Source organism: Salvelinus fontinalis, unplaced genomic scaffold (genome assembly GCF_029448725.1).
Source record: "Salvelinus fontinalis isolate EN_2023a unplaced genomic scaffold, ASM2944872v1 scaffold_0226, whole genome shotgun sequence".
Lineage (NCBI taxonomy): Eukaryota > Metazoa > Chordata > Actinopteri > Salmoniformes > Salmonidae > Salvelinus > Salvelinus fontinalis.
The window spans coordinates 1-271,759 of NW_026600435.1; the positions used below are offsets into that span (position 1 = coordinate 1).

At 43.9% G+C, this 271,759-nt stretch overlaps 3 protein-coding genes and 1 pseudogene across 4 annotated transcripts; 2 read left to right on the forward strand and 2 right to left on the reverse strand.

Annotated features, from left to right (window-relative positions):
- Window positions 1-51,098: 51,098 nt before the first annotated feature.
- LOC129844772 (uncharacterized) lies at window positions 51,099-96,781 on the reverse strand (the record flags this gene model as incomplete). Its single annotated transcript, XM_055912877.1, has 15 exons — window positions 96,584-96,781; window positions 95,835-96,208; window positions 93,195-93,412; window positions 89,876-90,030; window positions 78,678-78,739; window positions 72,081-72,215; window positions 71,366-71,456; window positions 71,011-71,168; window positions 70,750-70,902; window positions 66,506-66,690; window positions 66,256-66,373; window positions 65,700-65,971; window positions 65,259-65,414; window positions 62,673-63,028; window positions 51,099-51,293 (listed from the first exon to the last, which is right to left on the reverse strand). Coding segments are annotated over exons 2-15 (2,567 nt in total), but the record flags the coding sequence as incomplete, so codon positions are not given.
- Window positions 96,782-97,572: 791 nt separating this feature from the next.
- efcc1 (EF-hand and coiled-coil domain containing 1) lies at window positions 97,573-170,642 on the forward strand. Its single transcript, XM_055912876.1, has 9 exons — window positions 97,573-98,414; window positions 98,645-99,174; window positions 144,317-144,465; window positions 144,538-144,606; window positions 144,713-144,779; window positions 145,160-145,370; window positions 155,532-155,642; window positions 163,848-163,986; window positions 166,423-170,642. The coding sequence occupies exons 1-9, from the start codon at window positions 97,701-97,703 to the stop codon at window positions 167,055-167,057; spliced, it is 2,625 nt and encodes an 874-aa protein (XP_055768851.1). The 5' UTR covers window positions 97,573-97,700; the 3' UTR covers window positions 167,058-170,642.
- Window positions 170,643-180,155: 9,513 nt separating this feature from the next.
- Window positions 180,156-202,094, forward strand: rab43 (RAB43, member RAS oncogene family). 2 transcript variants are annotated; one of them, XM_055912875.1, is made up of 3 exons: window positions 180,221-180,595; window positions 184,159-184,342; window positions 197,609-202,094. In XM_055912875.1, the coding sequence occupies exons 1-3, from the start codon at window positions 180,401-180,403 to the stop codon at window positions 197,860-197,862; spliced, it is 633 nt and encodes a 210-aa protein (XP_055768850.1). In that variant the 5' UTR covers window positions 180,221-180,400; the 3' UTR covers window positions 197,863-202,094. The 2 variants fall into 2 exon arrangements, 1 of the variants encoding a protein (XP_055768850.1); XR_008758003.1 differs by lacking the exons at window positions 184,159-184,342; window positions 197,609-202,094 and adding an exon at window positions 184,047-184,107 and having other exon boundaries at window positions 180,156-180,595.
- Window positions 202,095-202,879: 785 nt separating this feature from the next.
- LOC129844771 (haloacid dehalogenase-like hydrolase domain-containing 5) lies at window positions 202,880-241,792 on the reverse strand (annotated as a pseudogene).
- Window positions 241,793-271,759: the final 29,967 nt, after the last annotated feature.

Consider the following 271,759-nt stretch of genomic DNA (forward strand, 5'->3'; position numbering starts at 1 on the left):
CACATACTATCAGCAGGCTCAACCTGAAGAATCATATACAACCTGAAGAATCATATACAACCATAACACATACTATCAGCAGGCTCAACCTGAAGAATCATATACAACCTGAAGAATCATATACAACCATAACACATACTATCAGCAGGCTCAACCTGAAGAATCATATACAACCTGAAGAATCATATACAACCTGAAGAATCATATACAACCATAACACATACTATCAGCAGGCTCAACCTGAAGAATCATATACAACCTGAAGAATCATATACAACCATAATTTTTATTTTTTATTTATTTTTTATTTAACCTTTATTTAACCAGGTAGGCAAATTGAGAACACGTTCTCATTTACAATTGCGACCTGGCCAAGATAAAGCAAAGCAGTTCGACACATACAACAACACATAGTTACACATGGAGTAAAAACAAACATATAGTCAATAATACAGTGAAAAAGATAAAAAAAATAAGTCTATATACAATGTGAGCAAGTGAGGTGAGATAAGGGAGGTGAAGGCAAACAGATATATGTATAAATAAATAAAAATATAAAAAGGCCATGGAGGCGAAGTGAGTACAACACAGCAAGTAAAATAAAAACTAAAAAAAACACTGGAATGGTTGGTTTGCATTGGAAGAAAGTGCAAAGTAGAGACAGAAATAATGGGGTGCAAAGGAGCAAAATAAATTAATAAATAAATACAGTAGGTAAAGAGGTAGTTGTTTGGGCTAAATTGTAGATGGGTTATGTACAGGTGCAGTAATCTATGAGCTGCTCTGACAGCTGGTGCTTAAAGCTAGTGAGGGAGATAGGTGTTTCCAGTTTCAGAGATTTTTGTAGTTCGTTCCAGTCATTGGCAGCAGAGAACTGGAAGGAGAGGCGTCCAAAGGAAGAATTGGTTTTGGGGGTGACTAGAGAGATATACCTGCTGGAGCGCGTGCTACGGGTAGGTGCTGCTATGGTGACCAGCGAGCTGAGATAAGGGGGGACTTTACCTAGCAGGGTCTTGTAGATGACCTGGAACCAATGGGTTTGGCGACGAGTATGAAGCGAGGGCCAGCCAACGAGAGTGTACAGGTCGCAGTGGTGGGTAGTATATGGGGCTTTGGTGACAAAACGGATGGCACTGTGATAGACTGCATCCAATTTATTGAGTAGGGTTTTGGAGGCTATTTTGTAAATGACATCACCGAAGTCGAGGATTGGTAGGATGGTCAGTTTTACAAGGGTATGTTTGGCAGCATGAGTAAAGGATGCTTTGTTGCGGAATAGGAAGCCAATTCTAGATTTGACTTTGGATTGGAGATGTTTGATGTGGGTCTGGAAGGAGAGTTTACAGTCTAACCAGACACCTAGGTATTTGTAGTTGTCCACATATTCTAAGTCAGAGCCGTCCAAAGTAGTGATGTTGGACAGGCGGGCCGGAGCAGGCAGCGATCGGTTGAAGAGCATGCATTTGGTTTTACTTGTATTTAAGAGCAGTTGGAGGCCACGGAAGGAGAGTTGTATGGCATTGAAGCTCGCCTGGAGGGTTGTTAACACAGTGTCAAAAGAAGGGCCAGAAGTATACAGAATAGTGTCGTCTGCGTAGAGGTGGATCAGAGAATCACCAGCAGCAAGAGCGACATCATTGATGTAAACAGAGAAGAGAGTCGGTCCAAGAATTGAACCCTGTGGCACCCCCATAGAGACTGCCAGAGGCCCGGACAACAGACCCTCCGATTTGACACACTGAACTCTATCAGAGAAGTAGTTGGTGAACCAGGCGAGGCAATCATTAGAGAAACCAAGGCTGTCGAGTCTGCCAATGAGGATGTGGTGATTGACAGAGTCAAAAGCCTTGGCCAGGTCAATGAATACGGCTGCACAGTATTGTTTCCTATCGATGGCGGTTACGATATCGTTTATGACCTTGAGCGTGGCTGAGGTGCACCCATGACCAGCTCTGAAACCAGATTGCATAGCGGAGAAGGTGTGGTGTGATTCGAAATGGTCGGTAATCTGTTTGTTGACTTGGCTTTCGAAGACCTTAGAAAGGCAGGGTAGGATAGATATAGGTCTGTAGCAGTTAGGGTCAAGGGTGTCCCCTTGACCCAGCAGGCTCAACCTGAAGAATCATATACAACCTGAAGAATCATATACAACCATAACACATACTATCAGCAGGCTCAACCTGAAGAATCATATACAACCTGAAGAATCATATACAACCATAACACATACTATCAGCAGGCTCAACCTGAAGAATCATATACAACCTGAAGAATCATATACAACCTGAAGAATCATATACAACCATAACACATACTATCAGCAGGCTAAACCTGAAGAATCATATACAACCTGAAGAATCATATACAACCATAACACATACTATCAGCAGGCTCAACCTGAAGAATCATATACAACCTGAAGAATCATATACAACCATAACACATACGATCAGCAGGCTCAACCTGAAGAATCATATACAACCTGAAGAATCATATACAACCATAACACATACGATCAGCAGGCTCAACCTGAAGAATCATATACAACCTGAAGAATCATATACAACCATAACACATACTATCAGCAGGCTCAACCTGAAGAATCATATACAACCTGAAGAATCATATACAACCATAACACATACGATCAGCAGGCTCAACCTGAAGAATCATATACAACCTGAAGAATCATATACAACCTGAAGAATCATATACAACCTGAAGAATCATATACAACCTGAAGAATCATATACAACCTGAAGAATCATATACAACCTGAAGAATCATATACAACCATAACACATACTATCAGCAGGCTCAACCTGAAGAATCATATACAACCTGAAGAATCATATACAACCATAACACATACGATCAGCAGGCTCAACCTGAAGAATCATATACAACCTGAAGAATCATATACAACCTGAAGAATCATATACAACCTGAAGAATCATATACAACCATAACACATACTATCAGCAGGCTCAACCTGAAGAATCATATACAACCTGAAGAATCATATACAACCATAACACATACGATCAGCAGGCTCAACCTGAAGAATCATATACAACCTGAAGAATCATATACAACCTGAAGAATCATATACAACCATAACACATACTATCAGCAGGCTCAACCTGAAGAATCATATACAACCATAACACATACTATCAGCAGGCTCAACCTGAAGAATCATATACAACCTGAAGAATCATATACAACCATAACACATACTATCAGCAGGCTCAACCTGAAGAATCATATACAACCTGAAGAATCATATACAACCATAACACATACTATCAGCAGGCTCAACCTGAAGAATCATATACAACCTGAAGAATCATATACAACCATAACACATACTATCAGCAGGCTCAACCTGAAGAATCATATACAACCTGAAGAATCATATACAACCATAACACATACGATCAGCAGGCTCAACCTGAAGAATCATATACAACCTGAAGAATCATATACAACCATAACACATACGATCAGCAGGCTCAACCTGAAGAATCATATACAACCTGAAGAATCATATACAACCATAACACATACTATCAGCAGGCTCAACCTGAAGAATCATATACAACCTGAAGAATCATATACAACCATAACACATACGATCAGCAGGCTCAACCTGAAGAATCATATACAACCTGAAGAATCATATACAACCTGAAGAATCATATACAACCTGAAGAATCATATACAACCATAACACATACTATCAGCAGGCTCAACCTGAAGAATCATATACAACCATAACACATACTATCAGCAGGCTCAACCTGAAGAATCATATACAACCTGAAGAATCATATACAACCATAACACATACTATCAGCAGGCTCAACCTGAAGAATCATATACAACCTGAAGAATCATATACAACCATAACACATACTATCAGCAGGCTCAACCTGAAGAATCATATACAACCTGAAGAATCATATACAACCATAACACATACTATCAGCAGGCTCAACCTGAAGAATCATATACAACCTGAAGAATCATATACAACCATAACACATACGATCAGCAGGCTCAACCTGAAGAATCATATACAACCTGAAGAATCATATACAACCATAACACATACGATCAGCAGGCTCAACCTGAAGAATCATATACAACCTGAAGAATCATATACAACCATAACACATACTATCAGCAGGCTCAACCTGAAGAATCATATACAACCTGAAGAATCATATACAACCATAACACATACGATCAGCAGGCTCAACCTGAAGAATCATATACAACCTGAAGAATCATATACAACCTGAAGAATCATATACAACCTGAAGAATCATATACAACCTGAAGAATCATATACAACCTGAAGAATCATATACAACCATAACACATACGATCAGCAGGCTCAACCTGAAGAATCATATACAACCTGAAGAATCATATACAACCTGAAGAATCATATACAACCTGAAGAATCATATACAACCATAACACATACTATCAGCAGGCTCAACCTGAAGAATCATATACAACCTGAAGAATCATATACAACCATAACACATACGATCAGCAGGCTCAACCTGAAGAATCATATACAACCTGAAGAATCATATACAACCTGAAGAATCATATACAACCTGAAGAATCATATACAACCATAACACATACTATCAGCAGGCTCAACCTGAAGAATCATATACAACCTGAAGAATCATATACAACCATAACACATACTATCAGCAGGCTCAACCTGAAGAATCATATACAACCATAACACATACTATCAGCAGGCTCAACCTGAAGAATCATATACAACCTGAAGAATCATATACAACCATAACACATACTATCAGCAGGCTCAACCTGAAGAATCATATACAACCTGAAGAATCATATACAACCATAACACATACTATCAGCAGGCTCAACCTGAAGAATCATATACAACCTGAAGAATCATATACAACCATAACACATACTATCAGCAGGCTCAACCTGAAGAATCATATACAACCTGAAGAATCATATACAACCATAACACATACGATCAGCAGGCTCAACCTGAAGAATCATATACAACCTGAAGAATCATATACAACCATAACACATACGATCAGCAGGCTCAACCTGAAGAATCATATACAACCTGAAGAATCATATACAACCATAACACATACTATCAGCAGGCTCAACCTGAAGAATCATATACAACCTGAAGAATCATATACAACCATAACACATACGATCAGCAGGCTCAACCTGAAGAATCATATACAACCTGAAGAATCATATACAACCTGAAGAATCATATACAACCTGAAGAATCATATACAACCTGAAGAATCATATACAACCTGAAGAATCATATACAACCATAACACATACTATCAGCAGGCTCAACCTGAAGAATCATATACAACCTGAAGAATCATATACAACCATAACACATACGATCAGCAGGCTCAACCTGAAGAATCATATACAACCTGAAGAATCATATACAACCTGAAGAATCATATACAACCTGAAGAATCATATACAACCATAACACATACTATCAGCAGGCTCAACCTGAAGAATCATATACAACCATAACACATACTATCAGCAGGCTCAACCTGAAGAATCATATACAACCTGAAGAATCATATACAACCATAACACATACTATCAGCAGGCTCAACCTGAAGAATCATATACAACCTGAAGAATCATATACAACCATAACACATACTATCAGCAGGCTCAACCTGAAGAATCATATACAACCTGAAGAATCATATACAACCATAACACATACTATCAGCAGGCTCAACCTGAAGAATCATATACAACCTGAAGAATCATATACAACCATAACACATACGATCAGCAGGCTCAACCTGAAGAATCATATACAACCTGAAGAATCATATACAACCATAACACATACGATCAGCAGGCTCAACCTGAAGAATCATATACAACCTGAAGAATCATATACAACCATAACACATACTATCAGCAGGCTCAACCTGAAGAATCATATACAACCTGAAGAATCATATACAACCATAACACATACGATCAGCAGGCTCAACCTGAAGAATCATATACAACCTGAAGAATCATATACAACCATAACACATACGATCAGCAGGCTCAACCTGAAGAATCATATACAACCTGAAGAATCATATACAACCTGAAGAATCATATACAACCTGAAGAATCATATACAACCATAACACATACTATCAGCAGGCTCAACCTGAAGAATCATATACAACCTGAAGAATCATATACAACCATAACACATACGATCAGCAGGCTCAACCTGAAGAATCATATACAACCTGAAGAATCATATACAACCTGAAGAATCATATACAACCTGAAGAATCATATACAACCATAACACATACTATCAGCAGGCTCAACCTGAAGAATCATATACAACCTGAAGAATCATATACAACCATAACACATACTATCAGCAGGCTCAACCTGAAGAATCATATACAACCATAACACATACTATCAGCAGGCTCAACCTGAAGAATCATATACAACCTGAAGAATCATATACAACCATAACACATACTATCAGCAGGCTCAACCTGAAGAATCATATACAACCTGAAGAATCATATACAACCATAACACATACTATCAGCAGGCTCAACCTGAAGAATCATATACAACCTGAAGAATCATATACAACCATAACACATACTATCAGCAGGCTCAACCTGAAGAATCATATACAACCTGAAGAATCATATACAACCATAACACATACGATCAGCAGGCTCAACCTGAAGAATCATATACAACCTGAAGAATCATATACAACCATAACACATACGATCAGCAGGCTCAACCTGAAGAATCATATACAACCTGAAGAATCATATACAACCATAACACATACTATCAGCAGGCTCAACCTGAAGAATCATATACAACCTGAAGAATCATATACAACCATAACACATACGATCAGCAGGCTCAACCTGAAGAATCATATACAACCTGAAGAATCATATACAACCTGAAGAATCATATACAACCTGAAGAATCATATACAACCTGAAGAATCATATACAACCTGAAGAATCATATACAACCTGAAGAATCATATACAACCATAACACATACTATCAGCAGGCTCAACCTGAAGAATCATATACAACCTGAAGAATCATATACAACCATAACACATACGATCAGCAGGCTCAACCTGAAGAATCATATACAACCTGAAGAATCATATACAACCTGAAGAATCATATACAACCATAACACATACTATCAGCAGGCTCAACCTGAAGAATCATATACAACCATAACACATACTATCAGCAGGCTCAACCTGAAGAATCATATACAACCTGAAGAATCATATACAACCATAACACATACTATCAGCAGGCTCAACCTGAAGAATCATATACAACCATAACACATACTATCAGCAGGCTCAACCTGAAGAATCATATACAACCTGAAGAATCATATACAACCATAACACATACTATCAGCAGGCTCAACCTGAAGAATCATATACAACCTGAAGAATCATATACAACCATAACACATACGATCAGCAGGCTCAACCTGAAGAATCATATACAACCTGAAGAATCATATACAACCTGAAGAATCATATACAACCTGAAGAATCATATACAACCTGAAGAATCATATACAACCTGAAGAATCATATACAACCTGAAGAATCATATACAACCATAACACATACTATCAGCAGGCTCAACCTGAAGAATCATATACAACCTGAAGAATCATATACAACCATAACACATACGATCAGCAGGCTCAACCTGAAGAATCATATACAACCTGAAGAATCATATACAACCTGAAGAATCATATACAACCTGAAGAATCATATACAACCATAACACATACTATCAGCAGGCTCAACCTGAAGAATCATATACAACCTGAAGAATCATATACAACCATAACACATACGATCAGCAGGCTCAACCTGAAGAATCATATACAACCTGAAGAATCATATACAACCTGAAGAATCATATACAACCATAACACATACTATCAGCAGGCTCAACCTGAAGAATCATATACAACCATAACACATACTATCAGCAGGCTCAACCTGAAGAATCATATACAACCTGAAGAATCATATACAACCATAACACATACTATCAGCAGGCTCAACCTGAAGAATCATATACAACCTGAAGAATCATATACAACCATAACACATACTATCAGCAGGCTCAACCTGAAGAATCATATACAACCTGAAGAATCATATACAACCATAACACATACTATCAGCAGGCTCAACCTGAAGAATCATATACAACCTGAAGAATCATATACAACCATAACACATACGATCAGCAGGCTCAACCTGAAGAATCATATACAACCTGAAGAATCATATACAACCATAACACATACGATCAGCAGGCTCAACCTGAAGAATCATATACAACCTGAAGAATCATATACAACCATAACACATACTATCAGCAGGCTCAACCTGAAGAATCATATACAACCTGAAGAATCATATACAACCATAACACATACGATCAGCAGGCTCAACCTGAAGAATCATATACAACCTGAAGAATCATATACAACCTGAAGAATCATATACAACCTGAAGAATCATATACAACCATAACACATACTATCAGCAGGCTCAACCTGAAGAATCATATACAACCATAACACATACTATCAGCAGGCTCAACCTGAAGAATCATATACAACCTGAAGAATCATATACAACCATAACACATACTATCAGCAGGCTCAACCTGAAGAATCATATACAACCTGAAGAATCATATACAACCATAACACATACTATCAGCAGGCTCAACCTGAAGAATCATATACAACCTGAAGAATCATATACAACCATAACACATACTATCAGCAGGCTCAACCTGAAGAATCATATACAACCTGAAGAATCATATACAACCATAACACATACGATCAGCAGGCTCAACCTGAAGAATCATATACAACCTGAAGAATCATATACAACCATAACACATACGATCAGCAGGCTCAACCTGAAGAATCATATACAACCTGAAGAATCATATACAACCATAACACATACTATCAGCAGGCTCAACCTGAAGAATCATATACAACCTGAAGAATCATATACAACCATAACACATACGATCAGCAGGCTCAACCTGAAGAATCATATACAACCTGAAGAATCATATACAACCTGAAGAATCATATACAACCTGAAGAATCATATACAACCTGAAGAATCATATACAACCTGAAGAATCATATACAACCATAACACATACGATCAGCAGGCTCAACCTGAAGAATCATATACAACCTGAAGAATCATATACAACCTGAAGAATCATATACAACCTGAAGAATCATATACAACCATAACACATACTATCAGCAGGCTCAACCTGAAGAATCATATACAACCTGAAGAATCATATACAACCATAACACATACGATCAGCAGGCTCAACCTGAAGAATCATATACAACCTGAAGAATCATATACAACCTGAAGAATCATATACAACCTGAAGAATCATATACAACCATAACACATACTATCAGCAGGCTCAACCTGAAGAATCATATACAACCTGAAGAATCATATACAACCATAACACATACTATCAGCAGGCTCAACCTGAAGAATCATATACAACCATAACACATACTATCAGCAGGCTCAACCTGAAGAATCATATACAACCTGAAGAATCATATACAACCATAACACATACTATCAGCAGGCTCAACCTGAAGAATCATATACAACCTGAAGAATCATATACAACCATAACACATACTATCAGCAGGCTCAACCTGAAGAATCATATACAACCTGAAGAATCATATACAACCATAACACATACTATCAGCAGGCTCAACCTGAAGAATCATATACAACCTGAAGAATCATATACAACCATAACACATACGATCAGCAGGCTCAACCTGAAGAATCATATACAACCTGAAGAATCATATACAACCATAACACATACGATCAGCAGGCTCAACCTGAAGAATCATATACAACCTGAAGAATCATATACAACCATAACACATACTATCAGCAGGCTCAACCTGAAGAATCATATACAACCTGAAGAATCATATACAACCATAACACATACGATCAGCAGGCTCAACCTGAAGAATCATATACAACCTGAAGAATCATATACAACCTGAAGAATCATATACAACCTGAAGAATCATATACAACCTGAAGAATCATATACAACCTGAAGAATCATATACAACCATAACACATACTATCAGCAGGCTCAACCTGAAGAATCATATACAACCTGAAGAATCATATACAACCATAACACATACGATCAGCAGGCTCAACCTGAAGAATCATATACAACCTGAAGAATCATATACAACCTGAAGAATCATATACAACCTGAAGAATCATATACAACCATAACACATACTATCAGCAGGCTCAACCTGAAGAATCATATACAACCATAACACATACTATCAGCAGGCTCAACCTGAAGAATCATATACAACCTGAAGAATCATATACAACCATAACACATACTATCAGCAGGCTCAACCTGAAGAATCATATACAACCTGAAGAATCATATACAACCATAACACATACTATCAGCAGGCTCAACCTGAAGAATCATATACAACCTGAAGAATCATATACAACCATAACACATACTATCAGCAGGCTCAACCTGAAGAATCATATACAACCTGAAGAATCATATACAACCATAACACATACGATCAGCAGGCTCAACCTGAAGAATCATATACAACCTGAAGAATCATATACAACCATAACACATACGATCAGCAGGCTCAACCTGAAGAATCATATACAACCTGAAGAATCATATACAACCATAACACATACTATCAGCAGGCTCAACCTGAAGAATCATATACAACCTGAAGAATCATATACAACCATAACACATACGATCAGCAGGCTCAACCTGAAGAATCATATACAACCTGAAGAATCATATACAACCATAACACATACGATCAGCAGGCTCAACCTGAAGAATCATATACAACCTGAAGAATCATATACAACCTGAAGAATCATATACAACCTGAAGAATCATATACAACCATAACACATACTATCAGCAGGCTCAACCTGAAGAATCATATACAACCTGAAGAATCATATACAACCATAACACATACGATCAGCAGGCTCAACCTGAAGAATCATATACAACCTGAAGAATCATATACAACCTGAAGAATCATATACAACCTGAAGAATCATATACAACCATAACACATACTATCAGCAGGCTCAACCTGAAGAATCATATACAACCTGAAGAATCATATACAACCATAACACATACTATCAGCAGGCTCAACCTGAAGAATCATATACAACCATAACACATACTATCAGCAGGCTCAACCTGAAGAATCATATACAACCTGAAGAATCATATACAACCATAACACATACTATCAGCAGGCTCAACCTGAAGAATCATATACAACCTGAAGAATCATATACAACCATAACACATACTATCAGCAGGCTCAACCTGAAGAATCATATACAACCTGAAGAATCATATACAACCATAACACATACTATCAGCAGGCTCAACCTGAAGAATCATATACAACCTGAAGAATCATATACAACCATAACACATACGATCAGCAGGCTCAACCTGAAGAATCATATACAACCTGAAGAATCATATACAACCATAACACATACGATCAGCAGGCTCAACCTGAAGAATCATATACAACCTGAAGAATCATATACAACCATAACACATACTATCAGCAGGCTCAACCTGAAGAATCATATACAACCTGAAGAATCATATACAACCATAACACATACGATCAGCAGGCTCAACCTGAAGAATCATATACAACCTGAAGAATCATATACAACCTGAAGAATCATATACAACCTGAAGAATCATATACAACCTGAAGAATCATATACAACCTGAAGAATCATATACAACCTGAAGAATCATATACAACCATAACACATACTATCAGCAGGCTCAACCTGAAGAATCATATACAACCTGAAGAATCATATACAACCATAACACATACGATCAGCAGGCTCAACCTGAAGAATCATATACAACCTGAAGAATCATATACAACCTGAAGAATCATATACAACCATAACACATACTATCAGCAGGCTCAACCTGAAGAATCATATACAACCATAACACATACTATCAGCAGGCTCAACCTGAAGAATCATATACAACCTGAAGAATCATATACAACCATAACACATACTATCAGCAGGCTCAACCTGAAGAATCATATACAACCATAACACATACTATCAGCAGGCTCAACCTGAAGAATCATATACAACCTGAAGAATCATATACAACCATAACACATACTATCAGCAGGCTCAACCTGAAGAATCATATACAACCTGAAGAATCATATACAACCATAACACATACGATCAGCAGGCTCAACCTGAAGAATCATATACAACCTGAAGAATCATATACAACCATAACACATACGATCAGCAGGCTCAACCTGAAGAATCATATACAACCTGAAGAATCATATACAACCATAACACATACTATCAGCAGGCTCAACCTGAAGAATCATATACAACCTGAAGAATCATATACAACCATAACACATACGATCAGCAGGCTCAACCTGAAGAATCATATACAACCTGAAGAATCATATACAACCATAACACATACTATCAGCAGGCTCAACCTGAAGAATCATATACAACCTGAAGAATCATATACAACCATAACACATACGATCAGCAGGCTCAACCTGAAGAATCATATACAACCTGAAGAATCATATACAACCTGAAGAATCATATACAACCTGAAGAATCATATACAACCTGAAGAATCATATACAACCTGAAGAATCATATACAACCATAACACATACTATCAGCAGGCTCAACCTGAAGAATCATATACAACCTGAAGAATCATATACAACCATAACACATACGATCAGCAGGCTCAACCTGAAGAATCATATACAACCTGAAGAATCATATACAACCTGAAGAATCATATACAACCTGAAGAATCATATACAACCATAACACATACTATCAGCAGGCTCAACCTGAAGAATCATATACAACCATAACACATACTATCAGCAGGCTCAACCTGAAGAATCATATACAACCTGAAGAATCATATACAACCATAACACATACTATCAGCAGGCTCAACCTGAAGAATCATATACAACCTGAAGAATCATATACAACCATAACACATACTATCAGCAGGCTCAACCTGAAGAATCATATACAACCTGAAGAATCATATACAACCATAACACATACTATCAGCAGGCTCAACCTGAAGAATCATATACAACCTGAAGAATCATATACAACCATAACACATACGATCAGCAGGCTCAACCTGAAGAATCATATACAACCTGAAGAATCATATACAACCATAACACATACGATCAGCAGGCTCAACCTGAAGAATCATATACAACCTGAAGAATCATATACAACCATAACACATACTATCAGCAGGCTCAACCTGAAGAATCATATACAACCTGAAGAATCATATACAACCATAACACATACGATCAGCAGGCTCAACCTGAAGAATCATATACAACCTGAAGAATCATATACAACCATAACACATACGATCAGCAGGCTCAACCTGAAGAATCATATACAACCTGAAGAATCATATACAACCTGAAGAATCATATACAACCTGAAGAATCATATACAACCATAACACATACTATCAGCAGGCTCAACCTGAAGAATCATATACAACCTGAAGAATCATATACAACCATAACACATACGATCAGCAGGCTCAACCTGAAGAATCATATACAACCTGAAGAATCATATACAACCTGAAGAATCATATACAACCTGAAGAATCATATACAACCATAACACATACTATCAGCAGGCTCAACCTGAAGAATCATATACAACCTGAAGAATCATATACAACCATAACACATACTATCAGCAGGCTCAACCTGAAGAATCATATACAACCATAACACATACTATCAGCAGGCTCAACCTGAAGAATCATATACAACCTGAAGAATCATATACAACCATAACACATACTATCAGCAGGCTCAACCTGAAGAATCATATACAACCTGAAGAATCATATACAACCATAACACATACTATCAGCAGGCTCAACCTGAAGAATCATATACAACCTGAAGAATCATATACAACCATAACACATACTATCAGCAGGCTCAACCTGAAGAATCATATACAACCTGAAGAATCATATACAACCATAACACATACGATCAGCAGGCTCAACCTGAAGAATCATATACAACCTGAAGAATCATATACAACCATAACACATACGATCAGCAGGCTCAACCTGAAGAATCATATACAACCTGAAGAATCATATACAACCATAACACATACTATCAGCAGGCTCAACCTGAAGAATCATATACAACCTGAAGAATCATATACAACCATAACACATACGATCAGCAGGCTCAACCTGAAGAATCATATACAACCTGAAGAATCATATACAACCTGAAGAATCATATACAACCTGAAGAATCATATACAACCTGAAGAATCATATACAACCTGAAGAATCATATACAACCTGAAGAATCATATACAACCATAACACATACTATCAGCAGGCTCAACCTGAAGAATCATATACAACCTGAAGAATCATATACAACCATAACACATACGATCAGCAGGCTCAACCTGAAGAATCATATACAACCTGAAGAATCATATACAACCATAACACATACTATCAGCAGGCTCAACCTGAAGAATCATATACAACCTGAAGAATCATATACAACCATAACACATACTATCAGCAGGCTCAACCTGAAGAATCATATACAACCTGAAGAATCATATACAACCATAACACATACTATCAGCAGGCTCAACCTGAAGAATCATATACAACCTGAAGAATCATATACAACCATAACACATACTATCAGCAGGCTCAACCTGAAGAATCATATACAACCTGAAGAATCATATACAACCATAACACATACTATCAGCAGGCTCAACCTGAAGAATCATATACAACCTGAAGAATCATATACAACCATAACACATACGATCAGCAGGCTCAACCTGAAGAATCATATACAACCTGAAGAATCATATACAACCATAACACATACGATCAGCAGGCTCAACCTGAAGAATCATATACAACCTGAAGAATCATATACAACCATAACACATACTATCAGCAGGCTCAACCTGAAGAATCATATACAACCTGAAGAATCATATACAACCATAACACATACGATCAGCAGGCTCAACCTGAAGAATCATATACAACCTGAAGAATCATATACAACCTGAAGAATCATATACAACCTGAAGAATCATATACAACCTGAAGAATCATATACAACCATAACACATACGATCAGCAGGCTCAACCTGAAGAATCATATACAACCTGAAGAATCATATACAACCTGAAGAATCATATACAACCTGAAGAATCATATACAACCATAACACATACTATCAGCAGGCTCAACCTGAAGAATCATATACAACCTGAAGAATCATATACAACCATAACACATACTATCAGCAGGCTCAACCTGAAGAATCATATACAACCTGAAGAATCATATACAACCTAAGAATCATAACAACCTGAAGAATCATATACAACCTGAAGAATCATATACAACCATAACACATACTATCAGCAGGCTCAACCTGAAGAATCATATACAACCTGAAGAATCATATACAACCATAACACATACTATCAGCAGGCTCAACCTGAAGAATCATATACAACCATAACACATACTATCAGCAGGCTCAACCTGAAGAATCATATACAACCTGAAGAATCATATACAACCATAACACATACTATCAGCAGGCTCAACCTGAAGAATCATATACAACCTGAAGAATCATATACAACCATAACACATACTATCAGCAGGCTCAACCTGAAGAATCATATACAACCTGAAGAATCATATACAACCATAACACATACTATCAGCAGGCTCAACCTGAAGAATCATATACAACCTGAAGAATCATATACAACCATAACACATACGATCAGCAGGCTCAACCTGAAGAATCATATACAACCTGAAGAATCATATACAACCATAACACATACGATCAGCAGGCTCAACCTGAAGAATCATATACAACCTGAAGAATCATATACAACCTGAAGAATCATATACAACCTGAAGAATCATATACAACCATAACACATACTATCAGCAGGCTCAACCTGAAGAATCATATACAACCTGAAGAATCATATACAACCATAACACATACGATCAGCAGGCTCAACCTGAAGAATCATATACAACCTGAAGAATCATATACAACCTGAAGAATCATATACAACCTGAAGAATCATATACAACCATAACACATACTATCAGCAGGCTCAACCTGAAGAATCATATACAACCTGAAGAATCATATACAACCATAACACATACTATCAGCAGGCTCAACCTGAAGAATCATATACAACCATAACACATACTATCAGCAGGCTCAACCTGAAGAATCATATACAACCTGAAGAATCATATACAACCATAACACATACTATCAGCAGGCTCAACCTGAAGAATCATATACAACCTGAAGAATCATATACAACCATAACACATACTATCAGCAGGCTCAACCTGAAGAATCATATACAACCTGAAGAATCATATACAACCATAACACATACTATCAGCAGGCTCAACCTGAAGAATCATATACAACCTGAAGAATCATATACAACCATAACACATACGATCAGCAGGCTCAACCTGAAGAATCATATACAACCTGAAGAATCATATACAACCATAACACATACGATCAGCAGGCTCAACCTGAAGAATCATATACAACCTGAAGAATCATATACAACCATAACACATACTATCAGCAGGCTCAACCTGAAGAATCATATACAACCTGAAGAATCATATACAACCATAACACATACGATCAGCAGGCTCAACCTGAAGAATCATATACAACCTGAAGAATCATATACAACCTGAAGAATCATATACAACCTGAAGAATCATATACAACCTGAAGAATCATATACAACCTGAAGAATCATATACAACCATAACACATACTATCAGCAGGCTCAACCTGAAGAATCATATACAACCTGAAGAATCATATACAACCATAACACATACGATCAGCAGGCTCAACCTGAAGAATCATATACAACCTGAAGAATCATATACAACCTGAAGAATCATATACAACCTGAAGAATCATATACAACCATAACACATACTATCAGCAGGCTCAACCTGAAGAATCATATACAACCATAACACATACTATCAGCAGGCTCAACCTGAAGAATCATATACAACCTGAAGAATCATATACAACCATAACACATACTATCAGCAGGCTCAACCTGAAGAATCATATACAACCTGAAGAATCATATACAACCATAACACATACTATCAGCAGGCTCAACCTGAAGAATCATATACAACCTGAAGAATCATATACAACCATAACACATACTATCAGCAGGCTCAACCTGAAGAATCATATACAACCTGAAGAATCATATACAACCATAACACATACGATCAGCAGGCTCAACCTGAAGAATCATATACAACCTGAAGAATCATATACAACCATAACACATACGATCAGCAGGCTCAACCTGAAGAATCATATACAACCTGAAGAATCATATACAACCATAACACATACTATCAGCAGGCTCAACCTGAAGAATCATATACAACCTGAAGAATCATATACAACCATAACACATACGATCAGCAGGCTCAACCTGAAGAATCATATACAACCTGAAGAATCATATACAACCATAACACATACGATCAGCAGGCTCAACCTGAAGAATCATATACAACCTGAAGAATCATATACAACCATAACACATACTATCAGCAGGCTCAACCTGAAGAATCATATACAACCTGAAGAATCATATACAACCATAACACATACGATCAGCAGGCTCAACCTGAAGAATCATATACAACCTGAAGAATCATATACAACCTGAAGAATCATATACAACCTGAAGAATCATATACAACCTGAAGAATCATATACAACCATAACACATACTATCAGCAGGCTCAACCTGAAGAATCATATACAACCTGAAGAATCATATACAACCATAACACATACGATCAGCAGGCTCAACCTGAAGAATCATATACAACCTGAAGAATCATATACAACCTGAAGAATCATATACAACCTGAAGAATCATATACAACCATAACACATACTATCAGCAGGCTCAACCTGAAGAATCATATACAACCATAACACATACTATCAGCAGGCTCAACCTGAAGAATCATATACAACCTGAAGAATCATATACAACCATAACACATACTATCAGCAGGCTCAACCTGAAGAATCATATACAACCTGAAGAATCATATACAACCATAACACATACTATCAGCAGGCTCAACCTGAAGAATCATATACAACCTGAAGAATCATATACAACCATAACACATACTATCAGCAGGCTCAACCTGAAGAATCATATACAACCTGAAGAATCATATACAACCATAACACATACGATCAGCAGGCTCAACCTGAAGAATCATATACAACCTGAAGAATCATATACAACCATAACACATACGATCAGCAGGCTCAACCTGAAGAATCATATACAACCTGAAGAATCATATACAACCATAACACATACTATCAGCAGGCTCAACCTGAAGAATCATATACAACCTGAAGAATCATATACAACCATAACACATACGATCAGCAGGCTCAACCTGAAGAATCATATACAACCTGAAGAATCATATACAACCATAACACATACGATCAGCAGGCTCAACCTGAAGAATCATATACAACCTGAAGAATCATATACAACCTGAAGAATCATATACAACCTGAAGAATCATATACAACCATAACACATACTATCAGCAGGCTCAACCTGAAGAATCATATACAACCTGAAGAATCATATACAACCATAACACATACGATCAGCAGGCTCAACCTGAAGAATCATATACAACCTGAAGAATCATATACAACCTGAAGAATCATATACAACCTGAAGAATCATATACAACCATAACACATACTATCAGCAGGCTCAACCTGAAGAATCATATACAACCTGAAGAATCATATACAACCATAACACATACTATCAGCAGGCTCAACCTGAAGAATCATATACAACCATAACACATACTATCAGCAGGCTCAACCTGAAGAATCATATACAACCTGAAGAATCATATACAACCATAACACATACTATCAGCAGGCTCAACCTGAAGAATCATATACAACCTGAAGAATCATATACAACCATAACACATACTATCAGCAGGCTCAACCTGAAGAATCATATACAACCTGAAGAATCATATACAACCATAACACATACTATCAGCAGGCTCAACCTGAAGAATCATATACAACCTGAAGAATCATATACAACCATAACACATACGATCAGCAGGCTCAACCTGAAGAATCATATACAACCTGAAGAATCATATACAACCATAACACATACGATCAGCAGGCTCAACCTGAAGAATCATATACAACCTGAAGAATCATATACAACCATAACACATACTATCAGCAGGCTCAACCTGAAGAATCATATACAACCTGAAGAATCATATACAACCATAACACATACGATCAGCAGGCTCAACCTGAAGAATCATATACAACCTGAAGAATCATATACAACCATAACACATACGATCAGCAGGCTCAACCTGAAGAATCATATACAACCTGAAGAATCATATACAACCTGAAGAATCATATACAACCTGAAGAATCATATACAACCTGAAGAATCATATACAACCATAACACATACTATCAGCAGGCTCAACCTGAAGAATCATATACAACCTGAAGAATCATATACAACCATAACACATACGATCAGCAGGCTCAACCTGAAGAATCATATACAACCTGAAGAATCATATACAACCTGAAGAATCATATACAACCTGAAGAATCATATACAACCATAACACATACTATCAGCAGGCTCAACCTGAAGAATCATATACAACCATAACACATACTATCAGCAGGCTCAACCTGAAGAATCATATACAACCTGAAGAATCATATACAACCATAACACATACTATCAGCAGGCTCAACCTGAAGAATCATATACAACCTGAAGAATCATATACAACCATAACACATACTATCAGCAGGCTCAACCTGAAGAATCATATACAACCTGAAGAATCATATACAACCATAACACATACTATCAGCAGGCTCAACCTGAAGAATCATATACAACCTGAAGAATCATATACAACCATAACACATACGATCAGCAGGCTCAACCTGAAGAATCATATACAACCTGAAGAATCATATACAACCATAACACATACGATCAGCAGGCTCAACCTGAAGAATCATATACAACCTGAAGAATCATATACAACCATAACACATACTATCAGCAGGCTCAACCTGAAGAATCATATACAACCTGAAGAATCATATACAACCATAACACATACGATCAGCAGGCTCAACCTGAAGAATCATATACAACCTGAAGAATCATATACAACCATAACACATACGATCAGCAGGCTCAACCTGAAGAATCATATACAACCTGAAGAATCATATACAACCATAACACATACTATCAGCAGGCTCAACCTGAAGAATCATATACAACCTGAAGAATCATATACAACCATAACACATACGATCAGCAGGCTCAACCTGAAGAATCATATACAACCTGAAGAATCATATACAACCTGAAGAATCATATACAACCTGAAGAATCATATACAACCTGAAGAATCATATACAACCATAACACATACTATCAGCAGGCTCAACCTGAAGAATCATATACAACCTGAAGAATCATATACAACCATAACACATACGATCAGCAGGCTCAACCTGAAGAATCATATACAACCTGAAGAATCATATACAACCTGAAGAATCATATACAACCTGAAGAATCATATACAACCATAACACATACTATCAGCAGGCTCAACCTGAAGAATCATATACAACCATAACACATACTATCAGCAGGCTCAACCTGAAGAATCATATACAACCTGAAGAATCATATACAACCATAACACATACTATCAGCAGGCTCAACCTGAAGAATCATATACAACCTGAAGAATCATATACAACCATAACACATACTATCAGCAGGCTCAACCTGAAGAATCATATACAACCTGAAGAATCATATACAACCATAACACATACTATCAGCAGGCTCAACCTGAAGAATCATATACAACCTGAAGAATCATATACAACCATAACACATACGATCAGCAGGCTCAACCTGAAGAATCATATACAACCTGAAGAATCATATACAACCATAACACATACGATCAGCAGGCTCAACCTGAAGAATCATATACAACCTGAAGAATCATATACAACCATAACACATACTATCAGCAGGCTCAACCTGAAGAATCATATACAACCTGAAGAATCATATACAACCATAACACATACGATCAGCAGGCTCAACCTGAAGAATCATATACAACCTGAAGAATCATATACAACCTGAAGAATCATATACAACCTGAAGAATCATATACAACCTGAAGAATCATATACAACCATAACACATACTATCAGCAGGCTCAACCTGAAGAATCATATACAACCTGAAGAATCATATACAACCATAACACATACGATCAGCAGGCTCAACCTGAAGAATCATATACAACCTGAAGAATCATATACAACCTGAAGAATCATATACAACCTGAAGAATCATATACAACCATAACACATACTATCAGCAGGCTCAACCTGAAGAATCATATACAACCTGAAGAATCATATACAACCATAACACATACTATCAGCAGGCTCAACCTGAAGAATCATATACAACCTGAAGAATCATATACAACCATAACACATACTATCAGCAGGCTCAACCTGAAGAATCATATACAACCTGAAGAATCATATACAACCATAACACATACTATCAGCAGGCTCAACCTGAAGAATCATATACAACCTGAAGAATCATATACAACCATAACACATACGATCAGCAGGCTCAACCTGAAGAATCATATACAACCTGAAGAATCATATACAACCATAACACATACGATCAGCAGGCTCAACCTGAAGAATCATATACAACCTGAAGAATCATATACAACCATAACACATACTATCAGCAGGCTCAACCTGAAGAATCATATACAACCTGAAGAATCATATACAACCATAACACATACGATCAGCAGGCTCAACCTGAAGAATCATATACAACCTGAAGAATCATATACAACCTGAAGAATCATATACAACCTGAAGAATCATATACAACCTGAAGAATCATATACAACCATAACACATACTATCAGCAGGCTCAACCTGAAGAATCATATACAACCTGAAGAATCATATACAACCATAACACATACGATCAGCAGGCTCAACCTGAAGAATCATATACAACCTGAAGAATCATATACAACCTGAAGAATCATATACAACCTGAAGAATCATATACAACCATAACACATACTATCAGCAGGCTCAACCTGAAGAATCATATACAACCATAACACATACTATCAGCAGGCTCAACCTGAAGAATCATATACAACCTGAAGAATCATATACAACCATAACACATACTATCAGCAGGCTCAACCTGAAGAATCATATACAACCTGAAGAATCATATACAACCATAACACATACTATCAGCAGGCTCAACCTGAAGAATCATATACAACCATAACACATACTATCAGCAGGCTCAACCTGAAGAATCATATACAACCTGAAGAATCATATACAACCATAACACATACTATCAGCAGGCTCAACCTGAAGAATCATATACAACCTGAAGAATCATATACAACCATAACACATACTATCAGCAGGCTCAACCTGAAGAATCATATACAACCTGAAGAATCATATACAACCATAACACATACTATCAGCAGGCTCAACCTGAAGAATCATATACAACCTGAAGAATCATATACAACCATAACACATACGATCAGCAGGCTCAACCTGAAGAATCATATACAACCTGAAGAATCATATACAACCATAACACATACGATCAGCAGGCTCAACCTGAAGAATCATATACAACCTGAAGAATCATATACAACCTGAAGAATCATATACAACCTGAAGAATCATATACAACCATAACACATACTATCAGCAGGCTCAACCTGAAGAATCATATACAACCTGAAGAATCATATACAACCATAACACATACGATCAGCAGGCTCAACCTGAAGAATCATATACAACCTGAAGAATCATATACAACCTGAAGAATCATATACAACCTGAAGAATCATATACAACCATAACACATACTATCAGCAGGCTCAACCTGAAGAATCATATACAACCTGAAGAATCATATACAACCATAACACATACTATCAGCAGGCTCAACCTGAAGAATCATATACAACCATAACACATACTATCAGCAGGCTCAACCTGAAGAATCATATACAACCTGAAGAATCATATACAACCATAACACATACTATCAGCAGGCTCAACCTGAAGAATCATATACAACCTGAAGAATCATATACAACCATAACACATACTATCAGCAGGCTCAACCTGAAGAATCATATACAACCTGAAGAATCATATACAACCATAACACATACTATCAGCAGGCTCAACCTGAAGAATCATATACAACCTGAAGAATCATATACAACCATAACACATACGATCAGCAGGCTCAACCTGAAGAATCATATACAACCTGAAGAATCATATACAACCATAACACATACGATCAGCAGGCTCAACCTGAAGAATCATATACAACCTGAAGAATCATATACAACCATAACACATACTATCAGCAGGCTCAACCTGAAGAATCATATACAACCTGAAGAATCATATACAACCATAACACATACGATCAGCAGGCTCAACCTGAAGAATCATATACAACCTGAAGAATCATATACAACCATAACACATACGATCAGCAGGCTCAACCTGAAGAATCATATACAACCTGAAGAATCATATACAACCTGAAGAATCATATACAACCTGAAGAATCATATACAACCATAACACATACTATCAGCAGGCTCAACCTGAAGAATCATATACAACCTGAAGAATCATATACAACCATAACACATACGATCAGCAGGCTCAACCTGAAGAATCATATACAACCTGAAGAATCATATACAACCTGAAGAATCATATACAACCTGAAGAATCATATACAACCATAACACATACTATCAGCAGGCTCAACCTGAAGAATCATATACAACCATAACACATACTATCAGCAGGCTCAACCTGAAGAATCATATACAACCTGAAGAATCATATACAACCATAACACATACTATCAGCAGGCTCAACCTGAAGAATCATATACAACCTGAAGAATCATATACAACCATAACACATACTATCAGCAGGCTCAACCTGAAGAATCATATACAACCTGAAGAATCATATACAACCATAACACATACTATCAGCAGGCTCAACCTGAAGAATCATATACAACCTGAAGAATCATATACAACCATAACACATACGATCAGCAGGCTCAACCTGAAGAATCATATACAACCTGAAGAATCATATACAACCATAACACATACTATCAGCAGGCTCAACCTGAAGAATCATATACAACCTGAAGAATCATATACAACCATAACACATACTATCAGCAGGCTCAACCTGAAGAATCATATACAACCTGAAGAATCATATACAACCATAACACATACGATCAGCAGGCTCAACCTGAAGAATCATATACAACCTGAAGAATCATATACAACCATAACACATACGATCAGCAGGCTCAACCTGAAGAATCATATACAACCTGAAGAATCATATACAACCATAACACATACTATCAGCAGGCTCAACCTGAAGAATCATATACAACCTGAAGAATCATATACAACCATAACACATACGATCAGCAGGCTCAACCTGAAGAATCATATACAACCTGAAGAATCATATACAACCTGAAGAATCATATACAACCTGAAGAATCATATACAACCTGAAGAATCATATACAACCATAACACATACTATCAGCAGGCTCAACCTGAAGAATCATATACAACCTGAAGAATCATATACAACCATAACACATACGATCAGCAGGCTCAACCTGAAGAATCATATACAACCTGAAGAATCATATACAACCTGAAGAATCATATACAACCTGAAGAATCATATACAACCATAACACATACTATCAGCAGGCTCAACCTGAAGAATCATATACAACCATAACACATACTATCAGCAGGCTCAACCTGAAGAATCATATACAACCTGAAGAATCATATACAACCATAACACATACTATCAGCAGGCTCAACCTGAAGAATCATATACAACCTGAAGAATCATATACAACCATAACACATACTATCAGCAGGCTCAACCTGAAGAATCATATACAACCATAACACATACTATCAGCAGGCTCAACCTGAAGAATCATATACAACCTGAAGAATCATATACAACCATAACACATACTATCAGCAGGCTCAACCTGAAGAATCATATACAACCTGAAGAATCATATACAACCATAACACATACTATCAGCAGGCTCAACCTGAAGAATCATATACAACCTGAAGAATCATATACAACCATAACACATACTATCAGCAGGCTCAACCTGAAGAATCATATACAACCTGAAGAATCATATACAACCATAACACATACGATCAGCAGGCTCAACCTGAAGAATCATATACAACCTGAAGAATCATATACAACCATAACACATACGATCAGCAGGCTCAACCTGAAGAATCATATACAACCTGAAGAATCATATACAACCTGAAGAATCATATACAACCTGAAGAATCATATACAACCATAACACATACTATCAGCAGGCTCAACCTGAAGAATCATATACAACCTGAAGAATCATATACAACCATAACACATACGATCAGCAGGCTCAACCTGAAGAATCATATACAACCTGAAGAATCATATACAACCTGAAGAATCATATACAACCTGAAGAATCATATACAACCATAACACATACTATCAGCAGGCTCAACCTGAAGAATCATATACAACCTGAAGAATCATATACAACCATAACACATACTATCAGCAGGCTCAACCTGAAGAATCATATACAACCATAACACATACTATCAGCAGGCTCAACCTGAAGAATCATATACAACCTGAAGAATCATATACAACCATAACACATACTATCAGCAGGCTCAACCTGAAGAATCATATACAACCTGAAGAATCATATACAACCATAACACATACTATCAGCAGGCTCAACCTGAAGAATCATATACAACCTGAAGAATCATATACAACCATAACACATACTATCAGCAGGCTCAACCTGAAGAATCATATACAACCTGAAGAATCATATACAACCATAACACATACGATCAGCAGGCTCAACCTGAAGAATCATATACAACCTGAAGAATCATATACAACCATAACACATACGATCAGCAGGCTCAACCTGAAGAATCATATACAACCTGAAGAATCATATACAACCATAACACATACTATCAGCAGGCTCAACCTGAAGAATCATATACAACCTGAAGAATCATATACAACCATAACACATACGATCAGCAGGCTCAACCTGAAGAATCATATACAACCTGAAGAATCATATACAACCATAACACATACGATCAGCAGGCTCAACCTGAAGAATCATATACAACCTGAAGAATCATATACAACCTGAAGAATCATATACAACCTGAAGAATCATATACAACCTGAAGAATCATATACAACCATAACACATACTATCAGCAGGCTCAACCTGAAGAATCATATACAACCTGAAGAATCATATACAACCATAACACATACGATCAGCAGGCTCAACCTGAAGAATCATATACAACCTGAAGAATCATATACAACCTGAAGAATCATATACAACCTGAAGAATCATATACAACCATAACACATACTATCAGCAGGCTCAACCTGAAGAATCATATACAACCATAACACATACTATCAGCAGGCTCAACCTGAAGAATCATATACAACCTGAAGAATCATATACAACCATAACACATACTATCAGCAGGCTCAACCTGAAGAATCATATACAACCTGAAGAATCATATACAACCATAACACATACTATCAGCAGGCTCAACCTGAAGAATCATATACAACCTGAAGAATCATATACAACCATAACACATACTATCAGCAGGCTCAACCTGAAGAATCATATACAACCTGAAGAATCATATACAACCATAACACATACGATCAGCAGGCTCAACCTGAAGAATCATATACAACCTGAAGAATCATATACAACCATAACACATACGATCAGCAGGCTCAACCTGAAGAATCATATACAACCTGAAGAATCATATACAACCATAACACATACTATCAGCAGGCTCAACCTGAAGAATCATATACAACCTGAAGAATCATATACAACCATAACACATACGATCAGCAGGCTCAACCTGAAGAATCATATACAACCTGAAGAATCATATACAACCATAACACATACGATCAGCAGGCTCAACCTGAAGAATCATATACAACCTGAAGAATCATATACAACCATAACACATACTATCAGCAGGCTCAACCTGAAGAATCATATACAACCTGAAGAATCATATACAACCATAACACATACGATCAGCAGGCTCAACCTGAAGAATCATATACAACCTGAAGAATCATATACAACCTGAAGAATCATATACAACCTGAAGAATCATATACAACCTGAAGAATCATATACAACCATAACACATACTATCAGCAGGCTCAACCTGAAGAATCATATACAACCTGAAGAATCATATACAACCATAACACATACGATCAGCAGGCTCAACCTGAAGAATCATATACAACCTGAAGAATCATATACAACCTGAAGAATCATATACAACCTGAAGAATCATATACAACCATAACACATACTATCAGCAGGCTCAACCTGAAGAATCATATACAACCATAACACATACTATCAGCAGGCTCAACCTGAAGAATCATATACAACCTGAAGAATCATATACAACCATAACACATACTATCAGCAGGCTCAACCTGAAGAATCATATACAACCTGAAGAATCATATACAACCATAACACATACTATCAGCAGGCTCAACCTGAAGAATCATATACAACCTGAAGAATCATATACAACCATAACACATACTATCAGCAGGCTCAACCTGAAGAATCATATACAACCTGAAGAATCATATACAACCATAACACATACGATCAGCAGGCTCAACCTGAAGAATCATATACAACCTGAAGAATCATATACAACCATAACACATACGATCAGCAGGCTCAACCTGAAGAATCATATACAACCTGAAGAATCATATACAACCATAACACATACTATCAGCAGGCTCAACCTGAAGAATCATATACAACCTGAAGAATCATATACAACCATAACACATACGATCAGCAGGCTCAACCTGAAGAATCATATACAACCTGAAGAATCATATACAACCATAACACATACGATCAGCAGGCTCAACCTGAAGAATCATATACAACCTGAAGAATCATATACAACCTGAAGAATCATATACAACCTGAAGAATCATATACAACCATAACACATACTATCAGCAGGCTCAACCTGAAGAATCATATACAACCTGAAGAATCATATACAACCATAACACATACGATCAGCAGGCTCAACCTGAAGAATCATATACAACCTGAAGAATCATATACAACCTGAAGAATCATATACAACCTGAAGAATCATATACAACCATAACACATACTATCAGCAGGCTCAACCTGAAGAATCATATACAACCTGAAGAATCATATACAACCATAACACATACTATCAGCAGGCTCAACCTGAAGAATCATATACAACCATAACACATACTATCAGCAGGCTCAACCTGAAGAATCATATACAACCTGAAGAATCATATACAACCATAACACATACTATCAGCAGGCTCAACCTGAAGAATCATATACAACCTGAAGAATCATATACAACCATAACACATACTATCAGCAGGCTCAACCTGAAGAATCATATACAACCTGAAGAATCATATACAACCATAACACATACTATCAGCAGGCTCAACCTGAAGAATCATATACAACCTGAAGAATCATATACAACCATAACACATACGATCAGCAGGCTCAACCTGAAGAATCATATACAACCTGAAGAATCATATACAACCATAACACATACGATCAGCAGGCTCAACCTGAAGAATCATATACAACCTGAAGAATCATATACAACCATAACACATACTATCAGCAGGCTCAACCTGAAGAATCATATACAACCTGAAGAATCATATACAACCATAACACATACTATCAGCAGGCTCAACCTGAAGAATCATATACAACCTGAAGAATCATATACAACCATAACACATACTATCAGCAGGCTCAACCTGAAGAATCATATACAACCTGAAGAATCATATACAACCATAACACATACATCAGCAGGCTCAACCTGAAGAATCATATACAACCTGAAGAATCATATACAACCATAACACATACGATCAGCAGGCTCAACCTGAAGAATCATATACAACCTGAAGAATCATATACAACCATAACACATACTATCAGCAGGCTCAACCTGAAGAATCATATACAACCTGAAGAATCATATACAACCATAACACATACTATCAGCAGGCTCAACCTGAAGAATCATATACAACCTGAAGAATCATATACAACCATAACACATACTATCAGCAGGCTCAACCTGAAGAATCATATACAACCTGAAGAATCATATACAACCATAACACATACTATCAGCAGGCTCAACCTGAAGAATCATATACAACCTGAAGAATCATATACAACCATAACACATACGATCAGCAGGCTCAACCTGAAGAATCATATACAACCTGAAGAATCATATACAACCATAACACATACGATCAGCAGGCTCAACCTGAAGAATCATATACAACCTGAAGAATCATATACAACCATAACACATACTATCAGCAGGCTCAACCTGAAGAATCATATACAACCTGAAGAATCATATACAACCATAACACATACTATCAGCAGGCTCAACCTGAAGAATCATATACAACCTGAAGAATCATATACAACCATAACACATACGATCAGCAGGCCAACCTGAAGAATCATATACAACCTGAAGAATCATATACAACCTGAAGAATCATATACAACCTGAAGAATCATATACAACCATAACACATACTATCAGCAGGCTCAACCTGAAGAATCATATACAACCTGAAGAATCATATACAACCATAACACATACGATCAGCAGGCTCAACCTGAAGAATCATATACAACCTGAAGAATCATATACAACCTGAAGAATCATATACAACCTGAAGAATCATATACAACCATAACACATACTATCAGCAGGCTCAACCTGAAGAATCATATACAACCATAACACATACTATCAGCAGGCTCAACCTGAAGAATCATATACAACCTGAAGAATCATATACAACCATAACACATACTATCAGCAGGCTCAACCTGAAGAATCATATACAACCTGAAGAATCATATACAACCATAACACATACTATCAGCAGGCTCAACCTGAAGAATCATATACAACCTGAAGAATCATATACAACCATAACACATACTATCAGCAGGCTCAACCTGAAGAATCATATACAACCTGAAGAATCATATACAACCATAACACATACTATCAGCAGGCTCAACCTGAAGAATCATATACAACCTGAAGAATCATATACAACCATAACACATACTATCAGCAGGCTCAACCTGAAGAATCATATACAACCTGAAGAATCATATACAACCATAACACATACTATCAGCAGGCTCAACCTGAAGAATCATATACAACCTGAAGAATCATATACAACCATAACACATACGATCAGCAGGCTCAACCTGAAGAATCATATACAACCTGAAGAATCATATACAACCATAACACATACGATCAGCAGGCTCAACCTGAAGAATCATATACAACCTGAAGAATCATATACAACCATAACACATACTATCAGCAGGCTCAACCTGAAGAATCATATACAACCTGAAGAATCATATACAACCATAACACATACGATCAGCAGGCTCAACCTGAAGAATCATATACAACCATAACACATACGATCAGCAGGCTCAACCTGAAGAATCATATACAACCTGAAGAATCATATACAACCTGAAGAATCATATACAACCTGAAGAATCATATACAACCATAACACATACTATCAGCAGGCTCAACCTGAAGAATCATATACAACCTGAAGAATCATATACAACCATAACACATACGATCAGCAGGCTCAACCTGAAGAATCATATACAACCTGAAGAATCATATACAACCTGAAGAATCATATACAACCTGAAGAATCATATACAACCATAACACATACTATCAGCAGGCTCAACCTGAAGAATCATATACAACCTGAAGAATCATATACAACCATAACACATACTATCAGCAGGCTCAACCTGAAGAATCATATACAACCATAACACATACTATCAGCAGGCTCAACCTGAAGAATCATATACAACCTGAAGAATCATATACAACCATAACACATACTATCAGCAGGCTCAACCTGAAGAATCATATACAACCATAACACATACTATCAGCAGGCTCAACCTGAAGAATCATATACAACCTGAAGAATCATATACAACCATAACACATACGATCAGCAGGCTCAACCTGAAGAATCATATACAACCTGAAGAATCATATACAACCTGAAGAATCATATACAACCTGAAGAATCATATACAACCATAACACATACTATCAGCAGGCTCAACCTGAAGAATCATATACAACCTGAAGAATCATATACAACCATAACACATACTATCAGCAGGCTCAACCTGAAGAATCATATACAACCTGAAGAATCATATACAACCAAGCAATCATAACAACCTGAAGAATCATATACAACCTGAAGAATCATATACAACCATAACACATACTATCAGCAGGCTCAACCTGAAGAATCATATACAACCTGAAGAATCATATACAACCATAACACATACTATCAGCAGGCTCAACCTGAAGAATCATATACAACCTGAAGAATCATATACAACCTGAAGAATCATATACAACCATAACACATACGATCAGCAGGCTCAACCTGAAGAATCATATACAACCATAACACATACTATCAGCAGGCTCAACCTGAAGAATCATATACAACCTGAAGAATCATATACAACCATAACACATACTATCAGCAGGCTCAACCTGAAGAATCATATACAACCTGAAGAATCATATACAACCATAACACATACTATCAGCAGGCTCAACCTGAAGAATCATATACAACCATAACACATACTATCAGCAGGCTCAACCTGAAGAATCATATACAACCTGAAGAATCATATACAACCATAACACATACGATCAGCAGGCTCAACCTGAAGAATCATATACAACCTGAAGAATCATATACAACCTGAAGAATCATATACAACCTGAAGAATCATATACAACCATAACACATACTATCAGCAGGCTCAACCTGAAGAATCATATACAACCTGAAGAATCATATACAACCATAACACATACTATCAGCAGGCTCAACCTGAAGAATCATATACAACCATAACACATACTATCAGCAGGCTCAACCTGAAGAATCATATACAACCTGAAGAATCATATACAACCATAACACATACTATCAGCAGGCTCAACCTGAAGAATCATATACAACCTGAAGAATCATATACAACCATAACACATACTATCAGCAGGCTCAACCTGAAGAATCATATACAACCTGAAGAATCATATACAACCTGAAGAATCATATACAACCTGAAGAATCATATACAACCATAACACATACTATCAGCAGGCTCAACCTGAAGAATCATATACAACCATAACACATACTATCAGCAGGCTCAACCTGAAGAATCATATACAACCTGAAGAATCATATACAACCATAACACATACTATCAGCAGGCTCAACCTGAAGAATCATATACAACCTGAAGAATCATATACAACCATAACACATACTATCAGCAGGCTCAACCTGAAGAATCATATACAACCTGAAGAATCATATACAACCTGAAGAATCATATACAACCATAACACATACGATCAGCAGGCTCAACCTGAAGAATCATATACAACCTGAAGAATCATATACAACCATAACACATACATCAGCAGGCTCAACCTGAAGAATCATATACAACCTGAAGAATCATATACAACCATAACACATACTATCAGCAGGCTCAACCTGAAGAATCATATACAACCTGAAGAATCATATACAACCATAACACATACTATCAGCAGGCTCAACCTGAAGAATCATATACAACCATAACACATACTATCAGCAGGCTCAACCTGAAGAATCATATACAACCTGAAGAATCATATACAACCATAACACATACGATCAGCAGGCTCAACCTGAAGAATCATATACAACCTGAAGAATCATATACAACCTGAAGAATCATATACAACCATAACACATACTATCAGCAGGCTCAACCTGAAGAATCATATACAACCTGAAGAATCATATACAACCATAACACATACTATCAGCAGGCTCAACCTGAAGAATCATATACAACCATAACACATACTATCAGCAGGCTCAACCTGAAGAATCATATACAACCTGAAGAATCATATACAACCATAACACATACTATCAGCAGGCTCAACCTGAAGAATCATATACAACCTGAAGAATCATATACAACCATAACACATACTATCAGCAGGCTCAACCTGAAGAATCATATACAACCTGAAGAATCATATACAACCTGAAGAATCATATACAACCTGAAGAATCATATACAACCATAACACATACTATCAGCAGGCTCAACCTGAAGAATCATATACAACCTGAAGAATCATATACAACCATAACACATACTATCAGCAGGCTCAACCTGAAGAATCATATACAACCATAACACATACTATCAGCAGGCTCAACCTGAAGAATCATATACAACCTGAAGAATCATATACAACCATAACACATACTATCAGCAGGCTCAACCTGAAGAATCATATACAACCTGAAGAATCATATACAACCATAACACATACTATCAGCAGGCTCAACCTGAAGAATCATATACAACCTGAAGAATCATATACAACCATAACACATACTATCAGCAGGCTCAACCTGAAGAATCATATACAACCTGAAGAATCATATACAACCATAACACATACGATCAGCAGGCTCAACCTGAAGAATCATATACAACCTGAAGAATCATATACAACCATAACACATACGATCAGCAGGCTCAACCTGAAGAATCATATACAACCTGAAGAATCATATACAACCATAACACATACTATCAGCAGGCTCAACCTGAAGAATCATATACAACCTGAAGAATCATATACAACCATAACACATACGATCAGCAGGCTCAACCTGAAGAATCATATACAACCTGAAGAATCATATACAACCTGAAGAATCATATACAACCTGAAGAATCATATACAACCTGAAGAATCATATACAACCTGAAGAATCATATACAACCTGAAGAATCATATACAACCATAACACATACTATCAGCAGGCTCAACCTGAAGAATCATATACAACCTGAAGAATCATATACAACCATAACACATACGATCAGCAGGCTCAACCTGAAGAATCATATACAACCTGAAGAATCATATACAACCTGAAGAATCATATACAACCTGAAGAATCATATACAACCATAACACATACTATCAGCAGGCTCAACCTGAAGAATCATATACAACCATAACACATACTATCAGCAGGCTCAACCTGAAGAATCATATACAACCTGAAGAATCATATACAACCATAACACATACTATCAGCAGGCTCAACCTGAAGAATCATATACAACCTGAAGAATCATATACAACCATAACACATACTATCAGCAGGCTCAACCTGAAGAATCATATACAACCTGAAGAATCATATACAACCATAACACATACTATCAGCAGGCTCAACCTGAAGAATCATATACAACCTGAAGAATCATATACAACCATAACACATACGATCAGCAGGCTCAACCTGAAGAATCATATACAACCTGAAGAATCATATACAACCATAACACATACTATCAGCAGGCTCAACCTGAAGAATCATATACAACCTGAAGAATCATATACAACCATAACACATACTATCAGCAGGCTCAACCTGAAGAATCATATACAACCTGAAGAATCATATACAACCATAACACATACGATCAGCAGGCTCAACCTGAAGAATCATATACAACCTGAAGAATCATATACAACCTGAAGAATCATATACAACCTGAAGAATCATATACAACCTGAAGAATCATATACAACCATAACACATACGATCAGCAGGCTCAACCTGAAGAATCATATACAACCTGAAGAATCATATACAACCTGAAGAATCATATACAACCTGAAGAATCATATACAACCATAACACATACTATCAGCAGGCTCAACCTGAAGAATCATATACAACCTGAAGAATCATATACAACCATAACACATACGATCAGCAGGCTCAACCTGAAGAATCATATACAACCTGAAGAATCATATACAACCTGAAGAATCATATACAACCATAACACATACTATCAGCAGGCTCAACCTGAAGAATCATATACAACCTGAAGAATCATATACAACCATAACACATACTATCAGCAGGCTCAACCTGAAGAATCATATACAACCATAACACATACTATCAGCAGGCTCAACCTGAAGAATCATATACAACCTGAAGAATCATATACAACCATAACACATACTATCAGCAGGCTCAACCTGAAGAATCATATACAACCTGAAGAATCATATACAACCATAACACATACTATCAGCAGGCTCAACCTGAAGAATCATATACAACCTGAAGAATCATATACAACCATAACACATACTATCAGCAGGCTCAACCTGAAGAATCATATACAACCTGAAGAATCATATACAACCATAACACATACGATCAGCAGGCTCAACCTGAAGAATCATATACAACCTGAAGAATCATATACAACCATAACACATACTATCAGCAGGCTCAACCTGAAGAATCATATACAACCTGAAGAATCATATACAACCATAACACATACTATCAGCAGGCTCAACCTGAAGAATCATATACAACCTGAAGAATCATATACAACCATAACACATACTATCAGCAGGCTCAACCTGAAGAATCATATACAACCATAACACATACTATCAGCAGGCTCAACCTGAAGAATCATATACAACCTGAAGAATCATATACAACCATAACACATACTATCAGCAGGCTCAACCTGAAGAATCATATACAACCTGAAGAATCATATACAACCATAACACATACTATCAGCAGGCTCAACCTGAAGAATCATATACAACCTGAAGAATCATATACAACCATAACACATACGATCAGCAGGCTCAACCTGAAGAATCATATACAACCTGAAGAATCATATACAACCTGAAGAATCATATACAACCATAACAAATACTGATCAGCAGGCTCAACCTGAAGAATCATATACAACCTGAAGAATCATATACAACCATAACACATACTATCAGCAGGCTCAACCTGAAGAATCATATACAACCTGAAGAATCATATACAACCATAACACATACGATCAGCAGGCTCAACCTGAAGAATCATATACAACCTGAAGAATCATATACAACCTGAAGAATCATATACAACCTGAAGAATCATATACAACCATAACACATACTATCAGCAGGCTCAACCTGAAGAATCATATACAACCTGAAGAATCATATACAACCATAACACATACTATCAGCAGGCTCAACCTGAAGAATCATATACAACCATAACACATACTATCAGCAGGCTCAACCTGAAGAATCATATACAACCTGAAGAATCATATACAACCATAACACATACTATCAGCAGGCTCAACCTGAAGAATCATATACAACCTGAAGAATCATATACAACCATAACACATACTATCAGCAGGCTCAACCTGAAGAATCATATACAACCTGAAGAATCATATACAACCATAACACATACTATCAGCAGGCTCAACCTGAAGAATCATATACAACCTGAAGAATCATATACAACCATAACACATACGATCAGCAGGCTCAACCTGAAGAATCATATACAACCTGAAGAATCATATACAACCATAACACATACGATCAGCAGGCTCAACCTGAAGAATCATATACAACCTGAAGAATCATATACAACCATAACACATACTATCAGCAGGCTCAACCTGAAGAATCATATACAACCTGAAGAATCATATACAACCATAACACATACGATCAGCAGGCTCAACCTGAAGAATCATATACAACCTGAAGAATCATATACAACCTGAAGAATCATATACAACCTGAAGAATCATATACAACCTGAAGAATCATATACAACCTGAAGAATCATATACAACCTGAAGAATCATATACAACCATAACACATACTATCAGCAGGCTCAACCTGAAGAATCATATACAACCTGAAGAATCATATACAACCATAACACATACGATCAGCAGGCTCAACCTGAAGAATCATATACAACCTGAAGAATCATATACAACCTGAAGAATCATATACAACCTGAAGAATCATATACAACCATAACACATACTATCAGCAGGCTCAACCTGAAGAATCATATACAACCATAACACATACTATCAGCAGGCTCAACCTGAAGAATCATATACAACCTGAAGAATCATATACAACCATAACACATACTATCAGCAGGCTCAACCTGAAGAATCATATACAACCTGAAGAATCATATACAACCATAACACATACTATCAGCAGGCTCAACCTGAAGAATCATATACAACCTGAAGAATCATATACAACCATAACACATACTATCAGCAGGCTCAACCTGAAGAATCATATACAACCTGAAGAATCATATACAACCATAACACATACGATCAGCAGGCTCAACCTGAAGAATCATATACAACCTGAAGAATCATATACAACCATAACACATACTATCAGCAGGCTCAACCTGAAGAATCATATACAACCTGAAGAATCATATACAACCATAACACATACTATCAGCAGGCTCAACCTGAAGAATCATATACAACCTGAAGAATCATATACAACCTGAAGCAATACATAGACTACAACCTGAAGAATCATATACAACCTGAAGAATCATATACAACCATAACACATACGATCAGCAGGCTCAACCTGAAGAATCATATACAACCTGAAGAATCATATACAACCTGAAGAATCATATACAACCATAACACATACTATCAGCAGGCTCAACCTGAAGAATCATATACAACCTGAAGAATCATATACAACCATAACACATACGATCAGCAGGCTCAACCTGAAGAATCATATACAACCTGAAGAATCATATACAACCTGAAGAATCATATACAACCATAACACATACTATCAGCAGGCTCAACCTGAAGAATCATATACAACCTGAAGAATCATATACAACCATAACACATACTATCAGCAGGCTCAACCTGAAGAATCATATACAACCATAACACATACTATCAGCAGGCTCAACCTGAAGAATCATATACAACCTGAAGAATCATATACAACCATAACACATACTATCAGCAGGCTCAACCTGAAGAATCATATACAACCTGAAGAATCATATACAACCATAACACATACTATCAGCAGGCTCAACCTGAAGAATCATATACAACCTGAAGAATCATATACAACCATAACACATACTATCAGCAGGCTCAACCTGAAGAATCATATACAACCTGAAGAATCATATACAACCATAACACATACGATCAGCAGGCTCAACCTGAAGAATCATATACAACCTGAAGAATCATATACAACCATAACACATACTATCAGCAGGCTCAACCTGAAGAATCATATACAACCTGAAGAATCATATACAACCATAACACATACTATCAGCAGGCTCAACCTGAAGAATCATATACAACCTGAAGAATCATATACAACCATAACACATACTATCAGCAGGCTCAACCTGAAGAATCATATACAACCATAACACATACTATCAGCAGGCTCAACCTGAAGAATCATATACAACCTGAAGAATCATATACAACCATAACACATACTATCAGCAGGCTCAACCTGAAGAATCATATACAACCTGAAGAATCATATACAACCATAACACATACTATCAGCAGGCTCAACCTGAAGAATCATATACAACCTGAAGAATCATATACAACCATAACACATACGATCAGCAGGCTCAACCTGAAGAATCATATACAACCTGAAGAATCATATACAACCATAACACATACGATCAGCAGGCTCAACCTGAAGAATCATATACAACCTGAAGAATCATATACAACCATAACACATACTATCAGCAGGCTCAACCTGAAGAATCATATACAACCTGAAGAATCATATACAACCATAACACATACGATCAGCAGGCTCAACCTGAAGAATCATATACAACCTGAAGAATCATATACAACCTGAAGAATCATATACAACCTGAAGAATCATATACAACCTGAAGAATCATATACAACCTGAAGAATCATATACAACCATAACACATACTATCAGCAGGCTCAACCTGAAGAATCATATACAACCTGAAGAATCATATACAACCATAACACATACGATCAGCAGGCTCAACCTGAAGAATCATATACAACCTGAAGAATCATATACAACCTGAAGAATCATATACAACCTGAAGAATCATATACAACCATAACACATACTATCAGCAGGCTCAACCTGAAGAATCATATACAACCATAACACATACTATCAGCAGGCTCAACCTGAAGAATCATATACAACCTGAAGAATCATATACAACCATAACACATACTATCAGCAGGCTCAACCTGAAGAATCATATACAACCTGAAGAATCATATACAACCATAACACATACTATCAGCAGGCTCAACCTGAAGAATCATATACAACCTGAAGAATCATATACAACCATAACACATACTATCAGCAGGCTCAACCTGAAGAATCATATACAACCTGAAGAATCATATACAACCATAACACATACGATCAGCAGGCTCAACCTGAAGAATCATATACAACCTGAAGAATCATATACAACCATAACACATACGATCAGCAGGCTCAACCTGAAGAATCATATACAACCTGAAGAATCATATACAACCATAACACATACTATCAGCAGGCTCAACCTGAAGAATCATATACAACCTGAAGAATCATATACAACCATAACACATACGATCAGCAGGCTCAACCTGAAGAATCATATACAACCTGAAGAATCATATACAACCATAACACATACATCAGCAGGCTCAACCTGAAGAATCATATACAACCTGAAGAATCATATACAACCATAACACATACTATCAGCAGGCTCAACCTGAAGAATCATATACAACCTGAAGAATCATATACAACCATAACACATACGATCAGCAGGCTCAACCTGAAGAATCATATACAACCTGAAGAATCATATACAACCTGAAGAATCATATACAACCTGAAGAATCATATACAACCTGAAGAATCATATACAACCTGAAGAATCATATACAACCATAACACATACTATCAGCAGGCTCAACCTGAAGAATCATATACAACCTGAAGAATCATATACAACCATAACACATACGATCAGCAGGCTCAACCTGAAGAATCATATACAACCTGAAGAATCATATACAACCTGAAGAATCATATACAACCTGAAGAATCATATACAACCATAACACATACTATCAGCAGGCTCAACCTGAAGAATCATATACAACCTGAAGAATCATATACAACCATAACACATACTATCAGCAGGCTCAACCTGAAGAATCATATACAACCTGAAGAATCATATACAACCATAACACATACTATCAGCAGGCTCAACCTGAAGAATCATATACAACCTGAAGAATCATATACAACCATAACACATACTATCAGCAGGCTCAACCTGAAGAATCATATACAACCTGAAGAATCATATACAACCATAACACATACTATCAGCAGGCTCAACCTGAAGAATCATATACAACCTGAAGAATCATATACAACCATAACACATACTATCAGCAGGCTCAACCTGAAGAATCATATACAACCTGAAGAATCATATACAACCTGAAGAATCATATACAACCTGAAGAATCATATACAACCATAACACATACTATCAGCAGGCTCAACCTGAAGAATCATATACAACCTGAAGAATCATATACAACCATAACACATACTATCAGCAGGCTCAACCTGAAGAATCATATACAACCATAACACATACTATCAGCAGGCTCAACCTGAAGAATCATATACAACCTGAAGAATCATATACAACCATAACACATACTATCAGCAGGCTCAACCTGAAGAATCATATACAACCTGAAGAATCATATACAACCATAACACATACTATCAGCAGGCTCAACCTGAAGAATCATATACAACCTGAAGAATCATATACAACCATAACACATACTATCAGCAGGCTCAACCTGAAGAATCATATACAACCATAACACATACGATCAGCAGGCTCAACCTGAAGAATCATATACAACCTGAAGAATCATATACAACCATAACACATACGATCAGCAGGCTCAACCTGAAGAATCATATACAACCTGAAGAATCATATACAACCATAACACATACTATCAGCAGGCTCAACCTGAAGAATCATATACAACCTGAAGAATCATATACAACCATAACACATACTATCAGCAGGCTCAACCTGAAGAATCATATACAACCATAACACATACTATCAGCAGGCTCAACCTGAAGAATCATATACAACCTGAAGAATCATATACAACCATAACACATACTATCAGCAGGCTCAACCTGAAGAATCATATACAACCTGAAGAATCATATACAACCATAACACATACTATCAGCAGGCTCAACCTGAAGAATCATATACAACCTGAAGAATCATATACAACCATAACACATACTATCAGCAGGCTCAACCTGAAGAATCATATACAACCATAACACATACGATCAGCAGGCTCAACCTGAAGAATCATATACAACCTGAAGAATCATATACAACCATAACACATACGATCAGCAGGCTCAACCTGAAGAATCATATACAACCTGAAGAATCATATACAACCATAACACATACTATCAGCAGGCTCAACCTGAAGAATCATATACAACCTGAAGAATCATATACAACCATAACACATACGATCAGCAGGCTCAACCTGAAGAATCATATACAACCTGAAGAATCATATACAACCTGAAGAATCATATACAACCTGAAGAATCATATACAACCTGAAGAATCATATACAACCTGAAGAATCATATACAACCTGAAGAATCATATACAACCATAACACATACTATCAGCAGGCTCAACCTGAAGAATCATATACAACCTGAAGAATCATATACAACCATAACACATACGATCAGCAGGCTCAACCTGAAGAATCATATACAACCTGAAGAATCATATACAACCTGAAGAATCATATACAACCTGAAGAATCATATACAACCATAACACATACTATCAGCAGGCTCAACCTGAAGAATCATATACAACCATAACACATACTATCAGCAGGCTCAACCTGAAGAATCATATACAACCTGAAGAATCATATACAACCATAACACATACTATCAGCAGGCTCAACCTGAAGAATCATATACAACCTGAAGAATCATATACAACCATAACACATACTATCAGCAGGCTCAACCTGAAGAATCATATACAACCTGAAGAATCATATACAACCATAACACATACTATCAGCAGGCTCAACCTGAAGAATCATATACAACCTGAAGAATCATATACAACCATAACACATACGATCAGCAGGCTCAACCTGAAGAATCATATACAACCTGAAGAATCATATACAACCATAACACATACGATCAGCAGGCTCAACCTGAAGAATCATATACAACCTGAAGAATCATATACAACCATAACACATACTATCAGCAGGCTCAACCTGAAGAATCATATACAACCATAACACATACGATCAGCAGGCTCAACCTGAAGAATCATATACAACCTGAAGAATCATATACAACCTGAAGAATCATATACAACCTGAAGAATCATATACAACCTGAAGAATCATATACAACCTGAAGAATCATATACAACCATAACACATACGATCAGCAGGCTCAACCTGAAGAATCATATACAACCTGAAGAATCATATACAACCTGAAGAATCATATACAACCTGAAGAATCATATACAACCATAACACATACTATCAGCAGGCTCAACCTGAAGAATCATATACAACCTGAAGAATCATATACAACCATAACACATACGATCAGCAGGCTCAACCTGAAGAATCATATACAACCTGAAGAATCATATACAACCTGAAGAATCATATACAACCTGAAGAATCATATACAACCATAACACATACTATCAGCAGGCTCAACCTGAAGAATCATATACAACCTGAAGAATCATATACAACCATAACACATACTATCAGCAGGCTCAACCTGAAGAATCATATACAACCATAACACATACTATCAGCAGGCTCAACCTGAAGAATCATATACAACCTGAAGAATCATATACAACCATAACACATACTATCAGCAGGCTCAACCTGAAGAATCATATACAACCTGAAGAATCATATACAACCATAACACATACTATCAGCAGGCTCAACCTGAAGAATCATATACAACCTGAAGAATCATATACAACCATAACACATACTATCAGCAGGCTCAACCTGAAGAATCATATACAACCTGAAGAATCATATACAACCATAACACATACGATCAGCAGGCTCAACCTGAAGAATCATATACAACCTGAAGAATCATATACAACCATAACACATACGATCAGCAGGCTCAACCTGAAGAATCATATACAACCTGAAGAATCATATACAACCTGAAGAATCATATACAACCTGAAGAATCATATACAACCATAACACATACTATCAGCAGGCTCAACCTGAAGAATCATATACAACCTGAAGAATCATATACAACCATAACACATACGATCAGCAGGCTCAACCTGAAGAATCATATACAACCTGAAGAATCATATACAACCTGAAGAATCATATACAACCTGAAGAATCATATACAACCATAACACATACTATCAGCAGGCTCAACCTGAAGAATCATATACAACCTGAAGAATCATATACAACCATAACACATACTATCAGCAGGCTCAACCTGAAGAATCATATACAACCATAACACATACTATCAGCAGGCTCAACCTGAAGAATCATATACAACCTGAAGAATCATATACAACCATAACACATACTATCAGCAGGCTCAACCTGAAGAATCATATACAACCTGAAGAATCATATACAACCATAACACATACTATCAGCAGGCTCAACCTGAAGAATCATATACAACCTGAAGAATCATATACAACCATAACACATACTATCAGCAGGCTCAACCTGAAGAATCATATACAACCTGAAGAATCATATACAACCATAACACATACGATCAGCAGGCTCAACCTGAAGAATCATATACAACCTGAAGAATCATATACAACCATAACACATACGATCAGCAGGCTCAACCTGAAGAATCATATACAACCTGAAGAATCATATACAACCATAACACATACTATCAGCAGGCTCAACCTGAAGAATCATATACAACCTGAAGAATCATATACAACCATAACACATACGATCAGCAGGCTCAACCTGAAGAATCATATACAACCTGAAGAATCATATACAACCTGAAGAATCATATACAACCTGAAGAATCATATACAACCTGAAGAATCATATACAACCTGAAGAATCATATACAACCTGAAGAATCATATACAACCATAACACATACTATCAGCAGGCTCAACCTGAAGAATCATATACAACCTGAAGAATCATATACAACCATAACACATACGATCAGCAGGCTCAACCTGAAGAATCATATACAACCTGAAGAATCATATACAACCTGAAGAATCATATACAACCTGAAGAATCATATACAACCATAACACATACTATCAGCAGGCTCAACCTGAAGAATCATATACAACCATAACACATACTATCAGCAGGCTCAACCTGAAGAATCATATACAACCTGAAGAATCATATACAACCATAACACATACTATCAGCAGGCTCAACCTGAAGAATCATATACAACCTGAAGAATCATATACAACCATAACACATACTATCAGCAGGCTCAACCTGAAGAATCATATACAACCTGAAGAATCATATACAACCATAACACATACTATCAGCAGGCTCAACCTGAAGAATCATATACAACCTGAAGAATCATATACAACCATAACACATACTATCAGCAGGCTCAACCTGAAGAATCATATACAACCTGAAGAATCATATACAACCATAACACATACTATCAGCAGGCTCAACCTGAAGAATCATATACAACCTGAAGAATCATATACAACCATAACACATACGATCAGCAGGCTCAACCTGAAGAATCATATACAACCTGAAGAATCATATACAACCATAACACATACGATCAGCAGGCTCAACCTGAAGAATCATATACAACCTGAAGAATCATATACAACCATAACACATACTATCAGCAGGCTCAACCTGAAGAATCATATACAACCTGAAGAATCATATACAACCATAACACATACGATCAGCAGGCTCAACCTGAAGAATCATATACAACCTGAAGAATCATATACAACCTGAAGAATCATATACAACCTGAAGAATCATATACAACCTGAAGAATCATATACAACCTGAAGAATCATATACAACCTGAAGAATCATATACAACCATAACACATACTATCAGCAGGCTCAACCTGAAGAATCATATACAACCTGAAGAATCATATAGAACCATAACACATACGATCAGCAGGCTCAACCTGAAGAATCATATACAACCTGAAGAATCATATACAACCTGAAGAATCATATACAACCTGAAGAATCATATACAACCATAACACATACTATCAGCAGGCTCAACCTGAAGAATCATATACAACCATAACACATACTATCAGCAGGCTCAACCTGAAGAATCATATACAACCTGAAGAATCATATACAACCATAACACATACTATCAGCAGGCTCAACCTGAAGAATCATATACAACCTGAAGAATCATATACAACCATAACACATACTATCAGCAGGCTCAACCTGAAGAATCATATACAACCTGAAGAATCATATACAACCATAACACATACTATCAGCAGGCTCAACCTGAAGAATCATATACAACCTGAAGAATCATATACAACCATAACACATACGATCAGCAGGCTCAACCTGAAGATCATATACAACCTGAAGAATCATATACAACCATAACACATACGATCAGCAGGCTCAACCTGAAGAATCATATACAACCTGAAGAATCATATACAACCATAACACATACTATCAGCAGGCTCAACCTGAAGAATCATATACAACCTGAAGAATCATATACAACCATAACACATACGATCAGCAGGCTCAACCTGAAGAATCATATACAACCTGAAGAATCATATACAACCTGAAGAATCATATACAACCTGAAGAATCATATACAACCTGAAGAATCATATACAACCTGAAGAATCATATACAACCATAACACATACGATCAGCAGGCTCAACCTGAAGAATCATATACAACCTGAAGAATCATATACAACCTGAAGAATCATATACAACCTGAAGAATCATATACAACCATAACACATACTATCAGCAGGCTCAACCTGAAGAATCATATACAACCTGAAGAATCATATACAACCATAACACATACGATCAGCAGGCTCAACCTGAAGAATCATATACAACCTGAAGAATCATATACAACCTGAAGAATCATATACAACCTGAAGAATCATATACAACCATAACACATACTATCAGCAGGCTCAACCTGAAGAATCATATACAACCTGAAGAATCATATACAACCATAACACATACTATCAGCAGGCTCAACCTGAAGAATCATATACAACCATAACACATACTATCAGCAGGCTCAACCTGAAGAATCATATACAACCTGAAGAATCATATACAACCATAACACATACTATCAGCAGGCTCAACCTGAAGAATCATATACAACCTGAAGAATCATATACAACCATAACACATACTATCAGCAGGCTAAACCTGAAGAATCATATACAACCTGAAGAATCATATACAACCATAACACATACTATCAGCAGGCTCAACCTGAAGAATCATATACAACCATAACACATACTATCAGCAGGCTCAACCTGAAGAATCATATACAACCTGAAGAATCATATACAACCTGAAGAATCATATACAACCTGAAGAATCATATACAACCATAACACATACTATCAGCAGGCTCAACCTGAAGAATCATATACAACCTGAAGAATCATATACAACCATAACACATACGATCAGCAGGCTCAACCTGAAGAATCATATACAACCATATTAACCATATTAACCATATTAACTAGGAATGCATGATATATCGGTGAACATATCTGAATCGGACGATATTAGCTAAAAATGCCCACATCGGCATCGGCCCAATGTCTAGTTTAACGGCGATGTGCAAAACCGATGTCAAAGCTGACGTGCATTCCTATATAACGTAGGTACAGGACGTAATGACGCCACGTAAAATGTTACTCTACACGTGCAACACAGCATTCCTAACCTAGCCCACAATGTCTGCGGTGTGGATCGAGCAGTCAACAAGTCCAGCAGTCATTTGAAAGAGTAAGAAAATTTCAGCGAGACAACTCAAAGGCGAAATGGAATTCAGTGCCCATGACAATCAAACGTTCTGTTGTGGGTGATGTTGGCTTTCGCGACTGGTCGAGCACCGGTACACACTACCAAGTAGGCGCTATTTTTCAGATGTTGCCCTACCGGAGTTACACAGTAATAGCGTCACTGCTATTAGCTTCATGACATACATACTATGGAACGCTTGTTTGGGTCTTTGCGTGTCAAAAAAGCTACACGTCAAATAACACTATTTAACAATAACACTATTTGACGTGTTAAATAAGCTTTTAATTTGACACATCAAATTGCACAGTTCTATTATAGAATTTTGTGTGTGCTGAATTTGCACGTGCAAGCCAAGTGCCACCACTACTATCAGTGACACTGTCAAAGCTGTACAAAATAAGTCTGCAAACAAGCAAACACCGAATGATGTGTTTACAATACTGCATTGGTAATAAAGCATTATTTGTTTGGCCGCAACTTCTGGGGTAGCTAGCTTTAGCTTGGTACCTTGCTAGCACCAATACAACCAGCCTGAAGACAATGACCAGTAGAACCTGCAGTCATTTTCATTATTCTTAGCAATGATTTAGGAATCCTTGTGAGTAAGTATTATCTAGGTTGCCACTTGTTGTTTGCCTATTTAAATTGAACTTCAGTTCATGAAAATAAATAACTAGCCACCTGTTGCCCAATGCTAACGTTATAAGCAGCCAGCTATCTTCATCTGGCTAGTGAGGCTCGACCGGACCGTGTTATATGTTGTGAAGCTAGCCACAATAAGGATTAGGCACAATAGTGGAATTTGCGGTTTGCCTTCAAAATAAACGTACCTCTTTGAAATTGATGCAGAAGGTTACAATTGGTGGATTCATGCCATATTTCAACGAGATAATGTTAAACAAGGTTGGAATGTGAAGCAATGAAATGGGGTATCAGTCTACTCGGTGACACCCACAGAGCACAACTGTGAAGAGCTTACATAGTTATTAATACACTTTGATTACACTATCACTCGTATTTCAAGTCACAACGGTTCATCGATACGTACGATATGATGCTGGTAAAGTTGTCTGGCGCTCCTCCAGTGCTGGTCATAATAAAAAACGTACAAAATGTATGAACGCGTTACATTATGTGACGTGCAGTCATATTCAGTTCCTGATTGGTCAACAAGCTTATTTGACGCACAAAGACCCAAACGGCGTTCTATGGAAATCCTGGTTGAGAAACGACTGCCCAAAGGAACAACCAAACAGCACAGCAAGTAAGTGAAAGAAAAAGCTTTTGATTATGTTTGACTGGTAATGTGGACATACGGAAATGCCAACAAAATAACTTTGATCAGTGTGGTGTGTGTGTAACCTTTATTTAACTAGGCAAGTCAGTTAAGAACAAATTCTTATTTACAATGACGGCCTACCCCGGCCAAACCCGGACGACGCTGGGCCAATTGTGCGCCGCCCTATGGGAGTCCCAATCACGGCCGGATGTGATACAGCATGGATTCGAACCAGGGACTGTAGTGAATCTTCTTGCACTGAGATGCAGTGCCTTAGACCACTGCGTCCATGTGTGTGTGTAACTGTTTAACTGTACTAGAATGCTTAAAAGGACACTTTTTTTTTTTTACATCGGTTATCGGTATAGGGGTTTTTTGGCAAGGAAAATGTTAAATCGGTGCATCACTAATACTAACCATACACAACCATATTAACCATATTAAACATACACAAGCATATTAACCATATTAACCATAAACCTAGTGATTAGAGCGTTGGGCCAGTAACTGAACGGTTGCTGGATCGAATCCCCGAGCTGACAAGGTAAAGCATCTGTCGCTCTGCCACTGTTCCCCGATAGTGTCACGTTCCTGACCTGTTTTCCTTTGTCATGTATTTGTTTTAGTTGGTCTGGGCGTGAGTTGGGTGAGTTAGTCTAGGTTTGATTTTCTATGTTGGGATTTTGGTGTTCGGCCTGGTATGATTCTCAATCAGAGACAGCTGTGAATCGTTGTCCCTGATTGAGAGTCATACTAAGGCAGCCAGGGTTTCACTTGTGTTTTGGTGGGTGTTTGTTTCCTGTGTCAGTGTTTGGGCCACACAGGACTGTTTCAGGTTAGTCACGTTTGTTGGGTTTTGTAATTTGTAGTGTTTGTTGTTTTTCCATTAAAACATGAATACCTACTACTCCGCATCTTGGTCCGATCCATGCTCCTCCTCGTCTGAGGAGGAGAACGACTACGACAGCCGTTACAGATAGGCCGTCATTGTAATAAGAATTTGTTCTTAACTGACTTGCCTAGTTAAATGAAGGTTAAATTTAAAAATATTCATAATATATAACACATACACATCAGCAGGCTGAGCATACAACCACAGGGCTGAGCATACAACCATGTGTTGGAGGTTAAAGACAGATAGAGACAGACAGATGTAAGTAACAGACAGACAGAAAACAGACAGACAGAGACAGACAGACAGACAGACAGACAGATGTAACAGACAGAGACAGACAGACAGATGTAACAGACAGAGACAGACAGACAGAGGTAACAGACAGACAGACAGACAGACGTAACAGACAGACAGACAGACGTAACAGACAGACAGACAGACAGACAGACAGACGTAACAGACAGACAGACACAGACAGACAGACAGACAGACAGACATGAGTAACAGACAGACAGACAGACAGACAGACAGACAGGTGTAGTACCGTGACATGGCCTGGAAGCAGGTATGAGGCACCATGTCTCTGACGTAGACCAGAGGTTGTCTCATGATGGTCTCCAGGGGTTGGTGTAGGTGGACGGGAGTAAAGCTGACGTCCAGAAGGGTATATAGACGCTTAGAGAAACTCAGACCAGAATTATAGAGAACCATCACCTGGTCCTCCTCACTGCCTGTTAACCTGAAACCACATTAACACTTTATATTAACATCTTACTGTATGGAGAGTCTCTATGTATCTTACTGTATGGAGAGTCTCTATGTATCTTACTGTATGGAGAGTCTCTATGTATCTATAACATCTTACTGTATGGAGAGTCTCTATGTATCTTACTGTATGGAGAGTCTCTATGTATCTTACTGTATGGAGAGTCTCTATGTATCTATAACATCTTACTGTATGGAGAGTCTCTATGTATCTTACTGTATGGAGAGTCTCTATGTGTCTTACTGTATGGAGAGTCTCTATGTGTCTTACTGTATGGAGAGTCTCTATGTGTCTTACTGTATGGAGAGTCTCTATGTGTCTTACTGTATGGAGAGTCTCTATGTATCTTACTGTATGGAGAGTCTCTGTATCTTACTGTATGGATACAGTCTCTATATAACTTACTGAATGGAGACAGTCTCTATATAACTTACTGAATGGAGACAGTCTCTATATAACTTACTGAATGGAGACAGTCTCTATATAACTTACTGTATGGAGACAGTCTCTATATAACTTACTGTATGGAGACAATCTCTATATAACTTACTGTATGGAGACAGTCTCTATATAACTTACTGTATGGAGACAGTCTCTATATAACTAACTGTATGGAGACAGTCTCTATAATATAACTTACTGTTTGGAGACAGTCTCTATATAACTTACTATATGGAGACAGTCTCTATATAACTTACTGTATGGAGACATGGAGACAGTCTCTATATAACTTACTATATGGAGACAGTCTCTATATAACTAACTGTATGGAGACAGTCTCTATATAACTTACTGTTTGGAGACAGTCTCTATATAACGTACTATATGAGACAGTCTCTATATAACTTACTGTATGGAGACAGTCTCTATATAACTTACTGTATGGAGACAGTCTCTATATAACTTACTGTATGGAGACAGTCTCTATATAACTAACTGTATGGAGACAGTCTCTATATAACTTACTGTTTGGAGACAGTCTCTATATAACACTATATGGAGACAGTCTCTATATAACTTACTGTATGGAGACATGGAGACAGTCTCTATATAACTTACTGTATGGAGACAGTCTCTATATAACTTACTGTATGGAGACAGTCTCTATATAACTTACTGTATGGAGACAGTCTCTATATAACTTACTGAATGGAGACAGTCTCTATATAACTTACTGTATGGAGACAGTCTCTATATAACTTACTGTATGGAGACAATCTCTATATAACTTACTGTATGGAGACAGTCTCTATATAACTTACTGTATGGAGACAGTCTCTATATAACTAACTGTATGGAGACAGTCTCTATAATATAACTAACTGTTTGGAGACAGTCTCTATATAACTTACTATATGGAGACAGTCTCTATATAACTTACTGTATGGAGACATGGAGACAGTCTCTATATAACTTACTATATGGAGACAGTCTCTATATAACTAACTGTATGGAGACAGTCTCTATATAACTTACTGTTTGGAGACAGTCTCTATATAACGTACTATATGAGACAGTCTCTATATAACTTACTGTATGGAGACAGTCTCTATATAACTTACTGTATGGAGACAGTCTCTATATAACTTACTGTATGGAGACAGTCTCTATATAACTAACTGTATGGAGACAGTCTCTATATAACTTACTGTTTGGAGACAGTCTCTATATAACACTATATGGAGACAGTCTCTATATAACTTACTGTATGGAGACATGGAGACAGTCTCTATATAACTTACTGTATGGAGACAGTCTCTATATAACTTACTGTATGGAGACAGTCTCTATATAACTTACTGTATGGATACAGTCTCGACATAACTTACTGTATGGATACAGTCTCTATATAACTTACTATATGGAGACAGTCTCTATATAACTTACTATATGGAGACAGTCTCTATATAACTTACTGTATGGAGACAGTCTCTATATAACTTACTATAGGAAACAGTCTCTATATAACTAACTGTATGGAGACAGTCTCTATATAACTTACTGTATGGAGACAGTCTCTATATAACTTACTGTATGGAGACAGTCTCTATATAACTTACTGTTTGGAGACAGTCTCTATATAACTTACTGTTTGGAGACAGTCTCTATATAACTTACTATATGGAGACAGTCTCTATATAACTTACTGTATGGAGACAGTCTCTATATAACTTACTGTATGGAGACAGTCTCTATATAACGTACTGTATGGGGACATGGAGACAGTCGCTATATAACTTACTGTATGGATACAGTCTCTATATAACTTACTGTATGGAGACAGTCTCTATATAACTTACTGTATGGAGACAGTCTCTATATAACTTACTGTATGGAGACAGTCTCTATATAACTTACTGTATGGGGACATGGAGACAGTCTCTATATAACTTACTGTATGGATACAGTCTCTATATAACTTACTGTATGGAGACAGTCTCTATATAACTTACTGTATGGAGACATGGAGACAGTCTCTATATAACTTACTGTATGGATACAGTCTCTATATAACTTACTGTATGGAGACATGGAGACAGTCTCTATATAACTTACTGTATGGAGACAGTCTCTATATAACTTACTGTATGGAGACAGTCTCTATATAACTTACTGTATGGAGACAGTCTCTATATAACTTACTGTATGGAGACATGGAGACAATCTCTATATAACGTACTGAATGGAGACATGGAGACAGTCTCTATATAACTTACTGTATGGAGACAGTCTCTATATAACTTACTGTATGGAGACAGTCTCTATATAACTTACTGTATGGAGACATGGAGACAATCTCTATATAACGTACTGTATGGAGACATGGAGACAGTCTCTATATAACTTACTGTTTGGAGACAGTCTCTATATAACGTACTATATGAGACAGTCTCTATATAACTTACTGTATGGAGACAGTCTCTATATAACTTACTGTATGGAGACAGTCTCTATATAACTTACTGTATGGAGACAGTCTCTATATAACTAACTGTATGGAGACAGTCTCTATATAACTTACTGTTTGGAGACAGTCTCTATATAACACTATATGGAGACAGTCTCTATATAACTTACTGTATGGAGACATGGAGACAGTCTCTATATAACTTACTGTATGGAGACAGTCTCTATATAACTTACTGTATGGAGACAGTCTCTATATAACTTACTGTATGGATACAGTCTCTACATAACTTACTGTATGGATACAGTCTCTATATAACTTACTATATGGAGACAGTCTCTATATAACTTACTATATGGAGACAGTCTCTATATAACTTACTGTATGGAGACAGTCTCTATATAACTTACTATAGGAAACAGTCTCTACATAACTAACTGTATGGAGACAGTCTCTATATAACTTACTGTTTGGAGACAGTCTCTATATAACTTAATATATGAGACAGTCTCTATATAACTTACTGTATGGAGACAGTCTCTATATAACTTACTGTATGGAGACAGTCTCTATATAACTTACTGTTTGGAGACAGTCTCTATATAACTTACTGTATGGAGACAGTCTCTATATAACTTACTGTATGGAGACAGTCTCTATATAACTTACTGTATGGGGACATGGAGACAGTCTCTATATAACTAACTGTATGGAGACAGTCTCTATATAACTTACTGTTTGGAGACAGTCTCTATATAACTTACTATATGAGACAGTCTCTATATAACTTACTGTATGGAGACAGTCTCTATATAACTTACTGTATGGGGACATGGAGACAGTCTCTATATAACTTACTGTATGGAGACAGTCTCTATATAACTTACTGTATGGGGACAGTCTCTATATAACTTACTGTATGGAGACAGTCTCTATATAACTTACTGTATGGATACAGTCTCTATATAACTTACTGTATGGAGACAGACTCTATATAACTTACTGTATGGAGACATGGAGACAGTCTCTATATAACTTACTGTATGGATACAGTCTCTATATAACTTACTGTATGGAGACATGGAGACAGTCTCTATATAACTTACTGTATGGAGACAGTCTCTATATAACTTACTGTATGGAGACAGTCTCTATATAACTTACTGTATGGAGACAGTCTCTATATAACTTACTGTATGGAGACATGGAGACAATCTCTATATAACGTACTGTATGGAGACATGGAGACAGTCTCTATATAACTTACTGTATGGAGACAGTCTCTATATAACTTACTGTATGGAGACATGGAGACAATCTCTATATAACGTACTGTATGGAGACATGGAGACAGTCTCTATATAACTTACTGTATGGAGACAGTCTAACATGATGGTATCTTACTATATGGAGACAGTCTCTATATAACTTACTGTATGGAGACATGGAGACAATCTCTATATAACTTACTGTATGGAGACATGGAGACAGTCTCTATATAACTTACTGTATGAAGAAAGTCTAACATGATGGTATCTTACTATATGGAGACAGTCTCTATATAACTTACTGTATGGATACAGTCTCTATATAATTTACTGTATGGAGACAGTCTCTATATAACTTACTGTATGGAGACATGGAGACAGTCTATATATAACTTACTGTATGGATACAGTCTCTATATAACTTACTGTATGGAGACAGTCTCTATATAACTTACTGTATGGAGACATGGAGACAGTCTCTATATAACTTACTGTATGGAGACAGTCTCTATATAACTTACTGTATGGAGACAGTCTCTATATAACTAACTGTATGGAGACAGACTCTATAATATAACTTACTGTTTGGAGACAGTCTCTATATAACTTACTGTATGGAGACATGGAGACAGTCTCTATATAACTTACTGTATGGATACAGTCTCTACATAACTTACTGTATGGAGACAGTCTCTATATAACTTACTGTATGGAGACAGTCTCTATATAACTTACTGTATGGAGACATGGAGACAGTCTCTATATAACTTACTGTATGGAGACAGTCTCTATATAACTTACTGTATGGCGACAGTCTCTATATAACTTACTATATGGAGACAGTCTCTATCTAACTTACCATATGGAGACAGTCTCTATATAACTTACTGTATGGAGACATGAAGACAGTCTCTATATAACGTACTGTATGGATACAGTCTCTATATAACTTACTGTATGGAGACATGGAGACAGTCTCTATATAACTTACTGTATGGATACAGTCTCTATATGACTTACTGTATGGAGACAGTCTCTATATAACTTACTGTATGGAGACAGTCTCTATATAACTTACTGTATGGAGACAGTCTCTATATAACTTACTGTATGGAGACAGTCTCTATATAACTTACTGTATGGAGACAGTCTCTATATAACTTACTGTATGGAGACAGTCTCTATATAACTTACTGTATGGAGACATGAAGACAGTCTCTATATAACGTACTGTATGGATACAGTCTCTATATAACTTACTGTATGGAGACAGTCTCTATATAACTTACTGTATGGAGACAGTCTCTATATAACTTACTGTATGGAGACAGTCTCTATATAACTTACTATATGGAGACAGTCTCTATCTAACTTACCATATGGAGACAGTCTCTATATAACTTACTGTATGGAGACATGAAGACAGTCTCTATATAACGTACTGTATGGATACAGTCTCTATATAACTTACTGTATGGAGACATGGAGACAGTCTCTATATAACTTACTGTATGGAGACAGTCTCTATATAACTTACTGTATGGAGACAGTCTCTATATAACTTACTGTATGGAGACAGTCTCTATATAACTTACTGTATGGAGACAGTCTCTATATAACTTACTGTATGGAGACAGTCTCTATATAACTTACTGTATGGAGACAGTCTCTATATAACTTACTGTATGGAGACAGTCTCTATATAACTTACTGTATGGAGACATGGAGACAATCTCTATATAACGTACTGTATGGAGACATGGAGACAGTCTCTATATAACTTACTGTATGGAGACAGTCTAACATGATGGTATATTACTATATGGAGACAGTCTCTATATAACTTACTGTATGGAGACATGGAGACAATCTCTATATAACTTACTGTATGGAGACATGGAGACAGTCTCTATATAACTTACTGTATGGAGACAGTCTCTATATAACTTACTGTATGGAGACAGTCTCTATATAACTTACTGTATGGAGAAAGTCTCTATATAACTTACTGTATGGGGACATGGAGACAGTCTCTATATAACTTACTGTATGGATACAGTCTCTATATAACTTACTGTATGGAGACAGTCTCTATATAACTTACTGTATGGAGACATGGAGACAATCTCTATACAACTTACTGTATGGAGACATGGAGACAGTCTCTATATAACTTACTATAGGAAACAGTCTCTATATAACTAACTGTATGGAGACAGTCTCTATATAACTTACTGTTTGGAGACAGTCTCTATATAACTTACTATATGAGACAGTCTCTATATAACTTACTGTATGGAGACAGTCTCTATATAACTTACTGTATGGAGACAGTCTCTATATAACTTACTGTATGGAGACAGTCTCTATATAACTTACTGTATGGAGACAGTCTCTATATAACTTACTGTATGGAGACAGTCTCTATATAACTTACTGTATGGAGACATGGAGACAATCTCTATATAACGTACTGTATGGAGACATGGAGACAGTCTCTATATAACTTACTGTATGGAGACAGTCTCTATATAACTTACTGTATGGAGACAGTCTCTATATAACTTACTGTATGGAGACATGGAGACAATCTCTATATAACGTACTGTATGGAGACATGGAGACAGTCTCTATATAACTTACTGTATGGAGACAGTCTAACATGATGGTATATTACTATATGGAGACAGTCTCTATATAACTTACTGTATGGAGACATGGAGACAATCTCTATATAACTTACTGTATGGAGACATGGAGACAGTCTCTATATAACTTACTGTATGGAGACAGTCTCTATATAACTTACTGTATGGAGACAGTCTCTATATAACTTACTGTATGGAGAAAGTCTCTATATAACTTACTGTATGGGGACATGGAGACAGTCTCTATATAACTTACTGTATGGATACAGTCTCTATATAACTTACTGTATGGAGACAATCTCTATATAACGTACTGTATGGAGACATGGAGACAGTCTCTATATAACTTACTGTATGGATACAGTCTCTATATAACTTACTGTATGGAGACATGGAGACAGTCTCTATATAACTTACTGTATGGAGACAGTCTCTATATAACTTACTGTATGGAGACAGTCTCTATATAACTTACTGTATGGAGACAGTCTCTATATAACTTACTGTATGGAGACATGGAGACAATCTCTATATAACGTACTGTATGGAGACATGGAGACAGTCTCTATATAACTTACTGTATGGAGACAGTCTCTATATAACTTACTGTATGGAGACAGTCTCTATATAACTTACTGTATGGAGACATGGAGACAATCTCTATATAACGTACTGTATGGAGACATGGAGACAGTCTCTATATAACTTACTGTATGGAGACAGTCTAACATGATGGTATCTTACTATATGGAGACAGTCTCTATATAACTTACTGTATGGAGACATGGAGACAATCTCTATATAACTTACTGTATGGAGACATGGAGACAGTCTCTATATAACTTACTGTATGGAGACAGTCTAACATGATGGTATCTTACTATATGGAGACAGTCTCTATATAACTTACTGTATGGAGACATGGAGACAATCTCTATATAACTTACCGTATGGAGACATGGAGACAGTCTCTATATAACTTACTGTATGGAGACAGTCTAACATGATGGTATCTTACTATATGGAGACAGTCTCTATATAACTTACTGTATGGAGACATGGAGACAATCTCTATACAACCTACTGTATGGAGACATGGAGACAGTCTCTATATAACTTACTATAGGAAACAGTCTCTATATAACTAACTGTATGGAGACAGTCTCTATATAACTTACTGTTTGGAGACAGTCTCTATATAACTTACTATATGAGACAGTCTCTATATAACTTACTGTATGGAGACAGTCTCTATATAACTTACTGTATGGAGACAGTCTCTATATAACTTACTGTATGGAGACAGTCTCTATATAACTTACTGTATGGAGACAGTCTCTATATAACTTACTGTTTGGAGACAGTCTCTATATAACTTACTATATGGAGACAGTCTCTATATAACTTACTATAGGAAACAGTCTCTATATATCTTACTGTATGGAGACAGTCTCTATATAACTTACTGTTTGGAGACAGTCTCTATATAACTTACTATATGAGACAGTCTCTATATAACTTACTGTATGGAGACAGTCTCTATATAACTTACTGTATGGAGACAGTCTCTATATAACTTACTGTATGGAGACAGTCTCTATATAACTTACTGTTTGGAGACAGTCTCTATATAACTTACTATATGGAGACAGTCTCTATATAACTTACTGTATGGAGACAGTCTCTATATAACTTACTGTATGGAGACAGTCTCTATATAACTTACTGTATGGAGACAGTCTCTATATAACTTACTGTATGGGGACATGGAGACAGTCTCTATAACTTACTGTATGGATACAGTCTCTATATAACTTACTGTATGGAGACAGACTCTATATAACTTACTGTATGGAGACATGGAGACAGTCTCTATATAACTTACTGTATGGATACAGTCTCTATATAACTTACTGTATGGAGACAGTCTCTATATAACTTACTGTATGGAGACATGGAGACAGTCTCTATATAACTTACTGTATGGATACAGTCTCTATATAACTTACTGTATGGAGACATGGAGACAGTCTCTATATAACTTACTGTATGGAGACAGTCTCTATATAACTTACTGTATGGAGACAGTCTCTATATAACTTACTGTATGGAGACAGTCTCTATATAACTTACTGTATGGAGACATGGAGACAATCTCTATATAACGTACTGTATGGAGACATGGAGACAGTCTCTATATAACTTACTGTATGGAGACAGTCTCTATATAACTTACTGTATGGAGACAGTCTCTATATAACCTACTGTATGGAGACATGGAGACAATCTCTATATAACGTACTGTATGGAGACATGGAGACAGTCTCTATATAACTTACTGTATGGAGACAGTCTAACATGATGGTATATTACTATATGGAGACAGTCTCTATATAACTTACTGTATGGAGACATGGATACAATCTCTATATAACTTACTGTATGGAGACATGGAGACAGTCTCTATATAACTTACTGTATGGAGAAAGTCTAACATGATGGTATCTTACTATATGGAGACAGTCTCTATATAACTTACTGTATGGATACAGTCTCTATATAACTTACTGTATGGAGACAGTCTCTATATAACTTACTGTATGGAGACAGTCTCTATATAACTTACTGTATGGAGACATGGAGACAGTCTATATATAACTTACTGTATGGATACAGTCTCTATATAACTTACTGTATGGAGACATGGAGACAGTCTCTATATAACTTACTGTATGGAGACAGTCTCTATATAACTTACTGTATGGAGACAGTCTCTATATAACTAACTGTATGGAGACAGTCTCTATAATATAACTTACTGTTTGGAGACAGTCTCTATATAACTTACTGTATGGAGACATGGAGACAGTCTCTATATAACTTACTGTATGGATACAGTCTCTACATAACTTACTGTATGGAGACAGTCTCTATATAACTTACTGTATGGAGACAGTCTCTATACAACTTACTGTATGGAGACAGTCTCTATATAACTTACTGTATGGCGACAGTCTCTATATAACTTACTATATGGAGACAGTCTCTATCTAACTTACCGTATGGAGACAGTCTCTATATAACTTACTGTATGGAGACATGAAGACAGTCTCTATATAACGTACTGTATGGATACAGTCTCTATATAACTTACTGTATGGAGACATGGAGACAGTCTCTATATAACTTACTGTATGGATACAGTCTCTATATGACTTACTGTATGGAGACAGTCTCTATATATCTTACTGTATGGAGACAGTCTCTATATATCTTACTGTATGGAGACAGTCTCTATATAACTTACTGTATGGAGACAGCCTAACATGATGGTATCTTACTATATGGAGACAGTCTCTATATAACTTACTGTATGGAGACAGTCTCTATATAACTAACTGTATGGAGACAGTCTCTATATAACTTACTGTATGGATACAGTCTCTATATAACTTACTGTATGGAGACAGTCTCTATATAACTTACTGTATGGAGACAGTCTCCATATAACTTACTGTAAGGAGACAGTCTCTATATAACTTACTGTATGGAGACAGTCTCTATATAACTTACTGTATGGAGACAGTCTCTATATATCTTACTGTATGGAGACAGTCTCTATATAACTTACTGTATGGAGACAGTCTAACATGATGGTATCTTACTATATGGAGACAGTCTCTATATAACTTACTGTATGGAGACAGTCTCTATATAACTTACTGTATGGATACAGTCTCTATATAACTTACTGTATGGATACAGTCTCTATATAACTTACTGTATGGATACAGTCTCTATATAACTTACTATATGGAGACAGTCTCTATATAACTTACTGTATGGATACAGTCTCTATATAACTTACTGTATGGAGACATGGATACAGTCTCTATATAACTTACTGTATGGAGACATGGATACAGTCTCTATATAACTTACTGTATGGATACAGTCTCTATATAACTTACTATATGGAGACAGTCTCTATATAACTTACTGTATGGAGACATGGATACAGTCTCTATATAACTTACTATATGGAGACAGTCTCTATATAACTTACTATATGGAGACATGGATACAGTCTCTATATAACTTACTGTATGGAGACAGTCTCTATATAACTTACTGTATGGAGACAGTTTCTATATAACTTACTGTATGGAGACATGGAGACAGTCTCTATATAACTTACTGTATGGATACAGTCTCTATATAACTTACTATATGGAGACATGGATACAGTCTCTATATAACGTACTGTATGGAGACAGTCTCTATATAACTAACTGTATGGAGACATGGAGACAGTCTCTATATAACTTACTATATGGAGACATGGAGACAGTCTCTATATAACTTACTGTATGGATACAGTCTCTATATAACTAACTGAATGGATACAGTCTCTATATAACTTACTATATGGAGACATGGATACAGTCTCTATATAACGTACTGTATGGAGACAGTCTCTATATAACTAACTGTATGGAGACATGGAGACAGTCTCTATATAACTTACTGTATGGAGACAGTCTCCCAGAGTCTCATGACACCTTTATGTTTCAGTCCTTCCAGAACAAAAAGGTGGATTTGTTTATCTAGCAGGTGGAACCCCGTCACCACGTCCAAGTCACGGCTCTCCCTCTCCCGCGCCGCCATCTTGTAACACGACAATGCCCGCTCCACCGTCTCCTCTGATTGGTCCTCCAGATGGAACGCCACAGCATTGATCCTTAGTAGCTCCGCCCTAAGCCGTGACATCACCGAGACATTAGCGTACTTGAACAGGTATATGATGCGTCCGAATGGGCAGTCCCATGCCCCGTCACTGGCCCCACCTCCTACCGTCAGAGGACAGGCAATCTCCACCTGCACCTAAATCAATAAATCAATCAATTTCCCAAGTTGGGATCAATAAACTACTACTACTACTACTACTACTACTACTACTATTAATACTACTACTACTATTACTGTACTACTACTACTACTACTACTACTACTGTACTACTACTACTACTACTACTACTACTACTACTACTACTAATACTACTATTAATACTACTACTACTATTACTGTACTACTACTACTACTACTGCTACTACTACTACTACTACTACCACTACTACTACTATACTACTGCTACTACTACTGTACTACTACTACTACTACTGTACTACTACTACTACTACTACTGTACTACTACTACTACTACTACTACTACTACTACTACTACTACTACCACTACTACTACTATACAACTGCTACTACTACTGTACTACTACTACTACTACTACCACTACTACTACCACTACTACTACTATACAACTGCTACTACTACTGTACTACTACTACTACTACTACTACTACTACTACTACTACTACTACTACTACTACTACTACTGTACTACCACTACTACTACCACTACTACTACTACTACTACTACTACTACTGTACTACCACTACTACTACTACTACTACTACTACTACTACTACTACTACTGTACTACCACTACTACTACTACTACTACTACTACTACTACTACTACTGTACTACTACTACTACTACTACTACTGTACTACCACTACTACTACTACTACTGTACTACTACTACTACTACTACCACTACTACTACCACTACTACTACTATACAACTGCTACTACTACTGTACTACTACTACTACTACTACTACTACTACTACTACTACTACCACTACTACTACTACTACTACTACTACTACTACTGTACTACCACTACTACTACCACTACTGTTACTACTACTACTGTACTACTACTACTACTACTACTACTACTACTACTACTACTACTACCACCACTACTGTTACTACTACTACTACCACCACTACTGTTACTACTACTACTACCACCACTACTGTTATTACTACTACTACATTTACATTTTTACATTTAAGTCATTTAGCAGACGCTCTTATCCAGAGCGACTTACAAATTGGTGCATTCACCTTATGATATCCAGTGGAACAACCACTTTACAATAGTACTACTACTACTACTACTACTACTACTACTACTACTACTACTACTATACTACTGCTACTACTACTCTACTACTACTACTACTGCTACTACTACTACTGCTACTACTACTACTGTACTACCACTACTACTACTACTACTACTACTACTACTACTACTACTACTACTACTACTGTACTACCACTACTACTACCACTACTGTTACTACTACTACTACTACTACTACTACTACTACTACTACTACCACCACTACTGTTACTACTACTACTACCACCACTACTGTTATTACTACTACTACTACTACTACTACTACTACTACTACTACTACTACTACTATACTACTGCTACTACTACTCTACTACTACTGCTACTACTACTACTGCTACTACTACTACTGTACTACTACTACTACTGTACTACTACTACTACTATTAATACTACTATTAATTCTACTACTACTATTAATACTACTACTACTACTGTACTACTACTACTACTACTACTACCGCTACTACTAATACTACCACCACTACTACTACTGCTACTAATGCTGCTGCTACTACTAATGCTGCTGCTACTACTAATGCTGCTGCTACTACTACTACTACTACTACTACTACTACTACTACTACTACTACTACTACTACTACTACTACTGTTACTACTACTACTGTACTACTACTACTACTACTACTACTACCACCACTACTGTTACTACTACTACTACCACCACTACTGTTATTACTACTACTACTACTACTACTACTACTACTACTACTACTACTACTACTACTACTATACTACTGCTATCACTACTCTGCTACTACTACTACTGCTACTACTACTACTGCTACTACTACTACTGTACTACTACTACTACTGTACTACTACTACTACTATTAATACTACTATTAATTCTACTACTACTATTAATACTACTACTACTACTGTACTACTACTACTACTACTACCGCTACTACTAATACTACCACCACTACTACTACTGCTACTAATGCTGCTGCTACTACTAATGCTGCTGCTACTACTACTACTACTACTACTACTATTCTACTACTACTATACCTTGAGCTGTGAATTGGCATCAAAGTAGTGTCCAGGCTGTTGCTCTGGCCCATCCACCCCTCCTGTCCCTGGCATGGAGGCCATTTTCCTCTCCCAGTCACTCCTCTCACTACTCAACAGCTGGGGCGGTGGGGAACAGCGGATCGGCAGGTTCACCTGGTCATGGAACGGGAAAGAACACTCAATATTCACATCCAACTGGTTCTGGTGCTGAAAAGAAAGATGGATGAATGTACTAGAAAAATGACAAATGTCTGCCACTATCTTCCCACTGGGGTTTAAATGAGTAGCACAACATCTGAGTCAGAGCAATGTTGTTATATTGTGATATTGATTACTGCTTTGTTGGGAAAGAGCTAGAAAGGCATTTCACTGTACTTGTGCACGTGACAATAAAAACAGTGAACAGTCTTGTTTTTCCTTGATCAATGCTAGCTTCACCTTCAGACTCCTCTGTCCTTGTAGCAGGTCGTTGAGGTTAAGCTTGGCGAGGCCACAGGGGTCATAGTGTTTGCTATTCTCTGTGAAGGGGTGGTGATTGGTCCGTTTCCCAGAGACCACGACTACACTGCTTAGCTTGTCATCATTGGGATATGTCCCAAACAGGGCGGGGCTGGTCGACACCTTCTCCAACTTCCTGTCTCTGTCGTGGACCTCAATCTCCAGCGGAGGACCTCGCAGGACCTCCAACAGCTCCCCGGGACTTAGCAAGCCTGGATGAGGTAGAGCTAGCAATAATAAAAGCTCTAGCAATAGACAGATTTAGCGATAGCTTTAGCAGTAACATTAGCTTTAGCGATAGCTTTAGCAGTAACATTAGCTTTAGCGATAGCTATAGCAGTAACATTAGCTTTAGCGATAGCTTTAGCAGTAACATTAGCTTTAGCGATAGCTTTAGCGCTAATAATAGATAAAGCGCTAACTATATTTAGCGATAACGATGATATGAATAGTGACAGTAAACAAATTCTTAAGGGCATGTTTGACAGTGCTCCACCTGTCATGATGACGTTGACGTCGTTGAAATAAACGTTAGTGCTGTGTTCCTGGCCTTTGGTCCGGTGCATAGACGTGTTATGGAACTGGTACTGGCAGTACACTGGCAGACACTTCTCCTGACAGAAGATAGTAGAAGAGGAACGGATGTTACAGGTCTGCTGAGACAGTGTAGTGTTAGAACCTACAGTGTGTAGAAGGGGGCAGGCTGGGAGGGTCATGTTACAGGTCAAGAGTTGGGGTCATATTACCTCTAAGACATGTAAGGGGACAGGGGATGATGGCAGGGAGGAGGCTGACAGGATGGTGATGACTAGAGGGTTGAGTTCAGCCTTCAGCTTCTCAGAGATCAGAGGTCGGTCAAGTGTGATGTTACACAGACCCTCGTACACCCCAGAGGAACACGTCTCCAGGCAGTCAGTCAGACACCGGTCTCCTAACATACACAAATGAAAAAAAGGACAAGATTGACATACTTTACAACAAAACTGTTGTTCTTCATCTACGTTTTAGAACTACATTAACTTTGCCATGCCAATAGTAAAAAAAAGGTATGTGTCTTTTCTTTGGTGTTGTGATACTGTGTTTAGCAGTGTAGTTGTAACTGGGGGGTTTTGGGAGGGGCTACAGATGTTTCTAATTGGCCTTTGCCGAGTCCCAACAACCAGATGTTTTGTTTTTCAGGGAAAATGGAGAGAGAGCTTTTCGGTGTTAGCAAGGCGACACTCCATCTTAACTCCTCAACATTCACTGGAGTGGTTGAACAGTGCAGAAGAAAACCTCCAGACACTTGTTTTTTCTTGTCACGACCAGTATGTAGGGGATTTAGTTTCAGGCATTTCCTTTCAGCCTGCTACGTCAGGTAAGTAATTGCCTCGTGAAGTTTGTAATAGGGCGTCACGCCCTGACCTTAGAGATCCTTTTTATGTCTCTATTTTGGTGTGGTCAGGGCGTGAGTTGGGGTGGGCATTCTATGTTTAGTGTTCTATGTTTTCTATTTCTATGTTTTTGGCCGGGTGTGGTTCTCAATCAGAGGCAGCTGTCTGTCGTTGTCTCTGATTGAGAACCATACTTAGGTAGGCTTTTCCCACCTGTGTTTTGTGGGTAGTTGTTTTCTGTTTTGTGTCTGCACCAGACAGAACTGTTTCGCTTTCGGTCTCCTGTTTGTTGTTTTTGTTCAATTTGTTTTTTTTGGATTAAATCATGAACACTTTAAACACTGCGCCTTGGTCCACTCTTCCTTCAGCCCACGAGAACCGTTACATAGGGCTCCAGTGAAGGCCTCAAATTTATTTATAAAGCCCTTTTTACATCAGCAAATGTAACAAAGTGCTTATACAGAAACCCAGCTTAAAACCCCAAACACCAAGCAATGCAGATCTAGAAGCACGGTGGCTAGGAAAAACTCGCTTGAAAGGCGGGAACTTAGGAAGAAACCTTCCATCCGGCAGAGGCGTGGGAGCCTGGCGAGCTGGCTGAGGCGTGGGAGCCTGACCATTTCCTTCCATTCTAACCTATCCCATTTCCCTTCCATTCTATCCCATTCCCCTTCCCTTCAATCCCATTTCCCCTCCATTCTATCCCATTCCCCTTCCCTTCAATCCCATTTCCCTTCCCTTCAATCCCATTCCCCTTCCCTTCAATCCCATTTCCCTTCCATTCTATCCCATTCCCCTTCCCTTCAATCCCATTTCCTTTCCATTCTATCCCATTTCCATTCCATTCTATACCATTCCCCTTCCCTTCAATCCCATTTCCCTTCCATTCTATCCCATTCCCCTTCCCTTCAATCCCATTTCCCTTCCCTTCAATCCCATTCCCCTTCCCTTCAATCCCATTTCCTTTCCATTCTAACCCATTTCCCTTTTCTTACATTGCATTCTATCCAAATTCCATTTCCTTCCATTCTATCATGTTTCCTTTTCCTTACATTCTAACCCAGTCCCTTTTCTTCCAATCAATCCCATTTCCCTTTCCCAACATTTTATCCCATTTCCGTTTCCTGCTACGCCGTTCTATCACATTTCTTTCCATTCAATTATTTCCCATTTCATTTTCCATCCATTCCGTTTCCTTTCATTATATCCATTTCCATTTCCTTCGATTCGATCCCATTTCCCTTTCCTTTCATGCCATTCCATCCCATTTATTTCGATTCCATTCTCTCCCATTCCCTATTCCTTCCATTCTATCCCACTTCCCTTTCCTTCTATTCTATCCCATTTTCATTTCTTTCCATTTGCTTCCATTTTCATTTCCTTAAAACCTCTTCGGGCTAGGGGGCACTATTTTCACGTTCGGATGAAAAGCGTGCCCAAAGTAAACTGCCTGCTACTCAGGCCCAGAGGCTAGGATATGCATATAATTGGTAGATTTGGATAGAAAACACTCTAAAGTTTCTAAAACTGTTAAAAGTATGTCTGTGAGTATAACATAACTTATGTGGCAGGCGAAACCCAGAGGACAAGCCATCCAGGAAAAAAAATGTTTGAGGTGACTGTGTTTTCAATTAGTTTTCTATGGGAATCTAGATTTCTGAGGCATCTGGATGCAGTTCCTATGGCTTCCACTAGATGTCAACAGTCTTTAGAAATTGGTTGATGTTTTTCTTTTGAGTAATGGTCCAAGAACACCAAGACAGTCGTGAAGAGGGCACAACAAAACCTATTCCCCCTCAGGAGACTGAAAATATTTGGCATGGGTCCTCAGATCCTCATAAGGTTATACAGCTACACCATCGAGATCATCCTGACTGGTTGCATCCCCGCCTAGTATGGCAACAGCTCGGCCTCCGACCGCAAGACACTACAGACGGTAGTGCGTACAGCGCAGTACATCACTGGGGCCAAGCTTCCTGCCATCCAGGACCTCTATACAAGGCGGTGTCAGAGAAAGGCCCTAAAAATTGTCAAAGACTCCAGCTACCCTAGTCATAGACTGTTCTCTCTGCTACCGCATGGCAAGCAGTACCGGAGTACCAAGTCTAGGTCCAAGATACTTCTAAACAGCTTCAACCCCCAAGCTATAAGACTGCTGAACATCTAGTCAAATGGCTTCCCAGACTATTTGCTATCAGTTTCCTTTCATTCCATCCCATTTCCATTTCCTTCCATTTCTATCTATCCCATTTAACTGTCCTTCCATTCTATCCAATGTGCCTTTCATTCTATCCCATTCCATTTCCGTTTCCTAAAATTCTATCCCATTTCTCTTCCATTCTATTCTACCCCATCTCCCTTTCCTTCCATTCTATTCTACCCCATTTCCCTTTCCTTCCATTCTATTCTACCCCATCTCCCTTTCCTTCCATTCTATTCTAGCCCATCCCCCTTTCCTTCCATTCTATTAAACCCCATTTCCCTTTCCTTCCATTCTATTATACCCCATCTCCCTTTCCTTCCATTCTATTCTACCCCATTTCCCTTTCTTTCCATTCTATTCTACCCCATTTCCCTTTCCTTCCATTCTATTCTACCCAATTTCCCTTTCTTTCCATTCTATTCTAGCCCATCTCCCTTTCCTTCCATTCTATTCTATCACATTTCCCTTTCCTTCTATTATATTCTACACCATTTCCCTTTCCTTCCATTCTATTATACCCCATTTCCCTTTCCTTCCATTCTATTATACCCCATTTCCCTTTCCTTCTATTATATTCTACCCCATTTCCCTTTCCTTCCATTCTATTCCCTCCCATTTCCCTGTCTTTCCATTCTATTCCCTCCCATTTCCCAGTCCTTCCATTCTATTCCCTCCCATTTCCCAGTCCTTCCATTCTATTCCCTCCCATTTCCCAGTCCTTCCATTCTATTCCCTCCCATTTCCATTCTATTCCCTCCCATTTCCCTGTCTTTCCATTCTATTCCCTCCCATTTCCCTGTCTTTCCATTCTATTCCCTCCCATTTCCCTGTCTTTCCATTCTATTCCCTCCCATTTCCCAGTCCTTCCATTCTATTATACCCCATTTCCCTTTCCTTCAATTATATTCTACCCCATTTCCCTTTCCTTCCATTCTATTCCCTCCCATTTCCCAGTCCTTCCATTCTATTCCCTCCCATTTCCCAGTCCTTCCATTCTATTCCCTCCCATTTCCCTGTCCTTCCATTCTATTCCCTCCCATTTCCCTGTCTTTCCATTCTATTCCCTCCCATTTCCCAGTCATTCCATTCTATTCCCTCCCATTTTCCAGTCCTTCCATTCTATTCCCTCCCATTTCCCTGTCCTTCGATTCTATTCCCTCCCATTTCCCAGTCCTTCCATTCTATTCCCTCCCATTTCCCAGTCCTTCATTTCCCTCCCATTTCCCTGTCCTTCCATTCTATTCCCTCCCATTTCCCTGTCCTTCATTTCCCTCCCATTTCCCTGTCCTTCCATTCTATTCTTTCCCCTTTCTTTCCATTCCATTCTATCCCATTTCTCTTTCCTTTCTTTCCATCCCATTCCATTTGATCAATTTATTTGCATTCTATTCCATCCCAGTCTCTCCTATCTCACCTGCCAGGAGGTATATGTAGCTGAGTTCTAGTGATGCCACTCCGTTCCTCCTGATGTGCTCAATGTGAGAAGCAGTATCCAGGGTCGACTTGACGAGAGCCTTCTTCCTAGGCACCACCAACTTGTCCTTCACTGAACAAGCCCTCATAGGAGCTGAGGTGAGAGAAACAAATTACTTTATACTGTATGTGTCAGCTGATATTGACAGGGTTTCTATAGAAATAAACGGCTTCATACAGCGGCTCCAGACCAGTCACGTACGAATGGTTGTCTTGCTGGTTGTCTTGCTGGTTTCTTTTACGGCTTTGGAGGACTGATCCAGGGCTGGTTTTGATGAAGCAGAGTCCTGCTCCTGTTCCACTGGGCCGTCAGGTTTGGCACTCTTTGAGTCGACTGACTGCAGGTCCTGCTCCCCTGTTCTAAAACATCACAGGAATAATGGGAAAGTTTGTCAAGCTTGGCACGAAATATCTGTGTTTCTGTGTGTCTGTGTGTCTGTGTGTCTGTGTGTCTGTGTGTCTGTGTGTGTGTGTGTGTGTGTGTGTGTGTGTGGGTGTGGGTGTGGGTGTGGGTGTGGGTGTGGGTGTGGGTGTGGGTGTGGGTGTGTGTGTCTGACCTGGCTCCACATTGTTCTGTGTCTGAGACCAGCGATCCTGTGTTGAGGGCAGCTGAGGAGGAGACCTCCGTGATGGATGCCTTGGGCTCAACTGGTGGGTAATGTTATCATCATGTTACACTGTAGGTATACCCTGAGTTCACATTATAGATACTGATACTCCACTGTTCTGGTATACCCTGAGTTCACATTATAGATACTGATACTCCACTGTTCTGGTATACCCTGAGTTCACATTATAGATACTGATACTCCACTGTTCTGGTATACCCTGAGTTCACATTATGGATACTGATACTCCACTGTAGGTATACCCTGAGTTCACATTATAGATACTGATACTCCACTGTAGGTATACCCTGAGTTCACATTATGGATACTGATACTCCACTGTTCTGGTATACCCTGAGTTCACATTATGGATACTGATACTCCACTGTAGGTATACCCTGAGTTCACATTATAGATACTGATACTCCACTGTTCTGGTATACCCTGAGTTCACATTATGGATACTGATACTCCACTGTTCTGGTATACCCTGAGTTCACATTATAGATACTGATACTCCACTGTTCTGGTATACCCTGAGTTCACATTATAGATACTGATACTCCACTGTTCTGGTATACCCTGAGTTCACATTATAGATACTGATACTCCACTGTAGGTATACCCTGAGTTCACATTATGGATACTGATGAAAGTCCTGTACCTGTAACACAGTTGAGCTCAGAGAACCTCTTGAAGTCCGTAGACAAGGCATCTCCTCTCTTATTGGACGATCTGGTCCTGGGATTCTTCTTCTCAAACATTGTTCTCAGCTTGTACACCATGTTCTTTATCCCACCTTAAAGCAAACAGAATCTGAAATCGACTATTTGCTAAAGTTCGTATTGTTATATTGTCCCAACGTGCAGTCGACCTCAGCCATTCTACCAGATTGTTATATTGTCCCAACGCCCAGTCGACCTCAGCCATTCTACCAGATTGTTATATTGTCCCAACGCCCAGTCGACCTCAGCCATTCTACCAGATTGTTATATTGTCCCAACGCACAGTCGACCTCAGCCATACTACCAGATTGTTATATTGTCCCAACGCCCAGTCGACCTCAGCCATTCTACCAGATTGTTATATTGTCCCAACGCCCAGTCGACCTCAGCCATTCTACCAGATTGTTATATTGTCCCAACGCCCAGTCGACCTCAGCCATTCTACCAGATTGTTATATTGTCCCAACGCCCAGTCGACCTCAGCCATTCTACCAGATTGTTACATTGTCCCAACGTGCAGTCGACCTCAGCCATTCTACCAGATTGTTATATTGTCCCAACGCCCAGTCGACCTCAGCCATTCTACCAGATTGTTATATTGTCCCAACGTGCAGTCGACCTCAGCCATTCTACCAGATTGTTATATTGTCCCAACGCCCAGTCGACCTCAGCCATTCTACCAGATTGTTATATTGTCCCAACGCCCAGTCGACCTCAGCCATTCTACCAGATTGTTATATTGTCCCAACGCCCAGTCGACCTCAGCCATACTACCAGATTGTTATATTGTCCCAACGCCCAGTCGACCTCAGCCATTCTACCAGATTGTTATATTGTCCCAACGCCCAGTCGACCTCAGCCATTCTACCAGATTGTTATATTGTCCCAACGCCCAGTCGACCTCAGCCATTCTACCAGATTGTTATATTGTCCCAACGCCCAGTCGACCTCAGCCATTCTACCAGATTGTTACATTGTCCCAACGTGCAGTCGACCTCAGCCATTCTACCAGATTGTTATATTGTCCCAACGCCCAGTCGACCTCAGCCATTCTACCAGATTGTTATATTGTCCCAACGTGCAGTCGACCTCAGCCATTCTACCAGATTGTTATATTGTCCCAACGCCCAGTCGACCTCAGCCATTCTACCAGATTGTTATATTGTCCCAACGCCCAGTCGACCTCAGCCATTCTACCAGATTGTTATATTGTCCCAACGCCCAGTCGACCTCAGCCATTCTACCAGATTGTTATATTGTCCCAACGTGCAGTCGACCTCAGCCATTCTACCAGATTGTTATATTGTCCCAACGCCCAGTCGACCTCAGCCATTCTACCAGATTGTTATATTGTCCCAACGCCCAGTCGACCTCAGCCATTCTACCAGATTGTTATATTGTCCCAACGTGCAGTCGACCTCAGCCATTCTACCAGATTGTTACATTGTCCCAACGTGCAGTCGACCTCAGCCATTCTACCAGATTGTTATATTGTCCCAACGCCCAGTCGACCTCAGCCATTCTACCAGATTGTTATATTGTCCCAACGCCCAGTCGACCTCAGCCATTCTACCAGATTGTTATATTGTCCCAACGCCCAGTCGACCTCAGCCATTCTACCAGATTGTTATATTGTCCCAACGCCCAGTCGACCTCAGCCATTCTACCAGATTGTTACATTGTCCCAACGTGCAGTCGACCTCAGCCATTCTACCAGATTGTTATATTGTCCCAACGCCCAGTCGACCTCAGCCATTCTACCAGATTGTTATATTGTCCCAACGTGCAGTCGACCTCAGCCATTCTACCAGATTGTTATATTGTCCCAACGCCCAGTCGACCTCAGCCATTCTACCAGATTGTTATATTGTCCCAACGCCCAGTCGACCTCAGCCATTCTACCAGATTGTTATATTGTCCCAACGCCCAGTCGACCTCAGCCATTCTACCAGATTGTTATATTGTCCCAACGTGCAGTCGACCTCAGCCATTCTACCAGATTGTTATATTGTCCCAACGCCCAGTCGACCTCAGCCATTCTACCAGATTGTTATATTGTCCCAACGCCCAGTCGACCTCAGCCATTCTACCAGATTGTTATATTGTCCCAACGTGCAGTCGACCTCAGCCATTCTACCAGATTGTTACATTGTCCCAACGTGCAGTCGACCTCAGCCATTCTACCAGATTGTTATATTGTCCCAACGCCCAGTCGACCTCAGCCATTCTACCAGATTGTTATATTGTCCCAACGTGCAGTCGACCTCAGCCATTCTACCAGATTGTTATATTGTCCCAACGTGCAGTCGACCTCAGCCATTCTACCAGATTGTTATATTGTCCCAACGCCCAGTCGACCTCAGCCATTCTACCAGATTGTTATATTGTCCCAACGCCCAGTCGACCTCAGCCATTCTACCAGATTGTTATATTGTCCCAACGTGCAGTCAACCTCAGCCATTCTACCAGATTGTTATATTGTCCCAACGCCCAGTCGACCTCAGCCATTCTACCAGACTGTTATATTGTCCCAACGCCCAGTCGACCTCAGCCATTCTACCAGATTGTTATATTGTCCCAACGCCCAGTCGACCTCAGCCATTCTACCAGATTGTTATATTGTCCCAACGTGCAGTCGACCTCAGCCATTCTACCAGATTGTTATATTGTCCCAACGCCCAGTCGACCTCAGCCATTCTACCAGATTGTTATATTGTCCCAACGCCCAGTCGACCTCAGCCATTCTACCAGATTGTTATATTGTCCCAACGCCCAGTCGACCTCAGCCATTCTACCAGATTGTTATATTGTCCCAACGCCCAGTCGACCTCAGCCATTCTACCAGATTGTTATATTGTCCCAACGTGCAGTCGACCTCAGCCATTCTACCAGATTGTTATATTGTCCCAACGCCCAGTCGACCTCAGCCATACTACCAGATTGTTATATTGTCCCAACGCCCAGTCGACCTCAGCCATTCTACCAGATTGTTATATTGTCCCAACGCCCAGTCGACCTCAGCCATTCTACCAGATTGTTATATTGTCCCAATGCCCAGTCGACCTCAGCCATTCTACCAGATTGTTATATTGTCCCAACGCCCAGTCGACCTCAGCCATTCTACCAGATTGTTATATTGTCCCAACGTGCAGTCGACCTCAGCCATTCTACCAGATTTTTATATTGTCCCAACGCCCAGTCGACCTCAGCCATTCTACCAGATTGTTATATTGTCCCAACGTGCAGTCGACCTCAGCCATTCTACCAGATTGTTATATTGTCCCAACGTGCAGTCGACCTCAGCCATTCTACCAGATTGTTATATTGTCCCAACGCCCAGTCGACCTCAGCCATACTACCAGATTGTTATATTGTCCCAACGTGCAGTCGACCTCAGCCATTCTACCAGATTGTTATATTGTCCCAACGCCCAGTCGACCTCAGCCATTCTACCAGATTGTTATATTGTCCCAACGCCCAGTCGACCTCAGCCATTCTACCAGATTGTTATATTGTCCCAACGCGCAGTCGACCTCAGCCATTCTACCAGATTGTTATATTGTCCCAACGCCCAGTCGACCTCAGCCATTCTACCAGATTGTTATATTGTCCCAACGTGCAGTCGACCTCAGCCATTCTACCAGATTGTTATATTATCCCAACGCCCAGTCGACCTCAGCCATTCTACCAGATTGTTATATTGTCCCAACGCGCAGTCGACCTCAGCCATTCTACCAGATTGTTATATTGTCCCAACGTGCGGTCGACCTCAGCCATTCTACCAGATTGTTATATTGTCCCAACGCCCGGTCGACCTCAGCCATTCTACCAGATTATTATATTGTCCCAACGCCCAGTCGACCTCAGCCATTCTACCAGATTGTTATATTGTCCCAACGTGCAGTCGACCTCAGCCATTCTACCAGATTGTTATATTGTCCTAACGCCCAGTCGACCTCAGCCATACTACCAGATTGTTATATTGTCCCAACGCCCAGTCGACCTCAGCCATTCTACCAGATTGTTATATTGTCCCAACGCCCAGTCGACCTCAGCCATTCTACCAGATTGTTATATTGTCCCAATGCCCAGTCGACCTCAGCCATTCTACCAGATTGTTATATTGTCCCAACGCCCAGTCGACCTCAGCCATTCTACCAGATTGTTATATTGTCCCAACGTGCAGTCGACCTCAGCCATTCTACCAGATTTTTATATTGTCCCAACGCCCAGTCGACCTCAGCCATTCTACCAGATTGTTATATTGTCCCAACGTGCAGTCGACCTCAGCCATTCTACCAGATTGTTATATTGTCCCAACGTGCAGTCGACCTCAGCCATTCTACCAGATTGTTATATTGTCCCAACGCCCAGTCGACCTCAGCCATACTACCAGATTGTTATATTGTCCCAACGTGCAGTCGACCTCAGCCATTCTACCAGATTGTTATATTGTCCCAACGCCCAGTCGACCTCAGCCATTCTACCAGATTGTTATATTGTCCCAACGCCCAGTCGACCTCAGCCATTCTACCAGATTGTTATATTGTCCCAACGCGCAGTCGACCTCAGCCATTCTACCAGATTGTTATATTGTCCCAACGCCCAGTCGACCTCAGCCATTCTACCAGATTGTTATATTGTCCCAACGTGCAGTCGACCTCAGCCATTCTACCAGATTGTTATATTGTCCCAACGCCCAGTCGACCTCAGCCATTCTACCAGATTGTTATATTGTCCCAACGTGCAGTCGACCTCAGCCATTCTACCAGATTGTTGCTATCCTTCTCCCGTATAGCTGTTGTTTTGATTGTGTCGGAGGTGGAAGCTGTCAAATCCACAAGAGGCTTTATACCCACCGCAAGCATTGCCATTGGCTGCATGGAGTCACATTAGTAGAAATCCCATGCAGCTGTGTTTACAAATTCAAACACTGGAACATGTGGTGTAATCTAAACCTCGTTTAGGCTGACAGAAATCCTCATGATTTATTTTAATGTTCTTCAATTTGAGTGTCATTTCTTCCATATAACACACTTTCTCATTGTGAACTTCTAACGCGATTGGGAAGGGTGTGGGCAGCTTCGTGACAATGGGCCAATTTGTTTTGCATGGCCTAGTGCCCCGGATGGGTGGAAATGTTACGTAAGAACCAATGGAATGGTCTAATATGTGCAAACTCCTCGCCCACCCAGGACACGCAAAATGAACTCGCCCAACGACCACACGAGCAGCCGCTCACCGATTTGACAGCTCCAACGCAGTTACACCACTGATAAAAGGAGACAGATCTCTCACAGGATGTAACAATCTGAAGCATCTGTTTATGGAACTTCTGTTGATGAGACCACTGGCGGGAAGTGGGAGGAGAGGGAGCTAGAAGAAACCTGGCTGACAATCTGCTTTAACCTTTCTTGGGTAGGGGGCACTATTTTCACGTCCGGATGAAAAGTAAACTGCCTGCTACTCAGGCCCAGAAGCTAGGATATGCATATAATTGGTATATTTGGATAGAAAACACTCTAAAGTTTCTAACACTGTTAAACTAATGTCTGTGAGTATAACAGAACTGATATGGCAGGCAATACCCCGAGGACAACCCCCCCCCCCCCCCCCCCCCAAGGAAATCGGCCTACCACTATTTAATCGCTGTCACTTTTATTATATATTATTTCAACAGTCTTTAGAAACAGTTTCAGGATGGTTTTGGGAAAAATTAACCAGGAATTGTAGTTTTTCCAGGTGGCTCCCATTTTGGCTGTAGTGTTTCCAAGCACGTGAATGAGAGTTTTCTTTGGTATTTTTCTCCGGTAAAGGCAATAACAATTCTCCTTCTTAAATTTCATCTTTTATTTACATATTAGGGTAGCTAAGGTTTGATTATAAATGTTGTTTGACTTGTTCGGAAAAGTTTATTAGTAACGTTTGGGAATCATTTTGTATGCATTTTGATGGAGGGAAACTGGGTGGATTATTGACTGAAGCGCGCCAGCTAAACTGAGTTTTTATGGCTATAAAGAAGGACATTATCGAACAAAATGACCATTTGTGATGTAACTGGGACCTTTTGGAGTGCCAACAGAAGAAGATCATCAAAGGTAAGGCATTTATTATATCGCTATTTCTGACTTCCGTGTCGCACCTGCCTGGTTGAAATATGTTTTTCATGGTTTTGTATGCAGGGCGCTGTCCTCAGATAATCGCATCGTGTGCTTTCGCCATACAGCCTTTTTGAAATCTGACACAGCGGCTGGATTAACAAGAAGTTAAGCTTTATTTTGATGTATTACACTTGTGTTTTTATGAAAGTTAAATATTTATAATTCTGTAGTTTGAAGTTATTAACATGAACACATTCTGACTCCAGCCAGACATCAGATCCCTCAAGACAGTTATTAACATGAACACATTCTGACTCCAGCCAGACATCAGAGGCCAAAACAAATCTAACACACAACTATCTGAGTTTGGGAAATGTAAATGAATCCCAGTGATGTTATTAGAATTTAAAACAGGTTAAAACCTGCAGCTCTTACCTAGATCATTGTCTTCCCCTGGTTTGGCCTGTGGCAGCCGGAAGGTTTTGGGTCGGTCATATCTGGATCAATAAATAAGGAACAGACACTTTGATCCACACTTACATTGAACCACAGGTTTGCATACTTATTAATTGTCAGGGCTCAGTTCAATCCATATTGCTGAAGTTCAGCGTTATAGCACGATTGAAATGTAAAGTTAATTCCAGATTGAGCCGAGATATGCAGCATTTACCGCTGAATCAAGAAAGTTGCCTTGACATTTCTAACGCGCTGTAATGCAGTTCTTCAGTACTCTAGATTCAATTGAGCCCTTAGTCTATAATCTGTGGCACAATACCTGGCCTTAGTCTATAATCTGTGGTACAATACCTGGCCATAGTCTATAATCTGTGGTACAATACCTGGCCTTAGTCTATAATCTGTGTTACAATACCTGGTTTTAGTCTATAATCTGTGGTACAATACCTGGCCTTAGTCTATAATCTGTGTTAAAATACCTGGCCTTAGTCTATAATCTGTTGTACAATACCTGGCCTTAGTCTATAATCTGTGTTACAATACCTGCTTTTAGTCTATAATCTGTGGTACAATACCTGGCCTTAGTCTATAATCTGTGGTACAATACCTGGCCTTAGTCTATAATCTGTGGTACAATACCTGGCCTTAGTCTATAATCTGTGTTACAATACCTGGTTTTAGTCTATAATCTGTGGTACAATACCTGGCCTTAGTCTATAATCTGTGTTACAATACCTGGCCTTAGTCTATAATATGTGTTACAATACCTGGCCTTAGTCTATAATCTGTGGTACAATACCTGGCCTTAGTCTATAATCTGTGGTACAATACCTGGCCTTAGTCTATAAACTGTGGTACAATACCTGGCCTTAGTCTATAATCTGTGTTACAATACCTGGCCTTAGTCTATAATCTGTGGTACAATACCTGGCCTTAGTCTATAATCTGTGTTACAATACCTGGCCTTAGTCTATAATCTGTGGTACAATACCTGGCCTTAGTCTATAATCTGTGTTACAATACCTGGCCTTAGTCTATAATCTGTGTTACAATACCTGACTTTAGTCTATAATCTGTGGTACAATACCTGGCCTTAGTCTATAATCTGTGGCACAATACCTGGCCTTAGTCTATAATCTGTTGTACAATACCTGGCCTTAGTCTATAATCTGTGGTACAATACCTGGCCTTAGTCTATAATCTGTGGTACAATACCTGGCCTTAGTCTATAATCTGTGTTACAATACCTGGTTTTAGTCTATAATCTGTGGTACAATACCTGGCCTTAGTCTATAATCTGTGTTACAATACCTGGCCTTAGTCTATAATCTGTTGTACAATACCTGGCCTTAGTCTATAATCTGTGTTACAATACCTGGTTTTAGTCTATAATCTGTGGTACAATACCTGGCCTTAGTCTATAATCTGTGTTACAATACCTGGCCTTAGTCTATAATATGTGTTACAATACCTGGCCTTAGTCTATAATCTGTGGTACAATACCTGGCATTAGTCTATAATCTGTGGTACAATACCTGGCCTTAGTCTATAAACTGTGGTACAATACCTGGCCTTAGTCTATAATCTGTGGTACAATACCTGGCCTTAGTCTATAATCTGTGGTACAATACCTGGCCTTAGTCTATAATCTGTGGTACAATACCTGGTTTAAGTCTATAATCTGTGGTACAATACCTGGCCTTAGTCTATAATCTGTGTTACAATACCTGGCCTTAGTCTATAATCTGTGTTACAATACCTGGCCTTAGTCTATAATCTGTGTTACAATACCTGGTTTAAATATATAATCTGTGGTACAATACCTGGCCTTAGTCTATAATCTGTGTTACAATACCTGGCCTTAGTCTATAATCTGTGTTACAATACCTGGCCTTAGTCTATAATCTGTGGTACAATACCTGGCCTTAGTCTATAATCTGTGGTACAATACCTGGTTTTAGTCTATAATCTGTGGTACAATACCTGGCCTTAGTCTATAATCTGTGGTACAATTCCTGGCCTTGTCTATAATCTGTGGTACAATACCTGGCCTTAGTCTATAATCTGTGTTACAATACCTGGCCTTAGTCTCTAATCTGTGTTACAATACCTGGCCTTAGTCTATAATCTGTGTTACAATACCTGGCCTTAGTCTATAATCTGTGTGACAATACCTGGCCTTAGTCTATAATCTGTGGTACAATACCTGGCCTTAGTCTATAATCTGTGTTACAATAACTGGCCTTAGTCTATAATCTGTGGCACAATACCTGGCCTTAGTCTGTAATCTGTGGTACAATACCTGGCCTTAGTCTATAATCTGTGGCACAATACCTGGCCTTAGTCTATAATCTGTGGTACAATACCTGGCCTTAGTCTATAATCTGTGGTACAATACCTGGCCTTAGTCTATAATCTGTGTCACAATACCTGGCCTTAGTCTATAATCTGTGTCACAATACCTGACTTTAGTCTATAATCTGTGGTACAATACCTGACCTTAGTCTATAATCTGTGGTACAATACCTGGCCTTAGTCTATAATCTGTTGTACAATACCTGGCCTTAGTCTATAATCTGTGGTACAATACCTGGCCTTAGTCTATAATCTGTGGTACAATACCTGGCCTTAGTCTATAATCTGTGTTACAATACCTGGTTTTAGTCTATAATCTGTGTTACAATACCTGGCCTTAGTCTATAATCTGTGTAACAATACCTGGCCTTAGTCTATAATCTGTTGTACAATACCTGGCCTTAGTCTATAATCTGTGTTACAATACCTGGTTTTAGTCTATAATCTGTGGAACAATACCTGTCCTTAGTCTATAATCTGTGTTACAATACCTGGCCTTAGTCTATAATCAGTGGTACAATACCTGGCCTTAGTCTATAATCTGTGTTACAATACCTGGTTTTAGTCTATAATCTGTGGTACAATACCTGGCCTTAGTCTATAATCTGTGTTACAATACCTGGCCTTAGTCTATAATATGTGTTACAATACCTGGCCTTAGTCTATAATCTGTGGTACAATACCTGGCCTTAGTCTATAATCTGTGGTACAATACCTGGCCTTAGTCTATAAACTGTGGTACAATACCTGGCCTTAGTCTATAATCTGTGGTACAATACCTGGCCTTAGTCTATAATCTGTGGTACAATACCTGGCCTTAGTCTATGATCTGTGTTACAATACCTGGCCTTAGTCTATAATCTGTGGCACAATACCTGGCCTTAGTCTATAAACTGTGGTACAATACCTGGCCTTAGTCTATAATCTGTGTTACAATACCTGGCCTTAGTCTATAAACTGTGGTACAATACCTGGCCTTAGTCTATAATCTGTGGTACAATACCTGGCCTTAGTCTATAATCTGTGTTACAATACCTGGCCTTAGTCTATAATCTGTGGTACAATACCTGGCCTTAGTCTATAATCTGTGTTACAATACCTGGTTTTAGTCTATAATCTGTGTTACAATACCTGGCATTAGTCTATAATATGTGTTACAATACCTGGCCTTAGTCTATAATCTGTGTTACAATACCTGGCCTTAGTCTATAATCTGTGGTACAATACCTGGCCTTAGTCTATAAACTGTGGTACAATACCTGGCCTTAGTCTATAATCTGTGTTACAATACCTGGCCTTAGTCTATAAACTGTGGTACAATACCTGGCTTTAGTCTATAATCTGTGGTACAATACCTGGCCTTAGTCTATAATCTGTGGCACAATACCTGGCCTTAGTCTATAATCTGTGGTACAATACCTGGCCTTAGTCTATAATCTGTGGTACAATACCTGGCCTTAGTCTATAATCTGTGTTACAATACCTGGCCTTAGTCTATAATCTGTGGTACAATACCTGGCCTTGGTCTATAATCTGTGGTACAATACCTGGCCTTAGTCTATAATCTGTGGTACAATACCTGGCCTTAGTTTATAATCTGTGTTACAATACCTGGCCTTAGTCTATAATCTGTGGTACAATACCTGGCCTTAGTCTATAATCTGTGGTACAATACCTGGCCGTAGTCTATAATCTGTGGTACAATACCTGGCCTTAGTCTATAATCTGTGTTACAATACCTGGCCTTAGTCTATAATCTGTGGTACAATACCTGGCCGTAGTCTATAATCTGTGGTACAATACCTGGCCTTAGTCTATAATCTGTGTTACAATACCTGGCCTTAGTCTATAATCTGTGTTACAATACCTGGCCTTAGTCTATAATCTGTGGTACAATACCTGGCCTTAGTCTATAATCTGTGGTACAATACCTGGCCTTAGTCTATAATCTGTGTTACAATACCTGGTTTTAGTCTATAATCTGTGGCACAATACCTGGCCTTAGTCTATAATCTGTGTTACAATACCTGGCCTTAGTCTATAATCTGTTGTACAATACCTGGCCTTAGTCTATAATCTGTGTTACAATACCTGGTTTTAGTCTATAATCTGTGGTACAATACCTGGCCTTAGTCTATAATCTGTGTTACAATACCTGGCCTTAGTCTATAATCGGTGGTACAATACCTGGCCTTAGTCTATAATCTGTGTTACAATACCTGGTTTTAGTCTATAATCTGTGGTACAATACCTGGCCTTAGTCTATAATCTGTGTTACAATACCTGGCCTTAGTCTATAATATGTGTTACAATACCTGGCCTTAGTCTATAATCTGTGGTACAATACCTGGCATTAGTCTATAATCTGTGGTACAATACCTGGCCTTAGTCTATAAACTGTGGTACAATACCTGGCCTTAGTCTATAATCTGTGGTACAATACCTGGCCTTAGTCTATAATCTGTGGTACAATACCTGGCCTTAGTCTATAATCTGTGTTACAATACCTGGTTTAAGTCTATAATCTGTGGTACAATACCTGGCCTTAGTCTATAATCTGTGTTACAATACCTGGCCTTAGTCTATAATCTGTGTTACAATACCTGGCCTTAGTCTATAATCTGTGTCACAATACCTGGTTTAAGTCTATAATCTGTGGTACAATACCTGGCCTTAGTCTATAAACTGTGTTACAATACCTGGCCTTAGTCTATAATCTGTGTTACAATACCTGGCCTTAGTCTATAATCTGTGGTACAATACCTGGCCTTAGTCTATAATCTGTGGTACAATACCTGGTTTTAGTCTATAATCTGTGGTACAATACCTGGTCTTAGTCTATAATCTGTGGTACAATTCCTGGCCTTGTCTATAATCTGTGGTACAATACCTGGCCTTAGTCTATAATCTGTGTTACAATACCTGGCCTTAGTCTCTAATCTGTGTTACAATACCTGGCCTTAGTCTATAATCTGTGTTACAATACCTGGCCTTAGTCTATAATCTGTGTGACAATACCTGGCCTTAGTCTATAATCTGTGGTACAATACCTGGCCTTAGTCTATAATCTGTGTTACAATACCTGGCCTTAGTCTATAATCTGTGGCACAATACCTGGCCTTAGTCTATAATCTGTGTTACAATACCTGGCCTTAGTCTATAATCTGTGGCACAATACCTGGCCTTAGTCTATAATCTGTGGTACAATACCTGGCCTTAGTCTATAATCTGTGGTACAATACCTGGCCTTAGTCTATAATCTGTGTCACAATACCTGGCCTTAGTCTATAATCTGTGTTACAATACCTGACTTTAGTCTATAATCTGTGGTACAATACCTGACCTTAGTCTATAATCTGTGGTACAATACCTGGCCTTAGTCTATAATCTGTTGTACAATACCTGGCCTTAGTCTATAATCTGTGGTACAATACCTGGCCTTAGTCTATAATCTGTGGTACAATACCTGGCCTTAGTCTATAATCTGTGTCACAATACCTGGTTTTAGTCTATAATCTGTGGTACAATACCTGGCCTTAGTCTATAATCTGTGTTACAATACCTGGCCTTAGTCTATAATCTGTTGTACAATACCTGGCCTTAGTCTATAATCTGTGTTACAATACCTGGTTTTAGTCTATAATCTGTGGTACAATACCTGGCCTTAGTCTATAATCTGTGTTACAATACCTGGCCTTAGTCTATAATCTGTGGTACAATACCTGGCCTTAGTCTATAATCTGTGTTACAATACCTGGTTTTAGTCTATAATCTGTGGTACAATACCTGGCCTTAGTCTATAATCTGTGTTACAATACCTGGCCTTAGTCTATAATCTGTGGTACAATACCTGGCCTTAGTCTATAAACTGTGGTACAATACCTGGCCTTAGTCTATAATCTGTGGTACAATACCTGGCCTTAGTCTATAATCTGTGGTACAATACCTGGCCTTAGTCTATAATCTGTGTTACAATACCTGGCCTTAGTCTATAAACTGTGGTACAATACCTGGCTTTAGTCTATAATCTGTGGTACAATACCTGGCCTTAGTCTATAATCTGTGGTACAATACCTGGCCTTAGTCTATAATCTGTGGTACAATACCTGGCCTTAGTCTATAATCTGTGGTACAATACCTGGCCTTAGTCTATAATCTGTGGTACAATACCTGGCCTTAGTCTATAATCTGTGGTACAATACCTGGCCTTAGTCTATAATCTGTGGTACAATACCTGGCCTTAGTCTATAAACTGTGGTACAATACCTGGCCTTAGTCTATAATCTGTGGTACAATACCTGGCCTTAGTCTATAATCTGTGGTACAATACCTGGCCTTAGTCTATAATCTGTGTTACAATACCTGGCCTTAGTCTATAAACTGTGGTACAATACCTGGCTTTAGTCTATAATCTGTGGTACAATACCTGGCCTTAGTCTATAATCTGTGGTACAATACCTGGCCTTAGTCTATAATCTGTGGTACAATACCTGGCCTTAGTCTATAATCTGTGGTACAATACCTGGCCTTAGTCTATAATCTGTGGTACAATACCTGGCCTTAGTCTATAATCTGTGGTACAATACCTGGCCTTAGTCTATAATCTGTGGTACAATACCTGGCCTTAGTCTATAATCTGTGGTACAATACCTGGCCTTAGTCTATAATCTGTGGTACAATACCTGGCCTTAGTCTATAATCTGTGGTACAATACCTGGCCTTAGTCTATAATCTGTGGTACAATATCTGGCCTTAGTCTATAATCTGTGGTACAATACCTGGCCTTAGTCTATAATCTGTGTTACAATACCTGGCCTTAGTCTATAATCTGTGGTACAATACCTGGCCTTAGTCTATAATCTGTGTTACAATACCTGGTTTTAGTCTATAATCTGTGTTACAATACCTGGCCTTAGTCTATAATATGTGTTACAATACCTGGCCTTAGTCTATAATCTGTGTTACAATACCTGGTTTTAGTCTATAATCTGTGTTACAATACCTGGCCTTAGTCTATAATATGTGTTACAATACCTGGCCTTAGTCTATAATCTGTGGTACAATACCTGGCCTTAGTCTATAATCTGTGGTACAATACCTGGCCTTAGTCTATAAACTGTGGTACAATACCTGGCCTTAGTCTATAATCTGTGGTACAATACCTGGCCTTAGTCTTTAATCTGTGGTACAATACCTGGCCTTAGTCTATAATCTGTGTTACAATACCTGGCCTTAGTCTATAATCTGTGGTACAATACCTGCCTTTAGTCTATAATCTGTGTTACAATACCTGGCCTTAGTCTATAATCTGTGTTACAATACCTGGCCTTATGTCACGCCCTGGCCTTAGTATTTTTGTTTTCTTTATTATTTTTGTTAGGTCAGGGTGTGACATGGGGAATGTTTTTGTTTTGTTGGTTTTGGGTGTTTTACTGTAAAGGGGTTGTTGTATAGTATATGGGTTTGTGTGGAGTACATGTTTCTAGTGTTGTCTATGTATGTGTAGTTGTCTAGGAGAGTCTATGGTTACCTGAATGAGTTCCCAATTAGAGACAGCTGATTTCGGTTGTCTCTGATTGGGAGCCTTATTTAGGGTAGCCATAGGCTCTCATTGGTTGTGGGTAATTGTCTATGTAGAACGTTTGTAGCCTGTATGTATGTGCACAACGTTTGTAGCTTCACGGTCGTTTTGTTGTTTTGTTAGTTTGTATAGAGTTTTGTGTCGTGTTCATCTTCGTGTTGTTAAATAAAAGAAGATGGCTTATTTTCCAACTGCTGCATTTTGGTCCGTCAATCCGCCACACGATCGTGACAGAATTACCCACCATAGGACCAAGCGGCATGGAAAGCGGCAACAGGACCTACCTACACAGGATTCATGTACATGGGAGGAGATACTGGATGGTAAGGGGCCGTGGGCTCAACCGGGAGAATATCGCCTTCCTCGTGAAGAGCTGGAGGCAGCTAAAGCCGAGAGGAGGCGATATGAGGAGGCAGCACGGAGACAAGGCTGGAGACCCGTGAGTACAACCCAAAAATTTCTTGGGGGGGGCCTTAAAGGGAGTGTGGCGAAGTCAGGTAGGAAACCTGCGCCTACTCCCTGTACTTACCGTGGAGAGCGGGAGTACGGGCAGACACCGTGTTACGCAGTAGAGCGCACGGTGTCTCCTGTACGCGTGCATAGCCCGGTTCGGTACATTTCAGCTCCACGTATCGGCCGGGCTAGACTGAGCGTTGAGCCGTATGTCATGAAGCCGGCCCAACGCATCTGGTCACCAGTGCGTCTCCTCGGGCCGGCGTACATGGCACCAGCCTTACGCATGGTGTCCCCGGTTCGCCTACATAGGCCGGTGCGGGTTATTCCACCTCCCCGCACTGGTCAGGCGACGGGGAGCATACAACCAGGTAAGGTTGGGCAGGCTCGGCGTTCAAGGGAGCCAGTACGCCTGCACGGTCCGGTATTTCCGGCGCCACCTCCCCGCCCCAACCCAGTACCACCAGTGCCTCCTCCACGCACTAGCTATATGGTGCGTGTCTCCAGCCCTTTACCACCAGTGTCTAAACCACGCACCAAGCCTCCTGTGTGTCCCCAGAGTCCTGTGCGTCCTGTTGCTGCTCCCCGCACTAGCCCTGAGATGCGTGTCCCCAGCCCGGTGCCACCAGTCCCGGCACCACGCACCAGGCCTACAGTGCGCCTCAGCCGGCAGGAGTCTGCCGTCTGCACAGCGATGACTGAACTGCCCGTCTGCCAAGCGCCATCTGAGCCATCCGTCTCCCCAGCGCCATCTGAGCCATCCGTCTCCCCAGCGCCATCTGAGCCATCCGTCTCCCCAGCGCCATCTGAGCCATCCGTCTGCAATGAGCCTGCAAAGCCGCCCGTCTGCCATGAGCCTGCAAAGCCGCCCGTCTGCCATGAGCCTACTGAGCCGTCCGCCAGACAGGAGCTGCTAGAGCCGCCAGCCAGACAGGAGCCGCTAGAGCCGTCCGTCAGACAGGATCTGCCAGAGCCGCCAACCAGACAGGATCTGCCAGAGCCGCCAACCAGACAGGATCTGCCAGAGCCGCCAACCAGACAGGATCTGCCAGAGCCGCCAATCAGACAGGAGCAGCCAGATCAGTCAGCCAGCCATGAGCAGCCAGATCCGTCAGTTAGCCATGAGCAGCCAGATCCGTCAGTTAGCCATGAGCAGCCAGATCCGTCAGTTAGCCATGAGCAGCCAGATCCGTCAGTTAGCCATGAGCAGCCAGATCCGTCAGCTAGCCATGAGCAGCCAGATCCGTCAGCTAGCCATGAGCAGCCAGATCCGTCAGCTAACCATGAGCAGCCAGATCCGTCAGCTAGCCATGAGCAGCCAGATCCGTCAGCTAGCCATGAGCAGCCAGATCCGTCAGCCAGCCATGAGCAGCCAGATCCGTCAGCCAGCCATGAGCAGCCAGATCCGTCAGCCAGCCATGAGCAGCCAGATCCGTCAGCCAGCCATGAGCAGCCAGATCCGTCAGCCAGCCATGAGCAGCCAGATCCGTCAGCCAGCCATGAGCAGCCAGATCCGTCAGCCAGCCATGAGCAGCCAGATCCGTTAGCCAGCCATGAGCAGCCAGATCTGTCAGCCAGCCATGGGCCGTCCCTCAGTCCGGAGCTGCAGTCCCTCAGTCCGGAGCTGCCATTCCTCAGTCCGGAGCTGCCATTCCTTAGTCCGGAGCTGCCCCTTACCCTGGTGCTGTCCCTTACCCTGGTGCTGCCCCTTACCCTGGTGCTGCCCCTTACCCTGGTACTGCCCCTGACCCTGGTACTGCCCCTGACCCTAGTACTGCCCCTGACCCTGGTACTGCCTCTTACCCTGGTACTGCCCCTTAGTCCGGAACTGCCCCTGAATGCAATGGGGTTAAGGTGGAGGGGGGTCGTTTGGAGGAAGCCTAGGAGGTGGTTAGGTACTGTGGTGACGTGGGGACCGCAACCAGAGCCGGAGCCGCCACCGTGGATGGAAGCCCACCCAGACCCTCCCCTAGACTGTGTAATGGTGCGCCCGGAGTTCGCGCCTCAAGGGGGGGGTTATGTCACGCCCTGGCCTTAGTATTTTTGTTTTCTTTATTATTTTAGTTAGGTCAGGGTGTGACATGGGGAATGTTTTTGTTTTGTTGGTTTTGGGTGTTGTTTATGGTAAAGGGGTTGTTGTATAGTATATGGGTTTGTGTGGAGTACATGTTTCTAGTGTTGTCTATGTATGTGTAGTTGTCTAGGAGAGTCTATGGTTACCTGAATGAGTTCCCAATTAGAGACAGCTGATTTCGGTTGTCTCTGATTGGGAGCCTTATTTAGGGTAGCCATAGGCTCTCATTGGTTGTGGGTAATTGTCTATGTAGAACGTTTGTAGCCTGTATGTATGTGCACAACGTTTGTAGCTTCACGGTCGTTTTGTTGTTTTGTTAGTTTGTATAGAGTTTTGTGTCGTGTTCATCTTCGTGTTGTTAAATAAAAGAAGATGGCTTATTTTCCAACTGCTGCATTTTGGTCCGTCAATCCGCCACACGATCGTGACACCTTAGTCTATAATCTGTGTGACAATACCTGGCCTTAGTCTATAATCTGTGGTACAATACCTGGCCTTAGTCTATAATCTGTGTTACAATACCTGGCCTTAGTCTATAATCTGTGGCACAATACCTGGCCTTAGTCTATAATCTGTGGTACAATACCTGGCCTTAGTCTATAATCTGTGGCACAATACCTGGCCTTAGTCTATAATCTGTGGTACAATACCTGGCCTTAGTCTATAATCTGTGGTACAATACCTGGCCTTAGTCTATAATCTGTGGTACAATACCTGGCCTTAGCAGAGACTCTGTCCTTGGTGTCCCAGATTTTGAAGGTGATTTTATGAGACACCAGTTTAATGAGCAGCTCTCTGGTGACTCTGACCTTTACAGACTGGGACCAGCCTAACCACACCTGGTCCCCTTCAAGCCACGGCTTCAACACCTGGGGAGATACATACACACACCACATGGTCCGTTATACACCTGTTGGACATAATGTGCCTGCTCAGTTTGAGGACTCTACATTGAGTACCATTATATTCAACGAGAGAAAAGGAGGGTGTGTCATTGTGTTGAGATTGAGAGGGATTACATGCCCATGCCATGCCTGTCTGTCTGTCTGTCTGCCTTGGCTTTAACTCAGAAGGCTAACACAATCATGGCATTACCTTGGTCTGTCTGTCTGTCTGCCTTAGCTTTAACTCAGAAGGCTAACACAATCATGGCATTACCTTGGTCTGTCTGTCTGTCTGCCTGTCTGCCTTGGCTTTAACTCAGAAGGCTAACACAATCATGGCATTACCTTGGTCTGTCTGTCTGTCTGCCTGTCTGCCTTGGCTTTAACTCAGAAGGCTAACACAATCATGGCATTACCTTGGTCTGTCTGTCTGTCTGCCTTGGCTTTAACTCAGAAGGCTAACACAATCATGGCATTACCTTGGTCTGTCTGTCTGTCTGCCTTCGCTTTAACTCAGAAAATCAAATCAAATCACATGCGCTGAATACAATAGGTGTAGACCTTACAGTGAAATGCTTACTTACAAGTCCTTAACCAACAATGCTTTAAGACGTTTTAAAAAAACATGTTAAGTAAAAAATAAGTAAAATAATAGAAAATACAAGTAACAAATAATTAGACAGAAGCAGTAAAATAACAATAGCGAGGCTATATATAGGGGGTACCGGTAGTGTCATGGCTAATACAATCATGGCATTACCTTGGTCTGTCTGTCTGTCTGTCTGACTTCGCTTTAGCTTAGCAGGCTAACACAATCATGGCAGGTATTAACCCAGACAGACAGGTACTAACCCAGACAGACAGGTATTAACCCAGACGGACAGGTATAGATAGACAGGTATTAACCCAGACTGACAGGTATTAACCCAGACGTACAGGTATTAACTCAGACGGACAGGTATTAACCCAGACTGACAGGTATTAACCCAGACGGACAGGTATTAACCCAGACGTACAGGTATTAACCCAGACGGACAGGTATTAACCCAGACGGACAGGTATTAACTCAGACTGACAGGTATTAACCCAGACTGACAGGTATTAACCCAGACGGACAGGTATTAACTCAGACTGACAGGTATTAACCCAGACGTACAGGTATTAACTCAGACTGACAGGTATTAACCCAGACTGACAGGTATTAACCCAGACTGACAGGTATTAACCCAGACGGACAGGTATTAACCCAGACGGACAGGTATTAACCCAGACGGACAGGTATTAACCCAGACGGACAGGTATTAACCCAGACGGACAGGTATTAACCCTGACTGACAGGTATTAACCCAGACTGACAGGTATAGATAGACAGGTATTAACCCAGACGGACAGGTATTAACCCAGACTGACAGATATTAACCCTGACAGACAGGTATTAACCCTGACAGACAGGTATTAACCCTGACTGACAGGTATTAACCCAGACTGACAGGTATTAACCCAGACTGACAGGTATTAACCCAGACAGACAGGTATAGATAGACAGGTATTAACCCTGACAGACAGGTATTAACCCTGACAGACAGGTATTAACCCTGACAGACAGGTATAGATAGACAGGTATTAACCCTGACAGACAGGTATTAACCCTGACAGACAGGTATTAACCCTGACAGACAGGTATTAACCCTGACAGACAGGTATTAACCCAGACTGACAGGTATTAACCCTGACAGACAGGTATTAACCCTGACTGACAGGTATTAACCCAGACTGACAGGTATTAACCCAGACTGACAGGTATTAACCCAGACTGACAGGTATTAACCCAGACTGACAGGTATTAACCCAGACTGACAGGTATTAACCCAGACTGACAGGTATTAACCCAGACGTACAGGTATTAACCCAGACGTACAGGTATTAACCCAGACTGACAGGTGTAGACAGACAGGTATTAACCCAGACGGACAGGTATTAACCCAGACTGACAGGTATTAACCCAGACTGACAGGTATTAACCCAGACGGACAGGTATTAACCCAGACTGACAGGTATTAACCCAGACAGACAGGTATTAACCCAGACGGACAGGTATTAACCCAGAGTGACAGGTATTAACCCAGACTGACAGGTGTAGACAGACAGGTATTAACCCAGAGGTCATAATAAAGACTTGTCTCAGTTCAGCAAGCTACCTACCCAGAGGTCATAATAAAGACTTGTCTCAGTTCAGCAGGCTACCAACCCAGAGGTCATAATGAAGACTTGTCTCAGTTCAGCAGGCTACCCAGAGGTCATAATAAAGACTTGTCTCAGTTCAGCAGGCTACCAACCCAGAGGTCATAATAAAGACTTGTCTCAGTTCAGCAGGCTACCCAGAGGTCATAATAAAGACTTGTCTCAGTTCAGCAGGTTACCCAGAGGTCATAATAAAGACTTGTCTCAGTTCAGCAGGCTACCAACCCAGAGGTCATAATAAAGACTTGTCTCAGTTCAGCAGGCTACCTACCCAGAGGTCATAATAAAGACTTGTCTCAGTTCAGCAGGCTACCTATCCAGAGGTCATAATAAAGACTTGTCTCAGTTCAGCAGGTTACCCAGAGGTCATAATAAAGACTTGTCTCAGTTCAGCAGGTTACCTACCCAGAGGTCATAATAAAGACTTGTCTCAGTTCAGCAGGTTACCTACCCAGAGGTCATAATAAAGACTTGTCTCAGTTCAGCAGGCTACCCACCCAGAGGTCATAATGAAGACTTGTCTCAGTTCAGCAGGCTACCTACCCAGAGGTCATAATAAAGACTTGTCTCAGTTCAGCAGGCTACCTACCCAGAGGTCATAATAAAGACTTGTCTCAGTTCAGCAGGCTACCTACCCAGAGGTCATAATAAAGACTTGTCTCAGTTCAGCAGGCTACCAACCCAGAGGTCATAATAAAGACTTGTCTCAGTTCAGCAGGCTACCTACCCAGAGGTCATAATAAAGACTTGTCTCAGTTCAGCAGGCTACCTACCCAGAGGTCATAATAAAGACTTGTCTCAGTTCAGCAGGCTACCAACCCAGAGGTCATAATAAAGACTTGTCTCAGTTCAGCAGGTTACCAACCCAGAGGTCATAATAAAGGCTAACAGGCTAACACACTCATTACCTTGGTCTCATTCTCCATGTAGATCTTAGCAGCAAGGCCAAACATCACCAGATCTACTTTAACAGGGTCCTGGTCACCAGGCAGCATGTTGTACTCTATACGGTAGTATGTCTGGGCCTTGGGGGCCTCCACCACTCCACCAGACAGTACACGTTTGGGCTTCTTCTTGGCCTTCTCCACTAAGACCATAGCCTCACCTACAGGACAGGGTTCTTCACCTATAGTAAAACAGGGAATAGAATTCAACACAAGGCTGTGATATAAATGTATCTCACGTAGAGGACAAAAGGGGACAGAATTACATAGAACACACCAATATGAATTTTTATGGGATAGGGGACAGATATGGGACAGATAGGGTGATGTATCTCTAAGGGACAGATAGGGGACATATTGGAGTGATGTATCTGTATGGGATAGAGGACAGATAAGGGACAGAGGGGTGATGTAGCTCTATGGGATAGGGGACAGATAGGGGACAGATAGGGGACAGAGGGTTGATGTATCTGTATGGGATAGGGGACAGATAGGGGACAGAGGATTGATGTATCTGTATGGGATAGGGGACAGATAGGGGACAAATAGGGGACAGAGGGTTGATGTATCTGTATGGGATAGGGGACAGATAGGGGACAGAGGGTTGATGTATCTGTATGGGATAGGGGACAGATAGGGGACAGAGGGTTGATGTATCTGTATGGGATAGGGGACAGATAGGGGACAGAGGGTTGATGTATCTGTATGGGATAGGGGACAGATAGGGGACAGAGGGGTGATGTATCTGTATGGGATAGGGGACAGATAGGGGACAGATAGGGGACAGAGGGGTGATGTATCTGTATGGGATAGGGGACAGATAGGGGACAGATAGGGGACAGAGGATTGATGTATCTGTATGGGATAGGGGACAGATAGGGGACAGATAGGGGACAGATAGGGGACAGAGGGTTGATGTATCTGTATGGGATAGGGGACAGATAGGGGACAGATAGGGGACAGAGGATTGATGTATCTGTATGGGATAGGGGACAGATAGGGGACAGAGGGTTGATGTATCTGTATGGGATAGGGGACAGATAGGGGACAGAGGGGTGATGTATCTGTATGGGATAGGGGACAGATAGGGGACAGATAGGGGACAGAGGATTGATGTATCTGTATGGGATAGGGGACAGATAGGGGACAGAGGGTTGATGTATCTGTATGGGATAGGGGACAGATAGGGGACAGAGGGTTGATGTATCTGTATGGGATAGGGTATAAATAGGGGTAATGTATCTCTGTGGGATAGGGTACAGATAGAGGTAATGTAGCTCTATGTGATAGGGTATAAATAGGGGTAATGTATCTCTATGGGATAAGGTTTAAATAGGGGTAATGTATCTCTATGGGATAAGGTATAAATAGAGGTAATGTATCTCTATGGGATAAGGTATAAATAGGGGTAATGTATTGATATGGTATAGGGGACAGATAGAGGTAATGTAGCTCTATGGTATAGCGGATAGATAGGGCTAATGTATCTTTATGTTTAGGGTTCAGATAAGGGTAATGTAGAAATATATGGTATAGGATAGGTATGGGATATGGGACAGATAGGGGACAGAGGGTTGATGTATCTGTATGGGATAGGGGACAGATAGGGGACAGAGGGGTGATGTATCTGTATGGTAAAGGGGACAGATAGGGGACAGATAGGGGACAGAGGATTGATGTATCTGTATGGGATAGGGGACAGATAGGGGGGTTGATGTATCTGTATGGGATAGGGGACAGATAGGGGACAGAGGGTTGATGTATCTGTATGGGATAGGGTATAAATAGGGGTAATGTATCTCTGTGGGATAGGGTACAGATAGGGGCAATGTAGCTCCATGATATAGGGGACAGATAGGGGTAGTGTAGCTCCAATATATAGGGGACAGATAGGGGTAATGTAGCTCCAATATATAGGGGACAGATAGGGGTAATGTAGCTCCATGATATAGGGGACAGATATAGGTAATGTAGCTCCAATATATAGGGGACAGATAGGGGTATTGTAGCTCCAATATATAGGGGACAGATAGGGGTAATGTAGTTCCATGATATAGGGGACAGAGAGGGGTAATGTAGCTCTATGGTATAGGGGACAGATAGGGGCAATGTAGCTCCATGATATAGGGGACAGATAGGGGTAGTGTAGCTCCAATATATAGGGGACAGACAGGGGTAATGTAGCTCCAATATATAGGGGACAGATAGGGGTAATGCAGCTCCAATATATAGGGGACAGATAGGGGTAGTGTAGCTCCAATATATAGGGGACAGATAGGGGTAATGTAGCTCCAATATATAGGGGACAGATAGGGGTAATGTAGCTCCAATATATAGGGGACAGATAGGGGTAATGTAGCTCTATGGTATAGGGGACAGATATAGGTAATGTAGCTAATGTAGTCACACTATACACAAGTAACATTCATTTTCTCTCTGTTTTCTATCAAATGAATGTTTGTGAATTCAAATGCTGTGCAATTCTGTTGTTTGCAAATGTCTTTGTGCATGCTACTGTATTTTGTGTGGTATTGACATTTCTATTCATAATGTGCTTGTCTTAGCCTGTTGTAATATGTATCGTCCCAACATATGGTAGTGTACCTTTAGGAATGGCTATAACAATGCTGACAGTCCATTTGACGATATGGGAGCCATCTTTGCTGTTTGTACTGGTCAGGTCATCGGGTATGTCTTTGCTGTCTGTCGTAACGATGACATCCACCGGTGAGCTGGACTCCGAATATGACCTGTCCTGGTCTCTATGTTCTTGTCCCCCAGGGAACATGTCCTCCCTGTCCCTGTCTCTCCCACAGCCTTCTGTCTCTGTGTCCTCCCCCAAATCAGAGTCTGGTGGAGAGGGACAGGGTAGAGAGCTCTTGGAGTCTGGTTCCTCACACAGCGGTCTGGACGCCATGGTTCAGTCACAGCTGGTTGTGGTTAGTAGACAATGTAACTTGACTGACTGAATAACAGACCTGCCAAGGGAACAAACATTGTTGCTTCTAACTTCCTCAAAATGTGAATATATATATAAATAGCGTTGCAGCAAAACAAAGTAAATGTTCATTATTTGATCTCTTTAAAAAAACAAATGCCATGCTCTACACTCCTAACAATGTGTAAATGCTAGGCAAACGCACAGCTTTCTGCAATGCCCAACAATACATGTTACATCTCTACATTATCATGCAACTTTTAAAATCATAATTCACAATGCACAAGCCTACCGTTTACTGTCCTGCTTGCCTGTGTGGGTTGGTGATCCTTCAGGCACATCATTTTCACATCATTTTCACATCATCTGAGTAAAATGACATGTCAACTTTTCTATGAATCACCTTCCTACTTACCGCTCCACGAAATAGTCCTTAGCGCTTTGGTAGACTGGAGGTGCAGTTCGGCAGCTATTTCAGTTTGTGTCCCTTAAATCTTTTACCAATATCATCACTGATACATGGTATATAACCTAATTATTTTCATAATTACGTAGAATCACGGTTTCATCTTTGGCGGAATAATATCAAATGCGGTAGTATGTCACATGAACTGTTTACGTCACCTTAGCAACCAATGTTGCGACAACAACATGGTAACGTTACAATCGCCAGTGTCACATTTTGACATCACAATATATCATAATACATTGATATTATTTATCACAAAAGCCCGATTAGAGGGAAGAATCAAGCATTGCTCTTATCCTGATAATTATGAACGAGATAAAAGATTGTAGACTAATCTGATACTAAAACAAACCATGTTTTTATTAAAAATACAAACAACCCACACAATATTTTAGTAATTTAAAACTCTTAATTTTCATCATTTTCAGCAATTATTTTTTTCAAACTATTTGAAACTATTATAACAAAATCTGAAAAATCATTCAATATGAATTTGTTTCGTGCATGAATAATACCTAGGCTTTTCAAACCATTACCCCCCTCACTGATTCAATTACAGAACAATGAAGCCGTATTGATATCTGCTGGTCGACCAGACATCAGTCCCAACTGCAGCTGATAGGGTTTAACCCTATTGTTTCAAACAAGCTACATGTCAGGACCGTTATTGTAGGTCGCAATATGATATTGCACATTGTATTGTATTGTATACTATCCCATTATTTTATTTTCCTTTCTATAAAATATGATGTGTTCTACTCTTACTGTAGTAGAGTGTAATGTAGTCTAGCCTGCGTTAGAAAAATGTGAACGTGAAAAGCATACATTTTCTTTCTCTACTTTCGAGGAAACCATTTCAAATGTCGCCCCAGTTTATATGTGTTGCGGGGCTGAGCCAAAAGTCGCTTCAAAGAAACGCCCCGCGCGCACGGAGAGCTCCTCTGCAGAAATGCACTTTTATTCAGTCACGGAGAAGAGAACATGGACACAGGATGCTACATCATGATCACTGATACACAACTTGTTTTCTTCTCATCAATGGATTTGTACTGATTTTAAAAGAATGGATAAAATAAGGGATAAAATATTGGATAAAGTGGATAGTTGTGATCTGTACGGCCGACCCGCCCGCAGGACACAATGGATAGCGAGTACCCTGGCGTACCATTACGGACTGGACCGGGGAGTAGAGAACGAAATTATAGTTCTGGCGACCGGACTGGACCAGTATCTGCAGGAGATCTTCCACCACATGGACTGTACAGGAGATGGGAAGATCCCCATGGAGGACTTTAATATTCTGTGTGAGATCTTGGGTTTGAACAAAGACTCTGAGTCGGAGGAGTGTGTGGGGGTCCTGGATAATCTGCCCAGTGAGTTTACCTTCAGACAGTTCCACGCTAAACTCTGCGGATACTTCAGTACCAAGGCTGGGTCCCAGTATGAGAACGGGAGGTTACTGGTCGGGAAAGACAGCGAGCACATAGAAACTCAGATCCGCCTGAGGATCCCTCTGAGGCGGCGAAAGAAGCTGCTATCTCTGGGGGCCGGTAGGAGAGAGAGCCGGGGATCGTCACCGAACTCAGATAGACATTTGCCGGGCTGTCGGCAGCAGCGCGCCTCCTGCACCCGGGAGTGTTACGAGGAGATTGTGGCTCTGGAGGAAGCAGAGGAAAGGATAACTAAACTACAGGATGAGAATGCCAGTCTGAGGGAACTGGTGGAGGATATGAGGGCGGCTCTACAGAGCAGTGATGCCCGCTCCCTGGCACTACAGGTAAGGCTATCCAGATGGGCATCAGTGGCATTGTTATTATTATGTGTTGATGGGAGGATGTAACAAAACATCGCCCTCTAAAGGATCGTTTTAGAATAGAAACACTGACACTTTCAGATGAATATGTTTATGGGAAAGTTGGCTTTGGAAAAGCTATGTTTTAGCAGGTTATTATCCCCCCCATCACTGAACTGGCCATAGCCTACTGCTGTCTGTCTGTCCCCTCCCAGGTAGGACTGTTGAAGAGCCACTCCAAACACAAATCAGAGGGCGGCTGCTTCATCGCTCATCACAAACTATCTGTCCGGACGACCCACAGCAGCAACAACTGCCATGGGAACACCAAGACCCACAACCTCAGTCACATCAAGACGGCCCACAGCAGCAATCCCAGCAGCCAGCATGACCCCAGCCAGTACTCTAGCCTGAGGACCAATAGCCAGTACTCTAGCCTGAGGAGCCTCCTCCATGAGATTGACCCGATCCACAGCTCTCGGGATGGGCAGGTGGAGGAGACCATTCTGTTTAATAAAAAGCTGGAGCAAGAGCTGAAGTCGTCACGGGAGGCAGTGTCGGCGTTAGAGGGGTGTAACAGGGCACTGCAGGTGGAGCAGGGGGACATGAGGAGGAAGGTGGAGGATGCCCGTCAGGCGCTGGTCAGTGGAATGGGGAAGGTCAAAGAGCTGGAGGCTAAAGCCAGCAGAGTACCGGTCCTACAGAGACACATCCAGCAGCTGGAGCAGGAGATCCTCTACTACAGGTTAACACGACTGTACCTTCAGGAAAAAAGCTTCAGAGTTACTCTACATGTTATTCCTCTACTATAGGTCCAGTTCTACCTAGGTGCTTGAGTGGTGGGGTGGCCCTATAGGAGTCTGGTGGTGTAGTGGTAGTGTGGTGACCCTATAGGAGTCTGGTGTAGTGGTGGTGGTGGGGTGGCCCTATAGGAGTCTGGTGTAGTGGTGGTGGGGTGGCCCTATAGGAGTCTGGTGTAGTGGTGGTGGGGTGGCCCCTATAGGAGTCTGGTGTAGTGGTGGTGGGGTGGCCCTATAGGAGTCTGGTGTAGTGGTGGTGGTGGGGTGGCCCCTATAGGAGTCTGGTTTAGTGGTGGTGGTGGGGTGGCCCCTATAGGAGTCTGGTTTAGTGGTGGTGGGGTGGCCCCTATAGGAGTCTGGTGTAGTGGTGGTGGGGTGGCCCTATAGGAGTCTGGTGTAGTGGTGGTGGGGTGGCCCCTATAGGAGTCTGGTGTAGTGGTGGTGGTGGGGTGGCCCCTATAGGAGTCTGGTGTAGTGGTGGTGGTGCGGTGGCCCCTATAGGAGTCTGGTTTAGTGGTGGTGGGGTGGCCCCTATAGGAGTCTGGTGTAGTGGTGGTGGGGTGGCCCTATAGGAGTCTGGTGTAGTGGTGGTGGGGTGGCCCCTATAGGAGTCTGGTGTAGTGGTGGTGGTGGGGTGGCCCCTATAGGAGTCTGGTGTAGTGGTGGTGGTGGGGTGGCCCTATAGGAGTCTGGTGTAGTGGTGGTGGTGGGGTGGCCCCTATAGGAGTCTGGTGTACTGGTGGTGAGGTGGTGGTGGGGTGGCCCCTATAGGAGTCTGGTGTAGTGGTGGTGGGGTGGCCCTATAGGAGTCTGGTGTAGTGGTGGTGGGGTGGCCCCTATAGGAGTCTGGTGTAGTGGTGGTGGTGGGGTGGCCCTATAGTAGTCTGGTGTAGTGGTGGTGGGGTGGCTCCTATAGGAGTCTGGTGTAGTGGTGGTGGGGTGGCCCCTATAGGAGTCTGGTGTAGTGGTGGTGGGGTGGCCCCTATAGGAGTCTGGTGTAGTGGTGGTGGGGTGGCTCCTATAGGAGTCTGGTGTAGTGGTGGTGGGGTGGCCCCTATAGGAGCCTGGTGTAGTGGTGGTGGGGTGGCCCCTATAGGAGTCTGGTCTAGTGGTAGTGTAGTGGTGGTGAGGTGGCCCTATAGGAGTCTGGTGTAGTGGTGGTGGTGGGGTGGCCCTATAGGAGTCTGGTGTAGTGGTGGTGGGGTGGCCCCTATAGGAGTCTGGTGTAGTGGTGGTGGGGTGGCCCTATAGGAGTCTGGTGTAGTGGTGGTGGGGTGGCCCCTATAGGAGTCTGGTGTAGTGGTGGTGGGGTGGCCCCTATAGGAGTCTGGTGTAGTGGTGGTGGGGTGGCCCTATAGGAGTCTGGTGTAGTGGTGGTCGGGTGGCCCCTATAGGAGTCTGGTGTAGTGGTGGTGGTGGGGTGGCCCCTATAGGAGTCTGGTGTAGTGGTGGTGGGGTGGCCCCTATAGGAGTCTGGTGTAGTGGTGGTGGGGTGGCCCCTATAGGGTGGGGGGTGGCCCTATAGGAGTCTGGTATAGTGGTGGTGAGGTGGCCCCTATAGGAGTCTGGTGTAGTGGTGGTGGGGTGGCCCCTATAGGAGTCTGGTTTAGTGGTGGTGGCGTGGCTCTATAGGAGTCTAGTGTAGTGGTGGTGGTGTGGCCCCTATAGGAGTCTGGTGCAGCGGTGGTGGGGTGGCCCCTATAGGAGTCTGGTTTAGTGGTGGTGGTGGGGTGGCCCCTATAGGAGTCTGGTGTAGTGGTGGTGGGGGGGTGGCCCTATAGGAGTCTGGTGTAGTGGTGGTGGGGTGGTGGTGGTGTGGCCCCTATAGGAGTCTGGTGTAGTGGTGGTGGGGTGGCCCTATAGGAGTCTGGTGTAGTGGTGGTGGGGTGGCCCCTATAGGAGTCTGGTGTAGTAGTGGTGGTGTGGCCCCTATAGGAGTCTGGTGTAGTGGTGGGGTGGCCCCTATAGGAGTCTGGTGTAGTGGTGGTGGGGTGGCCCTATAGGAGTCTGGTGTAGTGGTGGTGGGGTGGCTCTATAGGAGTCTAGTGTAGTGGTGGTGGTGTGGCCCCTATAGGAGTCTGGTGTAGTGGTGGTGGGGTGGCCCTATAGGAGTCTGGTGTAGTGGTGGTCGGGTGGCCCCTATAGGAGTCTGGTGTAGTGGTGGTGGTGGGGTGGCCCCTATAGGAGTCTGGTGTAGTGGTGGTGGGGTGGCCCCTATAGGAGTCTGGTGTAGTGGTGGTGGGGTGGCCCCTATAGGGTGGGGGGTGGCCCTATAGGAGTCTGGTATAGTGGTGGTGAGGTGGCCCCTATAGGAGTCTGGTGTAGTGGTGGTGGGGTGGCCCCTATAGGAGTCTGGTTTAGTGGTGGTGGCGTGGCTCTATAGGAGTCTAGTGTAGTGGTGGTGGTGTGGCCCCTATAGGAGTCTGGTGCAGCGGTGGTGGGGTGGCCCCTATAGGAGTCTGGTTTAGTGGTGGTGGTGGGGTGGCCCCTATAGGAGTCTGGTGTAGTGGTGGTGGGGGGGTGGCCCTATAGGAGTCTGGTGTAGTGGTGGTGGGGTGGTGGTGGTGTGGCCCCTATAGGAGTCTGGTGTAGTGGTGGTGGGGTGGCCCTATAGGAGTCTGGTGTAGTGGTGGTGGGGTGGCCCCTATAGGAGTCTGGTGTAGTGGTGGTGGTGTGGCCCCTATAGGAGTCTGGTGTAGTGGTGGGGTGGCCCCTATAGGAGTCTGGTGTAGTGGTGGTGGGGTGGCCCTATAGGAGTCTGGTGTAGTGGTGGTGGGGTGGCTCTATAGGAGTCTAGTGTAGTGGTGGTGGTGTGGCCCCTATAGGAGTCTGGTGTAGTGGTGGTGGGGTGGCCCCTATAGGAGCCTGGTGTAGTGGTGGTGGGGTGGCCCCTATAGGAGTCTGGTCTAGTGGTAGTGTAGTGGTGGTGAGGTGGCCCTATAGGAGTCTGGTGTAGTGGTGGTGGTGGGGTGGCCCTATAGGAGTCTGGTGTAGTGATGGTGGTGGGGTGGCCCCTATAGGAGTCTGGTGTAGTGGTGGTGGGGTGGCCCTATAGGAGTCTGGTGTAGTGGTGGTGGGGTGGCCCCTATAGGAGTCTGGTGTAGTGGTGGTGGGGTGGCCCCTATAGGAGTCTGGTGTAGTGGTGGTGGGGTGGCCCTATAGGAGTCTGGTGTAGTGGTGGTCGGGTGGCCCCTATAGGAGTCTGGTGTAGTGGTGGTGGTGGGGTGGCCCCTATAGGAGTCTGGTGTAGTGGTGGTGGGGTGGCCCCTATAGGAGTCTGGTGTAGTGGTGGTGGGGTGGCCCCTATAGGAGTCTGGTGTAGTGGTGGTGGGGTGGCCCTATAGGAGTCTGGTATAGTGGTGGTGAGGTGGCCCCTATAGGAGTCTGGTGTAGTGGTGGTGGGGTGGCCCCTATAGGAGTCTGGTTTAGTGGTGGTGGGGTGGCTCTATAGGAGTCTAGTGTAGTGGTGGTGTTGTGGCCCCTATAGGAGTCTGGTGCAGTGGTGGTGGGGTGGCCCCTATAGGATCCTGGTGTAGTGGTGGTGGGGTGGCCCCTATAGGAGTCTGGTCTAGTGGTAGTGTAGTGGTGGTGAGGTGGCCCTATAGGAGTCTGGTGTAGTGGTGGTGGGGTGGCCCTATAGGAGTCTGGTGTAGTGGTGGTGGGGTGGCCCCTATAGGTTGGGGGGTGGCCCTATATGTGTCTGGTGTAGTGGTGGTGGTGGGGTGGCCCTATAGGAGTCTGGTGTAGTGGTGGGGTGGCCCCTATAGGAGTCTGGTGTAGTGGTAGTGTAGTGGTGGTGGGGTGGCCCAATAGGAGTCTGGTGTAGTGGTGGCGGGGTGGCCCTATAGGAGTCTGGTGTAGTGGTGGTGGGGTGGTGGTGGTGTGGCCCCTATAGGAGTCTGGTGTAGTGGTGGTGGGGTGGCCCTATAGGAGTCTGGTGTAGTGGTGGTGGGGTGGTGGTGGGGTGGCCCCTATCGGAGTCTGGTGTAGTGGTGGTGGTGGGGTGGCCCCTATAGGAGTCTGGTTTAGTGGTGGTGGTGGGGTGGCCCCTATAGGAGTCTGGTGTAGTGGTGGTGGGGGGTTGGCCCTATAGGAGTCTGGTGTAGTGGTGGTCGGGTGGCCCCTATAGGAGTCTGGTGTAGTGGTGGTGGTGGGGTGGCCCCTATAGGAGTCTGGTGTAGTGGTGGTGGGGTGGCCCCTATAGGAGTCTGGTGTAGTGGTGGTGGGGTGGCCCCTATAGGGTGGGGGGTGGCCCTATAGGAGTCTGGTATAGTGGTGGTGAGGTGGCCCCTATAGGAGTCTGGTGTAGTGGTGGTGGGGTGGCCCCTATAGGAGTCTGGTTTAGTGGTGGTGGGGTGGCTCTATAGGAGTCTAGTGTAGTGGTGGTGGTGTGGCCCCTATAGGAGTCTGGTGCAGTGGTGGTGGGGTGGCCCCTATAGGAGCCTGGTGTAGTGGTGGTGGGGTGGCCCCTATAGGAGTCTGGTCTAGTGGTAGTGTAGTGGTGGTGAGGTGGCCCTATAGGAGTCTGGTGTAGTGGTGGTGGGGTGGCCCTATAGGAGTCTGGTGTAGTGGTGGTGGGGTGGCCCCTATAGGTTGGGGGGTGGCCCTATATGTGTCTGGTGTAGTGGTGGTGGTGGGGTGGCCCTATAGGAGTCTGGTGTAGTGGTGGGGTGGCCCCTATAGGAGTCTGGTGTAGTGGTAGTGTAGTGGTGGTGGGGTGCCCCTATAGGAGTCTGGTGTAGTGGTGGTGGGGTGGTGGTGGTGTGGCCCCTATAGGAGTCTGGTGTAGTGGTGGTGGGGTGGCCCTATAGGAGTCTGGTGTAGTGGTGGTGGGGTGGTGGTGGGGTGGCCCCTATCGGAGTCTGGTGTAGTGGTGGTGGTGGGGTGGCCCCTATAGGAGTCTGGTTTAGTGGTGGTGGTGGGGTGGCCCCTATAGGAGTCTGGTGTAGTGGTGGTGGGAGGGTGGCCCTATAGGAGTCTGGTGTAGTGGTGGTGGGGTGGTGGTGGGGTGGCCCCTATCGGAGTCTGGTGTAGTGGTGGTGGTGGGGTGGCCCCTATAGGAGTCTGGTTTAGTGGTGGCGGGGTGGCCCCTATAGGAGTCTGGTGTAGTGGTGGTGGTGAGGTGGCCCCTATAGGAGTCTGGTGTAATGGTGGTGGGGTGGCACATATAGGAGTCTGGTGTAGTGATGGTGGGGTGGCCCGTATAGGAGTCTGGTGTAGTGGTGGTGGGGTGGCCCCTATAGGAGTCTGGTGTAGTGGTGGTGGGGTGGCCCTATAGGAGTCTGGTGTAGTGGTGGTGGTGGGGTGGCCCCTATAGGAGTCTGGTGTAGTGGTGGTGGGGTGGCCCTATAGGAGTCTGGTGTAGTGGTGGTGGGGTGGCCCTATAGGAGTCTGGTGTAGTGGTGGTGGTGCGGTGGCCCCTATAGGAGTCTGGTGTAGTGGTGGTGGGGTGGCCCCTATAGGAGTCTGGTGTAGTGGTGGTGGGGTGGCCCTATAGGAGTCTGGTGTAGTGGTGGTGGGGTGGCTCTATAGGAGTCTAGTGTAGTGGTGGTGGTGTGGCCCCTATAGGAGTCTGGTGTAGTGGTGGTGGGGTGGCCCTATAGGAGTCTGGTGTAGTGGTGGTGGGGTGGCTCTTTAGGAGTCTAGTGTAGTGGTGGTGGTGTGGCCCCTATAGGAGTCTGGTGTAGTGGTGGTGGGGTGGCCCCTATAGGAACCTGGTGTAGTGGTGGTGGGGTGGCCCCTATAGGAGTCTGGTCTAGTGGTAGTGGTGAGGTGGCCCTATAGGAGTCTGGTGTAGTGGTGGTGGGGTGGCCCTATAGGAGTCTGGTGTAGTGGTGGTGGGGTGGCCCTATAGGAGTCTGGTGTAGTGGTGGTGGGGTGGTGGTGGGGTGGCCCCTATAGGAGTCTGGTGTAGTGGTGGTGGGGTGGCCCCTATAGGTTGGGGGGGTGGCCCTATAGGAGTCTGGTGTAGTGGTGGTGGGGTGGCCCCTATAGGTTGGGGGGGTGGCCCTATATGAGTCTGGTGTAGTGGTGGTGGGGTGGCCCTATAGGAGTCTGGTGTAGTGGTGGGGTGGCCCCTATAGGAGTCTGGTGTAGTGGTGGTGGGGTGGCCCTATAGGAGTCTGGTGTAGTGGTGGTGGGGTGGCTCTATAGGAGTCTAGTGTAGTGGTGGTGGTGTGGCCTCTATAGGAGTCTGGTGTAGTGGTGGTGGGGTGGCCCCTATAGGAGCCTGGTGTAGTGGTGGTGGGGTGGCCCCTATAGGAGTCTGGTCTAGTGGTAGTGTAGTGGTGGTGAGGTGGCCCTATAGGAGTCTGGTGTAGTGGTGGTGTGTTGGCCCTATAGGAGTCTGGTGTAGTGGTGGTGGGGTGGCCCCTATAGGTTGGGGGGGTGGCCCTAAATGAGTCTGGTGTAGTGGTGGTGGGGTGGCCCTATAGGAGTCTGGTGTAGTGGTGGGGTGGCCCCTATAGGAGTTTGGTGTAGTGGTAGTATAGTGGTGGTGGGGTGGCCCTATAGGAGTCTGGTGTAGTGGTGGTGGGGTGGCCCTATAGGAGTCTGGTGTAGTGGTGGTGGGGTGGTGGTGGTGTGGCCCCTATAGGAGTCTGGTTTAGTGGTGGTGGGGTGGCCCTGTAGGAGTCTGGTGGTGGTGTGGCCCCTATAGGAATCTGGTTTAGTGGTGGGGGGGTGGCCCTATAGGAGTCTGGTGTAGTGGTGTTGGGGTGGTGTTGGGGTGGCCCCTATCGGAGTCTGGTGTAGTGGTGGTGGTGGGGTGGCCCCTATAGGAGTCTGGTTTAGTGGTGGTGGGGTGGCCCCTATAGGAGTCTGGTGTAGTGGTGGTGGGGTGGCCCCTATAGGAGTCTGGTGTAGTGGTGGTGGTGAGGTGGCCCCTATAGGAGTCTGGTGTAGTGGTGGTGGGGTGGCCCCTATAGGAGTCTGGTGTAGTGATGGTGGGGTGGCCCCTATAGGAGTTTGGTGTAGTGGTGGTTGTGAGGTGGCCCCTATAGGAGTCTGGTGTAGTGGTGGTGGGGTGGCCCCTATAGGTTGGGGGGGTGGCCCTATATGAGTCTGGTGTAGTGGTGGTGGGGTGGCCCTATAGGAGTCTGGTGTAGTGGTGGGGTGGCCCCTATAGGAGTCTGGTGTAGTGGTGGTGGGGTGGCCCTATAGGAGTCTGGTGTAGTGGTGGTGGGGTGGCTCTATAGGAGTCTAGTGTAGTGGTGGTGGTGTGGCCTCTATAGGAGTCTGGTGTAGTGGTGGTGGGGTTGCCCCTATAGGAGCCTGGTGTAGTGGTGGTGGGGTGGCCCCTATAGGAGTCTGGTCTAGTGGTAGTGTAGTGGTGGTGAGGTGGCCCTATAGGAGTCTGGTGTAGTGGTGGTGTGTTGGCCCTATAGGAGTCTGGTGTAGTGGTGGTGGGGTGGCCCCTATAGGTTGGGGGGGTGGCCCTAAATGAGTCTGGTGTAGTGGTGGTGGGGTGGCCCTATAGGAGTCTGGTGTAGTGGTGGGGTGGCCCCTATAGGAGTTTGGTGTAGTGGTAGTATAGTGGTGGTGGGGTGGCCCTATAGGAGTCTGGTGTAGTGGTGGTGGGGTGGCCCTATAGGAGTCTGGTGTAGTGGTGGTGGGGTGGTGGTGGTGTGGCCCCTATAGGAGTCTGGTTTAGTGGTGGTGGGGTGGCCCTGTAGGAGTCTGGTGGTGGTGTGGCCCCTATAGGAATCTGGTTTAGTGGTGGGGGGGTGGCCCTATAGGAGTCTGGTGTAGTGGTGTTGGGGTGGTGTTGGGGTGGCCCCTATCGGAGTCTGGTGTAGTGGTGGTGGTGGGGTGGCCCCTATAGGAGTCTGGTTTAGTGGTGGTGGGGTGGCCCCTATAGGAGTCTGGTGTAGTGGTGGTGGGGTGGCCCCTATAGGAGTCTGGTGTAGTGGTGGTGGTGAGGTGGCCCCTATAGGAGTCTGGTGGATTGGTGGTGGGGTGGCCCTATAGGAGTCTGGTGTGGTGGTGGTTGGGTGGCTCTATAGGAGTCTGGTGTAGTGGTGGTGGTGGGGTGGCCCTATAGGAGTCTGGTGTAGTGGTGGTGGTGGGGTGGCCCCTATAGGAGTCTGGTGTAGTGATGGTGGGGTGGCCCCTATAGGAGTCTGGTGTATTGGTGGTGGGGTGGCCCTATAGGAGTCTGGTGTAGTGGTGGTGGGGTGGCCCTATAGGAGTCTGGTGTAGTGGTGGTGGGGTGGCCCCTATAGGGTGGGGGGTGGCCCTATAGGAGTCTGGTATAGTGGTGGTGAGGTGGCCCCTATAGGAGTCTGGTGTAGTGGTGGTGGGGTGGCCCCTATAGGAGTCCGGTGTAGTGGTGGTGGGGTGGCCCTATAGGAGTCTGGTGTAGTAGTGGTGGGGTGGCCCTATAGGAGTCTGGTGTAGTGGTGGTGGGGTGGCCCATATAGGTTGGGGGGTGGCCCTATATGTGTCTGGTGTAGTGGTGGTGGTGGGGTGGCCCTATATGTGTCTGGTGTAGTGGTGGTGGTGGGGTGGCCCTATAGGAGTCTAGTGTAGTGGTGGTGGTGGGGTGGCCCTATAGGAGTCTGGTGTAGTGGTGGTGGTGGGGTGGCTCCTATAGGAGTCTGGTGTAGTCATGGTGGTGTGGCCCCTATAGGAGTCTGGTGTAGTGGTGGTGGGGTGGCCCCTATAGGAGTCTGGTGTAGTGGTGGTGGGGTGGCCCCTATAGGAGTCTGGTGTAGTGGTGGTGGGGTGGCCCTATAGGAGTCTGGTGTAGTGGTGGTGGGGTGGCCCCTATAGGAGTCTGGTGTAGTGGTGGTGGGGTGGCCCTATAGGAGTCTGGTGTAGTGGTGGTGGGGTGGCCCCTATAGGAGTCTGGTGTAGTGGTGGTGGGGTGGCCCCTATAGGAGTCTGGTGTAGTGGTGGTGGGGTGGCCCAATAGGAGTCAGGTGTAGTGGTGGTGGGGTGGCCCCTATAGGAGTCTGGTGTAGTGGTGGTGGGGTGGTGGTGGGGTGGGGTGGCCCCTATAGGAGTCTGGTGTAGTGGTGGTGGTGGGGTGGGGTGGCCCCTATAGGAGTCTGGTGTAGTGGTGGTGGGGTGGCTCCTATAGGAGTCTGGTTTAGTGGTGGTGGGGTGGCCCCTATATGAGTCTGGTGTAGTGGTGGTGGGGGGGTGGCCCCTATAGGAGTCTGGTTTAGTGGTGGTGGGGTGGCCCCTATAGGAGTCTGGTGTAGTGATGGTGGTGGGGTGGCCCCTATAGGAGTCTGGTGTAGTGGTGGTGGGGTGGCCCCTATAGGAGTCTGGTGTAGTGATGGTGGTGGGGTGACCCCTATAGGAGTCTGGTGTAGTGGTGGTGGGGTGGTGGTGGGGTGGCCCCTATCGGAGTCTGGTGTAGCGGTGGTGGTGGGGTGGCCCCTATAGGAGTCTGGTGTAGTGGTGGTGGTGAGGTGGACCCTATAGGAGTCTGGTGTAGTGGTGGTGGGGTGGCCCCTATAGGAGTCTGGTGTAGTGATGGTGGTGGGGTGGCCCCTATAGGAGTCTGGTGTAGTGGTGGTGGGGTGGCCCCTATAGGAGTCTGGTGTAGTGATGGTGGGGTGGCCCCTGTAGGAGTCTGGTGTAGTGGTGGTGGGGTGGCCCTATAGGAGTCTGGTGTAGTGGTGGTGGTGGGGTGGCCCCTATAGGAGTCTGGTGTAGTGGTGGTGGGGTGGCCCCTATAGGAGTCTGGTGTAGTGGTGGTGGTGGGGTTGCCCCTATAGGAGTCTGGTGTAGTGGTGGTGGGGTGGCCGCTATAGGAGTCTGGTGTAGTGATGGTGGGGTGGCCCCTATAGGAGTCTGGTGTAGTGGTGGTGGGGTGGCCCTATAGGAGTCTGGTGTAGTGGTGGTGGTGGGGTGGCCCCTATATGAGTCTGGTGTAGTGGTGGTGGTGAGGTGGCCCCTATAGGAGTCTGGTGTAGTGGTGGTGGGTTGGCCCTATAGGAGTCTTGTGTAGTGGTGGTGGTGGGGTGGCCCCCATAGGAGTCTGGTGTAGTGGTGGTGGTGGGGTGGCCCCTATAGGAGTCTGGTGTAGTGGTGGTGGGGTGGCCCTATAGGAGTCTGGTGTAGTGGTGGTGGTGGGGTGGCCCCTATAGGAGTCTGGTGTAGTGGTGGTGGGGTGGCCCTATAGGAGTCTGGTGTAATGGTGGTGGGGTGGCCCCTATAGGAGTCTGGTGTAGTGGTGGTGGGGTGGCCCTATAGGAGTCTGGTGTAGTGGTGGTGGTGTGGTGGCCCTATAGGAGTCTGGTGGTGTAGTGGTAGTGTGGTGGCCCTATAGGAGTCTGGTGTAGTGGTGGTGGTGGGGTGGCCCTATAGGAGTCTGGTGTAGTGGTGGTGGGGTGGCTCCTATAGGAGTCTGGTGTAGTGGTGGTGGTGGGTTGGCCCCTATAGGAGTCTGGTGTAGTGGTGGTGGGGTGGCCCTATAGGAGTCTGGTGTAGTGGTGGTGGTGGGGTGGCCTTATAGGAGTCTGGTGTAGTGGTGGTGAGGTGGTGGTGGGGTGGCCCCTATAGGAATCTGGTGTAGTGGTGGTGGGGTGGCCCCTATAGGAGTCTCGTGTAGTGGTGGTGGGGTGGCCCTATAGGAGTCTGGTGTAGTGGTGGTGGTGGGGTGGCCCCTATAGGATTCTGGTGTAGTGGTGGTGGGGTGGCCCCTATAGGAGTCTGGTGTAGTGATGGTGGGGTGGCCCTATAGGAGTCTGGTGTAGTGGTGGTGGGTTGGCCCCTATAGAAGTCTGGTGTAGTGGTGGTGGGGTGGCCCCTATAGGAGTCTGGTGTAGTGGTGGTGGGGTGGCCCTATAGGAGTCTGGTGTAGTGGTGGTGGGGTGGCCCTATAGGACTCTGGTGTAGTGGTGGTGGGGTGGCCCCTATAGGAATCTGGTGTAGTGGTGGTGGTGGGGTGGCCCCTATAGGAGTCTGGTGTAGTGGTGGTGGGGTGGCCCTATAGGAGTCTGGTGTAGTGGTGGTGGGGTGGCCCCTATAGGAGTCTGGTGTAGTGGTGGTGGTGGGGTGGCCCTATAGGAGTCTGGTGTAGTGGTGGTGGGGTGGCCCTATAGGAGTCTGGTGTAGTGGTGGTGGGGTGGCCCTTATAGGAGTCTGGTGTAGTGATGGTGGGGTGGCCCCTATAGGAGTCTGGTGTACTGGTGGTGGTGGGGTGGCCCCTATAGGAGTCTGGTGTAGTGGTGGTGGGGTGGCCCCTATAGGAGTCTGGTGTAGTGGTGGTGGTGGGGTGGCCCCTATAGGAGTCTGGTGTAGTTGTGGTGGTGTAGTGGTGGTGGGGTGGCCCCTATAGGAGTCTGGTGTAGTGGTGGTGGGGTGGCCCCTATAGGAGTCTGGTGCAGTGGTGGTGGGGTGGTGGTGGTGTGGCCCCTATAGGAGTCTGGTTTAGTGGTGGTGGGGTGGCCCTGTAGGAGTCTGGTGGTGGTGTGGCCCCTATAGGAATCTGGTTTAGTGGTGGGGGGGTGGCCCTATAGGAGTCTGGTGTAGTGGTGTTGGGGTGGTGGTGGGGTGGCCCCTATCGGAGTCTGGTGTAGTGGTGGTGGTGGGGTGGCCCCTATAGGAGTCTGGTTTAGTGGTGGTGGGGTGGCCCCTATAGGAGTCTGGTGTAGTGGTGGTGGGGTGGCCCCTATAGGAGTCTGGTGTAGTGGTGGTGGTGAGGTGGGCCCTATAGGAGTCTGGTGTAGTGGTGGTGGGGTGGCCCTATAGGAGTCTGGTGTAGTGGTGGTGGGGTGGCCCCTATAGGAGTCTGGCGTAGTGATGGTGGGGTGGCCTCTATAGGAGTCTGGTGTAGTGATGGTGGTGGGGTGGCCCCTATAGGAGTCTGGTGTAGTGGTGGTGGTGTAGTGGTGGTGGTGTGGCCCCAATCGGAGTCTGGTGTAGTGGTGGTGGTGGGGTGGCCCCTATAGGAGTCTGGTGTAGTGGTGGTGGGGTGGCCCCTATAGGAGTCTGGTGTAGTGGTGGTGGGGTGGCCCCTATAGGAGTCTGGTGTAGTGGTGGTGGGGTGGCCCCTATAGGAGTCAGGTGTAGTGGTGGTGGGGTGGCCCTATAGGAGTCTGGTGTAGTGGTGGTGGGGTGCTGGTGGGGTGGCCCCTATAGGAGTGTGGTGTAGTGGTGGTGGGGTGGCCCCTATAGGAGTCTGGTGTAGTGGTGGTGGTGGGGTGGCCCTATAGGAGTCTGGTGTAGTGGTGGTGGGGTGGCCCTATAGGAGTCTGGTGTAGTGGTGGTGGGGTGGCCCCTATAGGAGTCTGGTGTAGTGGTGGTGGTGGGGTGGCCCCTATAGGAGTCTGGTGTAGTGGTGGTGGGGTAGCTCCTATAGGAGTCTGGTGTAGTGGTGGTGGGGTGGCCCCTATAGGAGTCTGGTGTAGGGGTGGTGGGGTGGCCCCTATAGGAGTCTGGTGTAGTGGTGGTGGGGTGGCCCTATAGGAGTCTGGTGTAGTGGTGGTGGGGTGGCCCTATAGGAGTCTAATGTAGTGGTGGTGGTGGGGTGGCCCCTATAGGAGTCTGGTGTAGTGATGGTGGGGTGGCCCCTATAGGAGTCTGGTGTAGTGGTGGTGGTGAGGTGGCCCCTATAGGAGTCTGGTGTAGTGGTGGTGGGTTGGCCCTATAGGAGTCTGGTGTAGTGGTGGTGGTGGGGTGGCCCCCATAGGAGTCTGGTGTAGTGGTGGTGGTGGGGTGGCCCCTATAGGAGTCTGGTGTAGTGGTGGTGGGGTGGCCCTATAGGAGTCTGGTGTAGTGGTGGTGGTGGGGTGGCCCCTATAGGAGTCTGGTGTAGTGGTGGTGGGGTGGCCCTATAGGAGTCTGGTGTAATGGTGGTGGGGTGGCCCCTATAGGAGTCTGGTGTAGTGGTGGTGGGGTGGCCCTATAGGAGTCTGGTGTAGTGGTGGTGGTGTGGTGGTCCTATAGGAGTCTGGTGGTGTAGTGGTAGTGTGGTGGCCCTATAGGAGTCTGGTGTAGTGGTGGTGGTGGGGTGGCCCTATAGGAGTCTGGTGTAGTGGTGGTGGGGTGGCCCTATAGGAGTCTGGTGTAGTGGTGGTGGTGGGGTGGCCCCTATAGGAGTCTGGTGTAGTGGTGGTGGGGTGGCCCTATAGGAGTCTGGTGTAATGGTGGTGGGGTGGCCCCTATAGGAGTCTGGTGTAGTGGTGGTGGGGTGGCCCTATAGGAGTCTGGTGTAGTGGTGGTGGTGGGGTGGCCCTATAGGAGTCTGGTGTAGTGGTGGTGGGGTGGCTCCTATAGGAGTCTGGTGTAGTGGTGGTGGTGGGTTGGCCCCTATAGGAGTCTGGTGTAGTGGTGGTGGGGTGGCCCTATAGGAGTCTGGTGTAGTGGTGGTGGTGGGGTGGCCCTATAGGAGTCTGGTGTAGTGGTGGTGAGGTGGTGGTGGGGTGGCCCCTATAGGAATCTGGTGTAGTGGTGGTGGGGTGGCCCCTATAGGAGTCTGGTGTAGTGGTGGTGGTGGGGTGGCCCCTATAGGAGTCTGGTGTAGTGGTGGTGGAGTGGCCCTATAGGAGTCTGGTGTAGTGGTGGTGGTGGGGTGGCCCCTATAGGATTCTGGTGTAGTGGTGGTGGGGTGGCCCCTATAGGAGTCTGGTGTAGTGATGGTGGGGTGGCCCTATAGGAGTCTGGTGTAGTGGTGGTGGGGTGGCCCCTATAGGAGTCTGGTGTAGTGGTGGTGGGGTGGCCCCTATAGGAGTCTGGTGTAGTGGTGGTGGGGTGGCCCTATAGGAGTCTGGTGTAGTGGTGGTGGGGTGGCCCTATAGGAGTCTGGTGTAGTGGTGGTGGGGTGGCCCCTATAGGAGTCTGGTGTAGTGGTGGTGGGGTGGCCCCTATAGGAGTCTGGTGTAGTGGTGGTGGGGTGGCCCGATAGGAGTCTGGTGTAGTGGTGGTGGGGTGGCCCCTATAGGAGTCTGGTGTAGTGGTGGTGGTGGGGTGGCCCTATAGGAGTCTGGTGTAGTGGTGGTGGGGTGGCCCTATAGGAGTCTGGTGTAGTGGTGGTGGGGTGGCCCTTATAGGAGTCTGGTGTAGTGATGGTGGGGTGGCCCCTATAGGAGTCTGGTGTAGTGGTGGTGGTGGGGTGGCCCCTATAGGAGTCTGGTGTAGTGGTGGTGGGGTGGCCCCTATAGGAGTCTGGTGTAGTGGTGGTGGTGGGGTGGCCCCTATAGGAGTCTGGTGTAGTTGTGGTGGTGTAGTGGTGGTGGGGTGGCCCCTATAGGAGTCTGGTGTAGTGGTGGTGGGGTGGCCCCTATAGGAGTCTGGTGCAGTGGTGGTGGGGTGGTGGTGGTGTGGCCCCTATAGGAGTCTGGTTTAGTGGTGGTGGTGGGGTGGCCCCTATAGGAGTCTGGTTTAGTGGTGGGGGGGTGGCCCTATAGGAGTCTGGTGTAGTGGTGTTGGGGTGGTGGTGGGGTGGCCCCTATCGGAGTCTGGTGTAGTGGTGGTGGTGGGGTGGCCCCTATAGGAGTCTGGTTTAGTGGTGGTGGGGTGGCCCCTATAGGAGTCTGGTGTAGTGGTGGTGGGGTGGCCCCTATAGGAGTCTGGTGTAGTGGTGGTGGTGAGGTGGCCCCTATAGGAGTCTGGTGTAGTGGTGGTGGGGTGGCCCTATAGGAGTCTGGTGTAGTGGTGGTGGGGTGGCCCCTATAGGAGTCTGGTGTAGTGATGGTGGGGTGGCCCCTATAGGAGTCTGGTGTAGTGGTGGTGGTGGGGTGGCCCCTATAGGAGTCTGGTGTAGTGGTGGTGGTGTAGTGGTGGTGGTGTGGCCCCTATCGGAGTCTGGTGTAGTGGTGGTGGTGGGGTGGCCCCTATAGGAGTCTGGTGTAGTGGTGGTGGGGTGGCCCCTATAGGAGTCTGGTGTAGTGGTGGTGGGGTGGCCCCTATAGGAGTCTGGTGTAGTGGTGGTGGGGTGGCCCCTATAGGAGTCTGGTGTAGTGGTGGTGGGGTGGCCCTATAGGAGTCTGGTGTAGTGGTGGTGGGGTGGTGGTGGGGTGGCCCCTATAGGAGTCTGGTGTAGTGGTTGTGGGGTGGCCCCTATAGGAGTCTGGTGTAGTGGTGGTGGTGGGGTGGCCCTATAGGAGTCTGGTGTAGTGGTGGTGGGGTGGCCCTATAGGAGTCTGGTGTAGTGGTGGTGGGGTGGCCCCTATAGGAGTCTGGTGTAGTGGTGGTTGTGGGGTGGCCCCTATAGGAGTCTGGTGTAGTGGTGGTGGGGTAGCTCCTATAGGAGTCTGGTGTAGTGGTGGTGGGGTGGCCCCTATAGGAGTCTGGTGTAGTGGTGGTGGGGTGGCCCCTATAGGAGTCTGGTGTAGTGGTGGTGGGTTGGCCCTATAGGAGTCTGGTGTAGTGGTGGTGGTGGGGTGGCCCCTATAGGAGTCTGGTGTAGTGGTGGTGGGGTGGCCCCTATAGGAGTCTGGTGTAGTGGTGGTGGGTTGGCCCTATAGGAGTCTGGTGTAGTGGTGGTGGTGGGGTGGCCCCCATAGGAGTCTGGTGTAGTGGTGGTGGTGGGGTGGCCCCTATAGGAGTCTGGTGTAGTGGTGGTGGGGTGGCCCTATAGGAGTCTGGTGTAGTGGTGGTGGTGGGGTGGCCCCTATAGGAGTCTGGTTTAGTGGTGGTGGTGGGGTGGCCCTATAGGAGTCTGGTGTAATGGTGGTGGGGTGGCCCCTATAGGAGTCTGGTGTAGTGGTGGTGGGGTGGCCCTATAGGAGTCTGGTGTAGTGGTGGTGGTGTGGTGGCCCTATAGGAGTCTGGTGGTGTAGTGGTAGTGTGGTGGCCCTATAGGAGTCTGGTGTAGTGGTGGTGGTGGGGTGGCCCTATAGGAGTCTGGTGTAGTGGTGGTGGGGTGGCTCCTATAGGAGTCTGGTGTAGTGGTGGTGGTGGGGTGTCCCCTATAGGAGTCTGGTGTAGTGGTGGTGGGGTGGCCCTATAGGAGTCTGGTGTAGTGGTGGTGGTGGGGTGGCCTTATAGGAGTCTGGTGTAGTGGTGGTGAGGTGGTGGTGGGGTGGCCCCTATAGGAATCTGGTGTAGTGGTGGTGGGGTGGCCCCTATAGGAGTCTGGTGTAGTGGTGGTGGTGGGGTGGCCCCTATAGGAGTGGTGTAGTGGTGGTGGGGTGGCCCTATAGGAGTCTGGTGTAGTGGTGGTGGTGGGGTGGCCCCTATAGGATTCTGGTGTAGTGGTGGTGGGGTTGCCCCTATAGGAGTCTGGTGTAGTGATGGTGGGGTGGCCCTATAGGAGTCTGGTGTAGTGGTGGTGGGGTGGCCCCTATAGGAGTCTGGTGTAGTGGTGGTGGGGTGGCCCCTATAGGAGTCTGGTGTAGTGGTGGTGGGGTGGCCCTATAGGAGTCTGGTGTAGTGGTGGTGGGGTGGCCCTATAGGAGTCTGGTGTAGTGGTGGTGGGGTGGCCCCTATAGGAGTCTGGTGTAGTGGTGGTGGGGTGGCCCCTATAGGAGTCTGGTGTAGTGGTGGTGGGGTGGCCCTATAGGAGTCTGGTGTAGTGGTGGTGGGGTGGCCCCTATAGGAGTCTGGTGTAGTGGTGGTGGTGGGGTGGCCCCTATAGGAGTCTGGTGTAGTGGTGGTGGGGTGGCCCTATAGGAGTCTGGTGTAGTGGTGGTGGGGTGGCCCCTATAGGAGTCTGGTTTAGTGGTGGTGGGGTGGCCCCTATAGGAGTCTGGTGTAGTGGTGGTGGGGTGGCCCCTATAGGAGTCTGGTGTAGTGGTGGTGGTGAGGTGGCCCCTATAGGAGTCTGGTGTAGTGGTGGTGGGGTGGCCCTATAGGAGTCTGGTGTAGTGGTGGTGGGGTGGCCCCTATAGGAGTCTGGTGTAGTGATGGTGGGGTGGCCCCTATAGGAGTCTGGTGTAGTGGTGGTGGTGGGGTGGCCCCTATAGGAGTCTGGTGTAGTGGTGGTGGTGTAGTGGTGGTGGTGTGGCCCCTATCGGAGTCTGGTGTAGTGGTGGTGGTGGGGTGGCCCCTATAGGAGTCTGGTGTAGTGGTGGTGGGGTGGCCCCTATAGGAGTCTGGTGTAGTGGTGGTGGGGTGGCCCCTATAGGAGTCTGGTGTAGTGGTGGTGGGGTGGCCCCTATAGGAGTCTGGTGTAGTGGTGGTGGTGGGGTGGCCCCTATAGGAGTCTGGTGTAGTGGTGGTGGGGTGGCTCCTATAGGAGTCTGGTGTAGTGGTGGTGGGGTGGCCCCTATAGGAGTCTGGTGTAGTGGTGGTGGGGTGGCCCCTATAGGAGTCTGGTGTAGTGGTGGTGGGGTGGCCCTATAGGAGTCTGGTGTAGTGGTGGTGGGGTGGCCCTATAGGAGTCTGTTGTAGTGGTGGTGGTGGGGTGGCCCCTATAGGAGTCTGGTGTAGTGATGGTGGGGTGGCCCCTATAGGAGTCTGGTGTAGTGGTGGTGGTGAGGTGGCCCCTATAGGAGTCTGGTGTAGTGGTGGTGGGTTGGCCCTATAGGAGTCTGGTGTAGTGGTGGTGGTGGGGTGGCCCCCATAGGAGTCTGGTGTAGTGGTGGTGGTGGGGTGGCCCCTATAGGAGTCTGGTGTAGTGGTGGTGGGGTGGCCCTATAGGAGTCTGGTGTAGTGGTGGTGGTGGGGTGGCCCCTATAGGAGTCTGGTGTAGTGGTGGTGGGGTGGCCCTATAGGAGTCTGGTGTAATGGTGGTGGGGTGGCCCCTATAGGAGTCTGGTGTAGTGGTGGTGGGGTGGCCCTATAGGAGTCTGGTGTAGTGGTGGTGGTGTGGTGGCCCTATAGGAGTCTGGTGGTGTAGTGGTAGTGTGGTGGCCCTATAGGAGTCTGGTGTAGTGGTGGTGGTGGGGTGGCCCTATAGGAGTCTGGTGTAGTGGTGGTGGGGTGGCCCCTATAGGAGTCTGGTGTAGTGGTGGTGGGGTGGCCCTATAGGAGTCTGGTGTAATGGTGGTGGGGTGGCCCCTATAGGAGTCTGGTGTAGTGGTGGTGGGGTGGCCCTATAGGAGTCTGGTGTAGTGGTGGTGGTGTGGTGGCCCTATAGGAGTCTGGTGGTGTAGTGGTAGTGTGGTGGCCCTATAGGAGTCTGGTGTAGTGGTGGTGGTGGGGTGGCCCCTATAGGAGTCTGGTGTAGTGGTGGTGGTGAGGTGGCCCCTATAGGAGTCTGGTGTAGTGGTGGTGGGGTGGCCCTATAGGAGTCTGGTGTAGTGGTGGTGGGGTGGCCCCTATAGGAGTCTGGTGTAGTGATGGTGGGGTGGCCCCTATAGGAGTCTGGTGTAGTGGTGGTGGTGGGGTGGCCCCTATAGGAGTCTGGTGTAGTGGTGGTGGTGTAGTGGTGGTGGTGTGGCCCCTATCGGAGTCTGGTGTAGTGGTGGTGGTGGGGTGGCCCCTATAGGAGTCTGGTGTAGTGGTGGTGGGGTGGCCCCTATAGGAGTCTGGTGTAGTGGTGGTGGGGTGGCCCCTATAGGAGTCTGGTGTAGTGGTGGTGGGGTGGCCCCTATAGGAGTCTGGTGTAGTGGTGGTGGTGGGGTGGCCCCTATAGGAGTCTGGTGTAGTGGTGGTGGGGTGGCTCCTATAGGAGTCTGGTGTAGTGGTGGTGGGGTGGCCCCTATAGGAGTCTGGTGTAGTGGTGGTGGGGTGGCCCCTATAGGAGTCTGGTGTAGTGGTGGTGGGGTGGCCCTATAGGAGTCTGGTGTAGTGGTGGTGGGGTGGCCCTATAGGAGTCTGTTGTAGTGGTGGTGGTGGGGTGGCCCCTATAGGAGTCTGGTGTAGTGATGGTGGGGTGGCCCCTATAGGAGTCTGGTGTAGTGGTGGTGGTGAGGTGGCCCCTATAGGAGTCTGGTGTAGTGGTGGTGGGTTGGCCCTATAGGAGTCTGGTGTAGTGGTGGTGGTGGGGTGGCCCCCATAGGAGTCTGGTGTAGTGGTGGTGGTGGGGTGGCCCCTATAGGAGTCTGGTGTAGTGGTGGTGGGGTGGCCCTATAGGAGTCTGGTGTAGTGGTGGTGGTGGGGTGGCCCCTATAGGAGTCTGGTGTAGTGGTGGTGGGGTGGCCCTATAGGAGTCTGGTGTAATGGTGGTGGGGTGGCCCCTATAGGAGTCTGGTGTAGTGGTGGTGGGGTGGCCCTATAGGAGTCTGGTGTAGTGGTGGTGGTGTGGTGGCCCTATAGGAGTTTGGTGGTGTAGTGGTAGTGTGGTGGCCCTATAGGAGTCTGGTGTAGTGGTGGTGGTGGGGTGGCCCTATAGGAGTCTGGTGTAGTGGTGGTGGGGTGGCTCCTATAGGAGTCTGGTGTAGTGGTGGTGGTGGGGTGTCCCCTATAGGAGTCTGGTGTAGTGGTGGTGGGGTGGCCCTATAGGAGTCTGGTGTAGTGGTGGTGGTGGGGTGGCCTTATAGGAGTCTGGTGTAGTGGTGGTGGGGTGGCCCCTATAGGAATCTGGTGTAGTGGTGGTGGGGTGGCCCCTATAGGAGTCTGGTGTAGTGGTGGTGGTGGGGTGGCCCCTATAGGAGTGGTGTAGTGGTGGTGGGGTGGCCCTATAGGAGTCTGGTGTAGTGGTGGTGGTGGGGTGGCCCCTATAGGATTCTGGTGTAGTGGTGGTGGGGTGGCCCCTATAGGAGTCTGGTGTAGTGATGGTGGGGTGGCCCTATAGGAGTCTGGTGTAGTGGTGGTGGGGTGGCCCCGTATAGGAGTCTGGTGTAGTGGTGGTGGGGTGGCCCCTATAGGAGTCTGGTGTAGTGGTGGTGGGGTGGCCCTATAGGAGTCTGGTGTAGTGGTGGTGGGGTGGCCCTATAGGAGTCTGGTGTAGTGGTGGTGGGGTGGCCCTATAGGAGTCTGGTGTAGTGGTGGTGGGGTGGCCCCTATAGGAGTCTGGTGTAGTGGTGGTGGGGTGGCCCCTATAGGAGTCTGGTGTAGTGGTGGTGGTGGGGTGGCCCCTATAGGAGTCTGGTGTAGTGGTGGTGGAGTGGCCCTATAGGAGTCTGGTGTAGTGGTGGTGGTGGGGTGGCCCCTATAGGATTCTGGTGTAGTGGTGGTGGGGTGGCCCCTATAGGAGTCTGGTGTAGTGATGGTGGGGTGGCCCTATAGGAGTCTGGTGTAGTGGTGGTGGGGTGGCCCCTATAGGAGTCTGGTGTAGTGGTGGTGGGGTGGCCCCTATAGGAGTCTGGTGTAGTGGTGGTGGGGTGGCCCTATAGGAGTCTGGTGTAGTGGTGGTGGGGTGGCCCTATAGGAGTCTGGTGTAGTGGTGGTGGGGTGGCCCCTATAGGAGTCTGGTGTAGTGGTGGTGGGGTGGCCCCTATAGGAGTCTGGTGTAGTGGTGGTGGGGTGGCCCGATAGGAGTCTGGTGTAGTGGTGGTGGGGTGGCCCCTATAGGAGTCTGGTGTAGTGGTGGTGGTGGGGTGGCCCTATAGGAGTCTGGTGTAGTGGTGGTGGGGTGGCCCTATAGGAGTCTGGTGTAGTGGTGGTGGGGTGGCCCTTATAGGAGTCTGGTGTAGTGATGGTGGGGTGGCCCCTATAGGAGTCTGGTGTAGTGGTGGTGGTGGGGTGGCCCCTATAGGAGTCTGGTGTAGTGGTGGTGGGGTGGCCCCTATAGGAGTCTGGTGTAGTGGTGGTGGTGGGGTGGCCCCTATAGGAGTCTGGTGTAGTTGTGGTGGTGTAGTGGTGGTGGGGTGGCCCCTATAGGAGTCTGGTGTAGTGGTGGTGGGGTGGCCCCTATAGGAGTCTGGTGCAGTGGTGGTGGGGTGGTGGTGGTGTGGCCCCTATAGGAGTCTGGTTTAGTGGTGGTGGTGGGGTGGCCCCTATAGGAGTCTGGTTTAGTGGTGGGGGGGTGGCCCTATAGGAGTCTGGTGTAGTGGTGTTGGGGTGGTGGTGGGGTGGCCCCTATCGGAGTCTGGTGTAGTGGTGGTGGTGGGGTGGCCCCTATAGGAGTCTGGTTTAGTGGTGGTGGGGTGGCCCCTATAGGAGTCTGGTGTAGTGGTGGTGGGGTGGCCCCTATAGGAGTCTGGTGTAGTGGTGGTGGTGAGGTGGCCCCTATAGGAGTCTGGTGTAGTGGTGGTGGGGTGGCCCTATAGGAGTCTGGTGTAGTGGTGGTGGGGTGGCCCCTATAGGAGTCTGGTGTAGTGATGGTGGGGTGGCCCCTATAGGAGTCTGGTGTAGTGGTGGTGGTGGGGTGGCCCCTATAGGAGTCTGGTGTAGTGGTGGTGGTGTAGTGGTGGTGGTGTGGCCCCTATCGGAGTCTGGTGTAGTGGTGGTGGTGGGGTGGCCCCTATAGGAGTCTGGTGTAGTGGTGGTGGGGTGGCCCCTATAGGAGTCTGGTGTAGTGGTGGTGGGGTGGCCCCTATAGGAGTCTGGTGTAGTGGTGGTGGGGTGGCCCCTATAGGAGTCTGGTGTAGTGGTGGTGGGGTGGCCCTATAGGAGTCTGGTGTAGTGGTGGTGGGGTGGTGGTGGGGTGGCCCCTATAGGAGTCTGGTGTAGTGGTTGTGGGGTGGCCCCTATAGGAGTCTGGTGTAGTGGTGGTGGTGGGGTGGCCCTATAGGAGTCTGGTGTAGTGGTGGTGGGGTGGCCCTATAGGAGTCTGGTGTAGTGGTGGTGGGGTGGCCCCTATAGGAGTCTGGTGTAGTGGTGGTTGTGGGGTGTCCCCTATAGGAGTCTGGTGTAGTGGTGGTGGGGTAGCTCCTATAGGAGTCTGGTGTAGTGGTGGTGGGGTGGCCCCTATAGGAGTCTGGTGTAGTGGTGGTGGGGTGGCCCCTATAGGAGTCTGGTGTAGTGGTGGTGGGTTGGCCCTATAGGAGTCTGGTGTAGTGGTGGTGGTGGGGTGGCCCCTATAGGAGTCTGGTGTAGTGGTGGTGGGGTGGCCCCTATAGGAGTCTGGTGTAGTGGTGGTGGGTTGGCCCTATAGGAGTCTGGTGTAGTGGTGGTGGTGGGGTGGCCCCCATAGGAGTCTGGTGTAGTGGTGGTGGTGGGGTGGCCCCTATAGGAGTCTGGTGTAGTGGTGGTGGGGTGGCCCTATAGGAGTCTGGTGTAGTGGTGGTGGTGGGGTGGCCCCTATAGGAGTCTGGTTTAGTGGTGGTGGTGGGGTGGCCCTATAGGAGTCTGGTGTAATGGTGGTGGGGTGGCCCCTATAGGAGTCTGGTGTAGTGGTGGTGGGGTGGCCCTATAGGAGTCTGGTGTAGTGGTGGTGGTGTGGTGGCCCTATAGGAGTCTGGTGGTGTAGTGGTAGTGTGGTGGCCCTATAGGAGTCTGGTGTAGTGGTGGTGGTGGGGTGGCCCTATAGGAGTCTGGTGTAGTGGTGGTGGGGTGGCTCCTATAGGAGTCTGGTGTAGTGGTGGTGGTGGGGTGTCCCCTATAGGAGTCTGGTGTAGTGGTGGTGGGGTGGCCCTATAGGAGTCTGGTGTAGTGGTGGTGGTGGGGTGGCCTTATAGGAGTCTGGTGTAGTGGTGGTGAGGTGGTGGTGGGGTGGCCCCTATAGGAATCTGGTGTAGTGGTGGTGGGGTGGCCCCTATAGGAGTCTGGTGTAGTGGTGGTGGTGGGGTGGCCCCTATAGGAGTGGTGTAGTGGTGGTGGGGTGGCCCTATAGGAGTCTGGTGTAGTGGTGGTGGTGGGGTGGCCCCTATAGGATTCTGGTGTAGTGGTGGTGGGGTTGCCCCTATAGGAGTCTGGTGTAGTGATGGTGGGGTGGCCCTATAGGAGTCTGGTGTAGTGGTGGTGGGGTGGCCCCTATAGGAGTCTGGTGTAGTGGTGGTGGGGTGGCCCCTATAGGAGTCTGGTGTAGTGGTGGTGGGGTGGCCCTATAGGAGTCTGGTGTAGTGGTGGTGGGGTGGCCCTATAGGAGTCTGGTGTAGTGGTGGTGGGGTGGCCCCTATAGGAGTCTGGTGTAGTGGTGGTGGGGTGGCCCCTATAGGAGTCTGGTGTAGTGGTGGTGGGGTGGCCCTATAGGAGTCTGGTGTAGTGGTGGTGGGGTGGCCCCTATAGGAGTCTGGTGTAGTGGTGGTGGTGGGGTGGCCCCTATAGGAGTCTGGTGTAGTGGTGGTGGGGTGGCCCTATAGGAGTCTGGTGTAGTGGTGGTGGGGTGGCCCCTATAGGAGTCTGGTTTAGTGGTGGTGGGGTGGCCCCTATAGGAGTCTGGTGTAGTGGTGGTGGGGTGGCCCCTATAGGAGTCTGGTGTAGTGGTGGTGGTGAGGTGGCCCCTATAGGAGTCTGGTGTAGTGGTGGTGGGGTGGCCCTATAGGAGTCTGGTGTAGTGGTGGTGGGGTGGCCCCTATAGGAGTCTGGTGTAGTGATGGTGGGGTGGCCCCTATAGGAGTCTGGTGTAGTGGTGGTGGTGGGGTGGCCCCTATAGGAGTCTGGTGTAGTGGTGGTGGTGTAGTGGTGGTGGTGTGGCCCCTATCGGAGTCTGGTGTAGTGGTGGTGGTGGGGTGGCCCCTATAGGAGTCTGGTGTAGTGGTGGTGGGGTGGCCCCTATAGGAGTCTGGTGTAGTGGTGGTGGGGTGGCCCCTATAGGAGTCTGGTGTAGTGGTGGTGGGGTGGCCCCTATAGGAGTCTGGTGTAGTGGTGGTGGTGGGGTGGCCCCTATAGGAGTCTGGTGTAGTGGTGGTGGGGTGGCTCCTATAGGAGTCTGGTGTAGTGGTGGTGGGGTGGCCCCTATAGGAGTCTGGTGTAGTGGTGGTGGGGTGGCCCCTATAGGAGTCTGGTGTAGTGGTGGTGGGGTGGCCCTATAGGAGTCTGGTGTAGTGGTGGTGGGGTGGCCCTATAGGAGTCTGTTGTAGTGGTGGTGGTGGGGTGGCCCCTATAGGAGTCTGGTGTAGTGATGGTGGGGTGGCCCCTATAGGAGTCTGGTGTAGTGGTGGTGGTGAGGTGGCCCCTATAGGAGTCTGGTGTAGTGGTGGTGGGTTGGCCCTATAGGAGTCTGGTGTAGTGGTGGTGGTGGGGTGGCCCCCATAGGAGTCTGGTGTAGTGGTGGTGGTGGGGTGGCCCCTATAGGAGTCTGGTGTAGTGGTGGTGGGGTGGCCCTATAGGAGTCTGGTGTAGTGGTGGTGGTGGGGTGGCCCCTATAGGAGTCTGGTGTAGTGGTGGTGGGGTGGCCCTATAGGAGTCTGGTGTAATGGTGGTGGGGTGGCCCCTATAGGAGTCTGGTGTAGTGGTGGTGGGGTGGCCCTATAGGAGTCTGGTGTAGTGGTGGTGGTGTGGTGGCCCTATAGGAGTCTGGTGGTGTAGTGGTAGTGTGGTGGCCCTATAGGAGTCTGGTGGAGTGGTGGTGGTGGGGTGGCCCTATAGGAGTCTGGTGTAGTGGTGGTGGGGTGGCCCCTATAGGAGTCTGGTGTAGTGGTGGTGGGGTGGCCCTATAGGAGTCTGGTGTAATGGTGGTGGGGTGGCCCCTATAGGAGTCTGGTGTAGTGGTGGTGGGGTGGCCCTATAGGAGTCTGGTGTAGTGGTGGTGGTGTGGTGGCCCTATAGGAGTCTGGTGGTGTAGTGGTAGTGTGGTGGCCCTATAGGAGTCTGGTGTAGTGGTGGTGGTGGGGTGGCCCCTATAGGAGTCTGGTGTAGTGGTGGTGGTGAGGTGGCCCCTATAGGAGTCTGGTGTAGTGGTGGTGGGGTGGCCCTATAGGAGTCTGGTGTAGTGGTGGTGGGGTGGCCCCTATAGGAGTCTGGTGTAGTGATGGTGGGGTGGCCCCTATAGGAGTCTGGTGTAGTGGTGGTGGTGGGGTGGCCCCTATAGGAGTCTGGTGTAGTGGTGGTGGTGTAGTGGTGGTGGTGTGGCCCCTATCGGAGTCTGGTGTAGTGGTGGTGGTGGGGTGGCCCCTATAGGAGTCTGGTGTAGTGGTGGTGGGGTGGCCCCTATAGGAGTCTGGTGTAGTGGTGGTGGGGTGGCCCCTATAGGAGTCTGGTGTAGTGGTGGTGGGGTGGCCCCTATAGGAGTCTGGTGTAGTGGTGGTGGTGGGGTGGCCCCTATAGGAGTCTGGTGTAGTGGTGGTGGGGTGGCTCCTATAGGAGTCTGGTGTAGTGGTGGTGGGGTGGCCCCTATAGGAGTCTGGTGTAGTGGTGGTGGGGTGGCCCCTATAGGAGTCTGGTGTAGTGGTGGTGGGGTGGCCCTATAGGAGTCTGGTGTAGTGGTGGTGGGGTGGCCCCTATAGGAGTCTGGTGTAGTGGTGGTGGTGAGGTGGCCCCTATAGGAGTCTGGTGTAGTGGTGGTGGGTTGGCCCTATAGGAGTCTGGTGTAGTGGTGGTGGTGGGGTGGCCCCCATAGGAGTCTGGTGTAGTGGTGGTGGTGGGGTGGCCCCTATAGGAGTCTGGTGTAGTGGTGGTGGGGTGGCCCTATAGGAGTCTGGTGTAGTGGTGGTGGTGGGGTGTCCCCTATAGGAGTCTGGTGTAGTGGTGGTGGGGTGGCCCTATAGGAGTCTGGTGTAATGGTGGTGGGGTGGCCCCTATAGGAGTCTGGTGTAGTGGTGGTGGGGTGGCCCTATAGGAGTCTGGTGTAGTGGTGGTGGTGTGGTGGCCCTATAGGAGTTTGGTGGTGTAGTGGTAGTGTGGTGGCCCTATAGGAGTCTGGTGTAGTGGTGGTGGTGGGGTGGCCCTATAGGAGTCTGGTGTAGTGGTGGTGGGGTGGCTCCTATAGGAGTCTGGTGTAGTGGTGGTGGTGGGGTGTCCCCTATAGGAGTCTGGTGTAGTGGTGGTGGGGTGGCCCTATAGGAGTCTGGTGTAGTGGTGGTGGTGGGGTGGCCTTATAGGAGTCTGGTGTAGTGGTGGTGGGGTGGCCCCTATAGGAATCTGGTGTAGTGGTGGTGGGGTGGCCCCTATAGGAGTCTGGTGTAGTGGTGGTGGTGGGGTGGCCCCTATAGGAGTGGTGTAGTGGTGGTGGGGTGGCCCTATAGGAGTCTGGTGTAGTGGTGGTGGTGGGGTGGCCCCTATAGGATTCTGGTGTAGTGGTGGTGGGGTGGCCCCTATAGGAGTCTGGTGTAGTGATGGTGGGGTGGCCCTATAGGAGTCTGGTGTAGTGGTGGTGGGGTGGCCCCGTATAGGAGTCTGGTGTAGTGGTGGTGGGGTGGCCCCTATAGGAGTCTGGTGTAGTGGTGGTGGGGTGGCCCCTATAGGAGTCTGGTGTAGTGGTGGTGGGGTGGCCCCTATAGGAGTCTGGTGTAGGGGTGGTGGGGTGGCCCTATAGGAGTCTGGTGTAGTGGTGGTGGGGTGGCCCCTATAGGAGTCTGGTGTAGTGGTGGTGGGGTGGCCCTATAGGAGTCTGGTGTAGTGGTGGTGGGGTGGCCCTATAGGAGTCTGGTGTAGTGGTGGTGGGGTGGCCCCTATAGGAGTCTGGTGTAGTGGTGGTGGGGTGGCCCCTTTAGGAGTCTGGTGTAGTGGTGGTGGGGTGGCCCTATAGGAGTCTGGTGTAGTGGTGGTGGGGTGGCCCCTATAGGAGTCTGGTGTAGTGGTGGTGGTGGGGTGGCCCTATAGGAGTCTGGTGTAGTGGTGGTGGGGTGGCCCTTTAGGAGTCTGGTGTAGTGGTGGTGGGGTGGCCCTTATAGGAGTCTGGTGTAGTGATGGTGGGGTGGCCCCTATAGGAGTCTGGTGTAGTGGTGGTGGTGGGGTGGCCCCTATAGGAGTCTGGTGTAGTGGTGGTGGTGTAGTGGTGGTGGTGTGGCCCCTATCGGAGTCTGGTGTAGTGGTGGTGGTGGGGTGGCCCCTATAGGAGTCTGGTGTAGTGGTGGTGGGGTGGCCCCTATAGGAGTCTGGTGTAGTGGTGGTGGGGTGGCCCCTATAGGAGTCTGGTGTAGTGGTGGTGGGGTGGCCCCTATAGGAGTCTGGTGTAGTGGTGGTGGTGGGGTGGCCCCTATAGGAGTCTGGTGTAGTGGTGATGGGGTGGCTCCTATAGGAGTCTGGTGTAGTGGTGGTGGGGTGGCCCCTATAGGAGTCTGGTGTAGTGGTGGTGGGGTGGCCCCTATAGGAGTCTGGTGTAGTGGTGGTGGGGTGGCCCTATAGGAGTCTGGTGTAGTGGTGGTGGGGTGGCCCTATAGGAGTCTGTTGTAGTGGTGGTGGTGGGGTGGCCCCTATAGGAGTCTGGTGTAGTGATGGTGGGGTGGCCCCTATAGGAGTCTGGTGTAGTGGTGGTGGTGAGGTGGCCCCTATAGGAGTCTGGTGTAGTGGTGGTGGGTTGGCCCTATAGGAGTCTGGTGTAGTGGTGGTGGTGGGGTGGCCCCCATAGGAGTCTGGTGTAGTGGTGGTGGGGTGGCCCTATAGGAGTCTGGTGTAATGGTGGTGGGGTGGCCCCTATAGGAGTCTGGTGTAGTGGTGGTGGGGTGGCCCTATAGGAGTCTGGTGTAGTGGTGGTGGTGTGGTGGCCCTATAGGAGTCTGGTGGTGTAGTGGTAGTGTGGTGGCCCTATAGGAGTCTGGTGTAGTGGTGGTGGTGGGGTGGCCCTATAGGAGTCTGGTGTAGTGGTGGTGGGGTGGCCCCTATAGGAGTCTGGTGTAGTGGTGGTGGGGTGGCCCTATAGGAGTCTGGTGTAATGGTGGTGGGGTGGCCCCTATAGGAGTCTGGTGTAGTGGTGGTGGGGTGGCCCTATAGGAGTCTGGTGTAGTGGTGGTGGTGTGGTGGCCCTATAGGAGTCTGGTGGTGTAGTGGTAGTGTGGTGGCCCTATAGGAGTCTGGTGTAGTGGTGGTGGTGGGGTGGCCCCTATAGGAGTCTGGTGTAGTGGTGGTGGTGAGGTGGCCCCTATAGGAGTCTGGTGTAGTGGTGGTGGGGTGGCCCTATAGGAGTCTGGTGTAGTGGTGGTGGGGTGGCCCCTATAGGAGTCTGGTGTAGTGATGGTGGGGTGGCCCCTATAGGAGTCTGGTGTAGTGGTGGTGGTGGGGTGGCCCCTATAGGAGTCTGGTGTAGTGGTGGTGGTGTAGTGGTGGTGGTGTGGCCCCTATCGGAGTCTGGTGTAGTGGTGGTGGTGGGGTGGCCCCTATAGGAGTCTGGTGTAGTGGTGGTGGGGTGGCCCCTATAGGAGTCTGGTGTAGTGGTGGTGGGGTGGCCCCTATAGGAGTCTGGTGTAGTGGTGGTGGGGTGGCCCCTATAGGAGTCTGGTGTAGTGGTGGTGGTGGGGTGGCCCCTATAGGAGTCTGGTGTAGTGGTGGTGGGGTGGCTCCTATAGGAGTCTGGTGTAGTGGTGGTGGGGTGGCCCCTATAGGAGTCTGGTGTAGTGGTGGTGGGGTGGCCCCTATAGGAGTCTGGTGTAGTGGTGGTGGGGTGGCCCTATAGGAGTCTGGTGTAGTGGTGGTGGGGTGGCCCCTATAGGAGTCTGGTGTAGTGGTGGTGGTGAGGTGGCCCCTATAGGAGTCTGGTGTAGTGGTGGTGGGTTGGCCCTATAGGAGTCTGGTGTAGTGGTGGTGGTGGGGTGGCCCCCATAGGAGTCTGGTGTAGTGGTGGTGGTGGGGTAGCCCCTATAGGAGTCTGGTGTAGTGGTGGTGGGGTGGCCCTATAGGAGTCTGGTGTAGTGGTGGTGGTGGGGTGGCCCCTATAGGAGTCTGGTGTAGTGGTGGTGGGGTGGCCCTATAGGAGTCTGGTGTAATGGTGGTGGGGTGGCCCCTATAGGAGTCTGGTGTAGTGGTGGTGGGGTGGCCCTATAGGAGTCTGGTGTAGTGGTGGTGGTGTGGTGGCCCTATAGGAGTTTGGTGGTGTAGTGGTAGTGTGGTGGCCCTATAGGAGTCTGGTGTAGTGGTGGTGGTGGGGTGGCCCTATAGGAGTCTGGTGTAGTGGTGGTGGGGTGGCTCCTATAGGAGTCTGGTGTAGTGGTGGTGGTGGGGTGTCCCCTATAGGAGTCTGGTGTAGTGGTGGTGGGGTGGCCCTATAGGAGTCTGGTGTAGTGGTGGTGGTGGGGTGGCCTTATAGGAGTCTGGTGTAGTGGTGGTGGGGTGGCCCCTATAGGAATCTGGTGTAGTGGTGGTGGGGTGGCCCCTATAGGAGTCTGGTGTAGTGGTGGTGGTGGGGTGGCCCCTATAGGAGTGGTGTAGTGGTGGTGGGGTGGCCCTATAGGAGTCTGGTGTAGTGGTGGTGGTGGGGTGGCCCCTATAGGATTCTGGTGTAGTGGTGGTGGGGTGGCCCCTATAGGAGTCTGGTGTAGTGATGGTGGGGTGGCCCTATAGGAGTCTGGTGTAGTGGTGGTGGGGTGGCCCCGTATAGGAGTCTGGTGTAGTGGTGGTGGGGTGGCCCCTATAGGAGTCTGGTGTAGTGGTGGTGGGGTGGCCCTATAGGAGTCTGGTGTAGTGGTGGTGGGGTGGCCCTATAGGAGTCTGGTGTAGTGGTGGTGGGGTGGCCCCTATAGGAGTCTGGTGTAGTGGTGGTGGGGTGGCCCCTTTAGGAGTCTGGTGTAGTGGTGGTGGGGTGGCCCTATAGGAGTCTGGTGTAGTGGTGGTGGGGTGGCCCCTATAGGAGTCTGGTGTAGTGGTGGTGGTGGGGTGGCCCTATAGGAGTCTGGTGTAGTGGTGGTGGGGTGGCCCTTTAGGAGTCTGGTGTAGTGGTGGTGGGGTGGCCCTTATAGGAGTCTGGTGTAGTGATGGTGGGGTGGCCCCTATAGGAGTCTGGTGTAGTGGTGGTGGTGGGGTGGCCCCTATAGGAGTCTGGTGTAGTGGTGGTGGTGTAGTGGTGGTGGTGTGGCCCCTATCGGAGTCTGGTGTAGTGGTGGTGGTGGGGTGGCCCCTATAGGAGTCTGGTGTAGTGGTGGTGGGGTGGCCCCTATAGGAGTCTGGTGTAGTGGTGGTGGGGTGGCCCCTATAGGAGTCTGGTGTAGTGGTGGTGGGGTGGCCCCTATAGGAGTCTGGTGTAGTGGTGGTGGTGGGGTGGCCCCTATAGGAGTCTGGTGTAGTGGTGGTGGGGTGGCTCCTATAGGAGTCTGGTGTAGTGGTGGTGGGGTGGCCCCTATAGGAGTCTGGTGTAGTGGTGGTGGGGTGGCCCCTATAGGAGTCTGGTGTAGTGGTGGTGGGGTGGCCCTATAGGAGTCTGGTGTAGTGGTGGTGGGGTGGCCCTATAGGAGTCTGTTGTAGTGGTGGTGGTGGGGTGGCCCCTATAGGAGTCTGGTGTAGTGATGGTGGGGTGGCCCCTATAGGAGTCTGGTGTAGTGGTGGTGGTGAGGTGGCCCCTATAGGAGTCTGGTGTAGTGGTGGTGGGTTGGCCCTATAGGAGTCTGGTGTAGTGGTGGTGGTGGGGTGGCCCCCATAGGAGTCTGGTGTAGTGGTGGTGGTGGGGTGGCCCCTATAGGAGTCTGGTGTAGTGGTGGTGGGGTGGCCCTATAGGAGTCTGGTGTAGTGGTGGTGGTGGGGTGGCCCCTATAGGAGTGGTGTAGTGGTGGTGGGGTGGCCCTATAGGAGTCTGGTGTAGTGGTGGTGGGTTGGCCCTATAGGAGTCTGGTGTAGTGGTGGTGGTGGGGTGGCCCCCATAGGAGTCTGGTGTAGTGGTGGTGGTGGGGTGGCCCCTATAGGAGTCTGGTGTAGTGGTGGTGGGGTGGCCCTATAGGAGTCTGGTGTAGTGGTGGTGGTGGGGTGGCCCCTATAGGAGTCTGGTGTAGTGGTGGTGGGGTGGCCCTATAGGAGTCTGGTGTAATGGTGGTGGGGTGGCCCCTATAGGAGTCTGGTGTAGTGGTGGTGGGGTGGCCCTATAGGAGTCTGGTGTAGTGGTGGTGGTGTGGTGGCCCTATAGGAGTTTGGTGGTGTAGTGGTAGTGTGGTGGCCCTATAGGAGTCTGGTGTAGTGGTGGTGGTGGGGTGGCCCTATAGGAGTCTGGTGTAGTGGTGGTGGTGGGGTGGCCCCTATAGGAGTCTGGTGTAGTTGTGGTGGTGTAGTGGTGGTGGGGTGGCCCCTATAGGAGTCTGGTGTAGTGGTGGTGGGGTGGCCCCTATAGGAGTCTGGTGTAGTGGTGGTGGGGTGGCCCTATAGGAGTCTGGTGTAGTGGTGGTGGTGGGGTGGCCCTATAGGAGTCTGGTGTAGTGGTGGTGGTGGGGTGGCCCTATAGGAGTCTGGTGTAGTGGTGGTGGTGGTGTGGCCCCTATAGGAGTCTGGTGTAGTGGTGGTGGGGTGGCCCTATAGGAGTCTGGTGTAGTGGTGGTGGGGTGGCCCCTATAGGAGTCTGGTGTAGTGGTGGTGGGGTGGCCCTATAGGTGTCTGGTGTAGTGGTGGTGGGGTGGCCCTATAGGAGTCTGGTGTAGTGGTGGTGGGGTGGCCCCTATAGGAGTCTGGTGTAGTGGTGGTGGTGGGGTGGCCCTATAGGAGTCTGGTGTAGTGGTGGTGCTGGGGTGGCCCCTATAGGAGTCTGGTGTAGTGGTGGTGGTGGGGTGGCCCCTATAGGAGTCTGGTGTAGTGGTGGTGGGGTGGCCCCTATAGGAGTCTGGTGTAGTGGTGGTGGTGGGGTGGCCCCTATAGGAGTCTGGTGTAGTGGTGGTGGGGTGGCCCTATAGGAGTCTGGTGTAGTGGTGGTGGGGTGGCCCCTATAGGAGTCTGGTGTAGTGGTGGTGGGGTGGCCCCTATAGGAGTCTGGTGTAGTGGTGGTGGTGGGGTGGCCCTATAGGAGTCTGGTGTAGTGGTGGTGGTGGGGTGGCCCCTATAGGAGTCTGGTGTAGTGGTGGTGGTGGGGTGGCCCCTATAGGAGTCTGGTGTAGTGGTGGTGGTGGGGTGGCCCCTATAGGAGTCTGGTGTAGTGGTGGTGGGGTGGTCCCTATAGGAGTCTGGTGTGGTGTTGGTGGGGTGGCCCCTATAGGAGTCTGGTGTAGTGGTGGTGGTGGGGTGGCCCCTATAGGAGTCTGGTGTAGTGGTGGTGGTGGGGTGGCCCCTATAGGAGTCTGGTGTAGTGGTGGTGGGGTGGCCCCTATAGGAGTCTGGTGTAGTGGTGGTGGTGGGGTGGCCCATATAGGAATCTGGTGTAGTGGTGGTGGGGTGGTCCCTATAGGAGTCTGGTGTGGTGGTGGTGGGGTGGCCCTATAGGAGTCTGGTGTAGTGGTGGTGGTGGGGTGGCCCCTGTAGGAGTCTGGTGTAGTGGTGGTGGTGGGGTGGCCCCTATAGGAGTCTGGTGTAGTGGTGGTGGGGTGGTCCCTATAGGAGTCTGGTGTGGTGGTGGTGGGGTGGCCCTATAGGAGTCTGGTGTAGTGGTGGTGGTGGGGTGGCCCCTGTAGGAGTCTGGTGTAGTGGTGGTGGTGGGGTGGCCCCTATAGGAGTCTGGTGTAGTGGTGGTGGGGTGGCCCCTATAGGAGTCTGGTGTGGTGGTGGTGGGGTGGCCCCTATAGGAGTCTGGTGTAGTGGTGGTGGTGTGGTGGAGGGGTGGCCCCTATAGGAGTCTGGTGTAGTGGTGGTGGGTTGTTATGAAAAATGGAAATGTTAAACTTGGTTTAGCTAACACAACGTTGGAACATAGGAGTGATCAGACTGGAACACATAGCTGGGCCTTTGTATGCCTATGTAGATACTCCATAGAAAATCAGCCATATCCAACTACAATAGTCATTTACAACCTTAACAATGCCTACACTATATTTCTGATCAACTTGATATTATTTTAATGGACAAAAAATGTGCTTTTCTTTCAAAAAAGGTACATTTCTAAGTGGCACCAAACTTTTGAACGATAGGGTAGTCATGGCTCCATGTAGTACTGTGCGCCTCCCATAGTCTGTTCTGGACTTTGTGCCTGTGAAGAGACCTCTGGTGGCATGTCTTGTGGGGGATGCATGAGTGTCTGAGCTGTGTTCTAGTAGTTCAAACAGACAGCTCGGTACCTTCACCTCTTACAAAAACAAGTCATGAGGAAGTGAATCTCTCCTCCACTTTGAGCCATGAGAGATTGACATGCATGTCATTATTATTAGCTCTCCATGTACTTTTAAGGGTCAGCCGTGTCAACTGCAATTTTCACAAGTCCCTCTTTGTGGCACCGGACCACACTACTGAACAGTAGTCCAGGTGTGACAAAAACTAGGGCCTATAGGACCAGGCTTGTTGATAAAATCAAATCAAAGTTTATTTGTCACGTGCGCTGAATACAACAGGTGTAGACCTTACAGTGAAATGCTGACTTACAAGCTCTAACCAAATGTGCAAAAAAGGTATTAGGTGAACAATAGGTAGGTAAAGAAATAAAACAACAGTAAAAAGACAGGCTATATACAGTAGCGAGGCTATAGAAGTAGCGAGGCTACATACAGACACCGGTAAGTCAGGCTGATTGAGGTAGTATGTACATGTAGATATGGTTAAAGTGACTATGCATATTTGATGAACAGAGCAGACAATGATCGATAATGTCAAAAGCTGCACTGAAGTCTAACAAGACAGCCTCCACAATCATGTTTTCATCAATTTCTCTCAGCCAATCATCAGTCATTGTGTAAGTGCCGTGCTTGTTGGGTGTCCTTCCCTTACCTATATGCGTGCTGAAAGTCTGTTATCATTTTGTTTCTTGTGAAATAGCATTGTATCTGGTCAAACACTATTTTTCCCAGAAGTTTACTAAGGGTTGGTAACAGGCTGATAGGTTGGCTATTTGAGCCAGTAAAGGGGGCTTTACTATTCTTGGGTAGTGGAATGACTTTAGCTTCCCTCAAGGCCTGAGGACACACTTTCTAGTAGGCTTAAATTGAAGATGTGGCAAATAGGAGTGACAATATCATTCGCTATTATCCTCAGTAATTTTCCATCCAGATTGTCAGACCCCGGTGGCTTGTCATTGTTGATAGACAACAATCATTTTGTCACCTCTTTCACACTGACGTTACGGAATTCAAAAGTACAATTCTTGTCTTTCATAATTTGGTCAGATATACTTGGACGTGTAGTGTCAGGGTGTGTTGCTGGCATGTCATCCTTAAGTTTGTTTATCTTGCCAATATTTTTCTTTTTCTTTAACCTTTATTTAACTAGGCAAGTCAGTTAAGAACAAAATCTTATTTACAATGACGGCCTAGGAACAGTGGGTTAACTGCCTTGTTCAGGGGCAGAACGACAGATTTTTACCTTGTCAGCTCGGGGATTCGATCTAGCACCCTTTCGGTACTGGCCCAAAACTCTAACCTGCCGTCCCAATGAAAAAGTCAATAAAGTAGTTGGAAATATCAGTAGGTTTTTTTTGCTATGTTTTATATCCACAGAGTCCTAGCTCTAAACTACACATCACTCTGTTTTATATCCACAGAGTCCTAGCTCTAAACTACACATCACTCTGTTTTATATCCACAGAGTCCTAGCTCTAAACTACACATCACTCTGTTTTATATCCACAGAGTCCTAGCTCTAAACTACACATCACTCCGTTTTATATCCACAGAGTCCTAGCTCTAAACTACACATCACTATGTTTTATATCCACAGAGTCCTAGCTCTAAACTACACATCACTCCGTTTTATATCCACAGTCCTAGCTCTAAACTACACATCACTATGTTTTATATCCACAGAGTCCTAGCTCTAAACTACACATGACTCTGTTTTATATCCACAGAGTCCTAGCTCTAAACTACACATCACTCTGTTTTATATCCACAGAGTCCTAGCTCTAAACTACACATCACTCTGTTTTATATCCACAGAGTCCTAGCTCTAAACTACACATCACTATGTTTTATATCCACAGAGTCCTAGCTCTAAACTACACATCACTATGTTTTATATCCACAGAGTCCTAGCTCTAAACTACACATCACTCCGTTTTATATCCACAGTCCTAGCTCTAAACTACACATCACTATGTTTTATATCCACAGAGTCCTAGCTCTAAACTACACATGACTCTGTTTTATATCCACAGAGTCCTAGCTCTAAACTACACATCACTATGCTATGTTTTATATCCACAGAGTCCTAGCTCTAAACTACACATGACTCTGTTTTATATCCACAGAGTCCTAGCTCTAAACTACACATCACTATGTTTTATATCCACAGAGCCCTAGCTCTAAACTACACATCACTATGCTATGTTTTATATCCACAGAGTCCTAGCTCTAAACTACACATCACTCTGTTTTATATCCACAGAGTCCTAGCTCTAAACTACACATCACTCTGCCATGTTTTATATCCACAGAGTCCTAGCTCTAAACTACACATCACTCTGCTATGTTTTATATCCACAGAGTCCTAGCTCTAAACTACACATCACTCTGTTTTATATCCACAGAGCCCTAGCTCTAAACTACACATCACTATGTTTTATATCCACAGAGTCCTAGCTCTAAACTACACATCACTATGTTTTATATCCACAGAGTCCTAGCTCTAAACTACACATCACTATGTTTTATATCCACAGAGCCCTAGCTCTAAACTACACATCACTCTGTTTTATATCCACAGAGTCCTAGCTCTAAACTACACATCACTCTGCTATGTTTTATACCCACAGAGTCCTAGCTCTAAACTACACATCACTATGCTATGTTTTATATCCACAGAGTCCTAGCTCTAAACTACACATCACTCTGTTTTATATCCACAGAGCCCTAGCTCTAAACTACACATCACTATGTTTTATATCCACAGAGCCCTAGCTCTAAACTACACATCACTATGCTATGTTTTATATCCACAGAGTCCTAGCTCTAAACTACACATCACTATGCTATGTTTTATATCCACAGAGTCCTAGCTCTAAACTACACATCAGTATGCTATGTTTTATCCACAGAGTCCTAGCTCTAAACTACACATCACTATGCTATGTTTTATATCCACAGAGTCCTAGCTCTAAACTACACATCACTATGCTATGTTTTATATCCACAGAGTCCTAGCTCTAAACTACACATGACTCTGTTTTATATCCACAGAGACCTAGCTCTAAACTACACATCACTCTGTTTTATATCCACAGAGCCCTAGCTCTAAACTACACATCACTCTGTTTTATATCCACAGAGCCCTAGCTCTAAACTACACATCACTCTGCTATGTTTTATATCCACAGAGCCCTAGCTCTAAACTACACATCACTCTGTTTTATATCCACAGAGTCCTAGCTCTAAACTACACATCACTCCGTTTTATATCCACAGTCCTAGCTCTAAACTACACATCACTATGTTTTATATCCACAGAGTCCTAGCTCTAAACTACACATCACTCTGCTATGTTTTATATCCACAGAGTCCTAGCTCTAAACTACACATCACTCTGCTATGTTTTATATCCACAGAGCCCTAGCTCTAAACTACACATCACTATGCTATGTTTTATATCCACAGAGCCCTAGCTCTAAACTACACATCACTCTGTTTTATATCCACAGAGTCCTAGCTCTAAACTACACATCACTATGCTATGTTTTATATCCACAGAGCCCTAGCTCTAAACTACACATCACTCTGTTTTATATCCACAGAGTCCTAGCTCTAAACTACACATCACTCTGTTTTATATCCACAGAGCCCTAGCTCTAAACTACACATCACTCTGCTTTATATCCACAGAGCCCTAGCTCTAAACTACACATCACTCTGTTTTATATCCACAGAGCCCTAGCTCTAAACTACACATGACTCTGTTTTATATCCACAGAGCCCTAGCTCTAAACTACACATCACTATGCTATGTTTTATATCCACAGAGTCCTAGCTCTAAACTACACATCACTCTGTTTTATATCCACAGAGCCCTAGCTCTAAACTACACATCACTATGCTATGTTTTATATCCACAGAGCCCTAGCTCTAAACTACACATCACTCTGTTTTATATCCACAGAGTCCTAGCTCTAAACTACACATCACTCTGTTTTATATCCACAGAGCCCTAGCTCTAAACTACACATCACTCTGCTTTATATCCACAGAGTCCTAGCTCTAAACTACACATCACTCTGTTTTATATCCACAGAGCCCTAGTGTTAGAGCTGTCGCTCTCCTCATCCTCAGATGAGGTGAGGAGAGAAGGATCTTCTGACCAAAATGCGGAGTTAGGGAAATAAGCCATTTTTATTACACATACGACGTAGACTAAACAAAACAAAACACTTTCAAAACTACAAAATAAGAAAACGACGTACAACGGAACCTGAACATAAACTTACATGGACAAACGTAAACTTACGAACAGGAACGAACATCAAAACGAACGAACAGCCAAACAGCTCCATATGTGAAAAAACATAGACAACACGATAGACATCACAGGAGACAACCACCCACAAACACACAGTGATAATGCCCTACCTAAATATGACTCTTGATTAGAGGAAAATGCAAACCACCTGCCTCTAATCAAGAGCCATACCAGGCACACCGAAACCAACATAGAAACAGATAACATAGACTGCCCACCCAAAACACATGCCCTGACCAAAAACACATAAAAAACAACATAAAACAGGTCAGGACTGTTACAGTACCCCCCCCTCAAGATGCGCACGCCGGGCGCACAAGCACAAAGTCCAGGGGAGGGTCCGGGTGGGCAGTTGACCACGGTGGTGGTTCCGGCTCAGGACGCTGTCCCCTTACCACCTTAGTCACTCCCCTCTTCTGTCTACCCCTTCTAATGACCACCCAAACATTAGCTTCCCCTAAATAAACAGCTAGCACCGGGACAAAGGGCAGCACCGGGACAAGGGGTAGCACCGGGACAAGGGGCAGCACCAGAACAAGGGGCAGCACCAGAACAAGGGGCAGCACTGGAATAAGGGGCAGCACCGGGACAAGGGGCAGCACCGGGACAAGGGGCAGCACCGGGACAAGGGGCAGCACCGGGACAAGGGGCAGCACCGGGACAAGGGGCAGCACCGGGACAAGGGGCAGCACCGGGACAAGGGGCAGCACCGGGACAAGGGGCAGCACCGGGACAAGGGGCAACACCGGGACAAGGGGCAGATCCCGGCTGAAGGACTCTGGCAGGTCCTGTTTGGACGGCTCTGGCAGGTCCATGCTGGCTGACGGCTCTCTACGCTCATGGCAGGCTGACGGCTCTTGACGCTCATGGCAGGCTGACGGCTCTCGATGCTCATGGCAGGCTGACGGCTCTCGACGCTCATGGCAGGCTGACGGCTCTCGACGCTCATGGCGCTCTGACGGCTCTGGCTGCTCATGGCTCTCTGACGGCTCTGGCTGCTCATGGCTCACTGACGGCTCTGGCTGCTCATGGCTCACTGACGGCTCTGGCTGCTCATGGCTCTCTGACGGCTCTGGCTGCTCATGGCTCTCTGACGGCTCTGGCAGATCCTGTCTGGTTGGCGGCTCTGGCAGATCCTGTCTGGTTGGCGGCTCTGGCAGATCCTGTCTGGTTGGCGGCTCTGGCAGATCCTGTCTGGTTGGCGGCTCTGGCAGATCCTGTCTGGTTGGCGGCTCTGGCAGATCCTGTCTGGTTGGCGGCTCTGGCAGATCCTGTCTGGTTGGCGGCTCTGGCAGATCCTGTCTGGCTGACGGCTCTAGCGGCTCCTGTCTGGCTGACGGCTCTAGCGGCTCCTGTCTGGCGGATGGCTCTGTAGGCTCATGGCAGACGGGCGGCTTTGCAGGCTCATGGCAGACGGGCGGCTTTGCAGGCTCATGGCAGACGGATGGCTCAGACGGCGCTGGGGAGACAGATGGCTCAGATGGCGCTGGAGAGACGGATGGCTCAGATGGCGCTGGGGAGACGGATGGCTCAGATGGCGCTGGGGAGACGGATGGCTCAGATGGCGCTGAGGAGACAGATGGCTCTGGCCGGATATGGCGCACTGTAGACCTGGTGCGTGGTGCCGGAACTGGAGGCACCGTGCTACTGACAAGCACCTTCCTACTAGTGCGGGGAGCAGGGACAGGGCACACTGTATTCTCAAAGCCTACTCTATCCCTGATGCGTGGTACCGGCACTGGTGACGCCGGGCTGAGGACAAGCACATCAGGATTAGTAGGGGGAGAATATACAGTGTGTACAGGGCTCTGGAGACGCACTGGTAGCTTAGTGCGTGGGCCCGGAACTGGAGGCACCGGGCTAAATACACGCACCACAGGGAGAGTGCGTGGAGGAGGAACAGGGCTCAGGATACGCACTGGTAGCCTAGTGCATAGTGTAGACACTGTAGGTACTAGGCTGGGGCGGGGAGGTGGTGCCGGAAATACCGGACCGTGGAGGCGTACTGGCACTCTTGAGCATTGAACCTGCCCAACCTTACCTGGTTGAATGCTCCCGGTTGCCCAACCAGTGCGGGGAGGTGGAATAACCCGCACCGGCCTATGTAGGCGAACCGGGGAAACCATGCGTAAGGCAGGTGCCATGTATGCCGGCCCGAGGAGACGCACTGGAGACCAGACGCGTTGAGCCGGCCTCATGACACCTGGCTCAATGCCCAATCTAGCCCTCCCAGTGCGGGGAGGTGGAATAACCCGCACCGGGCTATGCACTCGTACAGGAGACACCGTGCGCTCTACTGCGTAACACGGCGCCTGCCCGTACTCCCGCTCTCCACGGTAAGCCCGGGAAGTGGGCGCAGGTCTCCTACCTGCCCTTGGCCCACTACCCTTTAGCCCCCCCCCAAGAAATTTTTGGGAGTTACTCACGGGCTTTTTCGGCTTCCGTGCCAGACGCGTTCCCTCATAGCTCCGGTTCCTCTCTCCGGTAGCCTCTGCTCTCCGCAGTGCCTCCAGCTGTTCCCATGGGAGGCGATCTCTACCAGCTAGGATCTCCTCCCATGTGTAAACACCCTTTCCATCCAACACATCGTCCCAAGTCCATTGCTCCTTCTTCTCCTGTCCCTTTCTCCTTTGACTCCGCTGCTTGGCTCTGGGTTGGTGGGTGGTTCTGTTAGAGCTGTCGCTCTCCTCATCCTCAGATGAGGTGAGGAGAGAAGGATCTTCTGACCAAAATGCGGAGTTAGGGAAATAAGCCATTTTTATTACACATACGACGTAGACTAAACAAAACAAAACACTTTCAAAACTACAAAATAAGAAAACGACGTACAACGGAACCTGAACATAAACTTACATGGACAAACGTAAACTTACGAACAGGAACGAACATCAAAACGAACGAACAGCCAAACAGCTCCATATGTGAAAAAACATAGACAACACGATAGACATCACAGGAGACAACCACCCACAAACACACAGTGATAATGCCCTACCTAAATATGACTCTTGATTAGAGGAAAATGCAAACCACCTGCCTCTAATCAAGAGCCATACCAGGCACACCGAAACCAACATAGAAACAGATAACATAGACTGCCCACCCAAAACACATGCCCTGACCAAAAACACATAAAAAACAACATAAAACAGGTCAGGACTGTTACACCTAGCTCTAAACTACACATCACTATGTTTTATATCCACAGAGTCCTAGCTCTAAACTACACATCACTATGTTTTATATCCACAGAGTCCTAGCTCTAAACTACACATCACTCTGTTTTATATCCACAGAGCCCTAGCTCTAAACTACACATCACTCTGTTTTATATCCACAGAGTCAACTTCAACTCTAGTCGAGCTGGCTGGGTAACTGACTGGCTGTTTGGCTGGGTTACTGGCTGGGTACCTGTCTTTCAAATCAAAGTTTATTTGTCACGTGCACCGAATACAACAGGCTCTAACCAATAGCGCAAAAAATGTATTTGGTGAACAATAGGTAAGTAAAGAAATAATGTGTTACTCGCTGGCTGTCTGGGTTACTGGCTGGCTGGGTAACTGTCTGGTTGTGTTGGTGGCTGGCAGGGTCTGGCTGGGTTACTCGCTGGCTGTCTGGGTTACTGGCTGGCTGGGTAACTGTCTGGTTGTGTTGGTGGCTGGCAGGGTCTGGCTGGGTTACTCGCTGGCTGTCTGGGTTACTGGCTGGCTGGGTAACTGTCTGGTTGTGTTGGTGGCTGGCAGGGTCTGGCTGGGTTACTGGCTGGCTGGCTGGGTAACTGGCTGGCTGGGTAACTGTCTGGTTGTGTTGGTGGCTGGCAGGGTTACTCGTTGGTTGACTGGGTAACTGTCTGGCTCTGTTACAGGCTGGTTGGCTGGGTAACTGTCTGGCTCTGTTGCAGGCTGGCTGGCTGGGTAACTGTCTGGCTGGGTTACAGGCTGGCTGGCTGGATGGATGGTTGGGTAACTGTCTGGCTGTCTGGCTGTGTTACAGACTGGAGGCTGCATAGCCAAGCTGCTGAGAAACTGCTTTCTCTGATTTTGTTCTTGGCAAGACACATACATGCACACCCACCGACACACACACACGGGGCAGAACGTTGACATCTGGAAACGCTTACAGAGATTCTCCCAGGCCCCCTATCGTATTTCCTCTGACACAGAACACCAGATGAAAGGAGAGAGCAGAGAGAAAGAACTGGAACATTTGAATAAATGCTGAATGATTGATCTGGCAGGCTGGGTAACTGCCTGGCTGTTTGGCTTGGTTACTGGCTGGCTGGGTAACTGTATGGCTGTTTGCCTGTGTTACTGGCTGGCTGGCTGGTTAACTGTCTAGCTGGCTGGGTTACTGCCTGGCGTGCTGGGTTACTGGCTGGCAGGCGAGGTAACTGTCTGGCTGTCTTGCTGGGTTACTGGCTAGCTGGCTGGCTGGGTAACCGTCTGGCTGGGTTACTGGCTGGCTGGGTTACTGGCTGGCTGGCTGGCTGGGTAACTGTCTGTCTGTTTGGCTGGGTTACAGGCTTGCTGGCTGGCTAACTTTCTGTCTGTTTGGCTGGGTTACAGGCTTGCTGGCTGGGTAACTGTCTGGCTGTGTTACCGGCTGGCTGGGTAACTAGCTGGTTGGGTTACTAGCTGGCTGGCTGGGTAACTTGCTGTCTGGGTTACAGACTGGCTGGATAAATGTCTGGCTGTGTTACAGGCTGTCTGTGTAACTGGCTGGCTGGGTAACGGGCTGTCTGGGTAACCGGCTGGCTGGGTAAATGTCTGGCCGTGTTACAGGTTGGATGGCTGGGTAACTGTCTGGCTGGGTTACTGGCTTGCTGGGTAACTGTCTGGCTGTGTTACAGGCTGGAGGCTGCATATCCAAGCTTCTGAGAAACAGCTTTCTCTGATTTTGTCCTTGGCAAGACACATACATGCACACCCACCGACACACACACGGGGGGCAGAACGTTGACATCTGGAAACGCTTACAGAGATTCTCCCAGGCCCCCTATCGGATTTCCTCCGACACATAACACCAGACAGAAGGAGAGAGAAAGAGAAAGAACTGGAACATTTAAATAAATGCTGAATGATTGATCTGCTAGAGAACTGTAGTGGGAAGGTGTTCTGAATAAGACACTTTGAATTTGGAGTTTAAATGTAAAGAAAAACAACTAGATGGTTAAATTGTTGTTAGCTGGATAAGTTGTTTTCATGTTAGACTAAAACAGAGCCTTATGGACGGTTGGATGGACCATCATGTTGTCTTTGTGTTCTCCTGGTTTTCAGTTTGATCCAGTTCATGTCATTGTTTTTTACCTCACAACTCTCAGCCTTCCTCAGCACAACTATTCTAGCTGGCACAGTTTCTACAACGCCTTCAACTAAAGATGAAAACCTCTTTCCAATTATAGTACTCCACCCAGATCAACTAGCTAGCTATATCACAGGCAGCCCCTATAAAGAGCTAAGTATATCACAGCTCCTATAAAATGATTATGGTGATTGTAGATGCTCATGTTACAGAATACCCTCTTTGATGTCAGGCAATGTCTTGGATTGATTGTGTCATGTAAATGGAGCTCTTGTTCTGTACAAGAAAAAATGTCTATGTTTTCTCCTTCACTGTGCCCAGTGGGCCTGTGGCAAGTCCATGGCTCCATGGAGATCTGTTTAGCTGCAGATACTATCAATTCAATCAATTTTATTTTATATAGCCCTTCGTACATCAGATAATATCTCGAAGTGCTGTACAGAAACCCAGCCTAAAACCCCAAACAGCTAGAATGCAGGTGTAGAAGCACGGTGGCTAGGAAAAACTCCCTAGAAAGGCCAAAACCTAGGAAGAAACCTAGAGAGGAACCAGGCTATGAGGGGTGGCCAGTCCTCTTCTGGCTGTGCCGGGTGGAGATTATAACAGAACTATGCCAAGATGTTCAAAAATGTTCATAAGTGACAAGCATGGTCAAATAATAATCATGAATAATTTTCAGTTGGCTTTTCATAGCTGATCATTAAGAGTTGAAAAACAACAGGTCTGGGACAGGTGGCGGTTCCATAACCGCAGGCAGAACAGCTGAAACTGGAATAGCAGCAAGGCCAGGCGGACAGGGGACAGCAAGGAGTCACCACGGGCGGCAGTCCCGACGCATGGTCCTAGGGCCCGGGTCCTCCGAGAGAAAGAAAGAGAGAAGGAGAAAATTAGAGAGAGCCAAGATTTTCAAAATGTTCATAAATGACAAGCATGGTCAAATAATAATCAGGAATAAATCTCAGTTGGCTTTTCATAGCCGATCACTAATACTAATGGGCCTGTGGCAAGTCAATGGCTCCATGGAGATCTGTTTAGCTGCAGATACCAATGGGCCTGTGGCAAGTCCATGGCTCCATGGAGATCTGTTTAGCTGCAGATACTAATGGGCCTGTGGCAAGTCCATGGCTCCATGGAGATCTGTTTAGCTGCAGATACTAATGGGCCTGTGGCAAGTCCATGGCTCCATGGAGATCTGTTAAGCTGCAGGTACTAATGGGCCTGTGGCAAGTCCATGGCTCCATGGAGATCTGTTTAGCTGCAGATACTAATGGGCCTGTGGCAAGTCCATGGCTCCATGGAGATCTGTTAAGCTGCAGGTACTAGCCTGATTCTAAGTGGCAATAGAATCAGAATATATTTACACTGTGTATATTTACACTGAACAAAAATATAAACGCAACAAGTAAAGTGTTGGTCCCATTTTTTATGAACTGAAATAAAAGATCCCAGAAATGTTCCATACGCACAAAACGTTTTTTTTTCTCCAGAATGTTGTGCACAAATCTGTTCACATCCCTGTTAGTGAGCATTACCTGACAGGTGTGGCATATCAAGAAGCTGATTAAACAGCGTTATCATTACACAGGTGCACAATGTGCTGTTTTGTTACACAGCACAATGCCACAGAGTTTTGGGGGAACTGGCAACTGGCATGCAACTGGCATGCTGACTGCAGGAATGTCCATGAATGTTAATTTCTCTACCATAAGCCTCCTCTAACATCGTTTTAGAGAATTTGGCAGTATGTCCAATCTGCCTCACAACCACAGACCACGTGTAACTACTCCAGCCCAGGACCTCCACATCTGTCTTCTTCACCTGCGTGATCGTCTGAGACTAGCCACCGGGACAGCTGATGAAACTGTGGGTTTGCACAACTGAAGAATTTCACACACAAACTGTCAGAAACTGTCTCAGGGAAGCTCTTCTGCATGCTCGTCGTCCTCACCAGGGTCTTGACCTGAATGTAGTTTGGCGTCGTAACCGACTTCAGTGGGCAAATGCTCACCTTCGATGGCCACTGGCACGCTGGAGAAGTGTGTACTTCACGGATGAATCCCGGTTTCAACTCTACCGGTCAGATGGCAGACAGCGTGTATGGCGTGGTGTGGGTGAGTGGTTTGCTGATATCAACGTTGTGAACAGAGTGCCTCATGGGGGTTATGGTATGGGCAGGCATAAGCTACGAACAACAAACACAATTGCATTTTATTGATGGCAATTTGAATGACATATTGTGACAAGATCCTGAGACCCATTGTCGTGCCATTCATATGCCGCCATCGATAATGCACAGACCCATGTCACAAGGATCTGGACACAATTCCTGGAAGCTGAAAAAGTCCCAGTTCTTCCATGGCCTGCATACTCACCAGACATGTCACCCATTGAGCATGTTTGGGATGCTCTGGATCGACGTGTACGACAGCGTGTTCCAGTTCCCACCACCTTCCAGCAACTTCTCACAGCCATTGAAGTGGAGTGGGGCAACATTCCACAGGCCACAATCAACAGCCTGATCAACTCTATGTGAAGGAGATGTGTCGCGCTGCATGAGGCAAATGGTGGTCACACCAGATACCGACTGGTTTTCTGATCCCTCGCCCCTACCTCTTTTTAAAGTTATCTGTGACCAACAGATGCATATCTATATTCCCAGTCATGTGAAATCCGTAGATCAGGGCCTAATGAATTTATTTAAATTGACTGATTTCCTTATATGAACTGTAACTCAGTAAAATCGTAGAAATTGTTTCATGTTGCATTTATATTTTTGTTCTGTATATATATTATATCTCTTTGACTGTTCTCTCCCAGGTCGGAGGTGTCTAACCTACAGCTCTCAGGGTGCACAAGGGCAAATAAGCAGGTGGGCGGAGCCTGCGGACCAGTCCCGAGGTGTTGCCTAGACAACCAACAGGACCGCCGGTCCCCCACCGGCCGCTCGGAGACCACTCCAGATAACAGTAAGACACCACGAGGGGTTTGTTTGTCTTTCTGACGTCTATGTGTGTTAATGTGTGTGTTCTGTCCTCCAGGTCAGGAGCAGTTGTTCCGGTCAGTAGAAGGCCAGGCAGCATCAGACGACGACGAGGAAAAGTGGACAGGTGAGAACAGGTTAAGTGTGTGTGCATGTTTGTGATGGCTTTTCACATGAACATGTGTTAAATGTGAATGTGTGTATTTATATGTTGATGTGTGTGTTGGGGACAGGTGAACAACAGAGACAGGTGGACGAAGTGAAGAGGATCCTCACCAGACTGTCCTGCTGCGGAGACAGGTACACAGTACACAGGATAATGCACACACACACACACACACACACACACACACACACACACACACACACACACACACACACACACACACACACACACACACACACACACACACACACACACACACACACACACACACACACACACAGAGAAGCACACACACAGACGCATAGACACATGCACTCACACATAGGTTTGCACACACACACACACACACACACACACACACACACACACACACACACACACACACACACACACACACACACACACACACACCCACACGCATTAGCCTCTCACACACACGTGTTTATGTTAAAAATGGGGACCATAACCCTAACCTGTATGTAATTGACCTGCCTCTGTCTCTCCTGTCCCTTAGGTGTGATGACAAGGCTATGAAGAAACTGCTGTCCCACTTCAGTGGTTCCAGGAGGAGTGAGGAGAGTAGGAGAGGAGGAGAGGAGGAGGAGGAGAGGAGTGAGGAGAGGAGGAGTGCGGTGGTAGAGCTCTTAGAGAAGGTGACGAGGCTGAATAAAAAGTTGGAGCAGAAGGAGACCCAGGCACAACAGTTACAGATGGACATGGGCCAGGTACACACACACACACACACACACACACACACACACACACACACACACACACACACACACACACACACACACACACACACACACACACACACACACACACACACACACACACACGTGCACGTGTACAGCCCCCAGCCACCCAGCCTCAGCCCACCCTTAGCAACCCAGCCTCAGCCCCCAGCCACCCAGCCTCATCCCAGCTCCCAGCTTTCAGCCACCCAGCTTCAGCCAAACTACCAGCTATCAGTCACCCAGCCTCAGGTAAACTTCAGCCCAGCTCTCAGTCACCCAGCCTCAGCCCAACTCCAAGCTCCCAGACACCCAGCCTCAGCTCAGCTCTCAGCCACCCAGCCTCAGCCCAACTCCAAGCTCCCAGACACCCAGCCTCAGCTCAGCTCTCAGCCACCCAGCCTCAGCCCAACTCCAAGCTCCCAGACACCCAGCCTCAGCTCAGCTCTCAGCCACCCAGCCTCAGCCCAACTCCAAGCTCCCAGACACCCAGCCTCAGCTCAGCTCTCAGCCACCCAGCCTCAGCACAACTCCAAGCTCCTTGCCACCCAGCCTCAGCTAAACTTCAGCCCAGCTCCCAGCCACCCAGCCTCAGCCCAGCTCTCAGCCACCCAGCCTCAGCCCAGCTCCCAGACACCCAGCCTCAGCCCAACTCCAAGCTCTCAGCCACCCAGCCTCAGCCCAGCTCTCAGCCACCCAGCCTCAGCACAACTCCAAGCTCTCAGCCACCTAGCCTCAGCCCAGCTCTCAGCCACCCAGCCTCAGCACAACTCCAAGCTCTCAGCCACCCAGCCTCAGCCCAGCCACCCAGCCTCAGCCCAGCTCTCAGCCACCTAGCCTCAGCCCAGCTCCCAGCCACCCAGCCTCAGCCCAGCTCTCAGCCACCTAGCCTCAGCTCAGCTCCCAGCTCTCAGCCACCCAGCCTCATCCCAGCTCCCAGCCTCAGCCCAGCTCTCAGCCACCCAGCCTCAGCTCAGCTCTCAGCCACCCAGCCTTAGCCCAGCTTCCCAGCCTAAGACCAGCTCTCAGCCACACATCTTCAGCCCAGCTCTTAGTCACCCAGCCTCAGCCCAGCTCCCAGCCACCCAGCCTCAGCTCAGCTCTCAGCCACCCAGCCTTAGCCCAGCTTCCCAGCCTAAGACCAGCTCTCAGCCACACATCTTCAGCCCAGCTCTTAGTCACCCAGCCTCAGCCCAGCTCCCAGCCACCCAGCCTCAGCCCAACTCCAAGCTCTCAGCCACCCAGCCTTAGCCCAGCTCCCAGCTTCCCAGCCTAAGACCAGCTCTCAGCCACCCAGCCTCAGCCCAGCTCCCAACCACCCTGCCTCAGCCCAGCTCTCAGCCACCCAGCCTCAGCCCAGCTCCCCAGCCTCAGTCCAGCTCCCAGCCACCCAGCCTCAGCCCAGCTCCCCAGCCTCAGCCCAGCTCTCAGCCACCCAGCCTCAGCCCAGCTCCCCAGCCTCAGCCTCAGCCCAGCTTCCAACCACCCAGCCTCAGCCCAGCTCCCAACCACCCAGCCTCAGCCCAGCTCCCCAGCCTCAGCCTCAGCCCAGCTCCCCAGCCTCAGCCCAGCTCCCAGCCACCCAGCCTCAGCCCAGCTCCCCAGCCTCAGCCCAGCTCTCAGCCACCCAGCCTCAGCCCAGCTCCCCAGCCTCAGCCCAGCTCCCCAGCCTCAGCCCAGCTCCCCAGCCTCAGCCTCAGCCCAGCTCCCAACCACCCAGCCTCAGCCCAGCTCCCAACCACCAAGCCTCAGCTCAGCTCTCAGCCACCCAGCCTTAGCCCAGCTTCCCAGCCTAAGACCAGCTCTCAGCCACACATCTTCAGCCCAGCTCTTAGTCACCCAGCCTCAGCCCAGCTCCCAGCCACCCAGCCTCAGCTCAGCTCTCAGCCACCCAGCCTTAGCCCAGCTTCCCAGCCTAAGACCAGCTCTCAGCCACACATCTTCAGCCCAGCTCTTAGTCACCCAGCCTCAGCCCAGCTCCCAGCCACCCAGCCTCAGCCCAACTCCAAGCTCTCAGCCACCTAGCCTCAGCCCAGCTCTCAGCCACCCAGCCTCAGCCCAACTCCAAGCTCTCAGCCACCCAGCCTTAGCCCAGCTCCCAGCTTCCCAGCCTAAGACCAGCTCTCAGCCACCCAGCCTCAGCCCAGCTCCCAACCACCCAGCCTCAGCCCAGCTCTCAGCCACCCAGCCTCAGCCCAACTCCAAGCTCCCAGACACCCAGCCTCAGCTCAGCTCTCAGCCACCCAGCCTCAGCACAACTCCAAGCTCCTTGCCACCCAGCCTCAGCTAAACTTCAGCCCAGCTCCCAGCCACCCAGCCTCAGCCCAGCTCTCAGCCACCCAGCCTCAGCCCAGCTCCCAGACACCCAGCCTCAGCCCAACTCCAAGCTCTCAGCCACCCAGCCTCAGCCCAGCTCTCAGCCACCCAGCCTCAGCACAACTCCAAGCTCTCAGCCACCTAGCCTCAGCCCAGCTCTCAGCCACCCAGCCTCAGCACAACTCCAAGCTCTCAGCCACCCAGCCTCAGCCCAGCCACCCAGCCTCAGCCCAGCTCTCAGCCACCTAGCCTCAGCCCAGCTCCCAGCCACCCAGCCTCAGCCCAGCTCTCAGCCACCTAGCCTCAGCTCAGCTCCCAGCTCTCAGCCACCCAGCCTCATCCCAGCTCCCAGTCTCAGCCCAGCTCTCAGCCACCCAGCCTCAGCTCAGCTCTCAGCCACCCAGCCTTAGCCCAGCTTCCCAGCCTAAGACCAGCTCTCAGCCACACATCTTCAGCCCAGCTCTTAGTCACCCAGCCTCAGCCCAGCTCCCAGCCACCCAGCCTCAGCTCAGCTCTCAGCCACCCAGCCTTAGCCCAGCTTCCCAGCCTAAGACCAGCTCTCAGCCACACATCTTCAGCCCAGCTCTTAGTCACCCAGCCTCAGCCCAGCTCCCAGCCACCCAGCCTCAGCCCAACTCCAAGCTCTCAGCCACCCAGCCTTAGCCCAGCTCCCAGCTTCCCAGCCTAAGACCAGCTCTCAGCCACCCAGCCTCAGCCCAGCTCCCAACCACCCTGCCTCAGCCCAGCTCTCAGCCACCCAGCCTCAGCCCAGCTCCCCAGCCTCAGCCCAGCTCCCCAGCCTCAGTCCAGCTCCCAGCCACCCAGCCTCAGCCCAGCTCCCCAGCCTCAGCCCAGCTCTCAGCCACCCAGCCTCAGCCCAGCTCCCCAGCCTCAGCCTCAGCCCAGCTTCCAACCACCCAGCCTCAGCCCAGCTCCCAACCACCCAGCCTCAGCCCAGCTCCCCAGCCTCAGCCTCAGCCCAGCTCCCCAGCCTCAGCCCAGCTCCCAGCCACCCAGCCTCAGCCCAGCTCCCCAGCCTCAGCCCAGCTCTCAGCCACCCAGCCTCAGCCCAGCTCCCCAGCCTCAGCCAAGCCTCAGCCCAGCTCCCCAGCCTCAGCCTCAGCCCAGCTCCCAACCACCCAGCCTCAGCCCAGCTCCCAACCACCAAGCCTCAGCTCAGCTCTCAGCCACCCAGCCTTAGCCCAGCTTCCCAGCCTAAGACCAGCTCTCAGCCACACATCTTCAGCCCAGCTCTTAGTCACCCAGCCTCAGCCCAGCTCCCAGCCACCCAGCCTCAGCTCAGCTCTCAGCCACCCAGCCTTAGCCCAGCTTCCCAGCCTAAGACCAGCTCTCAGCCACACATCTTCAGCCCAGCTCTTAGTCACCCAGCCTCAGCCCAGCTCCCAGCCACCCAGCCTCAGCCCAACTCCAAGCTCTCAGCCACCTAGCCTCAGCCCAGCTCTCAGCCACCCAGCCTCAGCCCAACTCCAAGCTCTCAGCCACCCAGCCTTAGCCCAGCTCCCAGCTTCCCAGCCTAAGACCAGCTCTCAGCCACCCAGCCTCAGCCCAGCTCCCAACCACCCAGCCTCAGCCCAGCTCTCAGCCACCCAGCCTCAGCCCAGCTCCCCAGCCTCAGCCCAGCTCCCCAGCCTCAGTCCAGCTCCCAGCCACCCAGCCTCAGCCCAGCTCCCCAGCCTCAGCCCAGCTCTCAGCCACCCAGCCTCAGCCCAGCCTCAGCCCAGCTCCCCAGCCTCAGCCCAGCTCCCCAGCCTCAGCCCAGCTCCCAACCACCCAGCCTCAGCCCAGCTCCCCAGCCTCAGCCTCAGCCCAGCTCCCCAGCCTCAGCCCCCAGCCACCCAGCCTCAGCCCAGCTCCCCAGCCTCAGCCCAGCTCTCAGCCACCCAGCCTCAGCCCAGCTCCCCAGCCTCAGCCCAGCTCCCCAGCCTCAGCCCAGCTCCCCAGCCTCAGCCTCAGCCCAGCTCCCAACCACCCAGCCTCAGCCCAGCTCCCAACCACCAAGCCTCAGCTCAGCTCAGCTCCCTAGCCTCAGCCCAGCTCCCCAGCCTCAGCCCAGCTCTCAGCCTCCCAGCCTGAGCCTTAAACCCCATCCCTAACCCCAGCCAGTAGTGAACTGAGCCACCCTGACTGAAGCACAGCTGGTTCTCTGTGTGTGTTGACCACAGAAACACCCTTCAAAGCACTTATCTAGAGCAGAATGATTCCTGCTGTTTAGAGCCTGTTGGAGTTTTCACCCAACATGTTGGAGAGAATGAGGCATTCTCTACATTTGATCTCTGAGGTCTATAGTACCTACAGGCAACAACCCTAAACTTCTGTTTATGTTAACCATCTGCTGTGAGTGGTAACCACGTTTTAAGAACAAGTTCAGTGCTATAGTTGACATAGTTAATCTGCTATAGTTGACATAGCTAATCTGCTATAGTTGACATAGTTAATGTGCTATAGTTGACAGTTTATCTGCTATAGTTGACATAGCTAATCTGCTATAGTTGACATAGCTAATCTGCTATAGTTGACATAGTTAATCTGCTATAGTTGACATAGTTAATCTGCTATAGTTGACAGTTTATCTGCTATAGTTGACTTAGTTAATCTGCTATAGATGACATAGCTAATCTGCTATAGTTGATTTAGTTAATCTGCTATAGATGACATAGTTAATCTGCTATAGTTGATTTAGTTAATCTGCTATAGATGACATAGTTAATCTGCTATAATCGACATAGTTAATCTGCTATAGTTGACATAGTTAATGTGCTATAGTTGACATAGTTAAAGTGATATAGATGACATAGTTAATCTGCTATAGTTGACATAGTTAAAGTGATATAGATGACATAGTTTATCTGCTATAGTTGACATAGTTAATGTACTATAGTTGACATAGTTAAAGTGATATAGTTGACATAGTTAATCTGCTAGAATTGGCATAGTTTACGTGCTATGATTGACATCCTTAATCTGCTATAGTTGACATAGTTAATTTGCTATAGTTAATGTCCTATAGTTAACGTGCTATAGTTGACATAGTTAACGCGCTATAGTTGACATAGTTCATGAGATATTGTTTACATAGTTAATCTGCTAGAGTTGACATAGTTAACGTGCTATAGATGAGATAGTTAATCTGCTACAATTGACATAGTTAGCGTGCTATAGTTGACATCCTTATCTATGTCAACTATGGGCCTCCCGAGTGACGCTTGGCATTCAGGCCAAAGAGTTCAATCTTGGGCTCATCAGACCAAAGAATCTTGATTGTAGCCCCGTGTAGCTCAGTTGGTAGAGCATGGCGCTTGCAACGCCAGGGTTGTGGGTTCAATCCAGTTGCATATGTTTGTCCCAGGGTCTTTAGCTTATTGATGAGCTTTGAGGGCACTATGTTGTTGAACGCTGAGCTGTAGTTCATGAATACCATTCTCACATAGGTGTCCAGGTGGGAAAGGGCAGTGTGGAGTGCAATAGAGACTGCATCATCTGTGGATCTGTTGGGGCGGTATGCAAGTTGGAGTGGGTCAGAATCAAATCCTTTGAATGGGGAGTCTACATACCTTTGTGTATATATAGTATATCTTATGATAAACACACTAACTGTAAGTCGCTTTGGATAAGAGCAACTGCTAAATGACTAAAATGTAAAAAATGTAAACAAACCGAGTCTTGTAGACTTTACTCATTGCACATATTTCAAAAAATTGGGTTGTTTAGATGGAGTGCAAGGACAAACTGAGTTTTGCAAAGGTGCACTTGACAGAGTAGGCGTTCACTAACGGAAATGTGCAAATAAATGCTAGAACGCACCAATAGGATCTCACTAGCTCGTGCTTGACTCTGTCCACCTTCTTGCTTGTTCTGCCCGCTATGATTAATTTGCTCTCATTGGAAATGACAGGCTCTGGTCTATCTTGGGTTAGTTATAAACATCTTTGGTTAACATAAACAGAAGTCTAAACAGGAAGTTTTGTTGCTGACGTACTATACTGTAGGTACTGCAGGTTGTTGACATGTACTGTACTGTACTGTACTATATTGTAGGTTGTTGACATGTACTGTACTGTACTATATTGTAGGTAATATACTGTATGCTGTTGACATGTACTATACTGTACTTTACTATACTGTAGGTTGTTGACATGTACTATACTGTAGGTACTGCAGGTTGTTGACATGTACTGTACTGTACTGTACTATATTGTAGGTAATATACTGTATGCTGTTGACATGTACTATACTGTACTTTACTATACTGTAGGCTGTTGACATGTACTATACTGTAGGTACTGTAGGCTGTTGACATGTACTATACTGTAGGTACTGTAGGCTGTTGACATGTACTATACTGTAGGTACTGTAGGTTGTTGACATGTACTATACTGTACTTTACTATACTGTAGGCTGTTGACATGTACTATACTGTAGGTACTGCAGGTTGTTGACATGTACTGTACTGTACTATATTGTAGGTTGTTGACATGTACTATACTGTACTGTAATATACTGTATGCTGTTGACATGTACTGTACTGTACTTTACTATACTGTAGGCTGTTGACATGTACTGTACTATACTGTAGGTACTGCAGGTTGTTGACTTGTACTGTACTGTACTATACTATACTGTAGGTACTGTAGGCTGTTGACATGTACTATACTATACTGTAGGTACTGCAGGTTGTTGACATGTACTGTACAATACTGTAGGCTGTTGACATGTACTGTACTGTACTGTAGGCTGCTGACATGTACTGTACTGTACTGTAGGCTGCTGACATGTACTGTACTGTACTGTAGGTTGCTGACATGTACTGTACTGTACTGTAGGCTGCTGACATGTACTGTACTGTACTGTAGGCTGCTGACATGTACTGTACTGTACTGTAGGTTGTTGACATGTACTATATTGTACTGTAATATACTGTAGGTTGTTGACATGTACTATACTGTAGGTTGTTGACATGTACTGTACTGTACTGTACTATACTGTAGGTTGTTGACATGTACTGTACTGTACTGTACTATACTATACTGTAGATTGTTGACATGTACTGTACTATACTGTACTGTACTATACTGTAGATTGTTGACATGCACTGTACTATGCTGTACTATACTGTAGATTGTTGACATGTACTATACTGTAGGTTGTTGACATGTACTGTACTGTAGGTTGTTGACATGTACTGTACTGTAGGTTGTTGACATGTACTGTACTGTACTATACTATACTGTAGATTGTTGACATGTACTGTACTGTAGGTTGTTGACATGTACTGTACTGTACTATACTGTAGGTTGTTGACATGTACTGTACTGTACTTTACTATACTGTAGGTTGTTGACATGTACTGTACTGTACTGTACTGTACTATACTGTAGGTTGTTGACATGTACTATACTGTACTGTACAGTACTATACTGTAGGTTGTTGACATGTACTATACTGTACTGTACTATACTGTAGATTGTTGACATGTACTGTACTATACTGTACTTTACTATACTGTAGATTGTTGACATGCACTATACTGTAGGTTGTTGACATGTACTATACTGTAGGTTGTTGACATGTACTGTACTGTACTGTACTATACTGTAGGTTGTTGACATGTACTGTACTATACTGTACTGTACTATACTGTAGGTTGTTGACATGTACTATACTGTACTGTACTATACTGTAGATTGTTGACATGTACTGTACTATACTGTACTGTACTATACTGTAGATTGTTGACATGCACTATACTGTAGGTTGTTGACATGTACTATACTGTAGGTTGTTGACATGTACTGTACTGTACTGTACTATACTGTAGATTGTTGACATGTACTGTACTGTACTTTACTATACTGTAGGCTGTTGACATGTACTATACTGTACTGTAATATATTGTAGGTTGTTGACATGTACTATACTGTACTGTAATATACTGTAGATTGTTGACATGTACTGTACTATACTGTACTGTAATATACTGTAGATTGTTGACATGTACTGTACTGTACTTTACTATACTGTAGATTGTTGACATGTACTGTACTGTACTTTACTATACTGTAGGCTGTTGACATGTACTGTACTGTACTTTACTATACTGTAGGCTGTTGACATGTACTATACTGTACTGTAATATATTGTAGGTTGTTGACATGTACTATACTGTACTGTAATATACTGTAGGCTGTTGACATGTACTGTACTGTACTTTACTATACTGTAGGCTGTTGACATATACTGTAGGCTGTTGACATGTACTATACTGTACTGTAATATATTGTAGGTTGTTGACATGTACTATACTGTACTGTAATATACTGTAGGCTGTTGACATGTACTGTACTGTACTTTACTATACTGTAGGCTGTTGACATGTACTGTACTATACTGTAGGCTGTTGACATGTACTATACTGTACTGTACTATACTGTAGATTGTTGACATGTACTATACTGTACTGTAATATACTGTAGATTGTTGACATGTACTGTACTGTACTGTACTATACTGTAGATTGTTGACATGTACTGTACTATACTGTAGGCTGTTGACATGTACTATACTATACTGTACTATACTATAGATTGTTGACATGTACTATACTGTAGATTGTTGACATGTACTATACTGTACTGTACTATACTGTAGATTGTTGACATGTACTGTACTGTACTGTAATATACTGTAGATTGTTGACATGTACTGTACTGTACTGTAATATACTGTAGATTGTTGACATGTACTGTACTGTACTATACTGTAGATTGTTGACATGTACTATACTGTAGATTGTTGACATGTACTATACTGTAGATTGTTGACATGTACTGTACTATACTGTACTATACTGTAGATTGTTGACATGTACTGTACTGTACTGTAATATACTGTAGATTGTTGACATGTACTGTACTGTACTATAATATACTGTAGATTGTTGACATGTACTGTACTGTAATATACTGTAGATTGTTGACATGTACTGTACTGTACTGTAATATACTGTAGATTGTTGACATGTACTGTACTGTACTGTACTATACTGTAGATTGTTGACATGTACTGTACTATACTGTACTATACTGTATGCTGTTGACATGTACTGTACTGTACTATACTGTAGGTTGTTGACATGTACTGTAAATACTGTAGGCTGTTGACATGTACTGTACTATACTGTAGGCTGTTGACATGTACTGTACTGTACTATACTGTAGGCTGTTGACATGTACTGTACTGTAGGTGGTTGACATGTACTGTATTGTACTGTACTATATTGTAGGTTGTTGACATGTACTGTACTGTAGGTGGTTGACATGTACTATACTGTACTATACTGTACGTTGTTGACATGTACTGTACTGTACTGTAATATACTGTAGGTGGTTGACATGTACTATACTGTACTATACTGTACGTTGTTGACATGTACTGTACTGTAATATACTGTAGGTGGTTGACATGTACTATACTGTACTATACTGTAGGTTGTTGACATGTACTGTACTGTAATATACTGTAGGCTGTTGACATGTACTGTACTGTACTGTACTATACTGTAGGTTGTTGACATGTACTGTACTATATTGTACGTTGTTGACATGTACTGTACTATACTGTACTATACTGTAGGCTGTTGACATGTACTCTACTGTACTTTACTATACTGTAGGTACTCTAGGTTGCGTGTGAGGTGGGACCATAGACTTTATTTGACATGATTGGGTCAGACCTGGCCATGTAGTATAGGAGCTGTTCTACTAGGTGCTTAGTAAGCTATTAGTACACTATGTAATGTAAAATGTATGTATATTCCAGATGAAGGACACTCTGGTCCAGGTGTTACAACAGAAAGCTGAGGAGGCAGAGCTGCTCCAGACAGAACTACAGATGCTGGAGACAGAACTACAGATGCTGGAGACAGAAAGAGTACGTACATTGTTTTGTGTTATCTATAGGTTGGATATATGTTATATACACTGAGTGTACAAAACATTAGGAACACCTGCACCTTCCATGACATAGAGTGACCAGGTGAATGCTATGATCCCTTATTGGTGTCAGTTCGATCAGTGTAGAGGAAGGAGAGGAGATGAAGGATTGTTAAGCCTGGAGACAACTGAGACATGGATTGTGTGTCTCTGCCGTTCAGAGGGTAAATGAGCAAGACAACATATTTAAGTTACTTTGAACGGGGTATGGTAGTAAGTGCCAGGCGCACCAGTTTGAGTGTGTTAAGAAATCAAATCAAATTTTATTGATCACATGCGCCGAATACAACAGGTGTAGACCTTACAGTGAAATACTTACTTACAAGCCCATTCCGAACAATGCAGAGTTTAAAAGAATATATAGTAAAACCAATAATGAGGCTATATACAAAAAGTACCGGTACTGAGTCAATGTGCAGGGGTACGAGGTAGTAATGAGGCTATATACAAGGAGTACCGAGTCAATGTGCAGGGGTACGAGGTAGTAATGAGGCTATATACAAGGAGTACCGGTACTGAGTCAATGTGCAGGGGTACGAGGTAGTAATGAGGCTATATACAAGGAGTACCGGTACTGAGTCAATGTGCAGGGGTACGAGGTAGTAATGAGGCTGTATACAGGAAGTACCATTATTGAGTCAATGTGCAGGGGTACGAGGTAGTAATGAGGCTATATACAAGGAGTACCGGTACTGAGTCAATGTGCAGAGGTACGAGGTAGTAATGAGGCTGTATACAGGAAGTACCAGTACTGAGTCAATGTGCAGGGGTACCAGGTAGTAATGAGGCTATATACAAGGATTACCGGTACTGAGTCAATGTGCAGGGGTACGAGGTAGTAATGAGGCTGTATACAGGAAGTACCAGTACTGAGTCAATGTGCAGGGGTACCAGGTAGTAATGAGGCTATATACAAGGATTACCGGTACTGAGTCAATGTGCAGGGGTACCAGGTAGTAACGAGGCTGTATACAGGAAGTACCAGTACTGAGTCAATGTGCAGGGGTAAATTATATATTTCTGTATTTAATTTTCAATAAATTTGCAAACATTTCAAAAACCATGTTTTCACTTTGTCATTATGGGTTATTGTGTGTAGATGGGTGAGAAAACAAATACATGTAATCCATTTTGAATTCAGGCTGTAACACAACAACATGTGGATTACTTCAAGGTGTATGAATACTTTCTGAAGGCCCTGTAAATACAGACCTCTTGACCTTTTCCACATTTTGTTAAATTACAGCCGTATTCTAAACTGGATTAAATAAATAAAACATCTCATAAATCTACACACCATCTACACACCATAATGACAAAGCGAAAAAACAGGTTTTTAGTCATTTTTGCAAATGTATTAAGAATAAAAAACAGAAATACCTTATTTACATAAGTATTCAGACCATCCAACCTAACAGAGCTTGAGAGGATCTGCAGAGAAGAATGGGAGAAACTGCCCAAATACAGGTGTGCCAAGCTTGTAGTGTCATACCCAAGAAGACTCGAGGCTGTAATCACTGCAAAAGGTGCTTCAACAAAGTACTGAGTAAAGGGTCTGAAATCTTATGTAAATGTTAAATTTCTGTTTAAATTGTTTTATACATTTGGAAAAATGTCTAAAAGCCTGTTTTGTGGTACTTATGTGGTACTGCTATTATCTTATGTGGTACTGCTCCCCAGTGGCGCACTGGTCTAAGACACAGTATCTTAGTGCAAGAGGGGTCACGACAGTACAACCTGGTTCAAATCCAGACTGTATCACAACCGGCTGTGAATGGGCGGCGCACAATTGGCCCAGCGTTGTCCGAGTTTGGCCGGGATAGGCCGTCATTGTAAATAAGAATTTGTTCTTAACTGACTTGCCTAGTTAAATTAAGGTTAAAATAAAAACAATGTGTGTAGATTGATGAGGAAAAAAACACATTTTAATCTATTTTAGAATAAAGGGTGTAACGTAACAACATTTGGAAGTCAAGGAGTCTGAATACTTTCCAAATGCACTGTATATACACTTCCGGCCAGCATCCCAGAGTCGCCTCATCACTATTGACGTTATTTTGTGGGTACTATTTAATGAAGCTGCCAGCTGAGGATTTATGAGGTGTCTGTTTCTCAAATAGACACTCTAATGTACTTGTCCTCCAGACTGACGAGTTTCAGAAGAAAGTACTTTCTCTCTGGCCATTTTGAGCCTGTAATCGAACCTACAAATGCTGATGCTCCAGATACTCAACTAGTCTAAAGAAGGCCAGTTTTATTGTTTCTTTAATCAGAACAACAGTTTTCAGCTGTGCTAACATCATTGCAAAAGGGTTTTCTAATGATCAATTAGCCTTTTAAAATGATAAACTTGTATAAGTTAACACAACGTGCCATTGGAACACAGGAGTGATGGTTGCTGATAATGGGCCTCTGTACGCCTATGTAGATATTCCATTAAAAATATGCAGTTTCCAGCTACAATAGTAATTTACCGAAGCAAGTACCAGCCTCGTCCTAGGCCCATCTCCTGGCTAGCTGAAGAGGTTCATCAGCCACTCCTTGGGCTACAATAGCTATTTTGCCAATTGGCCTGGACCCTTTGACTGCCTACACGGAGCCCTGCCGATCCATCAGTTTTTTTCGTTTTTTTATTTAACCTTTATTACACCAGGAAGGGCTCATTAAGATGTAAAATCTCTTTTTCAAGAGCGTCCTGGCCAAGATAGGCAGCACCAAGTCATTACAAAAAACTACAGACAAACAACATGAAAAACTACAAGTAATCTAGTAAAAACCATAGAATTCACAAGAGTATGATAAAAATCAAAAACAGCAAATTAAAAACATTGACACGTCAGGGAATCAGTCTCAAGATCATTCATCAGTGATTTAAAAATACCAATCGGGACAAGTTCTTCCAGTTTAAAAGTATTTTGTAAGGCGTTCTAAGACGATGGCGCAGAGTACATAAAAGCCCTTTTACCAAATTCAGTTCGGACATTTGGAACAGTTAGCAGGATAAAGTCCAGCAAACGAAGAGAGTACCCACCACATTTCTGAACAATAAAAATGCCCAAATAAAAAGGTAGTAAACCCAAAATCCTTTATAAATAAAAGTATACCGTGACTGAGCCTACGAGTGACTAGAGAAGGCCAGCCAACCCTGGTATACAAAGTGCAGTGGTGCGTAAGGACTTGTCTGCCGACGTAACCGTCCGAGGGGGCATCGCGACGTCCCCCTAACGCCCATCTGCTAGCCTGCTATCCCCGGCCCGCTAGCTGTCTGAATCGCCGTGTCTCCAGCTCGCCTAGCTACCCACTGGTCCCTTGATAACCTCCCTAATGTCAGTATGCCTTCTCCATTGTTGTTTTGGTTAGGGATTATTGTCTTATTTCACTGTAGAGCCTCCAGCCCTGCTCAATATGCCTTAGCTAGCCCTTTTGTTTCACCTCCCACACATGTGGTGACCTCACCTGGTTTAAATGATGTCTCTAGAGACAAAACCTCTCTCATCGTCACTCAATGCCTAGGTTTACCTCCACTGTATTCACATCCTACCATACCCTTGTCTGTACATTATGCCTTGAATCTGTTCTTCTGCACCCAGAAACCTGCTCCTTTTACTGTCTGTTCTGAACAAACTAGACGACCAGTTCTTATAGCCTTTAGCCGTACCCTTATCCTACTCCTCCTCTGTTCCTCTGGTGATGTAGAAGTCAATCCAGGCCCTGTAGCACCTAGCTCCACTCCCATTCCCCAGGAGCTCTCATTTGTTGACTTCTGTAACCGTAAAAGCCTTGGTTTCATGCATGTTAACATTAGAAGCCTCCTCCCTAAGTTTGTTTTATTCACTGCTTTAGCACACTCTGCCAACCTGGTTGTCCTAGCCGTGTCTGAATCCTGGCTTAGGAAGGCCACCAAAGATCCTGAAATTTCCATCCCTAACTATAACATTTTCCGACAAGATAGAACTGCCAAAGGGGGCGGAGTTGCAATCGACTGCAGAGATAGCCTGCAGAGTTCTGTCATACTATCCAAGTCTGTGCCCAAACAATTCGAGCTTCTACTTCTAAAAATCTACATTTCCAGAAACAAGTCTCTCACAGTTGCCACTTGTTACAGACCACCTTCTGCCCCCAGCTGTGCCCTGGACACCATATGTGAATTGATTGCCCACAATCTATCTTCAGAGCTCATGCTGTTAGGTGACCTAAACTGGGACATGCTTAACACCCTGGCCGTCCTACAATCTAAGCTAGATGCCCTCAATCTCACACAAATTATCAATGAACCTACCAGGTACAACCCCAAATCTGTAAACACGGGCACCCTCATAGATATGATCTTGACCAACCTGCCCTCTAAATACACCTCTGCTGTCTTCAAACAGGATCTTAGCGATCACTGCCTCATTGCCTGCATCTGTAATGGGTCTGCGGTCAAACGATCACCCCTCATCAATGTCAAACGCTCCCTAAAACACTTCAGCGAACAGGCCTTTCTAATTGACCTGGCCGGGGTATCCTGGAATGACATTGACCTCATCCCGTCAGTAGAGGATGCCTGGTTATTCTTTAAAAGTGCCTTCCTCAACATCTTAAATAAGCATGCTCCATTCCATTTTTTTAAAACCAGGAATAGATATAGCCCTTGGTTCTCTCCAGACCTGTCTGCCCTTGACCAGCACAAAAACATCCTGTGGCGTTCTGCATTAGCATCGAATAGCCCCCGTGATATGCAACTTTTCAGGGAAGTTAGGAATCAATATACACAGGCAGTTAGGAAAGCTAAGGCTAGCTTTTTCAAACAGAAAATTGCATCCTGTAGTACAAACGCTAAAAAGTTCTGGGACACTGTGAAGTCCATGGAGAATAAGAGCACCTCCTCCCAGCTGCCCACTGCACTGGGGCTAGGAAACACTGTCACTACCATAAAATCCACAATAATTGAGAATTTCAATAAGCATTTTTCTACGGCTGGCCGTGCTTTCCATCTGGCTACCCCAACCCCGGTCAACAGCCTTGCGCTCCTCACAGCAACTCGCCCAACCCTCCCCCACTTCTCCTTCACCCAAATCCAGATAGCTGATGTTCTGAAAGAGCTGCAAAATCTGGAACCCTACAAATCAGCCGGGCTAGACAATCTGGACCCTCTCTTTCTAAAATGATCTGCTGAAATTGTTGCAACCCCTATTACTAGCCTGTTCAACCTCTCTTTCGTATCGTCTGAGATTCCCATAGATTGGAAAGCTGCTGCGGTCATCCCCCTCTTCAAAGGGGGAGACACTCTAGACCCAAACTGTTATAGACCTATATCTATTCTACCATGCCTTTCTAAGGTCTTTGAAAGCCAAGTTAACAAACAGATTACCGACCACTTCGAATCTCACCGTACCTTCTCCGCTATGCAATCTGATTTCAGAGCTGGTCATGGGTGCACCTCAGCCACGCTCAAGGTCCTAAACAATATCATAACCACCATCGATAAGAGACATTACTGTGCAGCCGTATTCATCAACCTGGCTAAGGCTTTCGACTCTGTCAATCACAACATTCTTATTGGCAGACTCAACAGCCTTGGTTTCTCAAATGATTGCCTCGCTTCGTTCACCAACTACTACTCAGATAGAGTTCAGTATGTCAAATCGGAGGGCCTGTTGTCCGGACCTCTGGCAGTCTCTATGGGGGTGCCACAGGGTTCAATTCTCGGGCCAACTCTCTTCTCTGTATACATCAATGATGTCGCTCTCGCTGCTGGGGATTCTTTGATCCACCTCTACGCAGACGACACCATTCTGTACACTTCTGGCCCTTCTTTGGACACTGTGTTAACTAACCTCCAGACGAGCTTCAATGCCATACAACTCTCCTTCCGTGGCCTCCAACTGCTCTTAAATGCATGTAAAACTAAAGGCATGCTCTTAAACCGTTCGCTTACCGTACCTGCCCGTCCGTCCAGCATCACTACTCTGGACAGTTCTGACTTAGAATATTACCTTTATTTAACTAGGCAAGTCAGTTAAGAACAAATTCTTTTTTTCAATGACAGCCTAGGAACAGTGGGTTAACTGCCTTGTTCAGGAGCAGAACAACAGATTTGTACCTTGTCAGCTCAGGGATTTGATCTTGCAACCTTTTGGTTACTAGTCCAACACTCTAACCACTAGGCTACGTTGCCACCCCAGAATATGTGGACAACTACAAATACATAGGTGTCTGGTTAGACTGCAAACTCTCCTTCCAGACTCATATTAAACATCTCCAATCCAAAATGTAATCTAGAATCGGCTTCCTATTTCGCAACAAAGCATCCTTCACTCATGCTGCCAAACATGCCCTCGTAAAACTGACCATCCTACCGATCCTCGACTTCGGCGATGTCATTTACAAAATAGCCTCCAACACTCTACTCCGCAAATTGGATGCAGTCTATTTAGAGCTACCTGGGGTGGCAGGTAGCCTAGTGGTTAGAGCGTTGAACTAGTAACCGAAAGGTTGCAAGATCAAATCCCCGAGCAGACAAGGAAAAAGTATCTGTCATTCTGCCCCTGAACAAGGCAGTTAACCCAATGTTCCTAGGCTGTCATTGAAAATAAGATTTTGTTCTTAACTGACTTGCCTAGTTAAATAAAGGTAAAAAAATATATATATATCACATTGCCATCTATTTTGTCACCAAAGCCCCATATACTACCCACCACTGCGACCTGTATGCTCCCGTTGGCTGGCCCTCGCTTCATACTAGTCGCCAAACCCACTGGCTCCAGGTCATCTACAAGTCTTTGCTAGGTAAAGCCCCGCCTTATCTCAGCTCACTGGTCACAATAGCAGCACCCACACGTAGCACGCGCTCCAGCAGGTATATCTCACTGGTCACCCCCAAAGCCAATTCTTCCTTTGGCCGCCTCTCCTTCCAGTTCTCTGCTGCCAATGACTGGAACGAACTGCAAAAATCTCTGAAGCTGGAGACTCTTACCTCCCTCACTAGCTTTAAGCACCAGCTGTCAGAGCAGCGCACAGATCACTGCACCTGTATTTAGCTCATCTGTAAATAGCCCATCCAATCTACCTCCTCCCCATACTGTATTTATTTATTTATCTTGCTCCTTTGCACACCAGTATCTCTACTTGAACATTCATCTTCTGCACATCTACCATTCCAGTGTTTAATTGCTATATTGTAATTACTTCGCCACCATGGCCTATTTATTGCTTTACCTCTCTTATCCTACCTCATTTGCACATGCTGTATATAGATTTTTCTACTGTATTATTGATTGTATGTTTGTTTATTCCATGTGTAACTCTGTGTTGTTGTATGTGTCGCAGTTGCAAATGAGAACTTGTTCTCAACTAGCATACCTGGTTAAATAAAGGTGAAATAAATAAAATCAAATATAGTAACCAAAAAAAGTGTTAAACAAATCAAAATACATTTTTTATTTTCTATTCTTCAAAGTAGCCACCCTTTGCCTTCATGACAGCTTTGCACACTCTTGGTATTCTCTCAACCAGCTTCACCTGGAATGCTTTTCCAACAGTCTTGAAGGAGTTCCCTCATATGCTGAACACTTGTTGGCTGCTTTTCCTTCACTCTGCGGTCCAAGTCATCCCAAACCATCTCAATTGGGTTGAGGTCAGGTGATTGTGGAGGCCAGGTCATCTGATGCAGCACTTCATTACTCTCCTTCTTGGTCAAATAGCCCTTAGACAGCCTGGAAGTGTGTTGGGTCATTGTCCTGTTGAAAAACAAATGATAGTCCCTCTAAGTGCAAACCAGATGGTATGGCGTATCGCTGCATAATCCTGTGGTAGCCATGCTGGTTAAGTGTGCCTTGAATTCTAAATAAATCACCCACAGTGTCACCAGCAAAGCTCCCCCACACCATCACACCTCCCCCTCCATGGTTCACGGTGGGAACGACACATGCAGAGATCATCCTTTCAACTACTCTGCGTCTCACAAAGACACAATAAAGAAAAACCCTGGAATGACTAGGTGTGTCCAAACTTTTGACTGGTACTATATATATATAAGCTGAGGAGACAGGTCTAGTATACAAGCTTTATACAGGCATGTTATCTATTGTTGTTATAACATATTGATATGTTTCTGTCCATCATACATATCATCTATTTTATTGTTGTGTTGGTCCTATAGGTGTGTCTGTCCCTAGTGGAGGAGAAGTTGCTGGATGTTCTTCAGCTCCTCCACCAGCTCAGAGACCTCAACGTGTCCCGAAGCTCCCTGGGGAAGATCTTACTGAGCACCTTGGAGTCCTGCAGCGACCCACAACATGGTGAGTAGTAGTTACTATACCATAGCCCTCAACGCAGAGTAGTACTTCACTTTGAAATCAGGTAGTGACCATGATGTAGTAACATGAGTTATACCATAGTGACTATACCACACATGGAACCTAGATGGAACGTACTGGCCAGCCAGACCAGTAGACCATAACTTTTTGGGCACCCGGGCTAGTTGGGCACATTTTCTACTGGGACTCAATTCAATCTGTAAAGCTGAAGTTCTGCATTGTAGCCTGATTGACATTTAAAGAAAATGTTCCAGCATTAGGGTAGACTGCATTCACGGGAAATTATGCATATCGGCTCAATCAGAAATTCCCTTTAAATTGTAACATTTCAGCGATACGGATTAAATAGAACCCCAAATTAACTCAGACTGGTCTTGGGTACTGTATAATAACCTACAACTACTACCAGGTAGTCTATAATAACCCACAACTACTACCAGGTAGTCTATAATAACCTACAACTACTACCAGGTAGTCTATAATAACCTACAACTACTACCAGGTAGTCTATAATAACCTACAACTACTACCAGGTAGTCTATAATAACCTACAACTACTACCAGGTAGTGTATAATAACCTACAACTACTACCAGGTAGTCTATAATAACCTACAACTACTACCAGGTAGTGTATAATAACCTACAACTACTACCAGGTAGTCTATAATAACCTACAACTACTACCAGGTAGTCTATAATAACCTACAACTACTACCAGGTAGTCTATAATAACCTACAACTACTACCAGGTAGTCTATAATAACCTACAACTATTACCAGGTAGTGTACCGCCTTATGGGACTCCCAATCACAGCCGGTTGTGATACGGCCTGGATTAGAAGGCGTCAGTAGTGAGGCCTAAAGCACTGAGATGCAGTGCCTTAAACCGCTGCGCCACACGGGAGATGGAGGAGGATGGCACTCTTCTGATACTGAGTAGCCTACAGAGTAATATGAGAAGAATGCAATTGCTGAACTTATGTAGATGTTCTAAACTGAACACTTGTTGGCTGCTTTTTCTTTAGTCTGCGGTCCAACTCATCCCAAACCATCTCAATTGGGTTGAGTTTGGGTGATTGTGGAGGCCAGGTCATCTGACGCAGCACTCCATCACTCTCCTTCTTGGTCAAATAGCCCTTATACAGCCTGGAGGTGTGTTGGGTCATTGTCCTGTTGAAAAACAAATGATTGTCCCACTAAGCACAAACCAGATGGGATGGCGTATCTCTGCAGAATGCTGTGGTAGCCATGCTGGTTAAGTGTGCCTTGAATTCTAAATAAATGACAGACAGTGTCACCAGCAAAGCACCCCCACATCATCACACCTCCTCCTCCATGCTTCAAGGTGGGAACCACACATGTAGAGATCATCCGTTCACCTACTCTGCGTCTCACAAAGACACAGCGGTTGGAACCAAAAACCTCAAATCTGGACTCATCAGACCAAAGGACAGATTTCCACCGGTCTAATGTCCATTGCTAGTGTTTCTTGGCCCAAGCAAGTCCCTTCTTCTTATTAATGTCCTTACATAGTGGTTTCTTTGCAGCAATTCGAACCATGAAGGCCATGATTTATGCAGTCTTCTCGGAACAGTTGATGTTGAGATGTGTTTGTTACTTTCTCTGTGAAGCATTTATTTGGGCTGCAATTTCTGAGGCTGGTAACTCTAATGAACACAGCCTCGGCAGCAGAGGTAACTCTGGGTCTTCCTTTCCTGTGGCGGTCCTCATGAGAGCCAGTTTCATCATAGTGCTTGATGGTTTTTGCGACTGCACTTGAAGAAACGTTCAAAGTTCTTGAAATTCTCCGGATTGACTGACCTTCATGTCTTAAAGTAATGATGGAGTAATTTCTCTTTGCTTATTTGAGCTGTTCTTGCCATAATATGTACTTGATCTTTTACCAAATAGGGCTATCTTCTGTATACCATGCCTACCTTGTCACACATCTGATTGGCTCAAACGCATTAAGGCAAAAAATTCCACAAATTAACTTTTAACAAGGCACACCTGTTCATTGAAATGCATTCCAAGTGACTACCTCATGAAGCTGGTTGAGAGAATGCCAAGAGCGTGCAAAGCTGTCATCAAGGTAAAGGGTGGCTACTTTGAAGAATAGAAAATATAAAATAAATGTGGATTTGTTTAACACTTTTTTGGTTGCTATATGATTCCATATGTGTTATTTCATAGTTTTGATGTCTTCACTATTATTCTACAATGTAGAAAATAGTACAAATAAAAAATGAACCCTTGAATGAGTAGGTGTGTCCAAACATTTGACTGGTACTGTATATTTGATTGGTTAAAGAGACTGCCTTAGGAGAGATAGATGGATGTTTTATCTCCCCTCTCTCTCAGACAGAGTCTCTTTAACCAATAACATAGATATAAACCATCTATCTCCTCTCTCTCAGGGAAAGCCCACATTCTGGAGGTGCTGAATGCTCTGTACCACGAGCTGGCTGCCTGTGAGGTCCTGAGAACACAGTCCCTCAGCAACCCTCTGGAGAGAACACAGTCCCTCAACAACCCTCTGGAGAGAACACAGTCCCTAAACAACCCTCTGGAGAGAACACAGTCCCTCAGCAACCCTCTGGAGAGAACACAGTCCCTCAACAACCCTCTGGAGAGAACACAATCCCTCAACAACCCTCTGGAGAGAACACAGTCCCTCAGCAACCCTCTGGAGAGAACACAGTCCCTCAGCAACCCTCTGGAGAGAACACAGTCCCTCAGCAACCCTCTGGAGAGAACACAGTCCCTAAACAACCCTCTGGAGAGAACACAGTCCCTCAGCAACCCTCTGGAGAGAACACAGTCCCTCAACAACCCTCTGGAGAGAACACAGTCCCTCAACAACCCTCTGGAGAGAACACAGTCCCTCAGCAACCCTCTGGAGAGAACACAGTCCCTCAACAACCCTCTGGAGAGAACACAGTCCCTAAACAACCCTCTGGAGAGAACACAGTCCCTCAACAACCCTCTGGAGAGAACACAGTCATTTAACAACCATCAGGAGAGAACACAGTCCCTCAACAACCCTCTTTAGAGAACACAGTTCCTCAACAACCCTAGTAGTTACTGAACAACCCTAGTAGTTACTGAAGTTCCCCTGAGTGGTGAGGTGAGGAGGCTTGGACCCTGGCATGGGAAACATTTAAATGGTATACTCCTTGCGTCCTCTCTCCTCGTCTCCTTCTCAAAACCCATTGATTGACAAACCCAGAGGTCCCTCCCCTCTGACCTTTTCCTCAAATAGGTTTTGAGAAGGAGACGAGAGAGGACGCACGGAGTATCCAATTGAGATGTTCCCCATGCCAGGGTCCAAGCCTCCTCACGTCAGCGCCCAGGGGAACTTCAGTAACTACAGTTGGTTCCTGGTCAGACCATAATGTACAGTATTATCTACACTATGTGACCAAAAGGATGTAGACATCTGCTCATCAAACATCTCATTCCAAAATCATGGACATTAATATGGAGTTGGTCCCTCCTTTGCTGCTATAACAGCCTCCACTCTTCTTCCACTAGATGTTGGAACATTGCTGCAGGGACTTGCTTCCATTCAGCCATGAGAGCATTAGTGAGGTCGGACACTGATGTTGGGCGATTAGGCCTGGCTCGCAGTCGGCGTTCTAATTCATCCCAAAGGTGTTCGATGGGGTTGAGATCAGGGCTCTGTGTAGGCTAGTCAAGTTCTTCCACACCGTCATCGACAAATCATTTCTGTATGGACCTCGCTTTGTGCACGGGTGTATTGTCATGCTGAAACAGGAAAAGGCCTTCCCCAAACTGTTGCCACAAACTTAGAAGCACAGCATCATTTAAAATGTAATTATATGCTGTAGCATTAAGCTTTCCCTTCTCTAGAACTAAGAGACCCGAAACATGAAAAACAGCCCCAGACCATTATACCTCATCCACCAAACTTTACAGTTGGAAGTATGCATTGGGGCAGATAGTGTTCTCCTGGCATCCGCCAAACCCAGATTCATCTGCCAGGTGGTGAAGCGTGATTCATCACTCCAGAGAACGCGTTTCCACTGCTCCAGAGTCCATTGGCGGCAAGCTTCACAACACTCCAGCCGACGCTTGGCATTGCGCATGGTGATCTTAGGCTTGTGTGCGGCTGCTCGGCCATGGAAACACATTTCATGAAGCTCCCGACTAATAGTTATTGTGCTGACGTTGCTTCCAGAGACAATTTGGAATTCGGTAGTGAGTGTTGCAACTGAGGACAGACAATTTTTATGCCCTTCAGCACTTTGCAGTCCCGTTCTGTGAGTTCGTGTGGCCTATCACTTCCGTTATTGCCGTTATTGCTCCTAGACGTTTCCACTTCACAATAACAGCACTTACAGTTGACCGGGACAGCTCTAGCAGGACAGTAATTTGACGAACTGACTTGTTGGAAAGGTGGCATCCTATGACGGTGCCACGTTCAAAGTCACTGAGCTCTTCAGTAAGGCCATTCTACTGCCAATGTTTGTCTATGGAGATTGCATGGCTGTGTGCTGGATTTTATACACCTGTCAGCAACAAGTGTGGCTGAAATAGCCAAATCCACTAATTTGAAGGGGTGTCTACATACTTTTGTATATATAGTGTATATCCATATATATCTGTCATGTTCCTTACTACGCCTCTGTTAAGAGAAGTTATATAACTGTTGATTTATTTTCTCTAACTACAGTATTCTCATTAGAACCTTCAGGCCCACTTCAATCAGATCCGCTTTAGCTGATGTTTTGACGGTGTTGAAGGTGGAACTGCATTAGAGCTGTCAAATCCACAACGGCTCCCGGCATTATACCTAAAGCAGACATTGTCATTTGCTGCACAGAGTCAATTGAGATATATCTCATGCAGTCTTGTTTACAATTTCCAACACTGTAATGTGAGATGTAATCTACACCTCCATTAGGATGTTAGAAATCCCCATTATTTAGTTTCATGATTTTCAATTTGAGCGTCATTATTTCTATATAGCCTACATGTTCTCCTTCTGAACTTCTAACGCAAGTGGCACGGGTGTGGCTTCGTGACAATGGGAGGATTTGGTAATGCTGAGCCGTGGGGCACCGGTCTATGGCCCGTGACGTCAACGGGCAAAAGAAATGAGGGAGGAGAGCCCTTCTCAAATGGAACAGTAATCTGCACCACTCAGTCAACAAGGCAGCATGGTGCATCATCCAGAAACATACATCTATTTAACATAAAATATAAATGTAGGATTCTGGGTCCCAGAATGAATGCAATCAACTTTCAATCGATGCAAAACAGGCGCCCGGGCCAGATGAATCACATCCCCACATTGATCACAAGAGCAGCTGCTCAGCGATTTGACAGCTCCAATGCAGTTCCACCTCCAACACCACCAAAACATCAGCTATGCGGGTGTCGGCTATCAAATCAAATCAAATTGTATTTGTTACATGCACCGAATACAACGTAAACCTTACCATGAAATGCTTACTTACAAGCCCGTAACCAACAATGCAGTATTTTTTAAGTAAGAAAATATTTACATCAAAAAATAAAATTAAGTATTTAAAAAAGTAACACAATAAAATAACCATAACGAGGCTATATACAGGAGGTATAGATACAGAGTCAATGTGCGGGGGTACAGGTTAGTTGAGGTAGTTGAGGTAATATGTACATGTAGATAGGGGTAAATTGTCTATGCATAGATAATAAACAACGAGTAGCAGCAGCTTAAAAAAGGGGGTGAATGCAAAGACTCCGGGTAGCCATTTCAGTAACTGTTCAGCAGTCTAATGGCTTGGGGGTAGAAGTTGTTAAAGAGCCATTTTGGACCTAGACTTGGCGCTCCGGTACCGCTTGCCGTGGGTAGCAGAGAGAACAGTCTAGGACTTGGGTGGCTGGAGTCTTTGACAATTTTTAGGCTTTCCTCTGACACCGCCTAGTATAGAGGTCCTGGACGGCAGGAAGCTTGGCCCAGTTTATATTTGTATTTATTATGGATACCCATTAGTTCCTGCCATGGCAGTAGCTACTCTTCCTGGGGTCCAGCAAAATTAAGGCAGTTATACATTCACAACAGATTTCACAACACATTAAGTGTGTGCCCTCAGGCCCCTACTCTACTACCACATAACTACAATACAAAATCCATGTGTACGTGTGTGTATAGTGCATATGTTATCGTGTGTGTGTGTGTATGCATGTGTCTTTGCCTATGTTTGTGTTGCTTCACAGTCCCTGCTGTTCCATAAGGTGTATTTGTATCTGTTTTTTAAATCGAATTTTACTGCTTGCGTGAGTTATTTGATGTGGAATAGCGTTCCATGTAGTCATGGCTCTATGTAGTACTGTACGTCTCCCATAGTCTGTTCTGGACTTGGGGACTGTGAAGAGACCTCTTGTGGCATGTCGGTTAGTATTTGATCTGATTGAGTCTTGGCCTTCAGATACGGTGACTATACAGAACCTGCTAGTTGAAGTGGTGTTATCTACAGTACTGACAGTAAGGACGTCGTAGTACTTTGTTCACCATATCTTTCACTTGCTATATGATGTATTTGTTTTGTTGTTAATGTCATAAAATACCTGTCAAAAACACTTCCAATAAAGCTCCACAGTACTGCTGTCTGTACTATTATGCAAACCACACATTGTTAAACAAATGGAAATAATTGAAAACTCATTTTTTAATGAAAACAGAAGGATATATTTATGCTATTCAATTGTTTTGTTTAATATACAACATTAAGAATGAAAATGTAGAGTTAGAAAAGTGGAGATATTTAAATAAGCATTAACAGGGATACAGCAGAAAAGCTGGTAATATTTAAATAAGCATTAACAGCAAAACAGCAGAAATACATACAATACCCCATAATGAAAAAGCAAAATCAGGTTTTAGGATTTTTTTGTTGCAAATAAAAAATAAAAAACAGAAATATCACATGTACATAAGTATTCAGACCCTTTACTCAGTACTTTGTTAAACTGCCTTTGGCAACCCTTTGGGTTGGAGGAGCAAAGCCAGAGAAGACAAGGCAGGAGTACAGGCAAAGATCTTTTATAACTAACCCAATGTAGCCTGGGCAGAACAAACAAGGAGATGGGGAGAGCCAAGCACGAGGTAGCGAGATCCTATTGGCGCGTTCTATCATGTATTTGCATATTTCTGTTAGGGAATGCCTACTCTGAAATGCGCGTGTGCAATAACTCAATTCGCCAATGCACTCCTTCTAAACATCTCCGTTTTTAGAAACTTTGGGAAAGGGTAAAGTCTACAAAACACAGTCCACTGTTCGTAACAGATTCTAGTTTTGGGAACAGAAAACTGTAATGAAATCAAATGTTTCATTAATAAGAAAATGTGCAGAATCTCGCTCCATCTTCTCCCACTGCCGGCACCTGGGCTTCTTCTTCTTCTTCTTCTTTAGGAATTGATTGCATCCAACTTTTAGGTGCATACACCGCCACCTACTTTACTGGAGTGTGCGGCCAGTCACGGCCTACCTACATCAAATTTGTTGATACGGTAATACATTGGGGGAAAAGGAAAATTGCCCTATCAACTATTATCCCTCTAAAAAAAACACCACCCCATTCCACTATTTAACCCTATCTAATTCGACTCCAGACCAGCGGTCTGAGAGGACAGAAGACTACCACTCAACACCCCCTGCAGCTGTTCTGCAGTAAATCCTCATAACCCTAAGAACTTTTATGCCATTGCCACCAAGACCTCTATTTTCTGTGACTTCCAATCCATTTCTACAGTACAATTAACAACCATGGCTATAAATGCTAAAAAGCCCAGCTTGCTGAAGCACATATTCTTCCCATCACTGTCTCTTGATCTCTGCCTATTCACAGGAATCCTCTCAGGATCCCTCACCCTGTCCCATCTTCCTCTACCACTCTCTTCACTGCTTTGGCATACAACACTTTCTGTACTACTCTAACCCTGGCAACCTCAACCTGCCTCTCTCTCACCGGACATTCCAGTCTCATGGGCACCCCCAAGGCTAAGACACACAACTTTCTCCACCGATACTACACATTTCTTTGTCTCATGCCCTCCTGCACACTTCTCACATCTAGTGCACTCCCTCCTACACACTGCTACAATATGCCCATAACCTTGACACCTAAAACACTGTAGTATTTTATGAACAAACACTCTCAAGAGATAACTTACACTTCCTACCTTGACCTTATCTGGCAAAGACTCTACATCAAAACTCAGCAGGGTAGACAATGTCTTCTCCGTTTCCCCATGCTCTCCACCGGATCTCCGTCGCACCAAACGGTGGGCATCACAGACACCGGGAATCTTCAATTTTAACTGATCCTCCTCAACACTTAATGGCACCCCATCATCACACCGTTCAATGGCTTCCTGCTCTGGAGAGAAAAGCAAGTCATTTCTTGTCCCTAATCACATGATCCGGTGCGCCCACTCCCTCTGGACTGAAGAAACACAATAAATCATCACTAATCCACTTCGAGTTATCCCTTACAAAAATGTACAATGGTGGTACAATGAAAAAACGACCATGGTAATACCATGTTATTTTCCTGCCATGGTAGTGACCAAAACATTTTTGGGGCAAAAATATACCATTGCTTTGTACTGCCAGCATGTAGTGAAACATGAAAGCATGGCATTTCTTTACAATGTATTATGATGGTCTGTGTCCCACCGTGTTTCAGATAAAGTGACCAAAAACATAGTAATTTATGGTACTCACATAATGCAACATTGACTATGAGCTCTGCAATGGCAAAGCTTAGGCCTAGTACCCTCTTAAACCCCTTTATCGCATAGTGAAAAACCACAACACACCGTCTAGTAGTGTAGTGTGCCCTCTTAAACCTTGGGATCTGGATAGGGTATGGTGAGAAGAATGAATGAAGACTGAAACCTTGACGATTTAAAATAGTTTATATGGTGCTTCTCTCTTCAATACAGTTCTCAGTTGGTTCTCTCTCATTCAACTGACTTGGCTACTCTTATACAATTGTAAATTGCCAACATGTTATTTTTATACTATTCTTTTTTTACTATTCACTATCTTATCTAATAGATACATGTTCATCATATAATTCTCCACATATCCCTAAAAACAGCAAGTTACAATGCTTCCCTTTGTTTACACTGTGAACGTTCGTTGGTTCTGTCGCCATGACTACGACAGGCTAGCTTGACTGGAGCTAATTTTAGTCGACGTTAGCTTCTATGCTAACATACTTTAATAAATGAATTGAACTATGAAAACATTATTAAGAAATAACAACAATCATAGCATTACACTCCGCCTAACTTGGTGTCATATCCTATGCTTTATAACTCGCTCACCGTAATGACAACGTTTAAAATATTTCGTTTTTAGTTGGCTTGGCAATCCAGTTCAACTGACTCACTGACTAGGCAGGTTAGCACGCGAGCCTTTGTCGAGTGAGACGCGTGAAGCAACCACTGGAGCGAGCGGCTCCCTCTGCCGGCCGAAACAAGCGCAACACCCCTTGACTATCAATATTGTAAATTATTACAAAATGACAAAGATTAGACTACCGTATATCTCACATTCTCCCACATTTCAGGTTATCAACACGGGGAACCCAAACATGAGCAAAAAACGTTACTATTAATACAGAAAGTATACCCCTTTTTCACAGCAACTATTCCCCCTTTTCTTTGATGTTACAGACAAATTAGGATCAACAATAGTAGCCTGCCTCTGACTTTTCAGAAACTTGCCCATACTGGTATATAAATCCATCAATTTAATACCAACCAACCTCTTTTGACCTTGGGGGGCTTATTTATTTAATGCATTATACTGCCATTGTACTACGGTAACACACAATTAATAAAGATGGTACCATATGATTATTATTGGTACCATGTATTATAATTGTGCCTTACCATGGTAGAATGTATAATGCAGGTTAGAACCATGCTATTTCCATGATCCACATCTACCATGGTATAAATGAGGCAATACCATGGTATTATTTAGGTGCATGGCAATACTTTATTTTATTTATTTTTTATATTTAACCTTTATTTAACTAGGCAAGTCAGTTAAGAACAAATTATTATTTACAATGACGGCCTACCAAAGGGCAAAAGGCCTCCAGCAGGGACGGGGGTTGGGATTAGAGACAACACAACACTACATAAAGAGAAACCTAAGACAACAACATAGCATGGCTGCAACACATGGCAACACAACATGACAACAACATGGTAGCAACACAACATGGTAGCAGCACAAAACATGAAACAAACATAATTGGGCACAGACCATAGCACAAAGGGCAAGAAGGTAGAGACAGCAATACATCACACAAAGCAGTGTGAGCAGAGAGATGGAACCTGACTAGAGTATGGATGTAGTACCTGTGGTGAGGACCGCTGAGTTCGGGTCTGGTCACCGAGGAGGGAAAGGGTGATCCTGGTCAAGTGGGAGTGAGATTTGTGGAGAGAATGGATCCTTGCATTTTGTCTGATCCATATGTGGTGTCAGGTTGGGTGGAGAAGAGGTTGGGGATTGTTGAGTTGGTGAGAGTATACCCTTACAAAATGGTACTACCATGGTACTGCATAATTTATACCATGCTATAGATCTGAATCATGGAAATGTACCATGGTTTTAGCTTTAAGGTATGATGGTACTCACTCAAATTGGACAGTTTTATCTCAATCTCTTCATTCAAAGACTCAATCATGGACACTCTTACTGACAGTTGTGGCTGCTTTGTGTGATGTATTGCTGTCTTTACCTTCTTGCCCTTTGTGCTGTGGTCTGTGCCCAATTATGTTTGTACCATGTTTTGTGCTGCTACCATGTTGTGTTGCTACCATGTTGTTGTGTTGCTACCATGCTGTGTTGTTGTCTTAGGTCTCTCTTTATGTAGTGTTGTCTCTCTTGTCGTGATGTGTGTTTTGTCCTATATATTATTTTTTAAATCCCAGCCCCCCCGTCCCTGCTGGAGGCCTTTTGCCCTTTGGTAGGCCGTCATTGTAAATAACTCCATCCTTAGCATTGTTCAGCACGTCAACAACCACTTCAACAGTAACATCTGTTACCCCCAATATCTCTTTTGCCGTCTCCACAATAACCTTCAACCTGGCATTTCTGCTTTCCACAACCTTACCAATAAAGGCTATGAAGTCAACTTTATTCATTATCAAAGTGTCCTTTGACAGCCTACATTCATGAGCGCCAGATTTCTGAACAGGCCTCCAAACCATGCCAGGACCATCAGAAGCACTAGTCCTGACAGCAGGTCCACTTACTACAGGAGCAGCCATGGAAGCTCCATCAGTCTGACAGCAGGTCCACTTACTACAGGAGCAGCCATGGAAGCTCCATCAGTCTGACAGCAGGTCCACTTACTACAGGAGCAGCCATGGAAGCTCCATCAGTCTGACAGCAGGTCCACTTACTACAGGAGCAGCCATGGAAGCTCCATCAGTCTGACAGCAGGTCCACTTACTACAGGAGCAGCCATGGAAGCTCCATCAGTCTGACAGCAGGTCCACTTACTACAGGAGCACCCATGGAAGCTCCATCAGTCTGACAGCAGGTCCACTTACTACAGGAGCAGCCATGGAAGCTCCATCAGTCTGACAGCAGGTCCACTTACTACAGGAGCACCCATGGAAGCTCCATCAGTCTGACAGCAGGTCCACTTACTACAGGAGCAGCCATGGAAGCTCCATCAGTCTGACAGCAGGTCCACTTACTACAGGAGCAGCCATGGAAGATCCATCAGCCATACTTCTATCAGTTTTACATCTCTGCATACGATACATGACTCATGACTCATTCTATATCTCTGAGCCTCTCTCTACACCTGGCATCCACAAAATACTGCACTTATGTTCCCCCCACAATTACAGCACTTAACCTTCACATTTCTCCCACATTCCTTCCCATTGAGCAGCTACAGGTCCCATTCTAAACATATTTTATTTCCTTCCCATTGAGCAGCTACAGGTCCCATTCTAAACATATTTTATTTCCTTCCCATTGAGCAGCTACAGGTCCCATTCTAAACATATTTTATTTCCTTCCCATTGAGCAGCTACAGGTCCCATTCTAAACATATTTTATTTCCTTCCCATTGAGCAGCTACAGGTCCCATTCTAAACATATTTTATTTCCTTCACATTGAGCAGCTACAGGTCCCATTCTAAACATATTTTATTTCCTTCCCATTGAGCAGCTACAGGTCCCATTCTAAACATATTTTATTTCCTTCACATTGAGCAGCTACAGGTCCCATTCTAAACATATTTTATTCCCTTCCCATTGAGCAGCTACAGGTCCCATTCTAAACATATTTTATCCCCTTCCCATTGAGCAGCTACAGGTCCCATTCTAAACATATTTTATCCCCTTCCCATTGAGCAGCTACAGGTCCCATTCTAAACATATTTTATTTCCTTCCCATTGAGCAGCTACAGGTCCCATTCTAAACATATTTTATTTCCTTCCCATTGAGCAGCTACAGGTCCCATTCTAAACATATTTTATCCCCTTCCCATTGAGCAGCTACAGGTCCCATTCTAAACATATTTTATCCCCTTCCCATTGAGCAGCTACAGGTACCATTCTAAACATATTTTATTCCCTTCCCATTGAGCAGCTACAGGTCCCATTCTAAACATATTTTATCCCCTTCCCATTGAGCAGCTACAGGTCCCATTCTAAACATATTTTATTCCCTTCCCATTGAGCAGCTACAGGTCCCATTCTAAACATATTTTATTCCCTTCCCATTGAGCAGCTACAGGTCCCATTCTAAACATATTTTATCCCCTTCCCATTGAGCAGCTACAGGTACCATTCTAAACATATTTTATTCCCTTCCCATTGAGCAGCTACAGGTCCCATTCTAAACATATTTTATTTCCTTCCCATTGAGCAGCTACAGGTCCCATTCTAAACATATTTTATTCCCTTCCCATTGAGTAGCAACTGTATATAATAGGTGGTGTCAGAGGAAAGCCCATAAAATTGGCAGAGACTCCAGTCATCCAAGTTATAGACTGTTTTCTCTGCTACCGCACAGCAAGCGGTACCGGAGCGCCAAGTCTAGGACCAAAAGGCTCCTCAACAGCTTCTACCCCCAAGCCATAAGACTGCTGAACAATTAATAAAATCGCCACTGGACAATTTACATTGACCCCTCCCCCTCCCTTTTGCACACTGCTGCTACTCGCTGTTTATTATCTATGCATAGTCACTTCACCCCTACCTACATGTACAAATTACCACTAACCTGTACCACCGCACACTGACTCGGTACCGGTGCCCCCTGTATATAGCCTCGTTATTGTTATTCTTATTGTGTTACTTTTTATTATTACTTTTTATTTTAGTCTACTTGGTCAATATTTTCTTAACTCTTCTTGAACTGCACTGTTGGTTAAGGGCTTGTAAGTAAGCATTTCATGGTAAAGTCTACATGGCGCATGTGACAAATCAAGTTTCATTTGATTTGATTTGCCAGTTGGTCGTCACATGCTCGGAGTACACGTCCTGGTAATCCGTCTGGCCCTGCGGCCTTGTGAATGTTGACCTGTTTAAAGATCTTACTCAGATCGGCTACGGAGAGCGTGATCACACAGTCGTCCGGAACAGCTGATGCTCTCATGCACGCTTCAGTGTTGCTTGCCTCGAATCGAGCATAGAAGTTATTTAGCTTGTCTGGTAGGCTCGTGTCACATTCCATCACAGATGTTGCTCTCCAACCTTTTCTCCATCAGAACTGACACCCATATTGTTCACATTCCATCACAGCTGTTGCTTCACCAACTTGTTCCCCATTTCCTCAATTTCATTCGCACTACTCGCCGCCATTTCCGACTCTCCGACATCGCCGTCAGCCTACCTCATTGGGTTCAGCCTGTTGGGTTCGGCCCGTCACTGGGCTTCCTCTCATCAGCATATTTAGTAGTGAGTGGAAACGCCCGTCACTGGGCTTCCTCTCATCAGTATATTTAGTAGTGAGTGGAAACGCCCGTCACTGGGCTTCCTCTCATCAGCATATTTAGTAGTGAGTGGAAACGCCCGTCACTGGGCTTCCTCTCATCAGTATATTTAGTAGTGAGTGGAAACGCCCGTCACTGGGCTTCCTCTCATCAGCATATTTAGTAGTGAGTGGAAACGCCCGTCACTGGGCTTCCTCTCATCAGTATATTTAGTAGTGAGTGGAAACGCCCGTCACTGGGCTTCCTCTCATCAGCATATTTAGTAGTGAGTGGAAACGCCCGTCACTGGGCTTCCTCTCATCAGTATATTTAGTAGTGAGTGGAAACGCCTGCCACTGGGCTTCCTCTCATCAGCATATTTAGTAGTGAGTGGAAACGCCCGTCACTGGGCTTCCTCTCATCAGCATTTTTAGTAGTGAGTGGAAACGCCCGCCACTGGGCTTCCTCTCATCAGTATATTTAGTAGTGAGTGGAAACGCCCGTCACTGGGCTTCCTCTCATCAGCATATTTAGTAGTGAGTGGAAACGCCCGCCACTGGGCTTCCTCTCATCAGTATATTTAGTAGTGAGTGGAAACGCCCGCCACTGGGCTTCCTCTCATCAGCATATTTAGTAGTGAGTGGAAACGCCCGCCACTGGGCTTCCTCTCATCAGCATATTTAGTAGTGAGTGGAAACGCCCGTCACTGGGCTTCCTCTCATCAGCATATTTAGTAGTGAGTGGAAACGCCCGTCACTGGGCTTCCTCTCATCAGTATATTTAGTAGTGAGTGGAAACGCCCGTCACTGGGCTTCCTCTCATCAGCATATTTAGTAGTGAGTGGAAACGCCCGCCACTGGGCTTCCTCTCATCAGCATATTTAGTAGTGAGTGGAAACGCCCGTCACTGGGCTTCCTCTCATCAGCATATTTAGTAGTGAGTGGAAACGCCCGCCACTGGGCTTCCTCTCATCAGCATATTTAGTAGTGAGTGGAAACGCCTGCCACTGGGCTTCCTCTCATCAGCATATTTAGTAGTGAGTGGAAACGCCCGTCACTGGGCTTCCTCTCATCAGTATATTTAGTAGTGAGTGGAAACGCCCGTCACTGGGCTTCCTCTCATCAGCATATTTAGTAGTGAGTGGAAACGCCCGTCACTGGGCTTCCTCTCATCAGTATATTTAGTAGTGAGTGGAAACGCCAACCGGATGCTTTAGATTTATACATCTGGTGAAACATTAGGCTCGTTGTTCTATCTGTGGCGCAGGGGTGTAATCATTACGCCGATTCTGTTGCAAAGCGTTTTTTACAACAGAAACCATTTACTTCAAAGGAAAACGCAAACAAGAGTTTTCTATTGGACAAATTCAGGTATATCCCGCCACGTTTCATTATTTTTGCTTCTGTTTGGTTCTTAAACCGCAGGGGTGTATTCATTAGTCGGGTTTCCGTTGAAAAATGTTTAGTCTGTTACAAAATGTGTTGCAATGGAAACTGTTACTTCAAACAAAAACAAGAGTTTCTATTGGACACATTCATGTAGGTCCTTCCTTGTTAGATCTTGTTTCCTTCCATTTGGTTCCTAGATAGTAAACGTCAACAATAAACGTTTTCTGTGACAAAACGTTTTGCAACAAACTAATAAACATTTTGCAACGGAATCTGACTAACGAATACACCCCAGACGTGTTTGGCAAATTCAGGTTAGTCCCTCCCCATTTCGTCCCGTTTGCTTCTGTTTAAGAAACGTTTTGAAACAAAATTGACGGAATGAATACACCTCAGCTGTCATGGCAAAACAGCGTTGGGAGAAGCCTCACAATGTTATAATTGAAAAGTTCTCTAAATCAAATTGTCATCTATAGGCCTAATGTTAACAACATCACATGTCCAATAACTCAAAATACATGCCACGATAATGATTGTGTTGGATTAGGGATTTCATAATTCAAATTAATGCTGAATAAAACTCCAAACATGTCAAATTACTTATATTATATATTTTAAATGCTTTTTAATGCTTTTAAAACAACCAGATTAGCCTTATTCTAGATTGCTTTATAATATTATCTGACCCTAATCTTGTACCATTTGCATGGATTGCATTTTACAATTGTAAATTGTTTGAATGCGTAGCAAATAAATCTGAAATAACATCTGTTATTAGGACCCTAGCGACGGTCCTCCACCTTGTATGCCATGGACTCCTATAATCTATTCCACGTTGAAACATTCAGGCGCGGTTGAAGGACACCTAAAACTCGACTTTTGCCTTCCGCGTTGGCAATTCCGTTGGTGCCGACTTTTCTCCACGTCAGTTTTGCATTGTAAACAGATACTATTCTAGCGTGGTTAGAAAACACTCATGTAACATCGACGATAACTTTGTAGTTCTCTAAGAAACAGCCACCAGTCGCATCGACAATGTCATTAACGTTACTGGAGACGGATGACAGCTATGACTTTGTTTTTAAAATAGTTTTAGTGGGAGATGTAGGTGTTGGCAAAACTTGTGTGGTTCAACGGTTCAAGTCTGGCAATTTCATGGAAAGACAAGGAAATACCATCGGAGTGGACTTTACCATGAAGACAATGGATATTCAAGGGAAGAGAGTGAAGGTTAGTAGCTATAGTAGCCTGCTGTGAATTGATCAATTCCCATAGCCTAGCCTATGTGACTGTTAACCGAAGTCAACAATAGACAGTGGAGCGTATTCATGGGTGCCAAGGGAAGTCAGGCTTCACCCCCATCCACTAAAAGAAATACATACAATATGTGATTTCGTCACTCTCACGCTGTCTGACATTATTGCCGACCATAGCATTGAATCCAAGGGAAGCCAGCGAGCATTTGTAATAGGGTCCAGCTCTGCCACTATCTATCAGAGCAGTCATACCTCAGGGTCTCTATGCTGCCACCTACTCACTGTATATACAGTGGTATGTAGATACTACTTCAAATGAGTGGATTCTGCTTTTTCAGCCACACCCGTTGCTGACAGGTGTATAACATCGAGCACACAGCCATGCAATCAACACAGACAAACATTGACCGTAGAATGGCCTTACTGAAGAGCTCAGTGACTTTCAACGTGGCACCGCCATAGGATGCCACCTTTCCAACAAGTCAGTTTGTCAAATTTCTTCCCTGCTGTAAGTGCTGTTATTGTGAAGTGGAAACGTCTAGGAGCAACAACGGCTCAGCCAAGAAGTGGTAGGCCACACAACCTCCCAGAACGGGACCGCTGAAGCGTGGTAGGCCACACAAACTCACAGAGCGCTGAAGCGTGTAAAAATCGTCTGTCCTCGGTTGCAACACTCACTACCGAGTTGCTTCAAGAGGCAGTTTTGGAACGTCAGCACAAGAGCTGTTCGTCGGGAGCCTCATGAAATGGGTTTCCGTGGCCGAGCAGCCAAGCGTCAGCTGGAGTGGTGTAAAGCTCGCTGTCATTGGACTCAGGAGCAATTGCACACCAGTATCTCTACTTGCACATCTATCACTCCAGTGTTAATGCTAAATTGTAATTATTTCACCACTATGGCCTATTTATTGCCTTACCTCCCTAATCTTACTTCATTTGCACACACTGTATATAGACTTTTCTATTGTGTTATTGTCTGTATGTTTGTTTATTCCATGTGGTGTTGTTTGTGTCGAACTGCTTTGCTTTATCTTGGCCAGGTCGCAGTTGTAAATGAGAACTTGTTCTCAACTGGCCAACCTGGTTACATAAAGGTGAAATAAAAATAAAATGGAAATGTGTTCTTAGGAGTGATGAATCACGCTTCACCATCTGGCAGTCCAACGGATGAATCTGGATTTGGCAGATGCCAGGAGAATGCTAGCTGCCTCAATGCATAGTGCCAACTGTAAAGTTTGGTGGAGGAGGAATAATAGTCTGGGGCTGTTTTTCATGGTTCGGGCCCCTTAGTTCCAGTAAAGGGAAATCTTAACACTACAGCATACAATGACATTCTCGATGATTCTGTGCTCCCGACTTTGTGGCAACAGTTTGGGGAAGGCCCTTTCCTGTTTCAGCATGACAATGCCTCCGTGCACAAAGCGAGGTCCATACAGAAATGATTTGTCGATGACGGTGTGGAAGAACTTGACTAGCCTGCACAGAGCCCTGACCTCAACCCCATTGAACACCTTTGAGATGAATTGGAACGCTGACTGTTAGCCAGACCTAATCTCCCTACATCAGTGCCCGACCTCACTAATGCTCTTATGGCTGAATGGAAGCAAGTCTCTGCAGCAATGTTCCAACATCTAGTGGAAAGCCTTCCCAGAAGAGTGGAGGCTGTTATAGCAGCAATGTTCCAACGTCTAGTGGAAAGCCTTCCCAGAAGAGTGGAGGCTGTTATAGCAGCAATGTTCCAACATCTAGTAGAAAGCCTTCCCAGAAGAGTGGAGGCTGTTATAGCAGCAAAGGGGAACCAACTCCATATTAATGGCCATGATTTTGGAATGGGATGTTCCACAAGCAGGTGACTTTTGGTCATGTGGTGTACGTCGTCTCTCAGTGCAGTGCATCTCTCAGGAAAATTGGGGGTGTCGAAAGGAGAGGGCATTTCGAAAGGAACTATATAAGGAGAAATGTTTTTTTTTAAAGGAACCATATGTAAAGTACTACTTAAGTAGTTTTTGGGGGTATCTGTACTTGACTATTTATTTTTGATAACTTTTACTTCACTACATTCCTTAATAAAATATTGTACTTTTTTAACTGTTTGTTACATGCAATATGCTTTGTGGACTTCACTGGAGAGATGTTGCTCTCTGGTTTGGTGATGAAACAAAGGTGTGGTTGAATTTATTCTGCCACTGTGTCTTCTTGTCTCAGCCTTAGGCCTATATATCACGGTGTCAAGGCATATGAACTAACAGGTTATAGAACAAACAGCGCAGTTATCACAACACAAAGGTTGTAATATGTGTTTTTTTCCCTGGCTTGCAGTGCGTGGGGAAAATCACTGGGGAAGCCTACTGCCAATAGGGTACTGCCAATAGGGTACTGCCAATAGGGTACTGCCAATAGGGTACTGCCAATAGGGTACTGCCAATAGGGTACTGCCAATAGGGTACTGCCAAAAGGGTACTGCCAATAGGCTACTGCCAATAGGCTACTGCCAATAGGGTACTGCCAATAGGGTACTGCCAATAGGGTACTGCCAATAGGGTACTGCCAATAGGGTACTGCCAATAGGGTACTGCCAATAGGGTACTGCCAATAGGGTACTGCCAATAGGGTACTGCCAATAGGGTACTGCCAATAGGGTACTGCCAATAGGGTACTGCCAATAGGCTACTGCCAATAGGCTACTGCCAATAGGGTACTGCCAATAGGGTACTGCCAAAAGGGTACTGCCAATAGGGTACTGCCAAAAGGGTACTGCCAAAAGGGTACTGCCAATAGGGTACTGCCAAAAGGGTACTGCCGATAGGGTACTGCCGATAGGGTACTGCCGATAGGGTACTGCCGATAGGGTACTGCCGATAGGGTACTGCCGATAGGGTACTGCCGATAGGGTACTGCCGATAGGGTACTGCCGATAGGGTACTGTAACAGTATTGGAGGAACATTGAAATGCCATTACAGGGTTGTCTTTGCTGTTCTCAAGACTGCTCCTGTCATGTATGTAAACAAGCACAGAATAAACGTAAGGCTGCTGTAACATATTGTAAAACTGTCTGTCTACTGACATGAAATTCCACCTTGTCACTAACAACATGTACCATGCCTAGTAGTCTACGTACCATAAGGCAGAGACAGAGCAAACCTCTCTGTTGTCTGATAATATCGCTGTATTGATTGAAAATCAGGACAAACGTGTCATATAGTAGGTTATATGTAGCCTGAACACAGCTGAACATATGAGCGGTTATCAGTCCTTCAGGGGGGCAGGTAACTGTGTGATAACTCTGTGAGAGAACCTGTTAGGGTTAACTGTGAGATTAACCTGGGATAGGGCTAACTCTGTGAGATTACCTGGGATAGGGCTAACTCTGTGAGATTAACCTGTTAGGGTTAACTGTGAGATAACCCTGGGTTGTGTTGTTGTCCAGCTGCAGATCTGGGACACTGCGGGCCAGGAACGTTTCAGGACGATCACCCAGAGTTATTACCTAACCCTAACCCTAACTCTGTGAGATAACCCTGGGTTGTGTTGTTGTCCAGCTGCAGATCTGGGACACTGCGGGCCAGGAACGTTTCAGGACGATCACCCAGAGTTATTACCGCAGCACCAACGGAGCCGTCATTGCCTATGACATCACTAAGAGAGGAACCTTCATGGCTGTGCCCAACTGGATGGAGGACGTCAAGAAATACGGAGGGGCAAACATTGTACCCCTGCTCATCGGTTAGTAGTTAGTTAGTTACTAGGGGCAAACATTGTACCCCTGCTCATCGGTTAGTAGTTAGTTAGTTACTAGGGTCAAACATTGTACCCCTGCTCATCGGTTAGTAGTTAGTTACTAGGGTCAAACATTGTACCCCTGCTCATCGGTTAGTAGTTAGTTACTAGGGGCAAACATTGTACCCCTGCTCATCGGTTAGTAGTTAGTTACTAGGGGCAAACATTGTACCCCTGCTCATCGGTTAGTAGTTAGTTAGTTACTAGGGTCAAACATTGTACCCCTGCTCATCAGTTAGTAGTTAGTTAGTTACTAGGGTCAAACATTGTACCCCTGCTCATCGGTTAGTAGTTAGTTAGTTACTAGGGTCAAACTTTGTACCCCTGCTCATCGGTTAGTAGTTAGTTACTAGGGGCAAACATTGTACCCCTGCTCATCGGTTAGTAGTTAGTTACTAGGGGCAAACATTGTACCCCTGCTCATCGGTTAGTAGTTAGTTACTAGGGGCAAACATTGTACCCCTGCTCATCGGTTAGTAGTTAGTTACTAGGGTCAGACTTTATACCCCTGCTCATCGGTTAGTAGTTAGTTAGTTACTAGGGTCAAACATTGTACCCCTGCTCATCGGTTAGTAGTTAGTTAGTTACTAGGGTCAAACATTGTACCCCTGCTCATCGGTTAGTAGTTAGTTACTAGGGGCAAACATTGTACCCCTGCTCATCGGTTAGTAGTTAGTTACTAGGGGCAAACATTGTACCCCTGCTCATCGGTTAGTAGTTAGTTACTAGGGGCAAACATTGTACCCCTGCTCATCGGTTAGTAGTTAGTTACTAGGGTCAGACTTTATACCCCTGCTCATCGGTTAGTAGTTAGTTAGTTACTAGGGTCAAACATTGTACCCCTGCTCATCGGTTAGTAGTTAGTTAGTTACTAGGGTCAAACATTGTACCCCTGCTCATCGGTTAGTAGTTAGTTAGTTACTAGGGTCAAACATTGTACCCCTGCTCATCGGTTAGTAGTTAGTTAGTTACTAGGGTCAAACATTGTACCCCTGCTCATCGGTTAGTAGTTAGTTAGTTACTAGGGTCAAACATTGTACCCCTGCTCATCGGTTAGTAGTTAGTTACTAGGGGCAAACATTGTACCCCTGCTCATCGGTTAGTAGTTAGTTAGTTACTAGGGGCAAACATTGTACCCCTGCTCATCGGTTAGTAGTTAGTTAGTTACTAGGGTCAAACATTGTACCCCTGCTCATCGGTTAGTAGTTAGTTAGTTACTAGGGTCAAACATTGTACCCCTGCTCATCGGTTAGTAGTTAGTTACTAGGGGCAAACATTGTACCCCTGCTCATCGGTTAGTAGTTAGTTACTAGGGTCAGACTTTATACCCCTGCTCATCGGTTAGTAGTTAGTTAGTTACTAGGGTCAAACATTGTACCCCTGCTCATCGGTTAGTAGTTAGTTAGTTACTAGGGTCAAACATTGTACCCCTGCTCATCGGTTAGTAGTTAGTTACTAGGGGCAAACATTGTACCCCTGCTCATCGGTTAGTAGTTAGTTACTAGGGGCAAACATTGTACCCCTGCTCATCGGTTAGTAGTTAGTTACTAGGGTCAGACTTTATACCCCTGCTCATCGGTTAGTAGTTAGTTAGTTACTAGGGTCAAACATTGTACCCCTGCTCATCGGTTAGTAGTTAGTTACTAGGGGCAAACATTGTACCCCTGCTCATCGGTTAGTAGTTAGTTAGTTACTAGGGGCAAACATTGTACCCCTGCTCATCGGTTAGTAGTTAGTTACTAGGGGCAAACATTGTACCCCTGCTCATCGGTTAGTAGTTAGTTACTAGGGGCAAACATTGTACCCCTGCTCATCGGTTAGTAGTTAGTTAGTTACTAGGGTCAAACATTGTACCCCTGCTCATCGGTTAGTAGTTAGTTAGTTACTAGGGTCAAACATTGTACCCCTGCTCATCGGTTAGTAGTTAGTTACTAGGGGCAAACATTGTACCCCTGCTCATCGGTTAGTAGTTAGTTACTAGGGTCAGACTTTATACCCCTGCTCATCGGTTAGTAGTTAGTTAGTTACTAGGGTCAAACATTGTACCCCTGCTCATCGGTTAGTAGTTAGTTACTAGGGGCAAACATTGTACCCCTGCTCATCGGTTAGTAGTTAGTTACTAGGGGCAAACATTGTACCCCTGCTCATCGGTTAGTAGTTAGTTACTAGGGTCAGACTTTATACCCCTGCTCATCAGTTAGTAGTTAGTTAGTTACTAGGGTCAAACATTGTACCCCTGCTCATCGGTTAGTAGTTAGTTACTAGGGTCAGACTTTATACCCCTGCTCATCGGTTAGTAGTTAGTTAGTTACTAGGGTCAAACATTGTACCCCTGCTCATCGGTTAGTAGTTAGTTAGTTACTAGGGTCAAACATTGTACCCCTGCTCATCGGTTAGTAGTTAGTTACTAGGGGCAAACATTGTACCCCTGCTCATCGGTTAGTAGTTAGTTAGTTACTAGGGGCAAACATTGTACCCCTGCTCATCGGTTAGTAGTTAGTTAGTTACTAGGGTCAAACATTGTACCCCTGCTCATCGGTTAGTAGTTAGTTAGTTACTAGGGTCAAACATTGTACCCCTGCTCATCGGTTAGTAGTTAGTTACTAGGGGCAAACATTGTACCCCTGCTCATCGGTTAGTAGTTAGTTACTAGGGTCAGACTTTATACCCCTGCTCATCGGTTAGTAGTTAGTTAGTTACTAGGGTCAAACATTGTACCCCTGCTCATCGGTTAGTAGTTAGTTAGTTACTAGGGTCAAACATTGTACCCCTGCTCATCGGTTAGTAGTTAGTTACTAGGGGCAAACATTGTACCCCTGCTCATCGGTTAGTAGTTAGTTAGTTACTAGGGGCAAACATTGTACCCCTGCTCATCGGTTAGTAGTTAGTTAGTTACTAGGGTCAAACATTGTACCCCTGCTCATCGGTTAGTAGTTAGTTAGTTACTAGGGTCAAACATTGTACCCCTGCTCATCGGTTAGTAGTTAGTTACTAGGGGCAAACATTGTACCCCTGCTCATCGGTTAGTAGTTAGTTACTAGGGTCAGACTTTATACCCCTGCTCATCGGTTAGTAGTTAGTTAGTTACTAGGGTCAAACATTGTACCCCTGCTCATCGGTTAGTAGTTAGTTAGTTACTAGGGTCAAACATTGTACCCCTGCTCATCGGTTAGTAGTTAGTTACTAGGGGCAAACATTGTACCCCTGCTCATCGGTTAGTAGTTAGTTACTAGGGGCAAACATTGTACCCCTGCTCATCGGTTAGTAGTTAGTTACTAGGGGCAAACATTGTACTCCTGCTCATCGGTTAGTAGTTAGTTACTAGGGTCAGACTTTATACCCCTGCTCATCGGTTAGTAGTTAGTTACTAGGGTCAAACATTGTACCCCTGCTCATCGGTTAGTAGTTAGTTAGTTACTAGGGTCAAACATTGTACCCCTGCTCATCGGTTAGTAGTTAGTTACTAGGGGCAAACATTGTACCCCTGCTCATCGGTTAGTAGTTAGTTAGTTACTAGGGGCAAACATTGTACCCCTGCTCATCGGTTAGTAGTTAGTTACTAGGGTCAAACATTGTACCCCTGCTCATCGGTTAGTAGTTAGTTACTAGGGGCAAACATTGTACCCCTGCTCATCGGTTAGTAGTTAGTTAGTTACTAGGGTCAAACATTGTACCCCTGCTCATCGGTTAGTAGTTAGTTAGTTACTAGGGTCAAACATTGTACCCCTGCTCATCGGTTAGTAGTTAGTTACTAGGGGCAAACATTGTACCCCTGCTCATCGGTTAGTAGTTAGTTACTAGGGGCAAACATTGTACTCCTGCTCATCGGTTAGTAGTTAGTTACTAGGGTCAGACTTTATACCCCTGCTCATCGGTTAGTAGTTAGTTACTAGGGTCAAACATTGTACCCCTGCTCATCGGTTAGTAGTTAGTTAGTTACTAGGGTCAAACATTGTACCCCTGCTCATCGGTTAGTAGTTAGTTACTAGGGGCAAACATTGTACCCCTGCTCATCGGTTAGTAGTTAGTTAGTTACTAGGGGCAAACATTGTACCCCTGCTCATCGGTTAGTAGTTAGTTACTAGGGTCAAACATTGTACCCCTGCTCATCGGTTAGTAGTTAGTTACTAGGGGCAAACATTGTACCCCTGCTCATCGGTTAGTAGTTAGTTAGTTACTAGGGTCAAACATTGTACCCCTGCTCATCGGTTAGTAGTTAGTTAGTTACTAGGGTCAAACATTGTACCCCTGCTCATCGGTTAGTAGTTAGTTACTAGGGTCAGACTTTATACCCCTGCTCATCGGTTAGTAGTTAGTTAGTTACTAGGGTCAAACATTGTACCCCTGCTCATCGGTTAGTAGTTAGTTACTAGGGGCAAACATTGTACCCCTGCTCATCGGTTAGTAGTTAGTTACTAGGGGCAAACATTGTACCCCTGCTCATCGGTTAGTAGTTAGTTACTAGGGTCAGACTTTATACCCCTGCTCATCAGTTAGTAGTTAGTTAGTTACTAGGGTCAAACATTGTACCCCTGCTCATCGGTTAGTAGTTAGTTAGTTACTAGGGTCAAACATTGTACCCCTGCTCATCGGTTAGTAGTTAGTTACTAGGGGCAAACATTGTACCCCTGCTCATCGGTTAGTAGTTAGTTACTAGGGTCAGACTTTATACCCCTGCTCATCGGTTAGTAGTTAGTTAGTTACTAGGGTCAAACATTGTACCCCTGCTCATCGGTTAGTAGTTAGTTAGTTACTAGGGTCAAACTTTGTACCCCTGCTCATCGGTTAGTAGTTAGTTACTAGGGGCAAACATTGTACCCCTGCTCATCGGTTAGTAGTTAGTTACTAGGGGCAAACATTGTACCCCTGCTCATCGGTTAGTAGTTAGTTACTAGGGGCAAACATTGTACCCCTGCTCATCGGTTAGTAGTTAGTTACTAGGGTCAGACTTTATACCCCTGCTCATCGGTTAGTAGTTAGTTAGTTACTAGGGTCAAACATTGTACCCCTGCTCATCGGTTAGTAGTTAGTTAGTTACTAGGGTCAAACATTGTACCCCTGCTCATCAGTTAGTAGTTAGTTACTAGGGGCAAACATTGTACCCCTGCTCATCGGTTAGTAGTTAGTTACTAGGGGCAAACATTGTACCCCTGCTCATCGGTTAGTAGTTAGTTACTAGGGGCAAACATTGTACCCCTGCTCATCGGTTAGTAGTTAGTTACTAGGGTCAGACTTTATACCCCTGCTCATCGGTTAGTAGTTAGTTAGTTACTAGGGTCAAACATTGTACCCCTGCTCATCGGTTAGTAGTTAGTTAGTTACTAGGGTCAAACATTGTACCCCTGCTCATCGGTTAGTAGTTAGTTAGTTACTAGGGTCAAACATTGTACCCCTGCTCATCGGTTAGTAGTTAGTTAGTTACTAGGGTCAAACATTGTACCCCTGCTCATCGGTTAGTAGTTAGTTACTAGGGGCAAACATTGTACCCCTGCTCATCGGTTAGTAGTTAGTTAGTTACTAGGGGCAAACATTGTACCCCTGCTCATCGGTTAGTAGTTAGTTAGTTACTAGGGTCAAACATTGTACCCCTGCTCATCGGTTAGTAGTTAGTTAGTTACTAGGGTCAAACATTGTACCCCTGCTCATCGGTTAGTAGTTAGTTACTAGGGGCAAACATTGTACCCCTGCTCATCGGTTAGTAGTTAGTTACTAGGGTCAGACTTTATACCCCTGCTCATCGGTTAGTAGTTAGTTAGTTACTAGGGTCAAACATTGTACCCCTGCTCATCGGTTAGTAGTTAGTTAGTTACTAGGGTCAAACATTGTACCCCTGCTCATCGGTTAGTAGTTAGTTACTAGGGGCAAACATTGTACCCCTGCTCATCAGTTAGTAGTTAGTTACTAGGGGCAAACATTGTACCCCTGCTCATCGGTTAGTAGTTAGTTACTAGGGGCAAACATTGTACCCCTGCTCATCGGTTAGTAGTTAGTTACTAGGGTCAGACTTTATACCCCTGCTCATCGGTTAGTAGTTAGTTAGTTACTAGGGTCAAACATTGTACCCCTGCTCATCGGTTAGTAGTTAGTTAGTTACTAGGGTCAAACATTGTACCCCTGCTCATCGGTTAGTAGTTAGTTACTAGGGGCAAACATTGTACCCCTGCTCATCGGTTAGTAGTTAGTTAGTTACTAGGGGCAAACATTGTACCCCTGCTCATCGGTTAGTAGTTAGTTACTAGGGGCAAACATTGTACCCCTGCTCATCGGTTAGTAGTTAGTTAGTTACTAGGGTCAAACATTGTACCCCTGCTCATCGGTTAGTAGTTAGTTAGTTACTAGGGTCAAACATTGTACCCCTGCTCATCGGTTAGTAGTTAGTTACTAGGGGCAAACATTGTACCCCTGCTCATCGGTTAGTAGTTAGTTACTAGGGTCAGACTTTATACCCCTGCTCATCGGTTAGTAGTTAGTTAGTTACTAGGGTCAAACATTGTACCCCTGCTCATCGGTTAGTAGTTAGTTAGTTACTAGGGTCAAACATTGTACCCCTGCTCATCGGTTAGTAGTTAGTTACTAGGGGCAAACATTGTACCCCTGCTCATCGGTTAGTAGTTAGTTACTAGGGGCAAACATTGTACCCCTGCTCATCGGTTAGTAGTTAGTTACTAGGGGCAAACATTGTACCCCTGCTCATCGGTTAGTAGTTAGTTACTAGGGTCAGACTTTATACCCCTGCTCATCAGTTAGTAGTTAGTTAGTTACTAGGGTCAAACATTGTACCCCTGCTCATCGGTTAGTAGTTAGTTAGTTACTAGGGTCAAACATTGTACCCCTGCTCATCGGTTAGTAGTTAGTTAGTTACTAGGGTCAAACATTGTACCCCTGCTCATCGGTTAGTAGTTAGTTAGTTACTAGGGGCAAACATTGTACCCCTGCTCATCGGTTAGTAGTTAGTTACTAGGGTCAAACATTGTACCCCTGCTCATCGGTTAGTAGTTAGTTACTAGGGGCAAACATTGTACCCCTGCTCATCGGTTAGTAGTTAGTTACTAGGGTCAGACTTTATACCCCTGCTCATCGGTTAGTAGTTAGTTAGTTACTAGGGTCAAACATTGTACCCCTGCTCATCGGTTAGTAGTTAGTTAGTTACTAGGGTCAAACATTGTACCCCTGCTCATCGGTTAGTAGTTAGTTAGTTACTAGGGTCAAACATTGTACCCCTGCTCATCGGTTAGTAGTTAGTTAGTTACTAGGGTCAAACATTGTACCCCTGCTCATCGGTTAGTAGTTAGTTACTAGGGGCAAACATTGTACCCCTGCTCATCGGTTAGTAGTTAGTTAGTTACTAGGGGCAAACATTGTACCCCTGCTCATCGGTTAGTAGTTAGTTAGTTACTAGGGTCAAACATTGTACCCCTGCTCATCGGTTAGTAGTTAGTTAGTTACTAGGGTCAAACATTGTACCCCTGCTCATCGGTTAGTAGTTAGTTACTAGGGGCAAACATTGTACCCCTGCTCATCGGTTAGTAGTTTGTTACTAGGGTCAGACTTTATACCCCTGCTCATCGGTTAGTAGTTAGTTAGTTACTAGGGTCAAACATTGTACCCCTGCTCATCGGTTAGTAGTTAGTTAGTTACTAGGGTCAAACATTGTACCCCTGCTCATCGGTTAGTAGTTAGTTACTAGGGGCAAACATTGTACCCCTGCTCATCAGTTAGTAGTTAGTTACTAGGGGCAAACATTGTACCCCTGCTCATCGGTTAGTAGTTAGTTACTAGGGGCAAACATTGTACCCCTGCTCATCGGTTAGTAGTTAGTTACTAGGGTCAGACTTTATACCCCTGCTCATCGGTTAGTAGTTAGTTAGTTACTAGGGTCAAACATTGTACCCCTGCTCATCGGTTAGTAGTTAGTTAGTTACTAGGGTCAAACATTGTACCCCTGCTCATCGGTTAGTAGTTAGTTACTAGGGGCAAACATTGTACCCCTGCTCATCGGTTAGTAGTTAGTTAGTTACTAGGGGCAAACATTGTACCCCTGCTCATCGGTTAGTAGTTAGTTACTAGGGGCAAACATTGTACCCCTGCTCATCGGTTAGTAGTTAGTTAGTTACTAGGGTCAAACATTGTACCCCTGCTCATCGGTTAGTAGTTAGTTAGTTACTAGGGTCAAACATTGTACCCCTGCTCATCGGTTAGTAGTTAGTTACTAGGGGCAAACATTGTACCCCTGCTCATCGGTTAGTAGTTAGTTACTAGGGTCAGACTTTATACCCCTGCTCATCGGTTAGTAGTTAGTTAGTTACTAGGGTCAAACATTGTACCCCTGCTCATCGGTTAGTAGTTAGTTAGTTACTAGGGTCAAACATTGTACCCCTGCTCATCGGTTAGTAGTTAGTTACTAGGGGCAAACATTGTACCCCTGCTCATCGGTTAGTAGTTAGTTACTAGGGGCAAACATTGTACCCCTGCTCATCGGTTAGTAGTTAGTTACTAGGGGCAAACATTGTACCCCTGCTCATCGGTTAGTAGTTAGTTACTAGGGTCAGACTTTATACCCCTGCTCATCAGTTAGTAGTTAGTTAGTTACTAGGGTCAAACATTGTACCCCTGCTCATCGGTTAGTAGTTAGTTAGTTACTAGGGTCAAACATTGTACCCCTGCTCATCGGTTAGTAGTTAGTTAGTTACTAGGGTCAAACATTGTACCCCTGCTCATCGGTTAGTAGTTAGTTAGTTACTAGGGGCAAACATTGTACCCCTGCTCATCGGTTAGTAGTTAGTTACTAGGGTCAAACATTGTACCCCTGCTCATCGGTTAGTAGTTAGTTACTAGGGGCAAACATTGTACCCCTGCTCATCGGTTAGTAGTTAGTTACTAGGGTCAGACTTTATACCCCTGCTCATCGGTTAGTAGTTAGTTAGTTACTAGGGTCAAACATTGTACCCCTGCTCATCGGTTAGTAGTTAGTTAGTTACTAGGGTCAAACATTGTACCCCTGCTCATCGGTTAGTAGTTAGTTAGTTACTAGGGTCAAACATTGTACCCCTGCTCATCGGTTAGTAGTTAGTTAGTTACTAGGGTCAAACATTGTACCCCTGCTCATCGGTTAGTAGTTAGTTACTAGGGGCAAACATTGTACCCCTGCTCATCGGTTAGTAGTTAGTTAGTTACTAGGGGCAAACATTGTACCCCTGCTCATCGGTTAGTAGTTAGTTAGTTACTAGGGTCAAACATTGTACCCCTGCTCATCGGTTAGTAGTTAGTTAGTTACTAGGGTCAAACATTGTACCCCTGCTCATCGGTTAGTAGTTAGTTACTAGGGGCAAACATTGTACCCCTGCTCATCGGTTAGTAGTTTGTTACTAGGGTCAGACTTTATACCCCTGCTCATCGGTTAGTAGTTAGTTAGTTACTAGGGTCAAACATTGTACCCCTGCTCATCGGTTAGTAGTTAGTTAGTTACTAGGGTCAAACATTGTACCCCTGCTCATCGGTTAGTAGTTAGTTACTAGGGGCAAACATTGTACCCCTGCTCATCAGTTAGTAGTTAGTTACTAGGGGCAAACATTGTACCCCTGCTCATCGGTTAGTAGTTAGTTACTAGGGGCAAACATTGTACCCCTGCTCATCGGTTAGTAGTTAGTTACTAGGGTCAGACTTTATACCCCTGCTCATCGGTTAGTAGTTAGTTAGTTACTAGGGTCAAACATTGTACCCCTGCTCATCGGTTAGTAGTTAGTTAGTTACTAGGGTCAAACATTGTACCCCTGCTCATCGGTTAGTAGTTAGTTACTAGGGGCAAACATTGTACCCCTGCTCATCGGTTAGTAGTTAGTTAGTTACTAGGGGCAAACATTGTACCCCTGCTCATCGGTTAGTAGTTAGTTACTAGGGGCAAACATTGTACCCCTGCTCATCGGTTAGTAGTTAGTTAGTTACTAGGGTCAAACATTGTACCCCTGCTCATCGGTTAGTAGTTAGTTAGTTACTAGGGTCAAACATTGTACCCCTGCTCATCGGTTAGTAGTTAGTTACTAGGGGCAAACATTGTACCCCTGCTCATCGGTTAGTAGTTAGTTACTAGGGTCAGACTTTATACCCCTGCTCATCGGTTAGTAGTTAGTTAGTTACTAGGGTCAAACATTGTACCCCTGCTCATCGGTTAGTAGTTAGTTAGTTACTAGGGTCAAACATTGTACCCCTGCTCATCGGTTAGTAGTTAGTTACTAGGGGCAAACATTGTACCCCTGCTCATCGGTTAGTAGTTAGTTACTAGGGGCAAACATTGTACCCCTGCTCATCGGTTAGTAGTTAGTTACTAGGGGCAAACATTGTACCCCTGCTCATCGGTTAGTAGTTAGTTACTAGGGTCAGACTTTATACCCCTGCTCATCAGTTAGTAGTTAGTTAGTTACTAGGGTCAAACATTGTACCCCTGCTCATCGGTTAGTAGTTAGTTAGTTACTAGGGTCAAACATTGTACCCCTGCTCATCGGTTAGTAGTTAGTTACTAGGGTCAGACTTTATACCCCTGCTCATCGGTTAGTAGTTAGTTAGTTACTAGGGTCAAACATTGTACCCCTGCTCATCGGTTAGTAGTTAGTTAGTTACTAGGGTCAAACATTGTACCCCTGCTCATCGGTTAGTAGTTAGTTAGTTACTAGGGTCAAACATTGTACCCCTGCTCATCGGTTAGTAGTTAGTTACTAGGGGCAAACATTGTACCCCTGCTCATCGGTTAGTAGTTAGTTACTAGGGTCAGACTTTATACCCCTGCTCATCGGTTAGTAGTTAGTTAGTTACTAGGGTCAAACATTGTACCCCTGCTCATCGGTTAGTAGTTAGTTAGTTACTAGGGTCAAACATTGTACCCCTGCTCATCGGTTAGTAGTTAGTTACTAGGGGCAAACATTGTACCCCTGCTCATCAGTTAGTAGTTAGTTACTAGGGTCAAACATTGTACCCCTGCTCATCGGTTAGTAGTTAGTTAGTTACTAGGGTCAAACATTGTACCCCTGCTCATCGGTTAGTAGTTAGTTACTAGGGGCAAACATTGTACCCCTGCTCATCGGTTAGTAGTTAGTTACTAGGGTCAGACTTTATACCCCTGCTCATCGGTTAGTAGTTAGTTAGTTACTAGGGTCAAACATTGTACCCCTGCTCATCGGTTAGTAGTTAGTTAGTTACTAGGGTCAAACATTGTACCCCTGCTCATCGGTTAGTAGTTAGTTACTAGGGGCAAACATTGTACCCCTGCTCATCGGTTAGTAGTTAGTTACTAGGGGCAAACATTGTACCCCTGCTCATCGGTTAGTAGTTAGTTACTAGGGGCAAACATTGTACCCCTGCTCATCGGTTAGTAGTTAGTTACTAGGGTCAGACTTTATACCCCTGCTCATCAGTTAGTAGTTAGTTAGTTACTAGGGTCAAACATTGTACCCCTGCTCATCGGTTAGTAGTTAGTTAGTTACTAGGGTCAAACATTGTACCCCTGCTCATCGGTTAGTAGTTAGTTACTAGGGGCAAACATTGTACCCCTGCTCATCGGTTAGTAGTTAGTTAGTTACTAGGGGCAAACATTGTACCCCTGCTCATCGGTTAGTAGTTAGTTAGTTACTAGGGGCAAAAATTGTACCCCTGCTCATCGGTTAGTAGTTAGTTAGTTACTAGGGTCAGACTTTATCTGGAAAGTCTGGGTAGTCCATCTATAGATTTGTAAGTCGCTCTGGATAAGAGCGTCTGCTAAATGACTTAAATGTAGATGATAGATGGATAGCTGAATGACGATTTACAGGTAGGTAACATTTGGGGTTAGGTTTAGAATAAGGGTTAAAGTTAGGGTTAAGTTTAGGATTAGGAGATAGTTGAAATGTTGGTCTGTAGAGCATCTACAGATAGACTATCCTAATAAAGGGTTACTAGTTAGTTTATTACTTACCTTACATCAGTAACATGCCTGATAATGTTTATCCCTGGTCTTTATAAATCACCCTCCATCTACAGATGGACTATCCTAATAAAGGGTTACTAGTTAGTTTATTACTTACCTTACATCAGTAACATGCCTGATAATGTTTATCCCTGGTCTTTATAAATCACCCTAGTTTAAATCACTCTGTTTTAAAAACAGATAAAGCAGATAAACCTCTCCCCTTCACCTCTCCTCCTCTCCCCTTACCTGTCCCCTTCACCTCTCCTCCTCTCCTCCTCTCCCCTTACCTGTCCCCTTCACCTCTCCTCCTCTCCCCTTACCTGTCCCCTTCACCTCTCCTCCTCTCCCCTTACCTGGACCCTTCACCTCTCCTCCTCTCCCCTTACCTGGACCCTTCACCTCTCCTCCTCTCCCCTTACCTGGACCCTTCACCTCTCCTCCTCTCCCCTTACCTGTCCCCTTCACCTCTCCTCCTCTCCCCTTACCTGTCCCCTTCACCTCTCCTCCTCTCCCCTTACCTGTCCCCTTCACCTCTCCTCCTCTCCCCTTACCTGGACCCTTCACCTCTCCTCCTCTCCCCTTACCTGGACCCTTCACCTCTCCTCCTCTCCCCTTACCTGGACCCTTCACCTCTCCTCCTCTCCCCTTACCTGTCCCCTTCACCTCTCCTCCTCTCCCCTTACCTGTCCCCTTCACCTCTCCTCCTCTCCCCTTACCTGTCCCCTTCACCTCTCCTCCTCTCCCCTTACCTGGACCCTTCACCTCTCCTCTCATCTCACCTGTCCTCTCCTCACTTCTCCCCTATCCATACCTGTCCTCCTCTCTTCTCCCACCTCTCCTCTCCCATCTCTCCTCTTCCTCACCTCTCCTCTCCCCACCTGTCCTCACCACCCCTTCCTCACCTCTATTTCTCACCTCCTCTTCCTCACCTCTTCACCTCACCCCCTCTCCCCTTCACCTCACCCCCTCTCTTCCTCACCCCTGCTCCTCTTCCTCACCTCTTCCCCTCACCTCTTAACCCGTCCTCTCCTCACCTGTCATCTCCCCTACTGTTCCACCTGTCCTCTTCCCTCTTCCCCCCTCACCTCTCCTCCCTACTTCCCCCCTCACCTCTCCTTACCTGTCCTCTCCCCTCTTCCACCCTCACCTCATCCCGCCTGTCCTCTTCCCTCTTCCACCCTCACCTCTCCTTGCCTGCCCTCTCCCCCCTCACCTCTCCTCACCTGTCCTCCCTCTGCTCGGTCCTCTTTTCTTCTCTCTCTCCTCTCTATCCTCAGGGAATAAGTCTGACCTGGTGGATCAGCGTGAGGTGTCGTTAGAAGATGCCCAGACCATGGCCCACCAGCTGGAGTTCCTGACGGCCATTGAGACGTCGGCTAAAGACGCCTCCAACGTGGATGAGGCCTTTAACAAGATGGCCGCCGAGCTCATCCTGCGCCATGGGGGACCCATGTTCAACGAGAATGTGACGGAAAGCTTCAAACTCAACAGCAAAGACATGGGCGGAGAAGGCTGGGGCTGTGGCTGCTGATAGGAGGTGGAGAGGGGACTGTACATGTTGATAATTCAAAGGTTTTGCTCCAGCTGGGGGGCTGTGGTTCGTGACCAACAGGTGGTTTGTTGACTTGTGTTTTGAAAAACATCTATTTGTTTTATTCTGTTTCAGGGACCAGTTGAGAAACTTTGATGTAGCAATACCTGTTTTTTAAGGGGGGAGGGGGGCATGACCTGCACAGAAATATTTCACAGAGAGAAAAGTGGATGTTATTGGACGTAAACCGAATCTCTCATCCAGAGAGTTGATCTAAACCACTATTGGAGTCACACCCTGACTTTTACTTCCCAGAGCATGTAGCTGTGCTGTCCCTCTCTGCCCTTTAACAGAGACAGACAGGCCTGACAGGAAATGTTAAATCTATCACTTCATGTGTTGTGGCAGCCTGACATCACAGATTATTATTGAACCTTGTCCTGTAAACAGTATTACAGTGTAGGAGATATATAAACCTGCCAAGTAAGTCATTACATTATTGATCATGATGTTTTTATGGGGAGGACAGAGTACATACACGTACCATAGACTTTGATATTTTTGCACAGTGATTATTGTTAGAAATTGACCTGCCATGTTTGAAGTTGTGCGGTATGTCAAGGAAAGGAGCTTGGTGTGTCTAGTGTTGCACATCAGAGTGTCATCTTGATTCTGAATGCTTGTTGAACCATGACTGACACAATCACAGTCTCCTCCTGTGAAGACTACAGGAGCATACAGTGTATTTGGAAAGTATTCAGACCCCGCGACTTTGTCCTCATTTTGTTAGATTACAGACTTATTGTAAAATGGGTGAAATAAAAATGATTCCTCATCAATCTATACACAATACCCCATAATGACAAAGCAAAAACTGATTTTTAGATAGTTTTGCAAATATATTACAAATAAAAACAGGTATACCTTATTTACATAAGTATTCAGACCCTTTGCTATGAGACTCAAAATTTATCTCCGGTGCATCCTGTTGCCATTGATCATCCTTGAGATGTTTCTCAAAACTTGATTGGAAAGGCACACACCTGTCTATATAAGGTTCCACAGTTGACAGTGCAGGTCAAAGTAATTGTCCGTAGAGCTCCGAGACAGGATTGTGTCGAGGCACAGATCTGGGGAAGGGTACCAAAACATGTCTGCGGCATTGAAGGTCCCCAAGAACACAGTGGACTCCATCATTCTTAAATGGAAGAAGTTTGGAACCACCAAGACTCTTCATAGAACTGACCGCCCGGCCAAACTGAGCAATCAGGGTGAAGGGCCTTGGTCAGGGAGGTGACCAAGAACCCGATGGTCACTCTGACAGAGCTCCTGAGTTCTTCTGTGGAGATGGGAGAAACTTCCGGAAGGACAATCATCTCTGCAGCACTCCACCCATCAGGTCTTTATGGTAGAGTGGCCAAACAGATGCCACTCCTCAGTAAAAGGCATGACCGCCCACTAGGAGTTTGCCAAAAACACCTAAAGACTCTTTATGAGAAACAAGATTTTCTGGTCTTATGAAACTCTTTGGCCTGAATGCCAAGCGTCACATCTAGAGGAAACATGGCACCATCCCTACAGTGAAGCATGGTGGTAGCAGCATGCTGTGAGGATCTTTTTCAGTGGCAGGGACTGGGAGACTAGTCAGGATCGAGGGAAAGATGAACGGAGCAAAGTACAGGGAGATCCGTTATGAAAACCAGCTCCAGAGTGCTCAGGACCTCAGACTGGGGCGAAGGCTCACCTTCCAACTGGACAACGACCCTAAGCACACAGCCAAGACAACGCAGGAGTGGCTTCAGGACAGGTCACTGAATGTCCTTGAGTTGCCCAGCCAGAGCCCGGACTTGAATTCGATAGAACATCTCTGGGGAGACCTGACAATATCTGTGCAGTGACGCTCCCCATCCTTGAGAGGATCTGCAGAGAAGAATGGGAGAAACTCCCCAAATACAGGTGTGCCAAGCTTGTAGCGTCATACCCATGAAGACTCAAGGCTGTAATCGTTGCCAAAGGTGCTTCAACAAACTATTAAGTAAAGGGTCTGAATACTTATGTAAATGTTATATTTCAGCTTATATATATATATTTATATATATACAAATTAGCAACATTTTCTAAAAACCTGTTTTTGCTTTGCAATTATGGGGTATTGTGTGTAGATTGATGAGGGGGGAAAACAATTTAATCCATTTTTAGAATAAGGCTGTAAGTTAACAAAAATGTGGAAAAAGTCAAGGGGTCTGAATACTTTCCAGATGCATTGTGTGTGTTGTACTATGTTTGTACTGCGGGAAGGGAGTATTAGGCTGTTTTAATATCTCAGGCTTGTAGGTGGAATGCAAGGGTTGGGAATCAACTTTCTGTATAGTACCATTTACCATTTACTTTTTATGGGACTGTACATTCTGAAGGAGATCGATGGATTTCGATCACACATGTCAAAAAGCTTTTTGAAATATGCTAGTATATATCCAGTTTTAAAATACAGAATCAGTTTCAGGAAATATGCCACATGTTATTAACTTGGTTGAAATGATAGTCATGGCTGTATTTAATACTGCGTTTCCCAGCCTGTTCTGGACCTGGGGACTGTGAAGAGACCTCTGGTTGCATGTCTTGTGTTGTACCGATGGGTGTCCGGACTGTGTGCCAACTGCTTGAACAGACAGTTTGGTACCATCAACACCTCACACAAAGACCAATGGTGATGCAGTCAACCTCTCCTCTACTTTTAGCCAGGAGAGACTGACATGCATCAACACCTCACACAGAGACCAATGGTGATGCAGTCAACCTCTCCTCTACTTTTAGCCAGGAGAGACTGACATGCATGTTACTGACACTTTCCCTCCGTTTACATCTGAGTGTGATACGTGCTGCTTTGTTCTGGACCAGTTTACCTTTGACGCATGACCACACATTACGGACTGAGGTTCCCAAAAAATACCAATTAGGAATTTGGTCGAGATTCGACTACTGGTATCATATGAACACAAATAAGACATGGAAAATGTTAAATGAGCTTTAAAATGGCAACCTTTTCATTTTGCTCCATGGCATAATGTGTAGAATTGAATAAATTAGCTTTAAAATTGCAATCTTTTCATTTTGCTCCATGGCATAATGTGTCAAATCTAATAAATTAGCTTTAAAAAGGCAACCTTTTCCTTTTGCTCCATGGCATAATGTGTAGAATTGAATAAATTAGCTTTAAAATGGCAACCTTTTCCTTTTGCTCCATGGCATAATGTGTAGAATTGAATAAATTAGCTTTAAAATGGCAATCTTTTCATTTTGCTCCATGGCATAATGTGTCAAATCTAATAAATTAGCTTTAAAAAGGCAACCTTTTCCTTTTGCTCCATGGCATAATGTGTAGAATTGAATAAATTAGCTTTAAAATGGCAACCTTTTCCTTTTGCTCCATGGCATAATGTGTAGAATTGCAGGAAATGAACTTTAGAATTGCTAATTCTCTCTCCAACAATAGTTTTTTTAACAGTTTGGGGTTGCGTGGGTTGTGGGGGTTTACTAAGTCGATAAATGACAATATCAATCCGGACCTTTGCCACCTATGACATTTGTGTGACAGGACCTACTCGAATAGTACTTGAGAACCCTGTTCTAGATGAACAGAGTGCCTTTCTCTGTTTGTTGATTTGTGGAGAGAGATATGACAGAAGTGAGAATAGACAATGGAATCATAATGTGTAACTATTAAGTTATTCCACATCGTTATAAGAGTGAGGTGTTGTCGTCAGTGGATGTTCATTTTTCATCTTTATATTCTGAACCTGATCTGTTCATGTCATTTTCTTAGGAAAACCTTTTCTTTGGTTTGAGGGTTGCAGTACTATTGGTGGGCTTTTGAGGGACTGAGGGAAACCAGTTCAGGTTATCAACAAATTAGATAAATATTGTAAACCTTAACTTGTTAATAAAATAAATATCATAGCCTATACATGCAGTTACTATACAGTGGTCACCTTCTCTAGCCCCGTTTATACCTGCTGCTAACGTGTCCTTCATCCGGATCTTGTCCTGATCTTGCCTGTTTACACTTATAAGATCTGATCAAAATCAGTTCACAATGCGTCTTTTAATCGTCTAAAAATGTGGACAAGATGAGGACAAAGGACACAAATTAGAACCAGGTATAAACGTGGCTGATGTGCCATAATCACAGTATCTGTCTTCAATAAAGTTACAATATCTGTAATCCGTATAAATACCTTGACATTTCATTTGTTAATAACTTAACATTTTATACATGGAAAATTACTTATTGGCAATTCATACAATGAAATACAGTAATATAAATGCATACATTGCAGATCCTATGAGATGCACAAATATGTGAACATATGTACTTAGTGTCAGTATAAAATATCTATAAAATAAAACCCAATGGTTGGATGTTTTACTGCATAGGATTGTTCTAGAAGACTTCTGCACTATTCTACTCTTATGCTTTCAGTTCTGATGACCTGACATCATACGTGGATATGAAACCATTATCTGACCAGGGACAGGCCAAGACCTATCTGGTCATGGTACAACAGCTAGTGCAGGCAGCCACGCTGTACTGTTCACGATCGCTCAGACCCATTCAGATATACAGGACAAAGAATGACTTCTCTCTAATAGTGCATATTGTTGCTTTTGTTTTCAGTACAGTCAATGCAGTTATTTACAATTAAGGGAAAGGGGGGGATACCTAGTCAGTTTTACAACTGAATGCCTTCAACTGAAATGTGTCTTCCACATTTTACCCAACCCCTCTGAATCAGAGGTGCGGGGGGCCGCCTTAATCGACATCCACGTCTTCGGTGCCCGGGGGAACAGTGGGTTAACTGCCTTGCTCAGGGGCAGAACGACAGATTTTTACCTTGTTAGCTCGGGGATTCGATCCAGCAACCTTTCGGGTTATTGGCCCAACGCTTAAACCACTAGGCTACCATCATCGAACTCATCTAACGTACAAAAAGTTGTTAGAGGATCATGCTATCACATATCTGGTATCTACCTGCCCTCAATGCAAAGTCTACCTGCTTTTCCATCGTTTTGAAAAGTAAGCTGATCAAATATATTACCAGTCAAACATTTGGACACACCTACTCATTCCAGGGTTTTTCTTTATTTTTTTACTATTTTCTACATTGTAGAATAATAGTGAAGACATCAAAACTATGAAATAACACGTATGGAATCATGTAGTAACCAAAAAACTGTTAACAAATCAAAATATATTTTATATTTGAGATTCTTCAAAGTAACCACCCTTTGCCTAGATTTGCACACGCTTGACATTCTCTCAACCAGCTTCATGAGGTAGTCACTTGGAATGCATTTCAATTAACAGGTTTGCCTTCTGTTTCTACAGACTCAGACTCTATTATTTCTACAGCCTCAGACTCTACTGTTTCTACAGCCTCAGACTCTACTATTCCTACCATTTATACAGACTCAGACTCTACTGTTTCTACAGCCTCAGACTCTACTATTCCTACCATTTATACAGTCTCAGACTCTAATGTTTCTACAGTCTCAGACTCTATTGTTTCTACAGTCTCAGACTCTACTGTTTATTCTGTTTCTACAGACTCAGACTCTACTATTTCTACAGACTGACTCTACTGTTTCTACAGCCTCAGACTCTACTATTCCTACCATTTCTACAGTCTCAGACTCTGTTTCTATTTCTTCAGTTTTTAACGCTGAAACCATCCTCACTGGGATCTGATATACAAATATGAAATGGCACCATATTCCCTATCTTTTGAACTACACAGGGAATAGGGTCATTTTGGACGTACAGATACAAAGTTATACAAATGCTATTCTACAGGTCATTGCCTAGTAGAGACAAAGTTATACAACTCTAATGCTATTCTACAGGTCATTGCCTAGTAGAGACAAAGTTCTCCTGTTGACAGATGAGTTCCACAGCGTTGTGTACGTCCTGTACGATGTGTCCTGGTTCCATCAGGGCCGGGTCGAAACGGAAGTCCCGGTGACCATGGAACACAGTCTCGGTGATGCTGTGGCTGGCATCAGCCGGCACCTCGCTGTGAGGGTTATAGACACCGGTACATACCAGCAGGGATTTACAGGAGGTGGCGGAGGGGGAGGCCAGCTCGCTCTCCAAGGCCGTCTCTATGTCCTGGTCCTGGAGAAGGGCTTTAGGGGACCCTCCGCCCCCTGTACCCTCCACCGTGGCCTGCACTACTTGGGCAGCAGTCTGCCTGGTCCGGACCCTTTCCTCCAGATAGCGGTTATACAGGTTAGCTCCATAGATATCTGTCATCAGGTTGTCTCTTTTGTTAGATGGAATAAAGGTTGGACACTAGTTAGAAGGGAACAGGGTATCTGATAACATGTCAGTAGGATCATTACAGCAATACTACATAGGTGTAACATGTTAATACACTATCATGACATAATTACTACATAGATGTAACATGTTAATCCACTATCATGACATAATTACTACATAGATGTAACATGTCAATACACTATCATGACATAATTACTACATAGATGTAACATGTTAATCCACTATCATGACATAATTACTACATAGATGTAACATGTCAATACACTATCATGACATAATTACTACATAGATGTAACATGTTAATACACTATCATGACATAATTACTACATAGATGTAACATGTCAATACACTATCATGACATAATTACTACATAGATGTAACATGTTAATCCACTATCATGACATAATTACTACATAGATGTAACATGTTAATCCACTATCATGACATAATTACTACATAGATGTAACATGTCAATACACTATCATGACATAATTACTACAGATGTAACATGTTAATACACTATCATGACATAATTACTACAGATGTAACATGTCAATACAGTATAGTTTACAGCGACAATACAAAATATTTTGCAGCATTACTACATACAGTGGGGAGAACCAGTATTTGATACACTGCTGATTTTGCAGGTTTTCCTGCATGTAGAGGTCTGTAATTTTTATCATAGCTACACTTCAACTGTGAGAGACGGAATCTAAAACAAAAATGCAGAAAATCACATATGATTTTTAAGTAATTAATTTGCATTTTATTGCATGACATAAGTATTTGATACATCAGAAAAGCAGAACTTAATATTTGGTACAGAAACCTTTGTTTACAATTACAGAGATCATACGTTTCCTGTAGTTCTTGACCAGGTTTGCACACACTGCAGCAGGGATTTTGGCCCACTCCTCCATACAGACCTTCTCCAGATCCTTCAGGTTTCGGGGCTGTCGCTGGGCAAAACGGACTTTCAGCTCCCTCCAAAGAGGGTTCAGGTCTGGAGACTGGCTAGGCCACTCCAGGACATTGAGATGCTTCTTACGGAGCCACTCCTTAGTTGCCCTGGCTGTGTGTTCCGGGTCGTTGTCATGCTGGAAGACCCAGCCACGACCCATCTTCAATGCTCTTACTGAGGGAAGGAGGTTGTTGGCCAAGATCTCGCGATACATGGCCCCATCCATCCTCCCCTCAATACGGTGCAGTCGTCCTGACCCCTTTGCAGAAAAGCATCCCCAAAGAATGATGTTTCCACCTCCATGCTTCACGGTTGGGATGGTGTTCTTGGGGTTGTACTCATCCTTCTTCTTCCTCCAAACACGGCGAGTGGAGTTTAGACCAAAAGGCTCTATTTTTGTCTCATCAGACCACATGACCTTCTCCCATTCCTCCTCTGGATCATCCAGATGGTCATTGGCAAACTTCAGACGGGCCTGGACATGCGCTGGCTTGAGCAGGGGGAACTTGCGTGCGCTGCAGGATTTTAATCCATGACGGCATAGTGTGTTACTAATGGTTTTCTTTGAGACTGTGGTCCCAGCTCTCTTCAGGTCATTGACCAGGTCCTGCCGTGTAGTTCTGGGCTGATCCCCCATCCTTCCTCATGATCATTGATGCCCCACGAGGTGAGATCTTGCATGGAGCCCCAGACCGAGGGTGATTGACCGTCATCTTGAACTTCTTCCATTTTCTAATAATTACGCCAACAGTTGTTGCCTTCTCACCAAGCTGCTTGCCTATTGTCCTGTAGCCCATCCCAGCCTTGTGCAGGTCTACAATTTTATCCCTGATGTCCTTACACAGCTCTCTGGTCTTGGCCATTGTGGAGAGTGTGTGGACAGGTGTCTTTTATACAGGTAACGAGTTCAAACAGGTGCAGTTAATGCAGGTAATGAGTGGAGAACAGGAGGGCTTCTTAAAGAAAAACTAACAGGTCTGTGAGAGACGGAATTCTTACTGGTTGGTAGGTGATCAAATACTTATGTCATGCAATAAAATGCAAATTAATTACTTAAAATGTGATTTTCTGGATTTTTGTTTTAGATTCCGTCTCTCACAGTTGAAGTGGTACCTATGCTAAAAATGACAGACCTCTACATGCTTTGTAAGTAGGAAAACCTGCAAAATCGGCAGTGTATCAAATACTTGTTCTCCCCACTGTATGAGTAAGGAAAAATAAATAGAGTGAAGAGTAGGGTTTCTTACAGCTTTGTCTCAGATGGGTGGTTCCTTACCCGACAGCGTAGACGTATAGTGTTCTGATGGGTGTAGGTTCTAACACGATAGCGTTTAGTGTTCCAATGGGTGTAGGTCCTAACCTGATTGTGTATAGTGTTCTGATGGGTTTAGGGTACTTACCCGATAGCGTATAGTGTTCTAATGGGGCTATTACCCGATAGTGTATAGTGTTCTGATGGGTGTAGGTTCTAACCTGATAGTGTATAGTGTTCTAATGGGGCTATTACCCGATAGTGTATAGTGTTCTGATGGGTGTAGGTTCTAACCTGATAGTGTATAGTGTTCTGATACGTGTAGGTTCTAACCTGATAGTGTATAGTGTTCTGATACGTGTAGGTTCTAACCTGATAGTGTATAGTGTTCTGATACGTGTAGATTCTAACCCGATAGTGTTCTGATGGGTGTAGGTTCTATGCTGATAGCGTGGAGTATACTGATGGATTTATTACCCGATAGTGTTCTGATGGGGTTATTACTCGATGGTGTATAATGATCTGATGGGCGTAGGTTCTAACCTGATAGCATTGAGTATACTGATGGGGTTATTACCCGATAGTGTTCTGATGGGTGTAGGTTCTAACCCGATAGTGTATTGTGTTGTGATGGGTGTAGGTTCTAACCTGATAGTGTATTGTGTTCTGATGGGTGTAGGTTCTAACCTGATAGTGTATAGTGTTCTGATGGGTGTAGGTTCTAACCTGATAGTGTTTACTGTTCTGATGGTGTTATTACCCAATAGTGTATAGTGTTCTGCGGGTTGTAGATTCAAACCTGATAGTGTATAGTGTTCTGATGGGTGTAGGCTCTAACCTGATAGTGTATAGTGTTTTGATAGGTCTAGGTTCCAAGCCGATATCATATAGTGTGCTGATATGTTTATTACCCAGTAGTGTATTGTGTTGTGAACCTGTTCAAACCTGATTGTGTATAGTATTCTGATGGTTGTAGGTTCTAACCCGATAGTGTTCTGATGAGTGTACCTTATAACCTGATAGTGTATAGTGTTCTGATGGGGTTATTACTCGATAGTGTATAGTGTTCTGATGGGTCTAGGTTCCAAGCCGATATCATATAGTGTGCTGGGATGTTTATTACCCAATAGTGTATTGTGTTCTGATGGTTGTAGGTTCTAACCTGTTAGTGTATTGTGTTCTGATGGGGCTATTACCCGATAGTGTATAGTGTTCTGATGGGGCTATTACCCGATAGTGTATAGTGTTCTGATGGTTGTAGGTTCTAACCCGATAGTGTATTGTGTTCTGATGGAGCTGTTACCCGATAGTGTTTTGTGTTCTGATGGGTGTACCTTATAACCTGATAGTGTATAGTGTTCTGATGGGGTTATAACCCGATAGTGTGTCCTGAAGGTTGTAGGTTCTAACCTGATAGTGTATACTGCTCTGATGGGTGTACCTCCCGGGTGGCGCAGTGGTCTAGGGCACTGCATCGCAGTGCTAGCTGCGCCACCAGAGTCTCTGGGTTCACGCCCAGGCTCTGTCGCAGCCGGCCGCAACCGGGAGGTCCGTGGGGCGACGCACAATTGGCATAGCATCGTCCGGGTTAGGGAGGGTTTGGCCGGTAGGGATATCCTTGTCTCAGTATGTAAAATGTAATAAAAATGTATGCACTCTACTGCAAGTCGCTCTGGATAAGAGCGTCTGCTAAATGACTAAAATGTAATGTAAATGTAAATGTACCTTATAACCCGATAGTGTATACTGCTCTGATGGGTGTACCTTATAACCTGATAGTGTATAGTGTTTTGAAGGGGTTATTACCCGATAGCGTAGAGTGTTCTTATAGGTGTCCTCCAGCCTCTCTCTGCAGCCTGCTCCCTGATGAGGTACTCAGCGAAGTGATATGTTAGTTCAGAAGGTTTCCCCATCAGAGCTTCGTACTTCAGCTCCTGCCCCGTTATCTTCCTGTAGATGTTCTCCAGACACACAAGGAACATCCCGTGGCCAAACCTACGCAACACACACACACACAATGACAGACAGTGTGACTAAAACATTTGTCAACCATTGTTCCAATAGTGTAATCTTTCTCAGTGACTTGTTACCGTGGAGACTGGGCCTCGGCCATCCACATCAGGTCCATGTTACAGGCCAGTAGCGGCAGGTGGGCGGAGTGACGCATCTCATGGGCGTTACCCAGGCTCCCATTGGTCAGCAACACATCAATGATCAGCTGCAGGTTGGTCTCCCATCGGATTGGCTCGCCGAACAGGATGACCGCTGCGACCAGGAAAAAAGAGAAACAACATCATTAAATTGTGAGTTTATACCTTTCTTATAAATCTGAAAGATGATTCTACATGTAGAAGCATTATTTGGAGATAATGTACTAGGATATGAACAATATGCTTCTTACCTTGAACTATAGGGAGGTTCACAATAGGTGAAGACTGCAACAAGAGAAGAGTAACATTCAGGGCTGCAGAGTACATACACCCTAAAGTGTCCCTGGGACACTGTCACTCTCAATCCCCATCTCCTCCCTGACCTTTCACATCGCTGTGCATGTGACCCTGCTCCAGCAGAGGTAACATGGTGATACACCATGGGTAGGGTATCCTCAGTCTCAGGTGGTTGGAATATATTTCGGGCTACTGGACAAAAGTGTCTGCTAAATGTATATAATATACTGAACTACCAGTCTATACAGTAACACAACATGACATACATAGGGAGAACACAGTCATAGCAGAGGTGGACTTTATGGGTTCTTGAGGCAAATTTGTTCTTTGTGAGGGGAGGGACCTATGAACTAAATTACATGACTTAGACTTTTCAATCTCTTGTTATAGAGCCACCATGTGGCCAATTGCCATGGTATTGCGTGAAAGCGTGTGGCCCTAGGACCTTTACCATGTTGTTAAGTTGCACAGTCCTGGGCCTTTCCATCTCATGGAAATTGTTTTTTTCTTCACCAACATGGTAGAAAGAGGAATATAATAATAATGACAATAATGAAGTGGAAACAAATACAACAGGGTTTCACCAGCTTTGCTGCTTGAACCCCTAAATATACCTGCAAGCAGCCTTACCAGGGTTCAAACTGTGGGTCCACTGTGCCACCATCAGGACAAATCGCCTTAGGATGAGATACGTCTGTACTCCTGACCACGATTGGCAAATATCAGAACTCTAAATCAACCAGATCATGCAATATAACTTTGATGTATTTTTGACTATTTTAAATGTCTTCTTCTCCTGAACTGCTTAACCGATTGGTAAATTTGGTATATAGCATTTATGGAGGCACGTCTTTAAACAACATGGCCACTATGAACCAATGAGCTTGCATGAATGTTTTTTCCTGTCCAACAGCGCCACCATGCGGCCAAACTCAACTATTTTCTACAGGTAAGCTTGACTCACCTCCCTGAGCGTGTGTGACACATTTCATCACTCTGAGTCAAACAGATCAAGAGATATAAACATGTGCCCATTATAGTGCCCACGTGTGGTCAATCGAAATCTGTTAAGATAAGTTGAGTCTTGCATGGTATTGCATGAGAGGGTGTGGCCATTGGACCTTTATTATGTTGCTAAACTGAACATTTCTGAACTTTTCATCTCATGGGATTTTTTTTTCTTCACCAATAACTAGAAAAGTACATTTCCTGAAGAAAATGTGGTGTTCTTGTGAAGCTTGTTAGCTCGATTAATTGATAGGATATGATAGCCTGAACAAGTGAAAGTTGGTTTGGTTGACTCTAGCTTGAATGGTTCAAGAGTTACTGTTGGTAGGTTATTTTATGCTAATTTTCTAGTTATAGTTGATAAAAGTTTTAAAGAATTTGATGTTAGGATAGCCTGAACATGTGACAATTGGTTTGATGTCTCAAGCTTGAATGATTCAAGTGTTACTCGTAGTGGATTATTTTATGCAATCTTTATTTAGTTATAGTTGATCAAAGTTTTTGAGAATTTGAAGTTAGCATAGCCTGAACATGTGAAAGTTTGTTTGGTGTCCCTAGCTTGAACAGTTCAATAATTACTGTTTGTGAATTATTTAATGCATCGGTATCCATAGCAATGACATGATACGAGATGCTGTTAGCTAGCTTCTTTTTTCATCACTCTAAACTCCTACAAACAACTCACTTTTTATTGGTAGCAGATATTATTGTTCAAAGCCAGATTTGGAAAGCAGAGAAGTAGAGGGAGATTCCATACGCTCTAAGTTTTTGGCAAAACGGCAGTTGTTTGGAATAAGTTGGGGAAAATGTGTTAATATATTTACTAAAACAGCTGTATAGTTAGATCCGTAGCGGATATTTTTGTTCTGCAAACATATTTGAATAGCAGAGCCGTAGACGAAGATGTCACACCCTCTAACTTTTTGTCTAACTTGTTGGGTAAGTGGTCAAAAGTTCAGTTGTTTATAAAAAGTTAGAATTTTTTGTTGTTGATGCGGTTACTTAAACAGCTGTAGCGTTTGATAGGTACCATATAATTATGTTATTATTTCAGGTTTGAAAAGCAGAGAAGTAGAGGAAGATTTCATATGCTCTAACTTTTTGCCTAAGATAATTGCAAAGTGGTCAAAAGTTACATTGTTTACAGTAAATGTTGGAAACGTTGATGTCACAACGGGGAGCTTTAGAATGGTGAAATAAGTCCCATTTAAATGAATGAAGATGGACCAAAAAGAAAGACCAAAAAATGTATAGTTTAAAAAGTATAAATAATTTAAAAAGTTGTATGCAAGCACACTATTCCAGACCAGTCTGCACATTTTAAACTTTGAATGGTGTTTCTAGCGTAAACGGTGTAAGAGGAGTAGCATGCAGAAAAATAAGAAGAAGACGTAAGACGAAGATTTAAAGTGGGGACTTTTGCTTCGCAAGTCCCACCTAATAGTAACTAGATGGGACTTTTCCATTATGAAAAATTTGATGGGACTTGCTTCAACTCTTTACATGTATTCTTGTGGTAGTTGAAGAAGTTTAAAAGGTTTTACTTAAGCCAAGAGTTAAATATAGTCAAACTTAAATGTTGTAAAATAATCGGTATGATTACTTTGATAGACTACACTGTCAACCGTATTACTTTGATAGACTACACTGTCAACCGTATTACTTTGATAGACTACACTGTCAACCTTATTACTTTGATAGACTACACTGTCAACCTTATTACTTTGATAGACTACACTGTCAACCTTATCACTTTGATAGACTACACTGTCAACCGTATTTGATAGACTACACTGTCAACCTTATCACTTTGATCAACCTTATTACTTTGATAGACCACACGGTCAACCTTATTACTTTGATAGACCACACGGTCAACCTTATTACTTTGGATTGTGTTAGATATTTCAACACAAATAACTAAACTCAGAAAAAGTTACCGAAAATGTCACTTAAACAGCTGTAAGGTTTGATTGGTACCAGATCATTCTGTTATTATTCCAGATTTGAATAGCATAGAAGTAGAAGAAGAAGATGCCACAACCTTTAACTCTTTGTGTAAGTTTTTGTCAAAGTGGTCCAAGTAGCTGATTTGTGTCAAAAGTTGCATTGTTGCATTTACAGTGGATGGAAGTTGGAAGTGATGACGTCACAATTATTAGCCACATTAAAGTGAATGAAGATGGCGTAAAAGACGTTTTAAAGTGTGAATGGCGTTTGTAGCAGTGTAAGAGGAGTAGCGTGCAGAAGAAGAAGAAGAACAACAAAGTTTTAGAATGTGACGTTTGCTTTGTACGTCCCATTTAATAACAATAAAAAGTGAGAATTATGTCGAAGATTTAAGTGGGGGCTTTTGCTTTGCAAACCCCACAGTAATTAAAGCAGCGAGCAGTGTTGCCAGGGTTCAAGCTAGGTACTGTTGTTCATTGTTGGTAAATGTTGAAGTGAGTTGAGCAGTTGTTATAAGATGGCACAAGTGTTAGTACTACCTGAAAAGGTCCATCAGGGGTATTGATAGTGTTTCACTATGAAATGTTTCACATACATACATACTGTAAATGCACATAGTCAAACACACAGACACACACTTGCATCATAATGCCACCATCTGGACAAATTGGACACATCACCCTAGGGTGAGCTACTTCTGTACTCCTTACCACACTTGCCAAATATCACAACTCAACATCAACCGATCATGCAATAGTCCTTTGATCTATTTTGGACCATTTGTAATGATGTTGACTACTTTTAAATGTCTTCTTCACTTCCTGTTGAACACGGAACGAGGGAGAGCTCGATTTGTTGTTTTGAAAAGTTTGTTTTGAAAGTCTATTGAAAAGGTTTGGTTACTAGCTAGCTCCCTTTTGATTTTGGATCCTGTGACGTGGTTGGCATCAGTTGCTGGGACCGTTACTATCTGTATAGTGATCAGTGATCCAGTGATCCTGGACTGGACAGATCCCAAGGCCGGATCTGAGGAGCTGTTTTGGGGCCCCAGTGCCCCCGCACATTGACTCTGTACCGGTACCGCCTGTATATAGCTATTGTTAATTATTTGTTATTCTTATCTCTTACTTTTTTTAGTTATTTTCTTAAAACTGCATTGTTGGTTAAGGGCTTGTAAGTAAGCATTTCACTGTAAGATCTACATCTATTGTATTCTGCGCATGTGACAAATACAATTTGATATGATTTGGCATTAAGCTAGCTGGGTGTTCTTGAGCGCAGCCCGTGACGAGGTTAGCCATTGGGGCTGGGACTGCAGATTGTCCCAGGCTTGTGGCTGTCTAGATCCTTGCAACCTGCCCTGTCTGGAAGTAACAGCGTAACCTACGTTGTTGACATGACAAAGACCAAAGCAGGCGGGAGTACTGTTTGAACATCATGAAGAACAATATGGCCTTAAATGGCCATGTACTCTTATCTCCACCCAGCACAGCCAGATGAGGACTGGCCACTACTCATAGCCTGGTTCCTCTCTAGGTTTCTTCCTAGGTTCCTGCCTTTCTAGGGAGTTTTTCCTAGCCACCGTGATTCTACATCTTCATTGCTTGCTGTTTGGGGTTTTAGGTTGGGTTTCTGTATAGCACTTTGAGATATCAGCTGATGTAAAAAGGGCTTTATAAATACATGTGATTGATTGTCTCTATCACAGGTGAAGGGTCTTTTAAACAAACAAAAAGAGACAAGCAGTTGTTACAACAACAAGAAAATAGCTTAGTGTTTTGTCCAAATACTGGTGGAGTCAACTAATAAAAGAATGGACCAGAGAGGTCCAGGACCTGAAGAACAATACTGGTGGAGTCAACTAATAACAGAATGGACCAGAGAGGTCCAGGACCTGAAGAACAATACTGGTGGAGTCAACTAATAACAGAATGGACCAGAGAGGTCCAGGACCTGAAGAACAATACTGGTGGAGTCAACTAATAAAATAATGGACCTGAGAGGTCCAGGACCTGAAGAACAATACTGGTGGAGTCAACTAATAAAATAATGGACCTGAAAGGTCCAGGACCTGAAGAACAATACTGGTGGAGTCAACTAATAAAATAATGGACCTGAGAGGTCCAGGACCTGAAGAACAATACTGGTGGAGTCAACTAATAAAATAATGGACCTGAGAGGTCCAGGACCTGAAGAACAATACTGGTGGAGTCAACTAATAAAATAATGGACCTGAAAGGTCCAGGACCTGAAGAACAATACTGGTGGAGTCAACTAATAAAATAATGGACGACCTGACCAGAGAGGTCCAGGACCTGAAGAACAATACTGGTGGAGTCAACTAATACAATAATGGACCAGAGAGGTCCAGGACCTGAAGAACAGTTTGCATTTCTCCCAGGGTCAGATTGATGAGTTTAACGGCAAGATTGGCAAATTGTATTTGTCACAGTGAAATGCTTATTTTCCACCCTCCCTTCCAAAAGCATGTTAGGGGTAAGAGAACCTATGGGTTCGTAGCTTCAACCCCGCAGCACACACACACACACACACACACACTTACACACGCCAACTGATTAATGGACTGCTGAATGTATGTTTATTTCTCTTGCTTTGTTTGCTCTTCTCAGTATTATGTCTATCTCTGATAAACTAATTACTAACTGACTTAGAACTGTTAAGGCTCCGTGGATTGATGAAGAATTGAAAAACTGTATGGTTGAAAGAGATGGGGCAAAAGGAGTGGTAAGTCTGGCTGCACATCTGACTGGCTGATTTATTGCAATTTGAGAAATTGTTACTAAACAAAAAAAGAAGAAGAAACTGTATTATGATGCCAAGATCAAACACTTTGTAGTACTTTGAATTAAATTATGAGCAGAAAGACACATTCAACTCCATTTTTCATCGAATCAGATGGCTTATTCATCACAAAACTATTTGATGTTGCCAATAATTTGAATGATTACTTAATTGGCAAAGTGGGCGTACTTAGGCAGGAAATCCCAACAACGAAGTGAGCCATTGTACTCATGCGTAAAAAAAAATAAAAGCATTGCATGTTTGAATTTTGTAAAGTTAGTGTGGGAGAGGTGGGGAAATTATTGTTAACGATCAATAATGACAAACCTCCTGGCATTGACAACTTAGATGGAAGCTGACTCTATGGCCACTCCTATCTGTCATATCTTTAATCTGAGCCTAGAGGAAAGTCTTTGTCCTCAGGCCTGGAGGGAAGTAATTCCGCTAACCAATAGTGGTAAAGCGGCCTTCACTAGTTCCAACAGCAGACCTATCAGCTTGCTGCCAGCTCTTAGCAAACTGTTGAAAAAAATGGTGTTTGACCAAATACAAAGCTATTTCTCTGAAAACAAATTAACAACAGACGTTTAGCATGCTTACAGAGAAGGGCACTCAACATGTACTGCACTGACACAAATTACTGATGATTGGTTGAAAGAAATTGATAATAAGAAGATTGTGGGAGCTGTACTGTCAGATTTCAGTGCAGCCTTTGATATTATTGACCATAACCTGTTGTTGAAGAAATGTACGCTACCATTCAAAAGTTTGGGGTCACTTAGAAATGTCCCTGTATTTGAAAGAAAAGCAAAATAAAATGTCCATTAAAATAAGAAATACAGTGTAGACATTGTTCATGTAGTAAATGACTATTGTAGCTGGAAACAGCTGATTTTTAATGGAATATCTACATAGGCGTACAGAGGCCCATTATCAGCAACCATCACTCCTGTGTTCCAATGGCACGTTGTGTTAGCTAATCCAAGTTTATCATTTTAAAAGGCTAATTGATCATTAGAAAACCCTTTTGCAATTATGTTAGCACAGCTGAAAACAGTTGTTCTGATTTAAAGAAGCAATAAAACTGGCCTTCTTTAGACTAGTTGAGTATCTGGAGCATCAGCATTTGTCGGTTCGATTATAGGCTCAAAATGGCCAGAAACAAAGTACTTTCTTCTGAAACTCGTCAGTCTATTCTTGTTCTGAGAAATGAAGGATATTCCATGTGAGAAATTGCCAACAAACTAAAGATCTCGTACAACGCTGTATACTACTCCCTTCACAGAACAGCACAAACTGTCTCTAACCAGAATAGAAAGAGGAGTGGGAGGCCCCGTTCCACAACTGAGCAGGAGGACAAGTACAGTCAGAGTTGCAAAGAAAATGCCAGACTGGCCAAAAAGAAGAAGAAGAAGAAAAAGAACACAGACACTGAACAGAGGAAGATTAGAAAAAAGAAGAAAACATGAAAAGATGCTGGAGGAGTGCCAGATGCCATCTGTCAAGCATGGTGGAGGCAATGTGATGGTCTGGGGGTGCTTTGGTGGTTGACACCATCTGTCAAGCATGGTGGAGGCAATGTGATGGTCTGGGGGTGCTTTGGTGGTTGACGCCATCTGTCAAGCATGGTGGAGGCAATGTGATGGTCTGGGGCTGCTTTGGTGGTTGACGCCATCTGTCAAGCATGGTGGAGGCAATGTGATGGTCTGGGGGTGCTTTGGTGGTTGACGCCATCTGTCAAGCATGGTGGAGGCAATGTGGTGGTCTGGGGGTGCTTTGGTGGTTGACGCCATCTGTCAAGCATGGTGGAGGCAATGTGATGGTCTGGGGCTGCTTTGGTGGTTGACGCCATCTGTCAAGCATGGTGGAGGCAATGTGATGGTCTGGGGCTGCTTTGGTGGTTGACGCCATCTGTCAAGCATGGTGGAGGCAATGTGATGGTCTGGGGGTGCTTTGGTGGTTGACGCCATCTGTCAAGCATGGTGGAGGCAATGTGATGGTCTGGGGGTGCTTTGGTGGTTGACGCCATCTGTCAAGCATGGTGGAGGCAATGTGATGGTCTGGGGGTGCTTTGGTGGTTGACGCCATCTGTCAAGCATGGTGGAGGCAATGTGATGGTCTGGGGGTGCTTTGGTGGTTGACGCCATCTGTCAAGCATGGTGGAGGCAATGTGATGGTCTGGGGGTGCTTTGGTGGTTGACGCCATCTGTCAAGCATGGTGGAGGCAATGTGATGGTCTGGGGGTGCTTTGGTGGTGGTAAAGTGGGAGATTTGTAAAGGGTAAAAGGGATCTTGAAGAAGGAAGGCTATCACTCCATTTTGCAATGCCATGCCATACCCTGTGGACGGCGCTTAATTGGAGCCAATTTCCTCCCACAACAGGACAATGACCCAAAGCACAGCTCCAAACTATGCAAGAACTATTTAGGGAAGAAGCAGTCAGCTGGTATTCTGTCTGTAATGGAGTGGCCAGCACAGTCACCGGATCTCAACCCTATTGAGCTGTTCTGGGAGCAGCTTGACCGTATGGTACGTAAGAAGTGCCCATCAAGCCAATCCAATTTTGTGGGAGGTGCTTCAGGAAGCATGGGGTGAAATCTCTTCAGATTACCTCAACAAATTGACAACTAGAATGCCAAAAGTCTGCAAGGCTGTAATTGTTGCAAATGGAGGATTCTTTTACGAAATCAAAGTTTGAAGGACACTATTATTATTTCAATTAAAAATCATTATTTATAACCTTGTCAACGTCTTGACTATATTTCCTATTCATTTTGCAACTAATTTCAGGTATGTTTTCATGGAAAACAAAGACATTTCTAAGTGACCCCAAACTTTTGAACGGTAGTGTATGTACCCATGTTTTGACACGCAACATCTTCCAGGACTCTAGCTCAAACAATATGGCCACCATTGGATCAATGAGGTTACATGGATGGTTTTTCCTGTCCAACAGCACCACCGTGCGTGTGTGTGTGTGTGTGTGCGTGCGTGTTCCTACTGGTAGTTTGGGTCGTCTGTTGTGGTCCACCATATCCAGCAGGGGGAAGTATTCTCTCAACATGTCGATGCTCACCACATTCCGGAAGCCCAGACTGGAGGGACGTTAAGGATCAACATGGTAACATCTATAACATACACTAAGTATACCAAACAGTTAAGAAACAAATTATTATTTACATTGACAGCCTATCCCGGACGACGCTGGGCCAATTGTGCGCCGCCCTATGGGACTCCCACTCACGGCCAGATGTGATACAGCCTGGATTCGAACCAGGGCGCCTCTTGCACTGAGATGCAGTGCCTTAGACCACTGCGCCACTTGGGAGCCCAACATTAGGAACAGCTTCATAATATTTACTGGTACCCCACTCTCTTTTTCCCTCAGAACAGCCTCAATTCGTCGGGGCATGGACTCTACAAGGTATCGAAAGCATTCCACAGGGATGCTGACCCATGTTGACTCCAATGCTTCCCACAGTTGAATCCAATTGGCTGGATGTCCTTTGGGTGGTGGACCATTCTTGATACACATGGGTGTGAAAAACCCAGAAACCTTGCAGTTCTTGACACAAACAGTTCAAAGGCACTTAAGTGTTTTATCTTGCCCATTCACCCTCTGAATGGCACAAATACACAATCCATGTCTCAAGGCTTGAAAGTCCTTCTTTTTCCCATCTCCTCCCCTTCATTAACACTGATTGAAGTGGATTTAACAATTGACATCAATAAGGGATCATAGCTTTCACTTGGATTCGCCTGGTCAGTCTATGTCATGGAATACTCTTAATGTTTTGTATACTCAGTGGAATTTCCACAGTTTATACTCTTATCAAAGACCGTTCTATATTCTCTGTGCTAGAAAAGGTCAGATCATCAGCATGGCTGACGACGCTGTGTTTAGGTTTGCCAGCCCCAGGCTGAAGCAGTAGGCCAAACCTTTATCTGGACGACAAGCCCCAGGCTGAAGCAGTAGGCCAAACCTTTATCTGGACGCCAAGCCCCAGGCTGAAGCAGTAGGCCAAACCTTTATCTGGACGACAAGCCCCAGGCGGAAGCAGTAGGCCAAACCTTTATCTGGACGACAAGCCCCAGGCTGAAGCAGTAGGCCAAACCTTTATCTGGACGACAAGCCCCAGGCTGAAGCAGTAGGCCAAACCTTTATCTGGACGCCAAGCCCCAGGCTGAAGCAGTAGGCCAAACCTTTATCTGGACGACAAGCCCCAGGCTGAAGCAGTAGGCCAAACCTTTATCTGGACGACAAGCCCCAGGCTGAAGCAGTAGGCCAAACCTTTATCTGGATAACAAGCCCCAGGCGGAAGCAGTAGGCCAAACCTTTATCTGGACGACAAGCCCCAGGCTGAAGCAGTAGGCCAAACCTTTATATGGAGGCCAAGCCCCAGGCTGAAGCAGTAGGCCAAACCTTTATCTGGACGCCAAGCCCCAGGCTGAAGCATTAGGCCAAACCTTTATCTGGACGCCAAGCCCCAGGCTGAAGCAGTAGGCCAAACCTTTATCTGGACGACAAGCCCCAGGCTGAAGCAGTAGGCCAAACCTTTATCTGGACGACAAGCCCCAGGCTGAAGCAGTAGGCCAAACCTTTATCTGGATAACAAGCCCCAGGCGGAAGCAGTAGGCCAAACCTTTATCTGGACGACAAGCCCCAGGCTGAAGCAGTAGGCCAAACCTTTATCTGGACGACAAGCCCCAGGCTGAAGCAGTAGGCCAAACCTTTATCTGGATAACAAGCCCCAGGCGGAAGCAGTAGGCCAAACCTTTATCTGGACGACAAGCCCCAGGCTGAAGCAGTAGGCCAAACCTTTATCTGGACAACAACATCATCTGCTCTTATCGTCATCGGTGCACTATTATTGTATACGCTCTCATTACTGTCCCTGGACCTGCCAGGCTGTCACCCAGTAATCACAGAGACCTTGAATATATGGGGAGCAGATGAACCAGGGATACAAAACACAACCAGCTGTACAGCCATGTGATCTTACTGATTAACATAGAACTACCTCTCTAAGAAAGACTAAAGGCTTTGATTGATGTTTTATATGTCGATAGTTTTTTAGTAAGCTACTCACACTGGCTGAGTAACTATATACATCTGGTGATAATGGCACAGTGAAACAGAGTTAGAAGTGATTAGACAGATACTTGTTAGCGATATCCAGTACAGGTCCTTGTCCTGACACCAGAACACATTTCTCATGGTACTTCGTGAACATCCTGAGAGGACTGTGAGACAGCATCACCTGGTTCTGGGAGATCTACAAGAGACACAAAAGACACAACACAGAGTTATCAAACAGAGTGACTGTTGCAGTCTACTGGATTGGCTGCTGCCTGAAACCACCTTCAGTATAAAGTGAGAATGATAATGATTCTAGGTCAGGTGATAGACACTATGAGAACATCCAGACAGTTTTACATGAATGCTGTTTGCACTTCTCAGTTCAGACCTCCAGATGAATTAGCATGCTGTAAGAGACATGAAACATGAGCCTGGCTTGTAGGTACTTCCAGGGCCAGGGTTAGGGGTTAGACTTCCAGGTTAAGGTTGGACTCCCAGGGGTTAGGGGTTAGACTCCCAGGGTTAGGGGTTAGACTTACAGGTTAAGGTTAGACTCCCAGGGTTAGGGGTTAGACTCCCAGGGTTAGGGGTTAGACTCCCAGGGTTAGGGGTTAGACTCCCAGGGTTAGGGGGTTAAACTCCCAGGGTTAGGGGTTAATTTCCCAGGGTTAGGGGTTAAACTCCCAGGGTTAGACTCCCAGGGTTAGGGGTTAGACTCCCAGGGTTAGGGGTTAAACTCCCAGGGTTTATGGTTAAACTCCCAGGGTTTATGGTTAAACTCCCAGGGTTTGAGGTTGGACTCCCAGGGTTTGAGGTTGGACTCCCAGGGTTTAAGGTTAAACTCCCAGGGTTTGAGGTTGGACTCCCAGGGTTTGAGGTTGGACTCCCAGGGTTTGAGGTTGGACTCCCAGGGTTTAAGGTTAAACTCCCAGGGTTTGAGGTTGGACTCCCAGGGTTTGAGGTTGGACTCCCAGGGTTTAAGGTTAAACTCCCAGGGTTTGAGGTTGGACTCCCAGGGTTTAAGGTTAAACTCCCAGGGTTTGAGGTTGGACTCCCAGGGTTTGAGGTTGGACTCCCAGGGTTTGAGGTTGGACTCCCAGGGTTTAAGGTTAAACTCCCAGGGTTTGAGGTTGGACTCCCAGGGTTTGAGGTTGGACTCCCAGGGTTTAAGGTTAAACTCCCAGGGTTTGAGGTTGGACTCCCAGGGTTTGAGGTTGGACTCCCAGGGTTTAAGGTTAAACTCCCAGGGTTTGAGGTTGGACTCCCAGGGTTTAAGGTTAAACTCCCAGGGTTTGAGGTTGGACTCCCAGGGTTTGAGGTTGGACTCACAGGGTTTAAGGTTAAACTCCCAGGGTTTGAGGTTGGACTCCCAGGGTTTAAGGTTAAACTCCCAGGGTTTGAGGTTGGACTCCCAGGGTTTGAGGTTAAACTCCCAGGGTTTGAGGTTGGACTCCCAGGGTTTAAGGTTAAACTCCCAGGGTTTGAGGTTGGACTCCCAGGGTTTAAGGTTAAACTCCCAGGGTTTGAGGTTGGACTCCCCGGGTTTGAGGTTGGACTCCCAGGGTTTGAGGTTGGACTCCCAGGGTTTGAGGTTGGACTCCCCGGGTTTGAGGTTGGACTCACACGGTTTGAGGTTGGACTCCCACGGTTAGACTCCCAGGGTTAGATTCCCAGGGTTAGGGGTTAGACTCCCAGGGTTAGACTCCCAGGGTTAGGGGTTAAACTCCCAGAGTTTGATGTTGGACTCCCAAGGTTAGGGTTAAAGGTAAGAGGGTTAGGGTTAAAGGTAAGAGGGTTAGGGGTCAGCAGTTAGGGTTAGACTCACATGACAAGGGGTTAGGGTTAGAGGTCAGAGGTTAGGGTTAGTAGTCAGAGGTTAAGGTTAGGGGTCAGAGGTTAGGGTTGGACTCCCAGGGTTAGTAGACAGAGGTTAGGGTTAGGGTTGGTCTCACAGGTTTAGTAGTCAGAGGTTAGGGGTCAGAGGTTAGGATTAGGGTTGAACTCCCAGAGTTAGTAGTCAGAGGTTAAGGTTAAGGGTCAGAGGCTAGGTGTGGACTCCCAGGGTTAGTAGTCAGAGGTTAGGGTTGGACTCACAGGTTTAGTAGTCAGAGTTTAGGGTTAGGGGTCAGAGGTTAAGGTTAGGGTTGGACTCCCAGGGTTAGGGGTCAGAGGTTAAGGTTAGGGTTGGACTCACAGGCACTCCCAGCGTTAGGGGTCAGAGGTTAAGGTTAGGGTTGGACTCACAGGCACTCCCAGTATTTGAGACAGTTGATCAGCCTTCTTCTGACGGAGACAGTTTCCAGCGTTGGTGACGAACACCACAGGAACCAAGAACTGTCCTCTGGAGTCCACCAACTTCTGGAAGGCCTTCTTAGCGGCTGGAATAGGAGTCTTCCCCCGGACCAGCACCCCATCGATGTCAAACAGTAGACCGAACCCTGGCTGGATCTAGAGCACAGGAGGATCAGAGACAATTCTGACAAAGGCATTGGACAAACCATATGACAAATACTGTACAACCATTCTTTCCATTTCAGCTGTGTTTTTTTAGTTGGGATTAATTTAGTTTTTACATTTCAGGTGTTGTCACACACAAACCATCCATGCGTGGCATCACAGCAAAACGGCAAGATCTGGTCAGACAGACCCAGACAGACCCAGACAGACCCAGACAGACCCAGACAGACCCAGACAGACCCAGACAGACCCAGACAGACCCACCCAAACCGGCACTGCAAAGAATAATAGAGGATTCTCTGAGCATAATACTAAACAATGTTTTACAGCTGTATTAACCAGCATCATCCCAGCTTTATAAACCAGCATCATCCCAGCTTTATAAACCAGCATCATCCCAGCTTTATAAACCAGCATCATCCCAGCTTTATGAACCAGCATCATCCCAGTTTATAAACCAGCATCATCCCAGCTTTATGAACCAGCATCATCCCAGCTTTATGAACCAGAATCATCCCAGCTTTATGAACCAGCATCATCCCAGCTTTATGAACCAGCATCATCCCAGCTTTATGAACCAGAATCATCCCAGCTTTATGAACCAGCATCATCCCAGCTTTATGAACCAGCATCATCCCAGCTTTATGAACCAGCATCATCCCAGCTTTATGAACCAGCATCATCCCAGCTTTATGAACCAGCATCATCCCAGCTTTATGAACCAGCATCATCCCAGCTTTATAAACCAGCATCATCCCAGCTTTATGAACCAGCATCATCCCAGCTTTATGAACCAGCATCATCCCAGCTTTATGAACCAGCATCATCCCAGCTTTATGAACCAGCATCATCCCAGCTTTATGAACCAGCATCATCCCAGCTTTATGAACCAGCATCATTCCAGCTTTATGAACCAGCTTTATGAACCAGCATCATCCCAGATTTATGAACCAGCATCATCCCAGCTTTATGAACCAGCATCATCCCAGCTTTATGAACCAGCATCATCCCAATTCCCACATTAGCCACGAACCCCCCGGTGGCTTTGTGTCTGTCAGTGTTTTGATAAGAACGCTTTCCCCTCCATCTGTTTCACTTGAGGATTATTAAGAACTAACATCCGTCCTCTTTCCCAGGGGAGCACTTGTCTCTCAGTTAAGATCACACACACACACACACACACACACACACACACACACACACACACACACACACACACACACACACACACACACACACACACACACACACACACACACACACACACACACACACACACACACACACACACACACACACGTCATTCCACCCTGACCAACATCAGCCACCCTGACTCAACAATGTATTTCATAATTAGATTATGGATAAGGCTCAAATTCCTCAAAATATAGAAATTATATAAAAGCCAGAATGATCAAGCAATAAACACAACATTATAATTTGTCCCAGTAGAATGATGTTGTTTCTGCTCTGAGAACAGTGTGTCCAGATCAGAGCAGAGCACGATTAGGTGGATGGTGGTAGCAGGCTGGAGGAAGGATCATCACACACTTCCTCCTGAATTAACCTCTGACCTCTTGAGGTGACCTGGTAGCAGGAAGGAGGCAGTCAGGCAGGCAAGGGGCACGAGTAAATATCCACAGTACATCACCACACCACTACATATCTACATCACCACACCACTACATATCCACAATACATCACCACACCACTACATATCTACATCACCACACCACTACATATCTACATCACCACACCACTACATATCTACAGTACATCACCACACCACTACATATCTACATCACCACACCATTACATATCTACAGTACATCACCACACCACTACATATCTACATCACCACACCACTACATATCTACAGTACATCACCACAACACTACATATCTACATCACCACACCACTACATATCTACAGTACATCACCACACCACTACATATCTACAGTACATCACCACACCACTACATATCTACATCACCACACCACTACATATCTACAGTACATCACCACACCACTACATATCCACAGTACATCACCACACCACTACATATCTACATCACCACACCACTACATATCTACATCACCACACCACTACATATCTACAGTACATCACCACACCACTACATATCTACATCACCACACCACTACATATCTACAGTACATCACCACACCACTACATATCTACAGTACATCACCACACCACTACATATCTACAGTACATCACCACACCACTACATATCTACAGTACATCACCACACCACTACATATCTACAGTACATCACCACACCACTACATATCTACAGTACATCACCACACCACTACATATCTACAGTACATCACCACACCACTACATATCTACAGTACATCACCACACCACTACATATCTACAGTACATCACCACACCACTACATATCTACATCACCACACCACTACATATCTACAGTACATCACCACACCACTACATATCCACAGTACATCACCACACCACTACATATCTACAGTACATCACCACACCACTACATATCTACAGTACATCACCACACCACTACATATCTACATCACCACACCACTACATATCTACAGTACATCACCACACCACTACATATCTACATCACCACACCACTACATATCTACATCACCACACCACTACATATCTACATCACCACACCACTACATATCTACAGTACCTCACCACACCACTACATATCTACAGTACATCACCACACCACTACATATCTACATCACCACACCACTACATATCTACAGTACATCACCACACCACTACATATCTACAGTACATCACCACACCACTACATATCTACAATACATCACCACACCACTACATATCTACAGTACATCACCACACCACTACATATCTACATCACCACACCACTACATATCTACATCACCACACCACTACATATCTACAGTACATCACCACACCACTACATATCTACATCACCACACCACTACATATCTACAGTACATCACCACACCACTACATATCTACAGTACATCACCACACCACTACATATCTACATCACCACACCATTACATATCTACAGTACATCACCACACCACTACATATCTACATCACCACACCACTACATATCTACAGTACATCACCACACCACTACATATCTACAGTACATCACCACACCACTACATATCTACATCACCACACCATTACATATCTACAGTACATCACCACACCACTACATATCTACAGTACATCACCACACCACTACATATCTACAGTACATCACCACACCACTACATATCTACATCACCACACCACTACATATCTACAGTACATCACCACACCACTACATATCTACAGTACATCACCACACCACTACATATCCACAGTACATCACCACACCACTACATATCTACAGTACATCACCACACCACTACATATCTACAGTACATCACCACACCACTACATATCTACAGTACATCACCACACCACTACATATCTACAGTACATCACCACACCACTACATATCTACATCATCACACCACTACATATCTACAGTACATCACCACACCACTACATATCCACAGTACATCACCACACCACTACATATCTACATCACCACACCACTACATATCTACATCACCACACCACTACATATCTACAGTACATCACCACACCACTACATATCTACAGTACATCACCACACCACTACATATCTACAGTACATCACCACACCACTACATATCTACAGTACATCACCACACCACTACATATCTACAGTACATCACCACACCACTACATATCTACAGTACATCACCACACCACTACATATCTACAGTACATCACCACACCACTACATATCTACATCACCACACCACTACATATCTACAGTACATCACCACACCACTACATATCTACAGTACATCACCACACCACTACATATCTACAGTACATCACCACACCACTACATATCTACAGTACATCACCACACCACTACATATCTACAGTACATCACCACACCACTACATATCTACAGTACATCACCACACCACTACATATCTACAGTACATCACCACACCACTACATATCTACAGTACATCACCACACCACTACATATCTACATCACCACACCACTACATATCTACAGTACATCACCACACCACTACATATCTACAGTACATCACCACACCACTACATATCTACAGTACATCACCACACCACTACATATCTACAGTACATCACCACACCACTACATATCTACAGTACATCACCACACCACTACATATCCACAGTACATCACCACACCACTACATATCTACATCACCACACCACTACATATCTACAGTACATCACCACACCACTACATATCTACATCACCACACCACTACATATCTACAGTACATCACCACACCACTACATATCCACAGTACATCACCACACCACTACATATCCACAGTACATCACCACACCACTACATATCTACATCACCACACCACTACATATCTACAGTACATCACCACACCACTACATATCTACAGTACATCACCACACCACTACATATCTACAGTACATCACCACACCACTACATATCTACAGTACATCACCACACCACTACATATCTACAGTACATCACCACACCACTACATATCTACAGTACATCACCACACCACTACATATCTACATCACCACACCATTACATATCTACATCACCACACCACTACATATCTACAGTACATCACCACACCACTACATATCTACATCACCACACCACTACATATCTACAGTACATCACCACACCACTACATATCTACATCACCACACCACTACATATCTACAGTACATCACCACACCACTACATATCTACATCACCACACCACTACATATCTACAGTACATCACCACACCACTACATATCTACATCACCACACCACTACATATCTACAGTACATCACCACACCACTACATATCTACAGTACATCACCACACCACTACATATCTACAGTACATCACCACACCACTACATATCTACAGTACATCACCACACCACTACATATCTACAGTACATCACCACACCACTACATATCTACAGTACATCACCACACCACTACATATCTACAGTACATCACCACACCACTACATATCTACAGTACATCACCACACCACTACATATCTACAGTACATCACCACACCACTACATATCTACATCACCACACCACTACATATCTACATCACCACACCACTACATATCTACAGTACATCACCACACCACTACATATCTACAGTACATCACCACACCACTACATATCTACATCACCACACCACTACATATCTACAGTACATCACCACACCACTACATATCTACAGTACATCACCACACCACTACATATCTACAGTACATCACCACACCACTACATATCTACAGTACATCACCACACCACTACATATCTACAGTACATCACCACACCACTACATATCTACAGTACATCACCACACCACTACATATCTACAGTACATCACCACACCACTACATATCTACAGTACATCACCACACCACTACATATCTACAGTACATCACCACACCACTACATATCTACAGTACATCACCACACCACTACATATCCACAGTACATCACCACATCACTACATATCTACATCACCACACCACTACATATCTACATCACCACACCACTACATATCTATATCACCACACCACTACATATCTACATCACCACACCACTACATATCTACATCACCACACCACTACATATCTACAGTACCTCACCACACCACTACATATCTACAGTACATCACCACACCACTACATATCCACAGTACATCACCACATCACTACATATCTACATCACCACACCATTACATATCTACAGTACATCACCACACCACTACATATCTACATCACCACACCACTACATATCTACATCACCACACCACTACATATCTACATCACCACACCACTACATATCCACAGTACATCACCACACCACTACATATCCACAGTACATCACCACACCACTACATATCTACATCACCACACCACTACATATCTACAGTACATCACCACAACACTACATATCTACATCACCACACCACTACATATCTACAGTACATCACCACACCACTACATATCTACAGTACATCACCACACCACTACATATCTACAGTACATCACCACACCACTACATATCTACAGTACATCACCACACCACTACATATCTACATCACCACACCACTACATATCTACAGTACATCACCACACCACTACATATCCACAGTACATCACCACACCACTACATATCTACAGTACATCACCACACCACTACATATCTACAGTACATCACCACACCACTACATATCTACATCACCACACCACTACATATCCACAGTACATCACCACATCACTACATATCTACATCACCACACCACTACATATCTACAGTACATCACCACACCACTACATATCTACATCACCACACCACTACATATCTACAGTACATCACCACACCACTACATATCTACATCACCACACCACTACATATCTACATCACCACACCACTACATATCTACAGTACATCACCACACCACTACATATCACAGTACATCACCACACCACTACATATCTACAGTACATCACCACACCACTACATATCTACATCACCACACCACTACATATCTACAGTACATCACCACACCACTACATATCTACATCACCACACCACTACATATCTACAGTACATCACCACACCACTACATATCTACATCACCACACCACTACATATCTACAGTACATCACCACACCACTACATATCTACAGTACATCACCACACCACTACATATCTACAGTACATCACCACACCACTACATATCTACAGTACATCACCACACCACTACATATCTACAGTACATCACCACACCACTACATATCTACAGTACACACCACACCACTACATATCTACAGTACATCACCACACCACTACATATCTACAGTACATCACCACACCACTACATATCTACAGTACATCACCACACCACTACATATCTACAGTACATCACCACACCACTACATATCTACAGTACATCACCACACCACTACATATCACAGTACATCACCACACCACTACATATCTACAGTACATCACCACACCACTACATATCTACAGTACATCACCACACCACTACATATCTACATCACCACACCACTACATATCTACAGTACATCACCACACCACTACATATCTACAGTACATCACCACACCACTACATATCCACAGTACATCACCACACCACTACATATCTACATCACCACACCACTACATATCTACAGTACATCACCACACCACTACATATCTACATCACCACACCACTACATATCTACAGTACATCACCACACCACTACATATCTACAGTACATCACCACACCACTACATATCTACAGCACCACACCACTACATATCTACAGTACATCACCACACCACTACATATCTACATCACCACACCACTACATATCTACAGTACATCACCACACCACTACATATCACAGTACATCACCACACCACTACATATCTACAGTACATCACCACACCACTACATATCTACAGTACATCACCACACCACTACATATCTACATCACCACACCACTACATATCTACAGTACATCACCACACCACTACATATCTACATCACCACACCACTACATATCTACATCACCACACCACTACATATCTACATCACCACACCACTACATATCTACAGTACATCACCACACCACTACATATCTACAGTACATCACCACACCACTACATATCTACATCACCACACCACTACATATCTACAGTACATCACCACACCACTACATATCTACAGTACATCACCACACCACTACATATCTACAGTACATCACCACACCACTACATATCTACAGTACATCACCACACCACTACATATCTACATCACCACACCACTACATATCCAGTACATCACCACACCACTACATATCTACAGTACATCACCACACCACTACATATCTACAGTACATCACCACACCACTACATATCTACAGTACATCACCACACCACTACATATCTACAGTACATCACCACACCACTACATATCTACATCACCACACCACTACATATCTACAGTACATCACCACACCACTACATATCTACATCACCACACCACTACATATCTACAGTACATCACCACACCACTACATATCTACAGTACATCACCACACCACTACATATCTACAGTACATCACCACACCACTACATATCAGTACATCACCACACCACTACATATCTACAGTACATCACCACACCACTACATATCTACAGTACATCACCACACCACTACATATCTACAGTACATCACCACACCACTACATATCTACATCACCACACCACTACATATCTACAGTACATCACCACACCACTACATATCTACAGTACATCACCACACCACTACATATCTACAGTACATCACCACACCACTACATATCTACAGTACATCACCACACCACTACATATCTACAGTACATCACCACACCACTACATATCTACAGTACATCACCACACCACTACATATCTACAGTACATCACCACACCACTACATATCTACATCACCACACCACTACATATCTACAGTACATCACCACACCACTACATATCTACAGTACATCACCACACCACTACATATCTACATCACCACACCACTACATATCTACATCACCACACCACTACATATCTACAGTACATCACCACACCACTACATATCTACAGTACATCACCACACCACTACATATCTACAGTACATCACCACACCACTACATATCTACAGTACATCACCACACCACTACATATCTACAGTACATCACCACACCACTACATATCTACAGTACATCACCACACCACTACATATCTACAGTACATCACCACACCACTACATATCTACATCACCACACCACTACATATCTACAGTACATCACCACACCACTACATATCTACAGTACATCACCACACCACTACATATCTACAGTACATCACCACACCACTACATATCTACAGTACATCACCACACCACTACATATCTACAGTACATCACCACACCACTACATATCTACAGTACATCACCACACCACTACATATCTACAGTACATCACCACACCACTACATATCTACAGTACATCACCACACCACTACATATCTACATCACCACACCACTACATATCTACAGTACATCACCACACCACTACATATCTACAGTACATCACCACACCACTACATATCTACAGTACATCACCACACCACTACATATCTACAGTACATCACCACACCACTACATATCTACAGTACATCACCACACCACTACATATCTACAGTACATCACCACACCACTACATATCTACATCACCACACCACTACATATCTACAGTACATCACCACACCACTACATATCTACATCACCACACCACTACATATCTACAGTACATCACCACACCACTACATATCTACAGTACATCACCACACCACTACATATCTACAGTACATCACCACACCACTACATATCTACATCACCACACCACTACATATCTACAGTACATCACCACACCACTACATATCTACAGTACATCACCACACCACTACATATCTACAGTACATCACCACACCACTACATATCTACAGTACATCACCACACCACTACATATCTACAGTACATCACCACACCACTACATATCTACAGTACATCACCACACCACTACATATCTACATCACCACACCACTACATATCTACATCACCACACCACTACATATCTACAGTACATCACCACACCACTACATATCTACATCACCACACCACTACATATCTACAGTACATCACCACACCACTACATATCTACATCACCACACCACTACATATCTACAGTACATCACCACACCACTACATATCTACATCACCACACCACTACATATCTACAGTACATCACCACACCACTACATATCTACATCACCACACCACTACATATCTACAGTACATCACCACACCACTACATATCTACAGTACATCACCACACCACTACATATCTACAGTACATCACCACACCACTACATATCTACAGTACATCACCACACCACTACATATCTACAGTACATCACCACACCACTACATATCTACAGTACATCACCACACCACTACATATCTACATCACCACACCACTACATATCTACAGTACATCACCACACCACTACATATCTACAGTACATCACCACACCACTACATATCTACAGTACATCACCACACCACTACATATCTACATCACCACACCACTACATATCTACATCACCACACCACTACATATCTACAGTACATCACCACACCACTACATATCTACAGTACATCACCACACCACTACATATCTACATCACCACACCACTACATATCTACAGTACATCACCACACCACTACATATCTACAGTACATCACCACACCACTACATATCTACAGTACATCACCACACCACTACATATCTACAGTACATCACCACACCACTACATATCTACAGTACATCACCACACCACTACATATCTACAGTACATCACCACACCACTACATATCTACAGTACATCACCACACCACTACATATCTACAGTACATCACCACACCACTACATATCTACAGTACATCACCACACCACTACATATCTACAGTACATCACCACACCACTACATATCCACAGTACATCACCACATCACTACATATCTACATCACCACACCACTACATATCTACATCACCACACCACTACATATCTATATCACCACACCACTACATATCTACATCACCACACCACTACATATCTACATCACCACACCACTACATATCTACAGTACCTCACCACACCACTACATATCTACAGTACATCACCACACCACTACATATCCACAGTACATCACCACATCACTACATATCTACATCACCACACCATTACATATCTACAGTACATCACCACACCACTACATATCTACATCACCACACCACTACATATCTACATCACCACACCACTACATATCTACATCACCACACCACTACATATCCACAGTACATCACCACACCACTACATATCCACAGTACATCACCACACCACTACATATCTACATCACCACACCACTACATATCTACAGTACATCACCACAACACTACATATCTACATCACCACACCACTACATATCTACAGTACATCACCACACCACTACATATCTACAGTACATCACCACACCACTACATATCTACAGTACATCACCACACCACTACATATCTACAGTACATCACCACACCACTACATATCTACATCACCACACCACTACATATCTACAGTACATCACCACACCACTACATATCCACAGTACATCACCACACCACTACATATCTACAGTACATCACCACACCACTACATATCTACAGTACATCACCACACCACTACATATCTACATCACCACACCACTACATATCCACAGTACATCACCACATCACTACATATCTACATCACCACACCACTACATATCTACAGTACATCACCACACCACTACATATCTACATCACCACACCACTACATATCTACAGTACATCACCACACCACTACATATCTACATCACCACAACACTACATATCTACATCACCACACCACTACATATCTACAGTACATCACCACACCACTACATATCAACAGTACATCACCACACCACTACATATCTACAGTACATCACCACACCACTACATATCTACATCACCACACCACTACATATCTACAGTACATCACCACACCACTACATATCTACATCACCACACCACTACATATCTACAGTACATCACCACACCACTACATATCTACATCACCACACCACTACATATCATCAGTACATCACCACACCACTACATATCTACAGTACATCACCACACCACTACATATCTACAGTACATCACCACACCACTACATATCTACAGTACATCACCACACCACTACATATCTACAGTACATCACCACACCACTACATATCTACATCACCACACCACTACATATCTACAGTACATCACCACACCACTACATATCTACAGTACATCACCACACCACTACATATCTACAGTACATCACCACACCACTACATATCTACATCACCACACCACTACATATCTACATCACCACACCACTACATATCTACAGTACATCACCACACCACTACATATCTACAGTACATCACCACACCACTACATATCTACAGTACATCACCACACCACTACATATCTACATCACCACACCACTACATATCTACAGTACATCACCACACCACTACATATCTACATCACCACACCACTACATATCACAGTACATCACCACACCACTACATATCTACATCACCACACCACTACATATCTACAGTACATCACCACACCACTACATATCTACAGTACATCACCACACCACTACATATCTACATCACCACACCACTACATATCTACAGTACATCACCACACCACTACATATCTACATCACCACACCACTACATATCTACAGTACATCACCACACCACTACATATCTACAGTACATCACCACACCACTACATATCTACAGTACATCACCACACCACTACATATCTACAGTACATCACCACACCACTACATATCTACATCACCACACCACTACATATCTACAGTACATCACCACACCACTACATATCACAGTACATCACCACACCACTACATATCTACAGTACATCACCACACCACTACATATCTACAGTACATCACCACACCACTACATATCTACATCACCACACCACTACATATCTACAGTACATCACCACACCACTACATATCTACATCACCACACCACTACATATCTACAGTACATCACCACACCACTACATATCTACATCACCACACCACTACATATCTACAGTACATCACCACACCACTACATATCTACATCACCACAACACTACATATCTACATCACCACACCACTACATATCTACAGTACATCACCACACCACTACATATCCACAGTACATCACCACACCACTACATATCTACAGTACATCACCACACCACTACATATCTACATCACCACACCACTACATATCTACAGTACATCACCACACCACTACATATCTACATCACCACACCACTACATATCTACAGTACATCACCACACCACTACATATCTACATCACCACACCACTACATATCTACAGTACATCACCACACCACTACATATCTACAGTACATCACCACACCACTACATATCTACAGTACATCACCACACCACTACATATCTACAGTACATCACCACACCACTACATATCTACAGTACATCACCACACCACTACATATCTACATCACCACACCACTACATATCTACAGTACATCACCACACCACTACATATCTACAGTACATCACCACACCACTACATATCTACAGTACATCACCACACCACTACATATCTACAGTACATCACCACACCAGTACATATCTACAGTACATCACCACTACATATCCACAGTACATCACCACACCACTACATATCTACAGTACATCACCACACCACTACATATCTACAGTACATCACCACACCACTACATATCTACATCACCACACCACTACATATCTACAGTACATCACCACACCACTACATATCTACAGTACATCACCACACCACTACATATCTACAGTACATCACCACACCACTACATATCTACATCACCACACCACTACATATCTACAGTACATCACCACACCACTACATATCTACATCACCACACCACTACATATCTACAGTACATCACCACACCACTACATATCTACAGTACATCACCACACCACTACATATCTACATCACCACACCACTACATATCTACATCACCACACCACTACATATCTACATCACCACACCACTACATATCTACAGTACATCACCACACCACTACATATCTACAGTACATCACCACACCACTACATATCTACAGTACATCACCACACCACTACATATCTACAGTACATCACCACACCACTACATATCTACATCACCACACCACTACATATCTACATCACCACACCACTACATATCTACATCACCACACCACTACATATCTACAGTACATCACCACACCACTACATATCCACAGTACATCACCACACCACTACATATCTACATCACCACACCACTACATATCTACAGTACATCACCACACCACTACATATCTACATCACCACACCACTACATATCTACAGTACATCACCACACCACTACATATCTACATCACCACACCACTACATATCTACAGTACATCACCACACCACTACATATCTACATCACCACACCACTACATATCTACAGTACATCACCACACCACTACATATCTACAGTACATCACCACACCACTACATATCTACAGTACATCACCACACCACTACATATCTACAGTACATCACCACACCACTACATATCTACAGTACATCACCACACCACTACATATCTACATCACCACACCACTACATATCTACAGTACATCACCACACCACTACATATCCACAGTACATCACCACACCACTACATATCTACAGTACATCACCACACCACTACATATCTACAGTACATCACCACACCACTACATATCTACATCACCACACCACTACATATCCACAGTACATCACCACATCACTACATATCTACATCACCACACCACTACATATCTACAGTACATCACCACACCACTACATATCTACATCACCACACCACTACATATCTACAGTACATCACCACACCACTACATATCTACATCACCACACCACTACATATCTACAGTACATCACCACACCACTACATATCTACATCACCACACCACTACATATCTACATCACCACACCACTACATATCTACAGTACATCACCACACCACTACATATCTACATCACCACACCACTACATATCCACAGTACATCACCACACCACTACATATCTACAGTACATCACCACACCACTACATATCTACAGTACATCACCACACCACTACATATCTACAGTACATCACCACACCACTACATATCTACATCACCACACCACTACATATCTACAGTACATCACCACACCACTACATATCTACAGTACATCACCACACCACTACATATCTACAGTACATCACCACACCACTACATATCTACAGTACATCACCACACCACTACATATCTACAGTACATCACCACACCACTACATATCCACAGTACATCACCACACCACTACATATCTACAGTACATCACCACACCACTACATATCTACAGTACATCACCACACCACTACATATCTACAGTACATCACCACACCACTACATATCTACAGTACATCACCACACCACTACATATCTACAGTACATCACCACACCACTACATATCTACATCACCACACCACTACATATCTACAGTACCTCACCACACCACTACATATCTACAGTACATCACCACACCACTACATATCCACAGTACATCACCACACCACTACATATCTACATCACCACACCACTACATATCCACAGTACATCACCACACCACTACATATCTACATCACCACACCACTACATATCTACAGTACATCACCACACCACTACATATCTATAGTACATCACCACACCACTACATATCTACATCACCACACCACTACATATCTACATCACCACACCACTACATATCTACAGTACATCACCACACCACTACATATCTACAGTACATCACCACACCACTACATATCTACAGTACATCACCACACCACTACATATCTACAGTACATCACCACACCACTACATATCTACAGTACATCACCACACCACTACATATCTACAGTACATCACCACACCACTACATATCTACAGTACATCACCACACCACTACATATCCACAGTACATCACCACACCACTACATATCTACAGTACATCACCACACCACTACATATCTACAGTACATCACCACACCACTACATATCTACAGTACATCACCACACCACTACATATCTACATCACCACACCACTACATATCTACAGTACATCACCACACCACTACATATCCACAGTACATCACCACACCACTACATATCTACAGTACATCACCACACCACTACATATCTACAGTACATCACCACACCACTACATATCTACATCACCACACCACTACATATCTACAGTACATCACCACACCACTACATATCCACAGTACATCACCACACCACTACATATCTACAGTACATCACCACACCACTACATATCTACAGTACATCACCACACCACTACATATCTACATCACCACACCACTACATATCTACATCACCACACCACTACATATCTACAGTACATCACCACACCACTACATATCTACAGTACATCACCACACCACTACATATCTACATCACCACACCACTACATATCTACAGTACATCACCACACCACTACATATCTACATCACCACACCACTACATATCTACAGTACATCACCACACCACTACATATCTACAGTACATCACCACACCACTACATATCCACAGTACATCACCACACCACTACATATCTACATCACCACACCACTACATATCTACATCACCACACCACTACATATCTACAGTACATCACCACACCACTACATATCTACATCACCACACCACTACATATCTACATCACCACACCACTACATATCTACATCACCACACCACTACATATCCACAGTACATCACCACACCACTACATATCTACATCACCACACCACTACATATCTACAGTACATCACCACACCACTACATATCTACATCACCACACCACTACATATCTACATCACCACACCACTACATATCTACAGTACATCACCACACCACTACATATCCACAGTACATCACCACACCACTACATATCTACATCACCACACCATTACATATCTACAGTACATCACCACACCACTACATATCTACATCACCACACCACTACATATCTACAGTACATCACCACACCACTACATATCTACAGTACCTCACCACACCACTACATATCCACAGTACATCACCACACCACTACATATCCACAGTACATCACCACACCACTACATATCTACATCACCACACCACTACATATCTACATCACCACACCACTACATATCTACAGTACATCACCACACCACTACATATCTACATCACCACACCACTACATATCTACAGTACATCACCACACCACTACATATCTACAGTACATCACCACACCACTACATATCTACAGTACATCACCACACCACTACATATCTACAGTACATCACCACACCACTACATATCTACAGTACATCACCACACCACTACATATCTACAGTACATCACCACACCACTACATATCTACAGTACATCACCACACCACTACATATCCACAGTACATCACCACACCACTACATATCTACAGTACATCACCACACCACTACATATCTACATCATCACACCACTACATATCTACAGTACATCACCACACCACTACATATCTACAGTACATCACCACACCACTACATATCTACATCACCACACCACTACATATCCACAGTACATCACCACACCACTACATATCTACATCACCACACCACTACATATCTACATCACCACACCACTACATATCTACAGTACATCACCACACCACTACATATCTACATCACCACACCACTACATATCTACATCACCACACCACTACATATCTACATCACCACACCACTACATATCCACAGTACATCACCACACCACTACATATCTACATCACCACACCACTACATATCTACAGTACATCACCACACCACTACATATCTACATCACCACACCACTACATATCTACAGTACATCACCACACCACTACATATCTACATCACCACACCACTACATATCTACAGTACATCACCACACCACTACATATCTAAAAAGGCAAACTCAGCTCCATCATTCATTGAATCAGATGGCTCATTCATCACAAAACCCACTGATATTGCCAACTAATTTAATGACTTTTTGTTAGTGGAATTAAATAATTCCTCTAATGTACTCATTAATTAAATTCAATCTGTCTATTTATAAGAATTTGTAAGATACTTATTAACATAAAATAGACAGGATACAGTCTTATTAAAATTAGATAATAGTATTTATTCTCGCAGCACGCTACCATTTGACCATAACCAACAGTTTATATACATGATATGACGTCATAGGTTACAGAATAAATCTCCCCGTCCTGGCCTATATAAAATAGGTTAAAAAGTTAATTCCAACTTCCCAGCGCACACATGTAACAGTTGTAACTTTACGTCGTCCCCTCGCCCCGACACGGGCGCGAACCAGGGACCCTCTGCACACACCAACAACAGTCAACCACGAAGCGGCGTTACCCATCGCTCCACAAAGGCCGCGGCCCTTGCAAAGCAAGGGACAACCCTACTTAAAGTCTCAGAGCAAGTGACGTAACTGATTGAAATGCTACTAGCGCGTACCCGCTAACTAGCTAGCCATTTCACATCCGTTACACTCACATGACACACAATATAATCTATCCTCCTGAAGGCTCACTATAATTTATTACCACTTCAGCAGACAACTCAAGATAATGGAAGACCTAAAAAGTTAACCACACTTTATCTAAACATCTCAGGGCTAAGTTGAGTCAGTTCAACCATAGTTTAACGACCTTTTCTGCTTACTTTACAACCCACAACACAAATCTCTTTTCACCAGGCGTGCAGAGTTCAATTAGTTATAGTTTTATCTAAAGCTAGAAATTGTTTTAATTATTTATTAACAAAATGCAGTCAATGTAAATATTCAAGCTATTCATAAACAGTTAATGCATGGAGAATACTGTTTTTACCCTCAGTCTTGCTGGCTGCTGCAAACGCTTAGTTATTGTAACCTACAGACCAGAGATCTATTATTCAGAGGCCAGTTGAATTAAACACTTCGAAACCCCTAAACGTTCTGGTATCATTACACCGCTATAACCTTATTATATCGATACATTGTATCAACCAAGTACTGCATTAAGATGAGACTGTAGCGTAACAGCACTACCTTGTTAAGTAACCTCGAGGCGCCGCACATCCCACACCTTGTCAGTAGAGTTGCCCGGTCCCCGGGCTGGCTGAGCAGGGTGTTCGCAGCCCGGTGTAGGACATTCAGTGCCTTCATGATTCTGCTGCTCTGCTGTCCAGTTCTCTCCGCTGCCTCCTGTTTCTCTAATTTAGTTGAATCTTGTTCGAACCCTTCATATATCGCTGAAGGCGTGATGTGACGACACAGAGAAGGTGTTCCTACAAACACAGGCGGGGGAACTGTTTTGTTTAGTAGTGGAACGTCAAAGTGATCTTTAGCGGACGCGGGATTACAAGGTCGCCAGGATTCACACGCTGCGCCAATAGACTGGATTCGACGGATTCAAAAACACATTCATGCGTTTTGTACTACACTGTTTTAGATCAATCAAACACATTTGAAAATGTATGAGAGAGCTAACCGGGTCATCCGAGGACAGTGAGGCGCGTTATGCCTGTCATCTGTCAGTTTACTTCTTGAGGACTCCAAAATGCCGCTGGTCCTGAATGGACAAAAATGTGCTTCATAGGAACAACCGTACAGGAACGCAATTGGCCTATCAGGCTACATTATTATTAGGCTACAGCGTTATTAAAGTTCCAGACACACAAACGCAGTATTTATCAATGATTTTAATTTATACAATTTCAATCAAGACATATAACTGTTAATGACTGATTTCAAGTGATCTATAAACCCAAAAGGTGTCTGGTAACTGAGGATGCGGTTTTAGTTTCCCTTAAACCAGCCCTGATGACATGAGACTGACATTTGAAGACTTTGATATCAAGAATGTAAGCCATTTATGTGTCTTGACATTGTCAATACATCTAACAAGAGGATGCAAAGTCCCTCAGACATACTGGAACACAGGGCTAGAACAGGGTTATTCTTCCTCACTAACCACTAGATTAGAACAGGGTTATTCTTCCTCACTAACCACTAGATTAGAACAGGGTTATTCTTCCTCACTAACCACTAGTTTAGAACAGGGTTAGTCTTCCTCACTAACCACTAGATTAGAACAGGGTTATTCTTCCTCACTAACCACTAGATTAGAACAGGGTTATTCTTCCTCACTAACCACTAGATTAGAACAGGGTTATTCTTCCTCACTAACCACTAGATTAGAACAGGGTTATTCTTCCTCACTAACCACTAGATTAGAACAGGGTTATTCTTCCTCACTAACCACTAGATTAGAACAGGGTTATTCTTCCTCACTAACCACTAGTTTAGAACAGGGTTAGTCTTCCTCACTAACCACTAGATTAGAACAGGGTTATTCTTCCTCACTAACCACTAGATTAGAACAGGGTTATTCTTCCTCACTAACCACTAGATTAGAACAGGGTTATTCTTCCTCACTAACCACTAGATTAGAACAGGGTTATTCTTCCTCACTAACCACTAGTTTAGAACAGGGTTAGTCTTCCTCACTAACCACTAGATTAGAACAGGGTTATTCTTCCTCACTAACCACTAGATTAGAACAGGGTTATTCTTCCTCACTAACCACTAGATTAGAACAGGGTTATTCTTCCTCACTAACCACTAGATTAGAACAGGGTTATTCTTCCTCACTAACCACTAGATTAGAACAGGGTTATTCTTCCTCACTAACCACTAGATTAGAACAGGGTTATTCTTCCTCACTAACCACTAGTTTAGAACAGGGTTAGTCTTCCTCACTAACCACTAGATTAGAACAGGGTTATTCTTCCTCACTAACCACTAGATTAGAACAGGGTTATTCTTTCTCACTAACCACTAGATTAGAACAGGGTTATTCTTCCTCACTAACCACTAGATTAGAACAGGGTTATTCTTCCTCACTAACCACTAGATTAGAACAGGGTTATTCTTCCTCACTAACCACTAGATTAGAACAGGGTTATTCTTCCTCACTAACCACTAGATTAGAACAGGGTTATTCTTCCTCACTAACCACTAGATTAGAACAGGGTTATTCTTCCTCACTAACCACTAGATTAGAACAGGGTTATTCTTCCTCACTAACCACTAGATTAGAACAGGGTTATTCTTCCTCACTAACCACTAGTTTAGAACAGGGTTAGTCTTCCTCACTAACCACTAGATTAGAACAGGGTTATTCTTCCTCACTAACCACTAGATTAGAACAGTGTTATTCTTCCTCACTAACCACTAGATTAGAACAGGGTTATTCTTCCTCACTAACCACTAGATTAGAACAGGGTTATTCTTCCTCACTAACCACTAGATTAGAACAGGGTTATTCTTCCTCACTAACCACTAGATTAGAACAGGGTTATTCTTCCTCACTAACCACTAGTTTAGAACAGGGTTAGTCTTCCTCACTAACCACTAGATTAGAACAGGGTTATTCTTCCTCACTAACCACTAGATTAGAACAGGGTTATTCTTCCTCACTAACCACTAGATTAGAACAGGGTTATTCTTCCTCACTAACCACTAGATTAGAACAGGGTTATTCTTCCTCACTAACCACTAGATTAGAACAGGGTTATTCTTCCTCACTAACCACTAGATTAGAACAGGGTTATTCTTCCTCACTAACCACTAGATTAGAACAGGGTTATTCTTCCTCACTAACCACTAGATTAGAACAGGGTTATTCTTCCTCACTAACCACTAGATTAGAACAGGGTTATTCTTCCTCACTAACCACTAGATTAGAACAGGGTTATTCTTCCTCACTAACCACTAGTTTAGAACAGGGTTAGTCTTCCTCACTAACCACTAGATTAGAACAGGGTTATTCTTCCTCACTAACCACTAGATTAGAACAGGGTTATTCTTCCTCACTAACCACTAGATTAGAACAGGGTTATTCTTCCTCACTAACCACTAGATTAGAACAGGGTTATTCTTCCTCACTAACCACTAGATTAGAACAGGGTTATTCTTCCTCACTAACCACTAGATTAGAACAGGGTTATTCTTCCTCACTAACCACTAGTTTAGAACAGGGTTAGTCTTCCTCACTAACCACTAGATTAGAACAGGGTTATTCTTCCTCACTAACCACTAGATTAGAACAGGGTTATTCTTCCTCACTAACCACTAGATTAGAACAGGGTTATTCTTCCTCACTAACCACTAGATTAGAACAGGGTTATTCTTCCTCACTAACCACTAGATTAGAACAGGGTTATTCTTCCTCACTAACCACTAGATTAGAACAGGGTTATTCTTCCTCACTAACCACTAGATTAGAACAGGGTTATTCTTCCTCACTAACAGATTAGAACAGGGTTATTCTTCCTCACTAACCACTAGATTAGAACAGGGTTATTCTTCCTCACTAACCACTAGATTAGAACAGGGTTATTCTTCCTCACTAGCCACTAGATTGGAACAGGGTTATTCTTCCTCACTAGCCACTAGATTAGAACAGGGTTATTCTTCCTCACTAACAGATTAGAACAGGGTTATTCTTCCTCACTAACCACTAGATTAGAACAGGGTTATTCTTCCTCACTAACCACTAGATTAGAACAGGGTTATTCTTCCTCACTAGCCACTAGATTAGAACAGGGTTATTCTTCCTCACTAACAGATTAGAACAGGGTTATTCTTCCTCACTAACCACTAGATTAGAACAGGGTTATTCTTCCTCACTAACCACTAGATTAGAACAGGGTTATTCTTCCTCACTAACAGATTAGAACAGGGTTAGTCTTCCTCACTAACCACTAGATTAGAACAGGGTTATTCTTCCTCACTAACCACTAGATTAGAACAGGGTTATTCTTCCTCACTAACCACTAGATTAGAACAGGGTTATTCTTCCTCACTAACCACTAGATTAGAACAGGGTTATTCTTCCTCACTAACCACTAGATTAGAACAGGGTTATTCTTCCTCACTAACAGATTAGAACAGGGTTATTCTTCCTCACTAACCACTAGATTAGAACAGGGTTATTCTTCCTCACTAACCACTAGATTAGAACAGGGTTATTCTTCCTCACTAGCCACTAGATTAGAACAGGGTTATTCTTCCTCACTAACCACTAGATTAGAACAGGGTTATTCTTCCTCACTAACAGATTAGAACAGGGTTATTCTTCCTCACTAACCACTAGATTAGAACAGGGTTATTCTTCCTCACTAGCCACTAGATTAGAACAGGGTTATTCTTCCTCACTAACAGATTAGAACAGGGTTATTCTTCCTCACTAACCACTAGATTAGAACAGGGTTATTCTTCCTCACTAACCACTAGATTAGAACAGGGTTATTCTTCCTCACTAACCACTAGATTAGAACAGGGTTATTCTTCCTAACTAACCACTAGATTAGAACAGGGTTATTCTTCCTAACTAGCCACTAGATTAGAACAGGGTTATTCTTCCTAACTAGCCACTAGATTAGAACAGGGTTATTCTTCCTCACTAACCACTAGATTAGAACAGGGTTATTCTTCCTCACTATAGATAAGAACAGGGTTATTCTTCATCACTAACCACTAGATTAGAACAGGGTTATTCTTCCTCACTAGATTAGAACAGGGTTATTCTTCCTCACTAACCACTAGATTAGAACAGGGTTATTCTTCCTCACTAACAGATTGGAACAGGGTTATTCTTCCTAACTAACCACTAGATTAGAACAGGGTTATTCTTCCTCACTAACCACTAGATTAGAACAGGGTTATTCTTCCTTACTAACAGATTAGAACAGGGTTATTCTTCCTCACTAGCCACTAGATTAGAACAGGGTTATTCTTCCTCACTAGCCACTAGATTAGAACAGGGTTATTCTTCCTCACTAACAGATTAGAACAGGGTTATTCTTCCTCACTAACCACTAGATTAGAACAGGGTTATTCTTCCTCACTAACCACTAGATTAGAACAGGGTTATTCTTCCTCACTAACCACTAGATTAGAACAGGGTTATTCTTCCTCACTAACAGATTAGAACAGGGTTATTCTTCCTCACTAACCACTAGATTAGAACAGGGTTATTCTTCCTCACTAACCACTAGATTAGAACAGGGTTATTCTTCGTCACTAGCCACTAGATTAGAACAGGGTTATTTTTCCTCACTAGCCACTAGATTAGAACAGGGTTATTCTTCCTCACTAGCCACTAGATTAGAACAGGGTTATTCTTCCTTACTAACAGATTAGAACAGGGTTATTCTTCCTAACTAGCCACTAGATTAGAACAGGGTTATTCTTCCTCACTAACCACTAGATTAGAACAGGGTTATTCTTCCTCACTATAGATAAGAACAGGGTTATTCTTCATCACTAACCACTAGATTAGAACAGGGTTATTCTTCCTCACTAACCACTAGATTAGAACAGGGTTATTCTTCCTCACTAGATTAGAACAGGGTTATTCTTCCTCACTAACCACTAGATTAGAACAGGGTTATTCTTCCTCACTAACCACTAGATTAGAACAGGGTTATTCTTCCTCACTAACCACTAGATTAGAACAGGGTTATTCTCCCTCACTAGCCACTAGATTAGAACAGGGTTATTCTTCCTCACTAACAGATTGGAACAGGGTTATTCTTCCTAACTAACCACTAGATTAGAACAGGGTTATTCTTCCTCACTAACCACTAGATTAGAACAGGGTTATTCTTCCTTACTAACAGATTAGAACAGGGTTATTCTTCCTCACTAGCCACTAGATTAGAACAGGGTTATTCTTCCTCACTAGCCACTAGATTAGAACAGGGTTATTCTTCCTCACTAACAGATTAGAACAGGGTTATTCTTCCTCACCAACCACTAGATTAGAACAGGGTTATTCTTCCTCACTAGCCACTAGATTAGAACAGGGTTATTCTTCCTCACTAACCACTAGATTAGAACAGGGTTATTCTTCCTCACTAGCCACTAGATTAGAACAGGGTTATTCTTCCTCACTAACAGATTAGAACAGGGTTATTCTTCCTCACTAACCACTAGATTAGAACAGGGTTATTCTTCCTCACTAACCACTAGATTAGAACAGGGTTATTCTTCCTCACTAACCACTAGATTAGAACAGGGTTATTCTTCCTCACTAACAGATTAGAACAGGGTTATTCTTCCTCACTAACAGATTAGAACAGGGTTATTCTTCCTCACTAACCACTAGATTAGAAGAGGGTTATTCTTCCTCACTAACAGATTAGAACAGGGTTATTCTTCCTCACTAACCACTAGATTAGAACAGGGTTATTCTTCCTCACTAACCACTAGATTAGAACAGGGTTATTCTTCCTCACTAACCACTAGATTAGAACAGGGTTATTCTTCCTCACTAACAGATTAGAACAGGGTTATTCTTCCTCACTAACCACTAGATTAGAACAGGGTTATTCTTCCTCACTAACCACTAGATTAGAACAGGGTTATTCTTCCTCACTAACAGATTGGAACAGGGTTATTCTTCCTCACTAACCACTAGATTAGAACAGGGTTATTCTTCCTCACTAACCACTAGATTAGAACAGGGTTATTCTTCCTCACTAACCACTAGATTAGAACAGGGTTATTCTTCCTCACTAACCACTAGATTAGAACAGGGTTATTCTTCCTCACTAACCACTAGATTAGAACAGGGTTATTCTTCCTCACTAACCACTAGATTAGAACAGGGTTATTCTTCTTTACTAGCCACTAGATTAGAACAGGGTTATTCTTCCTCACTAGCCACTAGATTAGAACAGGGTTATTCTTCCTCACTAGCCACTAGATTAGAACAGGGTTATTCTTCCTCACTAGCCACTAGATTAGAACAGGGTTATTCTTCCTCACTAGCCACTAGATTAGAACAGGGTTATTCTTCCTCACTAGATTAGAACAGGGTTATTCTTTCTCACTAACAGATTAGAACAGGGTTATTCTTCCTCACTAACCACTAGATTAGAACAGGGTTATTCTTCCTCACTAGCCACTAGATTAGAACAGGGTTATTCTTCCTCACTAACCACTAGATTAGAACAGGGTTATTCTTCCTCACTAGATTAGAACAGGGTTATTCTTCCTCACTAAAAACTAGATTAGAACAGGGTTATTCTTCCTCACTAACCACTAGATTAGAACAGGGTTATTCTTCCTCACTAGCCACTAGATTAGAACAGGGTTATTCTTCCTCACTAGATTAGAACAGGGTTATTCTTCCTCACTAGATTAGAACAGGGTTATTCTTCCTCACTAAAAACTAGATTAGAACAGGGTTATTCTTCCTCACTAACCACTAGATTAGAACAGGGTTATTCTTCCTCACTAGCCACTAGATTAGAACAGGGTTATTCTTCCTCACTAGCCACTAGATTAGAACAGGGTTATTCTTCCTCACTAACAGATTAGAACAGGGTTATTCTTCCTCACTAACCACTAGATTAGAACAGGGTTATTCTTCCTCACTAGCCACTAGATTAGAACAGGGTTATTCTTCCTCACTAGCCACTAGATTAGAACAGGGTTATTCTTCCTCACTAGCCACTAGATTAGAACAGGGTTATTCTTCCTCACTAACAGATTAGAACAGGGTTATTCTTCCTCACTAACAGATTAGAACAGGGTTATTCTTCCTCACTAACAGATTAGAACAGGGTTATTCTTCCTCACTAACCACTAGATTAGAACAGGGTTATTCTTCCTCACTAGCCACTAGATTAGAACAGGGTTATTCTTCCTCACTAACAGATTAGAACAGGGTTATTCTTCCTCACTAACAGATTAGAACAGGGTTATTCTTCCTCACTAACAGATTAGAACAGGGTTATTCTTCCTCACTAACCACTAGATTAGAACAGGGTTATTCTTCCTCACTAGCCACTAGATTAGAACAGGGTTATTCTTCCTCACTAACAGATTAGAACAGGGTTATTCTTCCTCACTAACAGATTAGAACAGGGTTATTCTTCCTCACTAACAGATTAGAACAGGGTTATTCTTCCTCACTAACCACTAGATTAGAACAGGGTTATTCTTCCTCACTAGCCACTAGATTAGAACAGGGTTATTCTTCCTCACTAGCCACTAGATTAGAACAGGGTTATTCTTCCTCACTAGCCACTAGATTAGAACAGGGTTATTCTTCCTCACTAGCCACTAGATTAGAACAGGGTTATTCTTCCTCACTAACAGATTAGAACAGGGTTATTCTTCCTCACTAACCACTAGATTAGAACAGGGTTATTCTTCCTCACTAGATTAGAACAGGGTTATTCTTTCTCACTAACAGATTAGAACAGGGTTATTCTTTCTCACTAACAGATTAGAACAGGGTTATTCTTTCTCACTAACAGATTAGAACAGGGTTATTCTTTCTCACTAACAGATTAGAACAGGGTTATTCTTCCTCACTAACAGATTAGAACAGGGTTATTCTTCCTCACTAACCACTAGATTAGAACAGGGTTATTCTTCCTCACTAGATTAGAACAGGGTTATTCTTCCTCACTAAAAACTAGATTAGAACAGGGTTATTCTTCCTCACTAACCACTAGATTAGAACAGGGTTATTCTTCCTCACTAGATTAGAACAGGGTTATTCTTCCTCACTAAAAACTAGATTAGAACAGGGTTATTCTTCCTCACTAACCACTAGATTAGAACAGGGTTATTCTTCCTCACTAACCACTAGATTAGAACAGGGTTATTCTTCCTCACTAACCACTAGATTAGAACAGGGTTATTCTTCCTCACTAACCACTAGATTAAAACAGGGTTATTCTTCCTCACTAGCCACTAGATTAGAACAGGGTTATTCTTCCTCACTAACCACTAGATTAGAACAGGGTTATTCTTCCTCACTAACAGATTGGAACAGGGTTATTCTTCCTCACTAACCACTAGATTAGAACAGGGTTATTCTTCCTCACTAACCACTAGATTAGAACAGGGTTATTCTTCCTCACTAGCCACTAGATTAGAACAGGGTTATTCTTCCTCACTAACAGATTGGAACAGGGTTATTCTTCATCACTAACAGATTGGAACAGGGTTATTCTTCCTCACTAACAGATTGGAACAGGGTTATTCTTCCTCACTAACAGATTGGAACAGGGTTATTCTTCCTCACTAACAGATTGGAACAGGGTTATTCTTCCTCACTAACAGATTGGAACAGGGTTATTCTTCCTCACTAACCACTAGATTAGAACAGGGTTATTCTTCCTCACTAGCCACTAGATTAGAACAGGGTTATTCTTCCTCACTAACCACTAGATTAGAACAGGGTTATTCTTCCTCACTAACCATTAGATTAGAACAGGGTTATTCTTCCTCACTAACCACTAGATTAGAACAGGGTTATTCTTCCTCACTAGATTAGAACAGGGTTATTCTTCCTCACTAGATTAGAACAGGGTTATTCTTCCTCACTAGATTAGAACAGGGTTATTCTTCCTCACTAGATTAGAACAGGGTTATTCTTCCTCACTAGATTAGAACAGGGTTATTCTTCCTCACTAGATTAGAACAGGGTTATTCTTCCTCACTAACCACTAGATTAGAACAGGGTTATTCTTCCTCACTAACCACTAGATTAGAACAGGGTTTTTCTTCCTCACTAACCACTAGATTAGAACAGGGTTATTCTTCCTCACTAGCCACTAGATTAGAACAGGGTTATTCTTCCTCACTAACCACTAGATTAGAACAGGGTTATTCTTCCTCACTAACCACTAGATTAGAACAGGGTTATTCTTCCTCACTAGATTAGAACAGGGTTATTCTTCCTCACTAACCACTAGATTAGAACAGGGTTATTCTTCCTCACTAACCACTAGATTAGAACAGGGTTATTCTTCCTCACTAACCACTAAATTAGAACAGGGTTATTCTTCCTCACTAACCACTAGATTAGAACAGGGTTATTCTTCCTCACTAACCACTAGATTAGAACAGGGTTATTCTTCCTCACTAGCCACTAGATTAGAACAGGGTTATTCTCCCTCACTAGCCACTAGATTAGAACAGGGTTATTCTTCCTCACTAACAGATTAGAACAGGGTTATTCTTCCTCACTAACCACTAGATTAGAACAGGGTTATTCTTCCTCACTAACCACTAGATTAGAACAGGGTTATTCTTCCTCACTAGCCACTAGATTAGAACAGGGTTATTCTTCCTCACTAACCACTAGATTAGAACAGGGTTATTCTTCATCACTAAAAACTAGATTAGATTGAGTCTTGATGGGGAGAGTGTGACTAAGATTCCTGAACCTCTCGGTCCCACTGTCACATGAACCAGCCTGCCTCCAATTTACTGTTAATAAGATACACACACACACCAAACACACACACAGGTCAGTAGAGGAGGATGGGAGGGAGGCGTGTGGGTCTAAAGCAGAAACATGGAGCTGTTCATTAATGGGACTGCAAGAGTCAATGCTACCCAGGGTAGAACAGATTGATGGACACTTTTTATTCAGAAGAAAACTAGAGCATTTAACGACAGTATACCACTATGGAGTCTATTGTAGAAAGTTCACATTTATTTACATCATGATGTAACTCGATGTGATTCTGTACAGGAAACAGAGATTTGCATCATACCCATAGTATATTGTCTGATATACCAAGACTTTCAGCCAATCAGCATCCAGGAGCCAAACTACCTGGTTTATAATACTAGATATATATACAGTGGCTTCAGAAAGTATTCATACCCCTTGACTTATTCCAAATTGTGTTGTTAAAGCCTGATTTCAAAAACGTATTAAATCGATTTATACGCACAATACCCCATAATGACAAAGTGAAAACCAGTTTTTGGAAATTTTTGTAAATGTATTTAAAATGAAATACAGGCATATCTAATTTACATAAGGATCACACCCCTGAGTCAATACTTTGTAGAAGCACCGTTACAGCTGTGAGTCTTTCTGGGTGAGTCTCTAAGAGCTGTGAGTCTTTCTGGGTGAGTCTCTAAGAGCTGTGAGTCTTTCTGGGTGAGTCTCTAAGAGCTGTGAGTCTTTCTGGGTAAGTCTCTAAGAGCTGTGAGTCTTTCTGGGTAAGTCTCTAAAAGCTGTGAGTCTTTCTGGGGAAGTCTCTAAGAGCTGTGAGTCTTTCTGGGTAAGTCTCTAAGAGCTGTGAGTCTTTCTGGGTAAGTCTCTAAGAGCTGGGTGTCTTTCTGGGTAAGTCTCTAAGAGCTGTGAGTCTTTCTGGGTAAGTCGATAAGAGCTGTGAGTCTTTCTGGGTGAGTCTCTAAGAGCTGTGAGTCTTTCTGGGTAAGTCTCTAAGAGCTGTGAGTCTTTCTGGGTGAGTCTCTAAGAGCTGTGAGTCTTTCTGGGTAAGTCTCTAAGAGCTGTGAGTCTTTCTGGGTAAGTCTCTAACAGCTGTGCGTCTTTCTGGGTAAGTCTCTAAGAGCTTTCCAAACCTGCACTGTGCAACATTTTCCCATTATTCTTTTCAAAAGTCTTTAAGCTCTGTCAAATTGGTTGTTGATCATTGCTAGACAACCATTTTCCGCTCTTGCCATAGATTTTCAGGAGATTCAAGTCAAAACTCTGCCACTCAGGAACATTCACAGTTCCTGAAGCAACTCCAGTGTATATTTGGCCTTGTGTTTTAGGTTATTGTCCTGCTGAAAGTTGAATTCCTCTCCCAGTGTCTGGTGGAAAGCAGACTGAACCAGGTTGCCTGTGCTTAGCTTCTTTTTTTATGCTGAAAAACTCCCCAGTCCTTAACGATTACAAGCATACCCCTATAACATGAGGAAGCCACCACTATGCTTGAAAATATGTAGAGTGGTATTCAGTGATGTGTTGTGTTGGATTTTCCCCAAAAATAACACTTTGTATTCAGGACAAAAAAAATGAATTGCTTTTCCTCATTTTTTTTAGTATTACTTTAGTGCCTTGTTGCAAACAGGATCCATGTTTTGGAATATTTTTATTCTGTACAGGCCTCCTCCTTTTCACTCGGTTATTTAGGTTAACTACAATGTTGTTGATCCATCCTCAGTTTTCTATAACAGCCATTAAAGTCAACATTGGTCTCATGGTGAAATCTCTGAGCCTTCCTCTGGCAACTGAGTTTTAAGAAGGATGTCTGTATCTCTGTAGTGACTGGGTCTATTGATGCACCATCCAAAGTGTAATTAATAACTTCACCATGCTCAAAGAGATATTCAATGTCTTTTTATTTTAACCCATCTACCAATCGGTGCCCTTCTTTGCGAGAAAACCTCCCTGGTCTTTGTGGTTGAATCTGTGTTTGAAAATCATTGCTTGACTGAGGGACCAGGTAATTGTATACAGTAGGGCAAAAAAGTATTTAGTCAGCCACCAATTGTGCAAGTTCTCCCACTTAAAAAGATGAGAGAGGCCTGTAATTTTCATCATAGGTACACTTCAACTATGACAGACAAAATGAGAAGAAAAGAAATCCAGAAAATCACATTGTACGATTTTTAATGCATTTATTTGCAAATTATGGTGGAAAATAAGTATTTGGTCAATAACAAAAGTTTATCTCAATACTTTGTTATATACCCTTTGTTGGCAATGACAGAGGTCAAACGTTTTCTGTAAGTCTTCACAAGGTTTTCACACACTGTTGCTGGTATTTTGGCCCATTCCTCCATGCAGATCTCCTGTAGAGCAGTGATGTTTTGGGGCTGTTGCTGGGCAACGCGGACTTTCAACTCCCTCCAAAGATTTTCTATGGGGTTGAGATCTGGAGACTGGCTAGGCCAATCCAGGACCTTGAAATGCTTTTTACGAAGCCACTCTTTCGTTGCCCGGGCGGTGTGTTTGGGATCATTGTCATGCTGAAAGACCCAGCCACGTTTCATCTTCAATGCCCTTGCTGATGGAAGGAGGTTTTCACTCAAAATCTCACGATACATGGCCCCATTCATTCTTTCCTTTACACGGATCAGTCGTCCTGGTCCCTTTGCAGAAAAACACCCCCAAAGCATGATGTTTCCACCCCCATGCTTCACAGTAGGTATGGTGTTCTTTGGATGCAACTCAGCATTCTTTGTCCTCCAAACACGACGAGTTGAGTTTTTACCAAATAATTATATTTTGGTTTCATCTGACATTCTCCCAATCTTCTTCTGGATCATCCAAATGCTCTCTAGCAAACGTCAGACGGGCCTGGAAATGTACTGGCTTAAGCAGAGGGACACGTCTGGCACTGCAGGATTTGAGTCCCTGGCGGCGTAGTGTGTTACTGATGGTAGGCTTTGTTACTTTGGTCCCAGCTCTCTGCAGGTCATTCACTACGTCCCCCGTGTGGTTCTGGGATTTTTGCTCACCGTTCTTGTGATCATTTTGACCCCACGGGGTGAGATCTTGCGAGGGAGATTGTCAGTGGTCTTGTATGTCTTCCATTTCCTAATAATTGCTCCCACAGTTGATTAATTCAAACAAAGCTGCTTACCTATTGCAGATTCAGTCTTCCCAGCCTGGTGCAGGTCTACAATTTTGTTTCTGGTGTCCTTTGACAGCTCTTTGGTCTTGGCCATAGTGGAGTTTGGAGTGTGACTGTTTGAGGTTGTGGACAGGTGTCTTTTATACTGATAACAAGTTCAAACAGGTGCCATTAATACAGGTAACGAGTGGAGGACAGAGGAGCCTCTTAAGAAGTTACAGGTCTGTGAGAGCCAGAAATCTTGCTTGTTTGTAGGTGACCAAATACTTATTTTCCACCATAATTTGCAAATAAATTCATTAAAAATCCTAGAATGTGATTTTCTGGATTTTTTTTCTTCTTATTTTGTCTTTCATAGTTGAAGTGTACCTATGATGAAAATTACAGGCCTCTCTCATCTTTTTAAGTGGGAGAACTTGCACAATTGGTGGCTGACTAAATACTTTTTTGCCCCACTGTATGTGTTGGGTACAGAGATGAGGTAGTCATTAAAAAATCTTTTTGAACACAATTATTGTGTTAGAGTCCTCTCTACCGCACCTGCTGTCTCGACCTCTGAATGCTCGGCTATGAAAAGCCAACTGACATTTACTCCTGAGGTGCTGACCTGTTGCACCCTCTACAACCACTGTGATTATTATTTGACCCTGCTGATCATCTATGAAAATTTGAACATCTTGAAGAACAATCTGGCCTTAATGGCCATGTACTCCTATAATCTCCACCCGACACAGCCAGCAGAGGACTGGCCACCCTTCAGAGCCTGGTTCCTCTCTAGGTTTCTTCCTAGGTTCCCGCCTTTCTAGGGAGTTTTTCCTACATCTGCATTGCTTGCTCTTTGGGGTTTTAGGCTGGGTTTCTGTATAAGTGCTTTGTGACAACTACTGATTGATTGTAATAATAGCAGTAGTAGTATTATTATTAGCAGTAGTAGTAGTGGTAGTAGTATTATTAGTAGTAGTATTATTAGTATTATTATTATTAGTAGTGGTAGTAGTAGTAGTATTATTAGTAGTAGTGGTAGTAGTATTATTATTAGTAGTATTATTAGCAGTAGTATTAGTGGTAGTAGTATTATTAGCAGTAGTATTAGTGGTAGTAGTATTATTAGCAGTAGTATTAGTGGTAGTAGTATTATTAGCAGTGGTATTAGTGGTAGTAGTATTATTAGCAGTAGTATTAGTGGTAGTAGTATTATTAGCAGTAGTATTAGTGGTAGTAGTATTATTAGCAGTAGTAGTAGTATTATCAGCAGTAGTATTAGTGGTAGTAGTATTATTAGCAGTAGTAGTAGTATTATCAGCAGTAGTATTAGTGGTAGTAGTATTATTAGTAGTAGTATTATTAGTATTATTATTATTAGTAGTGGTAGTAGTATTATTGGTAGTAGTGGTAGTAGTATTATTATTAGTAGTATTATTAGCAGTAGTATTAGTGGTAGTAGTATTATTAGCAGTAGTATTAGTGGTAGTGGTATTATTAGCAGTAGTATTAGTGGTAGTAGTATTATTAGCAGTAGTATTAGTGGTGGTAGTATTATTAGCAGTAGTAGTAGTATTATCAGCAGTAGTATTAGTGGTAGTAGTATTATTAGCAGTAGTAGTAGTATTATCAGCAGTAGTATTAGTGGTAGTAGTATTATTAGCAGTAGTAGTAGTATTATCAGCAGTAGTATTAGTGGTAGTAGTATTATTAGCAGTAGTAGTAGTATTATCAGCAGTAGTATTAGTGGTAGTAGTATTATTAGCAGTAGTAGTAGTGGAGATAGTGGTAGTAGCAGCAGTAGTAGTTGTATTAATGGTCGTAGTAGTAGCAGTAGTAGATGGTGGTAGTAGTAGTAGATGGTGGTAGTAGTATTATTAGCAGTAGTAGTAGTGGAGATAGTGGTAGTAGTAGTAGTAGTAGATGGTGGTATTAGTAGTAGTAGTAGATGGTGGTAGTAGTTGTAGTCGTAGTATTAGTAGTAGTAGCGTTACAGCCTGCATTTAAAATTGATTCAATTGAGATTTTGTGTCCCTGATCAATACCCCATAATGTCAAAGTCAAATTTTGATCCTCTACAGCCCCAGTAGCATCTTGGCCTCTTCACTTTGGGCCATCAGGGTCTTACAGGCGTACCTCTGAAGGAGCTCCTTCACACCAACGCCTCCTCAATCTGGAGAGGATCACAGAGAGATATTCTCATTAATGATATCTCTTGGTTATTTCTTAAGATTGAGGGGGGGGGATAGGGCAAGTTTAAAAACACAAGGTTAAACTAACCCTAACCCCCCCTCAATCTGAAGAAATAACCAAGAGATATCATTAAACTAACCCTAACCCCCCCTCAATCTGAAGAAATAACCTAGAGATATCATTAAACTAGCCCTACCACCCCCCCTCAATCTGAAGATATAACCAAGAGATATCATTAAACCAGCCCTAACCCCCCCTCAATCTGAAGAAATAACCTAGAGATATCATTAAACTAGCCCTAACCCCCCCTCAATCTGAAGAAATAACCTAGAGATATCATTAAACTAGCCCTAACCCCCCCTCAATCTGAAGAAATAACCTAGAGATATCATTAAACTAGCCCTAACCCCCCCCTCAATCTGAAGAAATAACCAAGAGATATCATTAAACTAGCCCTAACCCCCCCCTCAATCTGAAGAAATAACCTAGAGATATCATTAAACTAGCCCTAACCCCCCCTCAATCTGAAGAAATAACCTAGAGATATCATTAACCTAGCCCTAACCCCCCCTCAATCTGAAGAAATAACTTAGAGATATTATAATAGATTTCTGAGAAGGCACAGTAATATGGGCGATAAAGGATGTGAGAGTTCCATCCTCTCCTTCTATCTGTTCTTTAGACTCGTCATCAGAATGCTGACAACGTTTAGGTTATCATCAGAATGCTGACAGACAGATCAACGGTTAGGTTATCATGCTGTGCAAGCGGCAATGGTGAGCGACTTGTTTCTGGAAAGGTGTATTTTTAAAAGTAGAAGCTCAAATTGTTTGGTCACTGACATGGATAGTAAGACAGAACTCTGCAGGCTATCTCTGCAGTAGATTGCAACTCCGCCCTTTGGCAGTTCTATCTTGTCGGAAAATTTTATAGTTAGGGATGGAAATTTCAGGGTTTTTGGTGGTCTTCCTAAACCAGGATTGAGACACGGCTAGGACATCCGGGGTGGCAGAGTGTGCTAAAGCAGTGAATAAAACAAACTTAGGGGGGAGACTTCTAATGTTAACAAGCTTGAAACCAAGGCTTTTGCAGAAGTCAACAAATGAGAGCGCCTGGGGAATGGGAGTGGAAATAGGCACTGCAGGGCCTGGATTAACCTCTACATCACCAGAGGAACAGAGGAGGAGTAGGATAAGGGTACGGCTAAAGGCTGTAAGAACTGGTCGTCTAGTACGTTCAAAACAGAGTACAAGGAGCAGGTTTCTGTGCACGGTAGAATAGATTCAAGGCATAATGTACAGACAAAGGTATGGTAGGATGTGAATACAGTGGAGGTAAACCTATGCATTGAGTGACGATGAGAGAGGTTTTGTCTCTAGAAATATCATTTAAACCAGGTGAGGTCACTGCATGTGTGGGAGGTGGAACTTAAGGGTTAGCTAAGGCATATTGAGCAGGGCTAGAGGCTCTACAGTGGAATAAGGCAATAATTACTAACCAAAACAGCAATGGACAAGGCATATTAACATTGGGGAGAGGCATGCGTAGCCAAGTGGTCATAGGTGTCCAGTGAGTAGCTAGGCGGGCTGGAGACACTGCGATTCAGACAGCTAGCGGGCCGGGGCAAGCTAGCAGAAGGGCCTTAGAGGGACGTCGCAACGGAATTAGTCTGTTGTAGCCCCCTCGTGCTGTTACGTCGGCAGACCAGTCGTGATGGATCAGCAGGGGTCCGCGCAGTAAAAGGGTCCAGGCCAATTGGCAAAATAGGTATAGTGGCCCAAGGAGTGGCCGTTGGGCCTCTTCAGCTAACAGTCCGATATGCTCTAGACAGCTAGCGGGCCGCAGCTAGCAGGCTAGCGGGCCGCAGCTGCAGATGGGCATTCAGGGGACGTCGCGACGGAGTTGCCAGTTGAAAAAAAAACCTTGTGCAGATTACGTCGGTAGTACAGTCGTGATGGATCGACTGGGCTCCGTATCGGCAGTAAGAGGGGTCCAGGCCAATTGGCAAAATAGGTATTGTACCCCAAGGAGTGGCTGATGGACTTCTTCAGCTAGCTGGGAGATGGGCCTAGCATAGGCTAGCTCCAGGCTAGTTGGTGCTTGCTTCGGGACAGAGACGTTAGCCAGGAGTGGCCACTCAGATAGCAGCTAGCTAGCTGCTATGATCCAGGTGAAAAGGTTCAGAGCTTGCGGTAGGAATCAGGAGATATGGAGAAAAATAAGTACGATATGCCCTGTGCAGACTGGCTGTGCAGACTGGCAAGAGTTGTCCGGGCTAAGGTTAGCTGATGACCGCTAGGAGTGGCTAGCTGACTACTAGTTAGTAGCTAGTTAGCTGGCTAGCTTCTGTGTGGGGTTTCGGTTCTAAAGTAAAGAAAATAGCAGATCCACACCACATTGGGTGAGGCGGGTTGCAGGAGAGTATGCTGAAGTTGAGGTTAATAAAAATATATGCTTTAAATATATGAGAAGAAAAAAATATATGTAAATGGGACACGACAAGACGAAGACAAAGACGCCTGACTGCTACGCCATCTTGGATGACTGGCTGCTGCTGGTCTAATGCTACTGACTGACTGCTGCTGGTCTAATGCTACTGACTGACTTACTGCTGGTCTAATGCTACCGACTGCTGCTGGTATAATGCTACTGACTGCTGCTGGTATAATGCTACTGACTGACTGCTGATCTAATGCTACTGACTGACTGCTGCTGGTCTAATGCTACTGACTGACTGCTGCTGGTTTAATGCTACTGACTGACTGCCCTGGTTTAATGCTACTGACTGACTGACTGCTGGTCTAATGCTACTGACTGCTGCTGGTCTAATGATACTGACTGACTGCTGCTGGTCTAATGCTACTGACTGCTGCTGGTCTAATGCTACTGACTGCTGCTGGTATAATGCTACTGACTGACTGCTGATCTAATGCTACTGACTGACTGCTGCTGGTCTAATGCTACTGACTGACTGCTGCTGGTCTAATGCTACTGACTGACTGCTGCTGGTTTAATGCTACTGACTGACTGCTGCTGGTCTAATGCTATTGACTGGCTGCTGCTGGTCTAATGCTACTGACTGACTGCTGCTGGTTTAATGCTACTGACTGACTGCTGCTGGTCTAATGCTACTGACTGGCTGCTGCTGGTCTAATGATACTGACTGACTGCTGCTGGTCTAATGCTACTGACTGACTGCTGCTGGTCTAATGCTACTGACTGACTGCTGCTGGTCTAATGCTACTGACTGACTGCTGCTGGTCTAATGCTACTGACTGACTGCTGCTGGTCTAATGCTACTGACTGACTGCTGCTGGTCTAATGCTACTGACTGACTGACTGACTGCTGGTCTAATGCTACTGACTGACTGCTGCTGGTTTAATGCTACTGACTGACTGCTGGTCTAATGCTACTGACTGACTGCTGCTGGTCTAATGCTATTGACTGACTGCTGGTCTAATGCTACTGACTGACTGCTGCTGGTCTAATGCTACTGACTGACTGCTGCTGGTTTAATGCTACTGACTGACTGCTGCTGGTCTAATGCTACTGACTGACTGCTGCTGGTTTAATGCTACTGACTGCTGCTGGTCTAATGCTATTGACTGACTGCTGGTATAATGCTACTGACTGACTGCTGCTGGTTTAATGCTACTGACTGACTGCTGCTGGTCTAATGCTACTGACTGACTGCTGGTCTAATGCTACTGACTGACTGCTGGTCTAATGCTACTGACTGACTGACTGCTGCTGGTCTAATGCTACTGACTGACTGCTGGTCTAATGCTACTGACTGACTGCTGCTGGTTTAATGCTAATGACTGACTGCTGGTCTAATGCTACTGACTGACTGCTGCTGGTTTAATGCTACTGACTGACTGCTGCTGGTTTAATGCTACTGACTGACTGCTGCTGGTCTAATGCTACTGACTGACTGCTGGTCTAATGCTACTGACTGACTGCTGCTGGTCTAATGCTACTGACTGACTGACTGCTGCTGGTCTAATGCTACTGACTGACTGCTGGTCTAATGCTACTGACTGACTGCTGCTGGTCTAATGCTACTGACTGACTGCTGGTCTAATGCTACTGACTGACTGCTGGTCTAATGCTACTGACTGACTGACTGCTGCTGGTCTAATGCTACTGACTGACTGCTGGTCTAATGCTACTGACTGACTGCTGCTGGTTTAATGCTAATGACTGACTGCTGGTCTAATGCTACTGACTGACTGCTGCTGGTCTAATGCTACTGACTGACTGCTGCTGGTCTAATGCTACTGACTGACTGCTGCTGGTCTAATGCTACTGACTGCTGCTGGTCTAATGCTACTGACTGACTGCTGGTCTAATGCTACTGACTGACTGCTGCTGGTCTAATGCTACTGACTGACTGCTGCTGGTCTAATGCTACTGACTGACTGCTGCTGGTCTAATGCTACTGACTGACTGCTGGTCTAATGCTACTGACTGACTGCTGGTCTAATGCTACTGACTGACTGCTGGTCTAATGCTACTGACTGACTGCTGCTGGTCTAATGCTATTGACTGACTGCTGCTGGTCTAATGCTATTGACTGACTGCTGGTCTAATGATACTGACTGCTGGTCTAATGCTATTGACTGACTGCTGCTGGTCTAATGCTATTGACTGACTGCTGGTCTAATGCTACTGACTGACTGCTGCTGGTCTAATGCTATTGACTGACGGCTGGTCTAATGCTATTGACTGACTGCTGCTGTCACCTCAATGGTCAAACCAGTGAAAGTAATGAAGAGACTAGGTTATTAGGGGTCATGCTAGTACTCTTCAACTACCTTTGACCTCAAGCCTCGAGCTAGGAGAAAGTGGGCCCTGAGCATGTGAGAAGTGAGCCGTGAGCTATGAGTTAACATTTATAATCACATACGATTTCTTCTTAATTTGGGTCGTTGGAGGACGGTACATTTCTCATGTGGGTTGTTAGAGGACAGTACATCTGATGTAGAGAACTTCTGACGTAGAGAACCTCTGACGTAGAGAACCTCTGACGTAGAGAACCTCTGACGTAGAGAACCTCTGACGTACAGAACCTCTGACGTAGAGAACCTCTGACGTACAGAACCTCTGACGTAGAGAACCTCTGACGTAGAGAACCTCTGATGTAGAGGACTAGAATATTTAGAATATCATACAACAGCACTAATACACAACCCATGGTCTGTCATCACATTACTATCAGGTCACAAGACCCCAGCAGGATACAGCCCCACACAAAGACAGCCTTTCTCTCTACCAGACAGAGTCACGTTTACTACAGTCTCGTGGTGAAATGTTCCCTTTCCAGAGACACAGGAGGATTCCTGTCCTATTCCTCACCATGGCCTTGGTACCACACTTCCAGACTGACCTACTGACCTGTTCTATTCCTCACCATGGCCTTGGTACCACACTTCCTGACTGACCTATTGACCTGCCCTATTCCTCACCATGGCCTTGGTATCACACTTCCTGACTGACCTATTGACCTGCCCTATTCCTCACCATGGCCTTGGTATCACACTTCCTGACTGACCTATTGAGCTGCCCTATTCCTCACCATGGCCTTGGTATCACACTTCCTGACTGACCTACTGACCTGCCCTACTCCTCACCGTGGCCTTGGTACCACACTTCCTGACTGACCTACTGACCTGCCCTATTCCTCACCATGGCCTTGGTATCACACTTCCTGACTGACCTACTGACCTGCCCTATTCCTCACCATGGCCTTGGTATCACACTTCCTGACTGACCTACTGACCTGCCCTACTCCTCACCATGGCCTTGGTATCACACTTCCTGACTGACCTACTGACCTGCCCTACTCCTCACCATGGCCTTGGTATCACACTTCCTGACTGACCTACTGACCTGCCCTATTCCTCACCGTGGCCTTGGTACCACACTTCCTGACTGACCTATTGACCTGCCCTATTCCTCACCATGGCCTTGGTCCCACACTTCCTGACTGACCTACTGACCTGCCCTATTCCTCACCATGGCCTTGGTATCACACTTCCTGACTGACCTATTGACCTGCCCTATTCCTCACCATGGCCTTGGTACCACACTTCCTGACTGACCTACTGACCTGCTCTATTCCTCACCATGGCCTTGGTATCACACTTCCTGACTGACCTATTCACCTGCCCTATTCCTCACCGTGGCCTTGGTACCACACTTCCTGACTGACCTACTGACCTGCCCTATTCCTCACCATGGCCTTGGTACCACACTTCCTGACTGACCTACTGACCTGTCCTACTCCTCACCATGGCCTTGGTACCACACTTCCTGACTGACCTATTGACCTGCCCTATTCCTCACCATGGCCTTGGTACCACACTTCCTGACTGACCTACTGACCTGCCCTATTCCTCACCATGGCCTTGGTACCACACTTCCTGACTGACCTATTGACCTGTCCTACTCCTCACTGTGGCTTTGGTACCACACTTCCTGACTGACCTACTGACCTGCCCTACTCCTCACCATGGCCTTGGTACCACACTTCCTGACTGACCTACTGACCTGCCCTATTCCTCACCATGGCCTTGGTACCACACTTCCTGACTGACCTATTGACCTGCCCTATTCCTCACCATGGCCTTGGTACCACACTTCCTGACTGACCTATTCACCTGCCCTATTCCTCACCATGGCCTTGGTACCACACTTCCTGACTGACCTATTGACCTGCCCTATTCCTCACCGTGGCCTTGGTACCACACTTCCTGACTGACCTATTGACCTGCCCTATTCCTCACCATGGCCTTGGTACCACACTTCCTGACTGACCTACTGACCTGTTCTATTCCTCACCATGGCCTTGGTACCACACTTCCTGACTGACCTATTGACCTGCCCTATTCCTCACCATGGCCTTGGTATCCCACTTCCTGACTGACCTACTGACCTGCCCTACTCCTCACCGTGGCCTTGGTACCACACTTCCTGACTGACCTATTGACCTGCCCTATTCCTCACCATGGCCTTGGTACCACACTTCCTGACTGACCTATTCACCTGCCCTATTCCTCACCGTGGCCTTGGTACCACACTTCCTGACTGACCTATTGACCTGCCCTATTCCTCACCATGGCCTTGGTACCACACTTCCTGACTGACCTATTGACCTGCCCTATTCCTCACCATGGCCTTGGTACCACACTTCCTGACTGACCTATTCACCTGCCCTATTCCTCACCATGGCCTTGGTACCACACTTCCTGACTGACCTACTGACCTGCCCTATTCCTCACCGTGGCCTTGGTACCACACTTCCTGACTGACCTATTGACCTGCCCTACTCCTCACCATGGCCTTGGTACCACACTTCTTGACCGACCTACTGACAGAGAGAATCTGCTGGAGGGCTGGAACACACCAGAGAGGATCTGTTGGAGGGCTGGAACACACCAGAGAGGATCTGTTGGAGGGCTGGAACACACCAGAGAGGATTTGTTGGAGGGCTGGAACACACCAGAGGACTACCTTGTTTCTCATACTCCTGCTCCAGAGGGACAAGTGCCCCATCGTCCTCATCTCTGTATCCGTAATACTCAGCTTCCTTCATCACCCTTCATGTCCTTCATCACCCTTCATGTCCTTCATTACTCTTCATCACCCTCACCATAGAACTACTGTCTCAATTATATTATGAAAGACCAGCTAGATCTACTGTCTCTATTATATTATGACAGACCAGCAAGATCTACTGTATCTATTATATTACGACAGACCAGCAAGACCTACTGTCTCTAATATTTTATGAAAGACCAGCTATATTTATTATCTCTATTATATTATGACAGACCAGCTAGATCTATTATATCTTATATATTATGACAGACCAGCTAAAACTACTGTCTCTATTATATTATGACAGACCAGCTAGATCTACTGTCTCTATTATATTATGGCAGAACAGCTACATCTACAGTCTCTAATATTTTATGATAGACCTGCTATATCTACTGTCTCTAATGAAAGACCAGCTATATCTGTTATAACTATTATATTATGACATACCAGCTAGATCTATTATATCTTATATATTATGACAGACCAGCTAGAACTACTGTCTCTATTATATTATGACAGACCAGCTAGATCTACTGTCTCTACAATTTTATGACAGACCAGCTAGATCTATTATATATATTATTTTATGACAGACCAGCTCCATCTACTGTCTTTATTATATTACGACAGACCAGCTAGATATACTGTCCCTATTATTTTATGACAGACCGGCTAGATCTACTGTCTCTATAATAATATGCCAGACCAGCTAGATCTACTGTCTCTATTATATTATGACAGACCAGCTAGATCTACTGTCTCTATTATATTATGCCAGACCAGCTAGATCTACTGTCTCTATTATATTATGACAGACCAGCTAGATCTACTGTCTCTATTATATTATGACAGACCAGCTAGATCTACTGGCTCTATTATATTATGACAGACCAGCTCGATCTACTGTCTCTATTATATTATGACAGACCAGCTCGATCTACTGTCTCTATTATATTATGACAGACCAGCTAGATCTACTGTCTCTATTATATTATGACAGACCAGCTAGATCTACTGTCTCTATTATATTATGACAGACTAGCTAGATCTACTGTCTCTATTATATTATGACAGACTAGCTAGAACTACTGTCTCTATTATATTATGACAGACCAGCTAAATCTAATGTCTCTATTATATTATGACAGACTAGCTAGATCTACTGTCTCTATTATATTATGACAGACCAGCTAGATCTACTGTCTCTATTATATTATGACAGACTAGCTAGATCTACTGTCTCTATTATATTATGACAGACTAGCTAGAACTACTGTCTCTATTATATTATGACAGACCAGCTAGATCTACTGAACCTATTATATTATGACAGACCAGCTAGATCTATTATATATATTATTTTATGACAGACCAGCTACATCTACTGTATTTATTATATTACGAAAGACCAGCTAGATCTACTGTCTCTATTATATTATGACAGACCAGCTAGATCTACTGTATCTATTATATTACGACAGACCATCAAGACCTACTGTCTCTAATATTTTATGAAAGACCAGCTATATTTATTATCTCTATTATATTATGACAGACCAGCTAGATCTACTGTCTATATTATATTATGGCAGAACAGCTATATCTACAGTCTCTAATATTTTATGATAGACCTGCTATATCTACTGTCTCTAATGAAAGACCAGCTATATCTGTTATAACTATTATATTATGACATACCAGCTAGATCTATTATATCTTATATATTATGACAGACCAGCTAGAACTACTGTCTCTATTATATTATGACAGACCAGCTAGATCTACTGTCTCTACAATTTTATGACAGACCAGCTAGATCTATTATATATATTATTTTATGATAGACCAGCTCCATCTACTGTCTTTATTATATTACGACAGACCAGCTAGATCTGCTGTCCCTATTATTTTATGACAGACCGGCTAGATCTACGGTCTCTATAATACTATGCCAGACCAGCTAGATCTACTGTCTCTATTATATTATGACAGACCAGCTAGATCTACTGTCTCTATTATATTATGACAGACCAGCTAGATCTACTGTCTCTATTATATTATGACAGACCAGCTAGATCTACTGTCTCTATTATATTATGACAGACTAGCTAGATCTACTGTCTCTATAATATTATGACAGACTAGCTAGATCTACTGTCTCTATTATATTATGACAGACTAGCTACATCTACTGTATTTATTATTTTACGAAAGACCAGCTATATCTACTGTCTCTGTTATATTATGACAGACCAGCTAGATCTACTGTCTCTATTATATAATGACAGACCAGCTATATCTACTGTCTCTGTTATATTATGACAGACCAGCTATATCTACTGTATCAATTTTATTATGACAGACCAGCTAGATCTACTGCCTCTACTATATTATGACAGACAAGCTATATCTATAGTTTCTATTATTTTATGACAGACCAGCTACATCTACTGTCTTTATTATATTACGACAGACCAGCTATATCTACTGTGTCTATTATATTACGAAAGACCAGCTAGATCTACTGTCTCTATTATATTATGACATACCAGCTAAATTTAATGTCTCTGTTATATTATGACAGAACAGCTAGATCTACTGCCTCTACTATACTATGACAGAACAGCTACATCTACAGTCTCTAATAATTTATGATAGACCAGCTATATCTACTGTATTTATTATATTACGACAGACCATCTAGAACTACTATCTCTATTATTTTATGACAGACCAGATACATCTACTGTCTTTATTATATTACGACAGACCAGCTATATCTACTGTCTCTATTATATAATGGTAGACCAGCTAGATCTACTGTTTCTATTATATTACGAAATACCAGCTAGATTTACTGTCTCTATTATATTATGACAGACCAGCTAAATCTACTGTCTCTATTATATTATGGCAGACTAGCTCGATCTACTGTCTCTATTATATTATGGCAGAACAGCTACATCTACAGTCTCTAATATTTTATGATAGACCTGCTATTTCTACTGCCTCTAATGAAAGACCAGCTATATTTATTATCTCTATTATATTATGACATACCAGCTAGATCTATTATATTATGGCAGAACAGCTATATCTACAGTCTCTAATATTTTATGATAGACCTACTATTTCTACTGCCTCTAACATATTATGAAAGACCAGCTATAGCTATTATATCTATTATATTATGACAGACCAGCTAGATATACTGTATCTAATATATTACGACAGACCAGCTAGACCTACTGTCTCTAATATTTTGTGAAAGACCAGCTATATTTATTATCTCTATTATATTATGACAGACCAGCTCCATCTACTGTATTTAATATATTACGACAGACCAGCTATATCTAATGTCTCTAATATTTTGTGAAAGACCAGCTATATTTATTATCTCTATTATATTATGACAGACCAGCTCCATCTACTGTATTTAATATATTACGACAGACCAGCTATATCTAATGTCTCTATTATATTACGACAGACCAGCTAGATTTACTGTCTCTATTATATTATGGCAGACCAGCTAGATCTACTGTCTCTATTATATTATGGCAGACTATCTAGATCTACTGTATTTACTATATTACGACAGACCAGCTAAAACGACTGTCTCAATTATATTTTGACAGACCAGCTAGATCTCCTGTCTCTATTATATTACTACAGACCAGCTAGATCTACTGTCTCTATTATATTACGACAGACCAGCTAGATCTACTGTCTATACAATTTTATGACAGACCAGCTAGATCTATTATATATATTATTTTATGACAGACCAGCTACATCTACTGTCTTTATTATATTACGACAGACCAGCTATTTCTACTGTCTCTATTATATTATGAAAGACCAGCTACATCTATTGTATTTATTATATTACGACAGACCAGATATATCTATTGTCTCTATTATATTATGATAGACTAGCTAAATCTACTGTCTCTGTTATATTATGACAGACCAGCTAGATCTACTGCCTCTACTATACTATGGCAGAACAGCCACATCTACAGTCTCTAATATTTTATGAAAGACCAGCTATATCTACTGTCTCAATTATATTATGACAGACCAGCTAGATCTACTGCCTCTACTATATTATGACAGACCAGCTATATCTATTATCTCTATTATATTTTGACAGACCAGCTAGATCTACTGTATCTAATATATTACGACAGACCAGCTAGACCTACTGTCTCTAATATTTTGTGAAAGACCAGCTATATCTATTATCTCTATTATATTATGACAGACCAGCTCCATCTACTGTATTTATTATATTACGACAGACCAGCTATATCTACTGTCTCTAATATTTTATAAAAGACCAGCTATATTTATTATATCTATTATATTATGACAGACCAGCTAGATCTACTGTCTCTACTATACCATGACAGAACAGCTACATCTACAGTCACTAATAATTTATGACAGACCAGCTATATCTATTATCTCTATTATATTAGACAGACCAGCTATATCTACTGTCTCATTTATATTATGGCAGACCAGCTAGATCTACTGTCTTTATTATATTACGACAGACCAGCTATATCTACTGTCTCTATTATATTATGAAAGACCAGCTAGATCTACTGTCTCATTTATATTATGGCAGACCAGCTAGATCTACTGTCTCTATTATATTATGAAAGACCAGCTAGATCTACTGTCTGATTTATATTATGGCAGACCAGCTAGATCTACTGTTTCTATTATATTACGACAGACCAGCAGGAACGACTGTCTCAATTATATTATGACAGACCATCTAGAACTGCTATCTCTATTATTTTATGATAGACCAGCTATATCTACTGTCTCAATTATATTATGACAGACCAGCTAGGTCTACTGTATCTATTATATTACGACAGACCAGCTAGATCTACTGTCTCTACTATACTATGACAGAACAGCTACATCTATAGTTTCTATTATGTTATGACAGACCAGCTAGATCTCTTATATATATTCTTTTATGACAGACCAGCTACATCTACTGTCTTTATTATATTACGACAGACCAGCTATATCTACTGTCTCTATTATATTACGAAAGACCAGCTAGATCTACTGTCTCTATTAAATTATGAAAGACCAGCTAGATCTACTGCCTCTACTATATTATGACAGACCAGCTATATCTATTATCTCTATTATATTACGACAGACCAGCTAGATCTATTATATGTATTATTTTATGACAGACCAGCTCCATCTACTGTATTTATTATATTACGACAGACCAGCTCCATCTACTGTCTCTATTATATTACGACAGACCAGCAATATCTACTGTCTCTATTATATTACGACAGACCAGCTCCATCTACTGTCTCAATTATATTATGACAGACCAGCTAGATCTACTGTCTCTTTTATATTATGGCAGACCAGCTAGATCTACTGTATCTATTTTATTACGACAGACCAGCTATATCTACTGTCTCTAATATTTTATAAAAGACCAGCTATATTTATTATATCTATTATATTATGACAGACCAGCTAGATCTACTGTCTCTACTATACCATGACAGAACAGCTACATCTACAGTTTCTATTATTTTATGACAGACCAGCTACATCTACTGTCTTTATTATATTACGACAGACCAGCTATATCTACTGTGTCTATTATATTACGAAAGACCAGCTAGATCTACTGTCTCTATTATATTATGACATACCAGCTAAATCTAATGTCTCTGTTATATTATGACAGACCAGCTAGATCTACTGCCTCTACTATACTATGACAGAACAGCTACATCTACAGTCTCTAATAATTTATGATAGACCAGCTATATCTACTGTCTCAATTATATTATGACAGAACAGCTAGATCTACTGTATCTACTATTTTATGACAGACCAGCTATATCTATTATCTCTATTATATTAGACAGACCAGCTATATCTACTGTCTCATTTATATTATGGCAGACCAGCTAGATCTACTGTCTTTGTTATATTACGACAGACCAGCTATATCTACTGTCTCTATTATATTATGAAAGACCAGCTAGATCTACTGTCTCATTTATATTATGGCAGACCAGCTAGATCTACTGCCTCTATTATATTATGAAAGACCAGCTAGATCTACTGTCTCATTTATATTATGGCAGACCAGCTAGATCTACTGTTTCTATTATATTACGACAGACCAGCAGGAACGACTGTCTCAATTATATTATGACAGACCATCTAGAACTGCTATCTCTATTATTTTATGATAGACCAGCTATATCTACTGTCTCAATTATATTATGACAGACCAGCTAGGTCTACTGTATCTATTAGATTACGACAGACCAGCTAGACCTACTGTCTCTACTATACTATGACAGAACAGCTACATCTACAGTTTCTAATATTTTATGATAGACCAGCTAGATCTCTTATATATATTCTTTTATGACAGACCAGCTACATCTACTGTCTTTATTATATTACGACAGACCAGCTATATCTACTGTCTCTATTATATTACGACAGACCAGCTATATCTACTGTCTCTATTATATTACGAAAGACCAGCTAGATCTACTGTCTCTATTATATTATGAAAGACCAGCTAGATCTACTGTCTCTATTATATTATGAAAGACCAGCTAGATCTACTGCCTCTACTATATTACGACAGACCAGCTATATCTAATGTCTCTATATTACGAAAGACCAGCTAGATTTACTGTCTCTATTATATTATGACAGACCAGCTAGATCTACTGCCTCTACTATATTATGACAGACTAGCTAGATTTACTGTATTTATTATATTACGACAGACCAGCTAGATCTATTATATATATTATTTTATGACAGACCAGCTACATCTACTGTCTTTATTATACTACGACAGACCAGCTAGATCTACTGTCTCTGTTATATTATGACAGACCAGCTAGATTTACTGCCTCCTATTATATTATGACAGACCAGCTATATCTAATGTCTCTATTATATTACGAAAGACCAGCTAAATCTACTTTCTCAATTATATTATGACAGACCAGCTAGATCTACTCTCTCTATTATATTATGGCAGACCAGCTAGATCTACTATATTACGACAGACCAGCTATATCTACTATCTCATTTATTTTATTACAGACCAGCGAGACCTATTATACAGTTGGGCAAAAATGTTTTTAGTCAGCCACCAATTGTGCAAGTTCTCCCACTTAAAAAGATGAGAGAGGCCTGTAATTTTCATCATATGTACACTTCAACTATGACAGACAAAATGAGAAAAAAAATTCCAGAAAATCACATTGTAGGATTTTTTTTTCTTT

What these genes read in the sequence shown, in the direction of transcription:
- rab43 (XM_055912875.1), top strand. Translation starts at nt 180,401, where the DNA reads ATGTCATTAACGTTACTGGAGACGGATGACAGCTATGACTTTGTTTTT. An exon ending in TTCAAGGGAAGAGAGTGAAG is followed by an intron (nt 180,596 to 184,158) that starts GTTAGTAGCTAT and finishes GTTGTTGTCCAG; the next exon opens with CTGCAGATCTGGGACACTGC. An exon ending in CATTGTACCCCTGCTCATCG is followed by an intron (nt 184,343 to 197,608) that starts GTTAGTAGTTAG and finishes CTCTATCCTCAG; the next exon opens with GGAATAAGTCTGACCTGGTG.
- efcc1 (XM_055912876.1), top strand. Translation starts at nt 97,701, where the DNA reads ATGGATAAAATAAGGGATAAAATATTGGATAAAGTGGATAGTTGTGAT. An exon ending in CTGTCCTGCTGCGGAGACAG is followed by an intron (nt 144,780 to 145,159) that starts GTACACAGTACA and finishes CCTGTCCCTTAG; the next exon opens with GTGTGATGACAAGGCTATGA. An exon ending in AGATGCTGGAGACAGAAAGA is followed by an intron (nt 155,643 to 163,847) that starts GTACGTACATTG and finishes TTGGTCCTATAG; the next exon opens with GTGTGTCTGTCCCTAGTGGA.